The sequence below is a fragment of the Cryptomeria japonica genome, chromosome 3 (genome assembly GCF_030272615.1).
Source record: "Cryptomeria japonica chromosome 3, Sugi_1.0, whole genome shotgun sequence".
NCBI lineage: Eukaryota > Viridiplantae > Streptophyta > Pinopsida > Cupressales > Cupressaceae > Cryptomeria > Cryptomeria japonica.
In genome coordinates this window covers 170,017,694-170,306,051 of record NC_081407.1, presented here as the reverse complement: position 1 = coordinate 170,306,051, position 288,358 = coordinate 170,017,694, and the positions used below count along the sequence as shown (strand labels likewise).

Here is a 288,358-nt window from a genome sequence, read left to right as displayed (position 1 = left end):
ACAGTGATAGAATGATCGAACATCTTCAACATGCAAGACTCCATAAGGTACTCCGGATAGGGCACCGAAAGGGTCAGTTTCTTCATATTTAAAAGGATGTCGTTTAAATTATGGTCATGGCCTCATGGTCACATCAACAAGATGAGGGGTATCCATATCCAAACATGCAGATTACCAAAACAAAGAGTGAGATTTTTCAGACAAATACCTTTTCCTGCTACTGCTCAAGTGTTTCACACACACTGACAAGGTCTTCAACACAGATCATCGATTCACAAACTCTTTTCAGATCACTTCAGATTATTGCCGATAAGATGAATGTTGTTCACACAATCTTTTTTTTGCTCTATTCGCTCTCCAAGTGCTCTCAAGATTGCAAAGTGAGAAATGAAATAAAAAATGTTCATTTTATTTGCACTTTAGCTACCGCATTAAATGCATTAACCGACAAAACCCTAAAACTCCTTTAAATAGACTAAAACATATTACCGATTGTTGAAACTATATGATATTTACTGGTTATGATTAAAAAACACATTGAAACATCAAAATGTATCTAAATATACAAATTTAACTTATAGTACTTAATCCAGGGATTTATCTAAAGATTTGACAATAATCTCTTCCCCAAGTTGTAGAAACAATTCAATTTACTGGTGATGGGTTCTCCATGGTACATGAAGAATTTGATTCCTCAGATGGTTTGTCATCACTCTTCTTCTTCTAGATTCTATTCATCTCAACTCTAGTTTCTTCAATATCAACTTTCTTCTTTCCTTTCCAGTCTACAAAATAATTTACCGGTTGATTCCTTTGTGCTTTGCAAAACTTATCAATGTGTCCTACTTTATGACTATGATAGAAAGCCATTCCAGATGCTCTCCATGGTCCTGCATTGCCTCTACATGTCCTTCTTTTGTAGTTCATTGCCACATTTCCAAAGTTCTTGAAGATAGAACAAATTACATTAATTCTCTTCTTCATCTCATAGGGACTAGACCAGTTAGCATAAGGTCTTTTCAAGTTTGTGCTTCTCCAGTCATTGGAATTCCTCCTCCAATCACCACCAAATCTCTGATTCAAGTGAGGTGTTGGATTATTTGCTCCATACCTGCATTCAATAGATCTATGCCCATACATGTTACAAGTATAGCAATAACCTTCAAATCTTCTAGGCACATATGTATGATAATCCTTAGGTCTATAACTAGTACTAACATCAGATCTACTTCTACAAACATTCGCAATATGTCCTAGTTTGTGACAATTAAAACATATAGGTCTGTAAGGTTTCTTATAGGTGGATTTCTGAATCTTAGGAGCAGGTTTACCTTCACGCATGTTATCCTTGGTACCAAAAGATTCACCTTCTTAAAATGTAGAGTATCCCAATCCATTTGTATCACCTTTCATCCTCTAAGATTGGATCTTCTCGTCAAGCTTAGAAGAACTCTTGTTGAATTTTGCAAGCTTCTCATTTGCATCTGCAAGTTCCTTTGTAAGATCTTCATTCCTTTTCATAAGGGTCTCTCTAGGAGACATTTCCATATCAAGGTCATTTTGATTTCTTCTTTCTTCATGCCAATGAGCATACAGAGTGCCAATTTCCTGATTCAACTTGAAAATCTCTTGTTCTTTTTCTTTAATCTTGTCTTCTACAATCCTCCTTGCTTCAAGCTCTTGACTCTTCCAGAAAGTTTGTACTTCAAGCTCTCTCCTTTGGTTAGTCTTTTCTTCATTCAACTTCTCAACCTCATCAACCAATGCATCAATGTTAGCCTCATCTGAAGAACTTCTTTCAGAGACTTCCAACTATTGTTCGGCAAGTTCTTTCCTTTTAGCAACTGAGTATTTATATTTTCCTCTCAATGTTTCTAGCTCTTCCTTAGTTTCTGCAAGCTCCCTAGGTATCTCTCTATAGCTCATTCCTTCCCCCATATATACCTTAGGAATCCCTTCCAAGCAGTTAATCCTTAAGGAAGTTAGGCTCTGATACCAATTGATAAACTTATAAGGCACTAAGAGGGGGTGGGGGTGAATCAGTGCAAATCAATAACAATACAAATCTAATTATCAATTTCACCAACTTAAAACTCAATAGGCATATAAGAAATATCACCACATATGCAATCACCCAATAAATAAAATTCCACATAACACAAAAAAAAATATATGTGGAAAACCCAAAAGGGAAAAACCATAGTGGGAGTTAATACCCATAAGGATCCACTACCTGCAGTATAGAGATCTGACCGGTTAAGGTCTTACAATTACCCTGTTAGGGGCACACCTAGTTAAAAGTGTCTTAGTCTAGTTAAGATCTATACAATAAGGTATGTTAGGACCAACCCTATTAGGAGATACCCAAGTTATGAGGATTTACAAACACAAGCTAATGTGTTACCTGGTTAGAGGATTTAACCTTCAAACCTATCAGGATCCTACCACACCCTGTTAGGAGTGACCTTGTGAGAGGATTTTATTGCTGCAACTGTTAGGGAGACAACAAGTTCAAATGATCTTTGTTTAACACCTTTAGTGTCTGATAAGATCCACTTCAGAACATTAAAACATCACCAATACTTCATATCAGAACTCCTCTGATCATCGCACAATTAGAAATACAAAATTTGCTAATGATTTCTCACATACATTCATTCATACTCTTTTTTCACTTCATACCTCATCACACATTTTATAAATAATATTTAGTCAGCTACAACCTTGGAATAATTTCCTAGGTTCAATGAATCTAGAAAAAACTTGCATTGCATGTCTTGCATAAGTCATCCACCAACATAACAAGACAAATCTTGTGTCGATTTACCAATCTAAGTGATTTTCATCACTAGCGGTTAAGTGTCCATCACAATATTTGTTTTGCCAATCAAATCTCATTCATCTGCTCGAATCATCTCATGCGGTCACAAACATAAGTCAATCTACCAGTCTTCATCATTTTTGCAAAACAACATCATCCAATTCTTCATGAATTTCATGTACCGGTTGTTAGGATATAACGTTGTCTGTCATTTACCGATTAAAGTCCTAATTACCGATTTTGTGATACACTGTCTCTACTACCGGTTATACCTTACCAATTGAACTACTAGCCTCTGATGACTGTAAAAACATAGTTGCCATCAATGACAACATAAAACTAAGTCATCACTCAAGAATCTCATCAATTTACAAATCAAACATGTACCTGTTGCATTAAGAAAACAATCATTATCGGTTCAGTTCAAATGCCAATAATTAGTGCATGGGAAACTTATTCTGAAAGACTTCGGAATAGAATCACCTTGAGGGGTGATAAAAAGGATTCTTTCTCCTTCTCCATGATTGGTATGCAATTAATCAAAGTATAGTTTCCAACTGGTGGCTACTATAATTGTGAAGATAGATTCATCAGGGAAGTCTATCAACATTGGATGATAGTCTTGTATTGGAGATTTTGCCAATTGATCTGCAATTATCTGCCCTTTGACGGCCTTTCTATCAACATACTCAATGTCAAACTCACTTAGGATCATTACCCATTTAGCTAACCTTCTGATTAATGCAGCTCTGCTTAATAGATATTTGAGTGGATCAAACATTGCAACAAGCTAAATCTTGTGGCTAATCATATAATGTTTGATTTTCTATTAAGCAAAAGTCACTATTAAGCATGCACACTCAATAGGAGTGTAATTCAGTTCATATCCCACAAGGGTTCTACTAATGTAGTAGATTGCTCTATCTTTCCCTTGATCACCGTGTTGTGCTAAGAGAGCACCCAAAGCAGAGTTTGTGGCATATATGTACTGGTGTGGTTAGTAGATAGTCTTTCAAAGCTTGAAATGCCTCCTGGAATTGTTTTGACCATTTGAATGTTACACCTTTCTTTAAAAGGTGTTGGAAAGGGTGGCACTTGTTTGCCAATTGCACTATGAAGCGTCTTATTGATTGGAGTCTCCCTTGTAGACTTCTCAGTTGCTTGAGTTTTGTTGGTGCTAGCATTTCTAATATGGCTTTCACCTTTTCTAGATCTACTTCAATAGATCTACTTGACACAATGAAGCCCAAGAGCTTTCCAATTGTGACACCAAATACACACTTTTTTAGGATTAAGTTGTACCTTGTATTGTTCTAATCTATCAAATATTTTAGCAAGAACTTCCAGATGATTTTCTCTGGTTCACAACTTGGCTAAGATATCATCAACATATTCCTCCATGACATCATGTATCATGTCATTAAATAGTGTTGTCATAGCTCATTGATATATTGCACCAATATTCTTCAAGCCAAATGGCATGACATTCCAACGGTATGTTCTCCAAGGACATGTGGATGTTGTTTTTGCTTGGTCTTTTGATGCAATCTTGATTTGATTATAACTAGAAAAAACGTCCATAAGTAAGAGCATTTCATTTCCCACTATAAGATATACAACCATATAAATATTGGGAAGCGAAAAATCATCCTTTGGACAAGCCTTGTTCAGATCTCTGAAGTCAGTGCAGATTTTGATGCCCCCAGTATGCTTGGTTAATGGGACTAGATTGGAGATCCACTCTCCATAGTCTATGGGTCTTATGAAACCCACATCTAACAATTTTTGTAACTTAATTTTGACTAATAAGGCTATTTGTGGATGCATCTTTCTCATTTTTTGCTTATGAGGCTTTGTTCCTAGTAATAGTGGTAGATGGTGTAAAACCAATTCAGGATCTAGTCCTAGCATATCTGCATAGGACCATGCAAAGTTGATAGGTCTCTGTTAGCAAAATTCAATGAATTTGTCCTTCTCTAGAGGGTTTAGAGATTGTGCCAAGTGAATTTTATGTACATTCTTGACATCTCCTATGTTAATTTCTATAGTTTCTTCCATTAAGAGTTCCAATTGCTCTTGATCTATTGGGAGATCATCAAGTCTACCTCTGGTCATGTTCTCTATTTCTTCTAAGTCATCTAGATTAGAGGAAGAGCTTGCCTCTCCAAAATATGTTGTTCTATCTAGATCTATGGCAAATCCTACCTTGTGGTCATCAAATGAGAATCCATCTCTGGCACCCAAGAATTTTGCAATAGCCTTGTCATTTTCAAACCAATCTAGCTTTAGTTCCTCTTTTTGCCCCTAGTCTATTAAATGTGGATACATAAGGCACAAGTCTCTTTCATCATCAAAATTTGGGCTTATTGTTATCATGTAGACTTGTTATCAAACTGACTTGTGAAGGAATTTGGGTTTATTCCTATATCCTAATAAACAATGCCATCATCCACAAGTGGCAGGTGATCATAATATCTATCTCTATGGTCTATGCTACTGCTATGAAGAGATAGAAACTCATAGTCATGTGAATCAGTGATTGTCTCAACATAGGTGTATATGTCTGATCTATCATCATATGGTTCTTCTTCAATTGGAGTTAGAGGGAACTCTGCAATATTGATGATGCGTGGAATACTTTCATGTCTTGATGATGTCTCTTCAATTATGAATAGATTGTTCATTCCTTTAATGACTGATTATGATGTTATATCTATATCTGTTGATGTATTTGAAGGTGATGATGAGGCCAACCAGGTGTTGATCTCATTTGGTGGCCCTTTGATTGGGCATGGAGAAGCAATCTCTGCATTTTAGTCATTAGGAGGTGTTATTCTTGTCTCTGTTACTATATTGGCATTTGAAGATGGTGGACACACAACTACTAATAAGTTTCCCAGTGTGACATTGTCAAAAAATTTAATTCTGCTAGTTGACTAATGTGGTGTTGTTGATGGCATGTTTGTAATCACTGGGGTAGCTGATTTTTTAGACCTTTTTATTGTATGGCTATATCCCAACCCTTGGTATTTTGGGTTGTCTATAGGTAAGATGGGTTCTATGATTCCTTGAGAATTTAGTCCCAATCATGTTGTTCCATCATAGCCATGTCTTTGTAACATTGTGAATCCATTCCCTTATAAATCTAAAGGGAGTTTGATTACATGGCAGTTTTATTCATCCTTGTATAGCCAAGCATTCATGTCTTCTTCTAGGGCTTCTTCTTGTATGTCTCCCTATCTAACAAATGAGAAAGAGTCTGAATATTTGACAATATCTTTTCCTTTGTCTTTCTTGGTGATAGTAGATGAGGGTCTCCCAAAAATTTTAGGAGATAGAGATATAGGCCTTGTTAATGATGATCTAGCAATAGAGTATTCCCCACACCCTTCATCCTTAATCAATGGAGGTGCAGTAAGTGTGTATGGTGCTGAATTTTTTGTATCTGATTGTGTTAGGGATCCCAACTATGAAGTAAGTGTGGATTCCTGATTAATTAGGACCTGTTTACCCATATTTTCTCTCAAGTAATTGTAGTTTTGAAAAGGATCTGTATTTCCTTGTATAGTTATTTCAATCCCATTGAATGGGAACTTGATACATTGATGAAATATGGAGGTATGCCTTGCATGGCATGTATCCATGGACGACCCAATAACATATTGTATCCTAGTTCTTTGTCTAACACTTGGAAAGTGACATTACTGGTGACAAGTTCAACTTGTACTGGCAACATAACCACCCCTTGTAAAGGACGTTCCTCATCATCATATGCTTTTATGTTGATTCTCTTTGTAGGGTCTATGTTAAGATGAGAGTAAGTCAGTGCTTGAAGTAATTTGAGGGTGCATATGTTCAACCCTTCTCCTCCATCAACCAACACTCTTATGATCCTTTTCTTATGAGTGTATGCTACTAGATGTAAAGGATTATTATGCAATATCCTGTCTATGAGAATATCTTGTTCTATGAAAGCAACTCAAGATGAAGCAGCTAAATTCCCCACCATTCCTTGAAATGTAGATTCATCCATATTTCTTGGGACAACTGAATCTTGGAGTGCCTTCTCTAAGATTTACTTATGACTTGGTGATATGCAAAGAAATTCAAAGAGCGAGATCTGTGCTAGAGTCTTCTTCAATTGATCAATAACATTAAAGTTGATTTATTGAGACAGTACATGAGAAGGTAGTCCTTGTAGTGTAACCTTTGATCTGTGGGTTACAACGGTGCAATCCCTGTTCCTAGGATTGACAGTGATAGTAGCTACTACAACATCCTCTACATTGAGTGGATTGATTGTGTAATCATAAGCAACCTTTGTGTAATTGGATGTGTTGTCTTTTGTTCTTGAACTGGAAGCTTGATTCTGATTGTGCTTAACAAACAGATCCTTGTAGATGATGTGAGCCTGATTTGTAGATCCTTTGTTGGCATCAACTATGGCATCCCCTTGGTCTATAAGATCTTGCATGAGGTATTTGAGATTATAATAGCTAGATGTCTTGTGACCCTTTGATTGATGGTACTCACAAGTCATTATCATTCCACAATGCAGGTTTGAATGGACATGGTTCATACCGTCGTACCTCAGGCAATGTTATTGCATTGGTTTACACAAGCTTCTTTAATACAAATTCAATTAGTTCTCCCAATGGTGTGAAATTTATTTTGGGTGCATTGGCCCTTGAAGATTTGAAGATGTTAAACTGCACTACATTTGTATTTGTAGTTGTTGCATTGTCAACTTGTGATTGATTCTCATTTGGTGGAAGAGAATTTGTTGGTCCTTGTAATGATACTACTGGTTGAGCTCTATTTACCACACGACCATCTACCACTCCATCATTTTTCACATTCTGATTTTTAGACCACATTGTGTTCTAAGGGGTCATGTGTGATCCTAAGGGATCACACATGCGTGACCCCTTAGGACCACATATGAGCCCTTTTAACATCCTATACTTAGTGTATACAATATACCCCAACTACTAGGATGGTAAAAGGGGTCATATGTGGTCCTAAGGGGTCACACATGTGTGACCCCTTAGGTCCAGATGTGTGACCCCTTAGGACCACATATGAGCCCTTTTAACATCCTATACTTAGTGTATACAATATACCCCAACTACTAGGATGGTAAAAGGGGTCATATGTGGTCCTAAGGGGTCACACATGTGTTCTAACACATGTGTGACCCCTTAGGACAAGATTATGACCCCTTAGAACACAATGTGGTCCTAGTAAAGGCACGTCACACACATGCACACATTCTAACTCATGGCATAATATGGGCATGGCTCAAACTAAATTATAGGACACATGTGGCTTAAAAGGGGAATGAATTTGATAATAGGAGATGGCTTAAGGGGATACATGCATGTGTTCTACAATGTACATGTACGACCCCTTAGGACCACATATGACCCCTTAGGGTGAATTGTGTGATCCTATGAGGTCATATTACACATATACATGGTCATAGAAGGGGTTGAACGCATGAGTTAGTTCACACATGCATGTGTGACAGGCCTTTATAGGACCACATTGTGTTCTAAGGGACCGTCATATATGTGATCCTAAGGGATTGAGCATGCATGTGTTAGAACACGTGTGACCCATTAGGACCACATATGAGTGGTCTAAATTAACATCCTAGTAGTTGGGGTATAATTGTATACCCCAACTAAGTTAGGATGTTAATATAGCTCATATGTGGTCCTAAGGGGTCAGACATGTGTTCTAACAAATGCATGATCCCTTAGGATCACATATATGACTCCTTAGAACACAATGCGGTCCTAAAGGCCTGTCACACATGTGTCCAACCCCTTAGGACCATGTACATGTATGACCCCATAGGATCGTGCATAGTGTCCTAAGGGGTCATGTATGTGGTCCTAAGGGGTCACACATGTACATTAGAATGTGCATGTGTGACCCCTTAGGTTCACATACATGACCCCTTTGGACACTATGGTTGATCCTATGGGGTCATATGTGGTCGTAAGGGGTTGGACGTGATGTGTTCCTATGTGATCATAGGGGGTATGTTGTATACAATTTAGATGTTTTAAATAGTTTCATTTTTGTTGTAATTTTTTGGTTTTGGTTTTTGTTTTGATCTTGTAAATTAAATGTTTTGGTTTTGATTTTTTTGGGGGTTTTGGTTTCGTTTCAAGGTTTTCAACATTTTTATTAAATTTATTCATTTGAAAAAAATCCTAATCTAATCAATTCATTAAAAAAATTCAAACTAAATTTAACTAATTTTTAAACTAAAAACATGCTTTTCTAATGAAAAAAATAATTATTAAGCTAAAAATCAGTTTTTTCTAAGAAAAAAAAAATTTAACTAAAAATCTATTTTTTTAACTAAAAAATTAATCTAAATATGAATTATTGAATAAAAATGGGAGTTGGGCATACCTAAAAGACTTGCAAGCAGGTTGTTGGCAATTTCTGGGAGGGCTCCACTCCTTCAATCGGGATCTCGTATGGCAAAAATGAACCCCATTTCGTTTTTAAAAAAAAATTATATATTCAAAATGGGATCCCGTGTTGAAATGAAATGGAATCCCATTTCATTTCAACACAGGATCTCATTTCGTTTTCAACACAGGATCCCATTTGGGGTTCTAGGCTCGGGATCCTGGGGCCCATGGGATCTCGTTTGTTTTTAGGCTCGGGATCCCAAGAGTAAACGGGATCCCATTTTGTCTCCTATTCACTCCGCCCGATTTCCACTTTTTAACTAAGTCCAAAACTTCCACATTAAGTGGACACAACTTCTTGAACTTACCCCATTGGTTGTGTTGGTCGTACCATCGTCCTTGTTGTTTTCAAGGATGCCTTGCTCTAGCAATCATTTCTCACATTTTAACCCTTTTCAATGATCTTCTTGAAAGTGCTCAAACATTGCATTTGTAAAGGATATTTTACTTGAGGTATGAGATTTTCACTGAAAGTATCAACAAGCTTTGGTTATGGTATATGACTTGGATATCGATGATATAAAGATCTCCACCTTTGTAAAAATGTAACAAAGGTCTCACCTTCCTTTTGTTTTATAGAACACAAGTCTATGAGAGTTACAGGGTTGTCAATATTGTGAGAGAAGTTTGTAATAAATAACTCTGCTAGCTCTCCCCATGAAGTAATTCATGGTGGAAGATGTAAAAACCACTCTAATGGAGACCCTCCAAGACTCTTGGAAAGGAGCCGTAAAAGGTATGTCTCCTCATGTGCTATTTCAATGCATGATGTGAAAAATACTCTGATATGATCTCTTGGATCACCCTTTCCTCTATATTTGTCAAATTTTGGTGTTTCAAAATGAGGAGGAAAGGGTGGCATGTATAGTGACCTATCAAAAGGATAAGGTCTAAGATCCTCCATAGTGTAACTCTTTTTATCTTTTCTCAATTGCATTGTTATCATCTGCTTTTGAAAATTATCTAGTTGTTGGGCCAAGATCTTTGTTTGGTTCAATGGTGTATTAGCCCTGTAGGTACATCCCACAAAAGGATTGGTGTTTGAATATCTTGGAGCTTGTTGGAATGTTGACTAACCATGAAATCGTGTGCCTTGGATTCCACTAGGTGGTGTGAAATATGTGAATTGTGCACCGACATTTGGCTGACTTGAGCTATTGATCCCTATTGATCCTTGATTCACATTTTGACCACAGTAGGTAGATCCCATGGAAATTGAAACTATAGGTTGAAAAATACTTTTAGAAATGGTATTTTGAGCCATTGTTGTTGCATCTTGGGTCAAAGCATTCAATATGCTTGACATTTTTTGAGATGTAACACTTGGTGTAGTTTGAGATGTGACACTAGTGTTTGAGGATGTAGCCATTGATTGAGCTGCAACGTGGGTTGTTGTTGCTTGAGTTTGTACAACACTAGGTGTTTGAGTTACATTTTGGGTCAATGTTACTCCTGGAGGCAAGATTGCCAAAATGTCCATATCTTCAGGCAACTTGGTCCCATTTTGAACTAAAAGTGTGAGATATCAATCTCTACAATTATTGAAGAGTGCATTCAAAACCATTAGAAGTGTCAAATCTTGTTGGGCTGCCTCCAATTCCTCTTGTGTTAGATTATGTTGGATTTAATCTATGGAAGGCATCTTGTTGGTGTTTGTTAGTAACGTTGCAGGTCTTCTACCTTGTGGTTCTTGATTTATGGATAAATCCATAATCCAATTGGGATTGACCAGGGGGTGGTTGTTTGGATCCATCTTGGATTTTTGCGATCTTGTTAATGGCATCAATGTATCCCCAAATTGATCTTGACTCTCTATGACTTACTCTAACACTCTAAAATGAAAATGGTAGGCTAAGACAAATGCAAGACCAAGACTATCTATGTATGCAATCTTAAATTATGACACTCTAATGATGAGTCTGACGAGGAATTCGACTATCTGCCATGAGTTTTTCAAAAAATTGTTGAAATTCTTCTTGTTCTCTTTGTTCCTTGATCTTTTTCTAATTTTGCATCAAGGCGGCCAAATTTTTGAATTTCATTATCTATGACAACTTCAACTTCATCATATTGGGGAAGGTCAATTCTCACTTCCCAAGCAAGATTATCCAAACCGTCAATTATTTCTAATTGATCATTGTCTGGCCCAAGATTGATTTGTTCAAATGGGAAATCACCATCGCCTTTTAAACCCATGTGAAGGATGTGCTCTTCAGACTTCTATTGTCTGATGAACCGAAATGCAGACTATGCAATAGTTAACTTTGAAACTAGGATGGTAGATGTGGATTCTAATGCAACCTATTGTGATATGCACGACTAAAGTGGGTCCTAAGATGAACTTAGATGATGATAATGCAATGACTAAGCGGGTGCAATTTTTGACAAATATTGAAGCCATTTTTGTGTGAAGTGAGGACTTGTGCAGGGACTGTGTGTAATATGAAGACAATAAAGAGACTATGTATGGACTAAATGCCTAGGACCTAAGATCACAAAAGATATAATATTCCCCATTTTTCTGAATGTGACAATGTTTGTTGATCTTGTTGGTTATGGATATTGGAGTTTTCTTCGAATTTTGAGATTCTTGTTGATTTTTTTGACAAAACTTGGTTGATATTCCACTTTGTAGAGTTTGATCATGTAGCAAAGACACGACAACAAAGAAAGAAAACTAATCTGACATAAAAGAGAGTATTGTTCAAAGGATTTTTTCAAACCTGAATGAGTGTTGGAATCTTTTTCAAGACCCCATTTTGTTTTCGATAAATTTTGGTGATTTTGATCATACAACAGTCAGACTCTACTAAGGTCAAAAGTTCATGAATAGTACCACAACCCACATCTTGATATTCCGTTAGCTCAAACAGCCCTGTCACACCCTAATGTGCGCCTATTTTTTTGCCTTTGTCCATAAATTAAACCAAAGAGGATCGCTCCTCAATTAGCTCATTATCTTGGGAGATATATGGTGAGTGTCTTGGGGGCATATTCTTCCCCACCCTTGCACTGTGATACTATAAGTGTTTGGTTACTAACTCGGATTGGCCTCTAATTTTCTAAAGATATTAATCAAGGTTTTGTTTGAGTGGTTATAATCAGAAACGTTTTCCATTCCATTAAGGAAGTCTCCTAGTTTGTAGAGGTTATGATCTACATATTTTGTTGTACCATATAGGCACTAAGGGAGTCATGAAACCGTTATGACAACATATAACACTCATTGCTTACAATTTTCATTGCAAACACATTTATTTATAGTGGCTTGGATTACTTGGTGTTTGTCATTGCCACTTAGGTCGTTCCCTCTCACTTAACCTTATGGGCTACTTGGGAGGCAAGCCTGCTAATGGTTTTATCCTAATGCAAAATTGACCTAAAGCATGAAAAAGGTGATTCTGGATTTTTGGTCACCCAGTTAAGGGGAGAGCATATGCCTATCACCTTGAAAACACAAAGAACAAAAGTTCTTTTTATACCTTCATTTCAAAATTGCCTAAATTATTTGGAGATGTTGCTCCAAAAAAAGCATGATGTTCATTTTAACCAATATAGTAATGATGAGATAAAGCACGTTTGTTGTTATTTTTTAAAAGCACCAAAATAAATGTGGGTTAATCTAGGTCCAGCTATCCCTGCAAAAATCCACAAAGATGTTAGCACATTGTGGGCTCACAAGCCTAATTTGTCCTTCGGTTACAAATTTGACTTCATAGTACACGGGAACAGAATATATTAATGACAGAGAATCAAGAAAAGACAAAATAGAGATGCTCTCCTGGCTTCTGACAAATGAGAACTAATATCAGAACAAATGTGAATTGGCATCTGAACAAATGTGAATTTCTATACAGACAATTGCGAATTACTGTCTACACAAATGCAAATTGATATCTGAGAAAATGTGAATTGATGTCAGCACAAATGCAAATTAAGATATAGATATAAAAGACAAAAGATAGAGTTAGTCAATTATGAAATGAGCTGAATCCATTATCAAATTTGCCATGATCTCAATGTCATCAAATACATTGAATCTGTCTAGGTACTTGTGCACAATATGATACTATCGAGATAGGGCAAATATTTCTTTGAGATCTTGTAATCTCTTTTCTTCTCTTATGCACTGTCGAGGTGCTCTTCTTTGTCTTTTATGTTCTTTCCTTTTTCTAGAACTTGAAATTTTGAAAGTCACTCTTCCTGCCATAGGGTTAGACACATCTTATATATGAAAATAATTTTTTTTACAATTGAAATATTTTTATGGGTTAGCTACACAAATGACAAAGAAGTAGAAACGACAAATAAAATGGAAAATTTGAAGATGTCCTACAAATGGAAATTGATTATGACAAATGTGAATTGGTATCAACACAAATGCGAACTGCTGTCAGGACAAATGCACATTGTTATGAACAAATGTGAATTTTGACATATACAAGTGCACATCAGTTCCTTCAGAAACTATACAAAGCCTGCGAATTACGAAAAAACATGCCAGAAGGTTAAAAAAATGTTGTTATTCATGTTGAGTTCACCATTGTTTCTTAGCAGTAAATTCATCATTTCTAGAATAATCAAATTATTAAGAGTGAATCACAACTCTAATCTAACTAGAAATACTAATCGAATAATGCAAAATCAATTGAATTGAAATGAATTCTAATTAAGACTCCCTTAATTGATTTGACAAAGCTTCCATTGCTCTTCTCTGAATGGTGGCTCTTAGGTGTTGCACTGAAATTCCTGCATAAGATAGACAATTTCTTTGAAGATTATAATTCTGTGATTCTAGAAAAATTGATATGAAATGAGGTTGAATTTATAGATTTTTAGGTGAGATGGGGGGAGAAATTGAACTGAAGTGTTGATTGATAGATCCTGATTTTGATTGATTAATTAAGTAAATTGATTGATCTATTAATAGGATAGATTGATTTGTTAACTCATTTGATTGAATACTTGACTAAATTGATTGGTAGATGAGTGAAGTAGATTAGCCAATTGACTGAATTGATTGATTAGTCAGAAAATGTGACTTGGAGTGAAAAGGGGAGATTGGAGAGTTAACTGATTTGATGAACCAATTAAGATTTTCAACATGTGTTGTAGGAGATTGAATTGAAATTCATTTTCATTCTGATTTGAATTTGAATTTTGATTTCTGATTGCTGAAATGCACATGCGATTAACTGAAATTTATTAAAATTTAGATTTGGTGAAATGTTAATGAAATTAGATGGAATTATTTGAAATTTGAATTTGGGGAAAGTGGAGGAATAAGTTAATTAATTAAATAATTTAAATGAAATTATTTAATCATTAGAAATTTAATTAATTAAAAAATAAAGATTATTTAATTAGGGGAATTAATCGTAATTAATTAAATAAATAATATTTAATTAATATTTGAAAATAGGGTTAAATGATTAATTGATTAAAGATAGAAATTGAATAATTAGTACTGTTAGAGGGCGATGATTAAATAAATTTAGAAGAATAATTAGCTTAATTAAATAATTAAAGAATTACTTAATTAATTAGGATGAATAATTAGTACATGATCGACAAGACATTTTTAGGTGTCTAAAGTTGTAACTACACCTAAAAGAGCATAGACTTTGAATATTGTATTATAATTTTGATTATTGGTAATACAATTGATCTATGCTTTAGTTTGTGGGTTTTTTTCCAGTAAGCATTTTCTATTAGTTTGTAAGAAATTTTTGCATTCACTCTGTTGTAAGATGTTGCATTAGGAAGGTTGTTTTTGTACTTTGATTTCTTTCAAATGAGAGTTCTAAATTTGAGATAATGTCCTCTAGGTTCATTAAAATGAATTAAAGTTTATCATTTTATGCAATATTGTATAATGTAATTTGAAATGTTACATCCTTCAAGTTGAAACACAATGGATTGGGACTTGAATTAATTTTTTCAAACACAAGAGTTAGTTGGAGTGGGTGACATGGACTTAATTTCAATTTTATCTTTTGAAAAGGTAGGGTTCGATTTTATGCCATGAATATCACAATTTCAAACATCATAAATGAATGTGTAAAATAAGGATCAAGGCCATCCATAAGAATATGTAAAAATGAAACCCAACTAAATTCAAAAAATATACAAATTCTAATTGAAAAACATACGATTTATACACTAGTTATTAAACTAGACATAATTAAAATAAAACTAAAATAAAAAAGAAAAATTCAATAAAGTTTTGACGCCTTGTATATGTGTTGATTATATATTCAAGTTACATTGATGGTCTATAAGTGATGGTTTTTCTCTTGTTGATCACAAATTCGAGTCACACTAACAACTCTCTTTAGAACTAAAATCCTCCATTAATAAGTTCGAGTCACATTGACAACTCTTTTTAGAACTAAGAAGTTTGATTCTACCTAGGTAGAACACAACCACTGACAACTCTTGCATGCATGCATGCAATTTATTGATTATATATTCAAGTAGCATTAATGGTCTATAGTGATAGTTTTTATTCATTGTTGATCACAAATTTGAGTCACAATGACAACTCTCTTTTATAACTAACTCCATTAAGAAGCCTAATGCTACCTAGGTAGAATGCAACCATTGGCAACTCTTTCATGCACACAATTTGTTGATTATATATTCAAGTTACATTAATATTCTGTAAGTGATGGTTTTTACTCATTGTTGATTATTGATCACAAATTGTGTCAAGCTGACAACTCTATTTCAAAACTAACAAACTCCATTAAGAAGCTTGATGTTGCCTAGGTATATTACAACCACTGGCAACTCTTGCATGCACATAATTTGTTGATTATATATTCAAGTTACATTAATGGTCGATAAGTTGCAGTTTTTACTCATTGTTGATCACAATTTTGATTCACACTGACAACTCTCTTTCGGAACTAACAAACTCCATTAAGAAGCCTGATTCTGCCTAGGTAGAATACAACCACTTGCAACTCTTTCATGCACATAATTTGCTGATTATATATTCAAGTTGCATTAATGGTCTATAAGTTGCGGTTTTTACTCATTGTTGATCACAAGTTTGAGTCACACTGACAACTCTCTTTCAAAACTAACAAACTCCATTAAGAAGCCCAATGCTACCTAGATAGAATACAACCATTGGCAACTCTTGCATGTACTTAATTTTTTAATTATATATTCAAGTTACATTAATGATCTATAACTTGTGTTTTTTACTCATTGTTGATCACAAATTCGAGCCACACTGACAACTCTCTTTCAAAACTAACAAACTTCATTAAGAAGCCTGATGCTACCTAGGTAGAATACAACCACTGGCAACTCTTGTAAGCACACAATTTGTTGATTATATATTCAAGTTACATTACCGGTCTATAAGTTGTGGTTTTTACTCATTGTTGATCACAAATTTGAGTCACACTAACAACTCTCTTTCAGAACTAACAAGCTCCATTAAGAAGCCTGATGCTACCTAGGTAGAATACAACCACTAGCAACTCTTGCATGCAAGTAATTTATTGATTATATATTCAAGTTACATTAATGATCTATAAGTTGTGGTTTTTACTCATTGTTGATCACAAATTCAAGTCACACTGACAACTCTCTTTCGAAACTAAAATCCTCCATTAAAAATCCCTTGACCAAGTGACTCCTAATAGGATCTGCTCTTAATTGGGCATTGTTGTAAAGCTCCTAATCAGGCTAGGCTCGTAACAGGGCGCATTTCGAAAGATTCCATATTTTGTGGGTACCAATTCCCACCTTGGTTTTTCCCATTTGGGTTTCCACGTGAAAAATCCTTGTGTTCATGTTGTGGATAAATTGTTGAGTTATGCATTTGATGTTTTTACTATATTTTCTTAATGATGAACTCTTAAGTTGCTATCGGTAATGTTTTGGTAAATCTGATTTGGAGATTGTTTAATCAACTATTGGTACTAGTTATGAACTGTTTTGTGAAGTATTTTGCAGATTGGTGAAAAGTTTCAGTTTATTACTTATTACTGATTCAGCCCACCTCTCAGTAATAACCAAATCCTCACAATAACAAGTTTCACGTTGGGTTCACCATTGTTTCTTAGGGTTAAATTCATCATTTCTAAAATAATCATATTATTAAGAGCGAATCGCAACTCTAATCTAATTAGAAATACTCCTAAATGACAATCAAATAATGCAAAATCAATTGAATTGAAATGAATTCTAATTAAGACTCACTCAATTGATTTGACAAAGCTTCCATTACTCTTTTCCGAATTATGGATGTAGGATGGCTCTCAAGTGTTGCACTGAAATTCCTGCATAAGATATACAATTGCTTCGAACATTATAATTCTATGATTCTAGAAAAATTGAAATGAAATGAGGTTGAATTTATAGATTTTTAGGTGAGATGGGGGGAGAAATTGAACTGAAGTGTTGATTGATAGATCCTGATTTTGATTGATTAGTTAAGTAAATTGATTCATCTGTTAACAGGATAGATTGATTTGTTAACTCATTTGATTGAATAGTTGACTGAATTGATTGGGAGATGACTGAAATAGATTAGCCAGATTATTCAATTGATTGATTAGTCAAAAAAGGTGATTTGGAGTGAAAAGGGGAGATTGGAAATGGAGAGTTAACTGATTAGTTAACTGATTTGATGAACCAGTTAAGATTTTCAACATGTGTTGTAGAAGATTGAATAGAAATTCATTTTCATTTTGATTTTTGAATGTTGAAATGCACATGAGATTAACTGAAATCTATTAAAATTTAGATTTGGTGAAATGTTAATGAAATTAGATGGAATTATTTGAAATTCGAATTTGGGGAAAGTGGAGGAATGAATTAATTAATTAAATAATTTAAATAAAATTATTTAATCATTAGAAATAGAATTAATTAAATAATAAAGATTATTTAATTAGGGGAATTAATCGTAATTAATTAAATAAATAATATTTAATTAATATTTGAAAATGGGGTTAAATGATGAATTGATTAAAGATAGAAATTGAATAATTAATAGTGTTGGAGGGTGATGAATAAATCAATTTAGAAGAATAATTAGCTTAATTAAATAATTAAAGAATTACTTAATTAATTAGGATGAATAATTAGTACATGATCAATGAGACATTTTTAGGTGTCTAAAGTTGTAACTACACCTAAAAGAGCATAGACTTTGAATATTGTATTGTAATTTTGATTATTGGTAATACAATTGATTTGTGTGTTAGTTTGTGGGTTTTTTTCCAGTAAGGGTTTTCTATCAGTTTGTAAGAATTTTTTGCATTCACTCTCTTGTAAGATGTTGCATTAGGAAGGTTGTGTTAGTATTTTGGTATGGTTTTGTCATTGATGTCAACACCCACTAAACCTTATCAACTCTAGCACTTTGGAGAATCAGCAACATTCACCGGCAAGCAAATGACTTATGCACAGTCACCGGTATCTGGTACACCGATAGGATATAATGATCACCAGCACTTGGAATGGCATAGAAAACACTTGGTTATGATGAAGACATCATTTGGACACCTTGTCTTGGAGATTTGATTATTGGAATATTCATACTTGCATATTTGTTGTTACTGGTAAATAGGTCCAGGTTATACACCGGCAGGATTATCTTTTCCAGATCAGCATGGCACGCTATGGAGATGACTTCTTATTGTTGTAAATGCATTAAGCCGACATGTTGAATTGGTTATTGCATCAGGCATTAATTTATTTGTAAATTGATTTATTGTAATATCTCTTAGAGCCGACCTACTAAAATTGGTCCTAGGTTATGATATAAATGTAAGATCAGTTGTGGAATGTGAAGAAGAATTGTGTGAAGGTATATGTGAGATTAAATAGAGCTATACACGCAGCCATCATTTGAAGGTGAAGCAAGGTTTTTGTGAAAGCATATCAGAACTACACCGGTACTGAATCCAACATATGAAGATGCTATTTTGAGCAGTACATCCTTATTGGATTTAACCATCCAATTGTAGTCAGTGTGACTCCTATTTGTGTTTGAGTAGTGAGCTCTAGGTGCTTGATCTTTCTACATGTGCAAACCCCATTTGTATACACTTACTATCTATAGTAGTATCATCTGATTGTAGGTAAGGTTTCCCACCGTGGTTTTTCCCCTTATAGGGTTTCCATGTACAAATATTGGTGTTAAGTGTTGTGGATGACTTTGTCTTTTTGTTTCATGCATTAATCTTCACCAGTATTGCAATTATCTTATAAAACCGTCCACCAGTATAAAAGATTGGTTCACTGGTATTAAGCAGTAAGTTGGTTAAGTTGTTTTTGTTTTGAATTTATTTGACAACTGATTCACCCCCCCCCCCTCTCAGTTGTCTTCGGGACCTAACAATTAGTATCAAAGCATAGTCCTCTTTCGTAGAAGTTTAACAGCTTGAGGAGATCCAATGTCTACTAACTATTTCAGGAAGGACAGTCCTAAACTTGATGGAACCAACTATGGCATATCGAAGATCAGATTGGAGACACATTTAAATTGCATAGGAAAGGACATCTAGGATATTACAAAGAATGGTTATACTAATCCTACTCAAAGCCAGCCTAATCCACCTAACTTGACTAAAGATGAAGAAAATGATTACAAAGCAAGAGAAGCACTTTTGAGCGCATTAACAGATTAGCAAATCATGGGATTATCAGATAGATCAACTACTAAAGCTATTTGGGATCATTTGGAAACACTGAATGAAGGAGATTCCACAGTCAAAATTGCAAAGCTTGAAAGCTTCCGGGTCAGGTATGAAAATCTGAAAATGGAAGAAGATGAAAGGATTTCTACTTTTATGGAAAGAGTAAATGAAATTGTTTTGGGTATTAAATATTGTGGAGGAACCTTAAGTGAAGATGAAATTGTTTCAAAAGTTTTAAGAGGATTGCCACCGGCATATAAAATGAATGTCACTGCTATAAATGAGCTAAGAACAATGCCTAATACATCAGTAACTAGAGATACATTGATTGGAAAACTTTCAGCCTTTGAAATTGAGGAATTTGGTCATGTTGCTACTATAAAGATAGATTTAGCCTTTAAAGCATCAACATCATCTGCATCATTTGACAAATCTGATTGGAAAGCCTTTTATGCAAGAGAACTTGAAGAAAGCAGGAAAGAAAATGAAGAACTTGAAGAACTTGAAGCACTATTTGCAAGGAAAATGCCTAAAGGTCCAGTTGGAAGTAAGTATGAAGGTAAAGCACCCTTTAAATGTTTTAACTATAATAAGATTGGTCACATGGCTTCAAGATGCCTTGATAGACATGCTAGACTAAGAGAAGAAGCTAGAAGAACATACAAACCTAACCCTGAATATCAGAGATACAGATTTAAGAAGAATAAAGACAAATCTTGTTATCTTACTGATGAAGGAGTGACTGATGATTCTGATGAGGATCTGGCAGACAATGGATGGGTTTTTGTTGCTATAACAGAAGATCAACCGGCACCTACAGTCCAGCCGATAGAGCAGGCCTTGGAAGCTAAAATTGAAGTAAAGGATGAATGGATCATTGATTCAGGATGCCCACATCATATGACAGGTGATAAAGGTAAATTCTTGAACTTTCAAGAATATAATGGAGGTCTAGTGAGATTTGGAGATGATAAAGCTTGCCTGATCAAAGGTAAAGGTACAATATCTCTTGATGGTAAGCATAATACTGACAATGTTTACTATGTCGAAGGTTTAAAGCATAATCTTTTGAGTGTTGGTCAATTAGTTGAGAAAGGATTTTAGTTACAATTCAAAAATGGAAAATGCAAAATCATGAATAGAACTGGTTTAGAAATTGCAACCGGTAATCAAACTAGAGGTAATATCTTTCACTTGAATAACAGTGAAAGGACATGCTTGATTGCACATATTGATGAAAGTTGGCTATGGCATAAGAGAATTTGTCATGTAAACTTTGATTGCCTGGTAAAAATTAGTACTACTAAGGCAGTTAGAGATTTACCTAAAATTGTCAAACCTCACAATACAGTATGTAAGGAATGTCAATTTGGAAAACAAGTTAGAACTACCTTTAAAATTATTCCACAAAAATCCAATAATGCCCTTAACTTAATTCATACTGACTTATGTGGTCCAACTAGAACCAAAAGCTTGCAAGGTGATAGATATTTCATGCTAATCATTGATGACTATTCTAGAATGTGTTGGGTTACTTTTCTAAGAGAAAAATTAGAATCACTTGGGAAGTTCAAACTATTCAAAGCAATGGTAGAAAATGAAACCGGTAAGAAAATCAAATGTCTAAGATCAAATCAAGGAGGAGAATTTACATCTAAGGAATTTAATGCATTTTGTGAAGTGAATGGAATCAGAAGACAGCTATCAGCACCTCAGACACCACAGCAAAATGGAGTTGTTGAAAGGAAAAACAAAACTATCTTGGATGCAGCTAGAAGTATGTTATCAGAAGCAAATCTACCACATGTATATTGGAGAGAGGCAGTAAGTACAACGGTCTATACATTCAACAAAGTTCACATCAAAGGTGAAACCGGTAAGACTCCTCATGAACTATGGTTTGGTATTACTCCTACTCTTAAATATTTCAGAATATTTGGAAGTAAATGCTATATTAGAAGAGATGAGTATATTGGCAAATTTGATCCTAGAAGTGATGAAGGAATATTTCTTGGTTATTCATCTAAAAGTAAAGCATATAGATGTTTTAACAAAAGACTGCAGTAAATTGTTGAGAGTACAAATGTGAAGATTGATGAACAATTCAAAGGAACTTCAAGGTATATAGATTCTGAATTGGCAACATAAATTCTAAATGAACCTACACTAAACCCACCGGTATCATCTGAAAATTCCACTATGAGTGAGGAACAACTGCAAATAAAGACACCCCGGTATGTAAGACTGAATCATTCTGAAGATCAGATAATTGGAAAAAAGTATAAAGGAGTTATGATAAGAGGAAGATTGGCAAATGAAGAGGTATGTCTTATTTCTCAAATTGAACCATCATCAGTTAATGAGGCATGTGAAGATAAACACTAGATTAAAGCTATGGAAGAAGAATTAGAACAAATTGAGAAGAATAATACTTGGACATTAGTTCCCCGGCCTAAAGATAAAAATGTAATTGGAACCAAATGGGTATTCAGAAACAAACTTAAAGAAGATGGTAAGGTTATCACAAATAAAGAAAGACTAGTGTGTAAGGGATATTCTCATAAAGAAGGAATTGACTACAATGAGACCTTTGCAACGGTAGCTAGAATTGAGGCAGTCAGATTATTTTTGGCTTTTGCAACACACAAGAACTACAAAGTATATCAAATGGATATTAAATGTGCATTTCTGAATGGAGATCTTGAAGAAGAAGTTTACATTGAACAACTTGATGGATTCTCTTTGACAGATAACAAAGATATGGTTTGTAGGTTAAGGAAAGCTTTGTATGGATTGAAACAAGCTCCAAGAGCTTGGTATGCAAGATTGGATAAGTATCTTTTGAAGATTGGTTTTTCTAAAGGTAATGCTGACAACAACTTATATTATAAAGTGACTAATGATGACATCTTGGTTATAGAAGTTTTTGTTGATGATATAATCTTTGGAGGAGAAGATGGACTATGTAAAGTATTTTCGATTAAAATTCAGCAAGAATTTGAAATGTCTATGATTGGAGAAATAAAATTCTTTTTACGATTGCAAATTTCACAAATTGACAAAGGTATATTCTTGAGTCAATCCAAGTATTTAAAGGAGTTACTAAAGAAATTTGGGATGGAGAACTCTAAACCGGTAAGCACACTTATGACTACAAATGACAAACTATCACTAAGGGATGAATCTACACCTGTTAATCCAACTAGGTACAAATCTATGATAGGAGGTGTAGTCACACAAATCTGTCCAGCTTAATTAAATAAATATTCGCTATTTAATTGATTAAAAATCCACTAGCCATCAGTTAATTAAATAAATATTTAATTAATTCATCTCCAAACATTCTTCTATTAATTAAATAAATTATTCAGTTTATTTTAATTAATTCATTAAATCAAATTCCAATCAATTAAATAAATAAAATCTATTTATTTAAATTAAATCCCCTTTTCCTCTTTTAAATAAATTAAATAAAACATTTATTTAAATCATTATCCCCCCCCCCACTTGCATTTTCCTACAAATGCAACTTGCACACATTTATTGAAATAAATTAATTTATTTTAATAAAATTTTATTTTCCCTCACCCACCAAATCCACTTGCAAAATCTAATCCCCTTCTAGATTCTTCTAACCCCTTCCTAATTAGCCTAATCCATCCCCTAATTATTGTCACATTCCTAAGCAAAATGGAGTCACTTCTCAAAGACTCCAAAGTCTTTGAAAAGCATTTAATGCTTTGTGTGTTCAACAAATTAACCCCCAAAGTCTTCCAAGACCACTAATGGCTCTTACATGACCATTAATGGCTCTTACATAACCATTTATGGTTATTTCAAACTTGTCCCCCCAAACATTTATTGTTTTGACCATATTCCTCCATTTCACATTTGCACAAGAGTTTATCCATTGGATAAAAGCTTTATTCTTTGAATAAAGAGTTTATTCATTCAACTAACCTTGACTCTAAATCCCAAGGTCATATCAAGCATTTAATGCTTATTCCCTCTCTTCTCAACCTATCTCACATTGACACTTGTCATCCTGTGATTGGGTTGAAAGCCCTCACATGGATTTGAAATCATTCAATCCTGACCCTTGTTGAGATTGCTCAATCTCAACCATCCATTGCTCCATTTTTCCTATAAATAGAGCTCATTCCTTCATAATCCAGATCTTGAAAACTTGCATGCATTTAAGCTATAGGCATTTTTAAGAGAGCATTTTAGCATAATTAAATATATCTTGTCATTTTGGATAAAATCAATCATTTTAGTATCAATAGCTTAATATTAGCTTCTTTATTTACATTGAGAGCAATATTTCAATCTCAATCCTCCATAAGCATCCATAGTGCAAAAAGCTGCTGAGAGCTACACTATTTTGGAACTTGGAGAGGAGAGGAACAAGGGAGAAGGAGCTAAGAACATGCTAAGAGGCATTTGGAGATGCCTCATTATCTTTGTTTCATTAGTTAGAGATATTCGCATGATTTTAGTGTCTCTCTTGATATGCCTGTTTAGATTAGTTTTTGATTGACTAACACTAACGGTTTTTTATGTGTTTTTGTGTGGTTTATCTTAGACTAACCTTGTCCATTTTGCAAGGCATCAGGAGGTTTACTGTATTTGACACAGACCTGACCTAACATCATGAATGCAGTATGTATTGTTTCAAGATTTCAGAGTAATCTTAGAGAAAATCATGAATCAGCAGTAAAAAGGATTTTCCGGTACTTACAAGGCACTACAAATCTTGGATTATGGTATCCTAGAGATGAAAACTTTGAATTATGTGCATACATAGATGCAAATCGGGTAGGAGATGTGGATGATAGAAAAAGCACCACCAGAGGAGCCTTTTTTCTTGGAAACAGACTAGTTTCTTGGTTGAGTAAGAAACAAAGTTGTACATCCTTATCAACAGCAGAATCAGAATATGTTGCAACAACAACTAATTGCACACAGGTACTATGGCTTAAACAAATGTTGAAAGACATAAAGGTAAAATGAAAGGAACCTATTACTATCTATTGTGACAACACTGCAACAATTGATATATCTAAGAATCCAGTACTACATTCTAAAACCAAACATGTTTCTATCAAAGTGAATTTTCTAAGGGAGAATGTTGAAGCAAAAGAAATTAAACTAGTTTATGTGAATACTAAAGAGCAGATTGCAGATATTTTCACTAAACCTCTGCCTAAGGAGACTTTTGAATATCTTAGAGATCAGCTTGGGGTCATTCCCCCACCTGTAGATACTTAGAAAGTTGATGTTTTTCATCAACCGACAGAATTAACAGAGAAATCTTTTTACTCCGGCTTTGATGAGGAAGCTACTTCTCAGGGGGAGTAGTTGGTATACTAAATTGGTTGGTATTTTGTATATGAACTTGGTTTTATAGTAACTTTGGCATTTGATGTCAAAGGGGGAGACATTGGTATGGAAAAACACAAAGAAACACATGTCACTCTCAGGGGGAGAGAATGTTACTTTGAGAATGTTATATTTTGGTAATTATTGGTATTTTGGTATTTGGCATTTCTGTTTTGGCACTTTGATGGTTTTTCCATCTTGTGTTGCCATCAATGCCAAAGGGGGAGATTGTTGGTATTTTGGTATGGTTTTGTCATTGATGTCAACACCCACTAAACCTTATCAACTCTGGCACTTTGGAGAATCAGCAACATTCACTAGCAAGCATAAGACTTATGCACAGTCACCGGTATCTGGTACACCGGTAGGATATAATGATCACCGACACTTGGAATGGCATGGAAAACACTTGGTTATGATGAAGACATCGTTTGGACACCTTGTCTTGGAGATTTGATTATTGGAATATTCATACTTGCATATTTTTTGTTACCAGCAAATAGGTCCAGGTTATACACTGGCAGGATTATCTTTTCCAGATCAGCATGGCACGCTATGGAGATGACTTATTATTGTTGTAAATGCATTAAGCCGACATGTTGAATCGGTTATTGCATCAAGCATTAATTTATTTGTAAATTGATTTTATTGTAATCTCTTAGAGCCGACCTACTAAAATTGGTCCTAGGTTATGATATAAATGTAAGATCTTATTTGTAAGATTAGTTGTGGAATGCGAAGAAGAATTGTGTGAAGGTATATGCGAGATTAAGTAGAGCTATACACGCAAACATCATTTGAAGGTGAAGCAAGGTTTTTGTGAAAGCATATCAGAACTACACCGGTACTAAATCCAGCATATGAAGATGCTATTTTGAGTAGTACATCCTTATTGGATTTAACCATCCAATTGTAGTCAGTGTGACTCCTATTTTGTAATTGAGCAGTGAGCTCTAGGCGCTTGGCCTTTCTGCATGTGTAGACCCCATTTGTATACACTTACTATCTCCAGTAGTATCATCTGATTGTGGGTAAGGTTTCGCACCGTGGTTTTTCCCCTTATAGGGTTTCCACGTACAAATATTGGTGTTAAGTATTGTGGATGACTTTGTCTTTTTGTTTCATGAATTAATCTTCACCAGTATTGCAATTATCTGATAAAATTGTCCACCGGTATAAAAGACTCGTTCACCGATATTAAGCAATAAGTTGGTTAAGTTGTTTTTGTTTTGAATTTATTTGACAACTGATTCACCCCCCCCCCCTCTCAGTTGTCTCTGGGACCTAACAAGTTGTTTTTGCACTTTGATTTCCTTTCAAGTGAGAGTTCTAAATTTGAGATAATGTCCTCTAGGTTCATTAAAATGAATTAAAGTTTATCTTTTTATGCAATATCGTATAATATAATTTGAAATGTTACATCCTTCAAGTTGAAACACAATGGATTGGGACTTGACTTTAATTTTTTCAAACACGAGTTAGTTGGAGTGGGTGACATGGACTTTATTTCATTTTTTTCTTTTGAAAATGTAGGGTTCGATTTTATACCATGAATATCACAATTTCAAACATCATAAATGAATGTGTAAAATAAGGATCAAGGCCATCCATAAGAATATGTGAAAATGAAACCCAACTAAATTCAAAAAATATACAAATTCTAATTGAAAAACATATGATTTATACTCTAATTATTAAACTAGACATAATTAAAATAAAACTAAAAGAAAAAAGAAAAATTCAATAAAGTTTTGATGCCTTGCATATGTGTTGATTATACATTCAAATTACATTGATGGTCTATAAGTGATTGTTTTTCTCTTGTTGATCACAAATTCGAGTCACACTAACAACTCTCTTTAGCACTAAAATCATCCATTAAGAAGTTTGAGTCACTAAGAAGTTTGATTCTACCTAGATAGAACACAACCACTGACAACTGTTGCATGCACACAATTTATTGATTATATATTCAAGTAACATCAATGGTCTATAGTGATAGTTTTTATTCATTGTTGATCATAAATTTGAGTCACAATGACAACTCTCTTTTAGAATAACTCCATTAAGAAGCCTAATGCTACCTAGGTAGAATGCAACCACTAGAAACTCTTTCATGCACACAATTTGTTGATTATATATTCAAGTTACATTAATAGTTTGTAAGTGATGGTTTTTACTCATTGTTGATCATAAATTTCTGTCACACTGACAACTCTCTTTCAAAACTAACAAACTTCATTAAGAAGCCCGATGTTGCCTAGGTATAATATAGCCACTGGCAACTCTTGCATGCACATAATTTGATGTGTATATATTCAAGTTACATTAATGATCGATAAGTTGCAGTTTTTACTCATTGTTGATCACAAATTTGAGTCACACTGACAACTCTCTTTCATAACTAACAAACTCCATTAAGAAGCTCGATGCTACCTAGGTAGAATACAACCACTGGCAACTCTTTCATGCACATAATTTGTTGATTATATATTCAAGTTACATTAATGGTCTATAAGTTGTGGTTTTTACTCATTGGTTATCACAAGTTTGAGTCACACTGGCAACTCTCTTTCAAAACTAACAAACTCCATTAAGAAGCCCAATGCTACCTAGGTAGAATACAACCATTGGCAACTCTTGCATGCACGTAATTTGTTGATTATATATTCAAGTTACATTAATGATCTAAAAGTTGCGTTTTTTACTCATTGTTGGTCACAAATTCGAGCCACACTGACAACTCTCTTTCAGAACTAACAAACTTCATTAAGAAGCATGATTCTACCTAGGCAGAATACAAGCACTGACAACTCTTGTAAGCACGTAATTTGTTGATTATATATTCAAGTTACATTAGTGGTCTATAAGTTGTGGTTTTTACTGATTGTTGATCACATATTTGAGTCACACTGACAACTCTCTTTCAGAACTAACAAACTCCATTAAGAAACCTGATGCTACCTAGGTAGAATACAACCACTGACAACTCTTGTAAGCACGTAATTTGTTGATTATATATTCAAGTTACATTAATGATCTATAAGTTGTGGTTTTTACTCATTGTTGATCACAAATTTGAGCCACGCTGACAACTCTCTTTCGGAACTAAAATCCTCTATTAAGAATCCTGATTCTCCTTAGGTAAAATACAACCACTAACAACTCTTGCATGCATGCAATTTGTTGATCAAATATTCAAGTTACATTAACAATTTATAAATGATGGTTCTTACTCATTGTTGATCACAAATTTGAATGACACTGACAACTTTCTTTTAGAACTAACAAACTCCATTAAATTCAATTATATAGGGGAAGAGCACCAGTAGTTGAGCACCCTAACTTCGCACTTCTCAAAATTTTACGTGGAAATTTCAAATCACTCCCAATTGTTTATAGTAGCTTTCTTGGCAAGTCCCCTATTTATAACTAAGCTTTCAGCACCACATCATCAAGTATGTTCCCACATCAGCATGTTTTTTGCCAAGGTGTCCAAAACAGCCCAAAAAAAAAGTGAGACCAATAGGCATGCAAAAGAGGCCCCAATAGTTGTGCAGCTGATATGGCATCACCTGATTGGTTACTTTTTACAATATTAGTACATTTCCTAACAACTATTGGTACATTTCCTAACAAAAATTGATATTTTATGTTTCAAACAATAGGTTTTATTTGTTCAATTTTTAGAACAAAAGGTATCAACAACCCTCACAACAATTGGTACATGCTCAACTACCGGTGCTCTTCCCCTATTCAAATTATCTATAAGTGATGATTTTTACTCATTGTGATCACAAATTTGAGTGACACTAACAACTCTCTTTCAGAACTAACAAACTCCATTAAGAAATTATATATTCAAGTTATCTATAAGTGATGGTCTTTACTCATTGTGATCACAAATTTGAGTGACACTGACAACTCTCCTTCAGAACTAACAACTCCATTAAGAAATTATATATTCTAAGTTATCTACAAGTGATGGTTCCTACTCATTGTGATCACAAATTTGAGTGACACTGACAACTCTCTTTCAGAACTAACAACCCCCATTAAGAAGCCTGATGCTACCTAGGTAGAATCAAACCATAGGCAACTCTTGCATGCACGCAATTTGTTGCATTACCATGCAAACCACAGATTTGCATGCACTCAATTTGTTACATTACCATGCAAACCACAGATTAATTATTATAGTGACAGACGACATCACTGAATCACTTCACAAGAAATCTTGATGGGTTGCTATCATCAATTCCCAAGAATGGTTTGGAGTTAAGTTTACGTCCCATCTGGTAATTATTCAGATGGATAATCTACCGAATATACACACACAATTCAATGGCAGAGGTCCAGAGACTAGGGTGTCGTTTACTTAAAGAGCTTCAAACCATTAATGATTGCTATAGAATGAGATGACAGTATGTTTTGATCTTATTCTTCATCATTGTGTTAACATGCCTGTCCGAACCATAACACTGGCAAGGCAGATCCATACTTTGCGAGACAGCTTAGTTGGTTGTCCTCTACGGACCCATTTGCATGAAAAACAATCATATTCAGCCTTGAAATATCTCTGACCATATAAAATCTCTGCAACCCAAATCTCAATGAAAAGGAATTTCACACAAAACTATTTTATCTTATGGGATTCCAAACATCCACTGTATGAGGGCATTCGTCTTTTGTTGTTATCTCTGTACTTTGTGGGCATTTCATTAAAACAAAGGCTGCCACAGATTTGTACTCTCATTTCAGAGTGTCTGTAGTTTTGTCTGTGTGTGAGTTTTCACATGATGGGCTTCCATCTCTTCATGCAAAGGCCAGCTCAATGATGTGATATTCTCAACTTCAATGTCTTACAAGCACATGACATTGATCACAGATGGGTAGTTTTCATAGTGGTGAAATCATAGAGATCGTTGACATTTTCTTCATGAGTTGTGAGATTTAGGTTCCTTTCACTCCTGAACTTGAATGAAAAGAGATCTAAACTATTTGGGTTTCAAGCTCTCCGTATTTTGCAGCAGGATCTTAACAGCTTGATGTGAAAGCAGATTGCTGCACCCATTCAAAACGTGATTGTGGACATTTTTCATTCAAGAAGTATCATTTCAATTCAGGCATGATTGGTCTTATATTGCAGTAGAAGTACAATAATATGGTTCAATTATCATCCCACATGAAGAAAGTGTGGTCCTCTATGTCGCATTTGAAACCTAATTAGTTGCCTACTTGACCTAGCAATCGTGAACTTTTAGGTTAGGTCAATTTAAGGATCAATTGTGGGTTTGATAGGCAAAATTTGGTCCAATTTATGATGCAGAAGTTTTTTCTTTGTTTACTTTTGTTAAATAGTTTTTTATGTTTTATATTTACTATGTTCTTTTATTTTTTCTTGTCTGGTTTGAGCAAGCACATTGTTTTCTATAGTCATTTTACCTACATAGTTACATCAAATTATTTTTGTATCGATTGTGATTGGGTTAGGGTACATGATAGGAAGTGTTTTTCTATGCGATCAATTAGTTTATTGGTGAAGGTACACATTATTTTTCTATCGATTATGATTGAGTTAGGGTACATGATAGGAAGTGTTTTTTTATGTGATCAATTAGTTTTGGTGAAGGTACACATTATTTTTCTATCGATTGTGATTGAGTTAGGGTACATGTTAGGGGGTGTTTTTTTATGCGATTGATTAGTTTAGTGGTGAAGGTGAAAGTGTAAGACCATTTATTGAAGAAGTGTTGGGAGGTGTACATGATAGGGAGTGGTCTTTGATGTGATCATTTAGCTTATTGGAAGGTGAAGATCTAGAACATTTATTGAAGAAGTGTTGGGAGGTGTACATGATAGGGAGTGGTTTTTGATGTGATCATTTAGCTTATTGATGAAGGTGAAGGTGTAGATCATTTATAGAAGAAGTGTTGAGAGGTGTGTTATGTTTGAGAGTTAAGTTTCTTTTCAATTTTAAGAATATATATTTATGAGTAGTTAAAAGTAATCTTTAAAAATTAAAAAGTCTAGAGGAAAGATATTTATACTTTGTTAATTTATTGTAAATTGTATAGTTATTATTTTTTTTTAAATGGAAAGTTTGAGGGTTATACGTTTAGGCTTTCATTAAATTATATTAGGTTAGGTTCAATATTACATTTTTCATGTTTAGATTCATCAACCACATTGTTAAGGTTGATATGAATTTTTTTAATCTATTCTAAGAATTATGTTTGTGTACAATGTCAAGTGCTCAAGTGCTCAAGTGATAGTGAAATATATAGTAAGGAATTATTGCTGAGTATTGAACCTTTAAAATACAATCCATTATTGCCGATTTTTGAAATAGTGTTGAAATAGTTAGAAATAGGATCTTTAGGCTTAGAGATGCAAACTATGAACTTTTTTATTCACCATTTCCAATTAAGGATTATTTCATTGAGGAAACAATCAATTAGGTTTTAGCTTTAACCCTCAAGGAGAGTTGAACGCTATGATTAATTGTCCTTTTTTTTATTAAATATGATTGGATATGATTTTGATTATGATTATGCAAGATCTAGGTAAAATGATAGAAAATTGATAAGATTCAGCATTGTAATAGTGGGGGAAATAGGATTCACAAGTTTATGCATGCAAACAAGGAATCTATTTCAATACCCTACCTTACATTGGAAGGAAGATGATCTACTAGGCTCAAGAAGGCTCAAGCACAAAGTGGATGCAACGATCCTTCATTGTGGGGTACTTGAAGATGACTATGCAATTGTAAATGAGAATCAAATAATCTGGGATCAAATAGGCTAAAATTGATAGATTTCGGTATGCACAAAAAGATAGTAGACCGATAGACCAATTTCAAAAGAGGAGATAGTAGAAAAGTGTAGAGCCCTTCCATGACAGACTCTTTTATGATACTTTTGATAGATACTTATGGCTTTGTTTATGTTTTCAATGCTTCCGGTTTGATGTTAGAAACTGCATGTTGACAGTTGATATGTTATGTTTCTATGTGGATTATGATATACTCAAGACTATGATGATGTTAGGATTCATGTTTGGTTATTTATGTGTATTCATTATATGCATGTTGTACCCTATATATTTGTTTATGATGATGTTACGTCATGTGCTAACCCTACTTCATGTTTATATTAGATATGATGGTGTTATTGATGATGCTATGTCTTTGCCATGATTGCATTTTTATTGTGGACGTGAAAGGGATGATGCCACATCACTCATTTATGAGCAGGATGTGGATTGATTGACATGTCCAAATTGTTTGTGTGGATCTTCTTGCTTTCAATTTATTGGCCAATTGTCTTTATTCCAAGTTGCTGGTTTTCTTAATCTTATTTTATTTATGTGTTTGTTTCAAAAGGGAAAATATTGTTTGTTGTGTATTTAAATAATGTCTTTTATAATTATGGAAAATACTATGTCTTTATTTCTATATTTTGTTTACTGAATATAAGAGTGTTTGGGATTTCTCATTGGATGTTCATGTGTGTGATGGAGGATTTTGCTTCTCTTCAGTTCTTGTGTTATGGATTCATGGAGCAGATGTGATCTATTCTATGTGTTTAAGGAATATCATAGTAATATGTAACTTGGATATTATTCATGCAGTTAGTGTATCATGATCTCCTATTTGAAGCAAATAATATATGTTTGTAATGATTACCTTATATGAGATGCAATATGTAATGTAATGATGACTTATGTGATTCCTTTTATATATAAAGGTATCAGCTATATTTTAGGGATGTACAGATAATCTTGTAAATTAGGATTATTAACTTAGGAACATTTGATAACTGGGTATTAAAATGGACTTAATTACTTAGAAGTGTTGAATATGATATAATTCATGATTAAGTATTCAGTGGGTTAAATGGTTACTTTCCTATGTTTTATGTACATTTGAAATGAACATTAGTGTAAGTAGGGGAAAATCATGTATCATTGCTAGTTAATGTTGCACATATCTTTACTATTGTTGTATCTAAGTAATGTCGTTGAGTTACCCTAGGGAATGAAATTTAAATATTATAATAAACCCACTTGTGCACTTAAGCTTATGTGATCATATTAATTTAATGTATTTGTTTCTCTTAAGTTTTATGTGTTGTTGTAACTCTTTAAAAAAAAATTATCTCCAGTTTTCTAGATAGTCGGTTAGTTTCTCTAGGGTGTTCTTGGCAGGCATTACAAACAGATTGTAACTAACCTATAGTCCAATTTTGAGGTAGAAATAGAGGGACTAGGGCAACTAAATTAGGTCGCTCCTGTGACTAGGTCACTGTGCTCGACCTACTCCCGACACTTTCTACTCCAACAATTTATAGACTGTAGATCTCCACCTGATTAGTCTGTACCAATTTCAATAGGTATGCCACTTGTTCCTGCATAACTAAAAAGAGAGAAAATGTTGGGTAGAAAGGGGTTTGCCTAGGTCAAACCCCAATTTTAAAATCAACCTTGAAATTGAATTTAATTGAACTTGAATTGAAAGTGTGACGTTAGGTAGCAAAGGCTAGAATTAAAAATGGAATGTTTATACCTTCATAGACCCTCTTTGATGTTGAAATGCTCATGAAGATATTGGTGTCTTGAATGTAGTTGAACTTAGGAAGTGAAGATCATGGAGGCCATCACAATGCATAGATTTACTAATTACTTCATCTTCAATGCCTTTATGTTTGATCTCTTGCTCTTGAAATTATATTGTATTTTGTTGTCTCCTTTCATGTCTATATCATCAAGATTCTACCAAAATGAAGGAGGATACCTTTCTTATATACCTCTCCTAAGAATTTCGATGTTCAAAACTCAGAGCAAGCCGACACTAGAAAATATTTCCCACTCAACCTAACTGAGCATGCTATGGTTTAAATTTGGGGACAAACATTAGGGAGCAGGGCACCCAACGACCTTCTCCCCCTAATGTGGCCTCAAATTGGGACTTGAGGTCCAAAATGAGGAGGAGATGTCAGAATTGGGGTTAGATCAAGCATGTTAGGCACAAGAGGATACGAATGCTAAAATGGGTCGAGCTTAGCTGAGTGAGAAATTGCATAGGGATACAATTTACAATGCTACAAGCATTAATAGAAAAATATAGAGCTAGAAGTAAACATAAAAGTATAGATATAGAAATTAAGTGCAAAGAAGTACCTATAACTGGACTTTAGAGTTGAAAGTGTAGGCTAGGAAGCTAGGCACCTTAGTCCTAAGGGTCCTTTCATTAGTTGAAGCTTCAGGTTATGGATCAAGAGGCTCTGTAGATCTTTCCCTCTAAAATATAGCCTAAAAGTGTCGAGCATGTGACCTAAATGACATATTCTAGGGGTTTTCACCTCTTCAAAGTCTGGGACTATGAGTCTTAGTCAACTCTGCATTATTTTGCAACTTTCAGATCTCATATTTGTAGCCTCCACACATATGAGATGAAACATTGTTGTGTTGTATAGGGGCTTGCCTAAGTCAAACCATGTGTTAATGTTTCCAACTTCACTACAGAAATGTTGGATGAAAAAGAGCTTACCCATGATAGCCTAGAAGAGGCTGCAAACCTTAAAGGAAATTCTTGAATGACAAATAATACCCTTGATGTGAAACTCTTTGCCTTCAAACCTCACAAAAAGCTTGATGGTGCTTGATTTGATGATAATGCATACCTTCATGATAGAGCAACACATAAATTGATCATGATTGTTGAGCATGAATGCTTGAATACTTGTTTGCAGACTTGTCCTCAATTCCCTTAAAGATGCTTGATTAAATGCTCGATTGGAGTGATTGTGGACTCAATTTTATTTCAAGTTGATGTTCAAATGAGAGATGGAGTTGTATTTATACACAACTTACACCTCTTTGGTTTTAAATTTTTTAAGAAGGCTGACATTGAGGAGTACTTTCCCACTACTTGCAAAATTGACCATTTGAATTTCAAATTTGGGGCCGAAATGGTTGGATATGGGCATGCTAAGTTCCCTAGTCCCAACATGTTGGGATGAAATAAAGGTCATTGAGTATAATATTATACTAAGATTATGGAAATGGCCATGGATTGAGCACAATCAGGGATGAATCAAGGGAATGAGGCACAACCACCAAAGTGAGCCCAAAATGAGTGTAGAAAGACTTTATAAAATGATATAATTTATGGCACTACATTTAGCCCCCACTTTAGTGGGAGTACAAACTTACACTCATACTCTTGATAAAGTATAGAATAGTATAGAAATACTTTCATAGGACATAAAAGAGACAAGAGGACACCAAGCCCCCAAAGACTTAGGATCTTATCAATCAAAAATATCAATATAAAAGAAGAAATATGATTAGCATAAGTAAACACACATGGAGCATGTAAGAACAAAGAATGATATGACATCATAGGATTTCTAGAGTCCACGAGAACTTACTAGGAGCCATAAAATGAAAGGCATGACCTCTAGGAATAGTAAGGAATGCCTACTAGGAGTCATGTAAGAAAGTGAGTCACATAGGTCTAGCAAGGTGTGTTATGCTAGGTGATTTTCACACTAATGGAGATTATAAAACAAAACTTTTTTTGCTCAGTAATCTAAAAATGAGACCACAAGAAGGATTTTGTAGTGGCACCAAGCAATTTTTTCGATATGAGAGAAAAAAATAGGAGTTGCAATGGCACCAATAAAATCATGGTGTGTGATCAAAGTGTAAAAAACAATCTCAAGTGGTGTGTGCAAAAAGTGAAAGACATAGTGGAGTATATGCCACCATGTTAAAATTATTATGTACACCAACATGGCGAAATGTATTTAAGGTAGCATACATAAATAAAGTACATCATGATAGCGAAATTCCCCTAAACATAGGCAATTCAAAGGAAAAAGATAACAATACATGTAAAATCACATTAGGGATCCACGATTTGGGGTCAGTATGTGAAAGGAAAGAAGAGGAGCGGAAACAACCTTCCCAATGTAAATCCCTAGGAGAGTGAATGCAAAATTACCTGAATCTAGATGAAATTTATTTGAACACTGGTACCAAAAATGCAACTTTGAGATTCCAATGAGAAATGGATGGGAGCTTGGCATGGGTAAGCTTGCAGTACCCATTGTTTTTGTTGATGCAGATTTTATCAAGTTTGTAGTGCAAAGATATGACATAAGGAAGAGAGCAATATTGATAACCAATGGAGGATAAATGATAGATATAAATAAGATAGCCATTGCAAAAAAAAATGGTTTGAATAGAGCTTCATCAAATAAAATTGACTTGATAAAGTTTGAAGAAAGATATCGTACACGTGTCATGATCCCTAAGTTTATATGGAAAGGGTTGGATAGAAAATTAATTCCAATATCTAAGCTTGTGAAAGAGACTTTTTCCTTGGATACATTTGAAGATTATTTTATGAAAACTTACTACACCCTATGTCAAATTATAGTTCATGATGCAATGCACACAATGCTAATTCACATTATGAGCATTACTACTGAAATACAAGATGCAATCAAGAACACAGATTTTGATTATGCAAGATTCCTTGAGGATAGAATTCATGAGATATTTTTGAAAGCAATGGCGAACCCAAATAGGTTTGAGTTCAAGTGGTATGCACTAATTTTCCATATGTTCCTATAGAGAGGTAAAGGACTTTGGGATGATAATCTCAAAGTAAGAATAAAGGATAACGAAGGAAATTGATTGCTAATCCAATGTTGGACATAATTGTGGGACAAGAATCACACCAATTCTCACTTCGTGATTTTTGAACAATACTTTATGCAAAAGGTGCTAAGTTATTTGATAGCCCAAAAGAAAGGATCCCAAGAGATGTGCTTGAATTTATTAGACTTGCAAAGAGAAGGAAGGATCTTGGGATTTCACATGATTGGGGAGACCGATATCTCCATACAAATACTACTGTAATTTGAGTGTATGGAAGTCATGTGCAACCCCATATGTTGTCAAATGTTTACCCTAGAAAAAGTTGATTTTGTACATATTAGAAAACCATGGAAACATTCATTGTTCCCTACACAATGCAAGGTTTTTTATTTTACTGCTACCAACAAGGATGACCTTGATAAGGTTTATTCTATTCTGCAATCATATAGAATGAGATTTGAAAAGGGAAGGAAATTTTATCCCAAGTGATGTATGGGGGGACATGGAAGTCAGACATGACTCATGCTATATTTTATGAAGAAGATGAGATAAAAAATTGCTCTTCAATTCAAGAAGTTTATGAAAAAAGGAAGAGATGAAATATGAGTAATTAAGGAAGAAAAGGGAGCCATATTTTCTTGGTTTCTTCAGTGATGAAGAAAATTATCTTGTTAAAATTGAAAAGATGATTGAAAGTTAAAAGGCTTTGCTTAATAAAGAAATTATTAAGAAAGGAAAGCAATCAAAAATGATGACAAAGGGGATAAAGAGTAGCCTCCTGCCAAGAAGGTAAAGATGATAGCAGAGCAACAAGAAAAAGCAAAGGGAGTCAAAATAATTAACCTTGAAGAGGAATCTCAAAATGTTGAAAATGAAATACCAAAGAAAGTGTCATCACCACTTGTTGATTATCAAACTTCACCTCCCCTTTCTCCATCAAGACAAACATCAAGGGAGAGAGTTTCAATTATGCCACCAAGCAAAGATCTTGAAAATTTCAAGATTGCAAATGATCCCATTAGAGACATCAAATCCCTAGCCTACAGTCAATTCATCAATGATGAATATTTTGTGAAGATAAAAGAATTTAGAGATTTTGTGCTAATGAGAAAAAGAGAGGAATATCAGACGGTGAGAGAAAAAAGAAACAAAACGTTGTCATTTGAATAGACTAAGATTGGAGAAGGTGTTTTCATACAATTTGACTTTAGGGCAAAAGAAAATACTCTAGAACAGGGCAAGAAGATGGTTAAATATGTAGGAATCCTATTGTTGCTTGGATGGGTCATTACAACTACATTAGCCTTACATATTGCAAGGAAAGAGAAACAAAAAACTTACCATTTAGAACAAGTTGAGAAATATTTCTTTGGTTCATCTTTTAGTCTTAATTTTGGATTCTTTTCTTTTTGGGTCTTGTAGTGCCCCTCCTAGACTTGCATTTAGATTTATGCATCAATAGAAATATATAGACTCTTATGTGATGCTTTGATTCAGGCTTATGAATCTATTTCTATCTTAGATGATATTGATGATGCTAGATACTTCATATGGACATATGCTATTTGATGGTGTATGTGGGTGATTGATACACTTTAGACTATATTGATGATAGACCTATATTTGATGATTTATATGTGTTCATTATTCATGATGGATAATCTTGCTTATGGGATTTTGATGATATTATGATTACGCTAACCCTGCTCTATGATTATGATGACTAAGTTGATGCTATGATGATTGTGATTGTCTTCTAGTGTCTTCATGAAAGGGAAGATGTCATACCACTCATTGTGAGCATGATATGACATTGTGATTCTCTATCACATGCCTGCTCATTTATGATGTATATGCATTGTATATATGTTGTATTGTGTTTAGTGGTGGATGCAAGATTGCAGGTACTAGACATCGACTCCACCTGGTCTCACGGGTCTAAGTGTGTCTTATCCCAATGGCAAGTTGTTGGAGATGGCATGTGTTTCCCTCCTCATACTCTAGGCTTAAGTTGTCTACCTAGTCATTTTTTGTCATGGCGTGAGTTGGTGGTTAGAGTCTTGTGTCAATGTTCGACCCTATGTCGGATTGCCTTAAGGTGTTGTGAGTATGTGATTAATATTTAATTAATATTTGATTAATATAGTATTAATACTATAGTTGATTTACTTGATAGTTTGATTATTTGGTTATTATTTCGATGATTATTTAATATTTATTTGTATTGGCTTGATTTTTGTTTATTGAGCTTGATTTATTTGATTAATTGATTTATTGCTTATTGGTTATTTATTAATTTTTATTTTTTATTAATGTTTTCTTATGTTGGTTGATTTTATATTTAATTGGATTTTAGTTGTGTTGGTTTTTATTTATTTAATTTTTTTATTTATTAATTGGTTTTGATTTATTATTCTCTTGTTACTATATGTTTAATTAATATAATATAATTGTTACCTACCATTTTATCTGATTGGTTGATTTTGTGGGGGTAAGTATATAATATTATTAAATAATACTTACCTCTAATTTATGCATGGCAGGTATACTATATGGTTTATTGGAGTATTTTGATTGGCCGATATTTTCCTATAGTTTTGATTTCAATTTTATCTATTGAGTTTTTTGGGAATGTTGTCGGGTTATCTTCCAGGAGCATTTTGCTTGCATTTGGAGTTTTGAATTTGGTGGAAGCTTGGATTGTTTAAGATTTCTTGATTGGATTTGGAGTTTGCTTGGTTGGATTTTCCGGTTTGGACTCACTCTACTTCTAATTTCTTTGCCATTACTTCTATTTTTCCAAGTTGGAGCTTCAACTCTCTCAACATTTAAATTTGAAAAAGATTGTCTTCATTGTGTTTGTTTAAAGATTTATTGTAAAGGATATTTTAGTGTTTAAATATTTTCAATTCTGGTTTGGGAAATTGATTTATGTATATAGGGAAATATGTGTGAATTTTTGGCAAATCTGGAAAAATAGAGTGTTACCGGGAATGTATGTTTTGCATTTTCTTTATGAATTTGTCTTTTCCCCCTTCCTTATGGTCTTTTCAATATTTGAAGTGCCTTTTTAATGATGCTTTTCATCGCATAATTCTATACTACATTTCCATATGTTATTGTGCAAGTTTGGTGTATTTTTGTGCACAGTTGTGTAAAGGAGGTGCAAGGATTTGATGTTGAATTTCATTTGTATGACTTGGTGACTTCAATTTTATGTTATTATAGCCTTATTTTTTCCTCCCGCACCTTCTAGGAGAATTATGTGATCATTTTGTGAGCCTCTATGCAAGATTGAGCAAGATCATCACTTTATACCTTTCATTTATGTCATTTTTGCTCTATGTTCTCAATGCACTATTCTAGACACCAAATGCACTAAAGTGTGTCATGCATGTTCTAGATAATTTCCTCTATGTGCTAATCTTCTCCCCATATGTGCTATTCTATTCTTTTGATGCGTTGAACTGCTTTGAGTTGCCAGTTTTGTTCAATGTGGTTGCTTTTCCAGATTTTGGGCTTTTACTAGAGGCCTTTTATGATTGCTTTGAGTTCCCAGAGATTCTTATGATGTTATCTTGATCATTTCATGTTTATTTGAAGCTCCATTAGGATTTTTTGTTCCTTACCATTGAGGAATGTGCATATGTGTTTGATTAGCTCTAGCAAGAGGGGAAATGCCTTGTTGTTGAGGGATGAATTATGTGAACTCTAGTGAGACGATTGTGCCTCACTGTTGAGGATGTATTTGGTTATGTTTGAGTATGAGTAATGCATTCCTTACACATTTTTACTGTTATGTCTAAGTTGGTGAAGGCTCTTGCTTTATGTATTGTCTTTATGGTTCATATTGTGCTTTAGTTTTGTAACAATGATGTGATTTATTCATTTCATGTTGAGCCTTCATGATGTTATTGTTATGTAATTGTGATTTTGTTTTCACCCTAAGGCCTTGGTCCATGGATAGGGAGAGTGGGCTCTTGCATGTGTTGGACCGGGGTCGTGAGCAATAGGCTCTAAGAGGTTCCTAGAGAGGATGCTTAGGGTCTAGATCTGTCATGGAACCACATGAAGAGTTTATGTTTAATTACAAGTGATAACCATAATAATTTATTAGTAGGATTGGGTAGTTAGGATTCACATAATCAAGATAATTAATAGTTGTTGTGCCCCACTCATAGCCCTTGAGGAAAGACTCGAGATGGGTTTGGGAAGACCATTGCGACAATAAGCTAAACTCCCTTGATTGCTCATAGGTTGAGATGGCTCCACGTGTCTATCAAGGTGTGGCTTGGCCCCTTCTTTGTGAGGATAGCATGTGATGACACTCTTTCCCTACATGTGTCTATGATCCTTATTCCTTGATTGTTGATATGCCTCTGGGAGTTTGTTGATTTATGATTATACTTGTGATGTGATTTGATTATTACTTTAGGTTGTTATCTTGTGGATGTCGTGTTGAGTCTCTTGGTTGTTAGGTGTCAGCCTAAGTCTTGAGTGTGAGTTGGAACCCCAAGTCATCTCCTAGAACGGGTGGTGGTTCCTTGTTGGTTGCACATGGTCGGGTGGTTTGATGCCTTCTTCCATTGGGATGTTCTTCATTGGATGATAACGTGCGTGGATTTGGATTCTATGATTCTCCATTATGTGGATAGTTGTGGATTTGATTCTTATGTATTGAGATAGTATATTGTATCATGACAACATCGCAAATATAAAAGAGATTATGTACTCTTATGCCTTGTATTCTTATGTATTAGGACATGATGTAGTAGTTGAGGATATGGCTTTGTAAGATGTGAGATGTTGTGATCATTGCATGAGAATATGTTGTAGTAATTGTTCAATGTGTAACAGATAGAGATTTGGATTCTATATTGGATCAGAAAATGGATGATTAGTTTATATGTATTCTTGTAGTATATGGGTTCTTGAGTTAGTCTTGTATATATGGATTTCTATTTGGAAGAAGTTTAATAATTGTTATTATAAGGAATATGTATGTGAGTAGAATCTTGATGAGAGGTAATGTGATTCTTAAGGTATGATCTAGTTCTATTGTAGAAGATGGTTATTTAGATTCATTTTGTGATAGACGAATAAAGAAAGATAAGGGAATTAGGAACATTTGGTTTGGTGCTTTACAATGAACTTAGAGATCGAGGTTAATTGGGGATATACTAGTAGGTAATGTAGTTATTAATTAGTGACGTTGAAGTACCCTAGGGAATGAATGAATAAACAAATGAATATATGTATGCATTGAGATATTAATTGCTATGATGTTATTTTCACTTGCGTTATATGTTGCTATGATTATGGTTATGGTCATAATGTCTTAAGTATTCTTGTAGATGTTAATCTATGATCTTGAGTAATGATAGTTTATTATGTTGCATTAGTGGATGTTTTAGAAAAAAAAATTATCTCTATTTGTTAGTTAGTTGAGTTATTTTCTCTAGGGTTTTTTGGCAGGCATTACAGGTCTTAGCCCCTAATACTGAAAAAAAAGATTACTTTCAAGGTTATGAGAAATTTAGAGGAAGTGCATTGATAAAGAGAGTAGCAGACAATTTTTCTCTTAAAGTTGTAGATTTAATGGTTAATATTGCATTGTTTAGCAAAGCTACTACTGAAAATTTGTATGTAGATCACGAAGCCTTAAAACAAGATTACATGAAGTCAATTGTTGAGAATAATGAGCATAAAATATAAATAGAGATTTTAAAGGGTGGTTCAGTGCATATCTTGCAAACTCTTACTACTCCAGTCCTAGAGTTCTCAGATAGGGATGTTTTGATGACTAAAATAAGAGAATTCAAGGAATAATTAGAAAAGGAAAAGTCATCCAAAAGAAAAGTAACAACTGATATGATCACTATTTTAGTTGACCATAGGTCAAATAAAGTCAACATGAGAATTGATGATAAGGTCAAGATTGAGAAAGATGATGAAGAATTGATACCAATCAAGCAAAAGTGGCTTGTAAGGACACAAGAATCAATACGGATATAATCAAGAGGTCAAAGATGAGAAAGCAAGCCACTCAAGATCAAATTTATATTCAATAATGTCTTATTGCTTGAGGAAGTGGTTACTTCCATGATAAGGTTAGAGAAACAATTGGAGAAAAAAATTGAAGATCATTGATCAGGTTGATTGTAATCTACTTCCAAGCATAAATGATAATGAATGAAAACCTAAGACACTTGATTAATGAAAATCATAGTTCAAGTCATCAATTTCAAAGGTGATTTTAGACATGTGCAAAGATAATGAATTGAACACGAGCCAATTGAATCAATTGTTAGATGAGATGCATACATTTCAAGTTGTATGTGAGAGTTATCAAAAAGATTCAACATCAATTTTAGATTCAAGGCATGCAGCTTATATTGAAAATGTTGAAATATCCACAGCCAACAAATGAAGTTTATAAAGTATGAGATGCAAAATATGGACAAGATTAGAGTGTGTAAGGTGTCTAGTCAACATAAAGTCAAAAGGGCTTATCTTGAAGATAATCTGATTCTACAACAATACCAATCCCATAGTTTGCTCCAAATTTTGATGTCTTTAGAAGTTGCAGTTCAATTAAAATATTATGAAGTGACAGCTAATTTCTCTCTTCTCTTCTTCATATTTATATTTCTATTTTTGTTGATTTCAAATATCCTAAAGTTTAGCATAATTTGTAAGTTTTGATTGTCAAATCATAATGTCACACATGTGCAATTGACTTGAAGCTTGTTTGCTTCCTTATTCTTAAAAAATATATCAGAGCCATTTTACTTCTTGAACTTTTAATCTTTGAGAAGCATACAATATAATGTTGAAATAGGTGTTGATAGTCAAAATACAAATACATCACTTCACAAATGTAAAGCATACTTTCAAAATTAGATAATAAAAATGGAGTTTGGAATCATCTCAGTGTATTTGTCTCCATGATATTGTGTTCTAGCCTTTTGAAGTATTGAAGCAAGTCTTTTATATTTCATCTATGTGAGTACTTGTAGTTTATGTCATGATTTTTGCTTCTTTCCAATGAAAAGATAAAAATGATCTAATCAAGACATAGGGTGTTGAATAAATTTTTTAGGGATCTAAAAGAAGAATTACATCTAAAATTTTTATGGGAAATTAATGTTAAGCATTAATTTTGTTTAGCCCAAGGGTTTTGAAAATATGTTTAACAAGAATGAGTAATGGTGTTTGATCTGACTTTATTTCTTTGTTAGGGCATTGGTCTATATAATATTTAAGGTTAGGGTTTTAGAGAATCTTTTAAAATTAAAATCAAAATACATCTTTTTACTTTCATATTTAGATTAGTTTAAGTTTTCATATTCTCATACCTCGAAGGCATCAAAACCAAACAATTTAGCAAAACATGGATTGCATCATGAACTTTGGGTTCGATTTGAGAGAATATTTCTACTAAAGTGATGCAAAGATGGGAGGTTTCCTATGGAATCTTACCAACAGGGTTTCAAAACACCAAGGTAGGCAAACACATAGGGAGATCTTTCTCCCAACTCACCTAGCAAACTAGGCCTCTTAGAGCTAGGCAAAATGGGCTCAATTAGGTGTATTCATTTAAATGACTTAGGATCTCAAGGGAAAAAAATCTTAGTGAATATAAACTAACATGTTCCAATCATTAATTTAGGTCTCTAGCATGAAGAATGGTGTGACATTTTACAACCACCCCAAATTCCTAGTAGCCCTCCTTTTTAGGATTGGTGAACGGATCTCCCCACTCAGCCCCCTCTTCCAAAATATGGAAAAAAATTTAGTACCATTTATATATTTCTAAAACATATCTCAAAATGACCCTAGGGTTGTTTGGAGTGTATTCATCAAAATTTGACTTCTATCACTGCACTAGAGCCTCCAATTAGCCCTATTTTCCAAAGCAAGTACCATATTATTGCACTCCATCACTCAACAAATGGCATGGAAAGATGTAACTCATCTCCAAAATAACAAATACACATGTTTGGACTCCCAAATTTCATAGAATTTCAACAGTTTGTAATTTTGACACCACAACCATACACATTTAGGCCTATCACATAGGGATGCCAGACCTATTGCTCCATTTTCTTCTCTCCAACCTTGCCACCCTGAGCTAAAACAAATAGTAACATTGAAACAACAAGAAAATCTACCACTCCACCAATTTCTAGCATATTCCCTCAATGGAATGGGGTTTTATTATCATTTTGGTGTCAGAACCCTAGTTTAGGAGGGTTTCAAACCTGTTCTTGGAAAAACACTTATATCTCCCCCAATACTCAATGAATTTGCACCAAATCAACACCAAAATGAAGGTAATTCACCCCTCTATCAAAATAAAAAATAATTAATGCATTTCCAAGTCATATAGAGAAGTACAAATTTCTGCAACGTGAGAAAAATAGTCAAATTGCAGAGAATCAATAGCAATCTTCTTCTATTCATTTCCAAAACTGATAAAAAACCCTTGCCTCGACCTTAGGGAGGAATATTTAACAATTTTGTCACCATCACTCAATGGCTATAACAAAAATTTGGAGTTATGGCCTTTGGAACCAAAATATACAAAAATTGTCAAGTTGCTAATGCAACTTTTGACAACATAATAACTTTGACTCCACCAACCCTATATCACATCAAAACCTGAATTTTTTTCCACAAGGACCTTATTACAACATAAATATCTTGTTTGTGCTAATATGAGGCCTCAACTCCACATTTTCACCCCCATGACAACATTTTGCATATGTTGACATTATTGCACTTATGATGGCAGTTTTGGATTGACTGACTACATGACAACTTTGAAACACAACAAAATGGTCCATAGGACCTTATTACAACTTTGAAAAGACATGAAAAGGACAAAACACAAATTGGACCAATGAAGTCTTGAGACACCATTGTTGGGATCCAAGAACATTGAGAGGGGGGGAGGGGGGTGAATTAGTGTTCTGCCAGAATGATTAATTTTAACCTTATTAGCACAACAACTCAGCAACCGGTAAACATAAAAGAAGATAACAATAAGTAATAATACAACCACAAAGATGAACACCATAACACCACAAATCTATACATAGAAAACCTCAATGAGTAATAACCACAGTGGGATTGGAGACCCACAATATCTATCCACTGATCAGATGAATAAATATTACATATAAGAAGCATGTACATGCAGGAAGGCCAACAGCCTAGAGTGCACTGCTCATCACAAAAGGAGCCTCACTGACTACAGAAAACTTCGGACTACAATCTGGAATGAAGATTGAACTACTAGAATATCAACTCCTATGCCTGAGTACAGTTCCAGTTAAGCTCAATACCGGAGGTCTTAAACCTCTTACACAAACCCAATTCGATCATCTATGATCGACCAAAACCTCTGCATATGATTACAACTTTATTCGCACACAAATAATCCCATAACCATTTGTGACCATGATCTACAAAGAGATCTTACATCATATTTATACCAACCCAGGACCTAAACAATTAGGTCGGCTACCTAAAATTTAATACAATAAATCCATTACATAAACCTACAAAACAATTATAATCCAAGTCAGCCTAAGACCGAAACAACATTAACCAAACAATAAATCCAACAGGTAAAGCATCGGGAGCATCCACTAACACGTTACATAAATCGGTCCATAACCCAACAGAATAAGACTGGACCTAAAATAGGTTGCCATAAGACAAATGCAACATCACCAATCAACTGGAACATGAACACAATAACCATCAGCATCTTGAAAACCTTCTAGAAGCCGCACCAACACCACTTATCAAATCCATCAAAATATGTTCAATAAAGCTCTGTCGGTAGAACCCTTACTGGTAACAAAAAGGCTTACTAGAACATATGATAGCTTCTGGATCACCAAATCTTGAACCAACTGAATGTGACATGCATCTAAACAACATGAATGACCGAACCAAACCAATTCCACCAATCAGAACATACCAGAGATAAATCTCCATATCATCATCAAAATCCAACCACTCTACCGGAACCCGTAGACATCCAAAGAAGTTGGTGTTGACATCAATGAAACACATAATCAATTCCTCCAAATTTCCAACAACCATGAGTGTGCCTCTGCACCATAAAGCAATACCAATTTTAGGTATCAAGATTATACAATATTGTAGGAGGGTTACCCCCCTTGGTTCGTAAAGCCAAAAGTGTAGAAGGTATTAACCTAAGGGTTAAGCCTTCTTCATTGGCAATTGACCTAACAATCCTTAAGCATAATAAATTGCTAGTCTTTAAAGGGTTATAGGGGACTCAATTGAAAAACACCAACACTGCAAAAATATTTGACCAAATAATTTCCAAATTTGGACCAAATGCTACTAACCCTTCACCTTATAAATTGATGTAGGAGCACCAAATTAGTTCAAACCGGCACCTTGGATTTGATCTCAGTGAAACATCGATCCCAGTATTGGCCTGGTATTGGTGTGCTCTTATTGGTTGGTTTTGTAGTGTATGGAATCGGGTTGTGAGTGATTTCTGTAACTTGCGGATTGTTGAGCAATGTTGTTTTGGGTCTTGTCCGATGTTCCCAGAGGACCACGTGAAGTTTTATGCACTTGAAGATGTTCTTGGTGATTTGGGCCGACATGTTATCATTTGCATGTTTCATCATGAACTAGTTGGTCTTTGGCCGACTTGACTGAGTTGTTATTGCTTGTGAATGGTATAAAGGGAAAGTTTAGAGATTCATTTTGGAGGACAGAGGATAGAGGTCGAATAAAGTAGAGACCGCGCGAAGATGTAGTTTTCGAAGAGATTTTGGTCTGGGGGGACTAAAGTCTAGAGGGACTGAAGTCTGGAGGGACTGAAGTCTGGATCAGTGCAGACTATTACCGAAAACCTATTTGTCGAGCAAAAGATCTGTGGATCTTAGATTTGTGTTGCATGGATTGTTTTGTAATCCTGGGCTGCAGTCTAGCATGTGTAGCCGCTGAAGTTTTATGCAATTCTTTAATTGATTGTAATGATATATTAATTTGTTACTGGTTATATCTTGTGTTGCTTCTATTGGCTAGGGTTGTTTACCGGTTATATCTTGTGATCTGTTATAGGTTGTCGATATCTTGCATAGTGTTTTTTATTATTTCGGTATCTTTCATGGTGATTTGTGTTATGAGCTGCAAGGTGGGGATGTCCTTCATTGGATCTCCCTACCTTGACTGCATCAGAAATTCATGATGTCAAAACGATAAAATACCAATAATTATTTTTTTCATAAATGTATTGGTCTTAATGCAAAAGCATCATGAATTTGCCACATGCAATTTGTGATACTACAATCCTTCACCTTTATTGATTCCTAGTGTAGATTCATTGATTGATACTCCCCTTTTTACTATTATAGTGAAGTTTCATCTGATAATATTTAATTTAGAAAGATCCTCATTATCTTTGAAATTTATATTTATGGGATCAATTTTCGATAGGTATTGTATCTATTTGATATAAAAACTTGAGGATATTTATTTCCTCTTTAATGAAAATTACAAAACACCTATTATCACATCGCCTGTCTTTAGAGATTTTTGTATTCATGACCCTTCATACATTTTTGGATTGGTTCACCTCATTACATTATGACATACTTGGATTCAAACACTTGAAAGTAGATTTTAGAGACACGCCTCATGAAACTTCTCCCCTCATCTCTTTTTTGGAGTGGGAGTTTATTCTACATATGATGCACGAGAATCAGGTCTCATGAGCAATACTACATCACCAAAAATATATTTATTTTTTATTGGTTAAGTTTTGCATTTTTGGTGTAGGTTGGAATTAAAGAGAATTTTGTAGAGTTTTGTATGGATAAGATCTTAACTTAACAATAATTGGCTTGCATTTCAAAAATCAAAGGCAACTAGTTTGTTTAATGTGATTATATTACACAATTTCAAGGTTTGAAGGATTGAAGGGTTGAAGTGGGGCCATTAGCATAATAGAGGAAACTTGTAAAGAAGAAATAATTTTTACTTTTATCAATTTTTTATGTCTATAAAAGTGTTCATAAGACAATTGACTTTTCACATTCCATTCTTGTCTTATTCTTCCAATTTGGGTGCTTAAAATGGAAGAAAAAAATTAAGGAATTTTGCAAAAATAATTAGTGATTCTTCAATTACAAGAGGAGTACAAATTGGTTTAGTGTTTTATTAACTTTCTAAAGGCATGTATAGCATAAATATGTTTGATATGGTAAAGTGGTATCAACAACACATTTTGGAAGGAAAACTATATTTTTATTTCATTCTTTTTGATGAAATTTCAAGGGTCAAGTTATGAGATATGAAACCTGTTGACATTTTGAGTTTGTTGGCTTTTTGTATAGAGATTGCATTAATGATATGTTGTCATTGATGTCAATTAAATCAGTAATGGTATTCATGTTATTATTGATATTGTTGTTTTTTATATTGGCTAGTAACCGGTAAGAAGAGATTTGTGGAAGATGTTGTAAACCGGTATGTAAAGTTTGTGAGTTGAACCGGTGAACCAGTGTAAAGGGTTAAACCTTTCTATGTAATATAATTGGTAAACTCTATCAGTTGTTAAACCCTAACCAATCAAGTTTGTTGGTTTATTATCTGATAAGCAGTAATGATGGAGACACATGTGATCACTGTATGGGAAAAGTTCAAATCGTTTTGGTGCATTTGTTTATTGTCTAGGGAAGGAGAAAAGTGGATTTCATCTACTACACAGCACGTGATGAGTTACAAAGTCTGATGAAGCGGTGATCATGGAGCGGTTGGAATTTTCTTGAAGAATGTGAAGAGATTGTCATGAATTTTAATGATCAAGATTGTACTGACTTGTTTGTAATCTTGATGATGAAAATTAGGTTTTTGTTGTGTTATCGACCTAATTGATTTGTATTTAAGGTCGATGAAGTTGTTTGTAAAGTTGGTTGGCAAGATTGATAGAAACCTGTTGAGTGTGTAGTTACCTAGCCAATGAATGGATCTGCACTTTGAGTGAAGGAAGATTGAAGCTTAGAAGGATCTTATCAAGAAAATGTAGTGCTACTCAAACACATCAAGAAAACCTGTTATTTTTTAACAATTACAACAGAAGTGAAATCCCTTAACCGGGTAAGCTCTAACAAGCTTGGTTACTCATTAAATCCTCTAACAAGGTGGTTTATTAGCTTGGATTCTTAAATCCTCCAGCGAGGTTACTCCTAAAAGGGTATTGTGCTTTTCATCAAGGCATATTTGTAAATCCCTTAACCGGGTGATTCCTAACTAGAATTAGTTCTTAACAGGATTTATTGTAAAGCTTTAACAGGCTTGGCTCCTAACAGGGTGAACTTTAGAAGAGTTTAGATAGCTATCCTTGTGAGTCTCATCTCACCATGGTTTTTACCTATTTGGGTTTTCCACGTATAAACATTTGTGTCAAGTGGTGAATGCTTTTGTGGTTATGATCTTATTTGTTGATTTGATTAACTTTTGATAAGGCATGATAAGTAGAAGCATTGAGAGATGAATATGTTGAGTTATGATTAAGCATTTTTTATGTTTACAAGATTGAAGTTGTTTACTGTTAATTTGTCATAAGAGTCAAACCGGTTAATGTCAAGTATTCTTATGAATATTGATCTTGACTAAGATATGTTTACTTTGTGTGACTAAGTTTGAGTTTGGGAACTTTGTATTAGTTTTTCAATATATTGATTCACACCCCCCCCCCCCCTCTCAGTATTCTACTGGATACTTATTCTTTCATCATACCATCAGTATTTTGTAGAGTTTTGTATGGATAAGATCTTAACTTAACAATAATTGGCTTGCATTTCAAAAATCAAAGGCAAATAGTTTGTTTAATGTGATTATATTACACAATTTCAAGGTTTGAAGGATTGAAGGGTTGAAGTGGGGCCATTAGCATAATAGAGGAAACTTGTAAAGAAGAAATAATATTTATTTTTATCAATTTTATGTCTATAAAAGTGGTCATAAGACAATTGACTTCTTACATTCCATTCTTGTCTTATTCTTCCAATTTGGGTGCTTAAAATGGAAGAAAAAATTAGGGAATTTTGGAAAAATAATTAGTTATTATTCAATTACTAGAGGAGTACAAATTGGCTTAGTATTTTATTGACTTTCTAAAGGCATGTATAGCATAAATATGTTTGATATGGTAAAGTGGTATCAACAACACATTTTGGAAGGAAAGCTATATTTTTATTTCATTCTTTTTGACAAAATTTCAAGGGTCAAGTTATGAGATATGAAACAATCTTGTGAAGAGGCGAGGAAAAGAAAAGCAAAATAGTTTGTAATTATCTTGTAGGTGTTCAAACCAACCATGAGAGGTGTAAGATGAAGGGGAAAAAATCGATTACAAATGATGAGTGAATCCAAAAAGGCTTCAAGGCATGAAGACTTAGAGGCAAGATGTGCTTAAAAACATTGTAAATTTTTTTAATTTTGTTTCTTATTGAAATATTCAATGTATGTAATTGTTATTGAGGTATTCTTTTATATAAATTTACAAAGGGGAGTTTCAATCAAGATATATTTCATATTTTGTTTCCATATGCAAGATTTGATAATATGTAAAGGTTGAAAGATTGGGAAGTTAAATAAGACCCCCCAATCTTGACTACATCAAATGGTATTAGAGCTATAAGATCGTTGGCATGGTGAGAATTATTCTTGAGAATTGAGGCATGAGAAAGTTAAAAACAAGAGAAAGAGAATTGTGAAATAGTTTTCATATCATAACCATGAAGGAGTTTATTGTTGCAGGCAGAAGAGAGAGTTTGTAACTTCTATCCTCCAATAGAGATAATGTTGGGTAGAAAGTGTACATCTTCCTCCACTAAGAAATAGTGGATAGAGGGGGATTTGAGAGGTGCATCTTCTAGAATCTTTGTTGGGTAGGGAGTAGTGTGATATAATATTTTTGTTGTAGGGAAGACCTGTAACTATAGAGGATTAACACCATAGATTTCAGTCTTGTGAATGGAAGGGGATCGCTTGTGAGTCTCTTAGTAAACTTGCATAAGCATTGAAGAAGAAGATATATTCCAAAAAAAAAAAGAGGATGAAGAAGGTTAAATTGAAAAGACCTATAAGAATTTAATTTTGGGAATAGTTTTGGGAATAAGAGAGAAAAAGAAGGCTCCATGAAGAATTAAAAAGATTGAAGCTAGAGTCGATGCCTTGGAGAAGTATTATTTTTCTAATGATTTTTTTATTGTAGGAATGAGGGAAGATGTAGCAGAGTGTCATGTGTGTGGAATTGAAGAAAATAATGAAGTGAGATTGCAATAGTTGTAGAGATTGTATTGGATTTTGAAGGCCCTATATATGATAAAGAAAATAAAGAGGATATAAGAATGAACTATGAAGGCCCTTTATTTGATAAAATGATTGATGAAGATTAAGACCATCTCCTACTGAAAGAAATGAGAAAGATAGAAATATTCTTTGAGGGAGAAATGATAAAATAAAATGATAAAAAGATAAGAGACAACTTTGAAATATTTGAATGTATAAAGATGGATCATGGATTCGCACCACCAAATGTTATATAGGTAATATGTTCTTTTTCTAAATTTTTGAACTTGTGATATTGATGTTACAAAAATGAAAGAAATGGTGGATGGGAAGGTGTATAATGAAGGTAGCATTGTTGAAATCAAACAAAGTGTAGTTCAAATTGTTGAAAGTTAAGTTTTTGCAAGTTCAAAAGAATATGAAGAGGAAAAGGTTTTAAATAGTTATGATTTTAAAAATGATATTGATAACGTAGAGTATTCAAGTATAAAAGAGAAAGTAAATGATTTTTGACAAAATTTATAAAGATCTGAATTTAGGTGAAGAATATTTTTGGTGGAGGTGGACAAATTTTAGTGGCTTGAATGCCACAAGAAAAGAGAAGAGGGAAAAATACATTTTGTGGAGGAAGCTGCATTATGCTAGGTTAAATTTCATGAAAGGAAAGAGGAGTGGAGAGCTGATTTGGTAGAGAAGAATGACAAATTTTTCAGGAAAATGCTAGAAGAAAAGAAAGAAGAATACTACTACATGGTACCTATGCATAGCATAAGAGTATGCTACAAAGTTGTCTTCAACTGAATAGATTATTCTGTAATGTCCCTATTTTTGGAGGTAGAATAATTGATTAATTAAATTAATTAAGTTGTCCCAATTAATGATATTTCTTAAGCATAGCTTAATTGATTATTTTAATTAAAAAGATTAAGTTAATTATTTATAAAATTATCAAATAAATTAAAATTAAAAGGTAACTTTATATTTAATTAATTTAATAAAGTGACTTAAATTAATATTATATCATAAAAAAGTCACTTAGTGAAATAATATTATTTCTAGAAGCTTCTTGAAAGGTTGGAGAAAAAGTATAAAAGAAGGTTAAGTTAAGCTTCTAATCTTTGTGGATTTGATATTTGATTTGGAGTTCTTCATGGTGAAGGAACCAGCTTGGGTTTCTACCATTATTGGTCATTGGGAACAATACCTCCCATTGATTCGCATAAGTGAGGTGGTGAAAGATCCTCTGAAGGGTTGCATTTGTGAGTGAGGGATACTTCAATACTTCATATATGAGCTTATTATATTTGGCATCAACATTCATGGAAGTCAGTTTGGGAGAATACTTCAGCTATATGGTCAATTGGCATTCATGTTTCAATCTGCAATTTTAAGGAAGAGATAGGAGATTTCTTAAGGAGTTGTTGGAGGTGATTTTTAAGGAGATTTCAATCCCATATCAGATCTATCATGAGGGCTGACCAAACTTTTCAAACCTCACATTTTTGCTCATAACTTATGATTGAAGACTCAGAAATTTGTGGGTATTGGTGTATTAGATTTGTATTTCCAAGACAATTATTTTCATCATATATTTGGCGCTGAAGACTGCTAGAATTATTTTATTTTACATATACAACTACAAGGGAAGGGCATCAAAATTCAAGGAGGGTGATTTCCATCTTAAAGTCCTTCAAAAATCCTAAATAAATTCTTCCATCATCGATGGAGGTGTCTCTTAAATTTGCCATCAGCAAATCAAGTTCTTGATCATTGTTTGCCTATGAAATGTCATATTTTCTGAGTACCTAGTCTTCGGAAAAGTAGGGCAACCATTAGAGTGTCTAATATGTCATTTATGTCTGAGAAATAAATATTTGTAAGTCTAAAATTTAAAATCAGATCTTAATGACAGCAGTATTGGATGTTCAGTTTGTTATTTTGAAGCATGTATGGCAAGTGTTTGTGTAAATGCCTCTTGGTTGTAGGTGCACATTTGTCATTGAAATTCATCTATATGCATTTGAGAAGAGAAAAGAGTCATTAATACTTTGAGTTTATAATTTAGATATCATAGAAATATATTGCAAATGCATTTCTTGTGTATCTGGTCAATAACACGCAAGGTTATCAATCTGAAACTCATAACAACAAGCCTAATGTTTGTGTGTGAATTGTTTGATATAATACCTCGGGTCATGAACATCAAGAAAGCAATCAAATTTTGGTAATAGCAGGTCTAGAGGTTGTAGGACAACTGTTTCACAATATTCCTTGAGCCTATCTTCAGCATTTAAGGCCATAATCAACAAGGGATATTACATATTCAAACTACTCAACACCATTTGTGAGCTATGCTCACAAAATTCTTACCAGGTGTGTCTAATGTAAGACCATCCAAGCTCACAAGTAATGCTACATCACCAAAAAAATATTTAATTTATATTAGTTTGTTTTTGTATTTTTTATGTAGGTTCAACTTCAAGAGAATATTGTGGAGTTTTGTAAGGATAAGATCTCCACTAACAAGACTTGGCTTCCATTTCAAAAATCAAAGGCAACTAGGTTGTTTAATGTGATTATATTAAACAATTTCAATGTTTGAAGAGTTGAAGGGTTGAAGGGGTCCATTGGAATGTTAGTGAAACCTTGTAAAGAAAAATTAATATTTATTTTTATCAATTTTGATGCCTACAAAAAATTTCATAAGACAAGTGAATTTTGGCATTCCATTCTTGTCTTATTCTTTCAATTTGGGTGCTTAAAATGGAAAGAAAAGATAGTGATTTTTGGAAAAATAATTAATGACTCTTCAATTACCAAAGGATCACAACTTTGTTTAATATTTTATTAATTTACCAAAGGCATCTACAAAAGCAAGGCATTTGATGTGGTGAAGAAAAATTAACAACACATTTTGGAAGAAAAATATGTTTTTATTTGATTATTTTTAAAGGAATTTCAAGGGTCAAGTTATGGGATATGAAATAGTAGATTGAGGTGCCCCTTTTTGGTGTCTCAAAATTATTTTAACCTCTATAAAATGTAGTTTTTAATGGTGTTTCCATATAGCAAGATTGGATGATATGTAAAGGCTACAAGATTGGGCAGTTTGATAAGATCCCTAATCTCGATTGCATAAACATATACCATTGGATTTATTTCTTCTCAAAGGGAGATACTATTTACCAATTTTGGATGATATTTAGCATTCACCATTGACACATGGGTTACTTATTTGTGAGGGAGATACATAGTCTCTCTCATTCTCTCCTATGAGGGCATATTGATTATGTATTCATGATGGATGTAGTCCTTTGAGAATTATGTTCATTCCTTTTCCCATCACTTGTGCATTCTTGTTTTTTTGTTTTCTTTGTTTTGGAGAGTATTTTTTATCATTTACTCCATTTGTGATCCAAGACCTATCTTTGCATGTTGGTATTTTTTTATTCCTCATTTTGGTGTGAATGGGATATATTACCTAACCGATTCTAATCTAGTTCATATTCACATTTAGTCAAGTTTACTTAGGGAACTTTTAGTTCATTTGCTTTTTGCATCTCATGTCATATGACTGTGACACTTGTCATAATATTTGTTTTGTCCTAGGGTATGTGCAAGATCATGGGGGGCCAAAAAGTGGCAATGGAGAAAAAAATACGTTTTCAACCTTTCCAAACACGCCAAAATCCGCTTTGACTTTTTATTTGGGTCAGGCGAAATTTGAATTTGGTTTGGTAATACCAAACCAAATCGGATATCCAATTTGTGATGTCACTATTATGATGTCATCATTGTGATGTCACTATTGTGATGTCACCATTGTGATATCATACTTTTCAAATCGGATATCCGATTTTCTCAACATAAAAAATATAGTTTAGTAAAATGGGCATAACTTTTGCGTTTCTTATCAAAATTTTAATTTTTTATAGGCGTTGGAAAGGTAATTCATAGACCTATCAAATGGATGAGGTATTTTGATGATATTATAGACAAAAAATTAATTATAATCATTTGAAGTTAGTCCTTCAATTTTAAAACTTTAAATACTCTCAAATTTTGCATACAAAGTCTCATTTTTTTTCCTATCACCTCCTTTATCTATCACTTGTCTATCTATACTTATATAATATATTTTATATATCTCTTTCTTCTCTACTTATGTCACTTATTTTCTCATTCCATGTAGATAAATAAATTCCCAAGTTACATGCATCTCTGCATATATCTCCATCTTTCTATTCATATCTCTCCCTCTCCCACTCCATCATTGTCACTCCTTATTTCTATATTTCTCTCTAATAATCTCTCTTCTCTCTATTTATCTCCGTCCTTTACCTTATCGTACCTATACTTATATATTACTTGTCTCTATCACCTCCTTTCTCTCCCTATCTTGTCCCCTCTCTCTCTCTATCCCTATAGATCTATCTTCATGTATATTTATATCTCATTATCTCTAAATCTCACTTATTCACTCCATCTCTCCCTCCATTTGTCTTACTCTCTCTATCACGTTCTATCCATATCTATCTTTATCTCCATCTTCACATCTCCATCTCTTTCCCTATCAATCTCTCTTTTTATATGTTCCTCTATCTTTATATATATATTCCTCTATACATGATTAATCTACTTCTCTGTCTCTTCCTCTATCACCCTCTTGAAGTATCTTTCCCTTTCTCTACTTTTATCTCTTTATTTACTCCACCTTTATATATATTTTTCTCTCTCCTCACATCCTTCTCTATAGTGCCTTTATATATCTCTATATCTTCCTCTTTTTCTCTCTCCCTTTCTATCTATCCCTGTCTATAATCTCTATCTCTCTTTCTCACTCTCTTGCACTATCTATATATATCTATCTATCGATATTTATCTTCCTTTATATCTCTCTATCTCTTCCTTTTTTTTATCTCTCGCTCTACCCCTCTCTATCCATTTTCTCCATCTCTTTGTATATTTATCTTTGTCTTTACCTCTCTCTTTCTCTATATCTATTCACCTCCCTCTCCCTTTATCTTCATTTTTTATCTCTATCTTCCTCTCTCCTTTTCAATATCTAGATATGTCTACCTCTTTCTATCCATCCTTGTCCTTTAGTTTTTCTCCCTCTCACTTCATACTCCTTTATATCTATATCTCTATTTATGCCCTTGTCCTTTAGTTCTTTTCCCTCTCTTTAGTTCTTCATCTATCTTCACCCTTATATCTCTCCTTATTTAAAAATTAGTATATATGGTCTCCTAAGGGGTTATATCATGTCTAAGGAGTCATAGAACATCATATGACCCCTTAGGACACAATATGACCCCTGAGGACACAATATGACCCCTAACGACACCATATGGTCTCCTAAAGGGGTCATATGGTGTCATAAGGGGTCATAAAACACCATATGATCCCTTAAGACACAATAAGACCCCTAATGATGCCATATGGTGTCCTAAGGGGTCATAAGACACCAAATGACCCCTTAGGACACCATGCAACCCCTAATGACACAATGTGGCATCCTAAAGGGTCATATGGTGTCCTAAGGGGTCATAGGACACCATATGACCCCTTAGGACACCATACGACCCATAGCACCATATAGTGTCCCAAGGGGTCATATGGTGTCTTAAGGGGTCAAAGAACATCATATGACCAATTAGGACACAATACGACCCATGACGATACCTAAGGGGTCATATAGTGTCATAAGGGGTCATAGGACACCATATGACCCCTTATAACACCATACGATCCCTTACGACACCATATGGTGTCCTAAGGGATCATATAACACCATATGACCCCTTATAACACAAGAAGACCCATAACGACACGATATGATGTCAGGAGACACCATATGACCCCTTAGGACACAATATGACCCCTAACGATACCTAAGGGATCATATGGTGTCCTAAGGGGTTATATGATGTCCTAGGAACCTTTAGGACATAATATGACCCCTTAGCACACCATACAACCCCTAATGACACCATATGGTGTCCTAAGGGGTCGTAGGACACCATATGACCCGTTAGGACATAATATGACCCCTAACAACACCTAAGGGGTCATAGTGTGTCCTAAGGGGTCATAGGACACCATATGACCCCTAACGACACTATATGGTGTCTTAAGGGGTCATAGTGTGTCCTAAGGGGTCATAGGACACCATATGACCCCTAACGACACTATATGGTATCTTAAGGGGTCATATTGTGTCCTAAGGGTTCATAGGAGACCATATGAGTTGTAACGACACAAAATGACACTAACGATACCTAAGGGGTCATGTGGTGTTCTAAGGGGTCATAGGACACCATATGACCCCTTAGCACACTATACGACCCCTAATAACACCATATGGTGTCCTAAGGGGTCATAGAACACCATATCCTTAGGACACCATACGATGCATACTGATACTATATGGTCTCCTAAGGGGTCATAGGACACCATATGACCCCTTAGGAGACCATATGACCCATAACAACATAATATGGTGTCCTAGAGGGTCATAGAACACCATATGACCCCTTAGAACACCATACGACCCATAACGACGCCATCTAGTGTCTTAAGGGGTCATAAGACACAATATTACCCCTTAGGACATAATATGACCCCTAACGACATCATATAGTGTCCCAATGGGTCATAGGACACCATATGACCCCTTATGACACCATACGACATCATACCACCCTTTACAACACCATATGGTGTCCTAAGGGGTCATATAACACCATATGAGCCCTTAGAACACAAGAAGACCCAAAAGGACATGATATGGTGTCCTAAGGGGTCATATGGTGTCCTAAGGGGTTATATGATGTCCTAGGAACCTTTAGGACACAATATGACCTCTTAGCACACCATACAGCCCCTAATGACACCATATGGTGTCTTAAGGGGTCATCGGGCACCATATAATCCATTAGGACACAATATGACCCCTAACAACACCTAAGGGGTCATATCGTATCCTAAGGGGTCATATAACACCATATGACCCCTTATAACATAAGAAGACTCATTACAACATGATATGGTGTCCTAAGGGGTCATATGGTGTCAGGAGACATCATATAACCCCTTAGGACACAATATGATCCCTAACGATACCTAAGGGGTCATATGGTGTCCTAAAGGGTTATATGGTGTCCTAGGAACCTATAGGACACAATATGACCCCTTAGCACACCATACAACCCCTAATCACACCATATGGTGTCCTAAGGGGTCGTAGGACACCATATGACCCGTTAGGACACAATATGACCCCTAAAAACACCTAAGGGGTCATATTGTGTCCTAAGGGGTCATAGGACACCATATGACCCCTAACGACACAAAATGACACCTAACAATACCTAAGGGGTCATATGGTGTTCTAAGGGGTCATAGGACACCATTTGACCCCTTAGCACACCATATGACACCATATGGTGTCCTAAGGAGTCATATGGTGTCCTAAGGGGTCATAGAACACCATATGACCCCTTAGGACACCATATAATGCATAATGACACTATATGGTGTCCTAAGGGGTCATAGGACACCATATGACCCCTTAAAGGACCATACAACCCATAACAAGATAATATGGTGTCTTGGAGGGTCATAGAACACCATACGACCCATAATGACACAATGTGGTGTCTTAAGGGGTCATAAGACACCATTTGACCCCTTAGCACACCATATGACCCCTAATGACACCATATGGTGTCCTAAGGAGTCATATGGTGTCCTAAGGGGTCATAGAACACAATATGAGCCCTTAGGACACCATATGATGCATAATGACACTATATGGTGTCCTAAGGGGTCATATGACACCATATGACCCCTTAGAGGACTATACAAAACATAATATGGTGTCTTAAAGGGTAATAGAACACCATATGACCCCTTAAAACACCATACGACCCATAATGACACCATGTGGTGTCTTAAGGGGTCATAAGACACAATATTACCCCTTAGGACATTATATGACCCCTAACAACGTCATATAGTGTCGTAAGGGGTCATAAGACACCATATGACCCCTTAAGACACTATACGACCCCTTGCGACACCATACCACCCTTTGCGACACCATATGGTTTCCTAAGGGGTCATATGGTATCCTAACGGGTCATATAACACCATATGACCCCTTAGAACACAAGAAGACCCATAACCACACAATATGGTGTCCTAAGGGGTCATATGGTGTCATGAGACACTATATGACTCCTTAGGACACAATATGACCCCTAACGATACCTAAGGGGTCATATGGTGTCCTAAGGGGTTATATGATGTCCTAGGAACCTTTAGAACATAATATGACCTCTTAGCACACCATACAACCCCTAACAACACCATATGGTGTCCTAAGGGGTTGTAGGACACCATATAACCTGTTAGGACATAATATGACCCCTAACAACACCTAAGGGGTCATATTATGTCCTAAGGGACCATAGGACACCATATCACCCCTAAGGACACTGTATGGTGTACTAAAGGGTCATATTGTGTTCTAAGGGGTCATATGACACCATATGAACCCTTAGCACTCCATATGACCCCTAACAACACCATATGGTGTCCTAAGGGGTCATATAACACCATATGACCCCTTAGGACACCATACGACACATAATGACACCATACGGTGTCCTAAAGGGTCATATGGTGTCCTAAGGGGTCATAGAACACTATATGACCCCTTAGGAGACCATACGACCCATAACAACATAATATGATGTCCTAGAGGGTCATAGAACACCATATGACCCCTTAGAACACCATACGACCCATAACGACACTGTGTAGTGTCCTAAGGGGTTATAAGACACAATATGACCCCTTAGGACATAATATGACCCCTAACGATGTTATATAGTGTCCTAAGGGGTCATACAAAACCATATGACCCCTTATAACACCATACGACCCTTTACGACACCATATGGTGTCCTAAGGCATCATATGGTATTCTAAGGGGTCATATAAAACCATGTGACCCCTTAGAACACCATGTGACCCCTTAGAACACCATATGACCCCTTAGAACACAAGAAGACCCATAACAACACATTATGGTGTCCTAAGGGGTCATATGGTGTCATGAGACACCATATGCATGACACCATATGACCCCTTAGGACACAATATGACCCCTAACGATATCTAAGGGGTCATATGATGTCCTAAGAGGTTATATGATGTCCTAGGAATCTTTAGGACACAATATGACCCCTTAGCATACCATACAATCCCAAACGACACCATATGGTGTCCTCAGGGGTCGTAGGACATGATATGACCCATTAGGACACAATATGACCCCTAACAACACCTAAGGGGTCATATTGTCTTCTAAGGGGTCATAGGACATCATATAACCCGTAACAACACAAAATGATGCCTAACGATACCTAAGGGGTCATATGGTGTTATAAGGGTCATAGTACACCAAATGACCCCTTAGCACACCATACAACCCTTAATGGCACCATATGGTGTCCTAAGGGGTCATAGAACACCATATGACCCCTTAGGAAACCATACGACGCATAATGAAACCATATGGTGTCCTAAGGGGTCATAGGACACCATATGACCCCTTAGGAGACCATACGACCCATAACAACATTAAAATGGTGTCCGAAGGGGTCATAGAACACCATATGACCCCTTAGAACACCATACAACCCATAACGACACCATGTGGTGTCCTAAGGGGTCATAAGACACAATATGACCCCTTAGGACATAATATGACCCCTAACGACGTCATATAGTATCCTAAGGGGTCATAGGACACCGTATGACCCCTTAGGACACAATACGACCCCTTAGGACATAAAATAAACCCTAATGACACCTAAGGGGTCATAGGACACCATACGACACATAACAACACCAAATGGTATCCTAAGGGGTCATATGGTGTCCTAAGGTGTCATAGGACACCATACAACCCATAGCACCATATATTTTCCCAAGCATATGGTGTCCTAAGGGGTCATACGACACCATATGACCCATGAGGACACAATAAGACTCCCGATGACACCTAATAGGTCATATAGTGTCCTAAGGGTCAATAGGACACCATATGACCCCTTAGGACACCATACAATTCCTTGTGACATCATATGGTGTCCCAACGTATCGTATGGTATCCTAAGGGGTCATATAATGTCCTAAGGGGTCATATGGTGTCCTAAGGGGTTATAGAATACCATATGACCCCTTAGGACACCATAAGACCCATAACAACACCATATGATGTCCTAAGGGGTCATATGGTGTCCTAAAGGGTCATGGGACACCATATGACCTCTTAGGACATAGTAAGAGACCTAACAAAACCTAATGGATCATATGGTGTCTAAGGGGTCATACGATGTCTTGTGACCCCTTAGGACACAATATGACCTCTTAGCACACCATACAACCCCCAATGACACCATATGACCCGTTCGGACACAATATGACCCCTAACAATACCTAAGGAGTCATATGGTGTCCTAAGGGGTCATAGGATACCATATGACCCCTTAACACACCATACGACCCCTAATTACACCCTATGGTGTCCTAAAGGTTCATAGAACACCATATGACCCCTTAGGACACCATAAGACTTATAACAACATCATATGGTGTCCTAAGGTGTCATATGGTGTCTTAAAGGTTCATGAGACACCATATGACCCTTTAAGACACCATATTCTCTCTCACATTATTTCTTTTCCTCAATTACCCTCGATCACCTCTCTCCTCCTATGTGTTTATAGATACTTCCCTCACCCCCTCTACCCACCCCCTAATTACTCTCTATGTCTCTCTTCACCTCTATCCCCATCTCTCTTCTCTCTTTGTTGATACTTTCCCCTCTCCCCCTCTCCTCCTATGCCCTAATAATCTCAAACTCTCCCTCCCATTCTCTCTTCACCCCAATCACCCCCTCCCTCTCTCTCTCTTCGCCTTCCACCTAATTACCTATAGCTCTCTCTCACACACTCTCTCTTCCCCCCAATTAATCTCTTCTCACCTCTCTCCCCCTCTCCTTTTTTTGATACTTCCCTATGCCTCTCCTTGTCCCCTTTGAATTTTGTTGCTAGAGATGAGAAGGAAATGCAGAGAGACTAGTCTAGATCTTAGGGAAGAGAGAGTGACATAGAGGAGGAAATTATGAAGAGGTAGAAATACAAGCACCTTTTAGAGATTGAGAGATTTAATGAGGTATTCATTGATAGTTAGAGATATAGGTCTAGAGAGAGATGTATAAATATGGACAAAAGAGAGAGAGGAAGAAACAAATAGGTGGAGTGATAGGTTTAGGAGAGAGAGGTGGAGAAAGGAACAAACATAGATGACATGGTTTATCAAAATTTATCAAACTCAATAAAATTCATAAATTTTCTATTATTATTTAATTACTTATTTAGTTTATTTTAAGATGATTGTTACAAAAATTCATGCAATAGGGAAATCATATGAAAAAGTGATGAGTTTTTTATGTTTTAAAAATGAAGGATGAATTTAAATGAATTATAATTATTTTTTAAAACAAATAATTGAAAATATACCTATTCCATATCATAGAGCTCTTAATTACCTTTCCAACGCCTGTTAAAAATCAAAATTTCAATATAAAACGCAAAAGTTATGCCCAATTTACTAAAATATATTTTTTTATTTTTTCAAAAATTGAATATCCGATTTTATCCCAATTTTAAAACATAAATTTTTCCCTCCATATTTTGGTTCGGGTTTGCTTTGTGATTTGGCTTGGAAGTGACAAGCCTGGAAAGTCAACTGAAAAAACGTGTTTTTCAATATTCCTTGAATTTTCCAGACTTTACATTAGTGGCTGACGACTTTTTTTATAGCCAAAATTGATAAAACGAAAAGGGTTTTTTAAGGATGTTCTCAGATTTCCAACAATATAAGGTTTGTCTTATTTCGACTTTAATAAATAATTATTATTTATTTTCTAATTGAATTTTGAAAAAAGTCCTGATTGATAGACTGATTGAAAAATACTCATAACTTTCAAACCGCATAACATTTTTTGAATCTGAAACATGTGTCACATCCTATACTATGTCTACTATAGGGAAAAAATTAAAAAAAATTGAATTTCATAAGGTTTTGACCAAGTTAAGGTGGTCAGACGTAGGAGTTTCTGAATTTCTGAAAAGTTGTAGTAAAAAAATTCATAAATAATTATTTACTTTATAAAAAATTATAAAAAAATATGTGTCACATCCAAACATGAGTCTAATACTTATATTATAAATCTTATAAAAAAATATTATGATTTGATTGTGATTAGGGTGGTCAGACATACACCCACTTCTTATCTTTTTCCTAAAAATTTTGTACCACTACATTGAAATTTGAAATTTTTATCAAATAGGATTTTTTTTTTCAAAAAGCAACTAGTAGCTTAGAAACTACATTCAATTTTCTATAGATTCTCTTCTTACATATTTTAAAAATAATGTTCATAACTTATTCAATTTTTCATGTCAAGTTGCATAACTCTGATTTTTTGAAATTTCATTGCCACTTAAGGGCCTGTTTTGGCACACCATGATCCTACACATACCCCCTATCTTTCACCTTGCATATATAAGAAAGGTTCCTCTTGTACATTATGTACAAATCATTCTATACATTATATCTTGTATTCATCATTAGATAACATTCATTTCTTGTGTACTCTCTTGTGGAAGGATTTTTTGGTTTTGTAGATGATCCTAGCTACTTGAGATTATGTAAGATATCACCAAAAAAATGACCACCACAAAGAGTCATAAAGGTTAATATTACCCAAGTATATCAAGTAGGAAACTATTAGGGCTACCAACCAATTTTTAGTAATATCAATAACAACAAACCTAGGTTTCTCATCCTCCCTCTTATCCTCATTTTAATCCAACTCTAGTGAGAAATAATTGCTAGTCTAAAGCCATTGTATTAGTCCTATTATGGAATATGATAGCAGAGGAGACCATATTCCTCAACTACTACTACACCCATTGCAACATCAGACATTGTTTCATCACTTGTGCATAATAAGAAGATCGCCTTTGATTTGCCTCAAAGACTCTTATTATGCAAGATCTTGGCTACTCCATTTTAATGGAGGAATCATTTGAAAACCCCTTAGCATTTTCGAAGTAGCTATGATGAACTTTATTGTTAATGATTCATATAAAAAAGATACCATTGTACGAAGTTCTATGTCTTCATGGAATTCCTATGTTATTAAAGTTTGTGAAAGTACAATCTAATGTTCCTAAAATTTCAAAGGTGGCTTCGTCAACCCCCTCAAATGTGATACAATATGTTGTGGATTAATCAAATCCTATCTTGAAGGTCATTTCTACTCCCACCATTGAGCACAAATTATGTTCACACTACGGTTGTTTGTGTTCTACATCCCCTCATGGAAAGAGCATAGGGAGTCTATGCAAGCCACGCACTCATCAACTCTGTGCATTTCAACATCATGGAACCCTCTAAGTTATTGAAGGAAAACTAAGAGCATAGGGAGTCTATGCAAGTCATGCACTCATCAACTCTGTGTATTTCAACATCATGGAACCCTCTAAGTTATTGAAGGAAAACTAAGTGATAGAACCTAACGATCAATAAATCAGCTTATCTAAGATCTTTTCTTATTAGAAATAATACTTTATTTCCACCTTTTCTATAACTTGATTCTCAAGTTAGCATCTTGACCACTCTATCTAAACATCATTGATTCCATACTTAACCAACCAATAGTAATTTTATACCTCACCCATAACAAAAATTATAAATATTTATAAAGAACCTACTAACCAAAATTAATCTTCCACCATTGAATTGAATTATGTTTGAGGTATCCCCTAATGCATCACTTATTTGTTATCTGAAACTCCCTATAACAAGCAAAACACCCTCTGTGTACGAAGTGAAAATAGACAGACAGAATATTTGTACAATAGTATTACAGAAGGGCACTGCAGCATGCAAATGTTAGTCATTTTCACAATCTACCATTCAACCAAAATAATTGAAGAGATAGAGAAATGGGAAGCAGCACATAAAGTAAATGTGGTGGCTTCTTCTCCTTTATTTGTGTGATGGGATCTAAATATACTCTCTGTCTGCTAAGATTCCTCCTCATCGTCGTTATTCTGGTTACTGTTCTTAAAAATGTCGTCACTATATGTCTCTTCCACTGTATTATTGCTTTGAAGATGTGGAAGATCACAACACCCACATCATTTGTACCTTTGCATACGGAAGCAAATACAAATCTATACATCATCTGATTAGTCCCATATCACCATGATAGTCTGGACTGTTACAGCTTATTTTATTGTATAGCTTTTTTAGTATACCCAAAAGATGGAATGATAAAGGTTTGTATCGAATTCGGCTCAAAATAGAGTAAAATATGCAAAGATCAACTTGTGCCAATTGCTTGGTTTGAAATGTGTAAATGGTTTCCCATTTACCCTGTTTCTCAGTATAATGTAAGCATAATTGATCATTGTCAAACACATCACAATAGATGAGTTTGACTATGATCAAACTTGTACCCTTAATTGGAAGCTGTCAGGGTTAAATAAACCATACCAAGGTGTAACAAGTGGTATTTTTTGGTGCAGGAGCACCTAGGCTACCATCAAGCCTCTATGAGGCAAATTTTGAATCTTTTGTGTTTTGAGGTATGAAAGTTGTAAATAAGGTCTTTTAAAACCAAATGTGATGTAATATGGTCATTAAGACCATTGAATGTTAGATTAAGTCTTAGTAGGGTCATGTTGTTGATATTGCTCAAGAATTGTCAAAATTGTCATTTTGTGGCAAATATGTCTTAATAGGGTCATATGGTATTTTATGATGTATGAAGGTATTTTAGTCCTATCGGGACCTATTCATATTGGTTGTGAGTCATAAAAGTCTTGGTTTAAAGTCTAGGTAGCATTTTTGGAAAAATTGTCAATATTGCCAAAATGTTGTCAAGGCAATTTTTGCATTGTAAGAGCAATTAAGAGTTGGTTGGTTGAAACAAATCCAAAAGGTGGTTATTTCAGTTGGGAGGCCTTGGAGGCATTCAAATAGGCCATTCCCACATTTTAGAGTTTGGATGGGTGTGTGTGTAAACAACTATAAAAAATCAATCAAAGTTTCATTGTTCCTTAACACTTTTTCTGAGTTTTCCATACATAGCAGTCTGGTTTTGGGTATCTTTCAATATCAAATTCGATTCATTTGTACTAAGGGATCATTGGACATTGTCTAGGAATGAATTTACTCTACTTTCCCTTTTGTGGCATTTGATTTTATTGTGTTTTGAGAGAGATACAAGGATTTTGAAATCGGTCCAAACCCTTACCTAGGGTAAATCGAGACTGCTTAAAATGCTTTTGTTTTGCTTCCTTGTCAAATAAACCACTCCAAATGGGTGGAAATGCTTTGTATATATGTGCTTTCTATCTTCTATCTTTTGCAGGGTACCATGAAGCATTTGGCACATGCAATCATGAAGGAAAAGGACTGAAATTCACTGTCTCGGTCTGAGAAAACAGTGTGTGCATGAGTTTGGATGGTGTAAAGGCAACGAAAGTGTTTGGAAGGTTTGCAAATGAGAGGGATGTGTGAAGGACCCCTTGACAAGATCCAAGTGTGTTATGAACCAGGAAGGCAATTAATCCATGGGAGTTTATGACTATCTTAACCCTTTGAGTTGGTTGTCACAGTTTGACAATGTGTTGAAAATCACTGCATTTACATATTTAGAAGTGGATTTGGTGTTGGTTTGAGTGTCAAGGGTGTGGTAGGGTGGATCCCCATCCTCATAGTTTGTATTAGAAAGGGTGGTAAGAAAAATGACAATCCATTCAAACATGACTATCCCTGTCTACTACATGACTGTCCCAAAGCACGTTTGACTGTCCTAATAAGCAGTCTGTTGATTGTGAGTGAAGGGTAACCATGTTGGGTTGGTTAGGTGGGTATAGAGTCAAGAGTAGGAGTGTTGTAAAGTCCTTGAAGGGAATTCCAAGAGTATATGTGGTTGGAGTAGTCTTTGCATGTTGAAATGGAGTTTGGAGTCCTAATTCAGTATGGTGTTGATGAGTGACTAGTAGGAAGACTTAAGGTGTTTGAATGTTGGAGGGTCTGGATTTGGGTTCATACATGTTGGAAAAGTCTATGTGAGCATGTTCCAATGAGTGGATGAAGGCTAAGAAGCATGAGTAAGGTTTTGATGTATTATACCTTGTGAGTACCAATAGGTTGAGTTCCTTGGATGCTCTGCATCAGTTTTAAGGGAAAATGCTTATGAAAGTAAGCTAAAGTGGACACAAGGGATCCTAGAAGCTAATCATGGCTAACCATTTTCATGTGTTTTCATGCTAAGTGATGTAGCATAAGAGGTGTCACACCTTGGTAAACATGTTAGTATATCTCTCATGTTAGAGGAAAAATAGTCTTTTCAATTGTGGTAAATTTATACAAAATTCATAATTGTTTTAAAAAGAGATTGAATTTAATAGTTTTCTAGACTAATTTTTTTTGGTTAAATAATAAAATTAGTGGAGGAAAGAAATGGGTTAAAAAATCATATAATTTTTTTTATAATTATTAAAGAAGATTAAATTCAAACATTCTTATAAATATTATATATTTTTATTAGATGTACTAATCTCATATAGATATATAAATACAAAATACTACTCTTGTTCTTATAGACTCCCTCAGTATAAGTGATTGTTGGACCACAATTTTGAGAGATCAAAGGCTTGTTTTTCTTAGATGGGTTACATTTAGATAGAAATTTCAAATAGTTGTTAATCAACTCAAAGTATACAACTTGATTTGGCCTAATCATGAAAACATGACTTCTTTTAATGGAGATCACATGTTAAAATACAAAACCAAGTAGTATTATACACAAGGTTGAACAATATATAATGTGAAAACAATACCCTTTGGGATGATTGCATTAGAGGTGTTTAATACACCACATTGGTGTCTCACTTTGTAGAGACCTAAAATAAATTATTTACATTTTTTACTAGAATATTCTTTTGATTGATTCAATATAATGGAGCTTCAAAACTTTAATACCAATTTCAAACCACAATAGGAAGAGGTGATTGAAGAATTCCAATTTATAAGCAATTAGTCTCTTATTTTCTACCATTGTAAATGAATTCTGAAATAATTTGTAAAACTAACAATATGATATCGATAGCATTCATCATTTATGTGCTTAAACTACAATAATTTACATGTAGTATAAATACATTGTGTCCTAGTTACTCGAGATTACATGTAATTTTGTAGTCTATACATTTCCTTTAATAACATACCTTTTCTACTTTGCATGTTACTACATGACTATTCATCATTTGAAATTACATTTGATAAATGAAGTTACTAATTTGTACCTCACAAGTCTTAAAAAGTAATTTGAGTCTTAAGCTTAACTAGAAGTAGGAAATGTAACAATTACATTGCATTTTGTACAACATTTAATTAGTATGTACACATTAAACATCAAGTTACTATTGTGTGCCTCACAAGTCTTGAAAGGTGTTTCAAGTCTTCAACTTCTGCTTTAGAAAAAAAATTGCAAATAGCCTATAAAATTGCCTAAAAAAGAGCATTGGTAGCTATAATTATTGAGGTGAGTCATCTATAATGTTGGTCTACTTTTGCTTCAGTTTCTATTAGCATACTTTAGACTAACATAGCTTTGTCCTAGAAATGTTTGCATTATTGTTTAGCATTGCTAAACATACTTATAATCAAAACAAGTAACACATTATTCATCATATATTATGTTCCCTTAAAATATAACAGCTATTAGTTATCGCAATTACTTTAAATAGAGTAAATATGCTTTCAAATTACATCTAATTATACTAAAAAAATTGTGATTGTATAGATACAAAGGAAACAACATTCCTACCCCAATCCATGGTTTTGGATAAATTTAAAATATAACAGACATAATACAAAAATAATCCACGAAACCACCCCACATATAATTGTATTTGAAAGGAAAATTCAAATCAAATCTCTAGTTTTATTAAGGAAAAAATATTGTTAATCAATGAATTCACATCATAGATCTAAAAATTAGAAATGGATCCAACACCTCTAGCTCTAGTTTTGATTATTTATCACAGGTATGTATATGGATAATATTAACCATTAAACATGTTTTTAGTCCACCTTTCTCTTCCAACCTAAAGCAACCTATGTTAACCCATCTGCTTTGCATGTAACTAGATGAATGTTATTCGCATAATCAAGGGCAGGCAAAGTGGAGTATGTAATTACATAGGCTTTCATTGATGATGACAAAATTAAAAGAAAATGTGACAACACCAAAACCTTAACCAAATAAAATAAATAAGGTCAAAGAGAATGTCTAAACCAAGGAAAAAAAAATTCATTTAACCGAGGCAAAGAATATGATTCTTTCTAAACAGTGGTAACTGAAAACTTACATCTTTAAAAGGTGTCACTTTCTAAAATAATACAATGACTTATACATGCAACAACAACAACAATAATAATAGTATTAATTATAATAATAATGTTTCTTATTAAAGTTATGGTTACTATGTTATGGTCGTTATATTAAAACTAATTATATTAATAGTATCACTATCAATACTAATTCTACTGCATCTAGTATTAGTGCTATTGATAATTCTGTTAGTAGTGCTGCTCATATAATAGTGCATCTACTTCTATGACTCCTAGAGTTGTTATTATTGATATTGCAACTGCTATTAATATTTCTACTGCTTATTGCTGTTATTGCCATTGTGCTCATCTTCGTTAATCTTCTTGTGACACTGCTATTCTTACTGCTCTCATCACTATTATTGTCATTGCCATTGTCTTCATATTGTTATTCTTTGCCCTCATTATATTCTTGTAGTTTGTTGTTGTTCTCATAAAAATCCTTAACCAGTTCACCTCCATTATAACCACCCTAAAACCTACAAGAACTATTTCAAACTTATCAAGCCCAACAAGCTAGATAGCACAAAGATTAACCTTACAACTCAATAAGTAATATCTACCTCAACCCATGACTACCCCTCAAAAAATACACAGGACTAAGAAACCTAATACACCATCCGTAGACTAGCCATTCAAAGGAAAAATAAAAACAAAACAAATCCAATGACAAATCACAAATCATATACTTTGAAGATAAAAATCAAAGAATATGATAATTATGATAGGCATCCATTGAGGAAGCATAATGAAAGCATTCATATAGGAAATCTGTACATGTTTGGAAGTTTGAGTGAAGTGAACAGGAAGGTCAATCTCAACATGCATGAACTAAAGCTCCAAAAAGATGCCATGTCTTCTAAAAGAACCTCAAATTTAGTGTAAGCGTAAACCATTTTTCAATCAATAATGCTTTGAAATTATTGACCAGATGTTTAACGCATTTGAATTCTGTAATCTAGTGCTTTTTGTTCATAAATTTTGAAAAAAATTCCTTAATAAATAATAATGTATACATTTTACTTTTGCGCCAATACTAATAAGGCTTCCCAAGGTGGGACTATTTAAATGGTTTTAGATATATGTAGCCTGACAATATAAAACATATTCAGAATAAATCTTTAATAAGATACCACCTCTGTAGATTTTTCAAGCCATTCTAGGTCTACTCCTTTCAAGTATGGCCTCAATTTTTCACGGCATGCAATATGGTAATTATTTACCCAATCAACCTCAGCAGGTGTTAGCATAGACACATCAATCAGCTTATTCTGATATGGAACCTGCAATGGAATTATGGTATTAGTATATTCACTCTTTGACAACTGATACGGGTCTAAATTTTTGGTTAACATGGGATCCCTCATTTTACAGAAAGCATGCTACAAGAATATCTATAAATTCGATATAGACAACTTCATGAATACTGATATATCTATAATCAATAGAGGATATGATCTTCAAACACTCAAAATTTGAAATTTTATAATTCATACTCATAATTTCAAACTTTCAAATGTATAATAGCATCATAAATTTATAGATGTTTGCATATGATATGTCAAAATGAGAAAAACAACCAAATACAATCTACATCTTCCTCTTTCCCCTGCTAATGTAACTCAATTTGTCAGGCATCTAACTAAAAGGTAGTACAATATAAAAATGATTATGAATTGTTGAGATGTGGCCATCCATCCTATGGGAGAGATGGTATGATCTACTTCCACTATTGTGTGTTGTGAACAGTCCGGTGTATCCCTGTTCAAAGGGTAAATATTTAATTATTGAGCGTGTCCTAGTTCATACTCATTTGGTATATATCAATGAGTGACGGGTATATCTTTGTTCATTGATATTTTGTAGGTGTAGTGTGGCCTTTCCCATTAACAATCAGCTAAGTATAGGAATAAGTGAAAGACAAGCAGAAAGAATGATGGGCTTTGCTCCTTCAAAATGGGATCAAGTAACAGTAAATGTGTCATGTCCTCTCATCTTTCTGATAAAAATACATTATTGTATCCTTAAAAAAAATCATATAAAAGACTTAGCATGTGGAATATGATTTGATAAGCTTGGTCAAATATTGAACTACCCCTAGAAAACTCCTTGCCTCAATCACTATGAAAGTCTTGGATCACTTCAAAATGGCTTCCACTTTTACTAAATTCCTAACAATAGCTGGATCTCTGTCTGATAAATTTTGATCTCAGCTACTTCATAGACTTAGCTAATCTTTGATCTCAGACTTAGGCACCTATTTGGTGTATTTGGTGACTGCCCTTTTAAAAAGTTAAATGAATATTTGCCTATGTAATCAGCAATATGAATATAAACAACAAAAATCTATTTTCTACAATGATGGGTTAAACTCTATTTTATTTACTCTATATATCTCTATGCTAGAGAAATGCCCTTAAGTTTTTTAAAAAGTAGTTTGTGTCTATTTTTGTATAATTTTTTACCCACTTTTTAAAAAAATCTTGTACTTTTGGTGTGCCAATTTTTTCCCCAAACGATTTTTGTTGCTATGATATAAAGCACTACAATTGTGGAATATGCTTTGATAAGCTTTCTAAAATATTGAATTAACCCTACAAAACTCCTTGCCTCAATCACAATGAAATTCTTGGATCACTTCAAAATGGCTTCTATTTTTACTATTTTTCTGTTAACTTTTGATCTCAGTTACTTCATAGACTTAGCTAATATTTGATCTCAGACTTAGACAACTAATTGGTGTATTTGGTGACTACCCTCTTAAAAAGTTAAACTGAATATTTGCCTATGTAATCAGCAATATGAAAATAAACAGCAAAAAATTATTTTCTACAATTCATGGGTTAAACTCTATTTTGTTTGCTCTTTATATATCTATGATATAGAAATGCCCTTAAGTTCTTTTAAAAAATAGTTTTTTGCCTCTTTTTCTACAATTTTTTATGATTTTTTTAAATCCGGTTTTTCCCCGAGTTTTTCAAAAAATCTTATACTTTTGGTTTGACAAATTTTTCCCCAAACGATTTTTGCTACTATGAGAACAACTGAATAACTGGTAATAATTTGAATATTTATAATAATCTGGATAAATTGAATCAATTCATATTTGATAGGGAGAACTGCTGTACAAGGGCACCCTACATGATAGGGAGAACTGCTATAGGGCACCCTACATGACAATATTGGGTAGGGAGAACTTCTGTAGGGCACCCTCCATGATAACATAGAGTGGGGGAACTGTTGAATAGGACACCCTACATGTATATAATTTCCACTATCCCAATCTATGTTTTTACTTTTGATAGTGTTGCGTGAATCTTTCTGTATAGTTAATTCTGAATATAGTTACTTATATATGATCATTCCTTAATATAATTTGTAGTATCTTCTAAATTTGTTTTGCAGGATTCGGATCAGCAGAGGCTAAGGTACTTACTTTTAACCCCTCTACTACAAATTAAGGTCCATAGTCAGGGCATTCTAAGTCATTTCTTTTAGGGGACATTACAAAATGTCACATTAAAAAATAAAATATCTGGAGTGCGTGTATGTTTACAACAATGTATGGCTAGCATTGAAGAAAAAGTTTTACAAAAAAATAATTAAGTATATTTTGCATTTTTATTGAACCCAAAGTTTATGAACATGGATACCATACCTTGGTCTATGTCTCTTCACGTGCACCACTTTAGAATGCCTAATTTAGTATTGTGAGGGAGTAGTCGCTGATGAAATGGCACAACAAAGAGCTTTTTGGTGACTTAGATATTTGTCCAAATCTCCGTCGTTATTGCATTGAATAGAATTTGACCTCTCTGACAGACTTTAATTAAACTAATTGACACTAGACAAGAATGCTCTAAGTAGATTCACTGCTTGCAAAACATTTATTCTACGGTAATTTCAAAAAAACATGGTTTGTATACTATTCAATTTCTGACAGATTTAATTTTTCCAATATGTTAAACTTGAACTGCTCTATGCTCACCGAGAGTAGAAAAGAATGTTAGATGGACTTTTTGCTGGCAAAATTCCTGTTCCCAACGAAGCACATACTAAAAATTGAACCATGAGCATTTTTCCTTTAAGGAAAGATGTTTTTATTCATTTCAGACAAAGCTATCATCAGTACAGGAATTTTCTCAAGAAATATTTGTACTAGAAATAAAAGAATGTGATTTCTGATGCCATTGTGAAATACTGGTTTTGAGGGATTATGGTGTCATGGAAACTAAAAGGAGTGAAGCACTTTTCACAGACAAATGCAGATGCCTTGCTGACAATGACCAAAAACTCATATACAGTGATGAGTTTCTGGTGGTATTTATACAGCTGAAAGTTAAAGATGCATTCCAAACGACTTCTTTGTTAACCAGTGGAAAGAAGAGGAAGATGCAAGCAGCCTAGAAAATTGTCATTGGACAGATCTGCTTCTAGATACGACTGTTATGCACAGTAGGATTCTCCAAATCCTTATGATCAATGTTAGCGTTAAGAATGCCAAGTTCAACATGTAAAAGGACAGATTGAAGCCTGTGTCTTGTATACTCATGATCCCTATCCAGCAATAGGATAAGGTGAAACCTATGCACAGCCTCAGACAATGCACCGCAAACATTGGAAATGAGGCAGATACCTACTGCTACACTCTATTCTTTGTTGTATGTATTAAATCGACAAGGGTCCAACATAGTAAAATCAGAAAAATTGAGGGAAAATCACAAATTAATATAACTTGTTTTATAATCTAATCAGGAAATTTCCAAATTTTATGACTTTATTCTGTAAATTTTCCATTAAAATCAAGATATTTTTAAAAACAAATATTTTCTCCAAATGTTTTGAAAATACTGCAAATTTCCAATTGTTTAAGAAAGTTTATGCCAACCCTAGAGCTGCCAATTAAGTGGCAACTTTGATAACATTATTTTATACTATGCCAGTAGTACACTTCCACAGAACAGTAACTCTAATTTTCTGTTGCTAGTTGACTAATTTTCTGTTGCTAGTTAAAGGGTATAGCATACCAGGCAGTTGTGATATGAGATTGAAATAATTCATTTATCTAATTGTTTGATTAAAAATGACCATTTTAGAACAGGCACCTCCCTAAAGAAATGTTATCCCCTTTATTCATTTATAAACATTCACTCACCTTTCTTTACTTCATCATCAATTTAAACATATCAATATGGTGACTTAGAACATTGTAAAACCAACCACTTAACTTACCCAAGTTACGGGCTCGAATGCCAAATATCCCTTTCCACCAAAGTTAAATTGCGTGTCAGCCTTCTTGATAATGAGTACATTCTCCAGTCTTATACCAAAGTTTCCATCTTCATAATAGCCAGGTTCTGCAGGAAATCAAGAAAAGAGTAAATCCCTCCAGATGTGAAATCATTTAGTAACTTAAACAGAAACACATTAGAGATAACCTATATGAAATGCGAAATAAAAGAATTTAAAATTAAAGGAATTTAACATGAAAAAGGTACAGTTATAATCAAGTTCATTTACTCCTACAAACAGAAGCTATTTTGTATAAGAAGAGTGTATTGTAACCAGTGTTACAAAACTCGGACTCGCCTCGGACTTGGCCAGCTGACTTCTGACTCAGTCTCAAACTCAACGCCCAGACTCGGCACAAACTTGACAAAGACTTGGAAAATTGAAAAACCCAAGAAATTCAGAGATTTTTAAGGATTTAAAACTTGTTTCAAGCACCCTTTAAAACCTTAAAGAGACAATAACCTCATCTAATAGAAGCTACTTTGATCAGATGCACAAGTATGCATCGGTCACATAAGTATAAACACAAATTTTAGCTTCAGGAAATAACACATTTAGAAATAATATTATTGTCAAATGTATACAAAACTCATGGAATATGAAACCCATGGCATCAAAAGAAATACCAAAACTAAATATAAGGTATATGGCTCAGAAGAGCATGCATTAGTCATCCCAACATCACGACAAGTCATGCATTAGCATCTAAGATAGATCTTGGATGATGATGTAGCCAAGATATTTGCTTGTCTTAGTGACTAGTGCATATATTCAAGTGAGTATTTATTATTAATTTTTTTTTAAGCCTTCAAGACTACATGTTTTGTTGTCAAGCTCATTAACAAAGAGGAATGGTTAAGTAAAAAGATAAATTGTTATGTTCCAATTTGACCTTATCTAGGATACTAATAGATGGGATTGTTATATCGAGTTGTCTATGCAAGGCACAATTGGTTAAAGTTTGCATTATGAAAATGGCATTTCTTTTCAACTACGACTTACTTTGTATTCAACAATACAATGGTTGTCACATGCCAGCTTTGCCTATGGCAATCCTTGTATGATAAACAAGTTGTCCGATGTATGAAACAAGATAATTCTTGATTGTGGCTTTGACTGTGAAGATGCTAAGACTTGCAACAAAGGATATGTATTATGTAGATATTATGATCATGATTCATCATTGGCCTATTACTTGCTTAGATTTATTTTTTGATGAGGGTTTGGGGGCAAAACCCCAATGGGGTTGAGGGACAGCGCCCCTCATAAGGTTCTAGGGGCAACACCCCAACAGGGTTGAGGGGCAGTGCCCCTCATAGGGTACTAGGGGCAATACCCCCAGTGGGATCAATGGGCGACACCCCTTCCAAGGGTCGAGGGGCAATGCCCCTAGTGGGATCAAGGGACAACGCCCCTTGCAAGGGTCAAGGGGCTACGCCCCCAACAAGGTCCAAGGGCAAAGGACACATCACCAAGCCCAAATGAAGACCTTCAAAACAACACAGACCTTCATGGCACACATTTTCATATTTTTTTCTAAATCCTAGATGGGCATGTCATAAACCAAACAAGTATTGGAAGGTTGTAAGTTTTTTTCAAAAAGCAACTGAAATGGCGAGTCTACCCTACTAGACTCGGCAAGTCTTGTAACACTGATTGTAACTATAATATTGTGTCCGACTAAAAATCAAGATTCATAACATATGACTATCTATCAAAGTCTTTTGATGTATGATATGTGCTAATCACCATAACCATCAAGCAAAAGATTTCCCTGAATAATCAGATTAACATATGATCTACTATCAAAATCTTATAGTGTAGGATTTGAGTCTTATATTCTCACGAACACTATGAAGCACTAAATATTAAAGATATATGAACTTTCTAAATGTACAATACTCAATTGACATTTTGTGGGACTCTAGGAATTCTCCTAGGATTTTCATGCTACAATATTTTGTTTTAACAACTTGTTGATGTGTCTTTTGTACACGACCAAACACAGAATAAAATATCCAGATGTATCTTACCCTCTCTTGAATAAAGTTTCCGAATGCTGAAGATATCGCAAAAAGGATCAATCGAAGAAACTTCAAGGTTCTGTTATGTAGGTTCTCTACTCGTGGACAAGCTCTTTGCAGTATGATGTGATTTTCTAGAATCACAAGGGGACTTACACTCGATGACCTGAACGTCTGATTTGCTGGAATCACAAGTCCTATTTACTAACTGGAAGACAAACAAATGGCAAAAGATACAAGGTTCAGGAAGTCTACTCTAAGACCTAGAATGCGAGAAGATGGATGATTGACTACGTAGAATCCTACTGGGTTGGGTCTCACCATCAAGTTGAACAATTCAACACCAACTCAGTGCGATCTTCTAAGGGATATTTCAAATATGTCCAAATCGTACACCATCAGATGTTGATCACCATTCAGGATAATGTGTGAACAACAAAGGTGCTATGACTCAGAATTAAGCTTGTTCTATGCCAGTTGACCATGCAAGGCACTCTTACAGTCAGCAAAAGGCTAGTGGTTTGGACTAGGTAGATTCCACGCGAGTACATTCAATAAATTCTTTCATTCAATCTAATCATTTATCATCTACAATGAAGATTCAACAAGAGACCATGCGTATTGTAAAGAAACGACACATTTCATCATATCTTCAATGAAAAAGGGGTTCATTTACAATCAAGGCAACAATTTCTTGCCTTCTCTTCCTACTTTACTCTAATTTCTATTCTATTCACTACCGATCATTAGCTATTCTAACCTCTCTGAACTAACTATCAACCCCACTACTGACTATTGACTAACTATTAGCCTTTACAAATGAGGAGCCAGGGCTTATATAGTGCCCACAATACAATTCAATGGCTCAGATCAATTTGAGATCAATGGCCGAGATTTACAATGAAAACCCTAATTAGGGTTTATTACAACAAACTCAATTCTGGCCAATGAAATAATTGCATTATTTGGACACATGTCTTCCCTGAAATATTCGACCAATGGATAACCGGGGTAGGTACATCAAAGATTGTGTCATCTTTGATGAGTCAGGTACATTGAATCTGGACACGTTGAGGTGGACCAATCCAACTGGAGGAATGATGATTGGGACGTCACACTGCCTGACACTTGTAACTTGGTTGATGTTTCAATTTGATGATGCTGAGAAGATAACTTTAATTAACTCTTCTGAAACTATTGGCTCCTTCAATGGACCCTTGCTTTAACCTCCTTTGTCTTTGATGTGCAGGATGGATGGTGTACCTTTCCTTGAAATGTTGGACTGAAAGAGGTCGTCCCTGATGATGTTGGACTAGAGGAGGTCGTCCTTGATGATGCTGGACTCGAGGAGGTCGTCCTTGATGATGCTGGACTGGAGGAGGTCGTCTTTGATGATGCTGGACTAGAGGAGGTCATCCTTGCCCTGGCCTGGTCTTCTTTCATCAGCAAAACAAACCATAAGATGATTAAGGACACATAACAAATTCATTTCAACATAGCATTTTCCACCTTAAATCATCAACAAGAAGATATAAAAATGAAGCTTGCTCAAGATTCTTTCTAGGGACAGGCTCTATAAGAATTTCACCCTGGACCCTTTGGAAGGGTCAAGAGCGAATTTTGCATTCCTGGCTCAAATTATTCTCACTTTGTGACCGTACTTGCTTAGATACATGCCCAAGGATGCCATCATTCTCAACCAACACCACGCTTGATGTAAATTTGGGGCAAAATAGAGGTTTTAAGAATTTTGCTCTGGGCCCTTAGGAAGGGTCAGGAGCGAAATTTGCATTTTAGGACAAAATCTTTCATGTCTCTACTCCAAAATGCCTTCCAAGGCAAGCATGCACTAGTCTTCTCTCCACCAAGGTCTGGGAATCCATCTTTTGATCTTCATCATGAGCAATTTAGGTGAAACTGGGAATTTCGCTCTGGACCCTTTGGAAGGGTCAAGGGCGAAATTCAAGTTTTAGGTCTCAATTCCTCATCTCCTTCACTTCAATTCATCTTGCAGGGCAAAGTAACATCATTTCAACCTCAACCACACCTTAGGACTCAACGTCTCGACTTGACACAAGGAAGAAGTAGGTAGATTGAAGAATTTTGCTCTGGACCCTTTGGAAGGGTCAGTAGCGAAATTCTCTTTTTAGTTCAAAATTTGCATTTTTAATGATCAAAAATCTTTCCAAGGCATTCCAAATAGTTTTTCTCACCCTAGTCTAGGCCTGACTTAGCACAAAATTTGGAGAAAAGGATGGTTTTAGGATTTTCGCTCTGGACCCTTTGGAAGGGTCAGGAGCGAAAATCTTGTTTTAGGCTTATTCCTCCATCATTTTAACTTGAATCCACCTCACAAGGCAAGAAAACACTTCTCTCCTCTCATCCAACCCATGTTTGACTTGATTTTGCAAGGTAGAATAGGTGATTGAAGAATTTTCGCCCTTAACCCTTTGGAAGGGTCAATTCTTTCAATCCCAACCTTCTTTGCAAGGCAAAATTTCACCTCTTTTTGCCTAAGGAACAAGGTTTTAAGCCCAAACAAGGTAGCAAATGAGGTTTGTAAGGAATTTGGCTCTGGACCCTTTGGAAGGGTCAGGAGCGAAATTCTCTTTTGGGCTAAAATCTCTTCCAAATCATCCCACTCCCTCTCAAGGCAAGAATATACTAATTCCTCCTTCATCATGCCAATGCCTAGCCAAAACAAGGAAGAAAACAAGAGATATAACTTATAAGGATTTTCGCTCTGGACCCTTTGGAAGGGTCGGGAGCGAAAATCATGTTTTAGGCTTTGATTGCTCATTTTTCAAACTTCAATCTTCTCTGGAGGCAAACATAGATCATTTTCCACCTAAGGAACAAGGTTTCAAGCCCAAACAAGGTAGCAAATGAGGTTTGTAAGGAATTTCACTCTGGACCCTTTGGTAGGGTCAGGAGCGAAATTCTCTTTTGGGCTAAAATCTTGATCTTCCTAATCATCCCATTCCCTCTCAAGGCAAGAACATACTAATTCCTCCTTCATCATGCCAACGCCTAGCCAAAACAAGGAAGAAAACAAGAGATATAAGGATTTTTGCTCTGGACCCTTTGGAAGGGTCGGGAGCGAAAATCATGTTTTGAGCTTGATTCTTGACTTTTCCAACTCCAATCCTCTTTGAGAGGCAAACATAGATCCTTTCTCTTGCATTTCCACCAAGATCCTGACTTTGGCTAGAGGGAAAATGATTGCTTTCAAGAATTTCGCTCTGGACCCTTTAGAAGGGTCAGGAGCGAATTTCTCATTCTTGACTTGATTGTTCACTGTTCAAACTTCAATCTTGTTTTGGGAGCAAACATAGATCCTTCCTCTTGCATCTTTTCCAAGATCCTGACTTTGGCTAAGGGAGAAATGAGTGTGTTCAAGAATTTTGCTCTGGACCCTTTGGAAGGGTCTAGAACGAAATTCACCTTTTAGGCTGGAATCCTTCATTTTTTCACCTCCGGTCACCTCAAAACTAGAACGTTGGTCTAAACAAGGGAGAAAATGAGGTTTTTAAGAATTTCGCTCTGGACCCTTTGGAAGGGTCAGGAGCGAAATTCCTACTTTAGGCTAATTTCCATCATTTTGTCACCTCAAATCTCCTCTCAAAGACAAATGTGCATCAAAACCTTCCCATCATGCCCTAGAAGTCAACAAACTTGGTCATGTCAAAGAGCAAAGTGGAGAAAAATGAATTTCGCTCTGGACCCTTTGGAAGGGTCAAGAGCGAAAATCATCCTTGGGCTCAAATCCTGACTTCATTTTCACATTTCCTCATTCAAACAAGCATTTTTACCTTCATTCAAGCCTGGGAATGCGTTAGTTCTAGGTTTTGGTCAAAGTAGAATGTCTTATGGAGAAATTCGCTCTGAAGGGTCAGGAGCGAAATTCGCTTTGGACCCTTTGGAAGGGTCCGGAGCGAAATTTGACATTTTGGTCTCTACCAATGTTTTGCATCGAATTTTTGAAAAAGACATCATTACACACTTGACACCCGATTTTTCACGCACAGCCAGAACAGTCACTTCGTCATCATTTTAAACTTACTGAACCAATTTGATATATTTCTTTTGAAACGGCTACAACAGTAAAGAAAATGATGTAGACCAAAAAGAAACAACAGTCACACAGCCACGTATGAGTGCAAGAATCTTATTTTTAACTCAGCAAAAAAAACGGTCAAACCCAATCACTTGCCAAACACCCAGAAATACATGGTTGTTGTATTCCGTTTTTTTACCTCCCAGCTGCTCACTCAAGCGATGATAATCGAACTTCAGAAGACAAAACTGTGACGCCTCTGCAAAGCCAGGAAGAATTCCGCAAACGTTCATAGAATCGATCAGAGGCAAAGAAAACGCTCGAACAGAGAATTTCTAATCATTTTGTATTTTCCAGAATACAAACATCCTGTAACCGCTCTGTCCAGAATGCAAATAAAACGAGCACTGCAGATTCCAGCTCCTGTAACTGCTATGTCCAGGCTTAAGAAGAATTTGTAGAAGGCAGAGCCACGTTGCCAAAGAAAACTTGGCACTCAACAGATTAGAAGGACAGAACACATATCTGACTCTCGAGTTAGGCCACCCAAGTGGCACAAACCAAACACAAAGCAGCAACTTATTCTGAACACAAGTCCAAAAATCTATCTGATCTAAGCCACACAGGTGGCACAGTCTGAACACAAGAGAACTCAGCACACCGGCTAACACAAACTCATAAAAAGACGTCCAGACAGCTTCCAGCAAAGCAAGTACGTTTGACATCAATGACACAATTTAACAATTGGTTTATTGTGATAATCGGCTTGCTATGAGGTAGTATGTGATTCCCGCAGCCTTACAAATTTGTTTACTAGATCTGCCATTGTCAATTGATTTATCGGCTCTAAGTCAAAGTTTCCAACTGCGGTTGAAGGTTTTTAGGCTGTTTAATGCATATACATTGGCAGTGTCCTCTTGTTGTATGTCAACAGACTGGAAGTCATCAACATTGCCAAATGGTATAAACATTTTGGATCTAGGCCCTCATTCCATTTCTTTGGCGAGGATATGTTTGATTGCTCATGGCTGCAGAGTTTTCTTGGAGACTCCTTGGCATGCAATTTGATAAGTGTTTCATTTGAGCATGTGTAAAGATGTATTGGTGCCTGTAGTAGATCGACATTTGTTTGGGTCTATCTAAAATCATCAGGCGATGATTTAGTTCGATTGGTTGTGGTGGTTCATTGTTGTTGTCGGATTGGCTTTCTTTACCCCTCTCATCTGGGTGAAGGCACAACAGATTGAATGACCATAGATACTGAATGAAAAATTGGCAGTGCAGCTTTGTGTTTGAATAATGTAAGGTTCACGTTCCATTATTTTATTTTGGCTGTAGATATTGAATATACAATGCATAGATTTTTTTCTCAGATATAGTAAATAAGAATTCAAAATTTGGAGAAGCCAAGATAGCATTTTGCTGTGCCGTGTGTATGGATCTCGATTTCCCACAAGGGGATCGGTCTCACTTTCCTGTCATCTTCCATAGTTTTTCTGCAAAAAAGACAATGTTCTTTTGTTGCCTGGAGTCATGTGTGAGGTCAACCTAACACTCATATGCCATGGAATGGACTCGAGCAGCATGGAGATAGTAGTACGTAACACAATTCTTGGCGGTATAGCTGCTAGCATTGAGGATTGAATCAGCTTCTTTGGACAACGCACATGTTCAATTTTTATTTTTATTTTCTTTTAAGTCAGAATACACTTCAAAGGTTTCTTTATGTCCATGCTACTCAGCTGCTAATACTCCCACAGTCAATTTTTGTTTAACTTGGCATTCATTTTTTTCTTCTATGAGCTTCTTCTCTTTGGTGAATCATTGATTTGACTGACAAGCAACAAGAAAAAATAGCATCTATATCTCACTGCCACAATGGCAAGAAGTTCTCCAAAATTCCTTCCCCCAGATTCTCAACTATTGCGAGGGAACAATTATTTTGCGTGGAAGACCAAACTCAAGACTCCACTCGAGTTTGAAGAAGTTTGGGATGTGGTGAGTGGCACCATAACGAGACATAAAACAGATGCTGATGAGCAGAAGAAATTTTGATCAAGTTGACAAAAAGGCGAAATTGAACATTTTCTTCAATGTGTCTGATTTTGTTCAGCCCTTTATCCATGACTCATCCACAGCCAAAGACACGTGGGACAAGCTCAAGAGGGTTATGAGGCAAATAATCAGAATCAGATCCTGAATTTGCAAAGTCAGCTACACAGTCTGAAGACAAAGAATGGAGAACAATTGGAATCCTTCCTTGCAGAGTTGAGAGGTTCCTTACAAGCATTGGGAGAAAAGACTGAGGATGCATTTTTGGTGCCTATTGTTTTACGGGCACTACCATCCAGATACAAGGTATTTGTGACAACTTTGAATGTCACTGAGATAGCTCCCACATTCGAGAAGCTAGTTCAAGGAGCTAGTAAATCTTCTCAAAAAAGAAGAATCCATCAGCCAGGAACATGATCAGGATGGTCATGCCATGACTACTCGTCATAAAGGCAAGAAGCCCATGCAGCAATTCAATAAACCTCTCAAATCTGGAAATTCATCCAAGCCTCAAAAGCAGTGTCCAATCTGTGACAAAGTTGGACATGATGTGAAGAATTGTTGGTACAACTCCTTCAACAAAGGCTCATCCAAAAAACCACATCCAAAGAAGCCCTTTCAAGGTGGCAAACCGCAATGGGAGCAGATGAACAAACAAAAGCAACAAAGCAATGTTGCAAAAGCAGATGATTCTCTAGACAAGGAATACATGTTGGTTCACAATCCACCTCTATATGGTATGTGTTTTCAAGTGCTACAAAAAACACAACTGGACAAAAGGAGTGGTTTCACATATTGAAACCCCATCACGGTATAGTAACTCTTGGAGATGATACCACCCATGGCATCAAAGGTATTGCTGACATCTCTTTGAAGTTTGGCATTAATCGTTGCAGGATTACCAATGTTTTGTGCGTGCCAAGACTTACCAAAAATCTCCTTTCTGTTAATCAATTTCTTGATCACAATCTTAGGATTGAGTTTGATAGCAATCAGGATAAAAAGATGTCTTATCAAAGATAAGTCTAAAAATGAAAAGATGTTGGTAGTGCTACTGAGATTGGAAAAATGTTTAGGCTTGATACACTTGCTAATAATCAAGCCTTGGTGACTAAGGAAAATTCTCTTGCTCTACTTTGGCATCGTAGATTTGGTCATTTGAGCACTAGTTACTTGCTCAAACTTAGTCAAAAAAGCATGGTCAAAGAGCATCCATCACTTGAGAAGATGAGTGTTGTTTGTTCTAGTTGTCTTACTAGAAATCAACATAGAGCACCTTTCTATCCAAGTGAGCATCGTGCTAGCCAACCTTTGCAGCTGATACATACCGATCTGTGCGGTCCTATAACACCTAGTCATAAAGGATATAGGTATTTTCAGCTTTTTGTTGATGATTACACAAGGAAAATGTGGGTATATTGCTTGCAACAAGCTCTTTCCTATTTCAAGTGTTTTGCACTCAAGTTGAGAAAGATACGAATCATTGTATTCGTGCCCTCCACTCAGATCGAGGGGGAGAATACACCAACATAGAATTCTCCGCATACATAAAGGAAAATGGAATTCAATGTCAACTCATTGTAGCATACACACCTCAACAAAATGGAGTTGCTGAACAAAGAAATCACATCATCATGGAGATGGTCCAAAGTATGTTGAAAGATTCTCAACTAGAGCATGCATATTGGGCTGAAGTTGTTCACACAACAACTTATCTTTTGAATCGTGCACCAACCAAAGCCCTTGATGGCATTACTCCACAAGAAGAATGGACAGGGGTAAAGCCTTCTATCTCACATCTTCGTGTTTTTGGATGCATTGCCAATTTGCATATTCCTAAACAAAAAAAGAAGATTGATGAAAAGTCAATGCAATGTATTCTTCTTGGATATAGTAATGAATCCAAGGCATATCGCCTCATGGATCCCAACACAAAGAAGATTTACATTAGTTGGGATGTAATTTTTTATGAGAAGAGTGAGTCAATTTCTCCACCCACTTCATCACCTACTACAGATAGTGCTCCTATGTTCAACATGGATGGTAAAAATGATGGGAACGTTGATAATCAATCAACACCCACCAATGTCACAAAACCTTACCAAAGTGGTACACTAGTACCATTCAAGATGCAAAGCTAGATGGTGTTCAAAACACTTCCACTTCAGGTGCAAGGACTCGTAGCATGGGTTGCAATGAGGCAAACTTATCTCTTATGACTACAGTTGTTGAAATTTTTGAGCCATCTAATTTTCAAGAAGCACTTGAATCAAAGCCTTGGAAAGAGGCTATGGATGCAGAGTATCAATCTTTGATGAAAAACAACACTTGGGAGCTTGTTGATCTACCACCTGGTAGGAGAGAAATTGTTTGTAAATGGATTTTTGAAACTAAGTATAAAGAAGATGGTAGTATAGATAAACATAACGCTAGACGCGTATTTAAGCTTTTGGAAACTTATGTTTTTCTTTTGTTTTTAGGGATGAGTTTTCGGTAGTTTACCTGCAATTTTAGGCCTTGTTTTTCCAGTTTTACTTGCTGCGAGCTAGGGCATAACTTGTCTGCAAGTTTCTGGCGAGTGACTCGAGGCCAAAAATGGTTCGCGAGTCTGCAATTAGCTCGCCGATTTTTTCAACTATGGTTGAAATTCACGGGCTTTAAACATTTTGTTGTAATTCTTATATAATATGTATGTACATTGACAGTGAAAGCAGTTGAATTTTCTTAATTTGTTTGTCTTAAGCTTCTATATGCCTATTATGAAATCTGTATCAATGTTATGATATAATTATTTGAAATGTCTTTATATTTAAAAAAAATATCCCTAATTTTTTATAGCTGTCCCCTATTGTCCCCTAAAAAAGGCTAGAAAGTTACACCATACCGGAAAGACGTTCCGCCATCCCCATTCATGAAACTTGGGGGAGCAAAGAAATTTACTTATTATAATGATACTTCTCAGTTTTGTTGACTTATCAATTTTACTGTGGTGTAGGACAAATAACCAAAAAAGTGCTCTGAAAAGGAGATCAATGAGACTACAAATTTCAGTGCATGGTTAAAAGGAATCCCCATATTTCTTGCCTCTGCTAGCACTTCAAAGTTAAAACCATGAAGTCAAATGAAGGCAGAGAAGCAAAGGGATGGAAAAATGTTATGAAATTTGCATTAAGAGAGAAAACCAATGAAAAAAGTGAAACAAATAAGGTTTAGCTAAACCCATTTCTTTATGTTTCAAATCCATGAATCTATAAGATAGCAATAAAATCCAGAGATAAACAACCATCAGTTACTGTCATTGAATCTTGAAGAGCCACAGTACGAGCATGAGGCTTGAAGCTGATCAAGTGTGGTCCTGCAAGGAACAAATGATGAGGGAAAATTAACAGATAAATAACTGAAAAAATTATTGGAGTCTTTCAACAAGTTCATTTTCAACTCTTCGACTTGTAAACAGACAAAGCACCTATAACAATATCAATATTTCAAAAGAATAAAGGGCAAGGTCAAACCTTCATGGACATTGAGGTATGACCCGATTCCATGGCCAGTCCCATGGCGATAGTCAAGACCACTCCTCCATAGAGGTACTCTTGCAATAACATCAAGAGCATTGCCTGATCAAACAAATAACTCCCCTCTTAAAAATCACATGAAAATAAATGCAGATACTTATGACAAAACAGAAGATGTAACTACTTATTTACATATCTTACAAACCCATATTGGGATAAAAGCATTGTAAATTAAGGAAGCTCAGGCTAAAATCGGACACTTTCCTGTCTACAACTATGTACACAAACTCTATTGACAAAATATTATACTGTGTTATATATTTTTCTATATCTATGCTCTGTTAGTTTTTATTATTGTATGCAATTGATAACTTAACCAGATAATAGTAAACAAGCATCAAAATAATCAGTGCACTGTGTAACATACATAACATTGACCTCACCTGTGGTGCCATTAGGGAAAACTGCAGAGTCAAGTGCAATATGCCCCTTGAGAACCTGAACAAACAAATTCAAAAAGCACAACACATGAGTTAACACCATTTACAATTTTTTTATCCAGATAACATAACACAACTTACCATAAGAGAGTGAAAATAAAAACAAGGCTCCTTTCAAACATCAACTGAGGCAACAAGAATACAGAACCAAAATGAGACCCATGCCAAACAGAAAACATTAAGTGAATATGTTTTACAGGTGCAAGTTGCTTTTAAAGCTCAATACAACTGATACTCCCACTTCAATCTGTACTCAGTAAATGATTGTCATAAAGTTGAGTTGTGTGGTTAGCCCCACACAATTTATTTTGGATTGGAGCTTCATATTATGACTAAGAATTTCAATTGAAAACTACCCCCTACTTTGTAAAAGACAAAAACTAGAGGAAGGAGTGAAAGGGAATCATCTACTCTGGATCTTCCAGGCAAGTTTTTGTCTCCATTTATGGATTTCATGCATATCATAAAAATCCCATGTTTTTACATATTCACATATTATATTCAGAGAGCAAAAACAAGATATAATTATTGGTTCCCCAATGTCTACCTTAAGGTTAACATTCATGCAAGAAGATTCAATATGTTAAATTACCCAAAAGTTCAACCACAATGAATCAAAGTATAAACGGAAATTTAAACTAATAAAATTCCATTGCTTTGATCAGATAAAACACCATAAAGAGAGAACAAATTGGTCTTCCCTGTATTAAAGTGAAAAACTCCCACAAAAAGAATTAAAATGTAGAGTAGAAACAAAATCAAGCATGACAATAATATTATTATAGAGTCAGGAAAAGGTTAGAATCTTCTTTTATAACACATCTGACAAACAATAATAATAAAATATATGCTATGTAAGAACAGCTTATAAGCAACAATGTCAAAGGGCAAAGTAATACCGTAGTATAGCAGGCTTTTTCATGTGCTGAAGGCTTTCCAAAGTGCACAGTTCGTGTGATATCTGTTGTTCCATCTAGGTACTAAAGAAAAAAACAAAAAATTCAAAGTGGTAATTAATTTGTTGAAGAAAGCAACAAAAATACAATTACCATGAACAGAAAAACTATAAACATTAGCAGACATCTAATTGAAGATATTCTATATCCCTACACAACATTTTAGAAAATGATTCAAGACACAAATACCTGTCCTCCAGAGTCACACAAATAAATACTCTCAGGTTGTAACTCAGCACATTTCCCAGGCTCTGGTTCATAGTGAATGATGGCAGCATTTGGACCAACTGATGAAATGGTTGGAAAGCTCAACCCCTTAAAATACTGTTACAAAACCCAAATGAAATCAAGTGAGATGCATTATATTTGTTAAAAGCAACTTCCTAAGTACCATCAACGTGCTCCTGTTCAAATCAATAATAACCCCAACCATGCCATGAGACTGAACATGTATTCATTACCACTTAACTTATATTTCTGTGTTTAAAAGTTTTGACCTCCCACTTCTTCTGCAAATTTTATTCTATAGAATTTCTTCGTGTAGATAATGTTATTATCCATGTTTTGGAGACATTTTATTTGGCATGGCCCTATAAGGGGTTTATACACATTTACGGGTTACAACCATAAATGTCATCTTGCATTGAAAATAAAATAAAGCAAAATAATGTTCCCAAGGATGCATCAAATGAGTGGTCACCACATAACTAGTGGAATCCCAATAATTCATTGTCATTATATTTGAGTGGAAGTGGAAAGGATGGTTTGGTTTGGGAAGGAGAACCTAGCATATTGAGATATAAAGAATCTTATCTTCTCTTTACAAATCTGGTTTTCCTTTTGGGATAATCTCGCAAAAGTTTTATGTTATTGATTGGATGACTATATTGGAGATTTTGGAGGAAACCATTTCTCCTCTAGCATTGGCTGCTATCATCAAGGAGTAGACTTCATGATAAGTGTTGAAATAGTGGGATAGGATTTTAGGAGTACCAACTGATTGACCATATCTTTGTATAATATTCCTTATTAGCTTAAAACTATCAGGGAGCAGCATGATTGAGATTTTGGAGATCTCACTAAAACCATTCCGTAAACAACAACAAAAAAAAAAGGTTTCACTAGGCCTCACTAAAACCATTACATATGTATGTATGTAGCTAAAAAATAGAATTACGTTTAGAATATCGTATACCAATACATATCATAAACAAAACCATTACAAATTTCAAATTTTGAAACACAACATATTAATCAGTGTTCCATGGGCGCTGGGGACGGGGGACGTGTTTCCGGGACGAGGGGACCAAGGGCCTAAATTTGGGGATGGCGGGGGGACGGGGGGTGGTGGTGGTGATATAGTTATACATATACATATAGTACTTGAAAAACTAGTTTTGAAAAGATGTATCAGTATGACAGTATAAGAATTACATTTCAAATGAGACTATAGGAAATTTGAAATACTAAATCTAAATACCAAGATTTCTTCAATGCTAATTGTGTTGTTATATGGAGAGCCTAATCAGACTCGGAGGTTAAATTTTCCCTACTTCTATCAGCACGGTTTCTCCCTATATTTTTCAACGGGGGTTTGGGGGCAGCACCCCCAAGTTGGGGTCAAGGGGCTGCCCCTTGAGACCAAAAATACTTTTATTATTTTCTAAAGGCGTCGGGTGTTATTTTTCTATTGGCCCATGTCCAATTAGGGTTGCCCCTTAACCCCCAAAAAAGTTACTTTTTTTTTAAAGTTTAATTTAAATTTTTAAACATTGCATATACGTGGGGGCGATGGGAGACATGGAGGCGTCTCCACGCGGAGACGTCTCCCCGTCTCTGACGGCGCTTGGGTGGCGGTGGCGGGACGGCAGGGAACTTCACGTCCCCGTCCCCCCGTCCTGGAGACGTCCCCGTCTCCGAGACGCGGCCAAAGGGGGGGGGAAGGGGGGGGGACGCATCCCCGTGGAACACTAATATTAATTTAAATTCAGTTTTCAATATCAAAAAGATCAAACTAGAATCTCATGAAGATAACTACTGAGTTCACTAATCAGCACCACAGGTTTTAAGAATATCAAAAAGATCAAACTAGAATCACTAAACTTTTTGGCACCTAAAAACATGAACCCTAGACGTACCCACTCAGAATCCGATTCCGATACATTTCGTACCCGGAATCACCTGAAAAATCCCATGATTCAGTAATTTAGGTTGCACAACATCCAAAGGCCCCACAACCTTAATTGTAATCATGGTAGCACATGCAAACCAATAGCAGATAAAAATCCTGACCAATGGCATCATTTACATTCAAAAATACAATTTAAGATATCAGGAAGCAGGAGAACTGAGGTTTTGGAGATCTAACTAAAACCATTTCACAAACAACACAAAAAGGATTCCATTAGACATCACTGACCCTCATCAAGAATGATAACTCTGGTTCTTTTCAATGTTAGACTGCCTCTGATTTCACAACATCTCAATTACCACCATGACAATTAAAGAAGCCCTCATCTCAAACAAATGCTTCAGCATCTTATTGTACAAAATAATAAAGTCTCTCCATTTTAATAACTAAAGTTCTACATGTTGCCCAGCCTTGTATGTTGCTTGAATATTCTAGCAATTTGTTACGACTTGCCGAATTTACTTACTAGTTTCAAATACTTCTCTGAACTAATCAACTTCTTTTACAACTGCTTTGAAATAAACTTTTAAATTATGAAACAATGTGGTTAAAAAATATGGTTTTTCTTGCAAGCAAGAGTAGCACATGCTTCCGTCTTGTCCACTATTTTTTGGTTATCACTTGCACAACATCCAAAGACCCAACAGCCTTAATTGTCTTCATGCCGACACATGCAATCCAGTAGCAGTTAAATTTTCTGATCTTAAGCTCATTTTTATTCAAGCATGTGCTTTAAGGCAACATCCCAATCAAGTTTATGAATAGAAAAGCCTTAATTGTCCTCATGCAACCAGTAGCAATAAAATTTCCTGATAGAAGGCATCATTTCCATTTAGGAATGTGCTTTAACACAACAACCCAATCAATTTTATCAAAGCCCATAAGACATGTCAGCCCATACATCTTCTCCTTTTTCAAGTGTGGTATGTGTTTTTTTCTAGAAATGGGGAATTGTACCTTAAGGAATTTAAATAACACCTTGGATCATGACCTACACTATTATAATCAAACAACTTTAAAAGACATGTCATGTGCAAGAGGCAACACTGATATCAGTCCTCTATGTTCCTCTAATATCAAACGGTTTCCACAAAAGTAAATCAGCGGTCTCCTAAGAGTTTATTGACCTATAAGGGAGACTACCATGGATTGCACAATGCTGAAATAGAACCACAAATAACTCAGAATAGACCTTTTGTGCTGATCGAAACGCCTCCAACTTGTCACTCACTGAAACCTCAGTCAGCTTTGCTGTCTCACTGCATGCCATTCAACAGTTACAAAACGTAAGCATCCAAGATTAGACAATTTGGTAATCCAATTATATAAAACATTCCATATAAGTTACAGAAAATATATATCTTAAAAGAATTTGTGACACATGGAATACTAATCAAAACAATACAACAGAGAATAAAATAGAGAGAATTATAAGAAAGAATATCATATTTTTTCCTAGCTCTTAGTCAAGATGAACAAATAAAACACAATGAAATCAAGGACCACAAGTGCTACTGCTTCATAGCCAGCTTTTAGTAAAGAGAGTCTACTAGACAGAGCAATATAGAGTATTATCAGTAAAAAACGTTTATGAATTTAAAATTGCATGCCCATCAAACTACACTAAAACTCATTTAGCATATAACTTTTTATCTATTAGGTATATGACATACCCCAGACTTTTATAATGCCCATATATTTCAGTAGCACTATGAGCATTGCTTAGACATGAGATCCTAGCGTAAATCTTTAATAAATCATGCACGTTAGCATTTTTTAATTTATTTCATCCCAATATAGACTAGACATTGCAGTGCACAAAATCTAAAGAACAACTTCAAAGGAAAACATGAAGGTAAGTAATCTGCATTGAAATGGGACCTAGCTTTACAAAAGCAATATTATACTCTGTCCATATTAGCTTTACCTAAATGTTATAACTTCCGGCATGTACATAGTATAAAACAATACATATTGTATTAAACAAAATTGTCTTTTTTAAGTTTCTGAGCTAGGTCTCTTCTCATCATTTTACGGATTGTGCAGCTTCAATTTTGCAGTAATTATATTATTTAATTTCATGCCGTACAAGCTTTATAAGTTGGTTGCCATAAAACTATAAAAATAACATACAACAATATTAAATTTAATAAAAAAACTCAACATTAATTAATTTTTAATTTAAATTTAAATACTTAAATGTGATATTTTTAAAATAAAATAGTATTTTAAAATATAATATATTGTTAAATTTAATATATAAATAGTTTAAAATCTAAATTGAAAATTTTAAAATAAGAAGGTTTAATTTATTAAATTTTAATATTAAAAACAAAAACTATAAAAAATTAAAAAAAAACAATATTAAATTTAATTATAGTAAATGTTAAATTTTATAATAGCAATACTATTCAAATAAAATATTATTTGACATTTGTAAAGTTATAAACATATTAATTTAAAATTTAAAATACATCATTATATTTTATAGATAAAAAAAATAACAACAATTTGAACCAACTACAAGAATATTAATGACAATCTGATAACTTTAGTAAACTTCAGCTACAAGGTCATCAAGAGTAGTGCAGACAATATAAAGGTTATGACTGAAGTTTGAGAAAATGCAAGAAGCTAAAATGCAATTTGTTGATCTTGAAGCTTCAAACAAGAGCAAACAGACTCCAAAATGATGACAAAGGACCCAGTACCCGTACGAGAGCTCACCTCAAGCGAGCAGCTGAACAGTTTAACCAGGACCTGAAGGACATGAAAAAGCTCTCCATGAATATCTCTCAACTTGAAGCTGAAGCGGCCAAGGCCCTGAAGAACCTGAATTAGTTATTTCCTTGTTTGTTGTCTTGTTTCTTTTTAATGTGGGTTGGCTGCCTGTTTCCTGATTGTTTGCTAATGGCTTGTTGATGGCCGCATTTTGTTAATAGGGTTTTGGGTCCCTTCAAAACCCATTTGACGCTTAATCAAAAACAAATAACAATTTGAAAAAATTGACATTTGTACTTTAATAAACATATATTATTAATGAATTAAAATTAGAAATGAAAAAACCTAAAAAGAAAATAAATAAAGGAAAAAAATCCTTTAAACGAAATTCCAAGCGTTTTCTTGACGTCCAGAAGTTGTTGACAAGGTCATGACTAGACTTGGGTACAGACAGGGTACTAGACATAGGTACAGACAAGGTTGTGCAGCAAATGCAATTTGCCTGTGCTCTTCTCTCAGTGGTGGCTTGATATTCCTCCCTTTTAACAATCAATCTTCCTTTTAGACATATCCAACTTTTCAAGTACGAATTTCAACACGAATTTTAACGAATTTTATATGTAACTTTAATGTTTGCCGAAATTCGAATTTCATGCTTGAAATTTGGCAAACCTTGTGACACAGACACTAGAAGTTGAACAACCATCTAATAAGATTAACTAAACAGTCACTTCATATTGATAAATATGTACAATGTATAACATTTTAATTAATGGATGAATGGTTATGAATTTCATTCAATATTTTATTTTTGCTCTATCCATTTCATTTCTCAATCTTTTCTTGCATTACATTACAGAGCCTACATTGGCATCAAAGCAAGAATAGGGACAAAGAGAAAGTTGTAGAGGGTTGAAAATACTTGTTCATTGAAGGAGTGCAAGTTTATTTTGTGAAAGCATTCATTCTCATTTGGAATCTTTGTTCCTTTTGTTAAGGATTTACATGTGCAATTTCTAGTTTTATTTGGGAAGAAAGCATATTGTCAGGCGTATAAGTACACATTTATTCCAATAAACAATCCAAGCAAAAGCAGGATTTTTCTTATTTCCACCAAGTTTATTTTTGTTCACCTTTACTGCATTTTTAAATATTCTATTACGCCTATTCCAATTCTACTGTGTCTTGTTGTGTTGCAAACACACACACACCACATTGAAAATGAGGACCCCCTCTTTTTTGCTTCTTCGGTTAGTCGTTTTCCTTAGTTTTGTGTAGCTTGGCAGTGAATCCAGAGCGAAAAGTGCTCCTGTCCCTCTCCAAGGGACCAAGGCGAATCGCTCGTGTCCCTCACCAAGGGTCCAGAGCGAAAATGCTTAGTTGAGCCATTCTTGACCTTGTTTGGACGAATCGAGACATCAAAGGCATGGTGAAGGACGAAATGAGCATGATAGAGCATCCAGACTTGATCAAAAACAATGAAATGATGAAGTTTTTGCCTAGAGGGTCAATTTCACTCCTGTCCCTCACTGAAGGACCAGAGCGATATTTTCATAATGGCATGAATTTCAAAAGACAAGCAAGTGTCAAGCTACCAAGAGAATCAAAAGGACGTCATTTCACGCATTGAAGATAATTGCAAGTTGAAGAAATCAAGAACAAGCTCACAATGTTGAACTTCGCTCCTGTCCCTCAGGAAGGAACCAGAGCGATATTGGGTATATTGATCGATTTATGCAAAAATGACGTTAAGACAAGGCTTCACAAGGTCATACAAGGTCCAAGGCGTCTTTCGAAGGTGATGTATCAAAGTTTGGAACGTCCAAATGTTGTCAAACAAGCTAAAAAGCTCATATCGCCCCTGTCCTTTGGACAAGGACCAAAGCGATTTTTACAAAAACACTCATGCTCCTTCAAAATCAAGACAATGCAAGGATTGGCGAAGTAAAGGACGTCCTTTGGAAGACAATGAACGAAGAACGAAGATCAAGTGTTTGCAAATTTGAGCCAGGACATGGAGATCGCTCCTGTCCCTCTCCAAGGGACCAGGGCGATATCACATCTTAAAGACATTCCTTCGCACAAACAAGTCAATCAAACTTGAAGGACCTAGCTAAAATGCCGATTTGAACGTAAGGATCAAGATTTTGGACGTCAAAAATGCAAGGATCAAGACCAAATTGATGGATCGCTCCCGTCCCTCAGTCAGGGACCACGGCGATGAGGTACGTATTATTTCATTTTCAAAAGTTTGGCGCTTAAACACATTTCTTTAAATTTATTTTAAATGCTAAAATCGATGGATTGCAAATTTAATTAAAAATGGCATTTAAAATTTGCGCTTGATATTTATTAATTATTTTTGCCTTTATAAAAATCGAAATTTATTAATTTAAATAATAAAGGCATTTAATAATTAATTATTAATTAATAAAAAATCAAATGGGGCGCTTGATTTAAAATTTGTTTCATTTTACAAGGGTCGGCCTTTTAAGTTTATTTTAAATGTCTTATTTACCAAAGTCGGCCTAAGATCAATATGAAGGTAAGCGCCTATAAAGGGAAGGTGGTTTATTCATTTCAAATCATCATTTAACATCCTTCATTAGCATGCGATTTAGAGAAGACAAGGAGGTGCGAAATTGTCATCCAAGAGGAGGGCGCAGACATCATCAAAGGAGTGCGAGCTTAGTCTCAAGTTGGGCGAACTTGCCAAAGACCACGTCAAAGATATCCTCAAGGGTGATGAATTGATAAAGGGATCGTTCCTTGTCATTGGAGATCATGTTGAAGCCATCTAATTTTGATTTTGCCTAGGCAAATTCCTTGTTTTGCATTCTAGAGTTAGCTCTCAAGGAGAGGTATGGCGATATGGATTTATTGTTTTGATTTTGAATTTTGATCGTCATAGCCTTAAATTTTGAAATTTTGAATTCATAGCTCAATAGTCATTTTTAGGAAATGATTAATAAAGGACTTATCATTAAGTTTCCTAAAATTTGCTCTCTAATTTATGTTATGTATTGCAAAATCATGTTTCTAATTTTGAAATGTTGTGTAGGCATCAAATGGAGATCTCATCAAGGAAAATCAAGCCAGGACGGTCTTCGCCAGGACAATCAAGTAAGGACATGGGCAACCTCCTTCAATCCAACGTTCCAAGGCGAGGTACATCATCATCCTGCACATCAAGGACAAAAGGAGTTAGGACAAGAGTTAATTAAAGATAGCCTCTCAACGACATCAAATTGAATATCTAGCAAGCTACAAGTGTCAGATGAGGTGGCATCCTAGTCATCGCTCCTCCAGTCAGTGTGGTCCACCTCAGCATGTCCAGATTCAATGTACTTAACTCATGGAAGGTGGCACAAACTCCGATGTACCTACCTTGGCTATCCATTGGTCAATTCTTCTAGAAAGGACATGTGTCCAAGCAACACAATTTTATCATTGGTCGAGCATTAAATGTTATGTAATGGTTGTAACAAACCCTAATTAGGGTTTTCATTGTAAAATCTTGGCCATTGATCTTGAATTGATCTAAGCCATCAAATTGTATTGTGGGCACTATATAAGCCCAGGCATTTCATTTGTAAAGGCTAATTAGCAATAAGTTAGAGATAGCATGTAAATAGTTGGAAGAGTTAGAATATAGTTGATAGAATAGTAATTAGAGTAGAATAGGAGGACAAGGCAAGAAATTGTTGCCATTGATTGTAAACAAATTCCATTTTCATTGAAGTAATGGTGAAATATGTCGTTTTCTTGCAATTTGCATGGTTTCTTGTTGAGTCTTCAATCCTAGATGGTAAATGATTAGATGAATGGAGGAAATGCGATTGATTAATGGTGGAATTCGTATATCCATACTACTAGCAGTTTGTTGATTGCAGACTTGCCTTGTGTAGTCAACTGGAATCGTTCAGCTTAAGCTCAATTTCAATTTGTTGCCTCTTCATTGATATGCATCAATTTGGATGGTATCTGTGCCTGCGGTGATGATTTGAACATCATAAAGCTCCCTTAGAAGATCACACTAGTCTTGTGTAGATGTTCCATTGATGTCAAAACAAGATCTAGTTAGAGTTTCATCAAAAATCAAGTCATTGCTCCTACATTCTTAGTATTAGGATTAGATCCTCTCTTCGCCCTTATCCTTTTTTCATTTTTCGAATCTAAGTTAGTAAGAGCCTGTGTCCAGCAAAGCAGATCGGAAGTTCAATCATCACATGTAAGTCCCCTTGTGATCCCAGCAAATCACATCATACCACTGGAGCTTGTCCACACGTAGAGACCCTACATCAAAGAACCTTGGAGTCTTCCTAACTGATCCTTTATGTGAATCTTCAGCAGTTAGAGACTATTTTCTCAAGAGAGGATAAGATGCCTATTGGTATTTTATTCTGTGTATGATGGTGTACAAAATACACGTCAACAGTAGGTCAACTTAGGAATTCCAAGTCTACGATAAGGAGTAAATGTACAATCCACCATCTAGCCTAGGAAATTTCCTTGCTTGAAATTAGAAATATGCAATTGTTTCAAGTAAAAAAAAATAATTTGTCCAAATTCAAGACCAAGGGTGTAATCAAGTAAAATCTAAGTCCAGGATCCATAGATAGGCAACCTTCAAGATGACGAAGTGCAAAGCAAGATCATGAGAGAATTCATAAAGATCACTCGACAAAATGCAATAAATGTTGTCAAAGTTGTCAAGTGGAAGTTGTCAATGTTGTTAGGACAAATTGTCAAAAAAAGTGAAATATGGAAAATGTCGAGTGTGAAAAATGAGAAAATTCTAAGGAAGGTGACCAAGACAAGGAAAGTTTCTTGTCAAGGTCAAATTTTTTAACCTTGATAGTGAAAAAAAACCCTTGACAAGATTATATTTTTAATAGAAAATTCTTGGTTGAATGAGGAAATCAAGTCTTGGTTAAGGAATGAATGAACAATTCTTAAGGAAGCTAGAAAATTCCAAGGAAAATCAGAAATTATGAAAGAAAAGTCCACTTCCAATTAGTGAAATGCAGGTAAATTCCTTCTCATAAGTGAATTTGCACCCAACATTTCCTCTCCTAGGTGAATTTATGCCCAAGATTTCCTCTCCTAGGTGGAAATGCACTCAAGAATTTTCCTTTCAAGGCATGAAAATTTCTCCTACGTGAAAACACACTCCAAATTTCCTTGCTCAAGGTGAAACACACTCAACATTTCACCTTCAATGTGGAAATGCACTCAACATTTCCTACCCCACATGGAAATGCGCTCAAGAATTTTCCTTTCAAGGCATGAAAATTCCTCCTCCTAGGTAAAAGTGCACTCCAAATTTCCTTGCTCAAGGTGAAATGCGCTCAACATTTCTCCTTTAATGTAAAAATGCGTTCAACATTTCCTACCCCACAAGGATTTGCACTCAACATTTCTTCTCTAGCATGGAAACCCACTCATCATTCCTTGATCCATATGGAAAAGCACTCAGCATTGCAAGACACCCCTGCATTTGTGCCAAGGAATGCTTACACGCCTCTTAGATGTGTTCATTAATCCCTGCACTAGGTCGGTTTGCATCTAGCAGTGCATAAGCAGGTTTAATTTCCGAATTGCAATGCATGGTAACCTTGAAACCCGACTTGATAAAAATCCATTCAAAACGTGCAAAAGTCTTAATGAATAATGCCAACTTGGATAGGCCCTCACAAAACGTGTGAAACAAGGTGAAATATAAGGCAAGGTCGGCTGGGAAGAATGGAGTGAAACGTGTGGAAGTAATTTGCAAATTTAAAAACAATAAAACTCCTACAAGCTAGCCAACCCTTCGTAAAGGGAAATGGTTGAACACCTATAAGAGCAAGGAACCATGAATCACTTTCTCACCATTCCAATCTAATTCAACTCAATAGAAATTAATAAGCAGAGCAGAGATCAGCGAATGGGCAGAGATAAGGAGCATAAGTCTGAGCCTTGTCAAGAGCAGAGCAGCAGATTTAAAACAAAGAGAAGCAGATTTCAAGGAAGATCAATTTCAGAGGTGAAGGAGCAAATTCATTGAGGTAGAATTAAAGGCAGGCTAGGTGCGAATTTGAAGCTGAGGTGCAGATCAGATTTTCAAAAAATCAGAGCAAGTTTACAAGTAAAGGTGCAATTTGGATTGAGGCATCAACATAAAGGTTTGAAGTGGCGAATTGACAGAAGATTGCAAATTAACTACACACACAGATCTGAATGCATTTTTTAATCATTTCTAACATTTTCAGGTCTGAAAGTGCAGAATTTCAGGGTTATGGATTTCATTTCCAGATCTAAGTGCCAATCCAGATTGAGGGGGGTGATTGTGAAGCAATTATGAAATATTGATGATGTTATCAGCAAGTATGTTTCATGAATGTTATCATTGAAGAAGGATTATATTGTCTATACTTTTAGATTCTTCAATAGCAAATTAAGGATGCAAGGGTTTGAACATATATTTGAATTATCATAGTCCTCCTACATTTCCTTCGCATAATATTTCATTCATAACTTCATAATGCAAGGTGTTTTCTTTTGCAGGAATATTGCAAGTGAATGATTGTATGGAATCAAGGATTCACAATGCAGATGAAACGGCTTCACAACTTCCGCAATGCCATTACAACATGAAGGATACAATTGCACTAAGTAAATGATGGAGAGTGGGAAAGCAATATCACAACAATGTGAAAGAAGGCAACATCAAAATTAAGAATGTCCAAGAAAGATGAATTTCAAGATCCCAAGGATGAGGATGACAATGCAGAATAAAGGCATCACAAGAAGAAGGATTCCAAACATGAAAATGAAAGGCACGGGATGAAATTGCAAAGTAGATAGTTTTAGAAGAGTTTATCAAAGTTAGAAACTTGATCAAGATGATGCAATTTGGGAATATAGGCCATCACATCAAACAATTGGAAGATGTTGAGTATCAAGAGATATCTACGCTGATGTGGCACCTTATCATCCTCAACTAATCAGGGGATGCCCAATAGACATGTCCAAGTTCATTGAACTTGACTCATCCAAGGAAGATCAAAGTGACGTGGAATTGCATTTAATTATTTTATCCCTTACCACGCCTCACTTCTCATTGGTCCATCCTAAAAAGGGACATGAGTCCAAATTTGTGTAATCATATCATTGGTCAAATATTAAATGTAAGTAGTGGTAGCTATAACTACCCCATATTAGGGTCTATTGTTCAATCTTGGCCATTGATTTCAAATCAATTTGGGCCCTTGAATTGTAATTCAAAGTCTATATAAGGCTTGCTCTTCTCATTTCTAAAGAATTAGAAGATAATAATTAGGAAATACACTAGGAGAAAGCAGTAGAAGTAGTAGGAGGATATAATGTCCCCTACTATGTTTAGACATGTTTAAACCATAATTAATCTATTTCAATATACTTATGACAAACTAAATATATTAGGAGACATTTCCACCTTAACATGAATCCAATTAGTGATAATCCACTACCCAATCAATTAACTAATATCAAATAAATTGTTCACACATCCATAATTCTTAATGCAAGTGTCAAACCAATTGTAATGTCCCCTACACGAAAACATCTCCTTTCCAAACTTCTTAAATACTGGCAGTAGTAACAAGGATTATACTTATAAACATATTCTCCTTCCGTTTATTATCTTATGAACTCTTTCTGATTTTAACCTAATATTGTTATTTGTCTGATTAAGACATTATATATATATATATATATATATATAACCCTATTGATATTACATCATTGCTATATAATATATATATATATATATATATAATCATTATTCTGACTTGAATATATACACATAAATAAATAAATTAATTAAATAATATAATCAATTCTTGATATGTTTTCTTAATGACCTGTAATATACATTATTGGTATTAATTACTATTATATTTAATGGGTGGTAAAAGGGCAGACAGATCTGATCTGCCACTATTATGAAATTAAATATTACTATTATACCAATTGCAGTCTATGTTAATTTAAATTCTGCGAACAAACATTAGCGGCTACATATATTAAGCATACGTATTGAGCACATCCCTGTACATACACCCACGGACAAGGGTGTTGCTGCCTGAAACTTAATAACATTTCTGGTCTGATATGAAAATGCTCTTCCTCCCTATTAATCTCCTCTAATACTTTTATTGAACGGTACCCTCCTTCATTCACACCCTTCCATGCGAATCTCTTCTATTCATTAAGCATCCTTATTCCTTAATTGCACAGCTTCTTAAGACCAAGTGTAGTTTATAAACTAAGCACACTTATTTATAACTTCTTAGTTATGAAGCGCAATTCCAAATAATATGCAAATGGTGTCTCTTCATGATTATTTTGAGACCAGCACATATGCAACTCACTATAGATTGTTTTAGGCAATGGATATTGCCTCTTGTTCATTATACTTTTGTACTTGAGTGTTGAAAACCCATTAAGTTGAAAACTTGAAAGGGCAGCTTAATGGAGGCTCATGACGAAAACCAAAGAAGGTGTCATTGAGTTTTGCATCTCTATATTGAGTTGTCATTAAAGTTATTTTGAGTGTATGGATAAATTTATATTCCATGAATTTCAATGTGATAGTCACTAGTTATGAAGACTTTTGATCCTTAAAATTAGATTGTGGGGGCAAATTGAAGGTGGCTAGTCGCCAAGTTAATGAGAAAGTGGCTAGTTGCCAAGTTAATGTTTTATTTAAGAGTGAAGTATTCTAAATACCACTAGACAAGTACAAACTTAATACCACAATTATAATAAATGAAACTAACAACTAGATGCACAACTATATATAATCAAACAACAAATTACTTAATATATATTTCTCACTTTATGATATAGTTGGACCCTTTAATTTAGTGGGGCTTTGTAATGTAGTCAAGCCTTTTGTGTAATCGAGCCTGGCAATCAATATTTTTAACAAAGTAAAGTTGTTTAATGTAATTGAGCATTTTATGTAGTTGGGCCTTTTGCTATTTTCTCCTTCAATTGCTGAATCTACTTTTTTAATATAACATTTCTTCTTTTTTCCTTCTAACCTTTCCTTATTTTCTATTTTAATTTTTCTTTTATTATAATTTTTTTATCAAATTGACTTAACTTGATAAGTATTTGTTTGCTCCAAGTTAAATTTTGCATTCTTCTACAAATTTGAATACCACTTTTTGAACTATCCATTTTTTCCAAGTCATTCTTCCTTGGCCACTTATCATCACACAATCCTTGTTCATCTTTATTGATCTCGATAGCTTTAATAAAATTACAGTTTGACAGAAATCCTCCATTTGCCAACCAAATAGGGCCACATAGAGAATTTGTTTCATCCTCCAAACATGATTGTAACTCCAAAATCCAAATCTAAAGAATCCAAGGAAGTTGCTTCCTCACTAATGGCTTGATTCTTCAAATGAATTATATATCTCCAACCCTTGTTCTCAATGCAGATTGTATTCTTTTTCTGAGTGTGACTAGCTTTGGTGCTACCAACCAACCCCGAGCCAATAATGCATTATATGCTTTCTTCTTTAATGAAATGACCACAAAGTTCAACAAAAATGCTTGGGTTCCAATAATTCTCGTTTGACCCTTTAAAACACCAAACCCACCATCAACAATTGTATTGGTGAGATTCCTTCCAAGGATCCTCGTATTTAACAATGTTGGTTTCTTTATTGTGTTAACCATCAGTAACATTGGATCAATCACTTGGTCACCTAACAACAAAGGTTCACTTATTTGATCTTCATTCTCACCATATTCCAATTTGGTTGTAGTATGTACCATCTCATTTTCCCCCAATACAATAGCATTTTGAAGATCAAGAATACTTTGTAAAAAATCCACTACTTTGACTGGTTATCAGTTCATTTAGGTAATCAGTTTCCTTTGACAAATAATAGTTATCAGTTCATTTAGATAATCATAAGTAAGTTCACCATTTGGCATCCCATATTACAACACTTCCATCCACGAGGGTCATTATTCAACATGGTTATTCTAAACTTCTTATAGGTTCACTTCCTTGACACAAAGGTTGGGTGATTTTCTGATTCTCATTGTTCACATAAACTACACTTTTAACTAGACCAAGACACCTTTTGTAATTGGGCACAAGCAAGAACTTACATTATTGCAATCATACTTACCAACTTACCATATCCACAGAGCTACCTCTTGAGGCAAGTCATGTGAAGTTTAAATCAACTAGGTCACCCATTAGACACAATTTTATAGAGTTGGAGTTCCATACTACTCTAACTGACATATATCAACACTATGTCATTTATATCATCATGTGAAGATGTATACTAATATTCTTAACTCTCTAATTTTCCTTTACCCTAGCCCTATGGTGTAACTGTTGATTTTAATCCTTTAGATTAATACAATACTCAGAAAATAGAATTTATCTTTAATTTCCAGATTACTACTAATTGTTGTTAGTGTTTAGGAATTTCTAGAATTAAACAAAAGTAGAGAAATGAACAAAATGAGAACACAAGTACCTTGAGAAAACCTCCTAGGAGGAAAAACCCAGCCAAAAGAGATCCTCAGATCTGATTATGGATTATGAGTAGTAATCTGATTACAATACTTATCTCAGTTTTACCCTTAGGGCTGATGGCATCTTCAAGTGGTTTCAGATCTGCCCCTTAACCAGTTTCGGATCTGCCCTTTTGTTGTATCAATCAGCAACCAAGGATCTGATCTTGAAATGACTTGTATGTCTCCAGCTGATGACTCTAATCAAGTTCAGAACAGCAGGTCCTTCAATTGGCAGATCGCTTGATGAAGGCAACTCCCTTAGCAGCAGAGATGGGTCGCTTTATGCCCAGCAGATAAAAGACTAAGTTCGTTGTCCTTCAGATTCAAGTTTGTTGTCCTTTAGTTCAGATTCGCATATGTGAGAGAGTAGATATGATTGTCTAAATGAAGTCAAGTTGACCTTTATTTATATGAGGCGAGGAATCTAGTTAGGTCGGCCTTGACATTAATTATTAATTAATTATTAATATTTTCCTTTGTGCGAACTGCCTTTTGATTATAGGGTTGGCCCTATAGGGAAAACGTTTCCTTAGTGTGGCGTGAGGATTTAGATTAGGAGTGGCGTGTGGGTGAGGGCCCAGCCCTGCACGTTAAAGAAGGGCCAGCCCTTTGGGCGGATTCCAATGTTGCCTAAGGTAATTGGAATCCGCCCCTCCTACCTAATTACAATCAAAACTCCCTCTTAATTAGGGAGGAGAAAACATAATCATAATCTTCCATCTTGCACACAAGCAAAGAAAGGATTACATAATCAAAATATAGTAGTCTTCCATCTTGCACACAAGCATATAATGGAACTACATAATATAATCTTCCAGCTCGCACACAAGCATAGACTGGATCCACCTTACATTGCCCGCAGAGGGTGGAGAGGATCTTTTCTACCATCTTACATTGCCCGCAGAGGATGGTTAGCAATTACTCTTCTCCCTGAGAAGATTACAATACCACCTTACATTGCCCGCAGAGGGTGGTTTGATACAACACAATGTATCACTGAGGTTGAGACTCCCTCTCAATCAAGGTTTCATTTTCCAAAACACCGAGTCTGTCTCTGAAGTACACAAACTTCACTTTGGACAGAGGCTTGGTAAGAATATCTGCAACCTGCTCATCAGTGCTGACATACTTCAGCTGAATGGCGCCTCTATGCACCATATCTCGAATGAAGTGATAATGAGTTTCCACATGTTTTGACCTGTCATGAATCACCGGATTGACGGACATTTTGATACAACTCTGATTATCACAATGAATAACTGTAGGTTCCCAAGTTTGTCCAAATAGCCCAGCAAGAAGCTTACGAAGCCACATTGCTTCTCTAGAAGCAACACTTGCAGCAATATACTCAGCTTCAACAGTACTTAGTGCAATTGAGGATTGTTTTCTACAAGCCCAAGAGATCACTGCAAATCCTAAGCTGAAACAAATGTCAGAAGTGTTTTTCCTGTCTTTGACACTTCCATCCCAATCTACATCTGAATAACCTTCCAAGGTTATTGAAGTGTTAAGTGGATACTTCAGCCCATAACCAATTGTGTCTCGCAAGTATCTTAGGATGTGCTTGGCTGCAACAAGATGAACATGTTTGGGCATGCTCATGAACTAGCTGAGAACATTTACTGCATAGCATATGTTTGGTCTAGTGTTAACTAGATACATCAATGACCCAATCAACTGCCTGTACTCCGATGGATCTGCAAAATCAAAGTTAGATGCAGAAACACTTAACTTCTTTAAGTTAGATTCCATAGGAGTAGACATAGGTTTACAATCCATCATTCTAAATCTTTTCAAAATATCAATAGTATACTTTCTTTGACTTAGAAAAATTTCGTTAGATCTTTGCCATACTTCTAGACCTAGAAAATAATGCATTACACCTAAGTCCTTCATTTCAAATTCTAAAGCTAGTTCTTTCTTACATCTAATGATAAGTTCATCTTTACCAATAAGAAATAAATCATCCACATAGAGAACTAGAATTAGCATTTCATCATTAGATATCTTAAAGTAGATGTTAGAGTCAGCATCATTTTTACAAAATCCTAAACTTAGCAAGTACTTATCAATTCTTTCATACCAAGCACGAGGGGCCTGTTTGAGGCCATATAGAGCTTTCTTCAATCTGCACACATGAGTTTCTCTATCCTGAATCTCATAACCCTCAGGTTGTTCAATATAGACTTCTTCCTCAATGACACCATTAAGGAAGGCAGTCTTAACATCCATTTGATGTAGCTTCCAACCTCTAGCTGCAGCAATAGCTATTATAGTTCTAATAGAGGTATATCTAGCAACAAGAGCGAATGTTTCTTCATAGTCTATGCCTTCCTTTTGAAAAAAACCACGAACTACAAATCTAGCTTTATATTTTTCAATACTACCATTAGCATTATGTTTAATTTTGAATAACCATTTAGAGGAAACAACAGATTTACCTTTGGGTCTAGGCACAATGTCCCAAACATCATTCTTGATGATTGACTGATACTCTTCATCCATAGCAAGCTTCTAGGCATGATGGTTCAAGGCTTCTTCAACATTGCAAGGCTCAGACTCAATGAGATTGCACATTAATGCAACGTAGTTGGAGAATACTTGTGGTCTCTTGGTTTCTCAGAAAGTGCCACTGGTAACTGCAAATCTTTCATCTTCTTGAATGGTGTTTCTTACCCAAAGTGGCCTCTTCTTGCTAACAACAATGTCACTAGGTATATCAGTGGGATTCATAGGCTTTGGTGGATCATTATGCTCTTCTTGAGATGGAGGTTCAACAGGCTCCCTTTGAATCTCAGGGTTATTATCAACATTCATATCTTGATTGTCATTAACTTCATCAATAGCAGAAGAACCTTTTGATTTCTTAAAGGCAATATCTTCTTCAAAAGTAACATCCCTACTTACCTCAACATACCTTTGACCTAGAATATAGATCATGAAGGCCTTGGAGGATTCACTGTATCCAACTAGCATGCCTTTCTTCCCAGAGGGCTCCAACTTGGTTTGCTTTTCCTTGGGCACATGAACATAAACAGGACTTTCAAAAATTCTTAGGTGACTGATGTTAAGTTTGAATCCTGTGAAGGCTTCTTTAGGAGTCATATTCTTTAGAACACGGTGAGGACATCTATTCTGAATATATATTGTTGTTCTAGAAGCCTCAACCCATAGAAAGGTATGCAAATCTTGATCATGAATCATAGCCTTTGTAGCCTCAACAATAGTTCTATTCTTCCTTTCAGCAACTCCGTTTTGCTAAGGATTGTATGGAACACGGAACTCCCTCTTGATTCCTGTCTCAACACAAAAATCATGAAAGCTACCGGAGGTATACTCACCTCCATTGTCAGATCTTAAATTCTTTTACCAAAAGAATTTTCAGTCAATGCCTTAAAACTCTTTAAATCTACTTAAGACTTCATCAGATTCTTTAGATTTCAAGAAGTATATCCAAGTTTTCCTAGAGAAGTCATCTATGAAGATTACGTAATAAAGAAATCCACTCGGAGATGCTATAGACATAGGACCACATAAATCAGAGTGAACAAATTCTAGTTTATCTTTAGCTCTAATTTCACTTTTATGAAAAGGACTTTTAACATTTTTACCTATAGCACAACCTTTGCATGTATCATCATGAATTTGATTGAGTTTAGGCATACCTTTGACTAACTTTCCAAGGGAGGGAAGTGCTTGATAGTGTAAGTGCCCAAGTCTTCTATGCCATAGCTCACAGGATTCGGGAGCCTCATTAATGAGGGCTTGAACAGGGTTAGTAGAGAGCTTATATAAACTATCATATCTATTACCAATTACACGAGCAGATTTAAAACTAGATTTCTTAGACCAAGCAAGTACTTTTCACTCAAAAAATGCAATTTGATAACCTTTCTCTTCTAGAGCACAAATGGAAATTAAGTTCCTTTTAATTCTAGGAACAAATAAGATGTCACTAAGGTGAAATGAAATACCAGAGTCTAAATTTAAAGTAGTGCCAGAACCTCTTACCGAATATCGAGCATCGTCGCCAATTACCACATGAAGACTGGTATCCTTTTCTACTAAGTCTGAAAGGTGATCACAGTAGCCTGTGATATGTCTGGAAGCACCACTGTCAATCAGCCATGTGTTACTGTCTGTAGGTATGCTACTTGACAGGGCAAAGATGAATAAAAAGTCATCATTTTGTTCTGAGACTTCATTTAGGTTGGCTTCTCTTTGCGTAGGATCATTCTGACATTCTTTAACATAGTGACCAAATTTGTCACATCTGAAACATCGAACACGAGAGATATCTCTTGGCTTCTTCCAAGAATGCTGAGAACTAAGTGGTCTGAAATCTCTATTCCTCTTGGGATAATGCTTCTTCCAATTTCCACCTTGCTTGCATTGGGCTGCAAGCATGTGTTGATCATCTACATGAGGACTTTTGAGTTGCCCCCTTGAGATAAGACGTGACTCTTCTTGAATGCAAGCATTTTTAAGGCGATCAAGGGTAGGTAACTCAGTTCTACCACTTGTGGTTTGAATAAAGGACTCCCATGAGTGTGGTAGACCATTTAGAGCAATCATAACAAGATCCTTGTCTTCCATGTTATGTCCAACTGTACCTAGCTGATTTTTTAGTTCTGAAATCCTCATAAAATAAGACATAACAGAATCTTCTTTTCAAATTTTGATATTAAGTAATTGTTGTCATAAAGTAATTACCCTACTGAGATTGTTAATTTAATAGGTACCTTGTAGATGACTGAATATTTCTCTTGCAATAGTGAATGAGGCAATGGAGGTGACTAGGTGGTCTTTAACTGAATCAATAAGGAGCTTTCTGGCCTTGATAGCATCCCTTTTGAATTGTTTTAGCTCAGTTGCATCTGTAGGTTCAGTTAGCTCTTTCGCTTTTATGAAGTGAAGAAGATCTTTTTCCTCTAGAGCAACCATGATTCGAACCTTTAATGCAGCAAAAATGAGATTTCCATCAAGCCTATCTTCAACTTTCAGCACCATTGACCTGACCTATGAATGAGACAACAATCTGGAAATAAAAGAGTACTAAATTCTGAATCTGAAAGTTGATCTAGCCTATAGCTCCGATACCATGTTGATTTTAATCCTTTAGATTAATACAATACTCAGAAAATAGAATTTATCTTTAATTTCCAGATTACTATTAATTGTTGTTAGTGTTTAGGAATTTCCAGAATTAAACAAAAGTAGAGAAATGAACAAAATGAACACACAACACACAAGTACCCTAGGAAAACCTCCTAGGAGGAAAAACCCAACCAGAAAATATCCTCAAATCTGATTATGGATTATGAGTAGTAATCTGATTACAATACTTATCTCAGTTTTACCCTTAGGGCTAATGGCATCTTCAAGTGGTTTCAGATCTGCCCCTTAACCAGTTTCAGATCTGCCCTTTTGTTGTATCAATCAGCAACCAAGGATTTAATCTTGAAATGACTTGTATGTCTCCAGCTGATGACTGTAATCAAGTTCAGAACAGCAGGTCCTTCAATTGGCATATCGCTTGATGAAGGCAACTCCCTTAGCAGCAGAGATGGATCGCTTTATGCCCAGCAGATAAAAGACTAAGTTCGCTGTCCTTCAGATTCAAGTTCGCTGTCCTTTAGTTCAGATTCGCATATGTGAGAGAGTAGATATGATTGTCTAAATGAAGTCAAGTTGACCTTTATTTATATGAGGTGAGGGATCTAGTTAGGTTGGCCTTGACATTAATTATTAATTAATTATTAATATTTTCCTTTGTGCAAACTGCCTTTTGATTATAGGGTCGGTCCTATAGGGAACACGTTTCCTTAGTGTGGCATGAGGATTTAGATTAGGAGTGGCGTGTGGGTGAGGGCCCAGCCCTGCACGTTAAAGAGGGGCCAGCCCTTTGGACGGATTCCAATGTTGCCTAAGGCAATTGGAATCCGCCCCTCCGACCTAATTACAATCAACAGTAACCCCTTATTGTTATGATAGTCTAGCTTACAGACTAGATAATTTATTCATCCTTAATCATTTAAATTCTTAATATGACCTTGATGGTCAACAATAATGTATCAAGATAAGTCTTTATAGCATGATTACATAAGGTTGATCATGTAAGTAAGTTTATCTCAAGAAACAGTAATTACTACTTATATTCAATTTATCAAATAAAATTCAAGTTTGTTGTCGACCAATTATACACACATTGACTAACATTATCGGAATATAATCATTTATAAGAATATGGAATAGTGTAATCAACATAACATAGTTTGAACATATTCAATCATTAGACATAAGTAATCAATATCTAATTTTAAAGCAATAATTATGCAAATCTTCAAATGGTTCTTATAAAGATGTCTTACTATATAACATGGGTCAATGATTTTAATAGAATGTTCCTTCAATGTCCAGGAATTATATATCTAAATTAATGCTTTCATTATTCCTCGAATTCTTTTATTTAATCTATTCAACATAGGCCTTCTAAAAGAGACCACTTATCAACTTACCCATCCACATGTAATTTCATTAATATTCTAATACAAGATATTGACAATAAAAACAATTGCCATAATATGAGGTAGTAAGTTATGAGACTGTTGTCAATTGAGAATTTCGGTTCCAATTACCTCCCACCATAATTATATGGCCCAATAATATTTATGGTATAACAAGTTAGCATAATAGCCAACATAGTATAATCAATGTTTAATGAATTCCTCGATGATATCACTTAGCTCCTGGATAACATAATGGCATCATGCCCCTATACTTTATCTAGGTCCTTGATAGTGAAGAGACAAGAAGCATAATCCATTACAGATTTTTTCAAACTTCCTCAGCAGCCAGTTACCCTATAGCAGGAATCTTTAACCCAACAGGTTCATAATAAGTTAAAATAATTATTCCCCTTTTAATATAATACTATGCAAATCAATCATGCTATGATCTTATACAAGTACCAACGTATATGATTATATCATATATAATTATCATAAAACTATATTTCATATATCTAACATTGGTCATGATAATGATACTTATCGTATTACTTGTACAAAATATGTATTAGTTTCTAAAACTAACCTAGTTGCAATATAGGTTTCACACTAAAATTGCTCTTGATAACAAGAGTCCAAAATGAACCGTACTAAAATGAAACCCAACTAGCCAATTCCTTTATAGAATCATGGCAACTAAAACAAACTGTTGACAGAGTATTTCAAGAAATAAAAGACCTAAGTGATGCCCTTGATCTATTTTGACAAAATAATTTCAAAATGTGTAACATGTATGAGGCACATCATCTCATCAATATATATCTGACAACTTGTCCATATCCATACATCTAAATCATCCTAGATTATTTGTTTTCAGCTATGGAAATATATAAATCAGGGTTAACCACTGTTAGGAAAGAAATGTAGAGGAAGGTGTACTTAGCTCTGAAACAATGAGATATGTCTGATGTAAGTGCTAAAATTTGCTTGAATATTACCATGAATTTCCTTTGGCCTTCTCTCCATGCACTTCACGTTCATCCTCTAATCTTTCACACTAAAAGTGACCCTCAAATAGAAGAAATCGGCCCTAAAAGGGCAATGGACTTCCAGCTCGTCCATTCCTTCCATCACTCTTCCTTGGGTATTCCTCTGTGTGATGAAATTTCTCTTGAATGGATGGATAACTATGCTCTCTTCCTGAGCTCATACCTCTACTCTCTGTGATGGGTCTCTTTTATTTGTTTACTGCAATGATTGTAGGTCTCACAGGTTGTGAAGTATATGTTTCTTTTTTTCTTTACCTGTGTGTTCCCCCCCTTTTCCTCCAAGTTTCTGAGCCCTTTTTTTCCTAATCGATTATTTCCATGCAAAATAAATGGTCTCCATACCGTAATAATGGCATGGATACCCCTTGCTCATTTGTGCCCATTCTTTCTTGATGGAAGATAAGAATTGCCCATACTTACACCATAAGTTTGTCTCCATGTAACTTTGCTTGGCACCATACTCCTTTATTGGGGCCATTGGTCAAACATCTTTCGTACGTTGTTTTTCTACCAACTAGTAATCAAGTCTCCTCCTTTTCTTCCAATAAAAGCCCACATAGCAGGCCCATACGCAGCCCATACCTTATTAGTTGGATATGTCAGATAACTTATTTCTTTATTTCTAATTTACAGGGAAGGAAAATGTGGGATGTGACACTATCCTCTATTTACACATCTCCAAGAGGCACCTTCAACCAACAATCATATCCCTTCAACAAGATTGGACAGGGGAGCAAATAATATTTATTTAATTTGAATTTATTTCTTCCAAAATGGGTGCCTTCTTCCATGAGGTCAGCCCTTGCATAATATATATTTTTTGATTTGATTTACACTTAACCAAGGTGGGTGCACCTCCTCATGAAGTTGTCCCTCTTAGGGACCCAATAATAGCCAAATAAAATTTAAATTTGTTCCTATAAGAAGGGGTAGCTCTTTAGGGGGTTCATCCAAAATTGAATTATTTTTGCATCTTTTTAATTGATCAAGACATGAGTGCCCATGTTCATCATAGTAAATTTTTGCCAAAAGAATCTTGATTATGATACCATAAATTTGGCACACAAAAGTCTTCATGACACTGATTTGCCCTTTGACATCAATTCAGCTGCTTCTTTTTAGGAAGAGTGTGGTACTACCTTCATCTTTTTTCTTAATCACAGATGAAGACCTTGATGAAGCATCCTATCTTGAGGTAGTCAATGGATTTTTTTTTCTAAATTTACAAGCAATTCTAGTCTAGAATTATAAGCTCATACTTTTTCATGCTTACCTTGTTTTGTATTGCAAACATTTGCTACTATTTCACTATCATAACAAAGTAATTTAAACTCTTCTTTGAAGGCCTTCTTTCATCTTTCCCATGTATTTCAAAAGGCTTGGTCAATTTCTATATACCAATCAATCGCTAAACCTCGTAAGGTTGCTGTAAAAGAACGTAACCAAATTGCTTTATCATCTTGCCCATTTGTTGTCCACAATGTTTCACAATTTTCATAGTGTTGTACAAGATCCTCCAATCCATTAACTATGAATTTCAGGAGGTTTTGCCTCTCCACATTTGGGCTTATCGAGGGAGTCACCATGTTTATTCCTTGATGCAATGTTCATGACTAGAACCTAGATGGGAGTTTTAACTCATAGTTTCCAATGCTTATCTTGCACTCTCGGACACGTAGGAATTATCTACTAGTCATGTCTCATCGTTTTGCACATGCAGGTTGCCCTCAAAACCATTCCTATGCACCCTTTGTCCTAGAGTTTTAGTCTCGGATCCTCCCACTACTGGATCTTTTGTGAGTAATAGCTCTTGAATGCATCAAACATTCTTTTCATATTTCTGTCTATGAGTCTATGGATTGATGATTTCTCAACTTGGTCGGCAAGGTCCACGTACACTGCATCAAGGAGTGGTAAGTGCCTCACTATTTCTTCCCACTCTACCTTTGTGTATTCTCTTATCAGAGTCATTTTCTCTTCTCAACTACGACTCCGACTTACGCTTCAGGTTTTACTTCATTCTTAGGAAGGGCTCTGACTTGGAAATCGTACAGTTGTATTTTCCTCAGTGTTTCTCATAATCTTTCAAGATTGCCTAATCTCTTGATCTTGACCACCTTGTGGTCTCCTCCCACCTTTTATTGAGGTCTAAGGGCATGATAATAGAGATGACAATGAATACCAAGTATAGGAGTAAAGTTTATCTTTATTCGCACATGAAATTATTATAGAAGGAAACTAAAGATGGTAAACCAAGGATCAATGTAGATCCAACTAGATCATACACTTTCCTTGATAATACACGATCTATTTAAAAGACTTGACCCCACAAGGGCACTGCCCCCAAACCCTCATTCAGAAAAACTGGGTTTATAACAGATTAAATTTCCCCCCAAATACCTTAAAATTGACCTGTTCAGAGCACATTCATATTCAGAGCTTCAATCTATATCAAAGGGAAAAATTTCAAACTTATCAACATACATAGCAAGTAATATTCAAAAGATTCAGAGTTCAAAAATTCAAATCCCTTCCAAGAGGATATTCCTATAGAGGACTTTTATAAAGATATCTGTTATTTATCAAACATGTCATTCAAAGCACTTAAGATTTGTTGCCTGATACATTACAGAAATGGGTATAAAAAAGGAAAAAAAATAAAAATTTAACTCTTTCATCATATGATAGTACAAACTAACAAAAAACCCTAGAAAGCAAATCTTCAAGATGAGTGCAACTTACGAGTACTTCCGTTTGTTTGTCCCCTTGACTTCAGAAAAATAGCCAGCAGCTCCATATATCTCTTGCATCTGAGGATTCATAGTTACTATATTGCTTTCAACTACTACTTCATTAAGTAAAAAAGAAATACCCTAGCCTATATGCATCTGTTAGAAACCAGACTGCAGGCAAACAAATAAACTCTGAATATAAATTGACAATTGATATAGTTAGAGACCCTTATTCCATAATTCTGTTAGTTTTTGTGACAGACTTCCAAAATAAAAAGAATTCTAAATATCAGCCAGCACCGAACCTAGATAATGTCTAGATTATCCTCAATATGCCATCTCACTTCACAGGTCTTTCAAAAAATTATGTCAATCATTATAGACTAATAACACTAACATGTCGTGAAGTAACAATTTTTAGCAGCACATCAGAATCCATTTTCAAAAACACATCAGAAACCAGTTTCAGGCTTTAAGTATAACTATACATTCCATCAATTTTCTCCCCGGGTAGACATCAGGGAGCAAGTGAAACAAGTAATATTTCCCCTCAACAAATAGTAGAACGTAAAGAATTACCTGTCTGTCAAGCCAAGACAGATAACTCACAACCGCAACTCCATCACGTATATGAGCATTCCTTAAACCTTCAAGCTCCACAGGATTCTGTAAAATACACAAAAATAATAAGAAAAAATAAAATAGAATAGCCAATCCTTGTTGTAACCCTTCCTAACCAATTCAGAGTATTTCCATACAAAGACAAACCTTACAGTATAGATAGTTTACAGAAACATTCGAGACACAATTAATAAAATATGTACATGTAGTCAAGATAAGCTAACAGACATCGACAGTTGTAATTTTGGTGGTCCCAATCCCTTTAGAAAATAATGCGTATGCAAATGCATATTTTATAACAAGCCTGAATACTTCGAGCAGAGGAAATCATCACATTCTCCATTACAAAATAAGATGACCCAAACCTTATCTCTAGACTTAACAGCGAATATGTGAATGTTATTGGTCAAACCAAAGCATAACTTCTGTTCCCTGATGTCCAAACAATTTGAGTACTTACAAACTTCAACAAACAATAAGTTCATGCTAAAGTGGGACCAAATACACTCTAATGTAATCTGTATCCTAGAAGGCTACTTTTGTTAAAAACAGCCATACTGCTACTACTTTTGAATCATTTATGATAGGCTAACATTACAATTATGATTTATAAAAAATGGTTTGGAACCAGTAAAAGTATATTTTGCATATGAAAAATGAAAAATGAAAAATATTGTGCTATGAAAGATCACAAAGACATGATGGCACTAACAAGCTGTAGGCATCAAGAACAACAGATAAGAATTTTAGCTGTCATATATAAATTTCTGTGACATAGATATAGATCCAGCAATGTCCTCTATGGCCATTATCATAGAAACTAAGAAAACTAATATGTATGGTCATCATGTACATAACTAACCAACAAAGTCGAGACCAGAATAGTCTTTGTATCTCCATTTTAATCCTGTATCACAACATTTGAAAACTAGCAGCCATGGTTATCTACAACTTTTGTCAAAAGCAACTCACTAAAGGTACTACTATTAGAATAATATCTTTAGTATTTATTATTAATGGTCAATTATGTATTTTATTGTAAATATTAGTTTGTTTCTATTTACGATTGTTTCTTTTTAGAAACATCGTTTTGTAATTCTTTATAATGATCTTTCAATCATTCATTTAATTCATTCAATTATTTACCAATTACTTGTGTAATATGGTATCAGAGTGAAAAGATCAAAAATTCGTTTTTTTCTAAAATTTCAAAAGAAAAATTTTAAGGGTTTTTTTAGAAAAGTTTTTCAAAAATAATATTATCTGCAAATCGCGTTTGAGGGTTTTGTGTGAAGAATCACGGGCCTGATTCCTGCGCTCTGTTTCTCTTCACGTTGCGTCTGTTTTGTGATTTCCTCTGCGTTTGGCAATGTGCTTGCTGCCGCGCACAATCTTTCTCTTCTGCAACCTGTGCATCAAGGGTTCTCTGCACCCGACGTGATTTTTCTGTCCGCCCTCTTTTTTTGTATTTGTTGCAACGCAATTTTTGTCTGCATATTTTGCAATTTGCAAGGGCTTCTTCTGCTACCCGCGGGACACTTAAACCCACGATTTTTCGCGATTTTCTTCTGTGTCGTCGAGTTTCTTCTTCTTTGTGTGTGTCGGTATTTTTTTTCCTGCAGCTCGCGATCTGCGTGCCATTTTCCGCGCGAAGGGTGTTTTAAATCCACGACAGGATTCTTTCTGCTTCCTACACGTGATTTTCCTGTGTATGCCACCAAGGATTTTTGAATTTTCGTTGCAGATTTATTATTTTCTGCAAAACTCGCCTCTGCATTCTGATACAACCTGGGGTTTTCATTCTACTAGCTAGGGTTTTGCAGAAACCCTCGGATTTTTGCCGGAATTAATTTTTCAATGTAGATTCCTTGTGGGTTTTTCCCATATTTTTCTGAATTTGTCGAAATTTTCTTGGTATGCCGAAAATTGTACCTCGAGATTTGTGTCATCCATACTTGTATGCCAAAAATTTTCATTTAGGCCGTAGTTTAGCTTTCTAAAACTCCACCATGCAAAAGATTAATATAAAATTAATTCAAAATCATGTATGAAACACAGTTTTGTGAAATGCATTGATTGCAATATGTGTAAAATGAATTTGTTAAAAGGCTTTAAAAATTATTCAACAAATTCAACCAATGGGTATAATACCCAAAGTTCCGTGACTCGCCATGACTCGCCAAAACTTGGCGAGTCACGGGTCGAGTGACCCTCGGCGAGTCCTGGGTGGCTCGGACTCGGCAAGGCTGACCCGACTCGCTCTAGGCAAAAATCACTAGAAATTGGTTTTTTTGCCGGGTTCTGCCGAGTTTTTGCCGAGTCCTGTCGATTTTTTGCCGAGTCCGAGTCTCGTTTCTTTGGTAATACTAGACTCAACAACCTCTGCCAACATCCTCCAAGCCTATGCTCATGTGGGAGCTTTACAATAGGGCATGTATGTTCATTAACATTTGAAAATGGATTTTTTCAAATGTAGTTGTAAGTGCCCTGGCAGCCATGAATGTAAAGCACGAAAGCACAGACGTAACAAGACACATGACCTGTTGCACATAATGTCACAAAGAAAGGTAGACACTTGGCGCTGCAATGGTTGCAGGATATACACACGATAGATCTATTGAAAAGACTCTCAAAAGTCCCAAACAAATGAAAATGGCAGCCATAAACCCAGAGTTATCAATCTTTGCTACTGTCCTCATGACCTATGCCAAAATGGGAAATTTTAAACAAGGTCAAGATATCCACCAAATTTATTTAAAGGATTTTGAACCAGCAAGTGTAAAACCAGTCTGCATAACCTTTGCCAGCATCCACACTTAAAATAAAATACAGGCATCCATTGAGGCATAATTATTGTATGTTGGACTTGCAATCACCCTAGTAGTCATGTATGCAAAATCTGGAAACGTGGTCAATGACATGAATCATTTGATAGAATGCTTAAGGAAACACGGAGCAGGTAGGAAACTGTTTGACAAAATGTCTTGATGATATTTAAGTTTGTAGGCTGCCACGTTTGCAGTATTAATATACTCCCAAATTATGCCGAATGGAAGCTATTGAAAGAAAGTAGAAACATATCTTAAAAGACATAAGAATTTTATCTTATGATATGATTGCTGCTTTCTTGTCAATTTGTGAATGAAGCATGGAAGCATTGGGAAAGTGTCAAAACATAAAGATCAGAGGAATTCATTCAAATGTCTTGTCTAAGACTTCCCTAGTCAGCATGCTTGCAAAATGTCAAATTAGAGACAAGACACAAACTATCTAACCAAATACCTCAAATAAAATATATTGGCAGTGGTCTTGCAACAAGATATGGACAGCAGCCAAAGCATGAAGAACAGGGGAATTGGTGACTATTGAACATGCTTGGGAAAGTGAAATCTTTTCTCCAATGGGTATTGGTCAAGATAAGTTCCCATAGTATCCCAATTGTACCAAGATATCTATAATCCAAAAAGATCCAAGTGACAAAGAAATGTTGAAGAGGGAAATTAAGGCATTCAGGGAGCTACTTGAATTAAGACGGATTCTAAGTGGGCAAAGCTTATAGTTGTGACATGGTCGATGGTTCAGGAGACACTATCAAGTGGTTCACTATTAGCAAATATAAGAATAAATGCAAATCAGTTTTTATGGTTGCTTAACAAGTTAATTGATATTTGATGATGATCCACCAGCTATTATAAGGACCAGTTTAGTTTGATTTTCTTTGATCATGTAACTGACAGCAAAGCAAAGCTACAAGATTATATCTAAAAATCTGTTGGCATACACTTCATGTCACATAGATGACGAAATATGTGTTTATGATGAATGGACTGTTACTGTCCATAATTGGTTGCATGGAGCAATTACTATGGGTAGAGAATCTAGATAATAGTCACAACAAGCTTCAATTGATAAATGGACTGAAATCTCTACAACTGCTAACATACATGAATCTTAGTTACAATCTTCTGCCCAATTTTACTGCAGTGGCTATGGGACTAATAAATACATTAAGAGCTTTGAATATCATGAACAATGAAATCAGAACAAATTTTGTTAATGCCATGAGCTATTATTATCCTTCTGTCCTAAATAATTCATTTGCAAGCACCAACAGTTCAGTGGAGGCTTGGTACCAGACAATCTCAAAAATTCTTGGCAAATCACATTAATGTTCAAAAGCTTGCATATATTGGGTACTGTGAAGACCAATAGAATTCACAAGGCCCAAATCAAAATGTGATTGAGTTGATAGTTTAGAACAATATCAACAATGGACTCATGATGCTAAAAATAGGCCAACCACCTTCAAAGATGGTCAGGACTGGAGCTCCCATCAGGATATAATCGTTACACTCATTTGAACATTGAATTTCTACTACATTGTAACATTATATTATAATATTCATATTGTAATAAATTCATAGGCACCAGAATTGTTTTGTATTAATTATATTATATTAATTGCTTATATTTGTAAAATGCAAAATAGGAAGTTGAATGGTTGCAATAAAAAATGAAAGGTTTTTACACCTTTATATTTTAAGAAGCGACATTGTAAATTGACTTTTTGCAAATTTAGGCAACCTTGTGCAGGAAAGCAAGTCAAAATTTGTGCTCAATTTTGGAGAAAAGAGGAAGGATATTTTGTTGGAATTCATACCTCCTCTGTTCTTCATAGATTCCATGTTCTTAAAGTCCAATATGAAATCATCCTCAGCTTCCTCCCCATATTATTGTTTGAATCATTGAATGTAAACTGTCAAATCTTTAATCATTTGATAATGGTATAGATGGAATTAAACTCTGATTTTCTATTTAAGTCTTCACATACCATTTTCTTTTCCCACATTCCTAAGTAGCCCTGATGGTCCTCTGATTTTACTCCACCTACTGTTTTTCTTCTTTTTGTTCTTTTCTCCTTTTGTTTCTTTTCCATAATTCCCAATTATTAATACCCAAAACAAAAATAATATCAATCATACAAGGAAGCTGCCCCTGTTAAATGTAGAAGAAAATCACCCATCACATGGTGATTACTGTCATCGTTACAAGTTCATGTCACTTTCCATTGAACAAGTGAAGGGAAAAACCACATAAATTGCAATGAGCAGTTCACTTAATAACAGATATCATGTCACAACCCATTCCTTAATCTCCTAATCCAGTTTTTGAAGAATCTGATTTATACTACATCTTGTCATATGTTGAAGGGTATCCAATTTCTGACTATTTATATTGGTCTACCATTAGAATCTAATTGTAAGTGATTTGAACAATCTATTACAAGGACACCAGAAGGCTCGTAATCGGCCTTTTTAGGTGAGTACCCATTTCTAGGACGCCCCGAGGGCAGGGGGTACCTAGGGGATGTCCCCAAACCATCCTTAAAACTTGCAAAATGATAGGAAACCTCCCACTAACGGAGGGACATGACAAGAGACTGGATAGGACAGTCGGTCATCCTCAAGACAATTGGGGACGTCTATGACATCCCCAAACCATCCCAAGGATGGCTGGCCATCCCCTTCAAAAAGTCACATTTTTACAATTAAAAAAACTCGTAAACTTTAAAAAAAAAACCATTTTAATATTCTTTGTGAACTCTCAATCTAATATTCCAATGATTCATTTCACATTTTTAAAATTAAAAAAACTTATAATTTAAAAAAAAAAAACATTTTAATATTCTTTGTGAACTCTCAATCTAATATTGCAATGATTCATCTCTGATCTTGATTTCATCTCTATATATGCCGAGTTTGAACACTCTTTGTTATATTCTCTATCAATGTACTTGGCTGGCTTGTAAACAGTTTTCATTCAGTTTTTTTACTTGTCTACAGAATCCAGTCCATTTCTTGCTCCTTGTTGTCAATTTACTGTGTGACAGTTTCTCTTTAATACATATCTGCTCTCCTGCCATAGTATTATGCCTTGCTTATTTCTATATGTTGAAAATGTAGCTAGGTCGTATCCCTTGATTGGGCCGACCTAGTCAACGAAATTGCTAATGGGTCTTCGACCTTAGCAATTTGCCTTTGTATTGGGCTCTATTTGAGCGGGTAGAGTAAATTATAGGTCAGCCCTATAATTGTAACATGTAAAGGACTTCATGTAACGTGTGGCCCCATTTGGACAAATTAATGTAGCTTGTGTGTCTTGCATATAGGGCATGACCTATATTAATGTATAACATGTGGACCTAATTCAGTTTGGCGCCACCTCTAATACATTTGATTGTAATTTAATATATGCTAGCCGACTTGAAGAATTAAAGGTTAAGTCGCCTATAAGTACAAAGTACTTATCATTGTTCACATCATCCTTTTTCAGGGAACTATCTCTGCAATACATCAGCGAATTTGTTCTTATCTCCAGCAAAGTATATTTGCATTAGGACATTAGCCTATAACAGCAGATTGAGATCTTGAAGTCAGCGAACCTGATCAAGGAGAGGAAAATCCATTCTATGTTGTGCAAATCTCATTCAGGAGAAGCGAATCTCTTCTTAGCTGGGTGAACTTCATTACCAGCTGAGCGAACATCACCCTAGGCTGTTCTGAGGCTGCCGAACCTGCTACAGGCAGTAGTACCTGCATTTTGGAGACTTCTTTAAGTCTGATCTCAGGTCCCAGGATCAGATAAGTTGTGTCACTTATGTTTGTGCCCTAGCTGGGCAAAGTTGTAACCTATTTCTGTGATTAATCTAAGGCAGATCTGAGACATTAGTTGGTTTTTCCTCCAAGAAGGAGGTTTTCCCAGGGTATATTTGTGTTGTGTGTTCTTCTTTCTGTGCATTTTGTTTTTCTGCTCATTAATTGTTAATCTGATCACTAAAAACTAACATGGTATCAGAGCGGGTTCCTTCTATAAAGCCTAACAGCTTGAAGGTAGATCATGTATCCTTTTTTAGCAGACTGAGATATCAGAGCAGGTAGCACAGAGAAGTGTTGAAGAAGACTAGCATGAATGCAATTCTATTAGGCTTATCGCTCTACTCATACAGACTGGGAAACGATTCACAACTATTAATTGCTAATGTCATGTCGTGTCCAAACTTCAAACTAAATTCACACTGCTGTGGCGAAAGTATTTATGAAGTGCTTATGGATGAGAATGGATTCTGAGTGATGGCGAGGGCCGAAGGCCACACAGCCATCATCAGATGATTCAATGTGATCTAAGTGGATGGTTATGTTGAAAACTAACTTATAAGAGAAGTATTTTTTGAATTTTTCATGTTGTTATCAATTCATTGGATAGTGAATCATGTATGATAGTCTTGAACGATTAGTAACCTCTCTTAAATGCTTTCAAGACGGACTGAGGAGCATAAAGATGATGATTGTATTCAAGAGAGGAAGGCTTTGAGACATCCTGTGAGGAAGCATCACAGGTTGAAGACTAAGAGACATAGCTTAGTTGGTAATAATACGATCAGGTTCAGCTTCAGAGAGAGTTTGTTGTATTCAGCTTCAAAGGGAGCTCGTTGTTTTCAGCTTCAAAGGGAGCTTGTTTCAGATTCAAAGGAAGCCATATCCTTGGTTAAGGCAATCTTCCGGGAGAAGATTGAGGTGAAAGCCCTCGGTTAAGGCAATCTTCCGAGAGAAGGTTGAGGTGAAAGCCCTCATTCCACCCTCTGCAAGTAGGCATGGTGGTGTTGTATTCTTCTTTGGGAGAAGTCTGAGGTTAGAGCCCTCATTCCACCCTCTGCGAGTAGGTATGGTGGGTATCGTGGATGAAATTCCATGATGAGTTTGTCTCATCCATGGGAGTAGCCATGGTAGTAGTCACGATGTGACTTGATTGATCAAGGGATCGTCCCTAGTTAAGAGAGAGTGTTGAAAATGTACCTAGGTCGTATCCCTTGATTGGGCCAACCTAGTCGACCAAATTGCTAATGGGTCTTCGACCTTAGCAATTTCACTTTGTATTGGGCTCTATTTGAGCGGGTAAAGTAAATTATAGGTCAGCCCTATAATTGTAACATGTAAAGGACTTCAAGTAACGTGTGGCCCCATTTGGACAAATTAATGTAACTTGTGTGTCTTGCATATAGGGCATGACCTATATTAATGTATAACGTATGGACCTAATTCAGTTTGGCGCCACCTCTAATACATTTGAGTGTAATTTAATATATGCTAGCCGACTTGAAGAATTAAAGGTTAAGTCACCTATAAGTACAAAGTACTTATCACTGTTCACAATCCTTTTTCAGTAACTATCTCTGCAATACATCAGCAAATTTGTTCTTATCTCCAGCAAAGTATATTTGCATTAGGACATTAGCCAATAACAGCAGATTGAGATCTTGAAGTCAGCGAACCTGATCAAGGAGAGGCAAATCCATTCTATGTTATGCAAATCTCATTCAGGAGAAGAGAATCTCTTCTTAGCTGGGCGAACTTCATTACCAGCTGACCAAACATCACCCTAGGCTGTTCTGAGGCTGCCGAACCTGCTACATGCAGTAGTACCTGCATTTTGGAGACTTCTTCAAGTCTGATCTCAGGTCCCAGGATCAGATAAGTTGTGTCATTTATGTTTGTGCCCTAGCTGGGCAAAGTTGTAACCTATTTCTGTGATTAATCTAAGGCAGATCTGAGACATTAGTTGCTGGGATTTTCCTCCAAGAGGGAGGTTTTCCCAGGGTATATTTGTGTTGTGTGTTCTTCTTTCTGTGCATTTTGTTTTTCTGCTCATTAATTGTTAATCTGATCACTAAAAACTAACACTATAGTACCTTATTTTTTGTATTTCAATCAACACTATCATTATGCCTGTCTACATCTTCATTTCAGACTACTTGAGCATAAAATTTTGTCAGATTGACATGGCACAAAAAAATGAACTCGCTACAAAGCTTTCCTAGTTTTTCACATCATTATAACTGTTATTCGATCATTCGTTGTCAGCATATACAATACATCATATTTGCTATACAATCATTTCTTCTCTTGCATACCACGAAGTCATTTCTCCCCAAGCTTCTGCTACATTAGTTATAACTGCTCTCAAATGTTTTCAAGCTTCAATCTCACCTTTGAGGCCTACTTAAAGCCCTTCAATAAGAGTTGGTTCTATGAATTACAGGAGCTCTTTTCTGCCTATTAAACATGCCCTTAAACTAACTGTTGTACGAATTCCTTTTGGGAAACACTCCTTTAGAATAATTATATAAAAGAATAAAAAATCAAGATTTCAGTTGGTACTATATTGATTTGGATACACATTTTTGTGTAACCTACTCAAACTTAGATGCTAATAAGAAGCAAACCCATGGTCACTTACATTAGCAATTATTACCAGAGATGCACCATAAACATATACCATGTGGATTTTAATAGAAATCAATGCACATCACTGAACAAGGTAATTGGTTCATGTTAAACATCCTGAATTTGTGTTTGCTCTCTTGTGAACTCTCATTGTAGCTAAGGTTCTGAAATGTATATATGAATGCTTTATCAATGTTATCATATGCATATTTAAAATTTCCATATATATTTTAAGTTTTTCCTATTTTTTATATTGCCGGCCCAGGTTGTCCCCAAAAATGGCCTGAAAAATCAAGGACCCCAATACGCATCCCCCCGTCCCCTACGCTCTCCATCCTAAAAACTTGCGGTAACATAGATCTATTATGATGGCTAACCATATTTTATGTTTAAGTTGTGGTGTGGGGTAACTTAGTTCCAAAATCCAAGTTCATTATTGTTTTGCAAATGCCAAAGAGAAGAGGAAGTAGAGCAGTTTGCTAGATATAAATGAGAAGCCTCCGATTTTGAGCTTGTTATTCAATGTACCTATTTACCATCAATGATACAATATTTATCTTCTAGCATCTTACAATATAAATCATTTTCATATTATATCTATGTGTAGCAGTTTATTAAATGGATTATTGAATCAATGAATTGTTATTGTACTTAATAACTCTTAGAATTTCAGCTTCTTTTGGTTTGTATATGTTATAATTACGTATTTTGATATTTTGTATTTTAAATTTTTTTAAATTTAATTTTATATATCATTTTAATGCCATCCCCCACCATCCCCAAATGAAAGCATACTAGTAAAACTGTAAAAGCATAACAAAAAAAACCAATGAAACAGACAAAAATTTGTTAGAACTTGAGTTACCGGGTTCGCCTATTTTAGGGCCCAAACGCGAACTGGGTCCGTGGACCCAAGTGAACCCACAGGCTGGGCCAGTCAAGTCACCAAAATGTGACTTTTTTATATTAAAAACCTAATTTTTTTTTGCCTTTATGGGGCCAAAAACCCTAATCCGCCCTTGCTAATTGGCATTTGGCATTGATCAATGATGAAGTAGCATACTGTTAAATATATAAGATTTGTAATTTTGTATATGTCTTTAAATAAATATACACACACACACACACACACACACATGTACAGCCGAACCCAACCCATGAACCCAAAAGGCAAAAATAAAAATTCCCAAACCCACGAACCGGGTTCGCGTCTCTGAACCCAATCCTGAACCCAAACCTTTAACTTAGGTTAGAAACAATGAAACCCAAGGCCGCGTTTCCGGCAAAATTCTAGCTGTTTTGGAAACGGAAACTTATCCTGGGACCGGGGGATGGCAGGGGATGCTTCCTTGCCATTTCCAAAACCAATAAAAAATTGTGGAAACGTTTCCTGTTGGGGGCAACGGCCAGCCGTCCCAAGGATGGTTGTCCGTCCCCCACAATTTGCACTTTAAGTTTTTTTTAAAAACTCACCCAGCTGCTGAATTCTAAAAAAACTCAACTCAACTTGGCTGAAAATTGGCTCAATTTGATAAAATAACCATAACATTCACAAAACTAAAATTTTCATTTGTTGTGTAATATGGTGATTTTTTTAATCTGGCTTTACCGAATGGCACCTAAATCTTACTGTTTGACTTGCTGAACTGTTAAAAGATTTTTGGTTTGAGATTTGAACAAATATGGTCAGCATAGCTGATTTCTTTTTAAAAGAGACGGATTTTTTTTCAATACAAGATCAAATCTCTCAATTTGAATCAAAGTTGGCTCCCCCTAACGGTTTGTTTGATCAATATTTCAAGAAACAACCAAGGCTCTTTTACATAAGATATTCTGCTGAAACTTGTCAAATAGGTCTAATGAATTATGAATTTGATCATTTTGTTAAAAAGAAAGGTGGGTCCTCCTTGCTTCTAATCAGAAGGTTCATCGTTTTAAGTTTTCAAACACAGTTGAAAATTTTATCATTCTACTACAGACTATCCATTTTGAATTGAATTTCATGTATAGGTCCCAAGGAAATTGATTTGCTTTGAAAATGCTGAAGAGCCATGTAACATGAAAAATACAAACAAAACAAACTTTGTTCGTTGGTATATCATTTTGTTTAAACTTGCAGCCTTTGAAAATTTTGATATTCATATAATTACATGCATATTGACAGTGATTCCAGATTCAATGAATTATATTTATAAGTGTACATAAGTTTATGAATTTCAACTCCCATTTGAACTCTCATTTCAAGTCTTCAACTCAATTGCTATGTATAATGTAAATGATGAATGATTTAAATTTTAGTTTTATCAATGTTGCATTGTTATCATATGAATATATTTGAAATTTCCCTATATATTTTAAATTTTCCCTATTTTTTATATAGCCATCCCCTCCATCCCCAAAAAATGGCAAAAAAAAATGTCCCGGAAAGCCATTTCCCCATCATCCCGTCCTGGAAACTCAGGGTAACATAGGTTAGAAAAAATCTTTCAAGACAATGACATATCTTCCACTTTCAGCTAGAAAAACAGAGGAGTTTATTATAAAAACAATCACATTTTATTATCAACCAATGTACCAAAATAACTTTATTGATCAAATAAGAGACATTTATACAATGCCGATGGGTAGTTGTGCTCCTGTTATTTTGGAGTATACGCTATTTTCATGCTCAAATCCCCTATATTTCTTAACCTATTATAGCCTTCATAAACAACTTCTGAGGGTAGACTAACCCCCTAAGATCACTAACAAACAAGATTAAATAATTATTACTAATCATATCAATTAACCAACTTTAATTTCTTCACCCCCTAACATATAATTTCTCTTCACCAAGTATAATATTTAAGGTGTAATATAAACTTCCAAACAAGAAAAAATATAAAGCCTTATCTATAGCATTATTAAAATGGGACAAAGAATCGTTGATTTCAAAACTTTGAAGTTGCTACATTTAGTAAGTGACAAGGCCATGAATATTATCAATTGACGCTGACTGATACAGTTATAATATTGCCAACAGCTCAAACACATGAATAATGACAATTATACGGTTCACAGATATACTTCACTTAATCTTGCAATCAGAGAATAAGATCCAACTGAAATTGTATCAATGCATTTAATTCTGTAATAAGACATCCATCCAAGAAAAATGAATTTTCTTGCAAACTCTTTTCTAGTGATAAATTTTAGCTTATTGTGATTCCTACTATCACTAAATTCTCAATATTTACATTTTCAAAGTAAAATACCTGGTTCAGTATTTCTCCATTCTTTTAAAAAGAAAATGAGGCTAAATAAAGTAACTGGTTGAAGAAGGCTAACCTTTAAGGCTTTTGATAGAGCTAGAGGTGACTGTTGCAGCAGCACCCGATGAGATGGCAACCTTGTGTACAAAGCAAAACAGCATGATGCCGGGTCAATCCATATTAGATTATGTTTCTCTTTTGTTGCTTCATTTTCAGATGGGTCACTTTGAACTCCTTCTTTCTCCTCATGTTCTGTATCCTTATCCCTTTTATCCTCCAGATTTGTAGGCTCCTCCAGAACTCCATTTTTTGTAGATCCCAACAATGGACCAGATGAAAGCAAATCCAAATCTGATACTATTACCTCGTAATTCCGTATTTCTATCCCATTTTTAGCAAGATATTTCTCCACCTATAATGCAAAAGAATAGTTAAAATTCAGTTTTTTTTACTCAACATAAAACCATCTAGAATAGAACTTAACTAAACAGAGCAAACTAACAAATAATTTTTAGGATATGTCCTATTACAGTCAAAAATTTAGAACCAAGCCTACCAAAGTCAGGAGATTCTAAAACATCATGCTTACCTACAACATATTGAAACCACGAAGATCTTGTACATAGAAAAAACCTACCCATCCATAACCTTCCATAAGGAAAATAAATTGCACTCAAGAATTTCCAAACATTAGAGGAATGAACTAAACAAAATGGAAAACATTAGTATGGTCAAGAGAAAAATCAAACAAAAGATAGAAAAGATCACATTTACAATTTATATTATAACAAATTCCTTAAAATCCCTCAAACATGAGAAATAATTAGTCCACAATAAACTCTATCTGGCAATGGACATAAGTCATAACCATAGAACACTGCTCAAGAAATGAGCTTTCATAATCATGGAACAAATCCTCCATTCTTAAATCCATACCAGATATAAATGCAGTCATACAAGAAACAAAACTTAGACCACCAATGGTTGCTCTAAAGATGCAAACTAAAAAATCCTGATGTATCAGTACATATTTTGTTGTACTGATCAAAGTAATCTCTGATAATTCACCAGGGAGGTACGACAATATAATGTGATAGCAAACATAGCTAAGGCCGACAGGCCAATTAGCCATTAGGTGTACTAGGTCGGCCCTAGAAGGGATCCGACCTAGCTACACATCAACACTCCCTCTTAGCTAGGGAGGATTCCTTCTGAATAACCAAGTCACATAGTGACAACCATCATGGCTACTCCCATGAAAATGCAAATGAACACAACCACCATGGCTACTCCCAAAGGGTGGGTCCATCATGGCTACTCCCATGAATGGAATTACACGAGGTTGTCCAGCATGGAAACAGAGATAACTAGCCAAGGTGATATTAATATTGCATCATGCAAGATGACATTGTTCCCCTCCACCATGATTTATGGGCACCACGTGCGTCAAAAGATAAGCCTTTATGGTTGGCATGCTCACCACCATCTTGTGTGTAGAAGGAGAGCTGAAACAAACTACTATCAATCTGATCACAACCAATTCGAACCAAGCTCTGATACCATGTTAATTTTAGGATCAGATTGATAACAGTAAACAGAAAATAACAAATGCAACACACATAACACAGTGATACCCTGGGAAAACCTCCCTCTTGGAGGTGAAAAACCCAGCAAGAATGTCTCAGATCAGATTAGGATAAACACAGTAGCAGATTACAATCTTAACCCTTCTTAGGGCACACAATAACTTATCTGATATATAGATCTGATCAGACTAGATGTCACCACCCAGAAGGCAGATTGCAGATCATATATTGGAGTTCGCTTGTCTTGGAGAGAGGTCGCTCAGCATGAACAAGAATTCAGTAGTGCATAGCAGGTTCGGCAGCCCCGAATGATAGTTCACCCAGTAAGGAAGATGGACCACCAGCCTTAGACAGAATTCGCTTGACTGGAGATATCAATTCGCTTGTAATGTTTGCTGATTAGAAAGCAGAGGGCAGATCGCTAGCCTGAATAGCATATATAACTCGCTGAAGATGATTCGCCAATAGTAGATAGCTTGCTGGTTGATGTGCAGAGGTAAGTCGCACATTAGAGAGATAGATGATTCGCTGATCTGATTGTGATTTGACCTCAAATCACCTTGCATATATAGGTGTCAATGCCTTCTATAGGTCTCTAGTCAGCCTTGCATAATTTTGGCGCCAAGAATCACAAGTTACATTATGATTTACAAGTTACACATATAGGTCTTGACCTATTACAAGTTACATTATGGGTCTCACCCAATTTTCATATTTGCAAGTTACATACACCGCCCAAATAGGACCAGACCTAAACAAGAATTTATGTAACAAAATGTGATAGCAAACATGGCTAAGGCCGACAGGCCAATTAGCCATTAGGTGTACTAGGCTGGCCCTAGAAGGGATCCGACCTAGCTACACATCAACACAGGAGGCTTGAGTTGAAGACACAGCAAGGGTTGAGGGTGAAGGAGGTGATGAAGAATGATGTCTTTTGGGCTGACGCCAAATATATTGTCTCAATCATTGCTCCAGTCTTCACAGTTTTTAGAAATGAGGATTCTAATGCACCTTCACTTGGAGAGGTGTATGAGTGCATCAATTTTGTCCTTGGTCGAGTGAAGGATGTTGTGCAAGAGAAGGACCCCAAGTTACAATTCTACATCGAGCATATTCAACTGATCATTCAGCATAGATGGGAGAAGCTCAAAACTCCCTTACACATGGCTGCCTAGGCATTGAACCCAAAGTGGTATGTGCAAAGGCCCGGCAGAATTACACCTATAGAGGATGCTGAGGTGAAGGAAAGATTCATGAAGGCAAAAGACTAGCCAGATTCGTACCGAGTGGAGGAAATTTGCCACTATTTGAGCATATTTATTGACAAAATGTATGGTTCTAGAGAGGCTAGCCAGATTCATACTGAGTGGACAAAATTTGCCACTCTTTGAGCATATTTAGAGGCAACAAAGATAGATCTAGAGATTATGTCACAGGAGGACCCCAAGTTGTGGTGGGCTATGCATGGGCAATCTTTGACTAGCCATTCGTTTTCTATACCTAGTCTACTTACAATTTCATCCACTCCGTTAAGAGGAACAGGCTTACTTCTAGGAGGACAAAGAAGCTTGTGACAATACATAGTGCCCTGCATCTCATTGACCGCAACACATCTACGTACAAGGAGAATCCAACAGCCAGATGGGATGTAGAACCAGAAGAGCTAGCACAAATTAATAACGATGATACACAGACAGGGCCGCTTGGTATTGGTATAGATGAGCTTAAGCATGTGGGGTCCAATAGTTCGAGTGATGAGGAGATTGGCGAGGAGCTTGGGGATGATTAGACTCTACTTCTAGAGTCTAGACTATTAGCCACCGACTATTACTATCTAGATTCTAGTATTTACTATTTTGTTTCTGAAGTTTGAACATTGTTGAATCTGATAACTTAATTTTAGTTTTGATGAATCATGATTATGAAATCAGAAATTTTGAAAATTCTCATTCCAATGTCTATTTTTATAATTTATTATTACTAGTTCGATGCAATCATTGCAATGTGTTTAAGTTTAAACTAAACTTTACCAATTCATTAGGCTTATACAGTGTAACAGTTATACATCTTTAACTTTTTAAAAATAATTTTTCAAGTACTATATGTATTATATCAGCACCGCTCCCTGCGAATTTTTTTCCAAAACTTTTTCATTTTTTTTTCCTTACCAAATTTCATTTGAATTTTATTGTTGATGAAAGTGTTTTAGCACAAACCAGCTGCTACTACACCAAAAGTTTGAACTGCTACTGAGCGCACCACTGGAGAGGTTAGGGTGTCGAGGAGGGTTGAGGATCCCACATGACAACAATTTAACCCCCCTAAGCCAAGAGGTCCTGTTGACGTGTATTTTGTACACAATCATACACAGAATAAAATACCCAAGGGTACCTTATCCTCTCTTGAATAAAATCTCTAACTGCTGAAGATATCGCAAGAAGGATCAGTTAGGGTGACTTCAATGTTCTTTTAAGTAGGGTCTCTACGTGTGGATAAGCACCAGTGGTCGTTGTGATTGCTGTTTCATCAAGGGATCTTACGCCAAATCCGAACTGCAGGAACAGGATTTCCTAATACTAACAAGTTCTCAAAAAAGATCAAAAGAGTAGGGCTTGCAAGAGATAAAGTCTAATCTAATCCTAAGAATGACTCAATGTGGACGAGACTTGGCAAGATTCTACCAACTTCAATATTGCCATAAAGTAACAACTCAATTGAAATTGATGCGATCTTCTAAGGTAACAAATGATTTCTTCAATTCCTCAAGGATCATAGACACTACCATAAAGGCACATATCCAAGATACAACAACGATTGAAGGTTTAAGTGATTTCAAGTTTCTCCAGTTGACCACGCAAGGTGTTCCTACAATCAGCAAGAAGCTAGTGGTTTGGAAAGTGAATCTCACCAACGATCAAGTCCAACACTTTGTCCTCCAAATTAAAACACTACTTTGATTGAGAATGATTCAAGAAAACGAACAACCATGAAGATGACCACAAGAATTGCAATAAAACACCATAACTTCAATATTTTATTGATCTCAAAGCCATCATGAACAACAATTGTTTGAAATTCCTTCTTCAAAGCTCAATCTTGCTACAAAATACTTGCTTCTATCAAATTGCTAATCTCTAATCACTAATGCTGATATCTAATCTCTAGTTTCTAGTTTCTCTATATGCAAAATGAAAAGAAATGAGGGTATATATAGCATCCTCAATTACAATGAACGGTCCAGATCAAAAAAGAAGATCAATGGCCAAGATTATGACACCTAAACCCTAATTAGGGTTTATTACAAATAGTCCCCTTTTTACTGAACAATATTAAATGCATAGCCAAATATTAAATTTTGGCACAAAAATCTAGGAGACATAGACCAATGACAATTAAGGTGCCATGTCATCTATAACAACCTTTCTTCTAGAATCTTATTCCCTTTTCAATGCTCCTTCTTAGCATATGCAATGAATCTGGATACGATTCCTTCGATCTCAGCAATTGGAAACTCGGGAAGATTCCTCATTCGTTCTTCCAAGTGGATGACTTGATCGAAAGCCTTGAGAAGAGCAGCGTCCCATTCAGGTTCAAGTTCTTTGGTCTTCTCAATCAGGAGCATGGTAGCAAACATCTGATCCCGTTGCTCATCTGTAATAACATTTTCATCTTTGCAAAAGATGACCTTGACTCTTTCTTCTAATTCCTGCAAATCCACATCTGTCTCAACTTCAATCCTCCTGCCAAGAATGGTACGTAGTACCTCAAACACTCTATCTTGGATCGGGTGGATAACCTCCTCAACATGATTGCATCTAGTACTAATGTCCTCAAAGAGAACTTCCTTCATCTGGAGTAAAGTCGACCACTGAAGTAAACTATGAGGTCCACCATCCACTATCTTTTCTTGTGCTAGGACTTTTCTTGATGTTTGTCTGATTACTTGCAGGACAGGAATGATAACATCTTTAGTATGAGCAAAGGCGGCTACCGTTATCATCAAATTGTGGATGATCTCAAGAACCTGGATAGCTCGGTGAATAGTTTGCATCATCCTTGTTGCAAATTCCATAGCAACTGTATGAGACTTGTCAATCCAAGAGCTCATAAGCTGGACCAAACTCCTGACTCTCTCTGCCTCACCAATTGATTGAAGGGGAAGTGCCTGTACGGGTGATCTTGCTGGATCCTGACGTCCCAAAGGCTGATTGAGATGGCTGAAATATGTTCTCCATGCACCGACCTCTCTCTCAAGCTTTCTATTTTTCTCCATTTCTTCCCTAAGCTTGTCTTTCAATGCTTCAAATGAATCGGTGGCCTCATCCAGTGTCTGTTCGGCTGTGAGTGGACCGAGCTCAAATGTCTCTACATCATATTCCTCTGCAAGGATTTCACCCTCATACTTGTCCACTGCTGTTGTAGCTATCTGTAATTTCCTGGATCCTGTCTCATCTCTGATCATCTTGGACATTTTAGTGGCCTTCCTCCTTTCTGTCATTTCCTGAGAATTTCCGACAAGGCTCTCTAAATCAATCACATTATCTTCGTCCTCAATTACAATCACCCTTGTCAGTCTCTCCTTTAACCAATCTGGAATGGCGGATCTTGTTTCTCTAACTTGTATCTCCTTAAGCAATGTTTCTTCTTCTCTGAGAGGAGATGTCACTTCGTTATCATTCTTGTCTTCATGTAGCTCATTGACTTGGAGAGATTGGTTTGATGAGCATTGAGTTGCCTGTCCTTCTTCCTGTTTATCGTTCTGTACCATTGATTCCATAGACTCCTCCATTTCAAGTGTCCTCTTCTCTTGTCGAGAAGATGTGCCGGATGAACGATCTCGGTTGGCCTCTTGCTTCTTCTTGGAGGATTCTCTTTTCTCAGGCCTCTCTTTTCTCTTTGAGCCTCTAGGATGGGGATTGCCTTCACTTACACTTCGGAGGTTGCCTTCACTTGCGCTTCTGGTATTAAGATTACCTTCACTTACACTTGCTCCACCTTCAGCTGGTTTTTCTTCCAAAGTAAAAGTCATAGATATGCCTTGTTCTCTCAACTTCTGATACTGCACATCAACCCATCTGGGAGTACAAAACAAAATTGGAGCCATCAAAGCATCTAGATCCACAATCTCGGGTTCATTCCAATCTAGCCTCACTGATTTGCTTTCTCGATCATAAGATGATTGGAGATGTCTGCCACTGTCCTGAGCTTGGTCGGCCACTCTGTAAATTTTGCATTTCCTGATGAAGTCCAAAGGTAGTCTGGAATGCATCTTTCTTTTCACTTCAAGATCATCTAAGAGATTCATCATAAAGTCCTCTATCTGAAACTCATGCTTATATTTTCTTCCGACTGTCTCCTCTATATTCCCATAAGGATCAAAACTCTCTCTCAAAGCAAAGAATGAAAATGAATATAAAGCTAACTCCTCTGCATCATCCATGGCTAGAGCATTAGGACATACCTCAACTGAATTTCCTAGTATGATAGGCACAGGAACTCCATTTCCATGTCTGTGTCTGAATGCCTTCACATAAGCTGCCAACTGTCTTGTTACCTCAAGTAACACTATTCTGTCTGTCGGATATCTCGGCAACATGTATGGAGGTGAAGGACATCCATGAACTCTAATATAAGTAAATTTCGGAAATTGGATGAACCAAGCACCATACCTCTTTATTAGCTCTTGTGCATCCTGTGATAGCCTATTGTGAATTCCGCCTTGCAACGTCCTGGTGATGTTCATCGTGAAGGTATCATTAACTAACTTGTAGTTACTTCCTGGCGGATGATGCAAGTGAACATAGGAATCACAGACTCTAACCTCGCCGGGTCCTCTTCCAATCACTCCTCTGTGAGGTAATCCTGCGTACTCAAAGCTCCTGACCAAGGCATATATGATGTATGAACTCATGTGGAAAGACTTGGTAGCCTTCAACCTCCTTAACTGTACGTCCAAGCAATGGCTAATCATTCTAGCCCAATGAATTGTTCCTTTTCCTTGAACTATCACTTGGATGAAGTAGAACATCCACTTCTCGAAATAGAAGGCTTGAGGGGCTCCTGTGACTCGGTTGAGCATTGTTATCAAATCTCTGTACTCCTCCTGGAAGTCAATCCTATGTGGTGCGTTCGGGATCTTGCTCAAGCGAGTACGACTCTTGAGTAACCAGTTCTTATTGATGATGCTTAGGCAAGTGTCTGGATCATCTTCGTACATGGACCTGGCTCCTTCTATGCTTTTGTAGACCATATCTTTGTGCTCTGGCAAATGAAAAGCCTCACTTATAGCCTCCTCTGAAAGGTAAGCCAAAGTGTTTCCCTCCTTGGACACGATCGATCTGGACTGTGGATCATAATGGCGAGCACACTCGATCATCAACTCATGGCACTGGATTGCTGGAGGGAAGCCGGCAGCCTTAATAATGCCACTTTCAATTATTCTCCTTGCTACAGGTGATGGCTTGCCAATGTAAGGGACCTCCCGAAACTTCTTTGTACTGAAGTTCCCCAAGTTAGTATCTCCAATGTTGCTCCACTTAGACACGATCTTGGTCTCCACTTCTTCGGTCTTTTGATCTTCCTTCATGAGGGCTGGACGACTGGTGGATGCTCCCGCCTTCGGGGTCGCCATCGTAACACCTACACAACATTTCATAATAAGTAATAGATTTTGCAATGTATAAACATAGATTAGAGATTAGAGATTGAATTTAGGAAACTTCATGATAAGTCTTTGAGTTATCATTTCCTAAATTCGATTGAGCTACAAGAAATTCAAATTTTCAAAATTCAAAATTTAAGATAATGACGATCAACATTCAAAATTCAAGACAAGGGAAGACTTCGCCATACCTCACTTGAGAGCTAACTCTAAAAATGCAAAATAAGGAAATCGCCTAGGCAAAAATCGAAATTTGAAGTGTCAATGCGATCCTCCTCTAGCAAAGGCGCCTTCCTTGTCAACTTCGCCAACTTTTGGGGTCTTCAACGTCTTGATGGCAAGTTCGCTCCACTTGAACACAAACCAAGTTCACACTCCCCTTTGAATGGAAATTTCACACCTCTCCTTGATGAAATTCGCACCTTGTAATTGTCTTCTCCAAATCGCATGCAAAGGATGATTGAATGATGTTTTAAAATGCCATATCACACCCCCTTTATATAAGCGCTTACCTCCTTAATCTCCCATAGGCCGACTTTTGGAAATAAGGCAATTAAAAAAACAAATTTTAAATAAAAATCAAGGCCGACTTTGTTAAAATATGGAAAATAAAACCCAAGCGCCCCAATTTATTTATTTAAAATAATAATTAATTAATTTAATGCCTTCGTATTTAATAGTTTCGATTTTTAAAGGCAAAATTAATTAATTAAATGTCTTGTGCGCACCCATTAAATGCTAATTTTAATTAAAAAAAATACCAACATTTATCGAAATTTAGCATTTAATGCAATTTGAAAATGATGTTAGCGCCAAAAACATGGGAGATGTAAGGGATACAAACCATATCGCTCTGGTCCCTCGGAGAGGGACAGGAGCGATTTAGCATTTTGCTCTTGAATTTCTCGCCTTTTACGTTTAAAATCACTTCCTCTACGTTGAAACTGGCATCTACATTGGGAATCTCGAGCTTGATTTATTCAATTTTGTAGATGAATGCCTCTTAAGATCATTATCGCCCTGGTCCTTTAGTGAGGGACAGGAGCGAACTTTGCATTTACTCCTTGGTCTTCGCCTCTTTAATCACTAATTTATATCACAAGGCAAGTAACAACTTTATTCTTTCATTCCACGCATACTTACTTGTCTTCTACAAGGCAAATTTGATATTTGAGTGTTTATCGCCCTGGTCCCTTGATGAGGGACAGGAGCGAACTTTGAATCCTAGCTCAAATTTGTCATCTTTTAACCTTAACTCCTTGTTCATCACCTTTCAAATGACATTTTCAACCTTGTGTAACTTTGCTTTGATGTGATCTTTGGAAGAAAATGATTGATTTTATGAATATCGCCCTGGTCCTTGACTGAAGGACAGGAGCGAACTTGCCTCTTTGCTCAAGTTGGTCACCTTTTGACGTTTGGTTCCTTGCTTATCATCTTCTCAAAAACATTTTCGACCTTGTGCGACCTCGCCTTGACGTGGTTTTTGGAAGGAAATGACTAGTTTAATGAATATCGCCCTGGTCCTTGACTGGAGGACAGGAGCGAATTTTAGTCTATGGTGCAAATCCTTCATCATATTGATATCAAATTGTCTTCAAGGCGTAAAATGATGTTCTTTATTCCTTCTTGAACATTTGAAACGAACGTGGCCTTCAAAGTTTAAGCATATCTGACTATTTCGCTCTGGTCCCTTGGAGAGGGACAGGAGCGAACTTGGGTAGTTTCATCACATTTTGCGGTCTTTGCAACTTCATTTCTCTTCGAGGCGTTCCAAACATCATTGCCCCCTTGTACCTTGACTTGAAGTGATTTTAAACTTGGAGGGACTATTAAATAACCTTGATTTCACCCTGGTCCCTGGCTGAGGGACAGGAGCGAACTTTCACTTGTAGGCTCATTCGTGCTTTGCCAACCTTCAAACTTATTTTCAATGGGCTCATTATGTTCTCCTTCATTCACCTTTGACATAGAATTCATTTCAACTTGGCGAGAAATTTGCCTAAGGAAGAAATCGCTCTGGTCCCTTGGAGAGGGACAGGAGCACCTAGGACAATATGAGCTTCTCTTGGCGTCTTGCAATCTTCAAATTATCTTCAATGGATTCGTTACGCCCCCTTTGCTTGCCTCAAACTTAACACTCACTTGATCTTCGCCCAAAACTTGTCTTATAAGGAAAATCGCTCTGGTCCCTGAGAGAGGGACGGGAGCTATCACTAAAATTCGCCCTGGCCCCTGGCAGAGGGACAGGAGCGATTTTGCTTCTAGGGCCAATTTTCCTCATGATGTTACTTTCAAGTTATATTCAACTGATAAGATGTACTTCCTTTGTTCTTCTCAAATCGCGAAATCATTCAAATCTTTCAAGGACAAGGCAATTTTGGATTTCAAGCTCCGGTCCTTCAGTGAGGGACAGGAGCGATTTTTGTTCCTGGCACATTTCCTTGTTTGCAAATTTCTTCAAATTATATTCAATGGACAAAACATGCCTCCCTCCAATCCAAAAATCGTCTTGACCTGCAAGGACAGTGAAATTTTGAGAAACAAGCTCCGGTCCTTCAGTGAGGGACAGGAGCGATTTTTGTCCTTGAGGGCAAATGTTCAACTTTTCATTGCAAACGACTCAATCCTGGCGCTCTATCATGTTGATTTCACCTTCCATTACGTCCTTGACGCTTCAATTTGATCAAAATGAGGTCAAAATGGTCCAAGTGAGTCATTTCGCCCTGGTCCTTGACTGAAGGACAGGAGCGATTTGGCCTCAAACTTCAAAAATTTGCCATTTGTAAAACTCAAAATCTTCAAAACTTTCAATTCACGTTCAACTGCATCTCCTGGCGACCCTGCATAAGACAAATGAAACAAATTAATAACCAAGATGCACAAAATTATGATTTTCGCCTTGGTCCCTGGCTGAGGGACAGGAGCGATTTTACCTCCATAGGCCAGAATATCAAGATTTTAGGACCTCAATCACTTCACAAGGCAAAATTAAGCCATTTCCGATGCCTGGGATCAATTATCAAAATTTCCAAAATTTGGTCAAAATCACCTGGACAAAATTCACAATTCCATCATTAACACTTAGGCAAAATTTCGGACTTGCATTCAAAATTCCGACTGAACCTAGACAGACTTACTTGACGCCTTGACAATTTACCCTATTTCAAAATTGCATCCTACGAGAGGAAGCTCAACAATCTCTCAAAATTGGACTGGACTCTGGCTTAAAATCATCAAAACGGAAACCCTAAGGCTTAACCCTAATCCAAACGACTCAAAAACCCTAAAAGCAGAGAGAGAAACAGGCAAAACCGAGCAAAAAGAGGGGGTCCCCATTTTAATGGGGCGATGTGTGAAATGGTCACAACAGGTCCATACTGGAAAAATCGACCACGAGGCGAGTAAGCAAGCGCTGTTGGGAGATAAACCCTTCCCAGCTGAATCACTAGTTTTGTTAACCCAAACTGGCTGCCACTACAAACTAGAACTCGAACCTTGTGACATAGCCGATAATAGTAGTTTAAAGCAGTGTTCCACAGCATTTTGAGATGAGGGGATGGAGGGAGAAAAGGCCTAAGTTCAGGGACGGCAGAGGGACGACGAGGGGGTGGGGGGTGGCATATAGTACTTGAATAACTAGTTATGAAAAGATGTATAAGAATTCTTAGAATTCTGAATTACATTTCAAATTTCCAAAAGAAAGTATTATGAAACTTATTTTTAAATACTTGTAACTTTAATCATAATGCTAAATAAAATTAAAAATTGCAATTTGACAAATGAAATTGTCGAATTGGAGATTTATACTATATCATAAATATCATAAGGATGATTACAATGAGTAGCAGCCTCTTTTCACTTCTTCAAATACTCTTCAGCTAGCTGGTTGATAAATTTGAAAACCAAATGTGATAAGATGAGAGGATTTGAGGGGGTTTTCTAAGCTTTGGAAGGCATGCATGGGGCCCACATAAGATTAGGGTTTGCCACTAACCCAAAAAATTTATTAAAAAAAAATGAAATTTAAAAAAAAACACTTTTTGGAACATAAAATCAGGAGACGCCTGGAAGTCCCCGAGATGCTTGTGAGACACCTGGGCGTCTCTGAAACGTCTTGGCTGTTTCGGCAACGGTGGCGGGGCGGTGGCGGGACGTGTCATCTCCGTCTCGAAGCCTCTAAGACTTCCCAGTCTCCAAAACAGGAGCATTTGGGGACCATAACGCATTTCGGTGGTTCGCTGGTTTAAAGTAAACTTTGATACACATAGAGCATGTTTCTTTATTCTTACTAATGATCCTTTGCATTAAATGCCTCCATTTACAAGCAATTGTCATTTTATATGATGTCTTTATTGTCTTTGTGCCACAGCCTCTTCTTTAAGTTCCCTTATAGTTAAAATATAGGCTCATATTTAGAAATCGTCTTGAGATTGAATGGCTAATAAGAAAGAAATGAACCTTACAATGTGATGGAACTTCCAATTTCATAACAATCAGGTTTTTGCCATAAGGTGGCATTTTTTTTTAGTTTACTTTTATTTAAAAAAACATTTTTTTTTAATTTTCTACCTCTGTTTCTAATTTTCTGTTTAATATTTTTTATAGGTTTCTAAATCTGTCACCTGAAGCTAATGAAGCCTCCCTCAATATGTCGAAGCTAGTAAAGAGATGATTAGAATTTAAAGCAGTAGGAAATCACCATTTTGTTAAATTATGAGGCATCAAATTTTTAAACTAATTTGTTACTTAGATTTAAATCTTCTTTGTTTTACCTTGACAATTCTCTTTCCACTTCACTTTTACTAAATTTTCAACTAATTTATTTGAAGAAAGAATATCTACCCTTTGATTTGCTATAGCATGTAATTAAGTTCAGCATATTCATTGTTTAAACCCTGGAAATTTATATCTCATGATATGAAGTATTTCACAACATGAAAAACGGAGCCAACACATGTTCTCACATATAAACTTCATCTGTACAATGTCAAGAGGTTTACTTCCATATTACACCTTGTTAAACAGAAATTTTAAGTTCATTCACAAGTTCCAAAGAAGTAACTCAGTGCATATGGTGCTTCTTACCGACATCAACCATAGAATCATATGAAATAAATTACATTTGCTCCATACGCACTTAGCATTATATAAATTAGGCAAGTATGAAGTCCAAAGGTAGCAGAATCATTATACCAAACTAAATGCTGTCATAAACACATTCCTATGAAGTCTCCTTAATACAGGTAGCTTGTTTTTGGTGCAACCTGGGAAGCTTCAGTAACTACCATAGCAATCACAGAAACTAATTGAAGTTTTAGAGTTTAAAAAATCAACCAACCTCAGGTGTCACTTTCTTCTTGTCAACATATACAAAAGCAGAGGCTTTGGTCACAATTGCAAAAGCTTGTACAACTGGATTGTAAGCTATATCAGATCCACGAATGTTGTACAACCAAGCAACCTGTACAAAAATATAATGAGATTAACTAGAGTAAGGTGAAAACTACAATACAAAAATATAGTGAGATTAACTAGAACAAGGAGAAAACTAGGTCATATCTCTTACAAACATGTTGCAAGTTAGAACACAGAAAATCATCTGTGCACCTCATCAAGTGCAGTGATGACTATAGCTCCAGCTTTCTCCTGGTCAAGTTTTGCCCTTAAATCATATATTTTTTCTTGAACAGATAGCCCTGCAAATTCCAGAGGATGTATGCAGATAGGTGATATTTCAAGCAAAGGTCGATCCCGCCAAACTTCATCTACCAAATTTCTCTCTAGTTGAACAAGCTTTTGTCCCTTCTTCATAAATGCCTTCTCCCATCTAAGTGCAGTATCCACTGATAAACACCATGGATCCACACCAATGGTGGCATCTTTATCCAAATTCTAACATCAAAGGTAAACACACATATTAGTAAATATCTCTCTATATGGACATGTAGCATTTAGATTCATAACAGATGGTCCTTTCAAAACATTGCACAACTGAGATTTTGAACTCAAAACACAAACAATAATATCACATTATATTTTCACCCGACATTATAATATACAAAGACAAGCCATCCAATGCAAATTTAGCATGAAATGATATATTGGTTCTTTAAATTAGTATTGCATAAGCCTAACATCCTCCTATAAGAGCTCTTTCAGGCTAGAAAAACACTGAATTGCATCTTACGTCAGCTATCCAAGTTTCCGGCATTGGGTCTTCACCAATGCGCATAAGCTTCCAACGCTCACTCAACTGCTGTGTAGCTTGTAAAAAATAACGACCATCGGTCCAAAGTAGAGCTTCATTCTTCACTACAAGGGCTAAACCTGTACAAATATCAACATCATTAATTAAAAACAGTTGATAAAATATATTGGCTTTCTTTTCCATGTACTTCTCACTACACATGTAAACACTTTTGAATTCAAAAATAACCTGTTATGCTGTTCATAAAAAGCCACAAATAATAACCAAGGGGGCAATTTAAGGTTAAAGAATACTAAATACTGCACCTCACAGTGCTTTTCAAAATGAAATGAGAAAAATGGAGAAACAGTCGAGCATTGATGCAAGAGCATCCAAGGTGTAAGGGCAATCTTGCATCACCCAAAAATTGTTTTATTTTCATTTCTATTTGGTTTAGTACCCATGAAGCTCATTTCCTTTAAAAACTACTCAAGAGTGGTTTAGAACTTTCAAATTTTCAAAAGAGCTAAATTTAGCAAGATCTCTGTTTTTAGTAAGTTTGCATATGAGCACATAGGGACTTGAAATTTTCCCTAAAACTCTGAAATTGAATTTTGCACATTGTAGGTGAGTTTTGAACAAAGATCAGGCATGTGTGAAAAGATATTAAAGATGTTCGTTTTTAAATTTCCCATAAAATTCCTTAAAATTGGATTTTGAGACTTCAAACGATGTTTTGGGGCCTCGAAAATACAGGAAAATGGATAAATCCTTGAGGCACACATAGCACTCTAAGCACTACAATTTGAAAAAAAAAAGGGGCTCAATCAAGTACGTGGATCAAAAGTTATGACACCCAAAAGTTGGCCTATTTTTGGGCAAGAGTTACAAATTTCAAAATTTTGCATAAGGCACCAAAGGGCGCTACTTATGACCAGTTTTTGAGCATTTTCAAGTAGTGGAATTATGAAGGGAACCTGATAAGTCATGAGGAAGGAGGGAAAGCAAGATTTGAAAAGGGATTTGAAGAAGGTGGAAGCCTTTAGAAACCAAGGGAAAGAAATTGTAATTTGTTCTAGCCCGAGTTTTCTTATTTTTGTATGTAATATGTGTTTAGTTCTATAAAAGAATATTTAAAGCTTCTTGTCAGAATTTTGTATGGTTGTGAGTTGTGCAATTTGTCCCTTCATCAAGTGGTATCAGAGTAAGAGTTTCTAAGTCTGTAGACAAATTGTCAAAAATGACGTAGTTTGCCTCAAGACTTGTGCTTGTAGTTCGAGTGCTAGAGAGGAAATCAAGATGCCTACATGAAGAAACCATGGTGGATATAGCCCTCCAAAGGCAGATTGCCGCATTTCAAGAGGAAATGTGTAGAGGATTGGATGTTAGAAGAAGAGAAGAAAGAAAAAGTGAAGATGAAGCTAAAGTAGAAGAACAAGGTATTGCAAGAGATCCTGAAAAAAATAGGTTGTTGAGGGCCCCATTTCCCAGATTGGAAAAAGGCCAAAGATTGAAATTTCTATCTATTGTGAAAATCATGATTCAAAAGAGTTAATCGATTGAATACATGATACGGAGGCGTATTTCGCGTATGAAGATGTGGATAATCTCAAACAGATCAAATTTGCAAAGACCAAACTGAAAGAACATGCTAGTATTTGGTGGAAGGAGGTACAGCAAGAAACAAACAAAAGACAAAAATGAAAGATTACAAGATGGGATCGGGTGGTGAATAAGTTAAAGTAGTTTATTCCAATTGATTATAAGTTAGAGTTGTTGAAGAAGATGCAAGGGTTCAAGTGAGGGAACAAGTCCGTTAAAGAATACACAAAGGAGTTTTACAAGGTCATAATTACAACAAGACACTCTAGGGCCAACAAGGAGAAGGTGGCCCATTACATCAATGGGTTGAAACCAAGTATCCAAGAGGAGCTAAGTTTGGTCAAAATGAGTACCATGGAAGATGTTTACCAATTTGCCATCACGATAGAAGACAAGCTAAACAAAAGATTTGAAAGTAAGCAAAGAAAAAAGAGATTGTGGGGTAAATATAGGTGGAAGATCCTATGGGGGCCATATTGAAGATCAAAAGAATAATGAAGAAGCCAATACTGCTTAGAACTAGAAAGGGGACCATCATCGTGGCTAAAATAATGGTAACAAAGCGGGAGAGGAGACCTAGGTGAGAACCTAGAAGACGAAGCTTTTGTGGAACCTATTTCAAATGTGGAAGATATTGAGCATATGAGTGTCCACAACATCAAGGACAAATAGAAGACCTTAAGGTAATACATGAGTTGCACGTGCATATGAAGATGCTAAAACTAAGCATTTCAAAGATGCAAAAAGAGAAGCTCATGTAACAAGGAGAGCATTGCCGAATGAGAAGAAAACCCAATTTAGCAGAAGAGTTTATTCTACACAACGTGCAAGTGTGAAGGTAAAGTTTGTAATGCAATCATCGATGGTGGCAGCACTTGTTAGATTATGCGAGAAGCGAGAACCAAGCCAGGATCTGATGTTGGACGTAGATCACATGCAACTCCAAACAACAGATGATTGAAGATCAAAATAGCCGAATGAAGATAAATCTGATATGAGAGAAAAAAAATAGAGACAGAAGAGAATTTTGGAGAAGACTCTCACCGAGCAATCACTTAACTAGTGAAGGTGAGAGTATAATGCTTATTATATGGAAAAATAAAAGCATATACATCCAAGGGGTGCATTAACTCATATTCCCCATAAAAAGTGGGAGGTTTTACCTTCTTGGTAAATGCCAAAACATGTGGCATAACCTCCTTACATGAAGACAGGAAAGGAGTTGAGAAAGTTGGCACATAAGGCCAAAAGAGGGTGAGAAACCCAACTACCTCATAACCCACTTAGGAAATGACAAAATAGTGGTTACGAGAGGTGGCACAATAAGCCAAAAGAGGGTGTGTAACTCAACTACCCATGTGAGGTGGAGAGTTACACATGTAGCTGAAGTATTTCGCCACGTGTCCTCGTATTAACCACGACTAATAACCTAAGCAAGCTTAATAAAATATGTGTAGGAAAAATAAATACTCCCTAACATAAGGAAAATAAAAAACCTACACTAAAAGCACTCATAATCTTGTTTTAGAGGAGATAGTTAACAAATTGGTGTTGGAGAAGAGGAAACATCCACATCCATATTGGATTGCATGGTTGCATAAGGACCATAGAGTTATGGTTAATGAGCAATGCTTAGTAAAATTTGAGATTGGGAATTACTATGACAAGGTACTGTGTGACATCACTCCTATGAATGCTTTTCATATATTATTAGGGAGGTCATGGCAGTTTGATCAATGTCTGGTATATGATGACCATGCCAACACCTATTCCCTCACGAAGGATGGAGTTTGCCGCAAGTTGAAGCCCTTGAAGGAGGTGGAAGAGAAGGCATGTAGTGATGCAAGAACTTGTTTGTTTGATGGCAGAAAATTCTTGGATGGCATAAAGCACAAGAATATGTGCTATAAATTGATTCCTCAAGTTAATAAAGAAAAGGATGAAGATATACCAACAAAAGTCTCAAATTTGTTGGATGAGTTTCATGAAATTGTGTGAGATAAAGTACCAAAAGGATTGCCATCGATGAGAAAGATAGGTCACCAATGGACTTAATACCAGGAGCTAATTTGTAAAATAAGGAAGCCCATCAGATGACTCCTTGTTGGAATCAATGAACAGTGAAAGGGGGGGGTGAATCAGTGTTCTGTAATTAACAACTTTCTTTAACTGATTATTAAACCACCGGATACAAATAAATAAAAACAAAGTGCAGAAACTGAATGCAAACAAGCACAAAACCATAACACCGGAATTTTTACGTGGAAACCCGGAAAGGGAAAAACCACGATGGGAATGGAACCCACAATATTATAATATTGTGTTCAGGAGTATAATAATATTACAAGAGGGGAATGCACATGCATTCGGGCACACTACCTAGAGCTCACTGCTCAATTACAAAATAGGGCTACAACCCGAAGGAAGGCTCACTGTCTTACAAGTGATTACAAATGATAATTGTAGTGTCGTAAATTGTACACCCTTGCTAGGGTGGTACAATTGCACACTTAGTTTAGCACCCGCCTTAATGTGTCTTGCATCTTGCATTTTTAATTTCCCTTTAAGCATTTAATTAAATCTAAAGTCATATTTCATCACTTCATACATTATAAAATTGCGCCCTTTACCCCATGTGTGCCCCTTTTTATTTTATTCCTCTAGTAAATCATTAAATCATAAACCCTAATTATGTCCTATTTCGACCTTTAAGGCCCAATTTCGAATATCAAAACACCTCAAAATCAGCTGTAACTTTGGGATTTGCTCTAATATCATCATATCTAACGGCCTTAAAAATTTGGTGAAAAGTTGGTCAGACTGTGGCAAGAATGCACATGGTCCTCGACTTTTTTCCCGAAATTTTGGAAGCACAATTCTATGATATTATAATGCTTAACCTCAAAAGATTGGCGGAAAATTCAATTCCTAGGTCGGCCTAAAGGAGGAATTAAGTCGAAATTAAGATCTAGGGTTTCATACATAAGAGCTCTCTTTCTTCATTTGAAGGCAAGTAAGATCTATCTTATCTAAGGGAGTTTTCAGCAAAGCAAGCATAAAGAGCCTTCTATGTAGTGAAAGAGAAGCCTATGTGGAGTCTTCAACAACATTCAACAACATTCATCAAGCATTTGTCAAGCATTCATCATCAATTAGGAGCCTTGAAGACATTGAAGAATAATAGGAGATCTAGTGGCAATATCTCTCCCTTGGGGATTGGTATGATTTCATGTTATTTTCATGTCTTTGTATGAGCTACTTTACATCAATTTGCATATTTACAATTATGCTTTAGATCATTTAGCATATTTCGTTTGAAGCATTGTCATTTACATTCACATTTACATTTAGGGTTTACTCTCATGCGTAGGGTAGCTCTAGTTTCTTTCATTTTAGGATCTTGCATACACACAAGGTTCTAGCACACACATTTTCAGTGCATTATCGGCTATTTGTAGAGGTGGAAATCACCAACACAGGGGTTTGCCTAAGGCAAAACCCTATATAGCCACCCAAACCCTTCCCTTTTCAGTTGCAGGTGCAGGTATAGGATCCAATCATTGCTGCAAATTTCAGGTCCAGTAGAGCACACAGACAGTCCAGAAGATCAAATTTGAGCAGAAATCACCGGGACAGGGGTGTGGCGCCCTGGTCCTCCTTGAGTGCCCTGGTCCTCTCTGGGCACCCTAGTCCTGCGACCTGGTCCTCCCTAAACGCCCTGGTCCTCTCCGAGCGCCCTAGTCCTCTCTGAGCGCCCTGGTCCTTTCTTGGCACCCTGGTCCTCTTTGGGCACCCTGGTCCCTCCACTTTGCAGTGAAATTTGACACATTGCAGCTTCAGGATCTCAGATTTGCAGTTTCTCAGTTACAGCTCTCTGTCAGTCCATTAGGGACAGTGGCATGGTCCTGGTCAATTTGGCTCAATTTTCAGCATCAGGTACACATCCAAAATCCTCCCCCTTTCATGCTTTCAGTATCTCAGATTCAGATCTGTAAGTTTGTGTAATTTCAAGTTCATTTATGCTTCATTCTTTATCTCCTAGTCTAGTTGATCATTCAAACCCTAGTTTTTCTCATCATTTGCAACAAGAGGAATAGAAACCCTAAGAGATAATCCTTGGCTCTCTTTTTTCCCACAAGAAGTAGCCAAAGTGATCTATCTCCCTAGGCTCTTTCGTATTCCCAATGTGTTGGCTAAAGTGGGATTAGGTCCTAGTCACCCGATCTCGTTTTTCCCACCACCACAATAACAAGAATGTCTAAATTGGAGAATAGCATCTACTAATGCCAAATTGCAGTTCCAATTAAGCGCAAAAGGTCTTCTTCCTCTGTTTTGTCTCTCTGCTCTGTCGTGCTGCTCTGTCATATACCGAAGCACAAGACTTTCAATCACACACAAAAAACTTCGCACAATCGCTCATACAATCTTTGCACACTCGCACCTTATCACATCACACGCCAAACTGCTCGAATGAATCGGTCTTATATATCCGCATCAACAAAACAAATCAATTCTATGTCGGCTCCAAAAACCGCATAACACACAACATGAAACGTGTAACCATAAGTTGGTTGAATCCGATAACCAATCCATATGCGGACCTAAACAAATTGAAAATAAGCTTCACACACGACCACCTCGAACTCAAAACATAAATGAATATCAAACTTCTCAAACTTCTAGTAGATCACTTCTACATATACCGAATAGAATTTATGAGTTGAGTTGCCATCAATGACAACCTCAAAGCATTCCTCATGCACAAATCTGCACAAATCTCTATCGGCACGGTGTCTCTTGCCAACACTCCTAAAGAGAATGAAGAACTGAACAAACAAGTTCAAGAGCTATTGAAGAAAGGACTAATTAAAAAGAGCCTAAGTCCATGTGTGGTACCTACAATACTAAAATCGAAAAAGGATGGAGAGTGAAGAATATGCATTGATTCAATAAGATCATAGTTAAGTATAGATTCCTCTTGTCAAGAATGGATGATAATGGGGCTAGCTTAAGTGGAGCCAAGTACTTCACGAAGATAGATTTGAAGATATCACCAAATCTGAATCAAAGAAGATGAGTGGAGGACAACCTTCAAGACTAAGGAGGGCTTACATGTGTGGTTAGTCATGCCATTTGGGCTGACCAATGCACCAAGCACATTTATGTAGCTTATGAATGAGATATTGAAATAACTTTTGGGAAAATGTGTGATTGTTTATTTAGATGTCATTTTAAATTTCAGTAAGACATTAGAAGAGCATATTATGCACATCCGAAAAGTTTTTGAGAAGCTAAGGGAAGAAAAGTTGATTAATCTAACAAAACGCAATTTTGTAAAGAAGGAATTGATGTATCTGGGATTTGTTATCTCAGTTGACGGTCTTAAGATGGATCCAAAGAAAGTGAGGGCTATCGTCAAATGGCCTACACCAAGGAGTGTTACAAAAGTAAGATCCTTCTATGGTTTGGCAAGTTTTTAAAGAAAATTTATCAAGGATTTCAATAGCCTTTGTGCACCCCTAGCTGAAACAATGAGAGGGGACAGAAAGGAGTTTAAATGGACTACAGAAGCAGCAAAAAGTTTCATGTCCCCTTTTTAATTCCTTTAGCTTCAACCCATAACACACAAAATATAAACTTGCACAATTGATTATTGATAAGAATTCCTGATTTTTAACTTGTTGATTTAATTATTATTTTCAAAATTAAATTTTTTGAATTGCTTCAGATACTCAAAAATGCAAATTATATTAGGTATTATTTTTTGCATTATTTTTAATTTTCTTCAAGTCTACAATAGTTTAATACCCTTGATAACTAATTTGATAATCTTCCTAAGTCGAGTGTTTTTGTTCACAAAATCAAAAAGGAAAATGAAAGGGTTTTTGTCCTTTAATTTCTGACATGAGGGGCTTTGTCCTCGACTTAAATGAACCATAGTTCTATGCTCCAAAGGAATAATAATCACATAATAAAAGGTGTATTCTTCATTTGATGCCTACTCCTTGTTTGGTGTCTCTTATATATATTTTTCCTTCAATAGTCATTGTTCCTAACATACACCTTGAACTTTGATAAATTAAACTTTAATTTTATATTTTATAATTATATTACATTCTAAAATTTATTTATTTTATATTTTAATTACAATTTTATTATTATTAATTATTATTACAATCCCATTTCAAAAAGAGGCCATTACAGTCCATCCTTTCCAAGATTGCTCGTCCTCAATCAATCAAAAACTAGGATACTCTTAGTATTTCTTCTTCACTTGAAGATACCAAGATCCCAAATCAGTCTTCAAAATATTATGAATCTCTCTAATGATGCAATGTATTTAGTTAATCACCCCTCTATTGTGAAGCCTTGTTGAGCAACTTTGACTTTCTTGTCTTCAAACAATTTTGCTTGATAGTTCATATTGTCTTGCAAACCTTCCCTTATTTATTGTGATACAATTGTTATATTCATGAGTTGTTTTCTTTGTGTTTCTAAAACACATCTGAAACTCCTTAAATTTTTCTAGATGCCCTTGCGTAGTTTTAGACTAGTCATTTTCCATTCATGAGGATTTGAACATTGGCAACTTTCTTGATCTGGTTTACAAAGATTCTGGTTAATGTTTTTCTTTGAAACTTCAATGCCTCTATCCACTTCAATCCTCAAGAGACCAGTTAGAATTCACATGCTAAAAGTTTGGAACTTGAAACAAAGAGTCTGCATGCCCTATATTGAAAGTTGTACCCCTTACTCTATCACCCCTCTTTGCATGTTTCCCATGGTGACAAGAGTTTCGTAATGAAATATTCTCAATCCTTAAAATGTGAACAAAATGCTCATTCATTATTTACCAAAAACAAAAAAAGTTCGCTGAGATACCCTCAAAACCTTCATTTTTGTAACTCAAAACTTTTGAATTTGGGCTAATCAAAATGTCCTCCTCAAATGCATATCATCTTCAATGCTCTTTTTAAATTAATCAAAGACTCACCATGTGGAAGTTTGAAAGATAGTGCATCTTCCTTCAACTTGAACTCTTCCCATTCAGCGAGTGGAACCCCTATAGTCTTCCTGTCATTGATATTTTGGTGACACATGCCATCATTTAAAACCAATAAAACATCTTCTCCTACTTACCTTTAATTTTTTTTAGGTTCTTTTTTGCCTTAAGCCCTAGGTTGGTCTTGTCTGGAGCTAGTTTGATGGTGGATTGCCTTGATTAGGGTGGAAGGAAGTTGAATTGATCACATTTGAGGCAGAATTGGATGAATGAAGTGGAAAATTAGCCAAGAATGAGGATTTCGCTCCTGACCCTTCCAAAGGGTCTAGAGCGAAAATCCCCATAGCTCTCATTTCCTTCCTAGTTTTGGCCAAGTGTTGGTTTCTAAGGCATGTTGGAAGTTGGATTGATATGTTCTTGCCTTGAGAAGTGGTTGACAGTATTGAAAGATGAAGATTTTGCCTAAAGGATGAATTTCGCTCCTGACCCTTCCAAAGGGTCCAGAGTGAAATTCTTTATAAACCTCATTTGCTCCCTTGCTTAGGCTACAAACCTTGTTCCTTGGGTAAAGAGTGATGTATTTTTGCCTTCCAGGGAAGATTGGAGTTGAAAAGATGAAGAGCCCAGCCTAGAGTTGGAATTTCGCTCCTGACCCTTCCAAAGGGTCCAGAGCGAAATTTCACAAAACCACTCTTTTCTCTCAATTTTGTGCCAAGTCTAGTGTGGGTCAAGGTGAATTAGGATTGGAGATGTCCTTGGGCATAACTTTGGGTTGTTAATAATCAACAAATATGAAGGAATTAAGCAAAAACTAGGATTTCGCTCCTGACCCTTCCAAAGGGTCTAGAGCGAAATTCCTAAGATCACCTATTTCCCCTTCAAAACAAATCAAACTTTTGGTTCTTATGGCCTAGATAGGAATGGAATAACGTTTTATTGTCCTTTGAGGTGAATTGAAATGGAAGAATGAAAGAATAAGCTCAAGAGCAAGAATTTCGCTCCTGACCCTTCCAAAGGGTCCAAAGCGAAAATCCTAAAACCTATTCTATCTTCCAAAACTTGTGCCAAGCCAAGCCTAGACCAAGGTGAGAGAAGTTGGGAGATGCCCCTAGGACTGCCCTTGGATGGATTTTGGCCACCAAAAACGAAGATTTTGAGCTAGGACAAGGATTTTGCTCCTGACCCTTCCAAAGGGTCCAGGGCAAAATCCTAAATAGGTCCTATCCCTGGCCATGATTTTTAGCGAATTTCTCCTAGCAAGTCATTTTGAGGGTCAAGCAAGTTTTGTCATGTTGAGAGAGGGATTCAAAAATGGAAGTCCAGGTATGAAAAGCGAAAAGAAGAATGGAGCTAAGTAAGAGAAAACAAGCAAGGAATGAATTTCGCTCCTGACCAGAGCGAAATTCTTCAAACCACCTATTTTCTCTTGTGTGAAGCCAAAACATTGATTCCTATGGCATGGTTGAAGGTGGAGTGAGGTATTCTTGCCTTGTAAGGTGAATTGAAGTGAAGGAAGTAAAGAAATAAGTCTAAAACTTGAATTTCGCTCCTGACCCTTCCAAAGGGTCCAGAGCGAAATTCTCAATTTCACCTAATTTGCTCATGATCAAAGTCAAGGTATGGATTCCTAAGCCTAAGTAGAGAGAAAACTAGTGTATGCTTATCTTGGGAGGCATTTTGGAGTGGAGAAATGATAGAACTTGAGGCTAAACAAGAATTTCGCTCTTGACCCTTCCAGAGGGTCTAGAGCGAAATCCTTAAAGGCTCCATCTTGCTCCAATTTTACCTCAAACTTGGTATTGGTTAAGATTAAAGGGATCCTTAGGCATGCATCTAAGCAAGCATGGTCACAAAGTGAGAAGAATTTAGGCCAGGAATGCAAATTTCGCTCCTGACCCTTCCAAAGGGTCCAAAGTAAAATTCTTATAGGGCCTGTCCCTGGGGAGAATCTTGAGCAAACTTCATTTTAATGTCTTCTTGTTGATGATTTAAGGTAGGAAATGATATGTTAGAATCAATTCATTATGTGTCCTTAATCACCTTTTGGTTGGTTTTGCAGATGGAAGAAGACCAGGCCAGGGCAAGGACGACCCCTTCCACTCCATTATCATCAAGGACATTCCACATGCAAAAAGGGAGGACTCGAGGTGCTTTGAAGCATTGGAAGACTAGGGGTGTTCAAGGAGTTCAAGTTAGCCTCAAGACCTCATTCTACCACAAGATGACAAAGAAAGGCTTTGCCAGCACTTCAAGGCGAGATATGCTACTGGAGAAGGAAGACTTGACAATAAGAAAGCCTCATCAAGCACTTGGGAGTAAAGGAGGTACATCATTCATCAAATTGAAACAGAAAAGAGATCAACCAAGACACAGACGTCAGACAAGGTGGCATCCCAGTCACTTTTCCTCTAGTCGGATTGGTCCACCTCAGCATGTCCATATTCAATGTACCTGACTCATCAGAGGCAGCACAAACTTCGATGTACCTACCCATGCTTCCTATTGGTCCTCACTCTTGGAATGTAATTTTCTCATTGGCTAGAGGAAGTTTGTTGTAATAAACCCTAATTAGGGTTTCTATCTTGTAATCCTAGCCCTTGATTCTAAGTCAATCAGAGCTGTCAATTTGTAAAGGGCTCTCTATATAAAGCATTGGCTCCTCATTTGTAAAGGTTAATAGTGAGTTAATAGTGAATAGTCCAAGAGTAGGAAATAGTTATAGTAGAGTAGAAAGAGAAGGCAAAGATTGTTGCCAAGATATTGTTGCAAAAGACTTGTAAACTTCATTGAAGAAATGGTGAATTCTATGGGTCGATTCAACAATTTGCATGGTCTCTATACTTCACAAATTTGATTTCATGTTATTAGGTGAATGGAAGAAATTTGTATGATCAACGGTGAAATTCGTATATCCATACTACTAGCAATTTGTTGATTGCAAACTTGCCTTGTGTAGTCAACTGGAATCATTCAGCTTAAGCTTAACTTCAATTATCGCTTCTTCATTGATATATATCAACCTGACGGTATCTATGCTTGTAGCGGTGATCTGAACATCATAAACCCATCCTTAGAAGATCGCACTAACCTTGTGGAGATGATCCTAGCATGTCAAAGCAAGACTTAGTTAGAGTTTCATCAAAGGTCATCCATTACTCTTACATTCTTAGTGTTAGAAATAGATCCCTTTTCAACCCTTATCCTTTTTTCCTTTTTCAAAATCAAGGGCCAATGAAATTCCATGTTCCAGTAATATCCAAAGCAAATCAGACGCTTAGGGCATCAAGTGTAAGTCCCCTTGTGATTCCAGTAAAATCACATCATACCACAAAGAGCTTATCCACACGTAAAGAACCTACATATCAAAACCTTAGAGTTACTCCGACTGATCCTTTGGCGAGATCTTCAGCAATAGGGAAACTTTGTTCAAGAGAGGATAAAATACCTTTAGGTACTTTATTCTGTGTTTGGTCATGTACAAAAGACACATCAACAGAACCTTAGTTAAAAATTATTGTATTGGGCCTCTACAAATTCTATCATCTCTATCTTCCTTACAGACTTTCAAGTCTCTCTAACTAGAATGCATCCTCCATGAATCTCTTCCTTTTTTATTTCCACAATACACACTTTTCCTTCTATGGTTTACCCTTTAATGGCAACAAAAAGGCAACTTTACAATCTGATTGGGCAATGCCTTAAACCTTGCAATTTCCTAAATTTCTTGACTGTGTTTTGTGTACTTCATTTCAATAAGGGGGGCATTCTAGTTATCACATTTAAAATTAAACAGTATTAGTTTTTAATAATTCTGAGGTATTAAAAGGATGTTTTGGGTGGCAAATTGAAAAAGAAGCATTTAGTAAAAGATGTTTTAATATGATGCTAAGGATCTTTTGCATTTTGAAATAAAATTATTCTATTCCTCTTGGGTGATTGTTTAATAGCAGAAACTTGCAAATTTGTGTCATACCTATTGATGTGTTTTTTGACACCTCAAATTCAGAATAAAATACTGAGTATCCTATTCTTTCTAGAACAAGGAAACCTTACATGCTAAATAATGTGATCAAATAAGATAACCCCAAGGTTCCTTTAGTCAGGTCTTGACTTTGCAATGGATAGACTCAGTTGAATGATGTGATATTGCTGGCATCACAAAGAGGCTTACGCTTATGAATCGTAGCTGGAACTTCTTCCCACACTTACTCAAATTCAAACAAAGATCAAAAGGAAAGGGTTTAGAGAAACTATGCTAATCTAACACCTAAGGACAATGATGACAATCAATAATGCTTTGATAGACAAACTCCTCCATACAAAGCTTTGCTTCGCCATGATAACAACAGCTACACAAAACTGATGCAATCTCCTAAGGTAGTGAATGATTTTCATTATTGCAAATATTCATACAAATACCCAATGCTGGTGTAACTTGAACAAAAATCCACAATCAAACTTAGCCACAATAACAAGATTCAGGCTAACTTTACGCTGTAGCTTACAATCAACAAACCACAAAAAGTATGAACCAAGGAATTTGTTATATATCATCGCATTTCCCCATTAAGATCAATGAACTTTATCTAAAACTTGAACTAAAACTTGACAAGTAAGAAACCATGCAACATGTTGAAATAACACACAAAATGCACCATATCTTCAATGAAAGATGTATGTTTATTCCATCAAGTCTTGGCAGCAATCTTTGTCTTCTCCTCCTACTCTACTTCTTGTCAAAGAGCTATCAACTATTAACCCTTACAAAATGAGAAGGCAAAGCCTTATATAGGTCTTGATTACAATTCAAAGGCTAGGACTGATTTGAAACCAATGGTCAAGATTACATGATGAAACCCTAATTAGGGTTAGTTACAACTAACACCCCTTTGACCAATAAGATCATTACAAAATTTCAGACATGTAATACATTGAATGTGGACCAATGAGAAAATTAAGTTGTTACATCGAAATTAGTGCCTTTCACATGCATAGTCATCCTCCTCACAGGATGAGTCAAGTACATTGAACTTGGACATGTCAACGTGGCATCTCCTAATTAATTGATGATGAATAGGTGCCACCTCAACATGCACATCTCTTGATACTCAACATTTCCAATTGCTTGATGTGATGATTCACACTCCCAAATTGCATCATCTTGATCAAGTTTCTAACTTTGATTAACTCTTCTGAAATTATCACAATGTCCTTGATCATTATTACTCTTCCATCTTCATGCTTGGGAATTCACCTCCTTGTGATGCATTTCTATTTTCAATCTTGAATCTTTCACCTTCATGATGTCAATACTTGATCTTCATGTGTGGTCATGCTACCTATGTATGATGTCCTTGACTGGGATTACCCCCTTGTTGCACTAACCTTGATTTTGGATTTCCAAAAGAAATTCAAGATTGTTGTAGCATCTTCCTTTTGCAATGTAACTCTTGTTGTCATGTTTTGAACGTTCTTTTGAGTCTTTCATGTTGTTGTAGAGCAAGCTTGTATTGTTGCATCTTCCATGTTGTGATTATGAAGTCCTTCTCCATTCCCATCATGTAAAGCAATCCTTGAATGTTATATTGAGCTTGTCCTTGCAAATGTTATTATTTCTTTGCATTGATGAATCCTCCATCATAGAGCAAGCTTGTAAATCTTGACCTCTTCCTTGCCTTGTGAAGCTTTGATGTTTATTCGGCATGTTTCCTTGAATGTTCATCCTTAGCCATGATTCCTTGAAAGGAGCGGATTTGCAAGATATAGGTGGATTAGCACCCTTACATGGTGAGATGGGTGTGATTGTAAGATGTAGAAGGAATAGGACCATCTTTAGTTGATCTCATCTTAAACTTGTGTGACTGCAAGGTAGAGGTGCAATAGTGACCATAGTTAGTTAATTTACTACACCTTGTTGAAGCGCAATTTCTACCTTTTTCAGGAAATTCCTTCTTGAAATGTAAAATATGTCCTTGATTCTCCTTGCTATCTTCCCTCAATTGTGAAGTCCTTGCTCACTATCTTCTTTGAAATGCTCCGCTTTCATTCATCATTATCCTCTTGAATATGTTGCATCTTCCTTAGAGCAATTAAGTCTTCAATGATGTGACCTTTTGCATTGTTGATAGTAGATACCTTCTCCTTCATTTTCCATCATGCCTCTTTCTTTTCCTTGCAAAACACAAAACACCTTAAGCTACAACACCAAAACACAAAACACCTTAAGTTGTGATTTCGTTTATACACTATTGAGCATAGTCTTTCTTGGTTGGAAATTCCAGTTGTTCATGTACTAGTTAGGTGGAGTTTGAATGAATGTATGCATAAATGAGGGCAGAGATGAGGTGAATGCATGCACGAAGAAGGGCGGATTTGAGGTGTTGTCTTGCAATTTCAATGGAAGGATTCAAGGGTGCTTCTACAATTGCAATGGCAGGATTGAATGGTAGTCTCACATTTTGATCAACTTGACTTAAATTCTGCTCTTCAAGCCCTTGAATTCACACCTACAGATCTGAGACTGAATTTATCCTCTTTGAAATTTGTTTCTAATATTCTGCTCCAAGCTCACACTTCTACTCCTTATTTTTTAATAGAATTTAAATGTTGAATGTGGAAAATGAAGGTTGGTGGTCTTGTATTTATATGGGCTTCAATCCATTTTGCAAGCGGCGGCCTTCTTCTTACTCATATTTTACACACTTTATTATGTATTCAATGCTCTCACAGTCCAAGGGTGACCAACCTTGAGACCGCGGTTTTGCAAATGCTTCAACGAATTCCTAATAAGGTTATTATGGAAATCTACATTAGAATGGCTAATGCCTTAATTAGATCAATGAGTCTTGAGCTGAGTGACATTGGGCGAGTCCCAGGGGCCCAAAATCAGGCTCATCCAAGTCTTAGGCAAGACTCACGAACTCGGCTCGGACCCAGCGAGTCTCAATGCTCAGACTCGGCCGGCAGACATGAATGCCAAAACAAAACAAAAAAAACTTAATTTAAACTGGTTTAAGTTGGTTTTTTTAAACTTATATTGCCTCTACAACCCTAAAAGTGAGCTCATTTCATTCTATTGGCGAAATAGGAGGAGAAGAGTGAGTTGTGAGGAAAAACAAGAGTGCATTGTAAGGCAACCAGCAAGGAGGAAGACCAAAAATTTGTCAATAGATTGCATTGGGGCAGCGTAATACTCACATTTGGTGCATCAAGAGCTCCATCCATAGGATTGGAAAGAGGTTGCATTTCACTTGAAGTGTGTTCTATGAGGTAATAATGAACTTTTTTGGCTTTTTTTAATGTTTTGTAATCATAAATTACATTATTTTTTTTGAAATATTTCTATTCATTTCCTTTCAAAGAAAGAGCAAACCCTACCCTTTTTTTTTGGAAGAAAGTTATAAAGCTTACATTATTTTTGGAAGAAAGCGTACAATTTTTTTTATATTAATTTATAAATGACAATGCACAAATTTTCATTTTTTTGTAAATATGTTTTATTGCAGCAGCCTTGAGCTTTTGAAAGTCATATTTTTCACAATGTCTAGTCCTAGAACAATCCCAAGTAGAAAGGATCCAACTTGGAAACATACTGAAAGTTTTCTCGAGCAAAAAAAGGAGAGGCAAAATGTAAATATTGCAAAACAATTTTTCATGGAGGCATAAATAGATTGAAATACCATCTTGCCCACATACACAGCATGATGTTGAATCGTGCAAGGAAACACCTCCTGAGGATATTTGTGAGCGCCAAGTGCAACTAGAAACATTTGAAGCACAAAAGGAAATTAAGAAGAGGCAAAGAGAGGAGTTGGTGAGCATTGGTTATGTTGGAAGGGCTTCTTCCATGCCTCCATGCCTCCATATCGCCCTAGTGCTAGTGCTACTACACTTGCCAGTGGGAGTATTAGCATTGGTCCTAGAGTTCGTAAATCTAGGATGGATTCATATTTTGAGCCACGCACTACTTCGAGTGCCCAACCATCACTTGAGAGCATGGGTTGGAACAAGGAGGTACATGATGTAGCTAGGCATGCAATTAGCCAATGTTGGTACTATTGCACCATTCCATTCTTTGCAGCCAAATAATTCTTTTTTATTTGATTGTTTTAAATTTATAGTTTGATTCTTTGTCTAATCAATTTTTATTGGACATACTTATCTTATTTAATTTATTTGTGACAAGTCTCCTTATTGGCAGAACGTGGTTGATGCCACAATTATATGTGGGGCGGAATTCAAAGCCCCTTTTGAATCTAACTTAAGTAGCCCAATTTTGACAAAAATGGTGGCTGATGTAAAAGCCACATTAGAGGACCAATGCAAGATATGGAGCAAGAAGGGCTGCACCATCATGACCGATGGTTGGACCAATAAGAGAAATAGGATGCTCCTAAATTTTGTTGTTTCTTCCTAGGTGATTGATCATTCTACTTCCCTCAATGCATTGAATAATTTGAATTTGATTTAATGATTAATATTTTTAATTTATGATTTGTTGAATAATCATTGATTTTTCCTTATTTTCAAATTTCACGTGGCACCATGTTCCTCAAGTCCATTGATGCTTCCGCATATTAAAAAAATGTCAAATTCCTATGTGAGATTATAGAGGTCATACTTGAGGTGGGTGAGGAGAATGTAGTTCAAGTGGTGACCAATAATGCAGCATATTATGTTGATGCAGGTAGACTTTTGATGGAGAGGCACCCTACCATATTTTGGTCTCCATGTGCCACCCATTGCCTTGACCTTATATTGGAGGATATTGGCAAGCTTCTATGGATCAATACACATGTAGACAAGGACAAAATTATTTGCAAATTTGTGTACAATCACGCACGGGTCCCTCCTTAGCTTAATGAGGAAATACACAAGGCAAAAGGAGTTGGCTCGTCCTGGAATCACTAGATTTGCCACCAATTTCATCACAGTACAATCTTTGATTCGATCAAAAGCAGCTTTGAGGCATAAGTTTGTTGGTGAGGAGTGGACTTCCTCTTCCTATGCTACAACCACTACACAGATTGCATTTTTTATGAGCCAAGCTTTTGGGCTGCTTGTGCAAAGATTGTGAAGATAAAAAATTCATACATTCTACATTATGTTTTAATTTTTCTTCATATTTTTCTTTTATTTGCTTATTTCCATTCACACCTAACTATTAATGTTTCACAATATTTGCAGTTCATTGAGCCCTTGGTAGTTCTCACGAGTTGTTGATGGGGAGAAACCTGCAATAGGTTACATATATGAGGGCATGGATAGGGCCAAGGAGGGCATTAGATCCGTCTATGCAGGAGATGAGAGTAAAGTATCATCCCATTTGGGATATCATTGATAGGACATGGCACCTCCAACTTCACAAACCCCTCCATGCAGCCGCTTATTACCTCAATCTAGCATTCCATTTCCACACTATAATCCACAAGATACAAGCCTTTTCTAATGCACAAGGGGAGATCTTCTCTCATCAGATTTGAAAAGATAGTTGGACAAAATTGCAGCCAGGTAAAAATATATTTTAAGGGCATAATTTAATTTTATAAATTAAAGCCTTAAAGCTGGAAAAGAGACTGATTTTTTTTTCTTTTTCTCATATCGAATAGATGGTGGCAAATGTTTAGTCCTAAAACACCAAATCTTCAAAGAATAGCCATTCGAATTTTGAGCCAACAATGCAATGCTTCTAGGTGCGAGCACAATTGGAGTATGTTTAAGGACATACACTCCAAGAGGCGCAATAGCTATTTGTGGAGAGGTCGAATGATCTAGTCTTTGTTCATAACAGCCTCCGTCTTAGACAATGGCAAGCTTTGGAGCATGACTCCACCCTGATCACGCTTGAGGAGGTCGATCCAAATTCTAATTGGATCATTGAGGCTACGGATCTTGTCTTTAGTGACGAGGTCCTTAATTGGGTCAACCAGGCAGCTAGAGAGGTCGAGGCTATAGCCATGGCATAGGAGGAGGATAGAGCACAAGCAAAAAGAGGCACAGTTGATGTTGATGAGGGCGGCATGGAGTCTCAGGCAAAGACTATGTTTACTAAATCATCCAACCTATGTTACCCCAAAACATGTTTCTGGCTTCAAGGCACGTGTTTCGGAAACCGTCCCGGTTTCGGGGACGGCCGCAAATGTTTCCCAGTCGTCCCCGATCCTCGAAAAATTTTGGAAACTGTCCCGGAAACTCGAGGACGGTCAACATTTTCCTCGGGGATTGTTGACCGTCCCTGGGATGGCAGGGGATGCCCAAGCTGTCCCCTAGCCGTCCCGGGGACGGCTAGCCGTTTCTGGCTCATACAGCAATAAATAAATAAATTAAATTTAAAAAATTCAAAAAATTATTATTATTTTAAGAGCAATTAATTTTTTTATAAAAATTTGGATCCCTAATTGTTCAAGTCATTTTTTTTATTTTTTAAAAATCGCTAATATAATATTATAATATTTATTATTTATTAATAATTATTAATACATAATAAATATTATAATAATTTATAATTTAAAAATTACAAATTAATAAATTATAATTTATAATCTCTAGTCTCTAGAAAAGTTAATAACTTTATTATTATCATCGGCAATATCATATGGGACAGTCACGCATAAGTAAAAAGAAAAACAAACCACCAATGGCACCATTTGGCATATGACGAGCAAGTGAAAATAGGCTCTCCACCACAGATAACTATACAAACAGATAATAGTTTTCTTATTTACAAATAGGAAATGGATAAAACATGACAAATCATGTATTTATTTCTATTGGCGAATAAAAAAAGCACAAATAAAGTTCACCAGTATTCACATTTTTTTACTGAGAAGTAAAGTTCCATTTTGAATAAGATACATTTGGAAAGACAATCCTAACCTAAGGTAATATTTAATGATTTATCTTCTCAATGTTATTATGTTGCTACTTGCTATTATTAAATTCCATTATTCATTCATATATATATATATATATATATAGCTAGCCGTCCCCTACCATCCCCTATTCTGGGCAAAAAAAAAACATCCCGAAAACATGGTTCCCCGTCCCCATCAACTACACTCAACATCAAGCCTGTTGAAGGTGTAATTGCACTCAACATCATTCACCAGGAGTAATTGCAGCTGTTATAGTGAGTATTTTGGGTTCTTTGCAACATACAGTTCATCAAGGAAGGCCAATTAACACTTTGCATGAGCCCAGCTATAAAAGGAGATCCCAGAAGTTATCATTTCTTGATCCTGATTGCCTGTCAATGTTCTACACCTTTATGTGCCACTATAGAGCAGTAGATTGAGATCTGATCATCTGTGCCTATTGATATTACCAGTGTTGCAGCATACAATGGTTTCAAGATTGCTGTCACTAGTTTGCCAGGTAACTGCAAACAAGGAGTAAGATTGATCAAAGAAAATAAAAGGTTGCGATTTGTTGCACTTCCAAATCTGATTGCAGGCTTATGCACAATCAGAAAATCTGTAAATATTTAAGACTGATTGCAGACCTGTGAGCACAAGAATTTGAAGGCAAACATTTATACCAAAGAGCTGCATCTTGCCTGCAGCTGGATCTGATTGCTACCATCAGTCACTCATCATTTCAAGGGTTCAAACCACTCCTCAAAGCACCCCTCAACAAGTGGTCAGCACATACATTGAATCTGCTGTATAATATTCACTGAATTGAGATTTTTCATATGTAATTCTCAGATTTGTATGTTTTAGCATCTAGGGTTTGTAAATCAACCCTTGTTTTGATGTAATGCAATTCAAATCTAGTCAAGGAGGTTGTTTAAGTCGACTGTAGGCTCTGGAGTACTTATTTCATTTCCACTTTACTTCTCTCTTTTACTTGTATCAAAATATCAGAAAAATACCAAAAAAAATCAGATACATAGACCAGGACATTACAAAAATAACTTCTTGAAATATACAAAAAAAGAAACATTGTTGTTCAAACCCTGTGTTGGAAATTCTTTTTTTTTTTGCTTGGGAATCTGTCTGTTAAGTGTATTTTGGATAGGGGTGTTTACATTGCCCTTGGTCCAAAAAGTAATGTCCCCTTGTTGAAATAGGATTTATTAATAAATAATAATAAATTAAAATATAAAACAATAAAAATAAAAATTAATAAAATTAAAATTTAGTTAAGTTTAATGAATGGTCAAAAGGCAAGAAATGAAAAGTTGTGACTCCTTCAAACATGAGATATAAAAGGGAGAGGAGAACTTCATTTGGAAAAAAAAGGGGAAAAAGGGAAGAAAGAAGGGAGCAAAGGAATTAAGGAATCATTAATGGGAAGAAGATAAGGAAGTGACTCTTTCAAAGGGGCAGCAATGATGAAAGGTTGTGAATCTTTCGAAGAATAGTAATTGTGAAAGGAAGTGACCATTAAGCAGAGGTGTGACTCTCCCTCACATTGGAGGATATAAAGTGGAGAGGTTTCCATTTGAAAAGGAAGGATCCATGGAATAGAACAAAATATCTGAAGCATTAAAAGAAGATTTAGGAGCAGACCTAAATCAGAATTATAAGAAAATCTGGAAGAATGATATGAACATTTATCAAAGAGATCAGAACACAAATACAAATCTGCAAACAATAATAAAGCAGACATCAAAGGAAAAGAACATGAAACATTAAACAATAACTACAGAATTAGACCTGATGGAATAGAAAGGATTCTCATACACACATATATATCTGAGTATAGGCGGCAGATCAGATTGATATAAACAACAGACCTGTGCATTTAAAGAGGTAAACACATCAAATCAAATCTGTCCAAATTACCACAGCGGACTGAAAATACATAATGCAATAATTCTACAAGTAAATTGGGCAAGATTTATTGTCCTCCCAAAAGGGGACATTACACAAAACAAGTTGTAGAGATAAGCACAAGTTCCATTGAAGAGAAATGCCCTTCTAAGGCCTAAAGGCCTATATCTAACTAATTTACTTATATGACTCAATTGACTTTATATGTGTGGAATAAATACTTGTTACACACCAACCATATCCTAGCAAACAAATACATTGAAAATGTAAATATTGACCAACAATGTGGGTTGGTGGACTTACTAACTTAAAGGTGACTTGGTGGATCCAAAAAGCTTGTTCCTGGATTGGTGGACTGATTACCTACAAAGGTAGTTTCTCAGACTCAAGTACCTAAAAAGATGGACTATAGTAGCATGGCAATAAGGCATCTTTAGCACCTGAATATAGAAATACAACACTTAAATACTATCCATCGAGAATGCTGAGAACATATAGTAACATTATCGAGGCATTGACACAACCAGAGTCAAATTCTTGTATAGTTCACATACATATCATGAAAAGCAAAATATATGTAATATAAAAACATAGGATTCTAAGTTCAACAAGGTTCAAGGGTAGAATGGCAGACGATCAGTTAAAATGTGGAAGAAATTTGAGCAGGATCAATTTAAAAATTGTCCGACAAATATCCACCGCTTTCAAAAACATCGCCCCTTTAGGGCACACTACTATAACATTGATCAATGGCCTATTTTTACAACCTTTCCATCCATCAAAAACGATGGACACACCGGTCAAAATATGTAGGGACTCATCCCCAAGGTACATAGCAACTAAGGTATTGAGACCATTCATAGACTCATTTCATTATTTACTTAGATGATAAATTTGTTTTGAGAAAAACTTATGATAAGCATCTATCATATTTGAGGAAATTCATGTGTATGCATCTGGATTCAACTGTGTGGAAATTGTTTTGCATCATCGTTTCGGATCACACTTCGTGATCCATCATCAAACAAAAATTAAATTGTCTATAAACATTTATAAATAACAAAAAGGGAGCATGTTCCCATCCCCCTATCTTGTAAATTTAAAGAAGTTGTGCAAAAAACATTGGGGCTATGAAAATTACCAGCACTACCAGTAAACCCAGACACATATGCACGCCTTTTATCCCATGCTGCTACATATTCACTCTGACAAAAAACAATTTTATATTAGTCGATGATATACAGCAAGCTATTTAAATATCCTAAGCAGAAAAGGTGCAAGCAATATGTATTCATTGAATGTTCTGAAAAACAGATCAAGAAATAAATCACATACCATCTCACAACAATAAAGCATCCCATGGTCAACTTGAATATAGGTAAGAAATTCAATCTCATCAGCCCATATTTCTTTTACAGTTATTCAGAACTCCCAAAGACAAGTGACGGACATAAATCTTGAGGCAAAACTATGACAATGATAGCTCATCCATCAATAGATCAAAAATGGCTTGACACCTGTTAGAATTCTTAAATAATACTATGTTGAAAAGATCGTCATTGATGTCTGTTTGAATAAGTCATTGATCTTAATATGTGCAGCAGATAGACAAGGAATTAATATTCAGTAGTGCAAGTTTTGTTATGTGACTACCCGATCTATAACTAAAGCAGATGGAGAATGGTATAGCAAGCATATTCTAAGAAGCGATTGAAGATTAACAGTGATTGATAGTGACAATGCATCGGTCTAAGCAGTGATTTAAGTTAGCAATGATTGATGATGCATCGGTTTGTTATAAACAACAATTAACTAGCAACAATTACACAATTATTTTAGACAATAACTGATTAAATATTCTTCAAGAGGTATGATTGGTGTATTAAGCAATCTGTTCAAAGAGTAAGCAAACATAATTAAAATGTTAGTGCTATAAGGCAACGCTTGGTTTATAGAAAGACATGCCTCTTCCAGGAGTATGACTCTTAGAAGATAAAGGTATTTATAGAGATTGGAAATGAAGATGAACAGTGTGTGTGGAGTGTATGAATGAAAAGAAGACAAACCAAGTACATACACCAGTTTAAGGGAGACAGAGAAATATGAAGATCATTTAAGATTTGAGGTGAAGTATATGAGAAGTTTGTGGCAGATTTTTGAGAGGAGATTGTGAATATTCCTGTGACAGTTTTATGATCAGATTATAGGAAAAAGATTTTGGCAGTTTAAAGAAGAGAATTATAGTGAATACATCACCGTTGGAGAAGTAACAATATTAAGGTGGACAATTGAGTCAGGGGTTGGTGCCACTAGTGGGAAAGTTCTCACAAACTGAATGAGGGGTTGGTGCCTCTAGTGGACAAGTGTTCACGAACCAAATGAGGAGTTGATGCCTCTAAATTTGTAAAGAAATTATTATATAAAGCAAGTATTTTGCCGTGGTTTTCTCCCATAGGGTTTCCACGTACATATCATGTTATTGTGTGTGTGATCATTGCAATTGTGTTTGACAAAGTTTAAATTGATAAAAAGTTATTATTATACTGATTCATCGTGTGCTCAACATACAATCCCTAGCTTCACAAAATTAAACAATTTTGAATAAAAACTTTAACAGAAGCTGCCCAAAACCAAGCAGATTCATTTTCAATTTCTAAAACTAACATGATCCAATCATTCTATGAATTTCCCTAGCCAAATAGACAGCCTAGGCATTTACTTTCTTTCCTAATCTTATAAAAATAGCCAAAACCATATGTAAATTCTTTGTGATATTTTTTGGTTATATCCAAGATTTCCATGGTTATGACCTAGCAAATGCTAATCACTCTCATTGTAGGAACACGAGCATTTAAAGGTCCAAAAAAAGTATTTACAAAAACATGCTCACCTTTTCTGAGTCATCATGATAGGAATGGATTTGATAAACACTTTCCAATTTATGCTAGAGAATATGTTGATAAATTGTTACACTGTGGGATGGAGTCTCAATCTAAGGAAGTTCATAAAATTGAGAGTATGTAAACGACCAGTACATAATTGTCACTAAATGAGATATGAATCCAAATACTTATGTAATCATTTACAATTTATTATGAAATGAATGTCATATTGCAGCCTTTAGGGAGCAGCTGCTCCGAACTGTAATCTGATCAGTTGTGTATCATACATCTAGTCTAAATAGAGATTAACTTGGTTTTCTGTAGTACTTGATGGGATTAACATCCTATTTTCTATAATAAAAATATTTACAGTTATCAAAAAGAAAGGCCTTGACAAAAATAGGTGCCCATTAATACCTCAAAATACAATAAAATAACAATGGCAAGTAACGTCTTCTAGGTTTCTTGTTGAAAAGCAAATCATGAGAAACCATCCCACAAAAATTCCCCAGAATTTGGGGATGTTGGGATTACAGCTGGGGATTGGACCCTAAATTTACATGTAAATAATATTTGAAAATTAAAGCTTACATAAACTATTATTATTAACAAAGGAGCTAGATTTATAAGTTCCGACATTTTCAAGTAATGTGCATCCGAAAGGGCTCATAAACAGAGTTGATCAATAAACCTAGTCAGAAATTGATTCTTTAATCATTACAAGTACAGGTCAAACTCAAGTCCTGACCCAACCTACAGATTTCAGCAAAAGTACAAATTGAACTCAAACCAATTAAACCCAAAATTTAGAAACCTTTAAAGCATTAAAATTTAAAATATGAAAAAAGCTTTAAAAACAAAACCCTATGAAAGCACATATACACAGAAGCCACTTTCCTACTCATTTAAAATTTAAAAAAAAAAAAAAATCAGATGTGACTTAAAAAAAGACTTACAAACCGAATTTTCAATTCAAGAAAAATCTCACAAAAACAACAAAAAGCAAAATGCTATTCTACGCTAATTAGGATGTTGGCCTGCAAAGGGCTTCTGTCACTCCAAATAAGATATCACTTCCTCCATTCAACATGGATCTGCAAAGTTGACTGCTAGCATCTATAGATTTGATGCTTGTCCTATTTTTCCTGGTCAATGGGGAAAAATAGCAGCTTACAACTCCTTTGGCAGATAGTTGAAGATGTCAATATGCTTGGTTTCAATGATTTTTTATTATTCAGAAATGGTAAAGCTTCTTGAATCTTTTTCTGTCTTTCAATGATGCTTTCACCTTTAGCTTTAGCTTTTCCCATGCCATTTTGGCACTGTTTGCTGCAGCTCACCTGGGGGCTACTATACTTAATTCAGTATCTGCAGCATATTTTTGATGCATCATACATCAAATGCATCTGAGAATTTCCATCTTAAAATACAACATAATCCAGAGCCCTAAGAGATAACAGTTGTTGTTCTGTGGTTGGGCATGATTTCTTCAGTCAAGCCAGATCTATTTAAGATGTTTGTGCAGAAACAGACATAGTAAGGCTGATGTTATGCACTATTTACCCTCCTCAGAATAATAAACATGCGTATCATGTGCTATTTACCTGCATCAAATGCATTAAAGTATAATTCAATCCCCTATTCTGTCTAGTGAATATTTTAGCTGTTCGGAGTGGGTCTCCAGAATTTGTGTAACAGCTGATACTCAGAATGCTGGTTTTTCAAATACCTTTATAATTTTGTTCTTAATAGATTGTGTTTTCTTTGAACACGCAATACATTTATTCTAATAGAACTTATTTCTTTTTTTAGATATATGCAATGTAGACCAAATAAGAGGAAAATGGGATTTATCATTAACAAGTGTATTTAGAAAACATAACAAAATTATGTACATAAAAGTTAAAAGTACATTTTATGATAAAGTTTGATAAACGTTATTTGTGGGAAAATTCAAATTGTTAATTTTAAATTTCAATGGTTTTTAGAAAAATAATCTAATCGACGAAAAAATGTAAAAAACCTAGATGCACAAAAACTGAAAAAAAGGCCCTAACATCAAATCAAAAAATACACTCACATAATACAGATGTATGACATGCAAACACAATAGTTTTTTATTGTGTAGGATGATTTACATATGTTAACAAGAAATTGCAGACCGATGATCTGTGTTATTTCTATGTTAGTGTTGTGTTTACCCTAGTGTGGAAGAGAAACAGTACACATGCGGTTGGATATAGAATAACACAAAGCAAAACAAAAATAATATATATTTAAACATTGTTCATACATATATCTCTCCCATTTATATATCTTATTTATGATATGTTCTCTTATTCTCACATATATCTCTCAAATATCTTCCATTTACTCATCCATACCCTTATGTCCTCGTCTCTTTATTTTCCCTTCCTTATATAGCTTCTTAATGCTTCCATATATTCTTTCATAAACTCTTATTTGTTTTTTCCTTTATGATATTAATCCTTATTATAGCTTATTTAGGCATGATAAGGTGTGTTTTAAGGCTTATTTGAGAGCTATACGACCCATATATAAGTCTAGAAATGATCCAAATGGCATGTGTGGAGGTTGTCCAGTGCCACACAAGCTCCTACATATCTCTACTCAATGTCTAACGCTCATAGGTAATACCGCAAGGTCTTCTATGCAGTGTGCAGCATCACACAACCTTCTTATGTATCTCTATAGGATGGGGAACTCATCTTGTATAGTACAATAAGCCCTTTGCTATATAACATAATATCATATGAGGTAGTATGATGCTATTTTCTGTACTGCTAGTATCTACCAACAACACACATAGGCTTTATAAGCCAATTTCTCTACTCATGCATAACCACCTATCAACTAATTAACACATTACATATACTAACACACTGCCAACAATAATAAATAACTTAGGTTCCAAAGATAACATTCCAAAAGAGGCAACAGGCCTCCCCTGATCCAAAAGGAGTAAATCTGGATGATCCACATCTGTAAATACGGTCAACCAACCAACCCTGCCACTCTATTACTCAATCCTCTATAAATCTGATTGACCACTCAATGCTCCCTCTAATAGCTCAAACCTCTATCTCCTAGCAATGTTCAACCTATGTTGTACAAGAAATATAGTCAACCACTCAACCACACCACTTTGTTACTCAAACCTCTCTATAAATCTAGTTGACCAACCAACACTGCCTCTCTAATAGCTTAGACCTCTATCTCCTAGCACTAATCAAACTTGTGTCATACAAGAAAAATAGCCAACCACCCAACCCTACCACTCATCCAATCCTCTATAAATCTGGTTGACTACCCAACATTGCCACTCTATTAGCTCAAATCTCTCTCTTGGTATTGATCAACTTGTATCAACACTTATAAACATCCTTCTGATGGTTGATTATTTGCTTCACACTTCAAGGTGAAAAAAACCCTTGCTGATCTATATACATCCAATGCCCATTAATGCAATCATGTTGAAGTATGCCATTCAATATGCCTCTAACCATACAACAATACAAGCAAGAAATATGTTGGTGTCTGTTTTATCATCTACCAAACATTAGAATAAAGTACCCAAAGATAATTTACCCTCTCTTGAAAAATCACCGCTTATGCTAAGATTGCTAGAAGATCATATGGTGATTCCAAGGTTTCTTTAGTCTGGTCTTGACCTGTGGATAAGCTCAATGGGCATTGTGATTTGCTGGTAATACACAAAGGGACTTACGCTTGAACGAATTGTCAACAACTTTGGGACTTAGATGAATTTATCAATTAAGGCTCTCACTTTCTCTCTCTTTTTGGGATTTTCGGGGTTTAGGACTTTCAAAAAGACCAAAGGGATAAGGGTGGAGAATTCTCTCGAAAAACCCACAAGGAATTTGTAATCATAATAATTTTTCGACCAAAGGGTCAAATCTGCGTGTTCAAAAACCAAGGCACGGAAAAAGGATGCACCAAAAAAGAATCCGAAGGCAACCCAGATCAGATCTCTCAAAAAAACCACAACGATTCTGCAACCGGAAAAAAAAAATGGCCTTGAAACAGAGTTGCAGAAACCCTAGGCGAAGTTGCAGAAACCCTAGGCGAAAAAAAATCTGCAGATCCAGAAAAATCTGATGGTGACCCAGTTGAAGTTTCAAAATACCCACCAAGAATCTGCAATCAGAAATAAAATTTCGATTTGAACTGAAGGGTCAAAACCCTAGTTGAATGTGCAGAAACCCGAGGCGAAAAACAAAACTGCAGACCCAGAAAAATCTGATGGTGACCCAGTTGAGTTTTGAAAAACCCACCAAGAATCTACGATCGAAAAAAAAAATTGCCTTGAAACAAAGGGTCAAAACCCTAGCACAAGAGCCAAGCACAAAAAACCCAAGACCGGTTTTGGAGAAATTTCGAAAATAGTAAATAACACAGAATTTTCGAAAAAAATCCTTTACCCTGGCTCTGATACCATACATTTATAGAAATGAAAAATATTGTAGCCATTAATTAAACTAACTGCTACTGTAGACATTCTAACAGCACTAATTTGACCATTAATAGTACATAGAATTATTATTCTAACAAGTATGACTACAAAATAATAAATGCAATTCGAAAGCTTAATAATGATAAGACTCCATGAGCAGATATTCTTATAGAATTTTATAAAAAGAAATTTCAATTAAATAAGTGAGGACCTATTGCAGGTCTACAATGAGGCTATAAACAATGGCTCATTAGGAAGTAACATCAACAAAGAAATTATTAAGCTATTGCCTAAAGAGGGGAACAAGTCATTAATTAAGAATTGCAAACCTATTATTCTACTAAATATTTCATATAAAATCTCGGTCCTAAGAATGGTGGGCATTCTCCCCTCATTTATTAGCCCAACTCAAATTGGTTGCATACTAGAAAATCTTTCAACAAGCTGGGAAGCTATGGAGTGGGCAAGAATTCCAAACAAAATATTGGTATTCTCTTGCTTGACTTCAAAAAATTCTATGACAGGGTGGAATGGTCCTTTCTGATGATGACACTAGACGCTTTTGGCCTTACAAGATGTTATTGTCAAATGGTGAGTACACTATTAAATGATGCAATTGCACAGGTAAGATGTCAATGGATCAATATCCAATCAATTCCCTCTATGGAGGTCAATAAGGCAAGGTAAGAGATCTATCTCTCTTACCAATGGTGATGACCTCATAAATATTTAGTTTGCAGATGATACTGCACTTTTTGTTAACCTTGAAAAAGAAATATTGGTAACCTTATGCAAAAACTAGAAATGTTTTGTGAGGCCTCCGGTCGCCCAGCATGCACACCTAGACACGTTTTAAAGTGGTTTTTTTTTTTTTTCATTTTTCACTCATTTGGCATTCTTACTTGTTGAAAACAGGTTTGTAGGGTTTGAAGGAGAGGAAACACGTCAAAAAATTATGTAAATTGTTTTTTTTAAAGTCAATCTCATTCTCTTCATCAGAATATATACATGAAATATAACATTTAAGTATATACTTTTAAGTTATATTTCATGTATATATTGGTAGGATGTTTGAGAGTGGTTTCAAATCTCTAGGAGGTTTTATAAGATCTTTTAAATTTTCAAACAAAATCAAATTTCAATAATAAGATAGGCTCCTATTAGCATTCTCTTGCTCTCTCTATCTCACTCACTTTATCTGCCCCGAATTTTAGACCTATCTATCTCCCTATCACTCTTCCTCTATCCCCTGTCTCTACCGCTCTCTATCTCACTCTCTCCTCTCTCCCCCAAGATCTAGACCTATCTCTCTACCCCTCTCTCTCTCACCCTCAGCAAGGGTGCTACCCTCAACCTAATTTTGGTGAGCTGGAGAAGCCACATCGGACTCCTAGAACTAGACCCTCTAGTTCTATATCTCCCTTGGTTTTCACTAGAGCTGGGAAGAGGAAGATGGAGTCTTCTCTTTAGTTTGTTCATTGTTGTTTTTCACATTTGGACACATCATTATATGTAATTTTGTAAACATTTATAAACTTCTGCTGCTATTATACATTTTAAAGTTTGAAACTATGAGTATGAATGATGAAATTTCAAATATTGAGTGTTTGGAGATCATATGACTGTTATGACATGTGTAATGTTTCAATTATGGCTCTTATGTTGTCTACTTCTTGTTTTTTTTGGTAAAACTACGGGTTTTTTTTTGCCGAGTCCTTTCACAAGTCGGTGGCGAGTCCGAGTCCAAGTCCAAATTTTGGGCTGCCGAGTCTGTGGTGAGTCCGAGTTTTCCAACTTTGGTTTTAATGATATATTGTGGAACAATCAGCTAAACTCTTGGGCATATCTGAGTACTAAATACAATCTTCCTCCTTCCCATTGGAGAACCTACTCAGCCCTTATGGAAGCTTGCAAACTCTTGTGATTCCTGATGTGTTGTGAAAGTGACAGTGAATTTCTTGAGAAGCTCAATTGGAAGAATGGCCCTAAACTAACAAATATTAAACCCAAAACAATATACAAAGCATTGATTGACCCTCAGGATTTATCAAAGCTTCTTAATAACTACTGGAACAATGAATTCTCTAGGAAACAGTGGTCTAAAGCCTTCAAGATCCTATGGTCTAATATCTTAGAACCAAAAATAGCTTGCTTTAAATGGTTACTCATTCTGCAGAAATTTCCTTATGCAATTTACTCTTCCAATCTGTACCTGTGTTCTATTTGTAGGTAGCCTGAAAGCATAAAACACATTTTCTTTGCCTAAATGTATGCAAAAGAGATATGGAACATGTTTTGCTCAGATCTTGGGGCGTGGGGGGGTAAGGGTAGAGTCAAATGGCATGAGATTCTCCGTGGATTTGTAAATAATTTAAATTATTCTTCTAATTTATTTTGGCTTATCTTATTTTCTTATATTTTATGGGTTATTTGGAAGGATAGAAATGAAGATAAGGGTAAGGGTAGAGTCAAATGGCATGAGATTCTCCGTGGATTTGTAAATAATTTAAATTATTCTTCTAATTTATTTTGGCTTATCTTATTTTCTTATATTTTATGGGTTATTTGGAAGGATAGAAATGAAGATATCTTCCAGGGTACTAGGAGAGTACTTACTGAGTCTTAAAAAAGACTCATGTTTTATAACATTTCTGTGCAGGTCACCATCACTATGGTGATTTCAAAAGAGAAATTTCTGAAGCTGCTAAGGAAAGGATGTGTTGAGGTCAACAAGGCTGAGATAAAGTATGGAAGGCATTGGCCCTTCAACAAGGCCGATAATGTTCCCTTCATGAAGTGCTGTCTAGAGTTCCAAGAAACATATAATAAGAAGTATCCACCAGAGACATTGGAAAGAGGGCTGAACTATCAGATTGGACTGAGATTTCATGTGAATCGAGGGGAAGATCTTACTAGTGAATTAGTGAGATATAATGATAACATATCTGCTATTGACCCTCCTTGGAATGATAATGGCCAGTATAGTGAGAGCAAGAATTTCCAAGTTACCAATGGCTCTATGGTTTGTTGGCAAAAAGTTAAATGCAAAATTTTGGTAATATTGTTGGCTCAATAAGACAGTTAAGTTCCATATACAGACCGGGCATATAAGTGCATATACAATGTACATATATTTTATTCTTAGCACTTTAGATACTAATTCATGTTCCATGTTAAATACTGTAATGTTGAGATTAATGTTTGTAAGACAGGTAATGCTGTGTTTAGTGCTGCGTCATTATTTGGTTAAAAACAGTGGTATATGATTGGTTGAACAGTTAATTGTCTATTACTGTAAAAGACCCTGTGTGGTCTAGCAAATGCTCCTTAGACTGTGACTTCCAGATCATTTTGACAATGACCTTTCATGGTTATGTACTTGTATTTTTTTATCTATCACTAATAAATAAAAAATAGCCTAAATGACCCCCCATTTTCATCAAATTTCAGAAAATAATTATGCCTGTAGCTGATTTTCATTTAATGAATAAAAACCAAAGAGTCCCACACATTTCACACATTCCATTAAGGGATTTTCCTCATCCTGTGGCTTAAAGATTGGCTAAATCTTTACTCAATTGATATTTGCCTTGAAAATTTATCCTCCCTATGCATCTGCTTGTACTTTCATTGACTGTCATGCCTGCTTCATCATCATAAAACCTATGTGTACAAAAAATGAAGAAAATAAACTCACATAAAATGGATGTATGACATTCAAACACCACCATTTATGCAGGGTACATACGTGGGCTTCTATATACTAACTAACATATTACACCTATTAACAAAAATAACTAAGAACTTAAGTTAAAAAGACAACTTCATACTTTTGGATCACACGAATATATTGAAGCCTGTATTCAAAATGTTTGTATTCATGGTGACTGCACAACCTTGTAATATACTAATTTTGCTGTTGTCATGCCCCCACCAAAGTAGGAGACTGAAGCCTTATTTAAAGATCAGATCACAGTCTTTTTCTACTCAAACTTAGGCTATTAAGTTAATGAAATAGTAGCAACTCAATTAAGGGAATCAATCGAGGTTTAAATGGATAACATTAACAACAATTACCAAAACAAAAAAATGAAGATTAATCAAGAGTTAGTTGGCATTAAGTTACTTTAGGCCAGCGATTAAAGAAAGAAGAGTTGTGACTCTTTAGAAAGGCAGCAATGTTTAAGGGGTATAACTCGTGAGAAATAATAGGTGTATCTAATCATTCGAAGTTATAAATAGGGCAGGCCTATTCATTGAATCATGCAGCTAACGCAAATCGAACTACTAACGCTGGTATACAACAACATTCTAGAATCATGCAGCTAAACAATCACAACACATCATCTATTCAACATGTGATAAGTCATAATCATCAATCTGCAACATCATCATTAGGTGCAATTGGAAGCACTCACAATTGTTAAACTTTGGCATACACACACAATCAAAATGTGTAAGAAGTGCAACATTGTTTGATCTACAACTACTACCCTCCACCATATTCTCTATTCAAATCTGGCATACATACAAACTATCCCTAGCAAATGACGGAAAGAATGCCTACAACCTTTCCCGAGGGAGGAAAGAGTAACAAATGATTTATGGAGCCCCCTAAGTGGGGAGTCCTAAAAATAAATGTTTGAATCAAGTAATAATCAGCATTGCAATAACTTGGTAAAATTCTTCATATTTTCATCATCACAACTCTATAATCCAGATCTAACATAATACAACATTTATCATCAATATAAATCATTTATCAAAGTACCCATTGTCACTTAGCCACTCAACACATTCCCCACAACAAATAAGGCAAGGATATAACTTATAACTTGAAAAATGGCCTTGATACAATATTTTTCTTCTTATTATGGTATTCATTGAAAGGAACCTTGAATAATCATCCGACAAAACTCACAGTAGTGCACATAGAATGAAATTAGTTTATTGGTTTCCTACCGCCTATTCATGAGAGATTCTATTACAGAATAAAGATCTTTATTTGGAGAAAAGGTAATTATTTTTACCAAGGCAGATAGTATCATCTACAATGCATCACCATAATGTTCCTATGTTTTGCATCTTGGGTGAGTGGGAAGGAAGACAAGCATTAATAGAAAACATCACCAATCAAGTTCATCGATGTGTGTCACGCTTCTTATTCTCATCTTAATATATGGAAGGTTCCTTTTTCTATATTGTCTCAGAAATAAATCCAAGCATTACCTGTAGATGCAGAGGGGAAAATTGATTATTGGATTAATTTCCCTTTACTTAGTGCCCTTTTAAGGATGAGAGAAAACTTGTCTTAGGATTACAAACTTTGCCAATTTCCAATGCCTTGGTTATGTTGTTAGTTATGGACCAAAACATATCCTAGATGATAGATTTTTATAAAACGCAAAGCTAGAAGATGCAAAAACCAAGCCATTTCTGATTGAAATCTTGGACACTCTCTCCATGATCATTGCTTGAGGACAAGCAATCTTGAGAAGGGTGGACTGTCATGCCCCCACCAAAGTTGGAGATCGAAGCCTTATTTAAGATTCAGATTGCAGCCTTTTTCCAGTAAAACTTAGGCTATTAACATTAGAGTAATCAATTAATTATTTAATGGTCATTTAGTTTATTTAGTCATCTTTAGTTTCTTAGATAGTTTCTAAGTTAGTTCTTAGTTGACGACTGTTTCATTTAGAAACATCATAATGTAAATGCCTATATGTAATTCATTTCTTTCATTAATAAATCATGCATTTACCATTTCATGGTATCGGAGCAGGATAAATCTTTTGGCGAATATTTTATCAATACAATTTGTAGTTTTTTCATTTTTTCTAAAACAAAAAAATCATGGTTCTCTTCGCAAATTCGAGGGTTTTAAAATAACTTCCAAGTCTGAGAAATCGCTGCTAAAAATCATGGGCTCTCTGAGTTTCTCCATGCATTTTTTCTTCAAAATCGCACGAGTTCTGGTTTATTTCTAGGCCAATGAAGTGTTTAGTGGCAACATAGAGGTTTCTGGCAACCGCATTGGGCCTGTGTTTACGCAGTGCGAAGAGTTTTTTCAAGTTGGGCCTCTTTTTTTCGCGTCATGCTTTTTTCAGACATTTTCTTCTCGCACATGAAGGGCATTGTTTTGGTTTTTGGCCGCGATCTATTCTTTCTTCCACTCGTGACCTGTTCTTTCTTTCACCCGCAACCTGTTCTCTCTTCCGAGATGCACTAAGTTCTCTTTTTTTTGTCTGCGTCATGCCTCTGTAACTGCTGCGATGGGTCACATTTTCCTCTGCAATGCTTTTCTAGAGCGTTGCAGCAAACGCAAGGGCATTATTTTTTTTCACGATTTTCTAGCAATTTTTGTGGTTGCAACGAGAGGAACTATGATTCAAGATTGCAACTTCATTTTTCGACCTAGGGTTTCTGCACAATTTTTCTAAAATCGTGGTGCTACAAAACATGGGATTACAGCAACATCTTTTCACGCCCTAGGGTTTTTAGGTGTACTTTTCAATATATGCAGCTATGGTTTCTAAACCTCTCATGCAAACATTTTTGACTGATTTTTTGCAATAAAAATCGAGGTTTATTTTCTAACATGCACCTCAAGATTCGTGCATTGGGATCTGTGCCTCAAAGTTCGTGCTAGGGTTTTGACTAATTTTTTTCTCACAAAAATCAGCTCTATTCATTGTTGCTGCAACATTACCTCATTTTTCGTGCCTTGGAAAGCATGAAGAATGGCATCTTTAACCAACATCATGTTGGAACATAATCAGCAATTCAACAGCAAAAATTACAACACGTGGAAACAGTGCATGCTCACAATATTTAAATATTGGTGTCTAAACCAAGTTGTTTTGGGTACGACTCCTCGTCCAACGGTGCCGGGAAAAGACTAGGGCAATTACGATGAGCGCAATCAAGATGTAGTTATGCTCATCAAACTGTTTGTCACCAATGACATGCTCACACAAGTACCATTTGGCAAGTCAACTTCGGAAATTTGGATGCTTCTAGAGGATCTCCATTAGAGGTCAAAAAAGAGCCACGCATTCTTTCTGAAGAACATTTTTTCAATAATGATGGACTATAAGATGTCTTTGCAAGAGCATCTTACGAAGATCAAGGATATACGCGATCAGGTGGAAGCTATTGGTTGCAAGATGGAGGAAGAAGACATGGTGATGATCACTCTCAAAAGTTTCTCGCACTCGTATGAATATTTTATTGAGACGCTCAACATTACATCCACGAATATTGACCTCAAGCTTCCTGAACTATGCAACATACTTCTGAGCAAGAAAGGTGGAAACAACAGTTTGGGAGCGGCAGTGCATCATCATCTACAGAACAGGCCTTCACTGCCAATGCCAAAGACAAAGGCAAAGTCAAAGACAATTCTTTTCAGCCAAAAGGACAGAGCAAACCAAAGAGCAGCTTCAAGAAGGTTATCACATGTCACTATTGTAGAAACCTTGACCACATGAAGAAGCAATTCCACAAATGGATGGTTGACGAGCAATCGAACCAAGGAGGGTCTTAGCAGACAGCCCATGTTGCAAAGCACACCAAGCAGGAGGAGTTTGCCTTTTCCGCTTTTATGGCCAAAAGACCAACAGACCAAGACCCGGTACATTAATTTTGGAGCTTCTCGACATTTCATGCACAAAAGAGATTGTTTCATAGAGTACACAACTTGCTCTGATTTAGTGATCTTTGGAGGAGGTGAAGAATATACGGTTCTCAGCAAGGGCAACGTTTAGATAACATCAGGTGGGAGGACTCTATTATTCCCCAACACATACTATGTTTCGAGCATGGAGCTTAATATGTTGTCTGTTAGTCAAATGGTGCGACATTGTCAGAAGTTGGATGTCATTTTCAGTCCACACAAGTGCCACATTATTAATAAGGAGTCCAAAAAGACAATTGTTGTTGGCCTTGAAATTCATGGATTGTACAAGATGATCGATATTGGCAAGTCTCAGGGGGTTGCAATGGCTGCAAAGAGTTCTTCCATAAGCACTCTTTGCCATCAACAGTATGAGCACCTCAACATATCATATCTCTCTCATTTGGCTTGGGAGAATCTAGCAAAAGGCTTACTTGAGATTCAGCAGCAGACACATGGTGTGTGTGGAGATTGCCAAGCAAGGAAGCAGCATCGAACTCCATTCTCAGATGGGCAAGCTTGGAGAGCATCCAAGGTATTACTGTTGGTTCACGCAAATGTTTGTGGACCAACGAATACAGCATCGATCACTAATGCCAGGTATTTTCTTCTGTTTGTAGATGATTTCAATAGAAAAATGTGGGTGTTTTTCCTCAAAGCAAAACCAAATGTCTTTAATGAATTTTAGAAGTTTAAGGCATTGGTTGAAAAAGAGTCAGGTCATCGCATTATAACTCTTAGGCCAGACAATGGAGGTGAATTTTGTTCCACTAAATTCACAAACTTCTATGCTCACAATGGCATCAAGCGTCAGTTCACCACACCCTGTACCCCTCAGCAAAACAATGTTGTTGAGTGGACGAATCGAACCAAAACAGAGATGGCTCAATGTATGATTGACAAGAATGTGCCTAAGAAATTTTAGGCTAAAGCAATCTACACTGCAAAATACCTTCTAAATCGGTCTCCCACATAGGCTATTAAGAAGATGACTCCCGAAGAAGCTTGGTCAGGGAAGAAACCAAAAATCAGCCACCTCAGGGTTTTTGGTTCAATTGTGTATACTTGGATTCCTAATGCAAAGCAAGCAAAGATGGATTCCCAGAGTCAGAAGTTGATGCTTACAAGCTACAGTGAGAATCATAAGGCCTATCGACTAATTGATGTGGACACTGACCGTCTCACATTCAATAGAGATGTGGTTTTCGATGAAGATAGTGGGCCTTTTCAGCTCACTTCTCCCATCCAACGTCCTATAGATCAGCCTTTGCAAAAAACAGATATAGGTGTTAGGCTTTCATTAGCTTCACCTAAAGCGAGGGATTCTGATAATTTTGAACTTGAAGTTGTGAAATCAACTAGGCATGATATAGCTTCACCAGAGTTCCCTCGAGAAAATCTGGATCAGCATCCAGATGATTTTATTCGAAGCAGCCCAGGTCATGTTGCTACAGCTGAATTTGGAAGTAGATGGTTCTTCTCTTCGACCTAAGTGGTGGGAAAAGCTGATTGGTGATGTGCGAGATGATGAGCTTGTTGAGGGCAAATCATCTAGATCCAAGAGCAAGAAGAAGAACACGATTAACTTTGCTCTTAAGACAAACATTCAAAGTGTTTATGGGGCCCAGACTTATTCAGAGGCAAAAGGAATACTTGAATGGGAAAAAGCTATGGAAGCTAAACATCATAGTCTTCAGAATAATAACACTTGGGTTTTGTCAGATCTCCCACCTAGGAAAAAACCCATTTGCTACAAATGGGTCTATAAAGTGAAGTACAAAGCTAATGGAACACTTGATAAATGCAAAGCTTGATTGGTGGCTAAAGGCTTCTCATATAAAAGAGTTGATTACGAGGAAACCTTTGCTCCCACAACAAAGATGAGCACCATCCGACTAGTTCTAGCCATTGCAACTCAAAGAGGTTAGGAACTGTTACAAGTGTGGTTGTCGTTGCACCAAAAGATCGACCTGTTAATGCCCGATGCAACCACTAGACTTATAGAATCCACAGGAGGCGGTTGAGTCATGTCACAAACCCGAGCACTGCGCTGCATAACACAAGGAGACCAAGGGCGCACACCTTGCAACAATCCCCCCCCAAACGCAAGCGAGGGGTTTGAACCTATGACCAAGCTCTGATACCACTTGTTACAAGTGCGGTTTCCGTTGCACCAAAAGATCGACCTGTTAATGCCCAACACAACCACTAGACTTATAGAATCCACAGGAGGCAGTTAAGCCATGTCACAAACTCGAGTGCTTCACTGCACAACACAAGGAGACCAAGGGCGCACACCTTGCAACAGAAACTCCATTAGATGGACGTAAAGAGTGCCTTCGTCAATGGTGATTTGGAGGAAGAGGTTTACATGACACAACCTCAAGATTTCAAGGTTGCAGGCAAAGAGCACCAGGTATGCAGACTGGTGAAGGCTCTTTATGGCCTAAAACAAGCCCCCAAGGCAAGGTACATTTATTAAAAATATGGACAGAGAGAGATTAGGAGTAGATTTATACTTCGTTCAATGCATATTACATATTTATAAGATTATAACATCCTATTTTATAGGAAACTCTCTAAACGAATTTCCTAATTATAGTGAGTTGTTTTAACAAGTCTAAATACAAACAAACAAACTTCAACAAGTATCCGTAATAGCTACGTGAATTGTGTTGACAGCTCATATTATTAACTTATGTGAACACTAACAATTAATTTCCCAACATTCCCCCCCTTAGTGTGAACATGGTAAGAACTCACACTCCACCTACAGTAAGCCCAACTCTTCAGACTCATGGTTTTGATTCAAATGAAAGAAAGGCACCTCCCATCAACCTTTCATGGTTTTCACACAGACTTACCACAAACCTGGACATGAACAAGAACCTACCAATTGTCAACCTCGTGTGGTTTTCAAGATCCTCCCACAAACCCTTTCAAGATCCATGATTTGACTTACACTTGTGCTTTTGTTCATTACAATATTTTACACTAGGGGGTTACATAAGGAAATAACCCACACATAGAAATTATTGATGATTGTGCCACTTGATCTCCAACGATAAAGGAAATTTTCACTGCAACTGGAGAAGGAATATCCCCCCCCCCTCCATTAAGTGAAACTTCCAATTATTAGAAACATAAAAAATAGAAACACATTACAATAGAAAATGAAATGCCACCACAGTTGATAAGTGGCCTCGTCGTTGGTGACTGATGAGAGGATGATGAGTGGTCTTCCTTCCTCCATTGCCACCTGCCTCCACTCTTGAATTTATCTAGAGCGCATATTCTTCATCGCTAGGACATGATAGCTCTTCATCATTGGAATGGTTTTCCCAATCAGTTTCTTCAACTAAGGAAGCATGATGATCCAGTTTATCATCTAGTAGATCTTGTGCCCTCTTCTTCCAATTCAAAATTACATGTCCTATTTCATTACAATAGAAGCATTTAATTTTTTCTTTTGAAGGAATATGCTTGGATTTGTACTTGCCTTTTCTTGCTTTGTTATGTACAAATAAGACCTCTTCAGATTCTAAGTCTTCATTATGGTCAAGTAGAGTAGATATTACCCCTTCAAGACTAATGGTTACCTTACTTAATGTGCACACCATTCTAGACATATTTTTAGACAAACTATTCAAAAGTATTGCTTTGGCATCATCATCTTTTACTTTCTCATTAATTCCAGCTAGCTGATTTAGAAGAGAGTGAAACTTACTGATATGATCTGCCATTTTTGTTCTTTGCTTCAATGTTCTCTTCGCACTTTCTGCTTCTGATCCGAAGAGCTTCTTTAATGACTCCCAAATCTCTTTTGCCAATTTTGCAAAATCCACATGGTATAAATATGCTTTTGATAAGCCGAGACCAAAGAGTTCCCAAAGCTTTCCGATCTTTGATATTCCACTTCACAAGTTCATTTGCATCAATTGGTATGACTGAGTTTGGTTTGACAACATCCCAAAGATCCTTTTCTATCAAGTGTAGCTACATCTATATCTGCCATGTATGAAAGTCTCTACCATCAAATTTCTCAATGAAACTTAATTTATCCATGACTACTCTTTTAATCAAAGGTGTTGAACTTTATGGATAATGTACCTTGACAATAACACTTTTAATGACACTAAAATTAATGACTCGTGAAAATGAACCCTATTCTAAACAAAATAATGTAGCTTCTACAATAACATCAACACTCAATTACGAGAAGCTTTGGCTGGTGCAAAAGCCCATGAATCTATGTCAATAAAAAGCTTGTGTTCAAGGAAGATAGAAGCCACACCCAAAAAATGAAGCCATGCTAACGAGACTCCCACATCCAAAAAGAATTCCCACACCAAAATGGGAAGCTTGGATTTTATTTTGCAAATTTCACATTAAGATCATATGATATTGCAAGGTCAAACAAAAGATTTTGTCAGCTAATGGAGTGCCTAGCCAACAAGTGAATAATGTGATAATTTGGAGGAAGCCGCAAGCCCAAGCAACGCCAATGACAAATAGTTGCACAAGTCAAATCCGATGCGAGCCAGAGAAACAAGGGTCAACCCAATGAAACAGCTTTGCCTGTTGAAAAGATCAAACGGCTATAAATCTGATAATGCGCTGGTAATAATAAAAATAGCATCACCACAAAGTAAAAACCAGTGAACGATCACCTACAACAATGAATCAGCTACCAAAAAGCATAACAACTCGATCATGTAATGATAAACCTTCCACATAAAACGCCTATCAATCCGATCAACAAATCGCCAATAACAACTAACTTGAGTATACGAGCACACTGCCGGTAGACATAAGAGGCTTTTGTCGACAAAGAGGGTGCTACACGAGCAGATCATGAAAGGATCGTCTTTATTCTCCTTGAGATCTACAAGGCATAATTGCTGCAAATATCCTCTCCTTATCACTAAATAACAGGCATATAGACCTCAACTTTGATACCATATTAAAAATATGGGCAGAGAGAGATTAGGAGCAAATTTAGCACACAATAATAATATATTTTCTTTTTCTTGTCACTCTTCATTTAATGCATATTACATATTTATAGGATTCTAACATCATATTTTATAGTAAACTCTCTGAATGAATTTCCTAATTATAATGAGTTGTTTCAACAACTCTAAATACAAACAAACTAACGTCAACAAATAGTATTTGTAATAGCTACGTGAGTTGTGTTGCCAACTCACATTATTAACTTATGTGAACACTAACAATTAATTTCCCAACAACATCAAAATTGATCAATACATTGTTGAACAGGGCTTTCAGAGAAGTCCTTCGGATCCCAATTTGTATGTCAAGTGTGTTGGTAATGACGCAATTTTTCTTGTCATCTATGTTGATGATATCATCATTACTGGTAGTGGAGAACACTTGCTTGAGAAAATCAAACAGAACTTGTTTTAGGTGTTTGTTATGACAGATTTAGGACTTATGCATTATTGCCTCAATGTAGAGGTTTAGCAAACACGTGGCAGCATTTTCATCTATCAGTCGAAGTAAGCCAGGAATTCGCTAGAGAAGTTCACGATGCAAGATTGTGAACCTTCATCTACACATATGAAGAAAGGGCTGAAACTATCAACCAAATCAAATTCACCTTTGAGAATGAGTCAGCTTTCAGGCAACTAGTTGGCAGACTCATCTATCTTATAGCCACTAGACCTGATCTTAGTTATGCAATGAGCTACATATCTCGTTTAATGACAACACCTAAAGCAAAACATTGAGTTGCAATGAAGCATGTACTGAGATATGTGAAAGGGACACCTGACTTTGGCATTTGGTATTGTTGGTTGAAAATTTTGTAAACCTGGGGAATGTACAAAAATGTGGTTTCAGCCACAGTTGAAAAATAAATTGAATGAATAATTCAATAATCGGATGATTACATTGAATGATATACACACGTATATATAGAGGTTACAAGACAATGTTCTATAATTAGAACATAACGTTAAAGTAAAAGATTAAAGAGCTAAAAGCTAAATTAAGCTTAAAAGCTAACTAACTAAAAAGAAAAAGCTAAATGCTAAATAAAGCTTAAAAGCTAATTAATTAAAAAGAAAAAGCTAAATGCTAAATAAAGCTTAAAAGCTAATTAACTAAAAAGCTAAATGACCATTAAACAAGGAACTAAAGATAGGTGACTAAAATATAATTAAATATTCTAATACCCTCCCTTAATGGTCATGTTATCTATCACACCAAGCTGCCCTCTAAATTTGAGAAACTTTGCCAGGCTCAAGGACTTGGTGAGGATATCTGCAGTCTGATCTTCTGTAGGAATTTACTGCAGTATCACTGATCCATCTTCAACATGCTGGCAGATGAAATGACAATGAAGCTCCACATGCTTTGTCCGCTCATGGAAGACTGGATTTTTCGCTAATTTTAGAACCCCTTGATTATCACAAAACAAGGGAGTAGGTCCTAGTTGAGACATTTGCATGTCTGCAAGCATCCTACGTAGCCAAATTGCCTCACATGCTGCCTTAACAGTTCCCCGATACTCTGCTTCGGTCGAGGAAAGAGCTATTGCCTGTTGCTTCTTGCTGGTCCATGTGACTGCACATGTACCCAAGCTGAAAACATACCCAGAAGTTGACTTTATGTCATCAACACAACCTACCCAATCTGAGTCTATAAAACCAACCAGCCTAGGATCTTTGCTTCTGTTGTACAGAATGCCAAAATCAGGAGTGCCCTTCACATATCTAAGCACACGCTTCGCTACAACCCAATGTTCAGCTTTTGGGGCTAACATGAAGTGAGAAATATAGCTCACAGCATAACTGATGTCAGGTCTAGTGGCGGTGAGATAGATGAGGCTGCCCACTAGTTGCCTAAACAATCGCATTTGAAACTTATCTAGTAGGCTCTTGGCATACTTTGACTAAGAAATGAATATGTGGCTATCAGTTTGCCAAACCTCTACACCGAGACAATAATGGAGAAGTCCCAAATCTGTCATATCAAAATGCTAACACAAATTCTGTTTGACCTACATGATCAGATGTGTTGCATTGCCAGTAATGATGAGATCATCAACATAGACTACTAGAAATAGAATATCATCACTAGTATGTTTGACATACAAATTGGGATCTAAAGGACTCCTTTGAAAGCCTTGATCAATCAAGTACTTATCAATTTTGATGTACCACGCACGAGGAGCCTGTCTGAGGCCATAGAGAGCTTTGACTAGTCTACATACCTGGTGTTCCTTACCGACAACCTTAAAACCTGGAGGCTACGTCATGTAAACTTCTTCCTGCAAATCACCATTGAGAAAGGCACTCTTGACGTCCATTTGATGGACTTTCCATCCAAATTGAGATGAGAGAGCGAGGACAAGTCTAATGGTACTCATCTTGGCTGTGGGAGCAAATGTCTCCTCATAGTCGATGCCCTCCTTCTGTGAAAACCCTTTTGCCACTAACCGAGCCTTGTACTTATCAAGATTTCCATCAGCTTTATACTTGCTTTAAACACCCATTTGCAGCCAATGGGCTTCTTTCCTGGAGGAAGATCAGACAATACCCAAGTGTTGTTTTTCAGAAGACTATGTTGCTCCGCTACCATAGCCTTTTCCCATTCAAGTACACCTTTAGCATCTATATATGTTTGAGGCTCATAAATACTGTGAATGTTGGCCATAAGAGCAAAATTAACTGCGTGTTGTTGGCTCTTACCTCTCACGGATCCACCCTCAATGAGCTCATCATCATGAAGATCACCAATGGTCTTGGTCCACCACTTAGGCCGGAGAGTAGAAGTACCAACATCTGCTGCTAAATGAAGAGTGCCTGGAATATCTAGAGCAAGCTCCTCTGGATGTGGATCGAGAAGATCTTGAGGAAAGTCAGGGGGTGCAATGTCATGCCTGGGAGACCCCACAACTTCAGAGTCAACTAAATCCCTCCCATCAAGTGGAGCTAAGGGAAGACGAACACCCATACTTACAACCTTTGGAGGGTGATCCTCAGTGCTCAAATCAGGAGAGGAAGGCTGAAAAGGCCCTCTTTCTTCATCAAATACTACATCTCGACTGAATATGAGGTGATTAGTGTCTATATCAACCAGTCGATATGCCTTGTGGTTGTCACTGTAGCCGATGAACATCAATTTCTGACTCTTTGGATCCAGTTTGGTGCGCGTGGCATCTGGAATCCAAACATAAGCTGTAGAGCCAAAAACTTTCAAATGACTGATTTTGGGCTTCCTACCAGAACAAGCTTCCTCTGGAGTCATCTTCTTAACGGCCTTTGTGGGAGACCGGTTCAGAAGGTAGACTGCAGTGAAGGCTGCTTCCGCCCAAAAGTGTTTTGGAACATTTCTATGCTCCAACATAGACCAAGCCATCTCAGTGACGGTACGGTTCCTGCGCTCAACAACACCGTTTTGCTGTGGGGTGTAAGGTGTGGTAAGCTGATGCTTAATGCCATGTGATGCACAAAAGTTGGTGAACTCTGTAGAACAAAATTCCCCTCCATTGTCCGATCGAAGAGTGACTATCTGACAGCTAGACTCTTTTTCCACTAAGGCCTTAAACGTTTGAAACATGGTGAACACCTCTAATTTCTGCTTAAGAAAATAAACCCACATGCGTCTGCTGAAATCATCAACAAATAATAGAAAATACCTGCATCCAGTGACTGATGGAGTGTTCATGGGACCACAAATGTCTGCATGAACGAGTTGCAAGACCTTGGACGCTCTCCAAGCATCTCCATCTGAAAACGGAGTCCTATGATGCTTTCCAGCTTGACACGCTCCGCAAACTCCATGATTCTGAGTTTGAATCTCAGGTAATCCTACGACTAGATCCTCTCAAACCAACTGAGAGAGATAGTGGACATTGAGATGCCCATATCGCTGATGCCAAAGAGTGTTGATGGAAGTACTCCTAGCTGCCATGGCGAGCTCCTGAGAACCAGTAGAATCAACAAGTCTATAAAGACCATGATCCTCAATACCAACTGCAACTGTAGTGCGAGTCTCCCTATCAACAATGCTACACTTGTGCAACCCGAAGACGACATCCAGCTGTGGTGAATGTTGCATAATCTAATTGACTGACAGTAGATTGAGCTTCATACCAGGTACAAAGTATACATTGAGGAATATTAAATCCCTCCCACCAGATGAAATTTGAACATTGCCCTTGCCGACAACAGTATACTCTTCACCTCCACCAAAGATCACTGAATCAGTGAAAGGCATATACTCAGTAAACCAATCCCAACGATATGTGAAATGTCGAGAGGCTCCAAAGTCAATGTACCAGGCTGATGATTGAACATCATCAGAGGAGGTTTGGGCCATGAACGCATAGAAGGCAAATTCCTTCTGATCAGGATGCGTGGCAGAATTAACTTTCTGCTTGGACCCTCCTTGTTTGGATTGTTGGGATGCTATCAATTTCCGGCAATCTTTCACCAAATGGCCATATATATGACAGTAGGAACACTGTAAGCTCTTCTTTTTGGAAAACTGTTGAGGTTGACCTTGACCTTGTCCTTTCTGCTGGAAGGACAGAGCTTTACCCTTGTACTTATGTGAAGCTGAGGCTGTGAAAGCATGTTCAGTGGATGAACTTGCGCTGCTTCCAAACTGCTGCTTCCATCGATCTTGTTGGAGCAGCTTGTTGCAAAGATCAAGAAACTTCAAATCAACACTAGTAGAGGAGATATTGAGCGTATCAATGAAATGCTCGTAGGATCTGGGAAGGCTTTTCAACATGATCACTACCATATCCTCTTCCACCATGGTTCGGCCTGTAGCTTCTAACTGATCACAGATGTCCTTGATCTTCGTAAAGATGTGCCTAGATAGATGACTTCTCATCCATCATGATAGAAAACAACATATTCTTCAGAAAGAAAGCTCGGCTCTTGTCGGACGTTCCATGAAGATCCTTCAAAAGATCCCAGATCTCTTTTGCTGTTTTACCTGAAGGGACCTGTGGGAGTTGATCATCTATGACGGAGAGTTTGATAAGCATGACAGCCTCTCAATTCTTCACATCATGTTTGTCTTGATCATCACCTGTTGTTGTAGGACAAGATTCCTTGCCCAAAACAAGTTGATCAAGGCAACGATACTCAAAGATGGTAAGCATACGCTGTTTCCAAGTGTTGTAGTTGCGGCAGTTGAACTTCTGACTGTGTTCCAACATGATGTTGGTTAATGATGCCATCACGGAAATCGAGGTTGATCGAGGTCAACTAAGTGAAAGCAAGTGACAGAAGAATCTGATTTTTTTTAAAATGAGAATAGAAACAGCTGCTGAAAAAACTGAAACCCTATAGGAGAATTCTGGCACGAATTCCAAGGTTTGGAAGAAACCCAAAAATTAAAATTTTCTGCACACTTAAAACAGCATAAATGGTGCCAAAAAAAAGCAAAAATCCCAACGTCCACAGAAATAGCAGAAATTGTGAACTGTTTTTAAATTCCAAGGCAAATTTGTTGGCACAAAAATCGAGGCACGGAAAACAAGGCACCCAAAAAAATCTAAGACCAACCCAGAAAAGCTCTCGAAAAACCCACCAAGAATCTGAAAACAGAATGCAGATCCGACGGCTCAAAAATCGAGGCACAAAAAACGATGCACACAGAAAAATCTGACAACAACCCAATTGAGCTCTCAAAAAACCCACCAAACCCTAGGAAAATTTTCAACCTGCAAAAAAAAAAACTGCCCAATTTTAATAACAAAAATTTTCAAAATTTTTAATTTCCATGCTCTAATACCATGAAAAATAAATGGAATGAATGATTCAATAATCGGATGATTACATTGAACAATATACACACGTATATATAGAGGTTATAAGACGATGTTCTATAATTAGAACATAACGTTAAAGTAAAAGATTAAAGAGCTAAAAGCTAAATTAAGCTTAAAAGCTAATTAACTAAAAAGAAAAAGCTAAATGCTAAATAAAGTTTAAAAGCTAATTAATTAAAAAGAAAAAGCTAAATGCTAAATAAAGCTTAAAAGCTAATTAACTAAAAAGCTAAATGACCATTAAACAAGGAACTAAATATAGGTGACTAAAATATAATTAAATATTCTAATAACAGTGTGTAAGTATAAAACTCTCCTAATTCAGGGAAAGCTCCCCCTTTGCTTTCTACTTAAACAATTCAAAAATAAACTCTAACTCTAAATCTATTCTAAATCTGGGTGAAACTCTGTCTTGTTCTCTTTTTTCAGGAAAAAACACTTATTATTTTCTCTTCTTTCAGAAAAGAATCACAGTTGAAAGCACAAAGTAAACTAAATAAAGAAGCAAAGTTTCCATAAAGACACAAAGTCCTTCATTGCTTCTCCAGGACAAGAAAACAGAAAGAAAGCTCAAAGTCTTCAACTATCTACTCTCCTATCAACCTTTTTAGATGATTTTTTGGTAACCAAGCACAGTATGTAGTAGCTCAAAGTCTAACTACATGATGCACCTCTTATGCACAAACATAGAAAATAAAAGCAGCACAAAGTCTACAAGTTACCCCCTTTTGCTTGGGCGTCCTACAATAGTTTCAAACGTGACAAGTAGCTCAAAGTCTCCAGTATCAAATCTGAATACCAATCTAAAACTCCAAACAGAATAGGCAGCTCAAAGTTTGCAAGATTGAGCTTGAATCCCTCTTGTATAACACCTCAAAACTCACAATCAATCTCCAAAAAATGTCATCATATAACACCTTGAATCAACACAAAGTTTGAAAGCAATCTGCCTCTTTTAATTGACTACAATCTGATTTACAACTAAGCTCAAAGTCTTAGAGTGTACATAGAAACTGGCAGAGTTTTGTTGTATTGCCAAAAAGATATCCGTTACAATGGGCACCCTCGTGTATTTATAGGAGAGGAGCCTTGAGAAAAAAGTGGGAGGATCAAAGTCTTAAAGTGTACATACAAACTCGCAGAGTTGTTGTATTGCCAAAAAGATATCCATTACAATGGGCACCCTTGTGTATTTATAGGAGAGGAGCCTTGAAAAAAAAGTGGAAGGATCCCAACTAACTCGAAAACTTCTCTCAACCACCATGACTTATTCCAACTACAATCCTAATTTAACTCAACATGTAGTTGCTTTACATGTAATTACATTTTATAAAAATGCAAGTAAAAGTGACACTTGCAATTACAAAATTTGTTTTTACATGTAACTTGTTAAAACAAAATTACAAATGCGTAATTGAAACTATTCTATGTGTCCAAGACACGACCCTAACTACATCATCCTTTGCCTGTGATGATCTTCAAGTTGCTTCAAGATGCTAGAACTTGAAGTATTCAGGACTGGTGAAGACATCTTGAACCAAAATGGGAATTTGCATCCTTAATGATCTTTGTGTCTTTGGCCAACGAACTTCAATCTTATCTTCTTGCTTGGGGTAGTACTAGCTTTTTAGGAGGGAAGTTCTTTGCAAGGCTGAAGTAAGAAGCCTATCTCTGTCTTGAAAGCATTCTATGCTCTCAATCATTCATATCACTTATCCATCTCCTTGTGTGGCTCCGTCAAGTTATTGTTCTCTCTTTGTATCATCCTCCAATCTTGGGATCTGCTTGCAAAATAAGGCCCATGCCTTAATTTACTGATTTGGTAGGTCGTGTGTGCAAACAGGACTGACATGGGTGAGACAAAGGGACTGCAAAAATGGGCTCACAAGTGAATTTTGTGTTTTGAGGACTGCATTACATGTGTAGAAAAACAAGAGCATTGACTTGCAATTGTGGAGAACAAACATGCAACTTCATATGTGTAATGGGTAACTACAAGTTTGCACTTGTAATTGGACTCATTTTCAAGTGTTTGTGTGTGCATTTTGGACCGATTTAGAGTTTTGGAAGTTGACTACAAGTGCAAGTATTCACATGAGGCTAACTTTGACATGGTGAAAGACCATACAAACCCAAAATTAAGTATTTTCTTGACGGGAAAAGCATAGACTTATCAAATATCACTACTTGTAATCGGGTTTCAAAATCTTGAAGGGAAGAACACAAGCTTGTCTTTGGGAATGCACATAGACATCTCTGATAGTCGTGGCCATGATTGGTATGAGAGACAAATTTAACTTGTAATGCAATGGGAAAAACTTTGCAAATCATCCATAATGGGAGTAAAACAATGGAGATGAAGAACTTTTGACATTTGGAATAAAAGAAGCTTGCAACCGCCTTGTGGGGATCCCGACCATGGAGGGAAGATACAAAAGCTTCTTTGGAAAATCATTTTACTTGCTTTTACTTATGGATAAAAAACGTTTTCAGCAAACCCTAGCCATTTGGGCAAAAAAAGAAATGCATCAATAAACAGTAACAAAGGAACAAAAATCTGTACCATGTCTTAGCAAATCTGCCCACATGACTTAGCAAAACGCCTCCTCTACACATGTGGCCATGAAAGAATAGGAGAATAGTGTAATTTTAATTTCACTTGTAATATGATCAAAAAGTCCCAACAAAAAAAACTTAAAACAAATAATAGGAATGGAAAAGAAACAACAAGTTACAAGTTACATATCTTTATAAGATTTCACTTGTAACTGTTTGAAAAAGTTCCTATTATATTAAAAGCAAAACTCTCTTTTACTTGCAAAAGAAGGAAAAATTTCCCACTCGCAAATCAATGCAGAAAGCTAGGAAAATGAAGGCCAAAACCTGGACAACAATGGCAAAGACCCCCCCTGAGCAGCATTGAGCAGCATGAGAGGCAGTCAAGCAGGGCCTTCACCCTTGTATTGGTGTTCAATCTTGCTAAGAATCGAGTCTTTCACGAGCAAACCAAATATGTTGAGTTTTAATGTCATTTCATTTGCTAACTTGTTGTTGAAGATGGAATTGTGGTCTTGCAGTATGTTCCCAACTATGGACCAAACTACAAACATTCTCACCAAGTCCTTGAGCCCAAACAAGTTTGTAAAGTTTAGGGGGCAACTTTGTGTAGTTGATAGGATGACCATTAAGGGAGGGTATTGGAGTAATTGATTAATTATTTAATGGTCATTTAGTTTATTTAGTGGTCTTTAGTTTTCTTAGATAGTTTATAATTTAATTCTCAATAAATGCCTGTGTGTGTGATTCATTTATTTCATCAATAGATCATGCATTTAACATTTCAATTAAGTTAATGAAATAGCAGCCAACTCAATTAAGGGAACCGATCAAGGTTTAAATGGATAACATTGACAACAATTACCACAACAAACAAATGAACATTAATCAAGGATTTTGTTGGCATTTAAGTTATTTTATTCAAGAGTTTGTTGGCATTGAGTAATTTTAGGCCAGCGATTAAAAAAAGAAGAGTTGTGACTCTTTAGAAAGGCAGCAATGTTGAAAGGGTATAACTCTTGAGAAATAATAAGTATGTCCCCCTTCTCATTTGAAGTTATAAATAGAGAAGGGCTGTTCATTGAGAAGGCATCCATGAAGGATCAAAATCAAATGATGAAGAAAATAAGCAGAAAAAGAATAGAAATCAGGACTGGAAATTAATATTAGCAGCAATACTACTAAGAGATAAAGCTGAGATCTAAACATATTTGTTCATGCAATAAACATATTTGCAGAAATCGTTGACCTTGCAAGTAATCCAAATGCTCTTTTTATTATAAACATATAATGGAAGATTCATATGATAGTGCATTCTGAATTTAGAGAAACGGGTTGCAAAATAGGAAGGTTGATCAACCTTTCAAGTTCACGAGAGGTGAAGACCCAAAATACCCGCCATCAAGTACGCCACCCATAGGGAGGTTAAGCCTCGTGGGCCAAGAGGCACGTGTGCTCCCGGGCTTGGTGGAGGGAGGTTGTCTTCATACTCTTATCAAACAAGGTGAACTAAGGGATGGAAGGGCAACCAATCTTGAGACCACACAGACTATTAAGGAATTCATATTGAAATGGCTATTTAATGTCAATTTCCAATAAATGGCTATTTCTTATTTGGATTTCAATGTGAATGATATTTAATTGAAATTGTGATTTTAGGGCAAATTTTAGTAATGTCCCAGAAGGGGACATTACAGCTGTCCTTCAAAACATATCAATGTAGGAGCCCAGTTCCTTTCCCTTTTGTATGGTCTTCCCCTAAAGACATTTTTCTTTTCATGGTTAGTTTCATAGGGATTTAAATAATATGTAAGAATCTACTTAAACAAGTCTTATTTTACTTTAGATAAAAATAAAACAATCTAAAAAACAAAACAAAAAAACAGTTTCAGTATAAAACAACCAGTTTATTTTTAAAAACACTTTCTAACCCAATATCAATTCTATTGTACTAAAAAAAGAAATGTTTTTGGCTCAAATGGGGTCATAATTAAGGACAAACATTATAGAGAAAATTTGAAGATTAATTTGAAGATTAACTTATGTTGTGCCTGATATGCATATCCAGAAAGCATGTTAAAAGCATTTAAGAAAAAGATATTGGGCCTTACTAAAGGCCTCAATGCATCCAAAAGATCCTCCTTTTACCCTCTTTTTCTCCATTGATTTTACCTTAAACGTATTTAAGGCGTATAAGAAAATACTTAAGAGTTATCAGTTTTAGTATAACAGACATCAAACTAGTGAGAATCTCCAATACAAAGGACTGAATGGACCTCCATTAATGCCCCAGTGCATCCAAAGATTCTTCCATTTGTCCAATCTTTACCTTGTTCACAAGTGAATGTTCTGTCTATAATGACTAGGTAAAGATGGATCTCTTCGGTTAAAAAAGGACACTACACTACATTGGATGCAAGGAGCTTTACAAAACTAATATAGATATAGGTTCTTCCATCTCCCACCCCCTAGATTCAAAATGTTATGTTTTTAAAAACCATGCCTATTTCCAATTTTTTATGCAAATTAGAAAGACAACAAGATGAATGACATTTAGAACAAGTATTGCATGGTTATGCATCTATAGCGTGGCATTTGAAGACTTAGACACCAGCTCCAAGACTTCAAAAGATATGAGGCAAAATTAAAGAAGATTTAACAAGGGCAATAGAACCAATATAATTAATAGCATTGAAGCCATGTATACAAGCCAGAGTAGAGAGGCAATGTGGGGGCAAAATTGCCAATATGTAATAAGAACAAATGAGTCAAGTCATTTACACCTTCAGAAGCAATGCAATCCAGAATCCTAAAGAGAGAGACAGCCAAAATCAAGGTCCATTAGTATACTGTTTACCAGCTTCAAAGGCACTTAAGTATACTTCAGTCCGTACTTCCATTTGGTGAGCATTTTAACATAGTTTAGCTATTCTAGGAAGCCCCGAGAATCTTTCTATGGTAATAAATGGAACTTGGAAACTCTGTTCTTCAAATTATCTGGATTTTAATACACATTATTTGCTTAAATAAAGCACCAGTCTATTCAGAAGTCCACATTCATAAATTCTGATGGCCAATGCCCAAGGAAAAATGGCAAGAGACAATATTGTTATTTTGCAACTCAAGGGCAGTGGAAACAAAGTGGCACTAAATTATGCAGTGCCCATTCTACAACCTCCAAATTGAATATCCTGCAAATCTCAGTTGTCAATAATCTGAAAAAGGATCAATCAGCAGAGCTGATATGGCACTAACTTCTTGACAACTTCCTGACACGACTAGGCACAAGAAAATCCAAATATGAAGGACAAAGTTAGAGGGTTGTGAGAGTAATTGGAGTTGGAGAACCCATTCAGAAGCTTCTTGGCTGATATGGACACCCAAGGGACTTCACCACTTTGAAAAAAGGGCTACTGACATTGGGTTCAACTGCAATCAAACTCATCACTAAGAAAAACAGCTACAGGCAACATGTGTAACCATGGTCAAACCCATCATACTAAGACAAAATAGCAATATTGTTATTTCGCAAACTCAAGGGCAGTGAAGGCAAGTGGCACTAAATTATGGAATGCTTCTCATTCTGCAACATCTAAACTGAATATCCTGCAAATCTCAGTTGTCGGTAATCTGAAAATGGATCAGTCAACAGAGCTGATATGGCATTAAGTCACTCTTGACAACTTCCTAACAAGAGAAGACACAAGATGAGGCTAGACACAAGATGAGACCCAAATACAAAGGCAAAATAACAAACAGAGGATTGCAAGAGTAATTGGAGTTGGAGAACCCATTCAAAAGCTTTTTGGATGATCTGGAAACCCAAAGGACTTCACCGTTTTTAAAAAAGAGCTACTAGCAATGCATTCAAACTACAATCAAACTTATCACTAAGCAAAACGGCTACAGGCAACATGTTCAACCATGGTCAAACCCATCATACTGAGACAAAATAACAGGTACCATATTCCAAATGAGGTGTTTGGGCATTTCTCCTTCTGTATTTTAGGATCAGGTGACATGTTCAACCATGGTCAAACCCATCATACTGAGACAAAATAACAGGTACCATATTCCAAATGAGGTGTTTGGGAATTTCTCCTTCTGTATTTTAGGATCAGGTGACATGGTCAACCATGGTCAAACCCATCACACGTAAGGCTAACAGGTATCCCATTCCAAAGGAGGTGTTCATGCAAAATTTGACCTTCTGTTTTTCAGAATCTCAGGCATTTGGACTTCCTTCAGTCACTCCTGTCTCATGAATCAATATGACCCCCTCGTAAACACGTTTTGGGGTTCCTTTCATTTGACTATGACTGTAACATTGCCAATTTTTTATAGCCAAGTGGTCCTGGGTGTGTTAAAATGCAAATGGGAAGCATAGAGTAGTTACACTTTTGTATGGGTGTTTGGGCATCACCAACATTGTATAAAATGTCATTAAGACCTCTTACAGGCAGGAAATAATGATAAAAGGAGGGAAATCTTACAATTTTGAAGTTCCCACTCACATTGAATTTCTAAGTCATTTCTTGGTCATTAAATTCTTCCTTAACTTAATGCATAATAAAACAATTCATAAATTAAGGCTTCAGAATTGATTTTAAGCAAATTTTACTTCAAAACAGTAAGTATGAGGATCAAGGTTTGAATGGAATGGCTAAAGTTATGAAAGCTAAGAAAGAGTCGCAGACTTTTAACCAAAAGTAACATCAATTGGCTATCTTTGAAATCTCCTAGTCATCAACTTCAACAAGTATTGTTTACATTTCCTCTAAAGTTCATAAATTTCAAATCATGGAATTTCAACATTTTATTAGTAAAGTTTTAAAACCTTATTTAAATCAATTCAATTCTAGTACAACAATTCATTCAGTCCATACAGATGTCACCTGGTGAACTCTAGTAATATGACAAAAAATGACATATTAAATTGGATGAATGTCAAATTATGCACAGAAAAACAAACATTATGAGTTGAAAATTTTTTACCAGCCACATTGAGATAGAATTTAGATAGTTTACTCTAGCCTATGAACATCATGAGAAGGGAGGTAGCAATTAAAAAAAAAATTAGAAGTTGACTATAACAAAACAAAGTGAACCACTTTACAAGATGGACCTTAAATACGAAGAAATAAAGTTTATTGAAAAAATAGTGCGATGGTTAAGTTCTTGTTGCCACCAAGGTGCAGAGTTGGAAGTTGTGGGTGTCCATGCCCTCGTGCTCCTAAACACTTGCTGGGCCAGTGTGCCCCTACTGGGCTCGTGGGTTTGGGATATAATTATTTATAACTTATAAGTATTAAAGATTAAATTCATACATAATTTTAATTACATCTTCAAAAATAATTATTTATAATTATCATAATTTAAATGAATAAATAATCTTATGATAAATCGACATCTGACAATGAATCTGAATATTATATTAAAAGAGTAGTTTATTATATTCTAAAATAAAATCAAAAGGTCAAACAGTGTCAAATTTCAAATTTCAGGTTGTGCCCCGTTTTAAAATTTAAATTATTTCACCATAAAAAATCGGGGTACTTGATGAATTCGAGTATATTAGGAAGAAAAATATACATAAATACATTACATGAATTGTTTTCCCATCTCCGCCTTGAAAGAATTTAAACATAAATTATATTTTGTATTTTTTGATAAATGAAATAGTGCACAATCGCTGATTTCCTCAATTCAAATATCAAATAAAAATAGTCATATTAGAAATGAAATGGAAGAAAAGCATTATCGTTGCCCAAACAGAACTGGTTCACATAAACTTCAGTACGAGACAATAAATGGAAAATGCCTAAGAAATAGTGTGTAACATATAAAGGAAGAGCAACTGAAACAAAGAAACATTTGACGGACACTGCGATCATTATATAAAACCCTTACGACTGGACTCTTTTTCTGAAAGGCGAGGGTAGAAAAGCTATTACAAATTTTACTCAAACCAAGACAAAAAATAAAACTCGAAATTCATAACGATACAACACTGTTGTAATTTTAGCCCATACAATGAGCTCAAACTTGAAATACACTGTTCCACATACCGTTAGGTTTCGTGCTTCCAACTAAGATCATTTCATTTCCACATTCAAAACAGATATGCTTTTCAGCGAAATTTATTTAGGGCAACGAGTACCTGATGCGCATCTTCGGAAGGCACAATGAGAGCATCAAGAGGAGGAGAGTAGGCCGCCATTAAAGGCCTCAGCGCGTCCAGAGGATCCTCAATTATTCCCATCTTTACCTTAACCTGTCAAGCTCGAAAGGAAAATGATGCTCAAATCACTTAAGGAAGGAAGGACCAGATATCTATTTATAGTCCTTCTGGGAGTGTCGGGTGGCGCTTACTCAGCTAACGGGTCCGCACCCTCCGCTCGAGGTGGTGCTATTTTCGGGGAAATCACGCAACCATGTAACTGCGGATATGTGTGTCTGGGGAAGTTTAGAAAACTAAAAATCCATTCCACGTCTGAATTTGTTTTTTCTCGGCCACTCTCTTTTAAACGTTATTATTAGTGCAATGAATGAAATGACTCTGATCTGGTAGGTTTCTCTACCAGTAAGAATTCGCCACTCAACAACAAAATACATGTATTTATTGTCCGGATAGTGATGATGTTAACTTTAGGTCTGATTATGACTGAAAGGTTTGTATTGGGCAAATATGATTTAGAGATTCAAAATGTTTAGAGTTTAATTCAAAATCAATTTACAGCATTTTTGAAGATTTAAAATGTAGAGATTTCTTAGAGATTAATTGACATGTTTATCTGTGAGGTAGAGAGAAGCATGAGAGGAGGGTGTATATATCTTTTGTATAATTAGAACAATGGAGTGAAACATTTTGTTTGAGAGTGTGAAGCTTATAGGAGAAGTGTACGAGTTACCCAATCCTTCAAATAACTAAAAGACCATTAAGTGCACACTTATTGGGGCACGTTTAAGAAGCTATGGAGCAATACTTTGAAATGTGTACTTTTTGACCCTTTTGTGCACAACAAATCTCATAACGTGCATCGTTACTAGCAAGAAGCCAAAACAATAGATGTAAGCAATTAAAATCGTTAAAAACCAATACACCATTTAGTAGAAGAAGTTAGCTATAAAATAAAGTATAATAATTATGTACTTATCTTTAAGTATCTTTGATTTCTTAGAGATTAAAAATAAATTATTATATTCATGCTAACTTGAATCTTGTCTTTTCTATAACTAGTGGATGTATGTAATTGTGATTTACTATCATGTGTTAATTTTTATTTTTATTAATTATGTTAGTTAATTGAGAAGCTTTTTAGATATGAAGATTTCAAGTAAAAAAATAACTCTATAAATATTGTTTTTGTGAGATTTTGCCAAGATCTAGAGGCAATGGAAAGCACAAATAAGAGAGACAAAATAAATGATAGGAATAAATTGTATTCTATCAAGATGCAAAATATGATCAACTCGATCATTACAAGATGTTCAATGATTGCCCATTCAATGTAGATAAGTCTGCTTATATAGGCAAGGCTATATAGATATGTGAGCACACAAACACGACATGTGGCTCAATAAGAAATAAGGCTAGGTAGGAAATAGATGTGGGTAGGTAGGAGAAACAACAAAATATTTCACATGAGGTGGATCACCCACTAAAGGTGGAAGGTAACAACAAGATCACACCATAAAAGGTGGAAATTCTCCTACACACACTATCCCAATGTGGCACAAACACCCAAGTGTCTCATACTCAAACTACTATGAAATGCATGTACCTAAGTAAACTTAAGTAAGGTGTAATAATATCCAAGATGAATAATTATTAACACAAACAGTTTCATATGAAAATATAATTTTATGTAGAAAAGATATAAAATAAATATAATGAATTATGTTTTTTATTTATCAAAAATATTTATATTTTTATTGTATTCATAATGTTCTTTATTTATAGGGAAAATGGGTTAATCCCTCAAACAATTTGAGACAAAGTGTGAAGTGGATGTCATCAAAAGAGGGATGGATAAAAGTAAATTTTGGTGGGGTTTCCAAAGGAAAATTGGGGCCCTTAAGTGTTAAGTACATTCTAAGAGATCAACAGGGTAACAACCTAACAATGGAGGTTGAAAAACCTACCAGAAGGGATGAATAACGAAGTCGAGCTACGTGCAACTTGGTTAGAGATCAATCTATGCAGATGTCTGGTTTTCAAGAAGCTTCACTTGTAGGAAGATTCTTTGATCCAAATCAATGCCATCTGACATTAGGACACTCCCAATTGGAAGCTAAAGAAGCTCATCCCACGAATATGGGAAAGCATCAGCTATTTGGAAGATTTCAAGTTGATACACATATATTGAGAGGGCAATACAGAGGAAGACAAGTTGTCCAAAGTGGCAAGTGAAATGATTGTTGACCATGGTGGAATAGATTTAGCGGATTTGGATCCACTTCCAAATGTAGATGTGAGGAGTGATGGGTCTTAGGAGAATGAGGGCATTTAAGATGTAGCCAAACAAAATTTAATAGTAGAGCAAGCATGGCAGCAGAGGGAGGATGCAACTATTTTGGCTCCAAAAAAACACATAAAAAATACATTTTGTCAATAACACGAAGGTTATATGCATGTTATTGATCGTTGATTTCATGATTTATGGCTGTGATTTTTTCAATTGTCAATATCACGATGTACGTTTTGACCGTTTTGAAGCCAGAATAGCTGCAATTGTAGAGGGACGGGACTTTATCTTATACGTAAACTAATTTTATGTATTAATTTAAAATTAGTTCATATGTAACCAAATTTTGTGTTAGGTTACATATTAATTTAAAATGATTCATTTCACACACTATCCTTTAATAAACTAATTTAAATCTTAAATTACACCTCGTCAATTAACTATTTAACAAAAATAATTAACTTAATAATTAATTAAGTTAATTCGTTCATCAAATTCATTAACAAGATAATTAATTTAGCTCTCAAATCATAAATTAAATAATTATCAACTCACTAATCAAATGAGTTGACTACTTAGTCATCTCCACCTAATTGCCAAATTGATTATCCCCTCTCCCCATCACATCCATCAATCGTGGATCAAACTCATGATCAATGATTTAATCTCCACCATTAAATTCAAAATTTTCATAAATTGGAGCTTCATCCTTCATTAACCAAGGATCCCAAATCAAGCAAATAAATGTTGTGCAAGCAAGCAATAAACATTATCAAGAACACAACATTTTGATGCTTTATCAAAGGCTTGTATGTATTAGAGCAATGAGTTTTAAATTTCATTTTTTATTCTTGATACAGTCTCATCACTTGACACACCCACACATAGTGCTCTAATTGGTAGTTGGATGTAGAAAAATATTTATTGTTTATCTCTTATTGGTGTTGGTGTGGCTTATATTTCTATGAAACTAAATTCCTAATCCTATTATAAGGATGTTGGGAGTTGTGTACACCTTGCATATTGTTTAAAATGTATTATTTATTACTATATGTGTGGTGCACCTAGTGAAATCTCATGGGCGTGCATCACTGCGAGTTAACATTCTTAGGGTCACTTTATGTGTTGTAAGTCACATGTAATGCATTTATTTAATATTGGAGAAAGTAATTCAATAAAGTGAAAACTTAGTACCCAATATTAAATGTGGGGTTAGTTGTTTGTAATCCAATATTAGTCACATGGTTTTATGGAATACCACTTTGTGTTTTTGTGGGAGCTTGTTTCTATAAAAGAAACCATAAGGGTAGTTGTCTAAGGTTGGCTAATTTGGCTAAGGGGTTCAGAGCATCTCTTGTTTAGCATTTGTGAGTGTTCGAAGCATGGCATGGGATGTGTGATTACATGCTTGTTTACATGGAGTGCTTGTGATTTGAAGGTTTTCATGGATGTATAGTAATGTTGCATTACTGAATAATACATAGAGGATGGATCCTTTTGGAGGTTGGATTTTTCCCTCATAAGGATTTTCCTAGGGTATATCTTGTGTCATCTTTGATGGGTATGTTATCTATTCTCTTTATATGGATTTTGAGTACTTATTTGCATAGAATTCTCTTTTGGGTTATATGGAAATTGTCATTGTATAGTTGCATATTTTCCAACAAAGAATGTGTTATTATGGCTCCATAAAGTGGTAACATGTTGTTCTAGCATATAGTTACCATTATTCTTTCATGGGAAAATAAAATTTAATGTTGTTCAAGGTGCCCTTGTGTCTTTTCTAGCTAATATTTTTTTCAAATCTTGTCTTATGTTATCTCATCTTAGGAGTCTATCTCTTTTTTTTTGTGCTTGTCTTTTTGTTCTTTTGATTGTGTATAGAGTAAAATTTATTCTATTTGACCTATTTACCTTTCATTATAGATTATTGTTTGTTATTGTGTGTATTCTTAAATAGTTGTGTTTTATTTGAAAGGTACTACTAGGTCAAGGTATGTGTTGTATGCTTGAGGCATTCAAAATTTATGTAGTATGGGTTGCAGTACTTTCAGCATTGAGTCAATTTCAAGTTTATTAAGAGACATGGAAACTATAGAGTGATTATTGTCATAGTATATGTTGTGATTAATGGCAATTTTAGGGTGTTTCACATGGTTTGAGTTTAGGTTCTTGGTTGCTACTAAGTGGTGTATTTGCTTCTGAGTTATGAGGAATGATACTAACATTCCATGTATATTGTAAAGTGTTGGAATAGATTTAATTTATGATTGTGGTATAGCTAGATGTTCTCTATCACGTGGATATGTGTTGTGAAATTATAATGAATCAGTTTGTGTGTTTAAATTTTGAATATGGATCCATGTATATAAGTAGAAGCGGAAAATAATTACTAAGGTAATTATTATATAGTGTATTTTTACTTCGTCTCTACTTGGATTGTCTATTTGTACACTTTGGTCCAAGATGTGGAAAATTGAGTATATCATATGTTTTGACTCCAAAGATAGGTTGATGGTGTTCAAAGGCATGGTCACAAACCATCGTCTAAGAAAGATCTTCAATGTAGTTGAGATGGAAGCACTAGAAGACATTAAGGCAATATTGGGTGTTGCATACTTATTCTCCACCTATCGGTACTAAGTAGACAATGACACCTCCTTGGTTTTTGTGGTATGGTTGCTCGGAGAAGAAAGCAACAATGAAGTGGTTGATGCAAAAATTTGTAATGACGAGATGGCAGGAGGAGATAAAGTTATGATCAATTAATAAATGATTTATATTCTCTATCTCTAAGTGCTCCCGCAAAAAACACATTTGAAAGTGAGAGAAATTCCCAACTTCTCTAATCTAACATTGGTTAAGATCTTTTTATGTAGAGCTAACTAATCAAAAGCCTTGGCTTTAGGTAAAAAAGTAACACCCCAAAAGCACTAGCCTAGAAGAAGATTAATGTTTTGTTGTACTAAATCAATATGCCCGCCAAAGATGTGGTGATGCCAAGTTGATCAAGAACAACATAGAATGCATATTGGCTTTTAATGTGAGGAGTAAATAGTAGGAGACAAGCCTTTGAACCATTAGAACATATAAGACCTATGATGACAATCTCATAAATTCATAATTATTAACTTATATCTTATATAAGTTGAATATAATTTGATAATGTTATTCTACATACATAATCTTTTGTGCACCTCATATTTATTTTTTCATATAAATTAGTATATATTATGTAATATCATAAGCATATACATGAAAACATCTATACACTTATTTTGTAATTTTATTAATCATACATCTATAAATTCCTTTTATATAACTCTATTTGTTTCTACATTCATTTGTTTGCATGCTCTACTTTGGTGCTCATTTACTATATAAAATTTTCTTGATATAAGTGTTGAATCATAATAGACTAGTTATATTTATTTTGCTCTTGTTCTTATTTATTTTTTTGTGTATTTCTAGATTGGTTTCCTTTTTCATTATAGTATGATATTTGTATTTTTGTCTTTTATCCACTATTGTCGGGTAATTAAGCATTAAGGTAAATTGTGTTAGCATCGACAGTTAACCCGTCAGTTGTCGACAGTTGGCACCGGTTAACTGACTGAATCCTTTATATTGTATCTGCTTCCAGTCGTTGCCAACCAAGATGTTCCTTGACTCTTCTTTCATGTCGAGGTTTGTAGGTTTTACGGACTCTTCTTACCAGATTGGTTTCGTCATGTCAAACCTATGTGTTGGTGCCTCGTTGACAAGAGCATCCCCTTCTATGTATTCCCCGTACGTTGGCGAAAATTCATTTTCGTCCGGCTCCTCATCAACCTGCAATATGTTGCACCCATACAACAACTCGTAGTCTTCCATTTGCCAGTGGAAGAGCCCATTAAGGGAATCGGTCTCATCTTCCAAACATCCTTGGATTCCCAGGACGCCTTCCTCATATGGTTCCCTTCTATACTTTCCTTCGTCAACTCCACCCTCATCGTCCGATTCCGATTCTGACGCGAGTTCTTTACTCACAAGTTATGTTTTTAGGTCGATAATAAATTTTCGCCTGGCTTTCTCCATGGACAATGTGTTACACTTCCAGTTGTGATTCGCTCTGGCCGCCACCAACCACCCTCTACCAAGAATGGCATTGTATCCTTTCTTGGCGAGTGGAATCACCACGAAGTCGAGGACAAATGGTTGTGTCCCAATGGTCACTTGTTGCGCCATGAGCGTTGCAAGAGGTTTGATACCATGTTGATCCACTCCCAGTAAGTTGAAGGTTGATGGCCACAATGTCGTCTTGCCAAGCTTCTTCCAAGTTTCTTCTGGAAGCACATTTACTCCCGCCCCGCCGTCGATAATAGTGTTAGTCAAAATGGTGCCAAGTATTCCCATTCCTACCACCGTCGAGTTCTAACCACTATATAGTGTCAAGACCAATGGGTCTGTTGGTGTTCCACCAGGAACATCCGTATTTTGGGTCACCGACTATGTGGAGTTACTTGTACCGTACGTAGGAGTGTCGTATGTAATTGCGACATCATTTCCAGGAGGTCCTTCATCTTCACAGGTACTTCAATCTGCAGCATTTGATTCGAGATATTTTCCTTAGCCTTAGAGCAGGAAGTAATTGTTGCTTCCCGAGTGTTCCCCTGTGCCAACATTTCCTTCACTACTTCAGCCTTCGCCTCTAGCGCCCGCTGCTTCTCTATGCAAGGGTCCGGGTATGTGGCCTTCTTTGCCTGTGACCGTGTGATTGCCAATACCCATTCCTTCGTCCTATCAATGTTGATCAGGTTCGCTCTAGACTTTGGGCAAGTTCCATCATCATGGTCTCCAGGCCCACACCATTTGCATAGTTTTTGTGGAGTTTCTTCTGAGGTGCATTCCTTGGCAAAGTGGCCCCATTGATTGCAGGCTCAACACTAGATCATTGGTCGTTCCTTCGCATCATATTGGATCCAAACCCTATTATTATTGTTATTATTGGTCTTCCCCCCTCGTCGGTTGTTCCGGTATCCACCAGATGATGCATTATTGTTGGCAGTTTGCAAAGTTTCAGAAGTCGACTGCTCTTGCGTGAAGAGAACTTGTTTGCTCCTGGTTTTCATATTATAGGGACATTCCTTTATCAAATGTCCGACAATCTGACAAATGTCGCAAAAAGCCTTCTTGGGGTAGGACCCCTTGGTGTGTCTGTCACTCCTACAGTCCGTACACCACACGTCATTTTTTTCAGTCTTACTTATACTCCCCTTCATGGCTTTGAATTCTTTCAGCATTTGTTCCATATCCTTTTGGAGCACGTTCACCTTTTTACTTGATTCGCCACCGTTGTTGCTTTCCCCGTTAGAGTCTTCCTTATTGTCAGATGAGTATTTATTACTTTTCTTTTTTTTTGACATTTTGTGTTCGCTCTCGAGGTCCATCGCCCTATTATAGGCATCGTCATATGACTTCAGGGGTACAATTTTCATCTTCTTCTGTATGGAGGATTTCAACCCTTCAACGAACCATCGTTTCTTCAACCCATTTGCGGGTTGGCTTTCCATTTTACTAGGCAATTCTTTCAGCCTCCGACTGTATGCTCGTACTGTCTCTTTGGGACCTTGTTTGGTACTGTATATCTCGGCTACGATTTTATTGTCATCATGGAGCAACCGAAACTCCTCCTTGAATTCCTTCTCTAGATTGGCCCATGTGGCCACTTTTTGCTTGTCAACATTGGAGTACCAATCTATGGCAACTCCGTGTAACGTGGTTGGGAACTGTTGTACCCACTCATCCTGGTTCGTCACTCCGTTGGTGGGCCAAATAGTTTCATATGTATGGCAGTTTCGTACGAGGTCTTCCTTGCTGTCCCCTGTGAACTTTGGCAAATTTTGTTTACTTGCCATCCTACCATTGGGTCTCGCTCCTTTGATGCCTTGTGTGCTTATACCTGGTGATCCTCCACCTCCGCCTCCTCCACCTGACCCTCCACTCGTGGGTCCTCCGGAGAAGGTTACTGACCCCAAACCAAATAAATTATCTCTCGTACGGTACCCTTGTGCTCCCCCGGCACCTTCGGTTGTCTCCCTTCGGTTGTCCTCTGAAATGGACAAGTTCTTTAGTAGGTCTCTGGTAGTGTCGATTAGGTTTAGATTTCGCCTTGTTTGTTCCACCAACTCTTTGCGACTTCTTATCCTATGGTGGCATTCTGGCGAACTGTAGAGTTCTCCTTCGGTACCCTCCGTGACTTCTTCTAGGTTCCCTTCGGGCAACCCTACAACAGTGTAGAGAGTGTAATTCTCTTCGTCTATCTCTGCCTCCGTGACACCTCCTAGGTTCCCTTCGAGCAACCCCTTGGTCGACCGTCCGTCGATAAGCTGCCTTAGCCTACGCCTTCGTTCTATCTGTTGTCTGAGATTCAACACTCTTTGTGCCACTTCCCATTCGTCACTTTGTATCTTTTTATTTTTGTCTTTATTTAGTATAATGGGCATAAATCACTTCCGTACATAGCAAGCAGCCACCATGTGCACAAAACAAAAAAATCTTTTATTACTTCATCCCTCGTACATAATGTATAACACTGACATACTCATTACAATGGGGGTGTTCTTATTTATTCTCTCTGACCGTCAGAGTTCATGTATTGCGCTCATCTTCTTGGCGCTCCCTAAATTCCCGTAGAATTTGTTGTTGTCGGTTCTCTTGGTAGATGTCTTCCCTTCGGTTCTGGAGAGCCAAAAACCTTGTGCCAAAAGGTTAGGCAGTTCACTCATCAATCGATTCATAGCGGGGCTTACTCTGAGCAAACTCCACACAGCATCTTCTGGGACATCTTCGGTGGTCGCTACCCTCCATACGTGTGTTTCAATTGCTGCCTATAGGATGCAGGAGAAATCCTTCATGAGTGTCTTTTCCCCCTCGAACAATTCTTCGGGTTCTCTGTCAGGGTCACTCGTTCCTTCTGGTAATGGTTGTCCCATTATCCATGTGCCATGTAGTACGTCCTTTTCCCCATTGCTCCCAGGTTTTACTTAGGCAATGACGCCAATATATTTCCTCGTAGGGTGTCAGGTTAAGGCATTGCATAAATGACAGAAGTACACAGAATATATGGAACTCACAAGTGTTCTATTGATTCATAATAAGCTAGTACATACAATGATAACAATATGTTCAACTGCAATAGCATGTCCAAAGACTGGAAACAGATACAATATAAAGGAGTCGGTCAGTTACCCGATGCCAACTACCGACAACCGACGGGTTAACTGCCGATGCTAACACAATTTACCTTAATGCTTAATTACCCGACAACATCCACTTATTTATTATTTTGTTTATATGCTTATCATACAATGCTTTCTTAAACACATATCTCCCTCATTAATTTTTGATAATATTTATAACCTCATTTATGTCTTTTTTTTAATAATTTGATCTTTTAGTTTTAATTTTACTTCATGGTCATTGTTGTTTATTTGCAATATTTGTGTATATATACATTTTGAACAATTATTCTTATATTTTTACTCATGTATTCTCTTACTATCTCATAATGGTTTTATTCTATAGTTTTAAGGTATTTAATGGTTTCTTTTATTATTTATCAGTGATTTGACTTTTCTTCCTAGATTTCTAAGGAGTGAGCTGACATATAAACATTATTTAATTATTATATATTAATTTTTATTTTTTTTTCATCTTCATTTTTTGTCATTTGAAATGTTGATGATAAAAATCTCATACACAATTACATTTAGAAATAACAAGTGAATGTTCACATGAAGTGTGTAGATTTTATAGCATTTATTTTTCATTTATGTTTTCCATTATGCTCCTCTAACTCTCCATAGTCATAGTTAAGCACAACCATTGTCTTTACAACTATAACTTATGCTAGTAAATTATTTAAATTTTTTAGTTGTTATTTATCAAGGTAAGAAATATTTTCTTTTATTTTTTATCAACAAAGGGTCGAAGTGGGATATATTATATTAAAATAAGTAAGAAATATTTTATTTGAGAATAATAAATTTAAAAAATAAATATGTTCATAATAAAAATAAAATAAATATATATAGCCATGGACTTGGAAATATTATGTTTATTATTCATATTTTACATCCCACTAACATTTTTATGATGATGAAAAAATATTTAAGTTAACATAATTTGTAAATGATATAATATGATGAGAAATGTTTTATAAACTAACCTAACAAGAATTTAATAGCTAAAAAGTAAATAATATTTAACTTTAAAAAGTAATGATTCTTAAATTGTTATGTGGCCTCCTTTAAGATGCTACATATCTTAATAAATATGTTAAAAAAATCTTGGAGGATCTTCCAAGTTAGGTATATAAGCATATAAACTTAAAAAATTAAGTAATATTTTATTTTAAAGTTTGAGTATATTTTATTTAGATTTAAAAAGTAAGAAATGTTTTATTTAATTTTTTTATGGTCATAAAATTTGTTTAACTTAGCATTAGGTTGTAAATGGTTGAAAATTAGACAGTATTTAATTTTAAAAAGTAATGATTCTTTATTTATATGTAGTGTTCTTGTTAATGATGGTGCATGTCTTAATAAATATGTTAAAAAAATCTTAGAGGACCTTTCAAGCTAGATATATAAGAATATAAATTAAAAAAGTAAGCACTACTTTATTTTAAAACTAATTTATATGGTGTTTTTGTTTAAGATGTTACGTATCTTAATAAATATACAAAAAAAAATCTTGAAAGACTTCTCAAAATAAACATATAAGAATACAAATATGTATTTCACTATCATGTGAACATATTTATTATTTAATTATAAATGTATGTATTTAAATTTTATTTATTAACAAGAAATATGTAGACCGTCTAAGATATAAAGATATTACAACATTTTTAATTATAATCATTCACATCTTAGATTTCATTGCAAGAATGTATTAAGAATAAGAAGCACCAACATATGTGAATTCTTTATTAAAGGGACTATTTAGGTGACAAAAACAAGGACATGAAGTAGGGAAAGGGAAATAAGTTAGGAAGTGGTATGGAAAAATCAAAGAAAATGAGTCATTAAATAAGAGTGGTTGGACAAAATGAAAAGGAAATTATCTCACTAACATTTATATGACAAAATGGATGACAAAAATAGCCTTGACCTATGATAGTCTAGCAACTAAAATTTGATTGTGAGTAAAGAGGGAGGAGTTGATAATTTAATATAGCCTAATATATAGGCAATGTGAAGAACCATTAAAAGGTCTATGACGTGTTTCAAAGGAGTAAAATAAAGCTCAGATTTGAAAAATCCAACATATTATAAAATCCATGCAAACCATGAGACCATATCTTATTAAACAATTCATGTGCTTTCTATATAATTTATTATTAAACAATTCATGTGCTTTCTATATAATTTATTATTTTACATCAAATTTGTGTAGGCATTTTTTTTTAAATGATTCATGTGACTTTTATATGATACCAAATTTGCATATCTCACATATTAATTTAAAATTAGTTTATAAAATTTGTAAAATTAGTTTAAATATAAAATGAATTAATATAAATAAAATTAGTTTATAAAATTTGTAAAATTAGTTTAAATATAAAATGAATTAATATAAATAAAATTAGTTTATATGTAAGAAGAAATGAGTTATTACATATGATATTAGAGTTACCGGGTTCAAATTGGACTTAGGATTTCATCACTTGAAATTTTTTTACAAACTTAAAGTTTAGCTAATGTGAACAATGTTCTTGTTTGTTTGACAAGGATGAGAATCCGTCAAACACCGCAAAAGAAAGTTTGCATGATTTGACCTAATTTTTATAAAAATGAGAAATGTAGCAACGACTATGATTATTTTGAATGTGCTCTTTTGTCCAACCACAAAACCTTGGCAAATGTCACTAAAAGACTCCAAAAGGAGAGAAAGAAGTGGCCAAGGACATATCTACCCCAACCATGACATGCCACGTGAATATGTTCAAGAAACCCCATCAAAGGGGAAGGATATGAAGGAGGAAGAGGGGTTCCTATGTGTTCAAACCACCTCCTACTTTGTTGTATCTGATTTTGAAGGGTAGGTGTAGACGTCTAAAAATGGTCAACGCTTGTGGAGTCATACTTTAACATTTGCGCATTGCCTTATTTTAGGGTTCTTGTGTCGCATTAACATTTCTTCTATGTTGCGCATTTGGTCTTTATCATTTGCGAGCATCGAGTCCTTCTTCTGCATTCCTCATTTTTATCGCTTTCGAATTAGGTCTTGTCGATAGCAATCTTCAGTCATGATTTGGTCGATCTTATCCTATCGCATCATGGTGCGTGCTCATTTATCATCATTTTGGACATCGTCAATCCTAATCGATGATAGAATTAGGGTTTTGTCCTCTTGTCAATCTTTCAGTCATCTTTTAGTAATCATTTGCGATTATCAACTTGTCAGCCTTGTCATTTTGCGATCGATTCGTCATCGATCCTTGTCCTTGTCAATCTCATCATTTTGCGATCGATTCGTCATTGATCCTTGTCCTTGTCAATCTTGTCATTTTGCGATCGATTCGTCATTGATCCTTGTCCTTGTCAATCTCGTCATTTTGCGATCGATTCGTCATCGATCCTTGTCCTTGTCAATCTTGTCATTTTGCGATCGATTCGTCATCGATCCTTGTCCTTTTCAATCATGTCAATTTGGATCGATTAGTCATTGTTCCTTGTCAATTGGCGCCTATCAATTTGATCTCCTTGTCAATCTTGGTCAATTTGTCATTGATTTTTGTCAACCAATCTCAATCATTTATCAACATTGGTCCTTTGTCAATCAGAATCATGATCGAACCTACATTAATTTCTTATTGTCTTGACCTAATTCCTTGTCCTCTTATTTCTAGGGTTTTATGATTTGTTCATTTAATCCTTTTCTTCTTCTTTGTGGGTTAAATAAATCTATTTATTTAGTCCTAGGTCTCTTTCATGAATTAATTAATGGATGAAAACCTATTAATTAATTCACCTAATTTCTATTTCTCCTATTTTCTTTAATTTTTCTAATTTTTCCTCTAAATTCATTCCCTCATTTTCTCCTATGTTTATGCTTCCATTTGTTGCAATCATGGAGGCTATTTTCTCTCTTCCCTTTTGTCATGGGAATGGAATTTCAATCTTGTCATAATTTGTCATAATTTGTTATACACCTTGCATAGCAAATTGTCATACATTTGTCATAATTTTGCCATTCTTGATTTGAATTTCCTTTCAAATCTCTTCATGCTAATCTTGTCCTCTCTCCAATTTGTCTATAAATTGGATGATTTTCTTCAATGAAAAGGATCGATCAACCACGCTTCTAGTATCCTTATGCTGCAATTTTCATCTTGTCATCTTGCTTGCTTTCATACTTTGCTCTTGCACTTATTGGTGAGATCCACAAACAAGATAATTTGAAGGAGAAAGAAGGACAATGGAGGTCAATTGAAAGAGACGTTGGTGATGATTTTTCATTTATTTTGAATGTCTTATTTTCAATTCTTCTATTGATTGTAGTAGGATTTGATTTCATTGCAATTTAGCTTTGTGGTTAGCTAATATCTATTTGCTTTGATGATCTACAGTAGGAAGTGCCCATTGAAACATCACACACTAGCAATCCACCTGATAGTAGCTCATAAATATATAAAATTTGAACAATGTACATAAATAATAGTACAAATGATAATTTAAATAATGGATACTCTTTTGAACAAACAAATAAATAAGATCTATTTTTACAATTTTGTGAAATACTTTGTTTAATGTTCAATTTTAGTTGAAATGGAAAAGTAAGCTAAATATAGTAGCTAATAAACATCAATTTGCAAATATAGGTAGTATTGTGATAACTAGATGGATCATTCTAGGGATAATTTTGGTGGAAACTAGGAGGATACCAATCCCTCTGAAAAAATCCATGGCCAAAATAAACCAAGTTTTGTCCATTCTCAATGACACGAGGCCCAAACTTAGTAATTTGGAACAACAAGTAATGAGTTCAAATAGGACAAATGATAACAAGCAAGAAACACAGGAAATGGGAGATTATAATAGACATTAGCAAAGCACTTAAAGTGAACATAGAGAGGAACACTAAAATTCTAGAGCTTGGTTTCAGTTGAGAAACAAATTGGCAATAGAAATTTCTTGGGACATGAAAAAGGTAATCCCTCCTATGTTCGAGGGTTCAGTGTCAAGAGATGCTACAAAAGTTTGGCTTACGGAGATGGTAAAATATTTTGAAATAAGAAACTATTTTGAGATAACAAAATATGTTTGGGGAGTCTACCAACTGTTTGGGGAAGCTTCCACTTGGTGGGAAAGCGAAAAGGCAAAATTGGGCCTGAAATCCACAAGTCTTAGTTGGGACAAATTTGTGATCAAATTTAGACAGAGGTTGCTGCTCCGACTTTTCTTCAACCAAAAACAAATTGACTTTCAAACCTTAGACAGGAAGATTCCACTACTAATAAATATTGGGAGAAGTTTACATGACTCGTAAAATATGTACCCCAGTATCATGCAGATGAAAGGTTTAAGATTAGAAAATTCATCATGGATTTGAACAACCAAATTAGTGATGAGGTTGATTTTCTTGGACCAACCACCATGGACCATGTCTACGAGAAGACAGCTAAATAAGAACAGAGATTGAAAACGGATGCTAATTATCAAGAAAAGAGTTGCAAGAGGTATAAATGGTCACAATCCTCCAAACCTTTCAAAAGGAAAAGTCTTAAACTACAGGGAAAAGGACTGACAAAGGGGTTCGAGGAAACAAACATGAACCTAGGGGTGAAAAGAAAAGATTCAGTAACTTCAAGAAAGATGAAGATAATTCAAACAGAGAAAGAGAGAGAAGGGGATTGCTAGGAGGGTGTTTTTCTTGTGGAGACAAGCACTATGCAAACAAGTGCTTGAGAAAAATTCAAAGAGTACCACAACAAAGAAACCCCTTACGATCTGAGTAGGCCACCTTTCAATAGAGGATTCACACAGTGCTAGACAACAAGCGGGTTGAATATCAGATTACCCCTATTGAAATAACATGTAGTCTTTATTCTTACAAATATAAATGCAACTCAAAGTTTCATTTCACCTAAGATTTTAAGTAGATTTCCCAAGAGAGTTGGTTGTATGGAAAAGTATTGGTTTGTTGAATATGAAAATCAAATGATAGCTCAGGTAGAACAATGTCTATTTGAAGTCAGGGTTAAACTTCCAGGATTTTTTATCGAGGTGAACTTGTATGTAGCCCCCTTAGGATCCTAGGAATGAATTGGTTGTGGAGGCATGGGACAGGAGTCGACTATTTCTCTAAGACAATAGAGTGCTTAGATGTTGTAGGGAATAAATATTCATTTAAGGTACTCAGTAAGTAGTTAAGGTCCAACAAATCTTAGCCATGCAACTCAAGAGAGCAAAAGGAAAGGATGCCAAATATTCACAGTAAAAATGGAAGAGTTAATGGAGTCTAGGGAGATTACCATTCGAGATAATATGATGATCTAAGAATATTTGGAGCTCTATGGGCTCGGAGAAGAGGATTCTAGTAATCATGGCGAATCATTTTTAAAAAAAGTATCTTTATTTTTGGGATTATCAAGATGTCTTCCTTAAAAAATTGCCAGGGTTACCCCTAAAAAGATTTTTTGAATTTTTCATTGATATGGTTCCAGGATTAAACTAGTATCAAATGCATCCTACTGGATGACAATTGTGGAGATCAATCATAATAATTTTTGAGCAAGTGTTTGATAAGATCCAATGTTATTCCCTAGGGAGCGCATGTGATCTTTGTAAAAAACGATGGTACTTTGGGCTTATGAATAAACTATCACATGCTCAATAAAACAACGATAATAAATAAGTACCATTTACCATGTATAGATGATCTCTTTGATTAAATGTGTGGCTAATATTGATTTGCATTCAGGATATCGTCAGTTTAGGCTAAGCAATGAGGACATCTATAAGGAAATCTTGGGGACAAGATACATGCATTATAAGTTTACGGTTTTATCATTTGGCTCACAAATGGCCCAACTACATTCATGAATTTGATGAATAGCATCTTTTGAGATTGTTTAGACAAGTTTGTCTTAGTATTCTTGGATGACATTCGTATATACTCCAAAAATGAAGAGGGACACTATCAACATTTTCATATTTTACTTCAATGCTTGAGAGAACAATTTATGCACGAAATTGTCTAATTGTACCTTCTTCCAAAAGGAGGTTTAATATTTGGGTCATATTATTTATGCTAAAAGAATAGCAATAGATCCAATGCCCAAGATTAAGGCAAACCTTGAATGGCCAACCCCTAGAAATGTGCATGAAGTAGCATCTTTCGAGATTGTTTAGACAAGTTTGTCTTAGTATTCTTGGATAACATTCGTATATACTCCAAAAATGAAGAGGAACACTATTACCATCTTCATATTTTGCTTCAATGCTTGAGAGAGAACAATTTATGCAGGAAATTGTCTAATTGTACCTTCTTCCAAAAGGAGGTTTAATATTTGGGCCATATTATTTCTGCTAAAGGAATAGCAATAGATCCAACACCAAGATTAAGACAAATCTTGAATGATCAACCCCTATAAATGTGCATGAAGTAACCTTTATGGGTTTAGCAGGATACTACAAGAAGTTTGTGATGAAGTTTTCTATGATAACCAACCCTATTACCTCTCTTTAGAGAAAAGGGAAAAGATTTGAATGGGTAGAGAAGTGTTGGGAAATATTCAATCATATTAAAAAGAGGTTGACAACAACTCCTATATTGAAGGTACTAGATTCAGAAGGTCATTTTGTATTGGTTATAGATGCCTCAGGGGAAGGCTTAGGTGGAGTACTCATGCAGGATGGGCATGAAATTACATATGAATCTAGAAAATTAAAGTCATACAAGCAAAAATATGCTCCTCGTGACCTCAAGCTAACAACCTTTGTGCATGCTCTTCAAATGTGGCAACACCATTTGTTAGGAAAACCCTTTGAGCTAAAATCGAACCATCAAGGTCTTAAGTATATCTTCTCTCAACCTAACCTAAATGCTTGGCAAAGAAGGTGGTTAGAATTAATATTTGACTGGGATTTTGAAATAAGATACATAAAGGGTAAGGAAAAGTGTCTAGCGGATTCCTTGAGATGAAGGAGACACATCTCATCAATAGTCTCCATTCACTCCAATTTCAAGCCTCGGGTCTTGAAATAGTCAAAAGGAGATGAATATTATCACCATGTAAAGGAAGCTCTCCTAGATAATCTTCAAGATCCAAGGTACGATGGGTCATACTTTGAGCCAAACAATCTTTTAAGGCATTGAGGCCAAATCTATTTGGTAGACTAGACATAACTAAGAAAGTTGGTATGGAAGGAGGTGCATTTTGCAACATATTCGAGACATCCAAGAGTAATAAAACACCTAGCCGATTTTAAAACTTCATATTTTTGGAAGGGAATGAAAGGTGATGTTGCAAGATTTGTGGCAAGTTGATCTGAGTGTCAAAGAGTTAAGGTGAAACACTGACACCCAATAGGACTCTTGCATTTGCATGACATTCCAGATTGGAAGGAGTTGGTTATTAGCATGAATTTTGTGTAGGGTCTACCTATGTCTCAGAATAGATATAACACTATTTTAGTAGTAGTAGATAAACCTACCAAGGTAGCACACTTTATCTCTGAGAATCTAATTGATGGAGCACCTATCATAGCCTATAAATTAGTGCAAGAAGTTTTCAAGTTGTACAGAGTTCAAGAGAAAATTATTTGAGATAGAGATGCACGAATGATTTCAAGGTTTTGACAAATGTTGATCACAACCTTAGGAACTTACCTGAATATAAGTTCAACATATCACCACGAGACAGATGGTCAAATTGAAAGGCTGAATAAGGTTTTGGAAGAATTACTATGAAAGTATTACATGGATCAACAATACAAATGTGAAGGCTACTTACCCCTTGTAGAATTTGCCTATAATAGTTCTCACCTTTCGACCATTAAGATGAAACCATTTGAGGTATTATACAGAAGAAAGTGTCAAATTCCTATAAGTTGAGATAAGCTAGAAGATAGGATTAGCCTTGGTTTAGAGATGCTCTCAGAAATGGAAGAATACGTAAAGCTAATTAGACAGAGAATAGAAAAAGCTAATGATAGGTAGAAGAGTTATGCAGATGCTAAACGAACCCCAAGACAATTCACAATAGAGGAGAATGATCTTTTGAGGATTAAACCTCACAAAAGTTCAATCAAGTTTGGAAAGTAATCCAAAATAGCTCCTAGATATGTGGTTCCTTTCGAACTTCTTGAAATCATCAACCCTATTTCTTATAGGATTGCTCTATCTCTAGCTCTCACTGGCTAGCACAATGTCTTATTTAAAGAAATGTGTATCTGAATTTGGTCACATACTTGATTGGAATTCACTGTAGGTGCAAGATCTAGGGTTGGTTATGATCGAGCCTCACCGAGTGCTCGGGATGTGTAAGCTCCATTTGCATAATCATGGGATTGCATTGTACAAGGTCCAGTGGGACCAATACGCAAAAGATAGTGCCACTTGGGAGGAATATGATGAATTCTAACAAAAGTTTCATTTATTCAATGTCTTCAATAGTTGAAAAGACTTGTTTTTACTTCATGTCGATACTTTAATCATCAGGGATGATAATTCTTATGGGGAAGAATATGTTACATCCCTCTTTGTGACACTAACAATGCTTTTTACTTAAATGGAATTTTGTTGTGAATTTACATATGGATATGGTTTACATCAAATGGATAATTTTTAATTGAGCATATGTGTATGTAATGATTATCATTAATGTTCAATGATATGATTATCATTTTGCTTTGATGTATTAATGATGATTATTGTTATGGGATAACTAAAGTTGTGGTTTCCAAGATCGATGCAAGACAATCCACCCTACCTTCTAGCATATAGAGGGAGAGAATTATTGGAGAGAGGGATACAAAATTGCGAACAAGCAAGCAATGCCTTTTGAGTCTTTGCATACACACACACACGTAGGTTCAAGTTGTCGTGTGCTCATGTTATGATTGTTTCATTTGGTATCACTTTAGGTAAGTGTTTCATTTGATCTACATCGACCTTTCATGTCAAGACTTTACAAGACATCAGTAATAATAACATATTTTGGTTGGTATGTTTATTACTTAAGCCGCCTATTCTGGCTTAACATGGTTAAGTTTTAGGCGCCATTTAGATGTTTCTTGTAATTGTATTTCGTGATGCTCGAATGTGAGCTTGACAAGTTTTGTTTTGGATGCATTGTATCAAGTCTTTTAAACATTTATATGTATGTATGTATATATGTATGTATATATATGTATATGTATATATACATATATGTATGTATACATATATGTATATATATATATATATATATATATATATATATATATATATATATGTATACATACATATATGTATATATATATATATACATATATATACATATGTATACATATAGATATGTATATATATATATACATATGTATACATATAGATATGTATATATATATACATATGTATACATATATGTATACATATATATACATATGTATACATATGTACATATACATATACATACATATATGTATACATATGTATATATACATATCTATATATATATATATATATATATACATATACATATACATATGTATATGTATATATGTATATATGTATATATGTATATATAGATACATACATATATAGATATATACATATCTATATGTATGCATATGTATATATATGTATATATATATGTATGTATACATATATATATGTGTGTGTGTGTGTGTGTGTGTGTGTGTGCATATATATATATATATATGTATGTATGTATGTACATGTACGTATATACATATTATACATATACACATATATATATAATATGTATATGTATGTATGTACATGTATATACATATTGATGCTCTGCAAAATGAAGGATTGTTAGAAAAACCTGTTTGATTGCTACACACACAAAGAGAAGCACAAGAAACAAGTGTTAGTCATTAGTATTAGCAAATCAAAGATTAAACACTGTCCTAAGCAAGCATATCAAGAAAGACACTACACAACAAATAAAAAGATTAATAAATCTAAGAAATGTGACTAAACATCTCCAAATGCTCTCTACCATGTTGGTAGCTTCTCCTTCCTTGTTCCTCTCCTCTCCAAGTTCCAAATGAGTGTAGCTCTCAGTAGCGTCTTGCACTATGGATGTCTTATGGAGGTCCAAGATTGAAAATGATTAACTATGCAAATGCCAATGTAAACAAAAGCTAAAATGAGAGATTATCTGATTAGATAATGTTAATTTTAAGCCAAAAGAGTGAATGTAAATGGTTATACTAAAATGCTCTCTCTAAAATTGACTATAAGTTAAATGCATGCAAGTTTTCAGGATGATAGCTAAAAATGCTAGATGCTTGAGGATTTGAAAATGAGGAATGTGAGCTCTATTTATAGGTAAAATGGAGCAATGGATGGTTGAGATTGAGTAATCTCAACAAGGGTCAGGATTGAATGGTTTAAGATCCATGTGAGGGCTTTCAACCCAATCCCAGGATGACAAGTGTCAACATGAGAGGGATTGAGAGGAGAGGGAAGAAGCATTAAATGCTTGACATGACCTGAGGGTTAACTTGGGAGGTAGGGTTAATGTTGAGTTGAGTGAATAAATTCATTATCCAAAGAATAATGCTTCTATCCAATGGATAAACTCTTGTGCAAGAGTTAGTGAAGATAACCATGGTCAAAGCAATAAATGCTTGAGGAGACACATGGGTTACATGAGGGTTGAGTTAGAGGTCAAAGTCCCTAACCATGTGTGTGAGTTAAGTTAATCATTAATGGTCATGTAAGAGCCATAAGTGGTTTGGAAGACTTTAGAGGTTAGCTTGTTGGACACATAAAGCATTAAATGTTTTTCAAAGACTTTGGAGTCTTTGAGAAGTGACTCCAAGTTGCTTAGGAATGTGACAATATTTAGGGGATGGATTAGGCTAGTTAGGAATGGTTAGAAAGTGGTTAGAAGGGTCTAGAAGGGGATTTAGGAGTGCAAGTGGATTTGGTGGGTGAGGGAAAATAGGTTTTTTATTGAAATAAAATTCATTTATTTCAACAAATAGGTGCAACTTGCATTTTCAGGAGAATGCAAGTGGGGGGGGATTTAATGATTTAAATAAATGTTTTAATTATTTATTTAAAAGAGGAAAAGGGATTAAATTAAATAAATAGGATTTATTTATTTAATTGATTGTGAATTTGGTTTAATGAATTAATTAAAATAAATTAAATAATTTATTTAATTAATAGGAGAATGTTTGAAGATGAATTAATTAAATGTTAATTTAATTAACTAATGGCTAGTGGGTTTTTTATCAAATAAATATCAAATATTCATTTAATTAAAATGGATAGATTTATGTGACTACACATATACATATGTATGTGTATATATATGTATATAGACATATACATATGTATATGTATACATATATATATACATATACATATACATATGTATATGTATATGTGTATACATATATGTATATGTATATATGTATGTATATATACATATGCATACATACATACATGCATACATACATACATACACATACATATATATGTATATGTATGTATGTATGTATGTATATATATGTATGTACACACACACAAAGATGTGTGTGTGTGTGTGTGTGGTGTGTAAACTATTTCTTCAAAGGGAACTCTTGGGAGGTTATGCAATTGTAAGTGATAGTTTTTTAATAGTGAATGGTCTTGGGGGTTTTTAGGAAAGAACTAGGAGAGTGTGGTTATTGGCAATAGGATCCAAATGAACACATTTTGTGGAAGCAATCAATGTAATTTTTTTGCCTTTTTTTTTACAAACTAGTGAGGAACTTCTACATTGTTATAATTTATATACCTTCTTTTCATGTGGGAAACAAATGGTAAGAGAGCTTAAAGGATCTTGTAGAGAGTTTTCATTGTAGTGAAATAATCTTTTCTTGATTTTCTTGAATGAAGTTTGAAAGAAGTAAGAGCTTTCTTTTGTTAGTATTGTGTTGAAGATAATGGAAGTCAAGCTTGTGAGAGAGGATCATATGCCTATTTTTCATTAGGATGAGCTTTGCAGCTTGACTCCTAGCAAAATATTACGTTACTATCGATAATATTTTCTTCTTGAAAGATAATCCTGAGGAGCATTAAGCCCACTTAGAGCTTGAGAGGAAGCTATAGTCCAAAAATTCTTATTGAATCTGTTTATCATTTGCAAGCATGTGTTTCCCCTTCTATTAATATTTTTTCTATTTTTCAAAAGCAGTATGTGTATTAAAGAGTCCTTGCACTTAGTCATATGAAAGAGAAATATTAGAGCTGCATTTTCATTAATAAATCTCTAATTAAAGAGCATAGTTTGGAATACACATACATACATATTAGGCTAGGTAAGTGATGAAGATTCTTGTGATAACTTTAGATTGGAAAGTAAGGTCTTATTCTCAATGTATTCTTGTGAGATAGAAGTTATTATTATATGCAAGTTTATTAAACAATAGTAGTTTGGTTTTTATTAAGATAATACCTAGTTATTTAGGGAAGTATTCAATGCATTCTATCAAGCAACATGCAAAGAAGAAAATAGTCTACTAAGCTCACATGTATGCATAGAAGTGCAACGGTATACTACATCTATGGATACTTACAAGAGTAGGGGTACTATTGAGTAACCATATGTGTACCATACTTATTTAAGAACTAGAATTCAGATTTGAGACCATTAGAGATAGTGATAAGATCATTCATTTTTAAGACTCTTCCATAATAAGAGCCATACATATTGTAACCCTCGAGTTACTAAATGATTAAGAATTCTCTCTAAGACACCTTTTGGTCAATAAATCTGAACTAATTTTTTTACTAATATATAAGTCTAGTCTAATAAAGATCATAGGAAAAAAATTTGGTTCAATAATAAGTCTTATTCTTCAGACGCATGACCTAGTCATGAGATTGTGAAGGGTGATAATATTGCATGTTTCTCAACTTGAATGCCAACTATGATACTGAGATGAGATTACATCCCCCCTTTATGTTTTCTTGTCATAAGAACTAGAGGCAATTGACAGGGTTAGTGAATGTGAGCATGCATGGCTAGAGGTTCCATGTCAACCTTGTTTGTTTAAGTCAATGTATTTGAAACCATAGGAAGTGTGAAGTACCCAAGTCAATTAAGGATGTGAGAATGGATGACTGCACTTTTGTTAAGTGATAGTTGTATAAAACTTTAGCCAAAGTGGCACAAAGGTCTTCTTGTGTCCAGTCAATTCATTGTGTCCAGATGAGTAGCCCGATCAATTGGTCAAGCATAGTTAACAGGCTGTTTATAGTTGTATGGTTGACTGGAACTATGTAGGATACCACACTAGACTTAGATGGAAAACCTTAACCAATTCCCTTGTTTATGTCCTCATGAAGAGTAGAGACACTTCTAGTAGGAAGACGAGCAAGGGACTGCACGGTATGTGGTACCTAGAGGAGAAGCATTCAAGTGATGCATTGTCTCTTGCAGATACACATTCAGGATTGAGATACAAATCAGTTACTTTGATTACTTGTAGAATCTAAACTCTCTTAAATACTTGTTAGGTTATTGCATTTGCATCAGTTGAATATAAATTAATTATTTCAAGTGGAAGTACAAGTTAGATTCATGATGTGATTATAATATCTTATCAGAGTATTTTATTTAATGCATTTGATTTGTGTTGATTCATAATGAAAAGTTAGAAATCTTTTATGCTAATTTTACATGCATCTTTTACTTTTTCAAATGGTGAAACATGGTCACTTTTCAATGTAAGTAGAAATGAGTTGTTTCAATCCATCTAGGTTCCCCTAGGTGCACGACACACATCATAATAAATAAGACATTATAAACATTATGCAAGGTGTAAAACACCTAATTCCCAAAATTCTCCCACTTGTTGTACACATTTCATAAATGGCAACAAGTAACCACAAAAATAAACAAGGGAACAATCCCTCTAGCCACATATATCATCAAGGAATAAATGTGCTCCATGTGCTCCCTCAAGATACCTACAACAAGAAACAAAGTGACTACCATACCATAACATTAATGCTTGTATCCTTCATCATGCCACTGCCACTGCACAAAGATAAGAAGCCATCCAAAGATAAGCCACACAATTTGTCACAACGAAGCATAAGTTTCGCCTCAACTAATATCCCAAACACAAACACTAAATTCAAAGCTATCAATATACATTAGTAGCTATCAAGAAACCAACATCCATGGCTGAAATGACACCTAAAATAAGTGCTAACACAACCAATCCATACCTCATAGGTATACAAATCATATCAAGTGAATCTCACATCACCAACATATAGAACTCATAACATGCAATCATAAGCTCCAAGTGTCAAACCTGCTACTAAAGAACAAACACACATAGGAACTCCCACTGCATAGGTAATCTCAAAATTGAAAATGATCAAGACATCCATAGATCTACTAATAGCATCATATATAGAAGTGTAATCATAAACATGCAGTACCAAGGAATATCCACAACAATATGCATAACTTGTAAGTCAATAACATACAAGATAAGTCTCACAAGTCTCCATATTCCTCCCATATTCTCCACACTCAACAATGAAAAGAGATAAAGGAACCTCTGTTTCATTTCTCACATTACAACACATGACTACAAACTAGTGATCACCATAGCTCCATACAAAAATCAAATCTAATGTAATGTGAAACCAAACATCCAGGAAGATAACCAAGACTAAAGAGGAAAAATACAAATCAAAACCTCCAACATGTACTTCTACATACATCTCTAAATATTATTTGTGTGAAGTATGATCTCCTCCAAAAAAAACCTAAGAGAATAGTATCAACAACGCCCAATAAGATCAAATAAGAATATATATCATGTAATCAACATGGATATAAGCCTCTTTAACCAAGAAGATCTAACCAAATACAATCCCAATGCAAGGGAATAGACCCAATACCATCTCCTAAACTCAACATGACTGAATATAACTAAGAATGAATAAGATGATAAACATGCCATACACTCCTTAAATGAACACTCCAAAACCAAATATTGTAGGCTAAGATCCATATGCATGAGAAGATAAAACATAAATCACAATGCACCTCAAAGTAACAATGGGAAATACCTCTCAAATGATAAACCACCTAGTAGGCTAAGGGTGGGGACTTAGAATTCTCCTCTAAGATGTCAAATTTATCACGACTCATCTAGAATACTCTCCTCATATGTCCATGTTACACTCATGTCCAATCAAGGTGTAAGCTCATACTTTCCTGCCGAAAACTTATCAAGACTATCCATCTCAACAACATGTCTCTAATCGTAAGAATACTCCAAGCCTCACATATGTCTCCAAGCATGATCCATGAGCACCTATAACCAATTAATCCATGCCAAATTCCAAAATGCAACATAGCATCATCATGAAGTAATCAAGAAAATGATCATTTACTCAATAGAGAGAGTACCAACCAAGGTCAATGTCAAAGCTCCAATCATGAATCAGGAACAAAGAACTGTTAGGATAACTAGTGGACAACAACAGATTATGTGAATTAAAGTACTTAAAAACTTTTACTGGAATATAAGAAAACAGATACCAGAATAACTGATAAAGCATTAAAGCATAATTGAAAACCAGAGAATCAATACCATGCAACCATAACACATAACACCATGATTTGTTCGTGGAAAACCCGGTAAAGGGAAAAACCATGGTGGGAAACCGTACCCACAGTCAGATGATACTTCTGCAAAAAGTATATGATTACAATAGGGGCCTGCACATGTAGGAAGGCACATTGCCTAGAGTGCACTGCTCATCACAATGGAGTCTCACTGACTACAAAAGAGGTCAACCACCTCAAAATATTTAGACAACAATCCGAAAAGAAGAACTACCTATGATAGCATCAAACCTGCCAAATTACAGTTTCGGTTAAGCTCAATACTGGACGTCTAAAACTTCTTATATAAACCCAACTCAATCACCTATGATCAACCAAATCCTCTGCACAAATCATTATTACATTATTCGCTCCTTGCCCATGATCTACAATGAGATCTTACGAATATTTATACAAGCCCTAGACCTAAACAATTAGGTCGGCCACCCAAATGATAATTCAATAGAACCATTACAGAATCCTAAAATAAAATCATAAAACATGTCAACCTAAGGCCAAACAAACATCATCCAATCAATAAAACATCCTGAAAGCGCATCAGAAAGATCCACCAACACATTTCATGAAACCGGTCCATAACCTAGATAACACCAGACATAAATTAGATCCACACACACCAAAGCAATGACACCAATCAGTCAAGGCACGAACACAATCACCATCAGCATCCTGAATCCCTTCTAGAAGCTGCACCAACATCACTTATGCATTATATCAAAGATCTTCAATAAAGCTCTGCCGGTGAAACCTTTACCAGACCTACAAAGAAGGCTTACTAGAGCATAAGATAGCATGCGATCATCAAGTCAATACCAAATAGATGAAACATACTTTAGAAGCATATGAACCATTCATACAAACTCACTCCATCATTCAGATCATATCGGTGATAATCGACTGATAATATTCCCTATCCAATCCTTCTATCGGAAGCCGGTAAACAACCATAACAACTAACCTTGACATCAATGACAAAACATCAATGCAACACATAATCAATTCCTTCATATTGCCAACAATCTCCCCCTTTGGCATTGATGGAAAAACTAGATGTGAAAAACATCCAAGTGCCAAGAAATGCCAAACAAGTCTCCCCCTATGGAAGACAACCAACAATCTCCCATAAAATGATATAGCAATGAAGCTCTGATCCAAATCTAAATCAAAAGACCAAATACCACCAAACTCACCACCACACTCCCCCTGAGGAGTGCAATCAATATGAAAAAAAAAATAGCAATGTTTTTTCACATATATTCCTCCCCTTTTGACAGCAATGACAAAGATATGACATAGATATCAAACAAAATATGAAAACTCTAAATCTCAAGGCTGACTACTCCCCCTGAGTAGTAGCATTAGTTCATCAATCTGGAGCAAAAGATAGCTCTGATAATGCATTCCAGACTGATGCACATCTGCATCATTTAAGTCTCTATTGGAGGGGTAGAAACCCCCAATTTGTCTCTTAGATGCTGAAATGATTCTTGAGACAAAGGTTTAGTGAAGATGTCTGCTATCTATTTTTTAGTGTTCACATAAACCAATCTGACTTCTTTTGCTTCCACCTTTTCCTTCAAAAAGTTATACTTGATTGATATGTGCTTAGTCTTGGAGTGAAATACCAGATTCTTTGATATGTCAATAGCTGCAGAGTTATCACAATGAATAACAACTGGATCATTACAACTCACTTGTATATCCTTCAACATCTGCTTCATCCATAGAACTTGAGTGCAATTAGTTGCGGCTGCAACATACTCATCTTCAACAGTAGATAAAGAAATACATGACTGCTTCTTGTTGATTCATGAAACCAAATTCTTCCCAAGAAAGAATGCTCCATTGGATGTGCTCTTCTGGTCATCAACATCACCTACACAATTTGCATCTGTATATGCACATAAAGTAAAGTCATCATCTTTAGGGTACCATAAACCATATTTAATTGTTCCTTGCAAATACCAAAATATCCTTTTTATTGCACTTTCATGATTTTCTCTTGGATTAATTTGAAATCTTGATACAATACTGACTGCATTCATTATATCCAGTCTAGTCTGAGTTAAATATAGCAAACCACCAATCATGGATTTATATCTTGTAGGATTTACTGGAGGGGATACATCTTTAATTGACAATTTTTCACTTGTAACCATAGGAGTACTAACCGGTTTGGAATTTTCCATACCAAATTTCTTCAATAATTCCCTTAGATACTTAGTTTGACAGATAAAGATGCCTTTGTCAGTTCGAGTTATCTGTAAACCTAGAAAAAATCTTATTTCTCCAGTCATAAATATTTCAAATTCACTCTTCATATTATCAAAGAATTCCATGCACAATTTTTCTTCACTTCCAAAAATGATATCATCAACAAATACTTCAATTATTAGAATATCATCATTAGTGATCTTATAATATAGGTTACTGTCAGCATTACCTTTTATGAAATCAAGATTCAAAAGATACTTAGCCAACCTTGCATACCAAGCTCTATGAGCCTATTTTAATCCATATAGGGCTTTCCTTAATCTCCAAACCATATTTTTGTCATCTGTCAGTAAAAATCCATCAGGTTGCTCAATAAAGACTTCCTCTTCAAGTTCTCCATTTCAGAAATGCAAACTTAACATCCATTTGATAGACTGTGTAGTTCTTATAGGCTGCATAAGCAAGAAATAGTTTAACAGCTTCAATTCTAGCTACTGGTGCAAAAGTTTCACCATAATCAATTCCTTCCTTCTGAGAATATCCTTTGCAGACCAATCTAGCCTTGTTTATTACAACTTTTCCATCCTTATTTAGTTTGTTTCTAAAAACCCATTTAGTTCCAATGACATTCTTATTTTCAGGTCGGGGAACCAAAGTCCAAGTATTGTTCTTTTCTATCTAATCTAATCCATCTTCCATAGCATTCATCCGACATTCATCTTTACAAGCTTCAATTACTAATGCCAGATCAATCTGAGAAATGAAACATACCTCTTGATTTGCCAATCTTCTTCTTGTCATAACTCCCTTCTTTTTGTCTCCAATGATCTGATTTTCAGAATGATTTAGCCTTACATACCTTGGTGTTTTTTGATTTTCAGGTTCTTTGTGTTGCTCTTCAATTACAGTTGAGTTTTTTGATGATGTCGGGGTAACTGGTTCAACATTCTATTCCAGTACAAGCATTACCGGATCAGTTATGATCATTTCCACTGCCAGTTCTCTGTCATAAGATTTAGCTTGGTCTTTGTACTGCTCATCCACTTTCACATTAGTGCTCTCCACAATTATCTGCAATCTTTTGTTATAACATATACATGCTTTGCTCTTAGTTGAATAACCAAGAAATATTCCTTCATCACATCTAGGGTCAAACTTTCGAATGGAATCATCTCTTTTGATATAACACTTACTTCCAAAGATTTTGAAATACTTAAGAGTAGGGGAACGACCAAAACATAACTCATAAGGTGTCTTACCCGTATCTCCTTTGATATGGACTTTGTTGAATGTATAAACCATTGTACTTACTACTTATCTCAAGTAGATATGAGGCAAATTAGCTTCCATCATCATGGTTTTGGCTGCATCCAAAATGGTTTTGTTCTTTCTTTACACAATGCCATTCTGCTATGGTATCTAGGGTGTAGATAACTGTCTCCTAATGCCATTTTTCTCACAATAGTTTTTGAATTCACCAGATGTGAATTAACAACCTTGATCTGATCTCAAACACTTGATTTTCATTCCTATCTCTGTCTCAACCATAGCTTTAAAGATCTTGAATTTCTCAAAGGCTTTAGATTTCTCCCTTAGAAAAGCAACCCACATCATTCTAGAATAGTCATTAATGATTAACATGAAATATATATCTCCTTGAAAGCTTGTTGTATTAGCAGGACCACATAGGTCAGTATGAATCAAATCAAGAATATCATTAGATTTATCAGGTATGCTCTTAAAAGAAGTTCTGATTTTCTTACCTATTTGACATTCCTTACATACTTGACTATGAGGCTTCACAATCTTAGGTAAATCTCTAACTGCCTTAGTTGAACTAATCTTTACAATGCAATCAAAATTTACACGACACAACCTCTTATGCCATAGCCAACTTTCACCAATATGTGCAATCAAACATGTTTTTTCACCAGAGTTCAAATGAAAGATGTTACCTTTTGTCTGTGTACTGGTTGCAAACTTCAATCTTGATTTACTAATGATTTTGCGCTTTTCATCCTTGAATTGTAATTGAAATCCTTTGTCCTACACTCAAAAGATTATGCTTCAGACCTTCAACATAATAGACATTTTCAGTGTTATGCTTACCATAAAATAAAAAAAACATGTTTGATTGCCCATATTTATGAAAGTTGGGAGTGACATAAGAGGTTGTGTCATGTAAATTTTGATTGCATTGTAAAGATCAGTTCAACTAAGGCAATTAGAGATCTATCTAAGATTGTGAAGCCTCATAATCCGGTATGTAAGGAATGTCAAATGGGTAAGCAAATCAGAACTTTTTTAAAGATCATACCTGATAAATCTAATGATATTCTTGATTTGATTCATACTGACCTATGTGGTCCAGATAATACAAGAATCTTTCAAGGAGATAGATATTTCATGTTAATCATTACTGACTATTCTACAATGATGTGGGTTGTTTTTCTAAGGGAGAAATATGAAGCCTTTGAGAAATTCAAGATCTTTAAAGCTATGGTTGAGACAGAGACGGGGATGAATATCAAGTGTCTGAGATCATATCAACGTGGTGAATTCACATTCGGTGAATTGAACAACTACTGTGAGAAAAATGGCATTACGAGACAATTATCTGCACCCCCGACACCTCAACAAAATGACACTATGGAAAGAAAGAACATAACCATTTTGGATGCAGCCAGAACAATGATGATGGAAGCTAATTTTTCTTATATCTACTGGAGAGAAGCAGTAAGTGTAGCGGTTTATACATTCAACAGAGTTCATATCAAAGGAGATACCGGTGAGACACCTTATGAATTATGGTTCGGTCATTCTCTTACTCTGAAGTATTTCAAAATCTTTGGAAGTAAGTGTTATATCAAAAGAGATGATTCCATTGGAAAGTTTGACCCTAGATGTGATGAAGGAATATTTCTTGGTTATTCAACTAAGAGCAAAGCATATAGATGTTATAACAAAAGATTGGAGAGAATTGTGGAGAGCGCTGATGTGAAAGTGGATGAGCAACACAAAGACCAAGCTAAATCTTATGACAAAGAACTGACAGTAGAAATAATCATAACTGATTCAGTATGCCTATACTGGAACAAAATGTTGAACCAGTTACCCTGACATCATCAGAAAACTCAACTGTAATTGAAGAGCAACACAAAGAACCTGAAAATCAGAAAACACCAAGGTATGTAAGGCTAAATCATTCTGAAAATCATATCATTGGAGTAAAAAACAAGGGAGTTATGATAAGAAGAAGATTAAAAATCAAGAGGTATGTTTAATTTCTCAGATTGAACTGGCATCAGTAATTCAAAATTGTAAAGATGAATGTTGGATGAAAGCTATGGAAGATGAATTAGATTAGATAGAAAAGAACAATACTTGGACTTTGGTTCCCCAACCTGAAAATAAGAATGTCATTGGAACTAAATGGGTTTTTAGAAACAAAATGAATGAGGAAGGACAAGTTGTAAGAAACAAGGCTAGATTGGTCTGCAAAGGATATTATCCGAAGGAAGGAATTGATTATGGTGAAACTTTTGCACCGGTAGCCAGAATTGAAGTTGTTAGACTATTTATTGCTTTTGCAACGTATAAGAACTACAAGGTCTATCAAATGGATGTTAAGTGTGCATTTTTGAATGGAGAACTTGAAGAGGAAGTCTTTATTGAGCAACCTGATGGATTTTTATTGACATATGACAAAAATATGGTTTGCAGATTAAGGAAAGCCCTATATGGATTCAAACAGGCTCCTAGAGCTTGGTATGCAAGGTTGGATAAGTATCTTTTAAAGTTTGATTTCATAAAAGGTAATGTTGATAGTAACCTATATTATAAAATCACTAATGATGATATTCTGATTATTGAAGTATTTGTTGATGATATCATTTTTGGAGGTGAAAAAAAATTGTGCATGAAATTCTCTAATAATATGAAGAGTGAATTTGAAATATCTATAACTAGAGAAATAAGATTTTTTCTAGGTTTGCAGATTACTCAGACTAACAAAGGCATCTTTATCTGTCAAACTAAGTATCTAAGGGAATTATTGAAGAAATTTGGTATGGAAAATTCCAAACCGGTTAGTACTCCTATGGTTAGAAGTGAAAATTTTTCAATTACAGATGTATCCCCTCTAGTAAATCCTACAAGATATAAATCCATGATTGGTGGTTTCCTATATTTAACTTAGACTAGACCGGATATAATGAACGTAGTCAGTATTGTATCAATATTTCAAAGTAATCCAAGAGAAAATCATGAAAGTGCAATAAAAAGGATATTTTGGTATTTGCAAGGAACAACTGAATATGGTTTATGGTACCCTAAAGATGATGAATTTACTTTATGTGCATATACAGATGCAGATTGGGCAGGTGATGTTGATGACCGGAAGAGAACATCCGGTGGAGCATTCTTTCTTGGGAAGAAGTTGGTTTCATGGATCAGCAAGAAGCAGTCGTGCATTTCTTTATCTACTACTGAAGTTTGAATATGTTGCAACTACAACTAATTGCACTCAAGTTCTATGCATGAAGCAGATGTTGAAGGATATACAAGTGAGTTGTAATGATCTAGTTGTTATTCATTGTGATAACCCTGTAGCTATTGACATATTAAAGAATCCAATATTTCACTCCAAGAATAAGCACATATCAATCAAGTATAACTTTTTGAAGGAAAAGGTGGAAGCAAAAGAAGTCAGATTGGTTTATGTGAACACTAAATAACAGATAGCAGACATTTTTACTAAACCTTTGTCCCAGGAATCATTTGAGAATTTGAGAGACAAATTGGGGGTTCCTATCCCTCTGGTAGAGACTTAAATGATGCAGATGTTCATCAGTCCGGTATGCATTATTAGAGCTATCTTTTGCTCTAGATTGATGAAATAATGCTACTACTCAGGGGGAGTAGTCAACCTTCAGATTTAGAGTTTTCATATATATTTTTTGATATCTATGTCTTATCTTTGGCATTGTTGTCAAAGGGGGAGGAATATATGTGAAAAACCATTGCTATTTATTTTTCAGATTGATTGCACTCCTCAAGGGGAGTTTGGCGGTATTTGGTCTTTTGATTCAGATTTGGTTCAGAGCTTCATTGCTATATCATTTTATGGGAGATTGTTGGTTGTCTTCCATAGGGGGAGACTTGTTTGGCATTTCCTGGCACTTGGATGTTTTCACATCTAGTGTTGCCATCAATGCTAAAGGGGGAGATTGTTGGCAATATGAAGGAATTGATTATGTGTTGCATTGATGTTTTGTCATTGATGTCAACACTAGCTATTATGGTTGTTTACCGGCTTTTGGTAGAAGGATTGGATTGGGAAGATTATCAGTTGATTGTCACTGGTATGATCTGAATGATGGAATAAGTTTGTATGAATGGTTCATATGCTTCTGAAGTATGTTTCAGTCAGTTGGTATTTACTTGATGATCAGATGCTATCTTATGTTCTAGTAAGCCTGCTTTGTAGGTTCGGTAAGGGTTTCACCGACATAACTTTATTAAAGATCTTTGATGTAATGCTAAGTGGTGTTGGTGCATCTTCTAGAAGGGATTCAAGATGTTGATGGTGATTGTGTTCATGCCTCGACTGATTGGTGTCATTTCTTTGGCGTGTGTTGATCTAATTTAGGTCTCGTGCTATCTAGGTTATGGACCGGTTTCATGAAACGTGTTGGTAAATCCTTCTGATGCGCTTCTAGGATGTTTTATCAATTGGATGATGTTTTTTTGGCCTTAGGCTGACATGTTTTATGATTTTATTTCAGGATTATGTAATGGATCTATTGAATTATGATTTAGGTGGCCGACCTAATTGTTTAGGTCCAAGGCTTGTATAAATATTTGTAAGATCTCATTGTAGATCATGGGCAAGGAGCGAATAATGTAATAATCATTTGTGCAGAGGATTCAGTTGATCATAGGTGAACGAGTTGGGTTTATATAAGCACTTTTAGACCTCTGGTATTGAGCTTAACCGGAACTATTATCTGGCATGTTTGATGCTATCATAGGCAGTTCTTCTTTCTAGATTATTGTCCAAATATTTTGAGGTGGTTAACCTCTTTTGTAGTCAGTGAGACTCCATTATGATGAGTAGTGCGCTCTAGGTAGTGTGCCTTCCTGCATGTGCAGACCCCTATTGTAATCATATACTTTCTGCAGAAGTATCATCTGATTGTGGGTAGGGTTTCCCACCGTGGTTTTTCCCTTTACCAGGTTTTCCATGTACAAATCATGGTGTTATGTGTTATGGTATTGATTCTCTGATTTTCAATTATGCTTTAATGATTTATCAGTTATTTCGGTATTTATTTTCTTATATTCCGGTAAAAGGTTTTAAGTGCTTTAATTCACATAATTTGTTCACAACTGATTCACCCCCCCTCTCGGTTGTCGTCCGGTTATCCGAACAAAAACATGACATCATGATCTAACCATTGCCATAAAAGAAGAACATATGCTCTAATCAACATAAAAATTGCATGTATCATGTCATAAATTAAAGCTAGCAATCATGAGTATACCCTAACATAATAGAAACATTTTGTCAAACAAGAATAACATGCGAAGTGATAGCATCTACCACACCTCAACCAAAGATTCAATAATACCTCCATGGCTTCAAGATTTCAACCATCTCTAAAACACCTAAAGATAACCATATCCTATCAATGAAACCCAAGATGCCAAAGAATCCTCACTTGCAAATGAAATAGAATCCAAAAGTCCATCCATGACACTAATAAACACTAATGAAGATCATCCACCATCCAATGACAAATCTATATCGTTGCCACAAATTACAGTAAACCATGATATTAATCTCTCCATGGCATCATGATAAACCATCCTCTAATTGACAATCATCAATGGCCCTAAAATGATCAAAGAAATCAACACCATGATCTCCCAAAGGGAAAAGTCGAATGACAATATCCAAACTAAGAAGATACAAAACCGCCAAACATCACTATCACTAGCTCCCACCGAAGTGTGTAAACAAGCTATCAATGACATCATGATAAACCATCCTCTAATTGTGAATCAGCTAAGGCCCTCACACAATCAAAGAACTCAAATGCACACCATAAGCTCCCAAAAAGCAAAATAAAACCATGATCCCCAAATACGAATATACACCACCATAACCAATCAAGAATTCAAAACCATGACCATAAACAAAACACCTACATATCCAATCATGTCATGCCAAAGTCCCTAAACACAAGAAACATCCATGAAACCATTGATCACCTCCAACTAAACAAGCATCTAACTACCAATGTATCACACTTGTAAGCATCACATAGTCAACAACATAGGTCCCCCATCATGATTGTACCTGGTAACATCATATCTCCTCAACATGACAACCAAATCAACAAACCAAATGAGTCAACAAAGCCACTAATATGAATATGCATTAACAATGAAAAGGCTTAAGGGTGCAAACAACCCACATCCAAGCCATATATGCAACATGTAAATATAGACCGCCTACAACATTGCACAACTTGTAGACCCAACAATGTAACATACAAATCCAAATCAAATACTGATAATCAAGTCAAATGAAACTAATTTGAGATAGATAGATAAGTATACAATGACACAAGCTCCAAATCTCCAAGATTTAACTTGTCATAAACTCATAGAATCACTATAGTCAAAAGATCCCATAAACTCAAATTAGAAGATCAACAGATAAACCATACCAAAGCAACTCCAAACTTGATGCATTGTATAGTGTTCTAAATGAGCTTTCCATCAACTATTCAAAGTCCAAAATCTGACTTATCTTGCACAAGTTATAACCTCTTAAATTCAAAAAGGTACATCTGAATTCTAGCAAGCATTTCACTATCAAAACAACAACATCTAGAAAAAACAACCACACCACTACGTAGTGCTTAGGCAAAAATATTAAATATATATTTTTAAATTTTTAATACCACACTCGTGGGTGGGCCCATAGATGGATATCCACCAATAGTGGTCCTAGGAACCAGTGCAACTCAAGTATCGAAAGTAGTTGACAAACTCAATATCATTGTTGGTACCTGTGGGTACCATGGGACAAGGGTGTGTGTGGAACCCCCTCTTATATGTAATTTTAATTTTAATTTTTGTTTTTTTAGACATTAATAAAATTTTGACATGTTTAATGCAATGCATGGTAAATTTTTGATAAAAAATTCCGACAATGCCTCTTTTATCCAGTACGACCATAGGGTGGGGAAAAAAATTGCAGTTTTTTCAACTTCACCAAAATACGTCAATTTTTATGTCAACATTCATCTCTTAGGCTCTCTAAATCCAATAGCGAGGTTAGTTTTTGTCTAGGAGGTCATTTGTAAAACCTTACACCCTAAAATTGTAATTATGAACATCCAAAAGAAACTCTTTTTCAAACAAGTTTCTATAAAGTTCAATTTGCAAACAATGCCCACAAAATTGAATCCCCAAATTTGCAAATAACAACTTGCACAAAACCCTCATATCCTTCCATGTCTTCATTATATCATAAAAGCCATAGGTTCAACTTTAACACAAGATTTGCTCAACAAGGACTATATAACCACAACCACGACTCTGATACCAAATGTTGGAAAATATCATGAAATATGCAACCATACAGTGACAATTTCCACATAACCCAAAAGAGAAATATATGCAAATAGGTACTCAATTCATATGAAAAAGAATAGACAACATACCCATCAAAGAGATGACACAAGATATATCCTAGAGAAACCTCATGACATAAAAACCCAATCTTCAAAAGTATCCATTCTCCATGTATTATTCAACAATGCAACATTACAATACATCCATGAACACCTCTAGATCACAAGCCCTCTACAAGCATGTAACCACACATACCATGCCATGCTTCAAACCCTCATAAATGCTAAACAAAAGATTCTCTCAACCTCTTAGCCAAATTATCCAACCTTAGACAATTGTCCTTGTGGTTGCTTTTATAGAAACAACCCTCCACAAAACCACTAAGTGCTATTGCATAACACCATGTGACTAATACCATGGGATTACAAACAATTGACCCCATATTTCAAATTGGGTACTAAGTTTTCACTTTATTAAATTACTTTCCCCAATATTAAATAAATACATTACATGTGACTTACAACACATAAAGTGGCCCCAAGAATATTAACTGCTAGTGATGCATGCCCCATCTAGATTCCACTACGTACACCATACACATAATAATAAATAATACATTATAAACAATATTCAAGGTGTACAACACCAAATTCCTAACATCATTATAACAAGATTAGGAATTTAGTTTCATAGAAATATAAGCCACAACAATGTAAGAGATAAGTAATAAATATTTTTTTACATCCAACCACCAACTAGAGCACTATGGGTGGGTGTGTCAAGTGATGAGAATATATCAAGAATACAATAATAAGAATTAAAAATAAAATTTAAAACTCATTACTCTAATACATACAAGCCTTTGATAGAGCATCAAAAGGTTGTACTCTTGATAGCGTCTATTCCTTGCTTCCACAATATTTATTTGCTTAATTTAGGATCCTTTGTGAATGAGGGATGAAGCTCCAATTTATGGAATTTTTTAGAGGAAATTTAATACTGGAGATTAAATTATAGATCAAGAGTTTGATCCATGATTGGTGGATGTGATGGGGAGAGGAGATAATCAATTTGCCAATTAGGCGGAGATGACTAAGTAGTCAACTCATTTGATTAGTGAGTTGATAATGATTTAATTTATGATTTTGAGTTAGCTAAATTGATTATGTTGTAAATGAATTTGATGAATGAGTTAACTAAATTAATACTTAAACTATTTTTATTGAAAAGTTAATTGATGAAGTGTAATCTAAGATTTAAATTAGCTTATTAAAGGATAATGTGAGAAATGGATTATTTTAAATTAATTAAATAATATTTATTATCTAATTAATTTAATTCTGATAAAATTAAATTTACTTGGGATACATTGTTTTAATGGATTAAGAGGTGGTGAGGAATTAGTGTATATATGATTTTAGTGTTAATAGCAACCATAATACTTTTTTAGAGGTATGTATAGTAAATGGTGGATAAAGCAACTATGGATTGATTCTTACTCACCCAACTAACTACAACAAATAAAGAGAACACGTGGACCTTCCACTATCCAAGTCACCTACCCAATCTACATCAACAAATTCATGTATGAACAATATCTTATCTATACTATTAGTACCATGATAACACAACTAGTAATTAAAATTCCCTCAACAATATTAAAAAATCCTCTTAACATCAATAGCCCTTACTAGGGTTTGACATAAACCTACTCAAAACTCACATAACTTGGGTACTATATAGCGTAAATAACCCAAATTTCCTCCCATTTTTAGTATCAATCTTCTACAAATTAAATAAATAAATTATTGGTTGATTAATTTAATTAATTTCCACCAAACTAACCATTCTTTGTCATGAATTAATTAACTCAAATTAATTATTTTGACTAACTTAATCAATCATTTTCAAGTTAAAATTATTTATTTTGAGTAATACACAATTAATTAATTCATCCAATATCATAATAAATCCCCTTCACATCCCTAATGTTTATAACGTAAATACAATTAAATAAATAACATTAATATCAAATTGGAGGAGAAATTTGGGCCATCTTCACACATGCCTTCTTAAACAACTTATCCCCACACCCTACTCACACATGCCTTCTTAAACAACTTATCCCCACACCCTACTCACACATGTGTAAGCATGCAACACAACAAAATATTGACCCTCCATTTTATCTCTTAATTTGCTTCCTCCACTTACCTCATCCTCCTCTTCCCACTTACTTACATCTCTTTTAATCTTAAAATTTAAGGAAACCTCACCTCTTCATCAAGCACATCTCTTGCCACTTATCAAGAGGAAAAAATCCACATCCATACAAAGCAATCCTAACTCTTGATTTCATCCTTCATTCTCCACCCTTCATGTCTACCTTAGAAAGTCTAGTTATATATTATAGGTTAGAAATTATAATTATTAACATTATAATGATAAAATTTGGAACATGTTCTTCATAGGTTCTTAACCAGAATATTAGAGTGAAAATAGCCCAAATCTTCAAAATTAATCCCTCTTCTATCCCAACGTTGTGGCACTTATGAATGTGAGTAAAAAGAGCTTTTTTTACGTACTTAACATGGATATAAACACAATTAATTGAATCAAGAGAATCTTGTTGCAAGGATTGTGTATAGTGAAGGCTAGGGCTTAGAGGCCCTAACTATGTTTTCTCTCATAGGTTTGGCTAAAGAGGTGGTGAGGGGTGGGTGTTTTTTGGTATGCAGGGTGAGTGAGAATTGTTTGGAGCAGTTGGGGGTGTGTTTAGAAGTCTTTTTTGTTGTGGTATGAATCTTTTGGGAGGTGGTTTGAAGGCTTGGGTGGAGTTTGACTTGTTTGAAGCTTGGTGTGAGTGATTTTTTGTGTGTGATTTTCCTTGTTGTTGTAGGTGCTTTTTTTGTGCTTGTGTTTGTAAGGGATATTTTGATCAAGGTTTGGGTGTTGTAGGCTCTGTTTGTGCTTTTTCCTTTGTGGGGCCTTGCATGGAGGATCTTCATTGAAACAATCACTCCCTTTCAAGGATGATGTGAATGGAGGGATCTCATCACTAATTATGAATGCAAATTTAGGCTCTAGGATGAATAAGACTAGTATCAAAGAGATTTATTAGAATGGAGGTTTTCAACCTTTTAAGGTGAATGGTTGTCTTGCAAGAAGTCAACATATGCTCTACTTGTGATTCAACTTGATAGTGTGGAGGAAGACATTAACTAATGTTCTAATCATGCTTTGATTTGAAAGTTCATGGGCATTTGGGTTTCCCTACCCTATTTGGAATGTTGGGTTCATTGCATATGGAACTCGAAGGGTGAAATGGACGTGATGCTGGTTGCCAATAGCTATTTTTTTGTGGTCTTTTGATACATTTAAAATTAGAAAAAGGCCTTTAAGGGTGGTTATGCCTAATTTTAATAATCAAGTAGGGTTTTTTATGAAGTCTTGGCATTTTGGGTTCAACCCTATGGACGAGCTTGCATCTAAGGTACTGGTTTCGACATGGCTTATGTGGTTCCTATTGGAATTTTTGATACATGATATTTTTCATTCTATTGTATTGTTGCTTGGAAAACCAATGAGCCCATCACAGTAAACTATGGATAAAAAGGTAATCACTTATGCCTATGTTAGTATTGAAATTGATTTAAGTAAGCCTTTATTGTATTATATGGAAATTCAACAAGGATACAATCCACCTCTTGGATCCAACAGATTGACTATGAAACTCTTCCTTTCCATTGCTAGATCTGTCACAAATACGATCATTTGTTGTGGATGTCTCTGAAATCTAATTCTACAGGGCCTTCAAGTAATCAATTGTCTCATCCAACACCTAAATAGGATAGAGGGAAAACACCTATGGTGGAAGACAAAGAGGGTTTACTCTGGTCAATACCCACAATAAGGGTATAGGAAAGAAGTGAACTCTAAAGGATAGGCAAATTGATGAGGTGTTTAACAAATTTGATGGTTTAGAAAGTTTGGACCATTTGATGAGTCTCTTGCAGGGATGCCTATTGGTCACAAATTTATGAGTACAAAACAAATAGTTGGTGACAAGGATAACATTTTTCTTGGTGCTTCACAGGTCAAAAGCCTAGATGCTCCAATGAACATAGATATTCCTTTGTTGACTTCAGGCAAGCTAGAGTTTTGTGAGTGCAAAGAGGTGAAAGATTGCCTGGGTTTAGCTAGTTTTGTAACTAATCTAGAGGGCCCTCATGATGTTGGTAAAAGTAAGAGAAATCCACCTACATTGGGGATACAACGAAGAAATATAGAAAAAGGTGCTCCCGAGAAGCCTCCTAAGGTGGGTAGGAAAAAGGATAAGGGAAAAAAAATTAATTGGTGAGATGTTGGTGGAGTATAGTTAAGTGAAAACCATTTATTCTCATTTCTATCCATCTAAAAAATGATAGTTATTTTATGGGATGTAAGGGGTATGAATAACATCCCTAGACAAAAGGCTATTCGAGATTTGATCTAGTTTAATTCTCTAAATATTGTCTTCATCCATGAGACTAAGATGTTGGTGGATGGTATGTCGAGCTTGGCTTCTAGGATTTAGGCTAAAGGCCAATGCCAGATTATTGGGGCTCAAGGTAGTTTAGGTGGTATGGCTTGTCTATGGGACCCACATAAAGTTGTCCCTATGTGGTGGATCTCTAGTAGATCTTCATTGTCTATGGCCGCCTCAAGTATGGATTCTAGTGAAGTTAATCTCCTCACCAATGTTTATGCTTCGACCGATCTCTCAAGAAAGTCTTTACTTTATTTTTGTTACCTAAATTTCACTATAGCTAAATTTGGTGGCCTGTTATAGGCCTTACACATTGCATTTGAAGAAAGGTACACATTTTGTTTTTTTACAAGTTCTTTATTTTGCATATTATGGCTTAAAAGTCAAATTTTATTTCATATATGCAATTATTTCAAGGAAATGACAACAAAAGATTGCATAGAAATAGCTTTTTCATTACAAGAAATGTGTAAGGTGTCCCACACAAGCCATGGGAATAGCTGACTAAGCTATAAACATATATTTTCATATGAATATGAAAACAAACTATACAACAGAAGAAAAGATTGAACATGAAAATAAGGTGACCGTCATTGCCTGGAATGACGAGCCCAACTGGAAAGAGTTGTTGAACTTTATCTGCCCATCCACTCCAGCTTCTTCTGCTCCCATTCCAAGAGTACCTGCAAGATAATTTATTGTTGAGTTAGAGCAATGAGGATTATCATACTTTCATATTCAAACTCAATGAAATATAGTTCATTTGCATATAAGATACCAAAATATATGCCTACAGTTATCAGTGAGTCAGATTCCAAAAACAGATATCAGAGGAATCAAGAGAATGCCATAAGATAACAACAACTATCATGTTTTGTCTAACGTGTTTTGTTCAGTGTGCAGGTACAGGTTCATGATAATATTCCATGTTTAAGCATGTGGTGTAAAATGAGGCTACCACAAGGGTTGAGCCCAACATGCTAATATGTCAATATTGCTTAATTGAGTAGGGACCCATCATTCACAATAGTGGAAATTTAAGGATCACTGTTATGGATGACGTGCCTATGACCAATGGAGCCATATTGGCATATCAAACACCCAGTCAAGTCCAATAGGGTCTCACAGTAATTATTGTAGCATCGAGTCCAAAGAACATCATCAATGACAATGTTCACAGAGTGGTTCTCAAATCTATAGAACAAATATGCCTAACACAAAGCCACCATGATCACAAACAATGAGCTTGTAACTATGTCTTAAAGATACTCACACATCAAAGATGAATAACAAAACAATGATCTTATCAATGCGAGTAGGCATCAAGGAAAGATCAGTGATTATTCACTGTCAAAAGGATACTGACCTCTCAAAGGCATAGACACATAGACTTTATTTTCTCAGTACATATATCACAACCAAAAGAATAATTCAATGGATAAGAAGCCTTGACAATACAGAGATAAGAGTTTCATTTTGACAGTGAATGTCTAAGCAATAATGGAGAGAATAGTCTTGAAGATCTAAGCACTGACAGTACAATCACCATGAGCAAAGAAATGAATACACAAATCATGAATATATACAGAGAATATAGTGAATGACAAAGCTTGTTACAGCCTTTGAGCAATCTCTGAATGAATGCAAGAATATAAAAAGAAATAGGACACTCAATCATGAAGATACTCAAGAATGAATAGAACCTTTAACATTGTCATGACTCCAAGGATCATGATTTTTCATAGAGTAGACACAAGTATGACAGAAGATCTCAGATTAATATATGTCTTCTATGAATGACAGAGATAGTCATGGCTCAAAGACATTATCAACTCAAATGAAAATCAAATATAATGCAGTCATGACTGATAATAAGGACAATCATATTCTTATATGATATATTAGTCATTAAATACAACAAGGTAATGCTACTAGACAATGCATTAATAGAATAGCCCGAGGCAAACTTTCAGGTCCAAGACATCAAGGCATTGTTAGAGTAGTACTAAGGTAGGTATGATTCAGAGCAGTGATAATGATGTAAAGAGATATATTCATAACAATGCATCATGAGCACTAGTGTGATTCAGTATAGTCATTGGTCAATCAATGTGAGCACAATAGAAGCCATATAAAAGACTATAAAAGAATAGGGCCATTCAATTGTGACAACAAATAACATGTATGTTACCCTCATGACAATCACAAAGTCATAAAAAAGGAGCAGTCCTTAAGGTTTTTAAAGCATATTAGGACAACCATCTTATGGCAGTGGATAGAATTCATTCACAATGCTTATATAGGGGATTAAACACAGTAAGCAACAACATTGTTACAAAAACCAGAGATATCACATAATGAACAATCCTAAGGCATGGACATATAGCTACCACATCTACAAAGGCCCTATTTGTTGTCAAAGTAGAGTATTGCAGCCATTCATGGCATCATGAGGTGCATCACATAAAGATATTCCCAAAGATGGCCATGAAGGTTCTAAAGCATCTGCCATCAAAAAACTTTGTCAAATAGCAATCAATCATAATTATCAAAGCTATAAGGTCTTGACAGCCCATTGTGTAGATATTCCCAAAGATGGCCATGAAGGTTCTAAAGCATCCACCATCAAAAAACTTTGTCAAATAGAAATCAATCACAGTTATCAAAGCTAGAAGGTCTTGACAGTCCATTGCTTAACTGTCCATGACTTTCAAAGAGGCAAAATGTCAAACACAGTGACCTTAGTATACAGAGATAGTGAAGGAGAAATACAAAGGAATCATCTACCTACAATAACCATAGTCAAGTTCTATCTACATTCCTACATCCTCTAGGACAACATTCACTGGTTAAAGACAATGGAAGTTTACAGTCCATGTAATACCTTATGACAGTGGGTTTGCCACCAAAGAAGAAAATCACTATAAGAAACCAATAAATAGCATTTAATAAGCTAACACAGGTACACAAAAGGTATTAATAGTGCCACATAGATTAAAATAAAAGGGCAGATAACAACGAGCCTTTCACAGTCATCAAGAGTTGAGATAGAGCAACAAATTTGAGGAAAGATTTTCTTGTATTATAGTCAAAAGGCAACCCATTTCACCATCATGTATAGTGAGAACACAAGCCCTCAAGATAATACTATCAACTCTCATGTCTTGCATAATGAGTGCTATTGATAACGGGAAATCACTGTCAGTAAGGGCTGCATAGAATCAAAAACTCAGTTTTTGAACAACAATAGAATAATTTGGTGTCACTAAATAAATACATAGTAGTAGATGGCAATGCATCTTTAGGACAAAAGGATTGTCTTTTATTCACAATCCTTGAAGGACACAATCAAAATCTTGAAGATCAAAGCTGCACAGAACCCTAGGACAACAAAAGTAAATAAAACATTCCATTCAACATTCTCAGTCACACCATGAATGTATTAATGTATGTTCAATAATTATCACGGTCTCAGCCTGAAGATATAAGCATATTTACAGAGTAGCCTTTGACTAGTTATAACAGAGGAATTAGGGAAGTCTTGGTAAAGAGGGTACCAAAAAGCAGTGAACACATACCTCAAAAGACAATAATACCTCCCATGAAAGCTCAGTAACAGTATATGTGAAATGACTGTCAAAGGGTAATGAGCTTGGTCTTTTGTAAAATAAGGTGGATAAAAATAATGCAATCAAAAGAAACTATAAAATAAGGGAAGTCTTATAACACATAGAGGAGCTCATGAATCCAATATACGAGAGGTATGGAATGATAAAAGCCAATGAATGATAATATTAATCTAAAGTGGTATATGGGGAACCTGTAGGACAGTGTTGCAATGCTCCTGTAGCAACATGAGAAAGCCTTCAAGAACAGTTAATGTAGGGTTACAGACGAAAAGCAATACAAAGACACTATATGTGTCAATGAAATGAACTTTTAAAAAGATTCCTCTGAGTGCATGGCTTTGATCTTAACCTTTTCAGGCATAGTCGTCACCATTGACCACCCATTGACAAGCAATAAGCCAAGAAATAACAATCAAATACAATGATGTGAAGTCAAACATGGTATAGAAATCCAATGGGAGATAACCATTATCTGGTGCATGCATAAAAAACATTCTAAACAACACAACACACAAAAAATACAGTTTAGATTTCGAAAATAAAAGATTTATGAAGATCATTGCCATGGAGAATAGAGTTGTCATGATCAATAGCTAAAGTGCGGCCATAGTCATGTAACAGAGAAAACCCTAACAATAAAAGTTATAGTCACGACCAATAAACCCTGGCCGAACCACACAAAAGAAAAATCATGTTTTTACAGTCAAAACCATGTGTGTACCGAAACCCTAGATACATACACGATTTTAAAATAAATCTTCTAAAAAAATAGCAATGATATGGAACATCTCTCTAATAGAAATACAAGGAAAGGACACAGTTAAATTGAAAAGTAATACAACATGCTACATACCGTGAAGATCTCATGCAAATAAAAGCCCTCGAAAACCCCTGTTTGTAGTCTTAGTTCAAGAATCTATTCCAGCAGAGCAAGTATGTTGATTTTCAGGGATGTGAGTGTTCTTAGGAGCTATATTTGGCATTTTGTAGCAGTTTGACTTCCACTTCCATGTAGTTTGAGTCAGGAGGCTATTTTTCTCATTAGAGACTGATTTTGGCTGATTTTTGCATGCTCTTTGCATGCTTTTTTAGGCAAATTCGACCAAGGGTTTCATCATGTAGATTTTGAGGAAAAGCACTCAACTATCTTTAGCTCTCTATCTTTAGGAGTTCTTTTCTATATATTCTTCTCTTCTCTTCTATTATTTGCTAGTTCTTTCTTTCCTCAACATGATTGTAGACTGATTTTAGTCTCTTTCATGCTCAAGGACAACATTGTAGCTCACCTTTCTGAAATTGTAACAACAACTACTTCTTATTTTCAATAAAATAGCAGCGTTTTCCTTTTCAATACTTCTTTTATTATGTTATTGAGTGAATGATTTGATTAATTTTTGTGATTTATCCTCGAATCCTTTAATTTGTCTCATTCAATTAGAATTCGATGTAAGAAGATATATGCTAGGTGCAGGTCCTGGATTGTGTTAATTGATTTTCATGATTTGTAGTTGTGAAAACCAACTGGTTTTCCTTCAAGCAAAGCATTGGGTTCAGCCCTTGGTAGGAAATACTTATGCATCCCATGTTTAGTTGAATTGTGAGAGTTTCATGGCTATTTGTTGAAGGTTTTGTGAGAAAAAGCAAGTTGCAGATTTCAGATAGAATATTTGGTGCATCACCTCGTAGGATAGGTTTAATTTCAATATTCATTCTATCGTTTTACTCGACAAAAATTTATTTGCAGGAGATTCATCATACAGGAAGCCGATCTATAATTTCGAGGTCTACTTTCAACATAGGCATACCCACAGGCCTGAAAGTATTCCCATGTTTCACAGGATTGTTGGGTTTCATACTTAGCTTCAAAGGCGCAATCCTTCATGACAATGACTCTCATAGCAAGATAGTTAGGTCCGTTGTTGCATATATTATGTGGATCCTTGCAGGGAATTTCAATATTGTTTCAAGTATGAAGGAAAAGAGGGGAAGTGCTATTAGGCTTGAGCATTCCTTCAGGCTCTTAAGGGATAGTATAGACTTGTTGAACTTGGTAGACATAAATCCATGTAATGGAATGTTTACTTGGAATAATAGGAGGTGGAGTGTTGATGCTATCTTTGAGAGGTTAGAAAGGTTGCTTGTGTCTAATTTTTGGGTTTGAGATAGCTAGATCACCGACTTGGAGATTCTAATTGGCAATGTTTTCATAGTTAAAGTTTTCAATGTTTTCAATATTGTTTCAAGTATGACATAAAAGAGGGGAGGTGTTATCAGGTTTGAGCATTCCTCCAATCTCCTGAGGGATAATATAGATCTGTTGAACTTAGTAGTCATAAAGCCATCTAATGGAATATTTACTTGGAATAATAGGAGGCGAGTGTTGATGCTATATTTGAGAGGTTAGATAGGTTGCTTGTCTCTAATTTTTGGGTGAGATAGCTAGAACACCAAGCTCGGATTGCTGGAAAGGCTCAGATTACTGAGGGATAATATAGACCCTTTTAACTTGGTAGACATAAAGAAATCTAATGAAATGTTTAATTGGAATAATAGGAGATGGGGTGTTGATGCTATCTTTGAGAGGTTAGTCAGGTTGATTATGTCTAATTTTTTGTTTTGAGATAGCTAGATCGCTAGCTCTAAGATTCTTGATTGGAAATGTTTTCATAGCTAATGTTTTCAATATTTTCAACATTGTTTCAAGTATGAAGGAAAAGAGGGGAGGCTCTATTAGGCTTGAGCATTCCTCCAAGGTTTTGAGGGATAATATAGACTAGTTGAACTTGGTAGACATAAAGCCATTTAATGGAATGTTTACTTGGAAGAATAGGAGGTGGGTTGTTGGTGATCTTTGAGAGGTTAGACATGTTGCTTGTGTGTAATCTTTGGGTTTGAGATAGCTATATCACCAACTCTAAGATTCTTGATTGGAAAGTCTTTGATTAATGGTCAATAAAACTTTGAACTACTTTCTTTAAAACCTCAAAATCTTCCTTTGAGATTCCAACTCACGTGGCTTGAAGATTCTTCTTTACAGGAGTTTATATCTGACTGGTGGTCTAAAGGGAAGCTTATATTTGGGACAACAATGTTCTCAATTACCAAGAGGTTTCAATATGTAAAGTATATGTTGTAAAGATGGAATAGGCAATGCTTTGGCAATGTTTTCATAGCTAAAGTGGCGGCTCAATCTCATTTGAATGACATTACTCGTTAGATCCAAGACCAAGGTTTAATAAAGAAGGAATCATTTCAATTAGAAACAACAACTGTGAAAAAACTAAAGGAATGGGAGCTACATGAAGAAATCTTGTGGAAGCAAAAGTCTCATATTGACTGGTTATAGGAAGGAGATAGAAACACTACCTTTTTTCATAACTATGTAAGGAAACCTCATTACCTCTCTTGGGTCTTTTGAAGGGAACCAAATCTCTTCTTTCAAGATGATTTTGAGAGAGATCGTTCATTACTATTCCACTTTGTTTATTGAGGATATTCCTTTGGCTAGGGAGGAAGAGGATCTTATCTTGGAATGCATTCCCTTGTTGCTTTCTAATGAGATGAATAATTCTTTGAACAAGCCCATTACTTTGGATGAATTAGAGGGGAATCTGTTCCAAATGAAAAAGAGGGAAAGCCCCTCGACCTTATGGTTTTCTAATAGAGTTTTACTAGGAAATTTGGGATATTGTGATGCAGAGAAGGGTGACAACCTTCTAACAAACCCAAATTGGCCAGGTTCCAACAATCTTTTATCCCTTATAACCCTAACTCAACATACTTTAAAAACTCCACCCTATACTTCTTGTAGCCCTCCAAAACATGAAACTTGGGCATATCTTTTAGAGAAGGCCTCAATCCCCAAAAATCTTCATCATTTCAGATACCATTTTACCTCTTATGAAACATATCTCAAAATTATATTAGCTCACTTTGGAACCAACATCCAAAAAAATGGACTGATACGTTGTCCCACAAGGCCAATTAGGTCACTTTTCCAAAGCAAATACCCTCTAAAAAGTCATCCAAACAAAAAATTTTCTTCAATAGCCTAGGAAGGATTCAAATACACAAAATCCACAATTTTTATCAATGGGCACCCTCACAAATTCACCCAACACACCAACCTCGCGTTTAGGCCTTCTAGGCTTGCTTACAATGAGGGTTTATTTGAACTCTTATCTCTAGCTCTCAAAACACTTTTCCAATACCTCAAAAATGTCAAAATATGTCTAAACATGCTTTAAAAACCTTCATCCACTTAGTAAAAATGTTCTTTTGATCCAAAACCTACATGAAAGCATCAACTTTCACCAAAACAAGACATAGAATGCACATAGGGCATCACCACAAAATTGGCAAATGGCCTCCCCTGCTCTTGACAACCCCTCAAACACAAAATTTACAATTGTGTCAGCCATTCCACTGAGTTACAAAATGGTACAATGGTTGGAATGGCTTAAAAGTCTATTCTTCACTCTCAAACCCGTGAACCTAGGTTTACACAGGCAGATTTCAGAAAAATTGCTATAACTTGCACTAAACTTAACCAAAACTAATGAAACTAGTGCCAAATAAAATGTAATTCACCCCTCTTTCAAATGAGTCAAGTCTTGAGCCTTAACTCTTTTGTACCAATTTAGAATAAACACTACAACAAGATTGTTATTATGAAAATATGGAAATTGCAGTCATTAAAATGATCATAACTACTTCAAATCTGAATGAAATTTAATGGTACAAAATCCAAAATGAAGGTATTTCACTAATCTAGCACATAAAATTGGTTTCCAATAAAAAAATGATGAATTTCGTACTGAAAAATGAAGAGAATCATACTGCTATGCCAAAAAATGCATAAAAACTCCAACTTTCATTAGCAAAATTTCCAAAATTCCACCCAACTAGCCTTGGATGGCATGTCAAGGGTCTATATATACCCAAAAAATTGGTTTACATCCCCCAAACCACCATAAACTAACATTTCTAACTAATTTTCAAAAGTTGCATCAAAGTTGAAAAAGTTGTCTTGACAATAATGACAATTTTTTTTCAACTTTTACATTTTTAACCATATGGACCCCAAACTTTCCAAATTGGGTCTCAAGACATAAAAAATGGCCTTATTTGCATAAAAGGACACAAAACAAACATTAAATCAAATTTTTGACCTTTTGGACCAAAATTAGGTCCCTAGGGTGCTCTTGCATCATACTCCCCATGGAAATGAAACTCAAGTCCCTTGAGTGAGGACCTGCAATAAGATCATGTTTGATCTCTTCCTTCTCTAATCTCCAAATGTTTCTCTCATCTGTTGTACCTTTCCAATGAACTAGGTGTAGACGTATAAATCTAACCATCTAGTTAAATAAATATTTATTATTTATTTAATCACATTCTTCTATTAATTAAATTATATTTAATTAATTCCCCCCAAATTACTCTATTTGATTAAAATTATTCAATTTATTTAATTTAATTCATTTAGCCAAATCCAACCCATTAATTAAATAAATCCCCTTTATTTAATTAAATCCTCTTTCCCATTTAATTAAATTCACATTTTAATTAAAAATCCCCTTCCAATTTAAATAAATCAAATTTTATTTAATTATCTTCAAAAAATGCAAGTTGTCATCCACATTTGTCAAATAAATCATTTTATTTCAAAATAAAAATAAAAAATACCTCCCACTTGCATTCTCGTAAATTCATGACTAATCCTCTTCTAGATTCTTCTAATCACCCTAATTAGCCTAATCCATCTCTTAAACATTTGCACATTCCTTAAAAGAAGTCACTTCTCAAAACTCCCTCAGAATCTTTGAAATTCATTAAAGGCTTTATGTTTTCAACAAGCTAACGCTCAAAGTCTTCCTAACCATTAATGGTTAATTCAACCTCAACCATGGTTAGAGACTTCCTCTCTAGCTTAACCCTCATTTAACCCAGGGGTCTCATCAAGCATTCATTGTTTTGACCCTAGTTATCTTATTAACCCTTGCACAAGAGTTTACCCTTTGGGTAAAAGCTTTATCCATTGGTTAACCCTAACCTAACCCTAACCACTCCCTCCTAGTGTGACCCTCATGTCTTCTCAAGCATTTAATGCCTCTTACATTCCCTCTCAAGCGATCTCTTGTTTACAAATGTCACCATTTCATTGGTGAAAATTGTAAACATGGATTGAATAGCTTTCAATCCTATCCTTTTTTAAGATTATTAAATCTTAACCATCAATTTCCCTATTTCTTCTATAAATAGGACTCAATTCCTTCATTATCCAGATCCAAGTTTTTATGCATCTACACTGTAGTCTAAAAATCATCAAGCACTTTGCCTCTCTTTGGTTATCATAGCATTTTAATCATTTAGGAACATATAGTATATCATTTTAAATAATGAATCATGTTAGTATAGTTTGTTAATATCTTTATCATAGCTTAGTAACACACCTTAATCGTAATCATCATATCATATAGATCTTAGGTGCGTTCTTGCATATGGATCATTTTTATCACTCGTTCTTGGAGCTGTCATTCCTAAGTCAGTTGCTCAATGATCTGAGAGCAACCATTGACTTGAGGGATCCTATGAGATAGAGAACAGTGAGATACATTACAAAGCATTAGCTAGTTTAGTCTATTTTAGTCTTTTATCTAGAAATCTCATTGGTATGTTAGCTTTTGATCTTAATTTTTTATATTTTGATTACATTGATTCTTGCATACATTTTTGGTGCCCACCGTGGGGCTCGTCCCTATTTTTTATATCGTTTTGGCACACAGGTTGAAGACAAAGTCAACCGGGAAACACAAAATAGCGCATATACAAGATTCTGCAGTGCATTCACAACATCTTTTAGCACATTAGACTCATCTTTTAGCACATAAAATGGACATTTTAGCGCATAGCAGCTTCACCTTAGCGCTTAGTGTGTTCTGTTATATTAGCACATATAATTATCAGTATAGCGCATAGAAGCATCAAAATAATGCTTATGCCTTGTTCTTCAGCACTTGGACATCATTTTTTAGTGCATATGCTTCATAGTTTAGTGCATAGAAAAACATAGATTTTTGTTTGTAACAAACAAAAGGGAATTTCTAGGCTGGTCAGCCCACCATATCAACAGACTATTTGCACTATTTTCTTGCAGGTTTTCTAACTTTTGGGGCAGGTTTTTAGAAAAAGTTAGTGCATTTTTAGTTTTTTTTTTCTTGTTTTCACAAAAGGATAAAAAGAACACACTTCCATTTTTTTTTACAAAGCTTAAAATTGAACTTCACATTTCTTTGGTGCACTTAAAACGAACATCATTTTTCATTTGGAGATTTAAAAAGAACAACAACTCAAATCTTTCTTTTGACAAGATTAGTTCATATTTTCTTTGGGCTCTAAAAATAACAAAACAAACTTTTCGGTTTTGCAAAGCATAAGAAGAACCATTATTTTGCATATTACTTCAAGAGCTTTCGAGATCGTTGTTATTCGCTTTGGCGATTCATTTTGGTTGACCAGGATTTCATTTTCAAAAGTTCAGGGTTTTTCTTTTTCTATCTTTTCACACATTGTTATCTTGGCTTAAAAAGAACCACATGTCTTTTGGAGCAACATCTCCAAAGTAGCTTTTAGCAAACAATTACAATATTGGTTAAAAAGAAAGAGTGTATTCCGTGCTTCGAAGGTGTTAGGTATATGCTCTCCTCTTAATTGGGTGATCAAAAAACCAAACACACCATTACTTGCTTTCTTTCAATTTAGCATTAAGATACAACCTTTAGAAGACATGCCCTCCCAAGAAGCCCATAAGGTTGGTGAGAGGGGAACGACTTTTAGCCAAGTTTACCAACCCACTATAATCAAATGTGGAGGCTGATGAAAATCCCCTCCAACAACAGTGTGCATTGAAAGCCTTCCCCCAGTATCGTTGAGATACGAAAAACCTTTGTTTTAAAGGTTGGGAAGCCTCTTGAAGGAGTTTATCTTTTGTCGCGCTGGATGAAACCTTTACTAAAGATTCTTAGAACTAGAAGCCTTGTCGATTCAGTTAGCCAAACATTTCTAATATCATAGTGCAAGGGTGGGGAAGAATCCGCCCCCAAGACACTCACCATAAATCTCCCAAGAAAATGATCCAATTGAGAAGTAATTCTCTTTGGGTCAACTTCTGGAAAAAGGCAAAAAAACGGGCACACCTTAAGGTGTGATAGGGTTGTTTGAGCTGACGGAGTATCAAGTGTGGGCTATTGATATTTTAAATGACCTTTGAGATTAAGAGAGTCTGCAAGATGTGTATTTTTTGTTCAAACCAGTGAAAACAAACAAGGATTTGAAACGATCCTATTGAACACACACTATCTGTTTAGCATATACAAACTGTTTGCTTCTGTCTATTGTGTTTTCAAATCATTTTTTAGAAGATCATCCATCAAACAAAAGGAGTTATTACAAAAATTTTCACAAAAATCATCAAACAGAGAAAACCAGGGCAGCTTAGCGCATTAGAAGTTCAGATTAGTGCATATAAATGTCAGTATAGCGCATACATTTCATAGCGCATACATTTCATTTAGCAATGCATACACACCAAAAATTAGCGCTTCAGAAGAGCGCATTAGCGCATCATCCTGCCAGCAACAGTCAACATTTCATGGTCAACAAAAACCAGTTAGCGCATAAGCTGAGAATATCAGTGCATACCAAGGACAACATAGCGCATCTGAGTATCATTGTAGCGCATTGGATTCATATTTTAGCGCATAAACAGTTTGTTTTAGCGCATAGTCAGAAGATGTATCCAAAACAAAGAGCAAGTTATCAACAATTTTCAAAAATTATCACCATCTTCAGATACCCTTTTGAGTCCTCTATCAAATCCAACTTAAACAAAAGAGATTTTATCAAAGCAGTATTAGCTAGTGATTTTAGTTTCACACAATTCAACTAAATCAATGTCAAAATACTGAGTTAAGTTATCCAAAGTTGGTCCGAACACATCAAGTTTCCAAAATAAAAAATATATCATTCTTTATCAGGAAACTTTATCATATCCTTTGAATGTACTTAGTCATATCAATAGGGGCATATTGAATCCTTTATTCAACTGAGTAAACTTAGATACCAAAAACAAAAGCATTTGTCAACCAAAACTGGAACTTTGATCACTTGTATGACCACTCCTTAACACTTAAAGAGGAAGAATCTTCATTAGAAAACTGATTTGAAGAAAAAGCAACCTAGCCAAGAGAAAATCTTAAATATAAGGAAGTTTCTCTACATAAACCGTAAACTCTTCCTAAAACATCGCACTTTCTTACACTACTTTCACATCTATTTATGTGGTAAAGGAATTGAGTTTGACGAGGAAACTTTGCAAGCATGTGCCTTTGAACAAAAGTCGACATTCTTTCAACGCCTCAACAAAGGAGGAAAGATCAATGTAGCTTATCTACCCAAGGATCCAATCACGTATTGAATCAAATCAAGTCATGCCTCTTTTACACAATCCTATAAAAACAATGAGTGGTAAGAATAACCCGAATCAAGCATGGGACACAGAGAAGTTAACACCTGGAAAAAGTACCTAAATATGGATGAGGAAGATATAACAAATGACATTATTGAGGAGGCACAACAAGACCCTGGCCTACAAAAACTCCTGGAGAAACTCATCAAAACAAACAAACAAAAATACTTCCTCTTGCTATCTAGTAAAGGTGTTAAGATCCCTGAAGATTTTGACATAGATTAACCAAAGCAAACTGAATGCATGAAAAGGACAAAATCAAGAACATATACCTACAACAATGATCATAACAATATGCACGACGAAGACAACACCAATAATCAAGATAACACCAACAACCGAGATACCAACAATGAAAACAATCCTCTTACTACACTTACGCAACAACTACAAGCGCTTCAACAACAAATGCAAGACATACAACAAGGAGCCACCACACGATATTCCTTGGAGGATATTTATCCTTATCCCTTTGATATAAGTTTAAACATGCTACCATTCCCACCAAACTCTGAAATACTAAAGTATGACAAATACAATGGTAAAAGTGATCCCTGCGATCACATAAAGAAATTTTGCACAATGAGCTTGGAGTTTGCCCACAATGACACTTATATGATGAGGTTATTTCCAAGAACTATAAGAGGACAAACAATGGAATGACTTTCAAAACTCACACCTCCCATTAGATCATTTGAAAAGTTGGTGAACAAGTTTGTTTCACAATACTCTTATAATATTCAACATGATGTCACCATGCTTGACCTTTACAACACAAAACAAAAGAACAATGAACCATTCATGATGTTCTTGCAAAGATGGAGACGATTGATCTCTAGATATCCTTAAACCCTGCCCAAAAAGGAGAAAATGGAAATATTTGTAGACAATCTAAATGACGAGATGAGTTATCAACTTAAACTACAATGTCTGCCTAGTTTTCAAGAGTTGATCGACAATGGCATCCAGATAGAAGAGGCCCTAATAAAAAAGGGAACTTTGAAATTTTCTAAGGAACGTACTAGTTCATTAAACAACAACTACAACAACAACTCAGACAAATCTAAATTTTGGACAAGAAACAAGAATGTCATCAATGATGGTGTAGTTGACGCTAACAATGTTAAATCAAAACAACCAATGCTCAACTTATTAGGTACTACAACAAACAACTATCAAGGAAACACCCATCAAGGAACAAACAACTATCAAGGAAACACCCATCAAGGAGAAAACAATCAAGGAACTAACAATCAAGGAGCTAATTATCAAGGAAACAACTATCAAGGGAACAACAATCAAGGGAACAATAGTAACACAAGACACGCCCCATATTGAAGGAAGTTCACACCTTTGGGACAATCTCTTGAATCAGCATTTCAAGAATTGTTGGCAAACAAACTCATTACTTTGCCAAACACAAGGGATTTTGAACCACAAGTCAAACCTTCATGGTGGAATGACACACACTACTACAAGTATCATAGAAACAAGGGGCGTCGCACAAATGATTGCCTAAGGTTGACAAACTTGGTCCAAAATTTACTAGATAAGGGTGACATAATGGTAGATGGTCATAAAACCAACAACGATTATGAAGCATTCAAGAATCCCCACCCCAATTATGACAAGGGAGGAGCATCAAACAACAAAGGGGGGCGGGGAGGGGCGGGCGCATAAACCATCTTTATGACCATACCATCAATCACATATCAATATGTGATAATCAAGTAAATGTCATCACGGTCAAAGATAAACAAGAGCATATCCAGGTAAATGTGGCTACAAGAGCCCAATCCAAATATATATTGAAAGGAGGCACTTCCAAAACAACAACACCTTCTAGGAATCAATATAGTTTTGATAGATCAATTGTAGAAAACACCGGCCTAGATATCAATACTAGAGCTGCTCAAAATTTCACTAGTATACAAGGATATCTTAGAAAGAGCTCTTGTTGACACTACGGTTCCAAATGACTTGGACACTAATCGATTCCAAGCCATGGTGGGACATTTGACCACACCTCATAACCTATCATTCTCAAAACATGATGATGTCTCTCTGAATCATCTGCACAATACCTTGCTCCATATCGAAGTTTTGGTCCATAAACACCGGATAAAACGTGTGCTAATAGATGGAGGAGCCGGTCTAAATATATGTATTCTAAAACTTATCCATGCATTGGGCTTCTTGGAAAAAGCTATTGATCCTAAAAAGAATATAACCATAAAAGCAAATGATGATGAAGAAAGAGCAACAAAAGGATTGGAGGAGTTGCTCATTCAATTCTTGGATATAGACTTATCTTATAACATACTCTTGGGTCGTCCTTGGATTCATGAGATGTAAGCAGTACCATCAACATATCACCAATATCTCAAGTTTCCATACAATGGGTAAGAAATTTCAATATTAGCAGACAGAAATCCTTTTCAATATTGCAACAATCTAAAAGCAGCTTAGAATGTCTTAGTACAACATAATAGGGAAGCTCTTGCTTCCATATCATCAAGAAATATGGATCCACTCAAGTCTTTATCCATTGATGTTGGAAAGAAAATACAACTGAAAGACAACCATCAATATCAAAGAAAAAATGTTCACAACCCATCAAAATGTTTGATGGTGCATTCATCCAAGTAGGCACACCAGCAGATGAAACAGAGGACAAGGATGTCTTGAATTGGTTATACAAAGATGAAGAAGAAACCAGAGCAGCAACCGTTGACATCACAATCCCCACAAAACAATATGACAACGGATTCAGAATCAAGCAACGGATGGGATACAAAGGAAAAGGTCCCATTGACAAGCGTCTAGAACGTATCACAAAACCGATTCAACCTCATTCACAGCAAGCCAAGGACAAATTAGGCCTAGGCTATGGACTACACAATCAACCACAATATCAACAACATCAACAATCAAACAAAAGGTCAACAAAGCTACAACAATCATCACAGGAATTGATACAAGCAGCAGAAGAAGCAGTCCGCAAACAACAGGAAGAAGAATATGAATGCCAACAAGAAGAGATTTCTATCAAAAGAGAGGAGGCCACTCAGAATTTATATGAGCGGATCCACAAGCTACAAGCTAGTTCTGAGACCGACTCACATGAGTGGGAATGGGATTCCTCTGATGAAGTATCTTGTGATGAGAAAGAGATCCTTATCATCCAAAGATATACGCCAATACCCTATGAGGGACAAGGTTTAGGGGCTAGACCATTTGAATTTGGATCACAACATATCGATGACTCTAGTGAGGACAAACAAGTTCAGAGCAAAATAGATTCTGAAGAGGGTACCATCATAGACCTTGACTTCACTACTGCCAACTTTGACAACATATCCATCTTGACTCTCACTACTATAGACCTTAACCCGCCAGACGATCCCTTAACATTAATATATCTTGAACTCATTGATTGGGAACAAAAAGAGCCACTCAATATCCCTATCTTTCAAGATGATGAAGCCATTGTTCATTACCTTTGTTCAATAAACCTAGAAACATGTTCCACTAGCGAATCTCATAATGAAGTTCTCAATAAAGAGAGTGCCAAGTCTCTTAGTCACAAAATAAATAAAATCAAAAATCAATCTCATGAGGTAACCTTTCCAAATCCAATTTGTCAACCATCTCTTGTGATGCCATATTATCCAAACTACCGGAATCTACCATTACATTACACAAAACTCCAAAACTTCTACACTTGCCCAGATATTTGGAATATGATACCGATTGATGCAATAGGTAAGGTAAACAAGATCAAAACACTCTGAATTAACCAATACTTCAATACCAAAAATACACAATAGAGTGGTTTTCTCTTACAAGCCTTCAATTAGCTAGTAGCTTTCCAAATGGTGTCTTTTCTTCATAACTTTCAAGGCCAACATGATAAAAAAAAATGTAAAAGTAGTTTCAGATACACATTTGGTTTTTACTTAACATATCTCAAAACCAAGGTAGGTTGTTTTGTACGAAATCCCTCAAAATTGATTGTCCTACCAATTAGGCCTAAACTTTTGCAATTCATGAAGAAATCAGACAAACAGTCACTCATAACTTTTGCGAAACAAATAATTAAGAAAATCTCTTCAGTGAGATTGAAGACAACTTAGATACATACTTTTCCGCCAATTCTTAGCAAGATCCAACAGTGGGAAGTAAAGTTATCAAAGTTTTTCCAAAATTGGTAACCCTAGGGCAGATTCAGACGCGCACTTACAAAAATAATCATAACTTCTGCAAATCTTCATAAAATTGAACTAAACCAAATAAAATTGAAAGGTAGTTCAGTTATCTTTCCAACCATATAAGGTTTAGATTTGTATCATTTCGTACCAGGCCATACCAAACAAAATAGTAGACTATTTGCAGAAAAAAAACAACATAGAAAACTAGTATGCAATGGCTTCAAGACAAGTTTTCTTCCATTCCCAAACTTCTTCCATACATGAGTTCGAATTGGGAGGCCATATTTATGCCTTTTCAACCAATTCCAATTTTTACAACCAACCAACTTCCCTCACTTACAACTTATGACTTTTCATATTCTCATTATTGCATTTTTGCAATTTTACAATTTGACATTTTCAAGATTTGACAATTTTCACATAATACCCCCTAATGACCTATCATGAATCAAAACATACATAAATTATCTTCAAATGACCTTATTACATGATCAAAACCTATAACTCAAGCCAAATAACAAGATGGCCTCATGGAGGCATATAGTCTATCAGGTGCTCTTGCACCATATTGTCAAACTAGACCTTCTAGAGCTGATTTTGAAACCTCAAAGCAATATACAAATGCTAGAAGTCATGAATGCTATGTTCCTTGCTTTTATTTCAAAAAGAGGAGTTGATTCTTTGGACCTATTTAGATCTATAACCTTGTGCAATGTTGTCTACACAATTATTACTAAATTGATTACAAAGAGACTTAAGTTGTGGCTTAGCTCTTTAATTTCAAAGGAGCAAGAGGGTTTTGTTGTTGGTAGACAAATCCTAAATGGGGTCGTGGTTGCATTAAAAGCCATTTATTCCATGGCAACCTCCAAAGACAAGGCTATGCTTATCAAGCTTGACATGACCAAAACTTATGATCATGTCAATTGGAGCTTTTTGCATAAGGTTTTGGTAGCTTTTTGGTTTAGCAACGAGTGGATTAAGTGGATCATGAATTGTGCCACCTCCTCTTTTGATGCTCTTATTAATTGTGAATCCTCTCCGCTCTTTGGAGCTTCTTGAGGTTTTTGCTACGAGGATCCTCTTTCTCCTTATCTATTTATTTTAATGGTTGGAAGTTTAAGTAGATTTATAAAATCATGTGCGAGGTTAGGGTTGATTCAAAGCTACAATTGGGGTGACAAGGTCTCCCACTCTCTTTTACAATTTGTGGATGATACTGCTTTGATGGGATTAACAAAAGTTAATAGTGAATGGTGCTTATAAGGACCAGTGGATCATACTGTCAAGTGGGAAAATCAACATCTTAATTGTAATAAGCCCATGTCGTACCAATTCAATAATATTTGAACAAAATTGAAGTCGCATCACTTGAAGGCAAATGCATATTTGTTGTTTTATACTCAAATATTGATGCGATGACTACTTTTTATGATCAAACAATAAGGCAAGGGTCCCATGGAGGGGGCTTTAGCTCTATTTTTTAGGAAGAGATGGTTCCATTGAAAAATATTTTTTGGCTAGGAGTTTATTTGGAATCTTTTCTAAAAAAATAGAGCCCCTACTTTTAAGCCTTGAAAATCTAAGCTGATGAAAATGGGGTGTGGCTAGAAATTGCCCCACTAGCTTAGGAATATATTATGCCATTTGTCAATCATATAAAGTTTGGAAAAAAAACTAAATTTATTTACCACCAATTTACTTAAATTTAGCAGTTAAAACTTTTAAGTTAATTTACACTACAAAGTTCATGACATCCTTAAATTTAGGTGCTTAATTTTTTAAGCTGAAGTGCAAAACAAAATTCATGGGACCACCAACTTTAAAATATTCCTAAAAAATCTCAGCAGCTCGAACTCTATTTTTTAGGAAGCCCCCTCCATGGGACCCGCCTAAGCCTATGAACACCTTGGATCCCCTCTAAATGGTCTAATACTTTGTCCTTGCATACAATACTCTAGCATTCACTCAATATTTAACATACTAGCGACCACCAATTGCAACTTATACTAATGACAAGAAAATGAACCAGTAGGGTATAAACACACTTTTTAATTCTAGAATGAACCCTGTTGCACAAAATTAGTCAATTTGAGCTCGAAAATATTTGCATGTGACAAAGGTTTTCATAGGTCCAAAAACAAGTGGTAAAAAGTGCTAGTTGTGCAATTTTCACCTCTGCTATATCATGGTAGGGAATACAAATACAATTGTAGTACTTACACTCAAATACATTATACTCCAACAATTTCACAAAGAACAAGAATGTCTACAATATGACGAGACTCGTAATGCTAATCTACAAATAATTCTAAATCATCAAGAATTTTCCCATTGGGTAACAAGTTCATATATGAATGACTAAAAATGATTTTGATTGGTATATTTTGTACTAGCAAATTGAAAATTGGAGCAGTCTAATTGCTATAATCCCTGCCTTTATTGGTACTAAAAAGTACAGTAATATGTAAATCCAAGCTCAAATCCCTAATTTGCATTAGGCGCCCTACCCCAACCCAGTTAAAATCAGCATCACTAGCGTCTAATAAGTTACACTGGCAAGCACACACATGCAGCATGTAACCAAATTGAAAGCGGGACATTATCATATATCATAATAGCAAGGAGAGTGTATCCAAAGTTTCCAGAAAGCCCCAGGTTCCAGACATGGGACATATACCAGTCGAGTGTTCAATTCCCAAGGCAGAAGGATCCTTCCATGTTTTAGAAGAGCTTTCTGTAGAGATGTTCAATGTTCAAAGCAGAACCCTCATGCCCACGTTGTAATAGGACCCTCTGTGGTGATGTTCTGCCAAGGCGTAACCCTCTGTGGTGATGTTTAATGCACGAGGCAGAACCCACCTGTCATACTGTAGGAGAGACCCCTGTGGTGACGTTTAATGCACAAGGCAGAACCTACCTGCCATACTGTAGAAGAGATCTCTATGGTGATGTCCAATGTGCGAGGCAGAACTCTCCTTCCATGTAAGATAATTTCATATCCTACCCATCTGACCTGATTAAATTATGCTGCTGATTAAATTAACTTCTGATTTAGCAAGGACGTGCAAAATGCCATTGAAAAAACCCAAAGAGAGGAGTTCAAAGCACCAAGGACCAAAAATTAATAAACAGATCAGAGTCAATAGGAAAATAAACCCAAAGAGAGGAGTTCAAAGCACCAAGGACCAAAAATTAATAAACAGATCAGAGTCAATAGGAAAATACAGATCGAGACATGAACTATTACTGCAAATGGTTGAATAAATGATGCTGTATAACACAGAAATTATGTTACTCAAATCATTAGCTGCCGCCCTATCTCATTTCCAATACAGATTTGTGTCCCCTATAGTTCCAAATAACTTTGAGTTCCACAGAATTGCCTCATAATGTGTTTCAAGGGTGGATGATAAAGGTCTATTGCATTGTAGTAATGCAAGAAATTCCGCATGTAAACTATAAAATATGATAAGAGATCTGCTGCATGGTGGCAGTACAAGTAATTATGCATGACAACTTTTACAGTTTACTGATCAAGGGCATAATACAAAAATACTTGAATACTATTTATGATTGGATTTTACCTGTGCATCTCTCAGTCATCTCAAGAAGTCCTCTATGGGTAGTCATTTACAAATTCTATTTCGTTACCTCAATGAGTAGTAATTTACAATGTGACATTTTCTTTCCTCATGTATATTAGGAATAATTACAAGTTAAAGGTTCCTACTTAACACAAGCAACTGAAACCATTTGTTAAAATAAAATTTACATATGAATTTAAGAAATGTCTTACAAATGTCTTACAATACTTCTTAATCACCACAGTTTCTTGCATGAATAAGAGCAACAACTACTTTCAACAACTTTGTTCAGTCAAGAGATATAAAGAAACTACAGCAGCATATATCCGCATCTTTAACTTGATCCCTTACAAGAGGTAGAGAAAATTTTGGAACAAGAGACATTTTTGTGACTCTCATTAGGTAATAACAAATCTACAAGTACTTGGATTGTAATTCACCTACATGAAATCTTTTTGAATAGTTCTCAAAGGCCAATCTTTTTATCAGCTGGAAACATTTCTGAATCTTTCTATGGAGCACATAAATATAAATATATTTGATATGGAATTCATTCCAAAACACAAGTTCTTGGTAGGTATGAGAAATTTGGACCAATACGTAACAAAAAATATATATTATTTTATTTAAGACCAAGATAATCCTCCAAACAGATGAATCGCACATTCATCTGGCAAGAGAATATTACAACGATACTAGTCTAGGCCATAGCATATTTTTGGGTCCAATTGCGTGCAGTGGACTCATACTTCCCTTTATCATTCTTGTACATATGGGCAATTTCAGGAACCAAAGGATCATCCGGGTTTGGGTCAGTGAGCAATGAGCAAATTGACAGCAACACCTGGATGTGTTTGTCAACATGTAAATAATAAACACATCAAAGCACAGAATCAATTGAAACATCGAAAAATATATGCAAACAATATTTATTAGACCTTACCTTGGAAATAGTCAATGCAGGACTCCATTGCTCCTTCAAGATGTCCAGACAAATATTCCCATTGCTATTGATATTTGGATGAAACACTTTTGTCCTGAAGGCAACCTATAAAGATCAAACGAGAGAATTCATCAGAAATAGTTTTTTGCAAGGTCCAAACAGGGTTGCAAAATCACTCAAAATTGCTCAATCATGCACCTTTCAAAGGTTTATGACACCTGTTATAGGCGTCTATCCACCACTCACAGAAAGATCTAGCAATAACCAATACAGAGCTACAAAGACCTTCAATCCCTATAGATTTTTTCATTTTTCTCAGGAACATTCAAAATCTCGAATATAGAAAAAACTAAGCGTGCAGATAACTATTGACTGTCACTGTAATTATTCGTACCATTGTCAATAGAAAAAACTGAGCATGGCCATAGCACTTGCCAAATATGAGACTCCAGGGCAAGCATAATAAATTGCAGTGTGCAAGTCCAGATTTTGAAGTGGGATTTAACCATTACAGAAATTAAGGGAGAAGCTTGAAAAAACAATGAAGCGGATACCAAATATACCACCAAAACAAACAAGACTATAATGATTTGTACGGTTTCCATATTGAACCATCTAAGAACATCCAGCCATAAGATTTTATTATTTTAATATTGAACAGTGAATATCTATCATGCCATTTGAGCTTTGACAAATTGACATTGAAGTAGCAAATTTGAGTTTTATGGTGTGATTTTGTTTGCTATATGCATAATATATGAAATTCCAAACTTAATCCCTGTTTTTATTAAGGCTGCAAATATATATATATATTTATTATTTTTATATTTTTTTGCACGGGAATAACTAAAACAATCCCAACCTCCAGAAAATATTTGTCATAGCAACATGCCCAAACCCCAACTTGTAACTTAGTTCTTAAGGGGGGAGCTGAGAAAAACTAAGTTACTCTTTTCATCTTAGCTGCATGAGAGAGAGAGAGAGAGAGATAATAATCAAGGCATTGCCACAATCACAATTTCGTAGGACTAAACAAAGAATACCTTTGGAGGCTTGAATGGGTAGTCTGGTGGGAAGTGAATAGTGACCAAAAATACACCTCCTGCATAAGGACTATCACCAGGACCCATAATGGTTGCTTGCCAATGGAACATATCTTCAGCCACAGGGCCTGTTGTGCATAAACATTAAAACCCGAAATTAGAATTAAAATAAGAAAACATGTAATTTAATTATATTTGTAACAATACCAAGTTTGTGGCTTAATAATTAATATTGAAGCAAAAGATTAATAAGAATAAAATGGAAATCTGAAATACCGACTCAAACTCCATCTAATCTATTTAGGCTGTTTAGCATCCAGTTCAAATGATCATATACAAGCACTGTTCCTATTACCAAAAGGGGCAATGTTTAATGAATTAATAGCTTATAATTGACGCCCTCATATCATTATCATTACATATAGGATCAAACCTGGACTGAGTGTTCCTCATTATTTTGCCTTCCCCTTGAAATGGACAAAAGTGGAGCTAGGCTCATCTTGGGTATGGAAATTGTAGATAATTAATCAATAGCATATATATTCCTATTATAGTTCGCATCCAAGATCCTAATATACTCCTATTAGGTTTTGAACTATATTCCTATTGTAGTTCACATCCAATATTACTTGCAACAGATATACAACTCTATTATATAAATCGTGCCCCAAGATCATTACTTGCAAAATTGGAAAGTTAAAAGAATGCACCCGCACAAGCTGTAGATTTAAATATCATAGATTGGAATGTTACAAGAAGGCATGCACTCAAAACATCAAAGCAACCATTTCAATTTCTCACTGACTACATACTCATATTTTATCATCACTTCAAGGTAATTACTAATTTATCAACCGTGCAGCAGTTACATTGTGTGCATGAGATACCTTGACAGGATGGCACAAATGAACACATTAAAAAATCTTCATGGACTTCAATACCAAGGTGTTGAGATGGTCAGGTCTAACGTGTCTCAAGGTTCTGGTCCAAAATGGAACGAATTCAAATCCTACTCTCAAGGAATCTTAGCACTCAATATGGTCCAGTAACACTCAAGTTACAGTACTTTAAGAAAAAGATAAAAACCATTTTGGATCATGTTGGATGGAAAAGCAACATTTATTTCCTTTATTTGATTTGAAATAACAAAAACAACATTTTTTCCCTATTTTTTTCAATTTTTCATTGTTTTCATTTCTTGAGTTTTTCCCAATTAAAACCCATTTATCAAAGTTTAGAGTTTAGACTCTTAGAGCTTTGTTAAAAATTTAAAAGCAATAAAATTATGAAAAATGGCATGCATCATGAAGGTCCTTGTCATATCAAAGGCCTTTATTCAGGCTTGGTGGTAGGAGGCCTGCTTTGTATAGCAAGATGGAACACAACAAGGGCGCATTGTCCCTAGATCTTGATAGGGGTGCTGCCCCTCAACTCTCACTAGGGGCTTTCACACCCAAACCTTCCTCTAATTTTAAAAAGCAAAAAATTAAAATTGGTTTGGAACATTGTTGAATAGAAAATAAATGTTTGTTTACTTTATTTAGCTTGAAATAACAAAATATGTTTTTTCCCCTACTTCAAATAATTTTTCAGCATTTTTTATTTCCTTAGTTTTTCGCAATTAAATCCCACATAATTGAATTACAAGTATACTTTTGGTCTGCCAAGTCAATCCCCATCCTCACAGACTTATTTGAGATATGAGCAAAGGGCCACATGTAGAGCTAGTGCTGCCAAACTAAGTGATGTAGGCTCCTTTCTACCATAGTTCATGACTCCATCTTCTGATTTTCATATGTTCTGCCATGAATATGGTAGTCGATGAGTTTTTCACACCAAAAACACCTTAGACTATTTGCATATTTCTATTTCTAGTTTCCTTCAGCTCAAATCCACTTTTGTACTCATTTGTTTGAAGTATACTTGTGCATGTGTTCCAAGTAACTTGTATTTTTTTTTTCTATTGTATTTGTAGTTGATTTAGAGAATAGTGGCAGAAAAAGCTTGAATTCCTCAAGCAATCTCTATAGTTTGTTGTTGTATCACTTTTCCTAAGTTTGTGCTAAGACTGAGTCCAAGTCCAAAATCAACCTGCTGGGTCTGAGACTGGTAACTATGGTCAAAATGATCCCTTGTTCTCACAAGGAGCTCGAAGAAGGAGAAGAAAGCTAGGGAGAGACCGAAGAAAACTCCTCTACACTTTAGTTTTATGTTTGATTACCTTTTGGATTGTAATAAGCCGCAAGCATGACATTTTGTCTTCAATAAAACTTAACTCATTGAACTGATAAGGAATTTTTTTTTTAAAAAAGGAAGCATGTTAAGCCAAACTCTGCTTGTCAAACAACATTGGTCCTTAAGTTTGTCCCTATTTGCTGCTCTATTAGTATCCTATGTGATTGAATAAAGATGAAATTTGAACAATGCTTGGAGTTTCTATCTTGTGAGTCTCTAATAGTCGGATTTGTTCTCAGCCAAATGATAGCTGGTTAAACTTCACTTGTAGAGAAAAATTACACATGTCCAAAATTGAACAAAAAAGGTCAATTGGCCTGCTTTACACCAAGCAAAATTACAATAGCCAACTAAAAGAGAAAAACTGATATTAAGCGCATCCAAGAGCATCATCGTATGTTCTCTGGTAAAGGGTTTATGCTGGAGGAGTGATGGGAACTAATATGGGTATCCTCATGCACTCTATCACAGTGTGTCAACAATATGTTGATGTTCAATGGCTTCACAAGTGCTGCAATCAAAATGCATACTCCAGTTGAATACTACCATGTGAATGAGATTAAAAAAGGGGAATCTTTAATAGCCTTCAATTTCTCAGGACTAATCAAATTACACTCACCTGTCATCTTTACAAGAAAAAGTTCATACTTACCTCAGATGGGGTAAATTATATTGCCAGGTAGGCAGATGGTCTGAACCTTACCATTTGTACAACTCGAGTGATTCCTCTTTGATGTAATCTCCCAGGAGCCGGGATCAGTTGCAAGGGACCATCTTCTACTAGTATTCATCTGAGCATATGGCAACTAGTGAAAGATTCCAGTAGCCACGCTTTGTAATCAGATGGGGTACAATTATTAGGGGTGCGTTGAGCTCCAAGCTCTGCTTCTCACAGGCTCGAAATTTCAACGAGTCTTTTTTTTGGTGGATACTTAGATGAGGTGCACGCCAGCTACGGCGAACTCCCAAGATTTAGGGATTAACCACACCCCTCAAGACTAAGTTAATTTAAACGAAATATATTGAATAAAGGCACATAATCATTTTTTTAAAGGGTAACCTGGGGACTTAATGTTTCCAATTTGGGTTTTTTCTGGACTTTCACAGAAACCCACTATGTGATGATTTATCTGTTTATCTGCGTGGTTTCATGTCAATCTTCATCGACACATATTTCATGACCATGAATCGTCCATAGCACTCATTACATCGAAGTGATACTCACAGGGTGAAGCACAGAGACTTCACGAAAGGAGTCCAGTTTCTTAGGTTTGTTGGCCAAACATTTATTTTGATAAACTTTATAATAACCACCAGCAATTTCCAGGTGGAATACAAACCTGGGTCTTCACCTTGGCAATTTCTCCACCTTACGACACAGTCAAACTCTTATGAAACATGCTGCAGTATGGTTGTCACCTTTACAAATTATACCATGGAACCTATATTATATGCACAGTGAAACCCAATAAATTACCACACTCTTTTCTCTAAAAAGTCAGAAACCATCTCATATACAATATGCAGACTGTAATCCAGTAACTTACTATTACTCATTTCTGTAAAACCCATCTCATGGTCATGGTTAAGGAAACAAAACTAACAGCTACTAACATATCAAGGAACGAATCCCCTTGAACCTCAATTATGACACAAGACTTACTGCAAAAAGGACCGAGAAGAATTGCTAACATATCAAACAATGAATCCCAATTAACCTAAATAAATTATGTTGCCATGAAACACAGAGGTTGCTTCAAACAGGACAGAGCGTATAGGTGAAAGCAGAATAACAGACACAAACCCACAGTACGAAAATCAGCAGGAACCTTAAAAGAAAATCATATGACATAAACTACCTGCACTGCACGAAGTGGGCGGATCTCTCTGCAGGTCCTTCAATTCCTTGAGTATGCGTTTGGAAGCCATTCGAGCAATTGTGAATCTCAGAGAATGAAATTGGGTTCCCAACGAAGAAATACAAATATGATTGATTTATGGTGGTGAAGGAAACAGTTGGACAATTACCCAGCCGACTTGTGTATCACGGCGAGGAGATAACGGGTACAAATACAACAGAGGACGTAAATTGGAAAAAATTGTGGTGTGGGCCCTGCCCGGCTGGAATGCAATTACCCCACGGATTCGATTCAAACGAACCATGCTTTAAAGTTTTTTAACTTTAGTCTTCAAATTTTTCTTTGGGGTCGAATTCTAGATCAAATCTAACGCGGGTGAAAGCCCCATGACGCGTTTTTTTTAGTTTCTTCTGCAAGTAGAGTTTGGTCCACACACGTGTCGGTGGAGATGCGAGCGGGCAGCGGGATTCCCTTGGTGGTGCTTCGCGCTTTTCTGGTGTAGCGTAAAGATTGGGGAGAATATTAATGGAGCGTGAAGTGACATTGAGATTCGCGATCATTAGAAAAAGCTGGAATATTTCGGATTTTATCTCCAGCATTCCAATTCTTTCATGATGCTCCAGTTTTTTTCTCCCATCGAAAATTCTATTTGGTTTTGGAAAATTCCACTGTGCAGAAAGTGGGTAAGCTTTAATTGATTCGTCCTGTCTGGACATAATTTCCCTTTGCCCCGCATTCACGCTACGATTTTTATTAGATGACATGGCTTTAATGAAATTTGATTAACATTCATAAATTTAAAAACATCATAAAATTACAAGTCAATTTGGAACCAAAGATTACAGGACATAAGTCGATTGGCTATTGGTTCACAGTCTTATTACCATTTACACTCAATTTTGAAAGCAAAGATAAAGTTATGGGATCCAAGCACCCGTTCATGGTGTATAAATATAAGCCAGATTATCAAATACACTATGTGGCTAGAGTGTTATAAATCAATTGATTGTTGGTTCACACCATCTTATTACCATTGATTTTTGTGGGTCCAAAGCTTACCATTTACACGTCAATTTGAAAAAAAAGATTACAGAACTTTAATTGACAAAATGGTTATGGGACCACTAGAATGCACCCGTCCATAGTGTATAAATATAAGTTAGACTATTAAATACACTATGGGCGGGTAGAGTGTTATAAATCAATTGGTTGTTGGTTCATATCACCAGTGATTTTCTTAAGTCCAAAGCTTTTGGGTTCTCCTAAAACGAGAGCAAGACTAGCAAGCTAATCCCAAGATCACAAAAGTTTCTAAGCATTATTAGACATATATTCTAGTGTTCTATATGTGATTTTTTAAAATTATTTTCTAAGTCTTAATCAATCTCTCTATTTATTTTTTTATTTTTTTAAGATTATGGTTTTGAATATGAAAAATTTGATTGGCTATTAGGGTTTAGCTTTGAGTACAACTTTCACATGAATTTATGGATGCATTGAATACTTCAATCAATATAGCTCATACCTAAAATTAATTCATTGTGTTAGAAGTGAATTTATTCAAGACCCAATATAAAATTAATATCGTGAAAGTGAAGTAATATTTATTGCAAACCATAAGTCATCTTAATGGTGAATATTTATGGTTCACTAATTTACAGTGTGTATGAAGAAATGTGATTGGTTTTGGACTTCATCTTGTAGCCTTCACATATGTAACATTAAAAGCCACAATAAATATGCTCCATACCAAATATAAAATCAAATCAATTAAATATCTTATAAGTTAGAAATATTTCTTCTAAACTATTATGGAAAATTCTTAATTGTTTTGGAGATAATGTGAAGAAAGGGGGATTAAGCTTTAATTTATTCGTCGCATAATTTCTCTTTGCCTCACATTCACGCCAAGATATTCAGATGACATGGATTTAATGAAATTTGATTTTTTGAGCATGATTAAGTACATTTATAAATTTAAAAACACCATTAAATTACATGGCAATTTGAAAGCAAAGATTATAGGGCATAAGTCAATTGGTTGTTGATTCACATAGTTTAATCCCCATTTGCACATCAATTTGAAAACAAAGACTACAAAGTGTAAATCAATTGGTCATTGGTTCATGCAATCTTATCATCATTGATTTTGTGGATCTAAAGATCTCAAGTTGACCTATATCTTTTGAGCAATGTGCAATGAACCCACATTCACATCGCAAGCAAATCAAGAATTGAACCCATGACTTTGGTTGCCTAAAATGAGACAACCAAGCTAATCCCAAGATCACATAATTTTTTAAGCATTATCAGACTAATATTCTAGTTTTCTATATGTGATTTTTTAGAATTATTTTATTAAGTCTTAATTAATCATTCTATTTAACTTTTTAAGATTATGATTTTGAATATGAAATAAAATTGATTGGCTATTAGAGTTTACCTTTGAGTACAGGTTTCATGTGAATTTATGGATGCATTAAATACTTCAATCAATATAGTCCCTACCTAAAATTAATTCATTGAGTTAGAAGTGAATGTATTCAAGATTCAAAATAAAATTAATGTCGTAGAAGTGAAGAAATATTTATTGCAAATGGTCACTTATGTTGATGTCTATGTGAATTTTTATGATTATTAGTTTGCAATATTAATGAAAAAATGTGATTGGTTGTAGACTTTATCTTGTAGCCTTCACATATGTAACATTTAAAACCACAATAAATATGTTCCATACTAAATATTAAATCAAATCAATTGAATATCTTGTAAGTCAGAAATATTTCAACAAACATTAAGTTGTAAGTTTATTCATAAATGAAGACGTAACTATTCTATTATATGACATCTACATAAAATAACAAACAAACACTATTACTTTGTCTTTTACCTTTTATTTATTGGATAATAGCATATCATAAATTGGTTAGTTATTTCCTTCTATAAATTTGAGCTTTTAGTATTGTGTTTATTAATTTTGCTTTACAACTAGCATTTGTTGTTACTATCCCTTCCTTTTGAGAAGGCATTTTTCACAATACAAATTTGTCATTATTTCTTCAAGAATCTTTGTTATTAGATTATTTGTTTGACATTTGGCAAAAAAATATTGTTAGTAAGATTTGATATGTGTCTATACCCTTAAAAACACCATAAAATTACATGTCAATTTGAAAGCAGAGGTTATAGGGTGTAAATCAAGTGGTTGTTGGTTTATCACCATTGATTTTTGTAGGTACAAAAGTTTTTAAGCATTATTTGGTAGACGCTCAAGAGTTCTATATTTAATTTGTTAAAGGTATTTTCCTAAGTACTAATCAACGATTCAATTTGATTTTTCTTTTATGGTTATGATTTTTTTTTTCATTTGCTATTAGAGTTTACCTTTGAGTAAATACTTCACATGAATTTATGGATACATTGAATATTGTTGGCATTGGATTGTCATTGATGTCAGTAGTTGAGAAGATGCACTGGACAAAGATGCATACATGATGAGTGTCCCAGAGTGAAGATCAACTTGGTTGAGATGGTGTTGTCTCATGTTGGCAGAGTTGAGCAGATTTTTGTGTATGTGAGCAAGCTGAACAAACAAGCATGGAGTTTGCATTTAGTCAAAGACCATAGAGAAGAAAGAGAAGACAATTTTAGTATTCTATTGGACTTGCAATTGGACAGAGGACAAAGGCAATAGAGTTGTGAAGGCATTGGGTGAACGGGCTTGACTTAGAAAAAGTGTTGTTGCAGTAAATCATAATGCATAGCGTTAGTCGCACGTTGTTACAAGGATTGCATAATGCATTGTGTTAGGTGGGTTGCTGGACATGCCATCTCAACACTCAACTCGTGAGTCCATCATGGATGCCTCCTACACATGGACCATTTGTGAGCGCAGAGACATATTCATGGGTCCCATAGTCCATCATGTTGTTGAATGACATATGAGGGCTATGTGGACCAAAAAAAACAAACTTGTTGACTGGTCTATGTAACTACAAGGGCATGCACATCAAAGGAGTTTTTCAGTTTGATCAGCAAACAAGAAAAAGGGAAGTAAATGTTTAATAGAGGCAAGTCAAAAAGATTATTTTTCAGAATGGGGTTGTGTACAAGACAACCAGATCGCTGAAGTTGCTGAGAGAAGAAGGAAGGCAACATTTAATTTGGACGGCTTCCAAACTGAAATGAAGGGACAAGAAAGATTATTTAGTGGCTTGAGCAATCTTTTTCTTTTCTTTTCTTTTTGGAGGGAATTTTTTTTAGATTTGTAGATGACCACCAAGTGAAGTATGTGGAAAATAGGTAGGTGTAGGTGTGTTTGGGAGTTGTAGGAGAGTAGGGAGGTGTAAAAGATATGTAAAAATGAGAGGTTACAGAACATAGAATTGAAATAGGGGTGCATAGATGCAGTCTCAGAACACCTACATTACACAGTAGTGAGCATGTGCATAACTCAAGAATTTTGTGTGCAGAGAGTTGAAAAGGGGGTGTAGCAGAGTAAACTTAATTCATGAGTAGGGCATAGATACCATACGTGAGGTGTAGCAGTGAACAAGAAGTGAAGAAGGTAGACACAATCAGAATATAAAGCACAAAGAGAAAAAGAGAAGGTACAAAGGAGCAAACTCATAATGTCAACATAACACAATGTGAACAGGTAGACAACACTAAAACAGATTGCATGTAGAATAATCAGGGGTGGAGAGGAGACAAGATACAACTGAGAACCAAGGTAGAGAGCAGAACAATAGAGGACCAAGAAGGACTAACAAAAACACTCCCATTGAAGATCGAGTAAAAGGTGTTACAGATAGTAAGCATAACAAAGGATAGTTTAAGAAGTAAGTTTGGTGTGAGTAGTAGAACAAAGAGGTAAAAAAGGAGGTCATACAGAATGAGTCATAGAGCAACATGTTGAAGAGGGTGGTGTAGAAGAATAAACATAGATTTTGTGTGCATAATGTTGGCAGAGCAAAAAGATGAAGAAGGTGGCTCATGAAGAAGGTACCTAGAACAAGATGACATAGTGCAGCGAGGTGCATGAGAGGTAGCAGAGCAAAAAGGTGAAGAAAATATTCATAACAAGATATTAGCAGGTCTAAGAGTTGAAGAGGTGTTGTAAAGGAATGAACTCAGAGCATTAGCATAACTCAAAGATAGAGAAGGTGTATAACACTGTGAGCAGGCAACATAAGTCCCAAACAGAGGTGGAAAACAATAGTGAGTTACAAAATTTCATTTAAAACTAGGTGCCTTAATTGTAACAAAATATTTACTCATTATATGTCATCTGAGTGGGTGCTCAGATTAGGGGTAAGTGCTCCTTTGAGTACGGGCTCATAAAGTTACTCCTTTGGGTTGATGCTCATAAACTGTAATAAAACCTTTATTTGTGAGGCTAGATTAGAGCAGTAGCCTCTAGGAGCTTTTCTCACCAAGGTTTTTCCCCATTGTGGGTTTTCCTCATACTCACTGTGTTATGCGTATATGATGTGCATGTTTATTCAACATTTCATTCTTTGATATTCTTGCTCTCTTATTTTAGTGCTATTATAATTTAAAACAAGTTAAAAAGTTCCACTAATTCACTCGCCTCCCCTCTCAGTGGTCCAATTGTGTTCCTTCAAATACTTCAATCAATATAGTTCATACTTAAAATTAAGTTATTGTGTTAGAAGTAAACATATTCAAGACATAAAATAAAATTAATATCGTAGAATTGAAGTAATATTTATTGCAAATGGTTGCTCATATTGATGTCTAGGTGAATGTTTATGATGAATATACTTTGTAATGTTGATGAAAAATATGAGTGGAATTTATCTTGTAACCTTCACATATGCAACATAAAAAAACTACAATAATTTGATCTATATTGAATATCAAATTAAATCAACTAAATGTCAAATAAGCTAAAATATATTTCTTTTAAAATGTAACAAAGTATGGTAAATGAACAAAAAACATTAAGGTGTAAATTTATTTGAATAAAAGGAGACTTGACTACTCAATAATTTGATATCTACATAAATTAACAAACAAACAATGTCTATCTTGACTTATGTCTTTCATTTATTGCATAGTGTTGTTTTAATGTCCAAAAGACTTTACTAAGTAGCATAAAAAGATATCATAAATTGGTTAACAATTTACTTAAATGAATTTGAGCTTTTAGTATTATATTTATTAAATTTTCTTTACAACAAGTAGTTTTATTTGTTGCTACCATCATTTCCTTTTAAGAATGCGTTTTTTCACAATACAAATTTGTAATCATTTCTACAAGAGCCCTCATGATTATATTTTTTGTTTAAAATCAAACAAGTATTTATTGCCTATATGATTGCTTTGTGTCTATACTCTTTTTGAAAGTCCATTTTGGCAAAGGTAGTGTCAATGTTGGCAAAGGTTGTGGAATTTGATTGTATGCCTTCTCATTGTATTTGTTGGGAAGTTTATTCATTTGGTTTGCTCAAAATAATGTTATTGATGTGACTTTTCATTTCTTGCATGTTTTACATACATGTCTATGAGGTAAAACACAATTTTGACATTTGCCAAAAATATCATTCCCTTTATATTTCCATGTATGTGCATAACTTGTTGCAAATTGTATTTTTCCACACATAGTGAAGAGACTACCAAATATTAATGGAGTATGGTTTTCCATGTGCCAATTACCTTAAAAAAATATAAAGCCTTTTAAAAAAAATTCATTTGGTGCATATTTTGCAATCATGGTAATTGATGATAACATCTCTAAGGAATTGCATCAAACAAGTTATGTACCTTATCTATTTTGCAATAATTATGTTCATGTGATAATAAATTCTTTAATGTAACAACCCTCTTAATTTGAATGCAAACTATGTACCATTTTTCAGTTGGAGATGTAGTATGGGAAAAGTGATCCTAGAGTGACCAATGCATTAACCTAGGTCAATCCTTATCTCATACACAATTAGAGATGTGAGTGGGTTTGGCTTGTTGTCCACAAGGAAGAGCCAATTTGTCTTGGACCCAAATCTCTATTGATTGTATGTGATAGGTATTGGTTGAGCGTGTGCAATAGAATAGGTTAAAGAAGGCTAAATAGAGAAAGTTTAACTGAATGTGGAATATATAGAATATAAGTACAAAAAATGAAGGCAACTTTGGAAATGAGATGCAGAGAGGAACCTTTTTTTGAAAGTAGAGGCTGATTGGACAAGACTCTAGCATTGGGTACTACTGTCTTGGAGCTATGCGGATGCGAGTTGGGGTTGGATATATTCTTAGTTGGGATCTAGGTAGTTGTCCTCAAAATTTGGAGCAAAACTAGGAGGGTAGAAGTATTGACACTAGTCTCTTAGAGCTTTGTGTTGTTCAAAGTCTAGAAATAATCACTGTAATCTATGTCATTTGTGTGTGTCACTATCACAATTTGAATTCTCCAAATCTACACTTGCACACACAAAGGGGAAAAGGTTGTGTTTTATAAGGGCTTGGCTTAGTCAAATCTCATGTTGGTGTTCTCACCTCCACAATAGAAATGATGGAGATAATAACAAGCATGTGCTCTTAGAGCATCAATGATAAAACAAATAGTCCATGAATACTAAAATGATAATAATACCTTAGAAGGAAGTCATGTGAAGGAAATTTGGGGAGCTGTGAATGGTTGTGCGAACGCGCACAACAAGCTAGGGCATCCTTGCCCTAGCTGTTCCATCTTCCTCTGTCGTGCTGTGTGTTGCGTTTGGGGGGGGATAATCTTCTTCTGTGCTTTATTTTGGGGGGGGGCTTTGTTGGGGTGTGACTGTGTCTTTGTCTGTGTGGTGCTTGTGGGGAGTGTTTTCTTGGTGTGAGTAGGTTTTGGCAAAGTGGCGCAGTTGTGTTTTGGTGTGGCTTTGGCTTTCTTCCCTAATGGAAGAGACCTTGCTCTCGTCTTGTCTGGTGGTGGCCGATGGTGGAATGCCTCAAAATGGGCCTTCCTCGGGTTTGCATGGCTCGTCTACAACGATGCACGACCAGAAGAAAGATTCTTTTTACGTGGGAGAAAGTTCTAGTATGAAGAAAGTGAATGGTTGCTTCCCTAGAAGCCTCGATCGGCCGATTCTAGTTGTTTCTCCAGATGCGGTTGCAGATGATGTGTCTTATGGAGCAAACATGCTCTTATTTGTAAATTTCTGGGGATTCGAATCCCCTTTGCAGCCTTGGAAGCTTGGATTCGACGTACATGGTAGGTAGAGGGAGATATGGACATTATGCTGGTAGCGAGCAATTATTTTATGGTTTCTTTTTCCAACTTGGTTGATCGTAATTGGGTGTTTGAAGGAGGCCCATATTTTTACAACGGGTTGGATTGTTTATTAAATCTTGGCATGTGGGTTTTAATTCTGCGGAGGAATTACCCTCTCAGGTCCCTGTTTGGGTGCGTTTGCCTCGCCTCCCCTTGGAATTTTGGAGAGATGATATTTTGCAAAAGATTGCCGCTCTTATTGGTAAGCCTGTTGCGGTGGTTCAACTAACTCTTGATCGTAAGGTAATCTCTTATGCTAGGATTTGTGTGGATATTGATTTGAATCATCCTTTGCTAGACTCTATTGAGATTTGTCTAGGGTCTTCTTCTTGGGTTTAGCAACTGGATTATGAGTCCATCCCCTTTTGGTGTCGGGTTTGTCATGAATACGGTCATCTTCAATGGAAATGCCCTAAGGTTACTTGAGATTCCAACTCCAATAACTCCCCTTCTCCTTCCCCTTCCATGCCAAATGTGGGTATGAAGGAGAAAGGGAATGCTTTTGTGAGTAACGTTGATCTGGGAAAAGACAAGGATGGGTTTGAATAGGTTAAAACTAGAGCCAAGAACCAAGGCCTAAAAAGAACTCTAAGAGATAGTCAAGCGAATGAAGTGGTAAACATGTTTGAGGTCTTGAATTCTCTGGCCTTGGAGGAGGGGATCCCTATGGAGACTGCTCTGCCTATGGATCCCATTCCAGATCCACATGTTTACCAAGACATTATTGTGAGGCAGGATCAACATATGACTTCGGGTGATCCTCTACAGGATGATATGGTTCTTGCAGATTTGGCTAGAGCGGTGGCTAATGCTGGCAAGTGCAGGGGTTCCTCTCAGACTATGGGGGTTCATCAACGCCCTCTAAAGAAAGGTTCGGTGGAGTCCTTGTCTAAAGTTGGTGGGAAGGACTTGGATAAGCTTAAATTAACAGGAGATCTGTTGGTTGAATCAGGGGCTGTGAGGCCACTCGATGCTCACTTCTCTCCACCTTCTCAATGATTGTTTTGTCTTGGAATGTAAGGGGGTTGAATAGCACCCCCAGACAAAAAGTTGTTCAGGGTTTGGTTTCTTGTCATTCTCTAGACATTCTTTGTATTTAGGAGACTAAGGTTTCTGTTGATGTCATGTTCCAGTATACTCCCCATATTTGGTATTCTGGTCAATGCAAATGTATTTGGCTCTCAAGGTTCTTTAGGAGGTTTGGCGGTGTTTTGGAATCCTCATAAAGTTGTTCCCCTTTGGTGGATTTCTAGTCCTTCATCTATATCCATGGTTGCTTCTATCATGGAGTCTGGTGAGGCTATCTTATTGACGAATGTTTATGCTCCTATTGATATTCGGGGTAAAATTCAGCTTTGGGCTCATATCAGGTATGTGCGCTCATGTGCTATGTATCTTCCTTGGATTCTTGGTGGGGATCTTAATTTTGTGCTTAGTCTGGATGAGAAGAGGGGGGGTTGCCTAGACTTGGCCTTGCTTCCGATCTTTTTCGTGCTCAGGTGGATGCTCTTGCCTTAGTGGATGTTAAGCCTTGTAATGGAATCTTTACCTGGAACAATCGTCGTAGTGGTGATGAAGTTATTTCTCAAAGGTTGGATAGGTTCCTTGTTTCTTGTTTCTGGGTTGGTAGTGTGGTGAACTCTTCTTCTGAAATTCTTGATTGGTGAGGTTATGATCATTGGCTGATTAAGTTTTCAGCTTTTGCTGCAATTGCTCCAAAAAAACCTCCCTTTAAGTTCCAATTGATGTGGCTGTGTGATTCTTCTTTGTATGACTTGGTGGATAAGTGGTGGAGAGAGGGTGGTTCGGATTATAGTTCTTCTATGTATGTGTTTGTGAAGAAGCTTCAGTATGTTAAATATCACCTCAAAAGATGGAATATGCTTTGTTCGGGTAATCTTAAGTCCCAGAAGAGGAATGTTATGGATCACCTTGATGTGATTACTCGTCAGATTAGAAATAATGGCTTTAATGTCTTTCTTGGGAATGTAGAAATAAAAGCTTTATGGGATGTCGAGGAATGGGAGCTTCAGGAGGAGATCTTTTGGAAGCAAAAGGCAAGAATTGATTGGCTGCAAGAAGGGGATAGGAATACAACGTTTTTCCATCATTCGATCCAGGCTCATCGTAATAAAGGTTATATTTCCTCTCTAACTACCTCTACAGGGCAACAAATTTCCGCTATTTTGGCAATGTCTTGTGAGGCTCAATAGTTTTATTCTACTCTTTTTGTTGAGGACTCTCCTCCTGCTGTTGACAAAGAGAACTTAATTCTTTCTTGCATTCCTTCTATTGTTACCAATTCTATGAATGAGTCTCTCCTCAAGCCTATTTCAATGCTTGAGCTTGAAAGCGTTATTTTTCCATGAACAAAGGGAAAGCTCCAGGCCTTGATGGTTTTCCAGGTGAATTCTTTCAAGAATTTTGGGAGATCATTAATCAGGATCTTTTAGAGGTTGTCAAGGAATCTTATTGTAACAAACAAATGCTTAGAGCCATGAATTCAACCTTTTTGATTCTCATTCCTGAAAAGGAAGGGGCAGATAAACTTGAATTCTTTCGTTCTATTGCTCTCTGTAATGTGGTATACAAGATTATGTCGAAATTGATTGCTGAGAGGCTTAAAAGTTGTCTTCCCTTTGTGATATCAGAGGAACAAGGGGGTTTTGTTGCTGGTAATTTTTTTTTGGATGGGGTGGTTGTGGCTACAGAGGCTATTCATTCTATGGCAACCTCTAAGGAGAGGTCTATGTTTATCAAATTGGACATGGCCAAGGCTTATGATAGAGTTAAGTGGAGTTTTCTTCAAAGCATCCTTTTGGCCTTTGGTTTTCACCTGGAATGGGTTAGCTAGATTATGAGTTGTGTCACCTCGGCTTCTTTCTTGGTTATTGTGAATGGAGAACATTCTACGCCTTTTGCTACCTCTCGTGGTCTCCGTCAAGGAGATCCTCTCTCCCCTTACTTGCTCATTATTTTGGCGGAGGGCCTTGGCCATTTTCTGAAGTACCGAGTCTCTCAAGGCTAGATTTTTGGCTGGTGGTGCGGTCATGGGTTACCTTAGATCTCTCATCTTCAGTTTGTGGATGATATTGTTCTTATGGGCCTGACACGACTTGGGGAAGTTGTTTCTTTTAGAGGAGCTTTAGATACTTATCTTGCTACTTCGGGTAAAAAAGTCAATGATCATAAATCTTCTATTTTCTTCTTCAATACTCCTCCTGCCATTCAGAGGCGTGTGGCTGATATTCTTCATTTTCAGATTGGATCCCTTCTTGTGGTTTATCTTGGCATTCCCATTACTATTGGTCGGCAGCCCATAACTTCTTGGTAGATTTCACTTGACAAGATGCGCCAAAAAATCCAACACTGGACTCACCGCTGGTTATCTACAGCTGCTCGCTTGACTCTTCTTAAGTCGGTGATTCAGGCACTTCCTATCTACAGATGTTTTGTTCAAGCGGCTCCCATGTACTTTCTCTAGGAATTTGATGCCCTTTCACGTCAGTTCCTTTGGAGTGGCAACTTGTCTACTTCGAAATGGAGTCTTGTTAAATGGGAAACAACCTGCAGACCTAAGACCGAAGGTGGGCTTAGGTTACGATCAACAATTTTGAATGGGAAAGTCCTTGCCGCCAAGTTATATTGGCGTTGGTGCTCTTGTCAGGATCAACTCTGGGCCCGTATTCTCAACCACAAGTATCTAAATAATGTTAATTGGTTTGATGTCCCTCAATTTCAATTGGTTGGGCGTGGATCTATAATCTGGAATACTATGAAATTAGGTGCTCATTTGGTCAATAATGGTCTATTCTGGATATGTCATGGTGGATCACATGCCCTGTTTTGGCTTGATTCTTTGGATGGCCATCCCCCTATTATTTATACCTTCCCCACCTCCAGCATCTTTGTGTTTCTTTAACTGCGGCTGGCTGGAACACTATGGGTCACTACAAGGAGGCTTTCAACTATGGTTTGGGGGTTACCTTTCGCTGGAAACATTCTTCTCAATGTCTCTAGGGGGTTTAGATGATGATAGAGATGAGTTGTCTTGTATTTTGGGGTCTCAACAATGTCCCACTTTGACTGGAAATGATATTCTGGCTTGGGAGAGTAGTGGTTCTTCTGGAAAATTTGTTGTTTCTACTGGTTATGGGGAGTTGGTGTGACAGACTTTTGGAGATGTCCAGGTCTCTTGGTGGAAGCATGTGTGGCATAAGTTTTTCTGGCCTAAATGCAATTTTTTCATGTGGTTGTTGGTTCATAATCGATGTTTGACTTGGGATAATTTATGCAAGTGTGGTTTTCAGGGTCCCTCTAGATGTGTTTTGTGCAGTAATGGCGAGAAGACTATCTCCCATCTCTTTTTTCAGTGCTCCTTTACTAGACATATTTGGCATTCTTGGTGGGGTGTTTGGAACCAAGCTTGTTAGCACGCTGCCTCTCTGGTTGAATTTTTTGATTGATGGGGTAAGCCTCCAGTTAAGACTTCTTTTCTTTAAATAGCTTGGACTTTGAGGCCATCTTTTATTGTTTGGCATATTTGGCTGGAAAGGAATCGACGAATTTTTCAGGATGTTCAATTAGGAGTTCAACACTTGTGGAGGAAAATTCTTTACTCTTTCGGAGAAACTATCTGTGCCAAATGTGACATGTCGGAGGCTGTTGACCCTGCTGATACCACCTCCTATGTTCGTCTTTATTTTCCTCCTTCACGGTGTTAGATCAAGAGAAATGGAGGTCGACACCCCTTCCAGAAAATTCATAGGGAAGGGAAGTGGTTCCCTCCTTCGCTAGGGTTTTTGAAGATTAACACTGATGGGTCTTCTCGTGGTAACCTCAACCCTGTTGGGATTGGTGGCGTTGGGAGAGATAGTTTGGGGAATGTCTAGTTTATTTTCTCTATTTATAAAAGGAATCACACCAATAATTTGATGGAGGCTCTTGCTCTTTTATTTACTGTGGAGTAGGCTTGTGAGTGTGGGTGGCACAAGATTATTTGTGAGTCTGACTTGTAGGTGGTTGTTAGATTACTAAATTAGATGGAGTCTACTGAAGCTAGTTGGAGGTTACTTTGAGTGGTTGATCAGATTCTTCAACTGTCTACTTCTCTGGAATGTGTTTCTTTTTAGAATATCCCTAGAGAATGGAATGGGGTTGCTGATTGTTTGGCCAAATGGGCCTCTGAACACTTGCAAAATTGGTATATTGTTGATAGGAGTCAATTGTCTCTTGATTTGGCTCATTAGTTAGATAACTTATTGGATATGGATAGGGCGGTTTGACCCCTGGTGCTTTGTTGTTTTCCTTGTTTTGAATAAATTTTTACCCCTCTTTTAATGTCATAATAATACCTTAGATGTGAATCACTCTCTTAGATCCACACACAAGCTAATGATGGAGTCTTGCATGTGTTAGTACATAACATGGTAAGAACAATGGCTAAGAAATAATAGATTAGATAAAATGAGATTGTAGATTGTAATTTGCTTAAAAATGGCTCTTTCGATAGCTTGATAATATGGATCATGATAATATTATTCTAGACATGGGTTTTTAATGGATAAGGGAGTTACATTTATTTGTAACTAACATTGTTTCACAATAATCTTTTGAGTTTAGGTTGACAAGAAGGGCATGTCCATTAAGGACATGAAACTGGCATTTGAACTTTTGAATTTGGAGCTAAATTAGCAAGACATTGGCATTGGCCACAAGAGTCCCGCTCTATTTAGTTATTCCAATGGCTAGGAATTAGAGGATGTGACCAACTTTTCTATTTTGGGCCCAAGAAACACACATTTTTTTTAATCATCAATCACATATGTTGAAATGAGTGTTAAACCTAGCATGGAATTGTAAGCAGAAACAATTTACAATGCTATACGAAAAATGAAAAATACCAAAGGAGAAAGAGCATAACTAGCACAATCAAATACCTTCCACATGAGAGAAATTACAATGAAAGATTTTTTATATTCCTAGAAACTAATAAATAAAAGATTGATGCAATTGTGTATGCAAAATAATGAAACGACCTTGCTATAATGACATGAGTCAAACCCTAAATGAAATCCTAGGAAAAAATAAGATCATGACAAGTGTCCTAATTAAATCATAAGAGACACAAAAATAAAATGACCTAAGTAAGCTTAATAAATAAAGTGTGAATAGTTCCTAGAGTGAAACTAGATAAGTAAATTACCTTTTTTCACACCAATGCCGCCTTACGTGCAACTTAAAGAGGATGATAAAACATGAAAATAATGCATAGATGGGTCCTAACAACTAGGTCAAGCTAGGAACATGTGTACACAAATATCTTACAAATAAAGAAAAGGAAAAAAGATTCATGAAAAAACTCCTTTTTGAAAGAAAGAAAAACAGGAAAAAGTGAAGGAACGAGGACTCGAGATGACCCCTGAAGGACTACTTTCATCACAATTACAATAGATATTCCCTGAACAAGAGACAAAACATATTGAAGAAGTTGAGGAAATACAACTTCAGAGATCCCAAGAACACCTGCATGCAAATACCTGTCACAAGAGAAGAATGGAGGCACATAAAGCAAAAAAGCATAAATGCTCTGAAGAAGAAAATTATCATTCAGAAAGGGAATCAATTAATGAAAAAGTACAATACAATCCTTATAAAAGGATAATAGCAACCCTAAAGGTGTGCAACCCTAAAGAAGCCCTAAAGGGATAATGTGTATTTAATAATTAGAATAATTATTAAATACCTACAATATTTATTAAATGCCTAAGTTTAGCTCAAGCGTAGAGTTTAATAGACAAATAATTAAATAAATAATTATTAGCTAATACAAGATAACTCTAACACCCCCCCTTAAGATGAACTTAGGGAGTAGCTAAAAAACTAAATACATGAAGCAAAAAATGCAACTACATGAAGAAGGCAAATTTGGGTCCCGACAACAAGGCTTGATGAGGTACCCAATCACAACCAAATCTCTATGAACTGGAGAAATAGAGAAAACCACGTGGGAAAAAACTCTACTCCAAAAAGAGATGGAAAAGCAAGAAGAACACCACTGAAGCAGGAAACAACTGCAAACACTGTCGAAGAGTAACTACTGATCTGAAGAACCTCCACTGAAATAGAACATGACCAGGTAGATAAGATTGTAATCTGCATGAGTGCCCTCAAATGACACTACTCGAATCAGATGGCAAACAAAGGCAAACAACTGAACTCGAAGATACAGATGGCATGAGACACCAAAGCCTGAAGAGTTGATGAATCGAACCACGGAAGCATTAGAACCAACAAGACAAACCTCCCCATAAAGCTGAAAAAGGGAGAGGGACAGGTACACTGAAAAGAACGGCCAACAAGAACTGCATGATGAAGAACCAAGAACATCGAAGGTGTAGAGAAAGTACATAGTGTCGTGGAAGGAACACTCACTTTACACACATCATGAGGCGAATGTCATGGAAGGAACCCTCACTGGACAAAGGTAGATGGCAAACAAAAGGCAAACATCAACCCCCTCATGGCACTTTATAAGTAGTATATGTACAATAAGGCACAAGATGTGCAAGATCCCAAGTAAACAATGCATGATGGCACTTTATCTCAATGCATTTGCATAAATGAAATGCTACAATGATAAGAAGACTGGAAATAGAAAGAAGAACCAAAACTGAGACATCCTACTAAGAGAAGAGATCCCAAGACCTGAAACAACCAAGATATCTACCAGAGTGCTGAAAAGCAAAAAACTGAATAAAATATTCCTGGAGTAGAATCTGTAAAGAAAACCCATATGGCTTGAAAGTGCACAGAACAAGCTTTCGAACTATATAAAGTTTTCAAAAAACAGAGTTTGAATGCTCAAGTTATGTCTCCCAGAGTGCAAAAAGGAACTTCTGGCTTTGATAGAAAAAAACACCATCAAAAAAGAAAAATCAGAAGATCAAACCTCCAGATCTGAAGAGAGCTCAAAAAGAGCTTTCCGATGATATAAAGTTTTTGAAAAAGTGCCTCTGTATGACCAAGTTATGGCGAAAAGAAAAAACCCCTCTTTTAGGGCATAAAAAGGGTTAAAAAAATTATTATTATTTATTTTTATTTTTTTGACAAAAATTTTCTGATGCATTTGCAGGTACAGCCATACGGATTTTTGTGCCTTGTAAAGCATGTCAATGAAAAAATCATGGTCCAGATGCACTTGTCATCGAAATAGGTCGCATTATATATCAAAATGACTGGAAATGCCCTTCGGAAGCCAACGGTGAGGTCTTTGTTTACCCAAACTACTCTAAAAAAAATTAATGATTTTTTTGACGAATTTCTCAAAATTCGTGCCAAAAAAGGCAAAACCAAAGAAAAAATTTCAAAACCCAAATTTGTCAAAAATTGACAAATTTTACATGAAAATGGGGGTTTTAGGGCATTCTGAGCTCAACGGTGAGTTCCGTTTGAGACCAAAATGATCAGAAATAAAATAGCTACCCCATATCCAATAAAAAACTCTGAAAAAACTTGAAACCCTCCAAAAAATCTTCTGAAAAATCAAGAACAAGCAGCAGCAAATGTAGGCTCTGATACCATGAAGAAGTTGAGGAAATACAACTTCAGAGATCCCAAGAACACCTGCATGCAAATACCTGTCACAAGAGAAGAATGGAGGCACATAAAGCAAAAAAACATAAATGCTCTGAAGAAGAAAATTATCATTCAGAAAGGGAATCAATTAAGGAAAAAGTACAATACAATCCTTATAAAAGGATAATAGCAACCCTAAAGGTGTGCAACCCTAAAGAAACCCTAAAGGGATAATGTGTATTTAATAATTACAATATTTATTAAATGCCTAAGTTTAGCTTAAGTGTAGAGTTTAATAGACTAATAATTAAATAAATAATTATTAGCTAATACAAGATAACTCTAACACATATGAACTCAAAATCCACCAAAATAATATCCCAAAAATAGTAGGGACGTAAAGTTGAACATGAAGAACACCATTGACACACAAAGAAGATGTAAACAACTATCAAAAATATTTTTATAGTGTTGAAACTAAAGAACCTCCTAAAAAATAAAGATGAATATTTGGATAAATAATATGCATAAGCATTAATTAATCCAATGAAACTCAAACAATGATCAAATGGTTAATCAAGGAAAAAATCTAATAATCAAAGATACATATGGCACATTAATCTTCACAAGTGATCACAATGCTACTACATAACTAATATAAAGTATATTGCAATTTAAAAATTTAAGTGCAATAGTCTTAAGAATACTAATCAACTAAGGATAGAAGGTTACCTCGACAAATAGGAATGCAAGAGTTTCTATATGGTATGTGTTCCTATAGACAACTAAAAATGTCTCATTAATCGCACACTAATTATTCATCCTAATTAATTAAATAATTCTTTAATTATTTAATTAAGCTAATTAATTCTTCTTATTAATTCAAATCATCATTTTCTACATTACTAATCATTCAATTTCTATTTCCTAATCAATTCATCATTTAACCCTTTCTTCAAATATTAATTAAATATTAATTATTTAATTAATTATGATTATTTTCCTTAATTAAATAATCTTTATTATTTAATTAATTATATTTCTAATGATTAAATAATTTCATTTAAATTATTTAATTAATTAATCCATTCCTCCAAATCCCCAAATTCAAATTTCAAATAATTCCTTTAATTTCATTACATCAAATTAACATTTCACCAAATCTAAATTTCAATAAATCTCATGTGCATTTCAGCATTCGAAAATCCAAATTCAAATCCAAATAACATGAAATTTAATTTCAAATCAATCCCCTACAACACATGTTGAAAATCATAACTGATTCATCAAATCAGTTAACTCTCCAATCCACCCTTTTTACTCCAAGTCATTTTTTCTGACTAATCAATCAATTCAGTCATCTAGTCAATCAATTGAGTCAACTATCCAATCAATCTTGTTAACAGATCAATCAAATGAGTTAACAAATCAATCTATCTTGTTAACAGATCAATCAACTTACTTAACTGATCAATCAAAATCAATTGAACTATCAATCAACACTTAAGTTCAATTTTTCACCCCATCTCACTTGAAAATCTATAAAAGCAAGCCTCATTTCTCAATTCAATCTAGAATCAGGGAATCAGAGAATCATAGTCTTTCAAAATAATTGTCTATCTTATGCAGGAATTTCAATGCAACACTTGAGAGCCAATTGACCAACAATTATGGAGAAGAGCAATGAAAGCCTTGTTACATCAATTGAGGGAGTTTAAATAGATTTCAATTTGATTATCAATTGATTTAACATTATTTCATTGTCATTTATGAGTATTTACGATTAGATTAGAGTGGTGATTCACTCTTATAATCTAATTATGTTATTTATGATTGAATTTACCCCTAAGAAACAATTCCATCTCATTGAAATACATTAGTAACTAGTCCTTGCATCTATCTATATATAAGGGGGAAAAAAAAAAGATACATAGCTCACTCCAAATAAAAATCAAGGAAGCATTAGCACCAATACTATGATACTCCCCATAATTCTAATATAGGCAAGGTATGAAAGTTCCACCAAAATTGTGTCATAATACATAGTGTAAGAAGGAGAAGAAACAACATTAGAGCATGCACAAGATAATACTTACAACTAAAAATGGTGTACAAAATAAAACACGAGTGTATGAATGTAGACAAGGTTATGATTATAAATAAGAAAACAAAACAAACCCTCCATGTCACTTTATAATCAAAGATACAAATGCACATTAACCTTCACAAGTGATCGCAATGCTACTACATGACCAATACAAAGTATATTGTAAGTCCAAGATTTAAGTGCAATAGTCTTAAGAACACTAATCAACTAAGGATGGAAGGTTACCTCCACAAATAGCAATGCAAGAGTTTCTATATGGTATATGTTTCTGTTGGCCATTTGGTGGAATTGATTATGTGTTGCATTGATGTTTTGTCATTGATGCCAACACTAGTTGTTTGGATGCTTTACCGAGACCCTTTTGGTCTCGATAGGATGATTGGTTTTTGATTGATTTCGATCTGGAATGCTCTAGTAGGATCCAGTATAGTTTGGTGATGGAATTGGCTTGTTCATGATACTCATGCTCATATTTGGTCAGTTGGTTTTGGTCTGGTGAATGGATGCTATCCTGCTTGCTTAGAAGCTTAGTTTTTGGTTCCAACGAGGGTTTCATCAAGAGAGCTTTTGATGAAGATCTTTGATGAATTTCATAAGTGGTGTTGGTGCTTCTGGTGGAGTTCCAGGACGTTGTTGGTGATCATGTTTGAGACTTGGCGGATGGAGATAATTGTTGAAGCGTGTAGACCTATATTGGGTCCTGGTTGATCTAGGTTATTGACCAACTTTAATGTAATGTGTGGATTGGACCTCACGATGTATTTTCAGTATGTCTTATGTGTTGGATATTATTTGTTTGGTCTAAGGCTGACATGGTTTGTAATTATTTAATTGGTTTATTGTCTGGTGGTCGACCTGATTGTTTATAGTCAAGGGTTTGTATATGTAGATGTAAGATCTTATTGTAGATCATCAAGGTTATGTTAGAGGTCATGGTCAAGGAATGTAATGTGCGAATAATGTAATATCATTTAGGTAGAGGAGTTGGTCGATAATTGGAGATCGAATTAGGTTTATGTAAGAGGATTTAGTCCTTCGGTATTGAGCTTAACCAAAACTGTACTCAGGCATAGGAGATGCTATCTTTTGCAGTTCAACACTTCTTTGGATTGTAGTCTGGATTTATATGTAGTCAGTGAGGCTCCTTTTGTGATGAGCAATGCGCTCTAGGTTGTTGGCCTTCCTGAGTGCAGGCCCCTCAATTGTAATTCACATACTTACTGGAGAAGTAGTATCTAACTGTGGGTAGGCTTCCCACTATGGTTTTTCCCTTTACCAGGTTTTCCACGTACAAATCTTGGTGTTATGTGGATGAATTCTATTTTGTGATTATTGTTTATGCTTAATTGAGTTAACTCCTATTATGGTATTAATGTTTTGGGTTTTGGTATTAAAGTTTAAATTGCTAATGATTCTGGTAATCTGTGACAACTGATTCACCCCCCCTCTCAGTTGTCTTCTGGTTATTTGAACTGTCTAACAATCGGTATCAGAGCTTTGGTCCTCTCTGTAGAAAGCTTAGCCTCTTGAGGAAGATCCTATGGCGACTAATAGTTCAAGTTCATCCAGTTCTTCTGGAGCTATCTTTCGAAGGGATATTCAGAGGCTTTTTGGGAAATCACACAGAATGGTGTCACACCCTATAATCTGGGATCTAGCAATCCTCCTCCAACAAACTTGGACAAGGATATTGAGAATGATTGTAAAGAAAGAGAATCCCTCTTGTGTGCACTTTCTGATCAACAAATAATGGGATTAACTAAAAAATCATTTGGAAAGGCTATATGGGATAAATTGGAGACTCTTAATGAAGGTGACCCTACAGTGAAGATTGCTAAACTTGATGGTTATCGGGTGAGATATGAAAACCTGAAGATGGAAGAAGATGAAAGGATTACTGCATTCATGGAAAGGGTAAATGAGATTGTTATAGGAATTCAATGTTGTGGTGGAACTCTAAGAGAAGATGAAATTGTTTCTAAAGTCCTAAGAGCCCTACCACTAGCTTATAAAATGAAGGCTACTGCTATTAATGAGTTGAGAACAATGGCTAATACATCTGCCAACATAGATACTTTGGTTGGGAAACTATCT

General features: G+C 35.6%; 2 protein-coding genes across 2 annotated transcripts; both read right to left on the bottom strand.

The window, feature by feature from the left end:
- Positions 1–71,807: 71,807 nt before the first annotated feature.
- Positions 71,808–199,108, bottom strand: LOC131029205 (aminopeptidase P1). The gene is made up of 16 exons (XM_057959607.2): positions 198,690–199,108; positions 165,244–165,307; positions 142,722–142,861; positions 142,142–142,426; positions 141,873–141,995; positions 128,358–128,693; positions 115,708–115,794; positions 115,139–115,206; positions 92,732–92,798; positions 89,538–89,672; positions 89,292–89,372; positions 88,336–88,390; positions 87,890–87,994; positions 87,661–87,732; positions 76,185–76,309; positions 71,808–72,235 (listed from the first exon to the last, which is right to left on the bottom strand). The coding sequence occupies exons 1-16, from the start codon at positions 198,789–198,791 to the stop codon at positions 72,074–72,076; spliced, it is 2,007 nt and encodes a 668-aa protein (XP_057815590.2). The 5' UTR covers positions 198,792–199,108; the 3' UTR covers positions 71,808–72,073.
- A 62,712-nt stretch (positions 199,109–261,820) lies between these two features.
- Positions 261,821–267,574, bottom strand: LOC131029204 (ubiquitin-conjugating enzyme E2 10). The gene is made up of 4 exons (XM_057959606.2): positions 267,300–267,574; positions 263,206–263,333; positions 262,163–262,267; positions 261,821–262,063 (listed from the first exon to the last, which is right to left on the bottom strand). The coding sequence occupies exons 1-4, from the start codon at positions 267,367–267,369 to the stop codon at positions 261,920–261,922; spliced, it is 447 nt and encodes a 148-aa protein (XP_057815589.1). The 5' UTR covers positions 267,370–267,574; the 3' UTR covers positions 261,821–261,919.
- Positions 267,575–288,358: the final 20,784 nt, after the last annotated feature.

Excerpts from the sequence above, each read along its gene's own strand:
- LOC131029205 (XM_057959607.2), bottom strand. The coding sequence starts at position 198,791 with ATGGGAATAATTGAGGATCCTCTGGACGCGCTGAGGCCTTTAATGGCG. Across the intron at positions 87,995-88,335 it reads TTTCCCTAATGGCACCACAG|GCAATGCTCTTGATGTTATT; the intron begins GTGAGGTCAATG and ends TTGTTTGATCAG. Across the intron at positions 76,310-87,660 it reads TTCAATGACAGTAACTGATG|AACCTGGCTATTATGAAGAT; the intron begins GTTGTTTATCTC and ends GATTTCCTGCAG.
- LOC131029204 (XM_057959606.2), bottom strand. The coding sequence starts at position 267,369 with ATGGCTTCCAAACGCATACTCAAGGAATTGAAGGACCTGCAGAGAGAT. Across the intron at positions 262,268-263,205 it reads ACCCATTCAAGCCTCCAAAG|GTTGCCTTCAGGACAAAAGT; the intron begins GTATTCTTTGTT and ends TGATCTTTATAG. Across the intron at positions 262,064-262,162 it reads CTGCATTGACTATTTCCAAG|GTGTTGCTGTCAATTTGCTC; the intron begins GTAAGGTCTAAT and ends AAACACATCCAG.